Source organism: Lynx rufus, unplaced genomic scaffold (assembly GCF_022079265.1).
Source record: "Lynx rufus isolate CCGP_SWC_20201006 ecotype Redwood Valley unplaced genomic scaffold, mLynRuf1.p SCAF_5, whole genome shotgun sequence".
NCBI lineage: Eukaryota > Metazoa > Chordata > Mammalia > Carnivora > Felidae > Lynx > Lynx rufus.
Window position 1 is genome coordinate 36,544,673 of NW_025814867.1, and position 266,641 is coordinate 36,811,313.

At 44.4% G+C, this 266,641-nt stretch overlaps 2 protein-coding genes across 6 annotated transcripts; both read left to right on the forward strand.

Moving 5' to 3' along the window:
• Positions 1-2,815: 2,815 nt before the first annotated feature.
• On the forward strand, positions 2,816-75,856 carry PXYLP1 (2-phosphoxylose phosphatase 1). Of its 2 annotated transcripts, none has more exons than XM_047100095.1 (7): positions 2,816-2,892; positions 22,023-22,145; positions 39,347-39,478; positions 56,611-56,769; positions 57,619-57,745; positions 68,175-68,314; positions 73,514-75,856. In XM_047100095.1, exons 3-7 carry the CDS (start codon positions 39,400-39,402, stop codon positions 74,452-74,454), a joined length of 1,446 nt encoding a protein of 481 aa, XP_046956051.1. In that variant the 5' UTR covers positions 2,816-2,892; positions 22,023-22,145; positions 39,347-39,399; the 3' UTR covers positions 74,455-75,856. The 2 variants fall into 2 exon arrangements, with proteins under 2 accessions (XP_046956051.1, XP_046956052.1); XM_047100096.1 differs by lacking the exon at positions 2,816-2,892 and adding an exon at positions 3,369-3,456.
• Positions 75,857-98,024: 22,168 nt separating this feature from the next.
• On the forward strand, positions 98,025-242,989 carry ZBTB38 (zinc finger and BTB domain containing 38). Of its 4 annotated transcripts, XM_047098996.1 has the most exons (7): positions 98,025-98,220; positions 109,500-109,591; positions 142,046-142,232; positions 143,397-143,469; positions 161,503-161,568; positions 176,888-176,986; positions 217,499-224,073. In XM_047098996.1, exon 7 carries the CDS (start codon positions 217,499-217,501, stop codon positions 221,078-221,080), a length of 3,582 nt encoding a protein of 1,193 aa, XP_046954952.1. In that variant the 5' UTR covers positions 98,025-98,220; positions 109,500-109,591; positions 142,046-142,232; positions 143,397-143,469; positions 161,503-161,568; positions 176,888-176,986; the 3' UTR covers positions 221,081-224,073. The 4 variants fall into 4 exon arrangements, 3 of the variants coding, with proteins under 3 accessions (XP_046954952.1, XP_046954953.1, XP_046954951.1); XR_006965628.1 differs by lacking the exons at positions 98,025-98,220; positions 109,500-109,591; positions 142,046-142,232; ... (1 more) ...; positions 161,503-161,568; positions 217,499-224,073 and adding exons at positions 175,270-175,355; positions 237,272-237,406; positions 238,706-238,782; positions 242,911-242,989; XM_047098997.1 differs by lacking the exons at positions 98,025-98,220; positions 109,500-109,591; positions 142,046-142,232; positions 143,397-143,469; positions 161,503-161,568 and adding an exon at positions 162,165-162,519.
• The last annotated feature ends 23,652 nt before the right edge of the window (positions 242,990-266,641 follow it).

A 266,641-nucleotide genomic window follows, 5' to 3' on the forward strand; every position in this document is an offset into this window, starting at 1 on the left:
TTCTACTCTGTTTTACGGTCATCGATGGGTATCACTTGTTCCTCTATCAGATGAATAATGATGGTGACAGTTCCTATTGTGTAGGAACCGATGTGCCACGCACTGTGCTATGGGCCTGTAGTACTCAGGACTCTCTTGCTTGCCAGTGACAGAAAAAAAACCAATTCTAATTTGTTTGGGGGAAGTAGGGGATTTATTGAACAATGTACTTGACAAATCCAGGTCCTGGTTTCAGGCATGACAGAAAGCCACCTGTCATTCAATTCTGCCTCCCTCTGTGTCAGCTAAGTTTCTGGCACAGCCTCCCTAGGTGCTGTCTAGATGACCACTGACAGCTTCAGGCTGATGACATCTTATCTCCTCAATAACCACAGAGGAAAGAGGTTTAATGGGGAGAGTAGTCTTGGGATGCTTTCCCATATATATATATTTTTTCCCATAGGAGCCTTTTCTTTTTCTTTCCTTATAGACCCTTCTTCCTTGTGGCTCAGCCATGAGGTGTTATTGTCCTAGAAGCAGGGCAGCGTGGATACCACTCTGAACCTAAAGTCCATAGGGACGAGGAGGGGGATACCTCCTCCAGAATGGAAGGTAGCATAGAAGCCCTCAGGGAAATGGCAATGTGAGCAAAGAGACTGGAGAGGATGGGTCTAGGGAAGAGTATGATGCCCAGTTCCCTGAGGGGCCCGAAGCCACCTCTGTGCCATGTCTTGGCCTAGGAAGGGGTAGAGTACAACAGAAATCCCAGCAGGTTGAGAAGAAAGCTGAAAGCGAAGAGAGCCAGTGCCCACTTCCTGTTTGGAACTCTGCCCCAGAATGCCCTGTGCCAACACAGGAGGGCTGTAACAAAGTGAAGTGGTTGTGTGACATATTTAATGGGAAATGGCTCCAGAAGATGCCCGAGTCACCCTTAGTCCTCCTGTGACAGAGAAAGCATCCAGAAGCACCCACATGTTCCCTGTGGGGGTGAGAAGGTAGCTGAAAGAGAGAGGAAACCAACTTCCCACAGTGGCTGGGAGAACAGGATGGACAGGTGACTGACTCCTGGCAACTGGAGTCAGGCCCAGGGCTTGTTGGTATGGCTGGCAAAGAGAAGCTATTTCTCTGCCGGACTTGCGGCTGTGAGGTTGTGAGCCTCGGGCTGCTGGCGTCTCCTTGTGGAAAGAAGCAAAGCTGACTGATGGAGAGTCTCTGGAGCCTTTAGTCTCTGGAAATAAGTCCAGACACGAGGCAGAAGTGCCCTGGGCTTTTCATTCGCATAAGTCAACCAAAGTCTTTCTTTGTTTAAGCAAGTGAGAATTGCATTATCTGTCATTGACAGCAGAAAGGGCTCTAACCCAAGTAAGGTATAGAGAGGCAGGCCAGCAAAGAGGTGGAGCCTGGAATCAGTGGGAGGACAGTCAGAAGGAGGAACCTGTAGACCAAAGAAGTGTTAGGTGGAACGGGAGGGCTGAGAGCCAGAGGAGAGTGAGAAGGCACAGTGAAAAGATTTTGTGGTGAGCAGTACACGCTCCCGGGTTCATGACTGGGAGGGGTTGTGTCAGTCGGGGCAGGAAGGAGCTCAGGACAGCAGGGCATCATGGGACTAGGGTGAGAAGAATGCCTTCAGGGGAGGAACGCATCCTAAGTGGCTAGGGGAATGGAAAGGTGAGACCACACAGGTAGATGGGGTTGAGAGCTTGGAACAGAAGACTTTGGTGCAGGAAGTGGTGATGTGAGATAGGAAGTTCTAAGCAGAAAACCAGAGAGCAGGCAGAAACATGGGTAAGATATCTGGGTGTACTGTGGATTTAGGAGCCCTCAATACACGAGTGAAAGAAGAGGCGAAGTGATGAGCTCCTCCAGAAAGTGCATCTCAAAAGTAAATAGTTAAACAGCAGTGTCTGTCTATTTTGCTCAAGGCCAGTTATGCTAGGGCACACAGGGGTCATTGACACCAAAAGCCTGACAGTCACAGTTGGTGAGATCATCACCCACAGAGAAATCGTGTAGAAATTCCCTCCAGCTGGAAGCCAACATTGGAAGAAATGACCCCACGAATGCATTATCACATCAAGTTCAACCGCATGCCTTGAGGCTAACAGCGCGTTACAGATCAGTTTCAAGTAGCTCGCTCCTAGGAAGCCACGGGGTCGGGAGAGGGTGAGAGAGAGGCCTTGCGGGACGCCTGCAGGCCATCCTGAGACCCAGCAGCCGCAGGTCTAGAGTTGACCTACAGGGCCGGATGTGGTCGGTGCCGGAAGAGAAACGTGAGGAAGGCTGAACGAGGCGGGGGCATGGTGGCGAGAACCGTGGGTTTGGGTCCACGCGTCAGCAGTGACCCGGCGGTGGAGGATCCCAAACACGCGTGCCCAACCCAGCACCGGGATCGGGGCGGTACCTAGCCAGGCACAAGGCCCAAAAGCACCCACACTAGGACCCGGGGCGAGTCTGTGTACCCCGGGCTAGGCGTGCGCCCGCGTAGTCTGATCCCAAGTCCGGCTTTGTGAGGCGCGCGGCGACTCTGTGGGCATGTGGCTGCGGTCCCAGTACACTCACGGTGCCCGTGACCGTGGCTTAGGCACGCCGGAAGCTTGGTGGACTGGCCTGTCTCTGGGGGCTCTTTGGCCCCCCAGGGTCAGCATCCCCTCCGCAACCCCTTCCGCGCGCTTCTCCCCGCCGGGGCCGCCCCGCATCGGCGTCTCCGGGGCGGAGCTCGAGGGCGCCCGGCGCGGGGCGGGCCGAGCCCGGCGTGGGGCGGGGCCAGCAGGGGGCGCTGCGGCATGCTGTGCTGCCCCGAGGTCGGTGCACGCAGCCCTCGTCTCCCCCCGCAAAGGGCTGAGCAGGCGGCGAGCGCCGAACGGGGCGCGCAGCGGCGGAGCCGGGGCCGGAGCCGGGCCGGGACCATGGACGGTGAGTGGGAATGGTCCGGGGCCCGGCTGGTTGTCTTTTGGGCTGAGCGGCGCGGAGGCTCGAAGCGGACAGGAGCCCCAGGGTTGAGAGCCCGAGGGGATCCTCGGGACGCGCCCAGGCCGGGACGACGGGACTGAGTCTCTGGTGGGAGAGAGGGGCTGGGACGGGCTTCAGAGCACCGGGTCTGAACCCCCCGACTGAGCTTCCTCCTCCATTCCCGCTCCTTCCCCAAACCCCAGCCCCCAACTCGCTGTTCCTCCCCCAGGCCACCCCGGCCTCCGCCCCGCCGCCCCTGTCTCCAAGCCTCAGCACCCTCTAACCCTCTAACTCTGCCAAGGATTCCGGCGCCCTCTCCCGAGCCCTCGCCCCCACCTCCCTCAAACCCGCTGCCTCGGGCTTCTCCACCTCCAGCCCCGCGCCCCTCCGGCCCCGCCTTCCTCCACCGCGTCCCCGCCCCTCCAACCAGCTCCCGCCCGGCGCCCGCGCTCCTGCGCCTAATTCCAGCCCCAGCTGGACCTCCCAGGATCCCGGTTCCCGCGGCGCTTCGAACCTGCTGGTCTCCAGGTGAGAAAGCGGCGGCAACTTCTCCGCGGCCTTTCTCGGGGGTGAGGCTGGCACCCCCGCAGCCGCCTGCGCCCGGCGCCTGCGGGAGTCCCGGGGCCCCGCCGAGGGACCGCTCCGCGCGCGGGCTGGCGTGCCTGGGTGCTAAGGTTGGGGCTGCGTGCTCCAGATCCCACGGCCTTGCTTTTGCTCGTCTGGAGCGATCTAATAAAGAAGCCGGCTTTGTCACACACCAGAAATGGAATTGGCTTAGAGCAGGTTGCTTTCTTTGTGGCAGCAGCGGTCTTTCAAGTTGTACCTGTGGATGGTTCAAGGATTAGCGGTGCAGGAGGACGTGGAGCCATATTTTCCCGCTTCGCTGGGCGTTCAGAGGCTGCAAAGGGGTCCCCCCGGGGAGCGAGGCTCTCACCGCCTGAGTGGCCAGTGCCTTCGTGGGAAGGCAAGGATGCTTTGTAGGCTTTCAAAAAGTAAAATCAGGAGAGGTGTGAAATTAGATCGGTGCAAATGGGGAATCGTGGGGTGGATGGCCAAGGGGGCCTCAAGAGGGCTTCATAACTTGGGGACATTTGTTGCCTATGATGCGGAGGGCCCCCGGTGAACCCGAGTATAGAGCAGACCATGCCCAGCCTAGGCTTACAAACGTGACGTGACTGCAAACGGAGCTTGGCAACAGTTCCTTCTCCTTGGAGGTGTTGGTGCTCAGCCTGGACATCTGTGGGAAGAGAGTTCAAAGCAGATGGTTTGAAAAGCCTCGTGTTCCCTAGAGAGGGGTGGAGATGCACTGGTTACAGCCTGAAAAGCCAGTGCCTGAATCTGCCCGCATCCCTTCTCCTGGCTTTCCTTAAGTCTTGTTTTAAATTAATTGCGTATTTCAGAGAAAGGACATATAGGGGAGACTTCTCTTTCAGGAATTAACTCCTGGCCAGTCCACCCTCACTAATGCTTGGGAGGCTGCTGTGGGGCACCAGGGACAGGATGGGTCACTGGGTCTCTGAAGCCTAAGGCTCTGAGCATTTGTGAAACTTGCAGTATCCATAAGTTGTTGTTGTTGTTGTTGTTGTTGTTGTTGTTGTTGTTTTTCTGTTGATTGGCCTGAATAGTAATTAGCTCAATATCCTTTCAGCATTGAAGAGTGAATTAATGAGTAATTAGCCCAAGGTCACACTGGGGCTCAGTAGGCTCCCTCTAAGTGCCCACAAATTGCTGAGGGCACCTTCTTAGTCCTCATCATGCTGTTCAGTGGTGAGTTGTTGACTGTCAGATGCCCCACTAGCCAGGAATGCCTTCAGCGGGGAACCATCTCTGTCAGCACGCAGCCTGGCACCCTCTAAGTGATAGGTACTCAGTGTTTTCTCTAGTAAACAAAATGGATCCCCCCTCTTGAATCTAGGCTGAGTCCGTAACTCTTGTTTTTCCATTGTGCTGCACTGTTTTCAAAATATTGTCCTTAAATTCATCAATTTTTTAAAAAATGCATCCTGTCACTGGAGACAGACTCCTTTTTGTGTTTATTTGGGAGCAGAGCACTCGGTTTATGGGTCAGGCTCTGATAGCTGGGTCTCTAACCTCAGTGGGGACTCCAGAACTTCCGTGAAGGAAATCAGCTGTCCTCAGCCTAGAATTGGGGTGAGGGGGTGATGGGCACTCTGGGGAGCTAAGGCTGTTTGCTGAGGGGTGAGGCCCTCGCAGCTTAACCTGTAGGGCCCTGAGTTGTGACTGAAGCTCCCCCCGCCGCATCTCTCATCCATGTCTATAATGGGAAGGAGCACTCAGGGAGACCAAGCAGTGCTTGAAGAGCCCTGCCGGCCGCCTCAGATTGCACCATCTTTAGTCCAGTGGGTACTGTTCACCCCAACTTTCCCGTGGAGAGCTGGGAGCAGTGCTTCTTAGAGGTTTCTGGCCATGTGGTTTGTGGCTCTGTTGGGGCTGGTGGTTTAGGATGGGGTTTCTGTTTGCTGGAGGTGGCTGTTACCCACCGACAGGTCAGCAAAGTCCAGCTCTTCTTCCTCTGTCAAAGGCCGGCCCTGAAGAATACGACCAGAGGCGGAGGGGGTGGGAATGCCCCGTGCCACCTTTTTTCAGGAATCCCGCAAGGCTGCCATTCACAACGTTACTTGGATGTGGGAACCGGCACTGCCCACGGGTTAAGGGTTGTCATGGGCTTATCTTTCTTCCCCAGACTGTCTCAGTCTCCAAGTCTGGCTCCTACCCAGAATTCCTGCCGCTGAAGATGAAAAATCTGTTTTCTAGAGGAGGTTTAATTAATGCCTGCGGTTTGTGAGTGAGACAGGGAGGGAGGGAGAGAGAGGGCGGTGGTGCCTACTCTCAAGGTGGGTAAGGAGAAGGATGGGAGAATATCCAGGGTCCTGGAAAAACAGCAGGGGTAGACTTCAGCCCCAGGGCATTGCCTTGGGACAGGGCTTTTGGTTGGTGGATAAGGATGTATGCCCACATTCTGGGATAGGGGTTACCAGTAGGAGAAGAGTCACTGAGATAGGAAAAATAGCTCACAGTAGCCTGAAATACGATTTGTTGGGCTCACTGTTCACCTTTCCAGAAAGCCTTGAAGGACAGCTGAGAGCTGGACTTAGCACAGTGAGAGTGCAGAGCTATTTTAAGTTTTTGAATGAGGGTTGCGCTGGGCCCCTTTGGAAATGGCTTGAGTGACATTAAGCTGGGGTTGGCCCTGGGGAGTCACCTCACACCTGCGATGCTGAGGGAGAGAGCCCAAGAGAGTGGCAAAGGAGAAGCAGCTGGCAGAGTCCGTGTGCTGCACTTAGGGGTGAAGAAGAGGCAACAGCTGCTTTCTGGTAGGATAGTGGGCCTTTTGACAGAAGCAGCCTTCCAGGGACCTTTTTTTTTAAATGTTTTTATTTTATTTTTGAGAGAGCATGTGCGCGTGCAGGGAAGGGCGGGGGGTGGCTGGGAACAGAGGATCCCAAGCAAGCTCTGCACTGACAGCTTTGGCGCTGACTGCAGTGAGCCCAGTGTGGGGCTCAAACTCATGAACCTCAAGATCATGACCTGAGCCAAAGATGGCCCCTCAACTGACTGAGCCACCCAGGCACCCCCCCCCCCAGGCACCCTTCTTGAACCTGCTGGGCAGCCTGGCAGATGGAACAGGGCCTGCTGAAGCCGCCCCCCCACACCAACCTGCAGATCCTGGAAGGCAGCCACGCACGAGGAGGCACCTGTGAACCGGGAATGAATTTCGGAGTCTGCTCTGAGTTCCAAAGGCAGGAGGGTCAGGATTATTTAACTGGACCACAGACTCCAGCCTGCTAGCCTCCACCCGCAGAAGGCTGCTGTGAAGGTTCTTGGGCCTTGGTTAGGGAAACCCCGGGCTTCTTGAAACTGGCTTACAGTTCAATCAGTAATGAAGAGAGGAGCAGTCCCAGGAGCATGGATGTAGATAAGTGATTGAAAAGGCATTGAAAAACTTGGAGGGGCCTTGAGGAGTAGTTCCTGCAGCCAGGGGTAGCCTTCAGTGTGTGCTCTGGGCTGGGTCATCCATGCACCTGCCCTCCCTTCCTTTGTCCCTCCCTCCTCCTCTCCTTGCCCAGTCTCATCCTTCTGTACTGCAAACCTCGGGGAGCTGCCTCTGTGCTGGTACCCTGGGGTAGAAGAGAATTGGGGTGACTCAAACATCTAGTAGTAGCAACTAGGAACTTTAAAATTCTGTTTATGTTTGCCCACTTGCCTCCCTAACTTATACATTGATGTTTCTCTATTATGGGGCATCCTTTTGTCATGTGCTTACCACTCTGGGCCTCTGTGTGTAACCAACTTCCTCAGAGAGAGCTGTAATCAATAGCATGGAAACCAGAGCTTTAAAAAACAAACTAAGATGAAAATTATTGCACCTGGTTTTGACACCCCCTTCCCCTCCTCTCTGCTTGTTTGTGGTTAGAGTCATAATTTACACCAAATTTACAAATAGTTTGAATACTATTTGTCCTACCACTCAATTAGAAGGAGACCTGTGTCTTTCCCACTAACAAAACCATAGCTTACTTTCCTAGAACTACCTCATTCTTGGATCCCGTACCAAACTTTAGGCCTTCAGAGATACAGCCATATCATTTTGAGCTTTTAAACTATAAAATAAACTATAAAATAAAATGAAGCTCTTGCTTGCTAATTTTGTCATCTAATATGGGAGAATCTGAAGTTAGAATAAAACATGTTACTGCCTTGTTAACTCTTTATGCTTCTAAAATGAAAGAAGCAGTTGGATTAAGGTGGAAGAACGTTATTATGGTAGAAATGTCTGGAAACTCAAAAATAATAAAGGAGGGACACAGTCTTACAGAAATAAACTGTTAAATTTTAAACATTGTTACTAAAATGTGCAGAGGTATAAATAGGAATTTCTATAGAAGTATAAGCAAGTATAGAATTTTAATGAGTATAGATAAGTATAGAAACTTTAGTCATTTTGTTGAAATATTTAATTAAATATTTAATATTATGATCATACATTATTGTGCTTATGCAGTACCTTACCATATAAAATTTTTTTTTAATGTTTATTCATTTTTGAAAGGGAGACAGAACACAGGCGGGGGTGGGGCACAGAATCTGAAGCAGGCTCCACCCTCTGAGCTGTCAGCACAGAGCCTGACACGGGGCTCGAACTCCCGAACCTTGAGATCATGACCTGAGCAGAAGTCAGATGCTCAACTGACTGAGCCACCCAGGTGCCCCAGTACCTTACCATATAAATAGGCAACTGAGCCTGTGATCTTAAGTCCTTCCAGCAAGTCTGGGATCTTAGAGATGAGGAAACGGGACCACAGGGTGTTTCAAAAGGCTTCTCCTAGAATGTAGAACTCTTGAGAAGAGAAATATTATGTAAACTTAGGTATTCCTGCTACAGTTGCTTGATAACCAAATGTGACTACATAGTTATTTGAAAATTACAGGTAGTCTCCTGCTTAGGGGTAAAAGTGGGTATTGGCTTTCTTTAAAATGTTCTGCAGGTCAAACAGACACAACCAGCATGTGATCAGCACCACCAGAAACCTCCTGGAAGGATTTCTCAGGGTTTGTGGACGTAAGAGGTTCTCTGCTGATGACTTCCCAGTACTAGAGTACCTGAAGACCTGTGTATTCAGCATAGTACAGTAGTGAAGAGTATAGACTCTGAAGCCATTCTGGCTTGGAATCCTGGATCTGTCATTACTAGTCTTGTACACTTGGACAAGTTACTTAACTACTCTGTGCCTCAGTTTCTTCATTTGTAAAATTGAGATGATGATAAAAATTGAGATGCTATTATTGTGAGGCTAAAATGAGTTCGTACATGACGAGGACTTGGAACGGTGCCTAGCACATGATATGCTTTAAAAATGTTAGCTGTTGGGGCACTTGGGTGGCTCAGTTGGTTAAACGTTAAACTTAGGCTCAGGTCATGATCTTCTGATTTGTGAGTTTGAGCCTCGCATTAGGCTCTGTGGTGTCAGGGCAAAGCCCGCTTGGGATCATCTGTCTTCTCCCCCCCACCCCCTCCGAAAAAAGAGAAATAAACATTTAAAAATGAATACATTTTTTAAAAGTAAAAAAATGGTAGCTGTTATTACCATTCACTCATTCCTTAAAAATATGTTTTTGGTGCCAACCAACCTCACCAAGTTGATGGATATAGGAGAATGGACAAGACACACATAGCCTGTCCCAGTGGAACAGAGGACTTGATGCTTAAGTTCACAGTGAAGGACCTGAAGGGTAGTGCAGACATTTCCCAGACGCTCACCTGCCTTTTTGCCACCTATTATGATCATGAGGGCCTAGGGCAGGTCTATGAAGGGTTGACCATGGCAGGGGGTGGAGCTTATTATCTTGATCGGGTACACTCAGGTGTGATGTTGTTGCCTTGCCCGCTGTTTAAGATATGCCCTCGATTCACAAGCACATGCTGGTTGTTAATGTTTTAACTATCACTCTTGGCCTCAGGTTGTTAGTGGGAAGTGTGATAAGAGACTGTAAACTCAGTATTTACTCACCTGCTTTGCCGGCACTGCTCTTGGTCCTGGTGGACAGCATACTGCCCTGACCACTGGTTCAGACTGGTGTTTCAACAGCCCTAAAAGCCCCCCCCCCCAGTACTGTGAGAGACCCAATTCTGAGTGAGCAATAGCACGGCTGCTTAAGGGTGGCCGGGGGATTTGCACTGAGGCAGAAGGCCAGACCATCATGCTTCCTGTATCTGCCATAGTCAGAACCTTCTGGACATGAAGATCTCTGGGGGACTGTATTGATAGGCTTGGATTTAATAACTGGTTCTGGAGAATGGAAGTCCTCACTTGCTCTGTGTGTCCTACAAAGAAACTCCCACGTGGAAGCCTGCCCAGCTAGCTAGCGCCTGCCATCACGGCCTGGCGCAGGCCTTTAGCCATGGACTGCGGACTGGAGAGCCCGTGATCGCTGCCTCAGGAACTTGAGCACCTCTGCCTTGTGTGAATGTGATTGCTACAGCCTTGGCTTCACACTGGAGCACTTCGTGTTAATGTGTCGCCTGTCAGACTGGAAACCTAATAGCTCTCTTAGTGAGGAGCCTGCTTTTATTTGTTTTTGAACTACTGGAATTTGAAGTCAGGGAGATTTTGTCGTTCTTTTTTTTAAATACTTGCCCCATGCTTGGAAAATAAAGAAATGACAAAAAATGTCATTCACTTTTAAAAGCCATTTATTTGTATGCAGGCAGAACTGAGTTAAGCAGAGGGGAACCTGTCTTTAGTTTCCATGTGGTTGGTTCCCCGGGTGCTCTAACTTTTCTGGTCTTGGTTGCCGCACGATTTCCCAGATGGGGTCATCTTTTGTCACCAGTTTGTCTCCATCACAGTTCCTAATGGAAACCTAAACCTGAAAATCAAAGCTTGGATATTTATGATTGAAGGTCATCGCACTGACAGTTGATTTTTTTTCTTGTTGTTGGCTCCATCTTCAAGGTGAAAAATAACTGTTGTCTTTGAGAAAGGCGTATTTCAGGAGATGCTAATGTCAGGCAGGAAGATGCAGGTACGTCTGCCTCGTTCTTGGTTCATCTAATTTCCATGTTAGTAGCATATGATTTTTTATTGGTGCATCTTGCTCTAATGACTGCTGATTATCTTGGAACAGCTGCATTAATTGATGGTGTTTAACAACTCAACGTACAGTAAGTAATTGCAGTTGGCTTGGCTGAACAGAACAGGTTCTTTTTTACTGGCTTTTTCGCTCAAGGAGTGTTTTCTCTGTGTGCTGAATGCCAGAAAGGGAGTTGGGGATGCTTTGCCCCAGTGCCTACCCACCACTCAATGCTCACACTCCCCTGGGACACTGCGTGCCGTCCTAGCGTCTTTTCCCACCGCGTGCAGATTGTCTTTGCACGGGCCTGTCTCCTCAGCTTGACGGGGAGCTCCTGGAGGCCGGGGCTCACATCCAGCACGTCTCTCTGACTCTTCAGCCCTGAGCACAAGGACTCGCATGGAATATGCCTCAGTAAAGGTTGGGTGAATGAATGATTGGCTGGTTGCAAATCAGTCAGGTTTGCTTTTAGCTGCAAGTAACAGTCCTACTTTAGTGGTTTAAGCATATAGTGGTTTCTTTCTTTCATGTAACAAGATGTCCAAATGTAGGTGGTTGCTAGCATTAGTTTCAACAGCTGATGTCTGTCTGGACTGACATTTCTGTTATTTTCTTGGCCTGTCCTTCATGATGGTGAGATGACTGCGGCAGGAAGGAAGCGCCAGCCACACTGGTACCTTTGATCAGGAAAGCACACGTTTTCCCCAGAACACTGAGCAGACTTCCCCTGACATTTCACGTGTCACATGACCAGTCCCAGTTTAAAGGGCCATGTGACTATTTAGCAGGGCACACTGTTGCCAAGAATAGTTGGGTGGGCTCACTGCTAAACAAATAACTCAAATATGCTTAAAGACTCAAATATGGTAGACATTTACTTTTTGCTGACACAAAATCCAAAATGGCTGTTCCAAATTAGTGGGGAGTTCTCTTCCAGCAGGTGATTAAGGGACCCAGGCTCTTAATTCTGCCATGCTTGTTTACATCAATCAGAAGAGGAGGGAGCCTGGAGGATGGTGTGTGGGAGAATTTTATGGGCCAAGCTTGGAGGTGGTGAATTAATTCCAGTGATATTCCATTGGCAGGGGCTCAGACACATGGCCACACCTCCTGGAAGAGAGGCTGGGGAATGTGGTCCAGTGCCTAGGAAGAAGAGGAGTTGGGTTTTATGATTAGCTGGCAGTCTCTGCCACACTGTCCCTCCCACCCCCGCCCAAATCAGAATTCTCTTAGCAAGGAAGAAGGCATGAATATTTGAGGGACAACTAGGGGTGTCTGTCCTAGAAGGAAATAGTGTGCTAAGAAGGCTACCTCCCAGAATAGTCTTCATTTCCAGATCATCTGTCTTAAATCCCTGCTTTTGTTCCTACCTTTCGGAAGTGGACCAGAACAATAGAAGGTCCTCATTATCCCTGTTTCTTGACCCCAGGCCTGTTCTTAACAGGTTTAAGGGAATGAGTCATAATTGATCCCCCTCGGCAGTTGAAGATTACCCCACGGGAAATGGGATTCAGCACCCCTAGGCCAGAGGAGCTCTGAGCCTTTGAGACCTTCTTGCCAGTGAGCCTTTCAAGTGCCCCCACTCACCTAGCCTTCCAAAGTTTCTCTTCCTCTTCAGCCCCCAGCCTAGCCCACCCACATCCGGAAGGGAGCAAGGGATGCAGCACAGAGTGACCCCTGCTTCCCACTCAGATGATTTGAGAAATCTTTTCCCAGCCACTTCCTGCTAGTTTTTCTCTGTAAACATTAATAAATGACCCACTTACCTACTGAGTCAAAGTGTTTTGTTCCTGTTCCGTTTGTGGTGGGTTTCTGTGACACGTGTTTCTCCATCCACAGTATCTTTCTTGGTGCCCTTCTTTACTCCCTCCCTTCCTTTCTTCCCACACACACCTACTGAGCCACCTGCTGCTTCCTCAGCTCTGTGTTCGCCCAGCCCTGCAAGCAGTAGCGGGGAAGCTGACCTGAGCCTGTGTGTTGACGCATATGATGGGAGGGCTGTGGTCGCCCAATACTGGGGGGCCTCACCTAGCATTGGGGTCAGGGAAAGCTTCTAGGAGGAGCTGGCTTTTGCGCTGCATTTAAGGATGAGTAGGAGTTAACCAGGTCAAGAAGGCACTTGGGCCAAGCGAGTGGGCACAGACACTGAATTACGAGAAGGGGCATGTGGCGGTTGGGGGAGAACGGTAAGTCCAGTGCGCCAGAGTTCGGGTCCAGCACTGTGGTCATTTACTCGTTTAACAGAGAGCGGTGAACGAGGCAGATAAGGTCGCAGCCCCAAGGGAGCTCAGTGTCTGGGCTGGAAGAGGGAATGAGGCCGTAGGGGAGGGTGGGCGGGAATCCGAGGTGGGCTTGGCTGCTGTCCCAGCCGCTGCCCTGAAGGGTTTGCTGTTGCAGGCTGAGCAGGATGTAGGCCCACTGATTGTGCTGTTCGCCTCTCCTGCCCCGTCCCTCTGTTTCCGATTCATTTCTGGTCCTTTGCCCGGGCATTACTCAGGCCATGAAAATAGAGGCTGGCACCAGAACACCAGCGTGTAGTCGGTGAGGAAAGTCGAAACTGTCATTACATATCAAGGTATATACGCCAGCTGGATTTTTGACGGAGTGCTTTCTCGGAGCCCCAAGGATGAGGTGCTCAAGTTGGTTTACGATTTTTTTCCCTCTCCTTTCAACTCCTGCCAGTACTTCTGGCTACTTGGCTCAGAATATGGCCTAGCCGTGTCTGTTACCCACCCTGTGAACACACTGAAATCTAAGTGAGGTTTGCCCTTGCTGTGGGCTGGCCTGTTGGGAGAGGCCGGGTCACCTCTACGGGCCCATTGGGTACTGCTCCACGGTCCATGAGGGTGTCCCTCCAGGCGAGGACTATGTGAGCACCGCCTGAGAAAGGAACTGTTGTCACCAGCAGGCAGGTCTGCTCAATTCCCCGAGGAAATGGGGGCTGTGCCAGGGTTCAGCCGGGCTGTCAGCTGCCTTCATTGTGACGAATGGCCCCAGGGTGGTTTCTTTCTTTCTCTCTACCCAGCCCTGTTCGTTTTGGTGGAATTGACGGTGCTAGGGAGTGGGGTGCAGAGAGGAACTTTTGTGCTAGTCTAAGCCCAGGGCTGAATGTATGGCATTGTGTTTCCAGGTAGGGAAATCTCAGTCCATAGAAGGAAACTCCACCAGCCCCATGGTGTCTACTGGGTGCCTTCTTGGTGCTAAAGGCTGTAGGGAATATATAGTAATAAAATGAGAAAAGGAGGATCGTTACTACCTGTGATGTGATTTATAATAAGAAATATATGTTCGTTCATCCTTGTTTCTGGCGCAGACCCCCTAAACTGTGCTGGGACCCAAGAAGGTGTCTTTTGTTATGTTAATGAAGTGATGGTTTTTGAAAGCCCCCAGGTAACTAAGGATGGGGACCGGTTGCCAGGAGAACCAGCCTGTGATTAGGAGGTTGGAACTTTCAGTCCCATCCCCAGACCTCCAGGGAGGGGAGAGGGGTCGGAGGTCAAATCAGTTGTCAATGGCCAACGATTTAATCAGTCATGCCTATGTAATGAAGCCTCCATAAAAACACAAAAGGATGGGTTTGAAGAGTTTCCAGGGCGAGCACTTGGGGGTGCGGGAGACTGGTACCTTGGGAGAGAGCATGAAAACTAGGTGACCTTTCCCACATGCATATTTTTCCCTGTGCACCTCTTCCATCTGACTATTCCTGAATTCTGTCCTTTTATAGTAAACCAGTGATCTAGTAAGTAAAATGTGTCTCTGGGTTCTGTGAGCCACTCTAGCAAATTAATTGAACCAAAGAGGGAGACAGACCTCCAGTCAGAAGCACAAGGGACAACCTGGGTTTGCCATCAGCCTCTGAAGTGGTGAGGGGTGGGGGGAAGCTGAGCCCTTAACCTGTGGACTCTGACGCTATCTCCAGGTAGGTAGGGTCAGAATTGAGTTGAGTTGTAGGACACCCAGCTAGGGTCAGAGAACTGCTTGGTGATGTGCGGGGAAAACCCGTACATACACTAGACTTAGGTACGAAATCCTTAGTACCCTAAGTGCAGTCCCTTCCACAACCCCAGAAAGTGGGTGATTTTATATTCCGCTAGAATGTAAGCTCTGTGAGGGAAGGGATTTTGGACTACTTTGGTCACTGCTGATCCCCAGCTTCTATAACTGTGCTTGGCGTATTGCAGAGGCTCAGTAAATATTTGTTGAATGAATAATCGAATCACCATTTACAGGTGAGGAAACCAGCTCAGAGAGGTTAAGTAACTTGCCTGAGGTACTGCAGCTGGTAAGCGGTGGAGTAAAAGGCCCGGCTCTCAGTCCCAGGGAGGCACCATGAGCTGTGACTTGGGGTCCCAGCCCCATTGCCCTTGGAATGTGGCCTCCTTCCAGGATAGCCCTGGAGGAAGGCCTGCAGCCTGTCTGGCTGATACTCTGCCCAAATGCAGCACAAGCTTGGCAGAAGCTAGCATTTGTATGGTGACGAGCCGCAAGCCCCCAAATGTCAAAGCTGGCAAGGTTGTCTGCGTTCTTGGCTGCCAGTGCCTTGCTGTAAACTGAAGGGTGAGATGTATATACAGGAGTGTATCTGTCAGCTTCTGAGTGATGTTTCTATGTTGCTGCCTTCATCCTGTCAGGCGTGTGTTCAGGAACCTTCTGTGGCTCCCTCCTCCTACAGCAGCCTAGTCTGGCCCTACTCATTCTCCACCCTGTTCACTGATGAGTGACTGCATAAAACCTGTCATCAGTCAACAGTGTAGGGAGGGGTGGATTCTGCCTCTGCATGTGTACCACTGGATACGTTATTTATCCTCCTTGAAATGCCTGCTCACATCAGGCATGCCCACTAACATCCTACCTGCCCTGTAGCTTTAGCAGTTTCTGTCTCTTCCTTAAAGCCCCATCTGACCATTTAGCACATGTCCCCTTCCCTAACCCCTGTAGCCTCAGTCTGTTTATATAGTGCATTTCCTAATGGAGTTCCTGGAGCCCTGGTTTCTTTGGGTATGATGGGGCTTCTGCTGAGTGGGGCACCAGACCCCTCCCAGTAAACTATGATTTTATCTTTCTTACACGTCAGGTTTCATGTTGCATTAGTTTTGAAAGGAGGTACTCTTTCAAAACCACTCGTCTCTCAATAGCTTAGGTACCTGCCTTGTGACTTCTTGCTTAACTAACATTGTTTAAAAAATAATTTAAATAGGGGCGCCTGGGTGGCTCAGTTGGTTGGGCGTCTGGCTTCGGTTCAGGTCATAATCTCACATCTCACAAGTTCAAGCCCCGCATTGGCCTGTGTGCTGACAGCTCAGAGCCTGGAGCCTGTTTCGGATTCTGTTTCTCCCTCCCTCTCTGCCCTTCCCCCACTCTAACTCTCTGTTTCTCTCTTTCTCTCTCTCCCTCCCTCTGAGAAATAAATAAACATTTAAAAAATTGTTAATTTAAATAAATTCTACAGCTTTTTTTTCCTGATTTTAAAAGTCATAAATGTTTAAGAAAATTTGGAAAATGCAAGACTATAAATGAGAAAAGAAGTCTTCCAGGATGCTACCACCTGCTTCAAGAGTTGCAAACCAGTCTTTCCCCCTTGCAGTTTGTTTCAAAGCAGAGTAAAATTACTGTAGTCCCAGCCATAACCACTCCTAACATTAAGGGTCTATTTTCTCTTTCCAGGGTTTCTTTAACAATTGTCACTTTTATTGATTTAAAAAAATAGCACTAAAGAGTATAACAGTAAAAAGTCTCACTCTCAGCCCTGTTTCAGATGACTCAGTCCAGTTTTGTAATGTATCTTCTTTATAACATAATTGAGCTCAAACTGTATATGCTGTATTATAGCTTGCTCTTTTGACTTAACATTTTCTGTCATTACTAACCGTTTGTTATTTGTACCATAACACACTGTAAAAACAAAGCATTAAATATGTGAGTAAATATTGAAAAGTCCACAGTAGAGATAACCACTATTAACTTGGGGACTGTCTCCTTCCAGACCTTATTCTGTAAGTTTACATGTTTTCTTAAAATTTCCTGGTATATGTTGAGTTGTGCAAATGTTTGTTTTACCTTCAGAGACACCTATACAATAGATAAGCACTGTATCTATTATGCTGCTGAAATAGAGAACAAAGGCAAAAGAAAAAAATTAAATTTCTTTATAGTTTAGAGCCCACTGACAAGTCCTTGACACGGGCAGAGTGACCTTCCTGTAAGAGCTCAACCCCCTCGATGATGACACTTTGCTAAGGGCAAAAGGCAACCTTAGCTTAACAGTGGCCTCACCTTCAGGATCCTGTAAGTCTACGTTAACATATAAAAATTTCCTTGGAAACTTCCTTTATCTCTGCTCCCCAAGATACAAGTTAGCAGTCATCCTCCAAGCACATGGCCCACTGATATGCATCTGAAGGGTCTCATGACTAGGGTTTTACTAGACAGTAGTAAAGGACCTTTTCCTAACAGCTAGCCTCTCAAGGTCCTGGAAACCTTGCTTCCAAAATTCCTTAGAGACTTATGCTATCCCTAACCCTCTCTTAATCCCAGTGCAGCTCTTCCTACCCATAGGCCCTATCCCCATGCTTTACTAAAACCTCCTGTTTGCACCGAAGAGGATTCTAGAATTCTTTCTTAACCATTCACTCTGAACCCCACCATTTCCACATCACTGCCACTTGCACACTCTCTCTCATTCATTTTTCACTTGGCAGAATCTGGAGGTTTGTCCACATCCACACCTAAGCCCATCTCTTTCTCCTTTCCCCTCCCTTCCCTTCTTTTTTTAAAAGATTTTATTTTTAAATAATCTCTGTACCCAACGTGGTGCTCAAATTCACAACCCCAAGATCAAGAGTCACATGCTCTACCAACTGAGCCTGTCAGGTGCCCCCCTCTTTCTTTTTAAAGGCTAAATCCTGTTCCATTATATGAACAAACTGTAATTTTCCAACCATTTCCCTCTGGGGTACATTTCAGTTTTCAAATTTTTATATTTATTCTTATTGCTGCTTTATACATATGAATAAGCATTTTTGGGGATTAGATACCCAGAATACAAATTCCTGGGGCAAAAGGTATGTGTGTTTACTGTTTTAATGAGACCACAGTTCTTCTTCACAAATACTGTTACACTTAACCCTCTTACCAACAGTGTGTGAAAGAATGTATCCCCCCCCCCCCCCCCCGCCCATTGGGACTAACATCCACTAGAGACGGATGATCTTTTTATTTTTTTGCCAATCTGAAGGGTGAGACATACGATGTCATTTTTAAATTTGTATTTCTTTCCATCCAGCTTTTCCAAGCATTTACATACACACATTTAAAAAAAGAAAAATGGGTCGTGCAGGGCATGGCTCTGTATCCTTTTTTAGTTTTTCACATTAAGTCACATTAAAATGTTCACATTTTCTGGGTCATTGCATGGTCTTCAAAAGCTCACTTGTTCAGGGGTGCTATTTCACTGAACGGTGCAGATGACCTGGAATGTTCTTTATCTTTATTTAAGTCCTTAATCTCCAGCAGCCTGGGGAATGACAAGTAATAGAAAAGAAGGGAAAGCAGAAGGAGCACCTTCTGTGGGGGATTGTGGGATCTGCCCAGGAAATGAGGCAAATTAAAATCTGAATTAGATGTTTGCTCAGGGCCTCATCCCTTAGGTATTTGGCAGGGAGGTGCCTAAAGTAAATATCACCATGAGCTCTTGTTTTATAGGGACATTGAATACTATCTGTTAAATATTAAGAAGCTTCACCTGTTTCGTGTGCTCCATTAAAAGTGCACAGCTTTGTTTGTTGTTGTTGTTGTTGTTTTGGATAAGGAGATTATGATGCTCCCAGAGCATCTCACATCAGCGGAAACATCCGGGAGGCAGGGTGGTGTGAGGGACATCGTGTTGAACTGTCAAGTCTGAAGAGTTGGCTTCAGATTCCAGCTCTTCCCCCGACAGCTGTGTGTAAACCTGAAGAAGACACTCAGACCTGTTCCCGGGGGTCTGTGTGGTATGAATGACCAGGGTGTGAGTGGCTTTGGACAGCCTGATGTTAGGCTAGTAGTTAGAGGCCAATTCTAGCTCAGTATTATTGAGAACAATAAAAATGAGCACCGTCTAATAGCAGGATGGTATCATAAAAAATAAATATTTGGTCTTTGCCCCCCAGTTCAGGGCACACAGCTCCTGGAACACGGAATCTCTAGAGTGCTAAGAGTATCTTTTAGGTGCTGATGACTGCTGGTCTGGGGGTCAGGAGAGGGGGTTAGATAAGCTTCTGGATGGGAGCTGGTTGCCTGGAAGGCCAAAGCACCATTAGAGATTTGGACTTTAAGCCCCACCAATGGCCTATGATTTAGTCCGTCATAGATGAAAGGAGACCTCTATAAAAACCTCTCAACAGCGGGGACTTAGAGAGCTTCCGGGTTGGCAGCACATCCGTGTGCTAGGAGGGCAGCATGCCTGGAGAGAGCATGGAAGCCCTGTGCCCTGGCCCCACACCTTGCCCTGTGCATTCCTTCCATTTGGCTGTTCCTGAGTTGTATCCTTTATATAATAAATCTATGGTGACAGCAAGTAAAATGTTCTCCAGTTTTGTGAGCTGTTGTAGCAAATTATTGAACCTGAAAGGGGGAGGGGTTGTGGGAGGCCCCACCTCTGACTTTGTAACTAGATTAGACAAAAGTGGGTAATTTGGGGACCCGGTGCTTGTAACTGGCATCTGAAGTGGGGGCAGTCTTTGGAACTGAGTCCTTCAACCTGTGGAGTCCGACACTAATTTGGGGTAGTCGGTGTCAGAATTGAATTGTAGGACACCCAGCTGGTGTCCACAGAGTTGGAGAATTGGTTGGTGTGGGGGGAAAAAAAAACAAACAACGTTTGGTGTCAGAAGTATTGTGAGTCAAAGCAGCTGAGCTGTATATGTTACCAGTCTCCAGAAATGTTCTGACACACAGTCAGCCAGGTCTGTTCTAGGCTTTGTCCACCAGAGGCACGCTTGTGAACAGACAGACCCTATCACTGCCGTACGATGGTTTGTAGTGAGTCACAGGAGACAGCCGGCCAGCTTTTCAGTGTAGTTGTTTGATTATGTACTAATAGTCCCGGAGAGTGTCCTGAAGGAGAGATACAGAATGACTTGAGAGTGTCAGACAGGACCCTGATCTAGACAGGGGAGTTCAAGGGCAGCTTCCCTGAGAAAATGATCTTTGAGCTGGGGTCCGAAGGCTGATGGTGAGTTAGCTATGTGGGAAAGGTGGAGGGGCAGAGGAGAGATAGCAGCCTGCTGGCTGGGGGAAGGCAGAAAGGATGGATTGCCGGTGACTGTAGTGAGCCTCTCCTCTGCACATTCATCTGTCCATTCAGCCATCCAGCAGACATTGATTGATTACCTGGGCCAGGTACTGTTTGTGGTACTGAGGACAGAAGAGTAGGGAGCAAGACAAAGTCTCTGGCCTCATCACTACTGCTGCGTAAGAAATCATCCCCACATTTGGTGACTTAAAACAGCCATCATTTCACTGTTATCCTCATGGTCTGGAGGTGGACAGGGCCAGCTTGTGTTTCTCACGCGGGTCTCTCACAGTTATGCAGGCAGTGGGTGGTCTAGAATCATCCAGATATTCCCTGACTCACATGTCTGATGCCTGGGCTGGGAAGCCTCAGTGGCTGCCTGGGTGTCCCTGTCTCCGGGTGGCCTCTCACATGGTCGCTTCAGGCCTCTAAAGCAAATGGTCCAAGAGAGAGCAAGCCAGATAGAATCTCATGGACTTTCCTGACCTGGTCTTAGAGGTCACACAGCATCATTTCTGTCCCATTCTATTCACTAAGGTAGTCCTGAAGCCTGATCAGGGGAGCTAGAACTCCCTCTTGATGGGAGATGTGACAGAAAACTTGTAGATGTGCTCCAGAACCCCCACACCCTCACCTTCTGCTCCTCCTAGCTTCTTATCCTTGGCTTTAAACCTACCCACCTGCCTCAGCTCACCAGCATCCTCCAGAGAAGGCAGTCTTATGGCCTGCATCCTGGCTCCAGCATGCCCCTTGGGGGTCCCACCTTCTTCCCCTGCCCCAAATAGCTCCAGAAAGGAGAGTTTTCTTCATCTCCTTTCTTGGTGGGAGATGGGGTGGGGGGCGGTTGGTGCCTTTTGTGGACTCGAACCCCAGGCATCTACCCAGCTGACCCACCTCCTAATTGGGTCATCAGAGGACATGCATGGACACAGGCACCAAATCCCCAAGGAGCAAGGCTGTTTTGTGAGGCTCAGAGATGGCCAGGATGACTGGTAGTCGTACCAGTGAGCCCGGACTGACAGTGAGCCTTGTAGGCCTTGGGCAGGGTTTGATCAGCATCCTAAGAGCATTATGGGTAACTGCTAAATGGCCAGAGTTTTGTTGACCACCTTCCAGGAGGATTATAGAAGACAGTCCTATGATCTCACTTACCCGCGGAATCTTAAAAAAAAAATGAGGTCATAGATATAGACAATAGATTAATGGTTGCCAGGTGGGGGTGGGGCTGGACAAAATGGGTGAAGGAGGTCCAAAGGTACAAAATACCAGTTATAAAATAATTAAGTCATGGAGACGTAATGTACAGCATGGTGACTATAGTTAGTAATACTATATTGTGTATTTTAAAGTTGCTAAGAGTAGATCTTAAAAGTTCTCGTTATAAGAACAAAATTGAACTATGTATGGTGATGAATATTAACTATGGTGAGGAATGTTAACTAGGCTTATTGTGGTGATCATTTTGCAAAACATACAAATATCAAATTATTATGTTGTGCATCTGAAACTAATATAATGCTATACGTAAATTATACCTCAGTGAAAAGAAGACAGACCTCTGGGAAGACAAGATTTTGCATTATGTCTTTAAGTTAATGTTAGAATTATTTATTACAAAGGACTTTCAGTATGTTCCTAGTTTCAGAAAAGGAAGCATAGATCTCCATCCTGATTAAACGAGTTATAATAACACCAATGATATGGCAGTCTGTGGTCAGTTATCATAAGGTAGGTGGGCAGAGCCAATCTTCTGTAGCCAAGAGTTCACACCACTGTCAGCTGAACAGAGTTTACAGCAAACATAACTACCATTATGATGTCCTGTAACACCCAACAAATAGTGCAACAGTTAACAATCAATAGTGCCCAAGTAATAAAACAGCAAACCTTGGAAGATGACTATTAAAACAAATCTCTAAATGTTACAGGATAGGTCTTTGCTCTCTTTAGTAGACATACTCAGAAACTCAATTTAGAAACTTAATTTAATGTTGATAATACAGCATAAGTATTGGTTCATTTAGCTTACGTTTGTGGAAACTGATATGTAAACAGAATTCATGGCCACTGCAGTGCCCTGCATTCTCAAAAACACTTGTGTGAGCAGCTGCCTCCCCCATGGTTCTCATTAAATACCATTGATTTATCTATCTATCTATCTATCTGTCTGTCTGTCTGTTTGTTTGTTTGTTTATTTATTTATTTATTTATTTATTTATTTATTTAATAGAACCCCTAGTGATTTACAGGTAAGTATGGCCTGCTCTGGAAAACTTGAAAGGACCTACCATCCTCCGAATGACATCTTTGTTTCAAGACCTCTACTTGTCTCAGCTTCAAGTTAGGTTTCAAGGTAAGTACCATATTCCAGATGACAGAGTGGTTTTAAGATGTAAATGACCAGGTCTCTCCCGAAAATGTTGCTTGATGATAAGTTTATGGGGCTAACCCCAACCTGCATATTTTTTTTTTCTTTTTCCAACCTGCACATTTAAAAATTCCTAGAAAACTCTTGCTTTGAGAAAAAAAAAAAAAGATTTTATTGGTATATTTTCAGATGGTAGCAGACCAAAAATGGAAAGGAATTAACCATTATTGAGCTATTATTGATAGGGTTTTGGAGTGGCGGTAGGGTCCGGAGCATATGGCCAAGAAAGAAGTATTAAGATGTCTTTGGCTCAAAAAGGTGATTTTATTAAAGCATGGGGATGGGACCTGTGGGCAGGAAGAGCTGCCCAGGACTGTGAAGAGAGACTGGGGTGGTAAAGTTAAAGGAAGTTTCCAAAGGGACTTTGATATGGTAAAGAAGATTCATGGATACTGGAGGCCTAGCTCTTGTCAAGCGAAGGTTGTTTTTCCCCCTAGCAAAGTATTAACATGAAGACAGTAGGGAGTTCCTGGAGAAATGTCATACTCTGCCAGCCTCAAGTATTTGTCAGTGGGCTGTAGGTTATAAGGAAATTTAATTTTATCTGCCATTTCCTTCTGCCTTTGTTTCCCACATCATTACGGTGTTTTATGTATATTGGTTTAATCTTATTCAAAAGCCTATATATACAGGTAAGTATTATTGTTAAGCTACTGTAACAAATTCCCAAAGTTCAGTGGCTTAACACAATAGATTATTTTTCCTTTATAAAAACAGTCCAGTTTGGCTCCAAGATGGCGGTATTAAGGATGGGGGTTCATGAAAGTGGTGGGACCTCTGCTCCACCCAGAAATTTGGGGACCCAGGCTAGCGGAATCCCCGCCTTCTATAATATGTTGTTCCTAAGTGTTTTTTCCTCTTTTCTTTGGATTACTTTATTTTTTTTCTTTAATACTGCACATTTCTGTTTATTCAGTATCAAGTCCTATCCTATCTTCTTTCCTTTCCAGTTGTATTGAGATATGATTGACATATAACATCGTATTAAGGTGTACAACATAATGATTTGATATATGTATATGTGTATGTGAAATGATCACAAGTTTGGTTAACATCCATCTCCTCAACTATTTATAAGTTTTTTTCTTGTGATGAGAACTTTAAAGGTTTACTCTTTCTGGGGTACCTAGGTGGCTTAGTCATTTGAGCGTCTGACTCTTGATTTTGGCTTAGGTCATGATCTCAGGGTCGTGGGATTGAACCCCGCATGGGGCTCCTCACTGAGCATGGAGTCTGTTTAAGATTCTCTCTCCCTCTCCCTCTGTGCCTCTTCCTCACTTGTGCAAACTTGCTCTCTCTCTCTCTCAAATAAATAAAAATGAAAAAAAACAAAACAAAAAAGATTTACTCTTTCAGCAACTTTCAGGTATACAATGGAATATTGTTAACTATAGTCACCATGCTATCCATTACATCCCCAGGACTTATATATCTTGTAATCAGGAGTTTGGACCTTTTGTCCACCTTCACCCATTTCCCCTACCCCATCCCCTGCCTCTGATAACCACCAAACTGTTCTGTTTCTATGAGTTTGGTTTTTTTTTTAGATTCCACATATAAGTGAAAACATAATGCTTTTAAGGTCCAGCCATGTTGTTGCATATGATAGGATTTCCTTCTTTTTTTAATGACTGAATAATACGCCATTATATATATATATATATATATATATATATATATTTTTTTTTTTTTTTTTTTTGCACATTTTCTTTATCTGTCAGTGGACACTTAAGTTGTTGCCATGTCTTAGCTATTGTAAAAAATGCTGCTATGAACATGGGGTACAGATATCTCTTCAAGATGCTGATTTGGTTCCTTCAGATACATACCCAGAAGTGGGATTGATAGATCATATGGTAGTTCTATTTTTAATTTTTGGAGAGACCTCTATACATTTTTCTCCAGTGGCTGTGCCAATTTACATTCCCACCAATGGTGCACAATAGTTCCCTTTTCTCCACATCCTTGCCAGCACTTAGTATCTCTTGTAAAATAGCCATTGTTTTGGTAATAGCCATTCCAACAGGTGCAAAGTGATATCTCATTGTGGTTTTGAATTGTATTTTGTATTTCTCTGTAGATTAGTAATGTTGAGCATCTTTTCAAGTATCTGTTGGCCATTTGTACATCTTCCTTGGAGAAATGTTCGTTCAATTCCTCTGCACATTTGTTTAATTGAATTATTTTTTTGCTATCAAGTTGTATGAGTTCTTTATATATTTTGGATATTGATCCTTTATCTGATACATGATTAGCACATATTTTCTCCCATTCCATAGGTTGCCTTTTCATTTTGTTGACTATTTCTTCCGCTCTGCAGAAGCTTTTTAGTTTGATGTAGTCCCACTTGGTTATTTTTGCTTTTGTTGTCTTTGCTTTTAGTGTCAAATCCAAAAAGTTATTGCCAAGACTGGTGTCAAGGAGCTTACCCCCTGTGTTTTCTTCTAGGAGTTTTATGGTTTCAGGTCTTACATTTAAGTATTTAATCCATTTTGACTTGATTTTTGTGGATAGTATAAGATAGGGGTTCCATTTCCTTCTTTTCCATGTGGCTGTCCAGTTTTTCCAACACCATTTATTGAAGACACTGCCCTTTCTCCATTGTATATTCTTGGTTCCTTTGTCATAAGTTAATGAACTATATATGCATGGGTTTATTTCTGGTATCTCTGTTCTGTTCCATTGGTCTCTGTGTCTGTTTTTATGCTAATACCATACTGTTTTGATTGCTGTAGTTTTTGATATAGTTTAATGTCAGGAAGTGTGATCCTTCCAGCTTTGTTCTTCTTTCTCAAGAGTGCTTTGTTTATTTGGTTGTTTTGTTTGTTTTTTGTGGTTACATACAAATTTTAGGATTGTATTTCCTATTTTTGTGAAAAATGCTATTGGAACTTTGACTCTGTAAATTGCTTTGAATAGTATAGCTATTTTAACAGTATTCATTCAGCTGATCATCACAGAACATCTTTCCATTTATTTGTGTCTTCTTTAGATTTTTCCATCAGTGTCTTAGTTTGCAGTATACAGGTCTTTCATCTTGCTAGTTAAATTTATTCCTAGGTATTTTATTCTTTTTGATGCAATTATAAACAGGGTTGTTTTCTTAATTTCTCTCTCTGAGAATTTGTTGTTCGTGTATAGAAATGCAACTAATTTTTGTATATTGATTTTGTGTCCTGCAACTTTACTGAATTCATTTCTTAGCTCTGACAGCTTTTTGGTGGACTCTTTAGATTGTTCTATATATATATATATATATATATATATATATATATATATATATACCCTGCAAATAGACACAGTATCATTTCTTGCATTCTAATTTGGACGTCTTTTATTTCATTTTCTTACCTAATTGCTCTGTGAAGGACTTCCAGTACTATGTTGAATAAAAGTGTGTGAGAGTGGGTGTCCTTTTCTTGTTCCTGATCTTAGAGGAAAAGCTCTCAGCTTTTCACTATTGTGTATGATGAGTACCATTGACTTTGAGGTTTATGTTTAATTACAGCTTTAACCTAAGCCAAATCAAAGTTTTGGAGCTTATAACAGCGTTAGTCTCTACTCCATTGGAAGGGAGCTTGGACCAGATAGCAATTCAGCTTTCTTCCCGAGCTAAATGCCTGTGATTCTGTGTGACAGTGTTCTTAGCTCTGTTATTGTAGAGTTTGTAAGTGCAAAGGAGCTCCCTAAAAAAGGTTGAGAGCTTATTTTGGGATATGGACCAGAGAATCCTTGGGTCTCAGGTACATGAAGGGCTCCTAGAGGTCACCCACATCAGCCCCCCTCCCGCCCACACACAGCATTGCCAGCAGGTGGCTGCCCACACTTGACCCCCTCCTTGAGCAGGAGGGCTCATTCTGTACTGATACTGATGCTGCCAAACCCCCTCTGGACTGTCAGCAGTTTTCTAAAACATATTTCGAGGGCATGGAGTTCCTGCCCTCGGCAATGGCAGTGGTTGTCTACGAGGGACCTGGCACTCCATGCCTCATCGTGATCAAGTCACGGAATGAGCCGGCAGTGAGCCCAGGGTTTAGTCAAAGCTCTGTCGGTAAGCGTGCTTCTAGCCTGAAAAAAGCCCTCCTTGGGCAAAACCCCTTGATCTGTGGCATGCATCAGTGCTCTCATTCACGCGTCTGTCCAGAACAAAATCCTGTTTCTGTGTAGTATTGTTAACACAGACAACACAGCTTTCAGAAAGCAGAAGTGGCCTTGGCAACCTCCATTTCCAGGTGTGCCTGATTCACGTTGCACAGCTGTGATTCTCAGGCCCTTGTAAGCTATTTTTATTTTCTGCCTGTGAAATTTGGCTTTCAACACGCAAACCTTCATTGTAGGCTTGTATTTCTAGTTTTTCAGCCTTGCCTATTTAATGTTCTGTGCTTTCCTTGACATTTTAACAAACTTTTAATTGACACAGTTTGCTTGCAAAATAAAAAAGAATCAGCTAGCTGTATTTTTAATGTGGCTTTGTGATGAGTAAATCATGCCAACTGCATGTTCTCCCTTTTTTTGTTGAGGTACTTATAGTTGCTCTTGACATTCTAAAGTAAGAATATGCCAATTTCAGATGTCGCTACTTCTGCAACTTGAGGAGGAGCAAAGCAGTGAAGTTGGATGGAACACAGGCTTCTCCTACAATGTCAGAAAGAGATCACTGGGGAGTACATAAGATTGAAAATCCTGGCTTGATGAATTAGTTATTTCAATCTGTTCTGGTCCCGAGAAATGATCAGGCTCCTTGACAAGTTTATCCTTTTAGAGCTGGAAAAAAACCTCTAAGGAGAGAGTGGCAGGAACATGTGTAGTTCAGAAATGGTAGAGGGGGTGGGGGGCGGAAGCCTTTAATATTTCAGGGATTAAAAACACTAACTCTGCAGATTACCTGCCTCAAATCCTTTCTGGGAAGAAATGGTAGTTAGATAATTCATGTTGTATATTTGAACACATGTAAAATAGGGAATAAAAGGTCTTGATGCTAGAACAGGCACCACAGTCAGCAGGCTGAGGGATGTCACTCTGCCATGTGTCACTGCCGAATTGCACCTGAGCAAGCCAGCGCTGATGTTTCTTAAACATCTAATTATGACTGTATGTGCTTTGATTGCTAGATCTGAAAAGTGCCAGTACTGTCATTATTTTTTAGAGTAATTGTGTGTATTGTCAAATCTTCTCCAATGGTTTTTGCAGACCACCCCTTGCTCCCTCGTTCCTAACAGAACTCTGATTCTGTGCCTGCCTCCACCCTCTCCCTTCCTCTATGGGCCTCTAGCAGGAGGTGAATCCCAGGTGTTTTCACTTACTTGCTCTGGCCCATTGCTGGAGCCCGTGATGGGTTTGCACCTGACACTATTCTTCAATAAGACATTAGGAGAAATCCACTGGAGGGTTTCTGGGAAAGCTTTCCTTGCTTCTAGTAGAAATATGCAAGATCGTCCCTTCTGCCTCTTCAGATTGCCAAGTGTGGTGGTGATGGCTGCGAGTGTGGCCACCATCTCAAAACCCCTGAAGGAAGTCATCCTAGGGACAGGACAAAGACAGAGGATGGCAGAGAGTCCAGACAGGGACAGGTTCTGGCTTCCTGATGATGCTTTTGGGGTTGCTGAATTAACTAACCTTGGAGCTGCCATTCCTCAACTATGTTTCGTTATGTGAGAATATGGATGAGTCCCTTTGCATTAGCTAGCATTTTTTTCTTACCTGCAGCCAAGCCATCTTCAAAGATGCATAAGTAGTTTTTTTTAAGTTTTTTTTTTTAAGTTTATTTATTTATGTTGAGAGACAGAGAGAGAGAGAGCATGCGAGGGAGGGGCAGAGAGAAAGGGAGAGAGAGAATCCCAAGTAGGCTTTGCACTGTCAGTGCAGAGCCCGACATGGGGCTCAATCTCACAAACTGTGAGAGCATGACCTGAGCTGAAATCAGGAGTATGACACTTAACCAGCTGAGTTACCCAGGTGCCCCCAAAGATGCATAAATAATTTAAGATAGGGGCGCCTGGGTGGCTCAGTCGGTTGAGCCTCTGACTTTAGCTCAGGTCACGATCTCACGGTCCGTGAGTTCGAGCCCCACGTCGGGCTCTGGGCTGATGGCTCAGAGCCTGGAGCCTGCTTCCGATTCTGTGTCTCCCTCTCTCTCTGCCCCTCCCCCGTTCATGCTCTGTTTCTCTCTGTCTCAAAAATAAATAAACGTTAAAAAAAATTAAAAAAAAATAATTTAAGATAAAATAAAAAATAAAACTCAAAAAGAACAAAGGTTATCATAACCATGATTCATTTATATCACATCTAAGAGTGACATTCTTAAAGTTTATTTATTTATTTTGAGAGAGAAAGAGAAAGAGCAGGGAAGGGGCAGAAAGAGAGAGGGAGAGAGAGAATTCTAAGGAAGTTCCATGCGGCCAGCATAGAGCCCAATGTGGGGCTCAAACCCACAAACCGTGAGATCATGTAAGAGTGACATTCTTAAATATGTGATGAGATTTTTCTAATGCAATTTGTTATGAATATGTATGTGCGTGTTCATCATTACCTACAGAAGGAGCCCCCAAGAAGAGGACCAATGTCATTTAGTGCTGGTGGCAAGTTCTAGTTAGGATATTGGCTTGGCTGCTTTAACAGAAGTGAAACAACAGTGATTTTAGAAGGTTGTGAGATTATTTATTCTCTCCCAAAGCAGTTTGGACTGACAGGCAGTCGGGGAAATGGGTAGCCTGCCCAGTGAGGTCATCCAGGGTTCTTCTGGGTTATCCACTAGGATGTTATCTCCATGCGCATCAAGAAAGCTGGCTTACCACCCCACCAGTGATTCAGAGCATGGGAAATGGTGGAAGAAGGAAGGTCAGAATGAGATAGGACTGATAGCCTCCTTTTGACCCAGAATTGCACATAATACTTGTAAGCATAAGTCATTGGCCAAGTTGATCATATGACAACAGCTAGTTGCAAGGGATTCTGGGAAATAGTATCCCTAGCTGAATGGCCATGTATCCAGCTAAAACGTAGAGGATTCCATTAGTAAGAAAAAAGAGCAAATAGACACCTGAGAACAGTTAGAAGTGTCTGCCACATAGTGTGTCCTCTACAGTGGAGAGGGAGAGCGTAATGAGGACAAAGCGCTGGGTGTCACTCTCTGTGAAGTAAGGACTTGTGTCACAGGTCCAGTCTCCCTAAGCAGCCTGGAGCCGTATGCCAGTCCTGACCTGGCCTCTCTTCTGGTCAACCAAGGGACTTGAATCAGTGATGTTTAAAACCTCTTCAAGCTCTGACCTCCTATGGCATAGTCCTGCAGGCATTCTAGTTATAGAGCTGGGGCAGAGACAAAGTGGAAGCAGAGTGAGTACTTCATATGTGGGTGGCAGGTATTAAAACCATACAAAAAGTCACTGCTAACTTATTGAGCACTTATTAGGAGCCAGGTACTGTGCTGGATCCCTTACACCTGTTAACCTCGTTAGCCCTGACACAACCTGTGAGCTGGAGCCTATGGTTGTTTCCATTTCATAGATGGGGAAACTGTGGCTCAGTAAGGGTGTGAGAAAGGCTCTAGACCTAGCCAACCGATCCCTGAGCCCCCATGCTTAACTACGTGTTGTGGGAAGGGCTGGGACATGAGGTGGGATTTGTGGGGTGTGGCCAGATCATAGTGAACCCTGCAAGTAGGGTTAAAGAGGCTTGGGCCTGATGCTGCCCTTCATCGGGGCCAGGCTTGGGATTGATCTGCAGCATGGATTGGCATCCCCACCGTTACCCCATAGCCAGGGGATGGCTGTTGCCACGTGCGTCACATCTGGGCATGATCTCTCACTATCCCAGGGTAAAAGACAGGCTGTTCTTTAGGAGGAGAGTACCTGGTAAGAGATGAGCCCCAGGAGGGTCAGCTTTGGGTCAGAGTGCAGGATGAGGCACACCACTTGCCTAACAGGCATCCTTTAAGGTGTTCGCCCCTGTGAGTCGAGCTGAGCCTGTGGCCTGCTCCTGTCCTGTATTCCCAAAGGAGGCCGGTGCCAGGAAGGCACAGAACCTGGCCCTAGAAAGTGAGAGCGGTCCGTGAAATTGGCCTGTCCTTTAAGCTGGCACTGATTAGTGGCGTGGATTCTGGGATCACGTTCCTCCTGCTCCGGCCTGGAAATTAGTGGCTTTGTGCCCAAAGGGAGTTCCAGAGAGGGAATGGGCATCAGTGCATGTATTGTCTTGATGGTGGGACTCCTTGGGGTCATCAGATCGGCTGGTCTGGGTAGGGGGAGTGAGACCCTTGCAGCCCACCTGCCTGGGGGTGCCAGCCAGAGGTGAGGACTCCCTGGCCTGGCCCCATGGGGCCTCTGGGCAGCCAGATTTCCTTGGGCACAGCAGCCTCACTCAAGGTGCAGCTGTTGGGTGGTGCCTGGACTAACCCACCTCCCTTCTCTGGCTCTTGACACTCAGTACAAACAGTGCAAACCTTCCTGTTGCCCCCCAGCAGCCAGTACAGTTTTACTTAGTGCTTTTTCTTTGGTTCATTCTGTTTTCCTCAAGTGCAATTATAAACACACCAGCTCCAATCTGCTCTTCAAGACTGAGCCTTAGGGGCGCCTGGGTGGCTCAGTCAGCTCAGCATCCGACTTCAGCTTAGGTCATGATCTCATGGTTCGTGAGTTCGGGCCCCACGTTCAGCTCTGTGCTGACAGCTCGGAGCCTGGAACCTGCTTCAGATTCTGTGTCTCCCTCTCTCTCTGCTCCCCCCACCCCGCCCTGCCTCGCCCCGTGTGTGCACGCTCTCTCTCTCTCCCCCTTTCTCTCCCTCCCTCCCTCTCACTCTCTCTCAAGAATAAATAAACATTTTAAGAAAATAAAAAAAAAAGACTGAGCTCTAGCTGAGCCTCTTCCAGAAATCTTATCCGCTCCCTTTAGGTCTACGTGGTTCTCCTCCTCTCCCCACTCCCACTTCCCCCTGATGGCACCGGTTTCATATGGTGTAATGGTCTTTTTACTCATTGGTCCGCTGACAAGTCTGTGAGCTTCCTTCCTTTCTTTTTTTTTTTTTTAACTTTTAATTTCAAACATACACAAAAGCAGAGAGGATCATATAGTACATCCTCAAGAATCCCTTACCCAGCTCCAAGAGTTGTCAGCATGTTGCCAATCTTGATTTATTAAGTCCTCCTCAACCTGCTCCCACCCTGAATATTTTAAAGCAGTTCCTAGATCTTGTATCATTTTTCCATATATACTTCTGGACCTTTTAGCTGTGAGCTTCAGGATGACAGTACTGTGTCCTGTATCCTGTGTCCTGTGTCCACAGCACTGTGGATGATACCTGACACATATTGGCTCTTGAGAAATAATGTTGTTTTGAGTCGACTAATTGGGTGAATGAATTGGCTTCAGCCCCTAGAACTGAGCATGCATTCTGGATGCTGGAATTTGAATAACAGAATGTGAATAGCTGCTAGGAGCCCACAGCTTCCTTGGTGCCTGTCCTGCTGCCTGGGGTTTCCAGGAGGTTCTGAAATCTGTCTGTTATTTATGAGACTTTAAGGTTGGTTTATTCTTAGTCAAGCATCTTTGATTTTGCAATGAAACTCTACTTTGAGGTGACATGGGGTAGAGAGGACTATTAAGATGTAACTTTTACCTTTGCTTGGTTCATATTTAGTTCACAATTATAGCCTTGGGGTTTGATTTTTTTTTTTAATTATAATACCATATTTACTTGGGCCAAAGTGATTAAGACCAAAAAAAAACAAAGTATAGAATACATCTAAAGCATTTTCTTTAATAACATCTTTCTATTCCTGGTAATGGTATTTTAACTACGCAAATAAGAGATAATTGAATACACATTTTTCTTTCAAGCAGTTGTGGTCATGTTTAAAACCGTGAATTCTGTACACTTTGAAGGGAACCCTGAGACCAGAGTCACTAGATGTGGCATTTCTCACTCTTACGAGGTAGAAAAGCAGGCCAGGGTTTGGGTTTTTGGAAATCTCTGGTGGTAGAATGGTAGTTTGTAAAAATGTCTTTGACATGTTCCTTTTTACTTTTAAATTCAGAAACAGTATTTACCACAATATAATGGGAAGTGCCTATTGACTGGTCCTTTTTTCAAAATTATATTCTAAAATATTTTCTTTCACCATTCAGATCTGTTGTAAAGTTAAATTAAAGTTGGCTGGGTTTTCTGTTCGTTTTATTTTTTGCTGTTTCATCAGGAATTCAGAGTAATAATTCTGTTTCTGGATTTAAGATATTTTTACCATGTGGTTTTAGCGCAGGGAATAAGGCTGCGCCCAGTAGACATCTGATGACTATGTAACTTATATGAAACATAAAACAGTTGTTTCTACAGAAGTATTTATAGGAGTTGGATTTGGTCACCATGCCATATTGAGTCTAGAGTGTCTTTTCCTTGGAAGGTAGGGGGTGGGACTTGAGGATGTCTGAGGACAAGGAGATGTGGATGCCGTGCTGAAGTAGGTCATGAGCCAGCATCTCATCCTGCTGCTGTAGCAGTGAATCTTCCCATGCACTTTATTTTCTGGGCTGTGAGTGAGCAGGCGGTGGGGTTTCTGCCATGGACCCAGAGACCTGGCTTTCACTTGGCATGACTTGGACAAGTCTGATGGAGTGTCTGGGGGAGTCACAGTATACCCCAGGAGTGTGTGTGCACACAGCCCCCATGGAAGGAATACGCAGGAACACGCCTGGAGGGAACCACGGATTGTGTGACTTCCTGAGCGGCTGTGTGAGCCTCCTCCCTGCAGATGGAAAAGAGAATGGGTTCTCTGGAGAATGGGCCAGAGCTCAGGCCACAGAGACAGAGCCCATTGGCTGGTAATCCTCGTCTTCTTAGGATGGGCCCAACAGAAGCTGACATAGATGTTCCAGGCTGGAAAACCTGTGGCGGGGGTTGGGGGGACACCACAGATGAGTCAGCTGAGGGAAGGCTCGTCATGGTGGAGGAGTCAGGAACGGGGCTGCTAACGTGGCTGACTGCTCTGATGGCTGGGGCTGGTGAGTAGGGAAGTGGCCAGTGGCCAGTGGCCAGGATTTGGAAGAGGAACCACAGCACGGGGCAGAAACAGCAGCTCAGGGGAAAAGGCAAGTCTTTGTGTTTAGATAATGATGCAAGGATTCCTCCAAAGCTGGGCAGTCAAACACAGCATGTGCCTACTGCTGCTGCTGTGTGTATGTTTGCTCCTCACTGCCTTCCCGCTCTTACTCTTATTCCCAATCTTATTAACATCGGGATCCTCGACTCGGAGAAACGAAGTTAGTTGTCAAAGAGACACACAGAAGGTAAGCGGCAGAGCAGGGAATTGACCCAGATCTGCAGGTCAGTGGAGCCTCCTTTTTGCCTCTGCATCATGACTCCTCTCAACTGAGGAAGTATCCTCCCCGAAGGCAACTTTTCTCTGAACCATGCGCCCGGGGGCCCACATGGCACCTGCACGTGGGTACACACACACACACACACACACACACACACACACATATACACATTGGGGTCCTAGCTCTAGCTGCAAACTCATTTGTCTGGTTAAAATTTATTTAACCATTTTAAAAAATGAAGAAAGGGGTGCCTGGGTGACTTAGTTAAGCATCCCAACATCGGCTCAGGTCATGGTCTTCTACCCACGTGGGGCTCTGTGCTGACAGCTCAGGGCCTGGAGCTCATTTCGGATTCTGGGTCTCCCTCTCTCTCTGCCCCTCCTCTGCTTGCACTCTGTCTCTGTCTCTCTCTCTCTGTCAAAAATAAATATTTTTAAAAATCTAATAAAAAAAATTGAGAACAAAGCATGACCTTCCTCTCCAAGTTTTCTAGGAAAATAAGCCCCAGAAGAAGGCATGTGTTCTTCCTGGGGCTGGATGTTGCCACCCCTTCCCTCCAGTCTGTGTGCACAACCCCCCGGGGCGGTGATCACACCAGGCCTGTCCCCAGCCCAAGTGGAAGTAATGAGACTCTGACCACATCCCTGGCATTTGCATTTGGTGGTGGTGCCATAGGAGAGTCAGAGGGGGAGGGTGCAGAAATCCTGAGAGCGTTCGGGGGGAAAGCATGGGTGTTCCCAGATTGAGGCCCGTGTCATCAAATGGAAAAGCTACAGATATGTAGAGAATGTCAGTAGCCTAAAAACTAGAAGCAGTCAGGCAGTTACACAATCCCTGCCATCTGGTTAACGCGACACATCCTCAGTATTTTAAATCTGGAACTAAATATAGACCTTTCTGAAAAAGCACGCAGCATATTGAGGAGTGTAGGCAAGTAGAGCTTTGCGTGTGCTTCCTGCAGATGACGATATGGAGCTCTAGAGCCTGGCTTAGAAATCCCTAGGAAAGACGCAAGGCATTTCTTCTTTGTCGTATCAATTAGCTTTCGTTTTGTATCAAGTCCCAAAACGGAGTGGCTTCAAACAGCAACCATTAAATTTGCTTTTGATCTGTGGGTTGGCCATGCAGTCTTTAGTCTGTGCTGACTTTCTTCGTATCCATCTGCTGGTGGCATGGCCAGGCTGGCCTTGCTCACATGTGTGGTGATGGGCAGGCTGGTTGTTTGAAGAGAACCTCAGTGGGGACCCCTTGCTTTGGTTCCATGTGGTCTCTCACGGCCTCCAGGAAGACAGATGGTAGCCGGGTGTCTTTCCATGGTGGCCACAGTGTTCCAGAAGCAGCAAAGGAGGACAGGCCCCAATGCATAAGTACTTCTCAAGCCTCTTCTTATAGCTGTTACTGTTGTCTCCACTGGCTGAAGTGAATACCTTGTCCAAGCCTAGAGTCCATGTGGGAGGAAACGACACAGGCCATGGATACAGAAAAGCGTGAACAAATTGGGGACTATCACTACTACAAATCCACCATACTCTAAGCCTGAGATTTAACTCCTTGAGTAGTGGTTGTTTCCACCTAAGGCCCACCAGAAGACAGCTCTGAACAGTATTGTGGTTCATCCTCATGTAAAAAAGGCAGTGTCAGGTAAAACCGTAGGTGGAGTACTGGTGGCCTCACCTGCCAGAAAGTGTGGTAGAAAATCCGCTGAGAGGCTGGAAGCAGCAAGTAGTTGAAGGGCCAGACCTGGCCCAGCACAAGAAGAAAGACCCTCGCCTCCCATACCCAAATGCAGAGCAACCAAGTGGCAGGTCTGGTCTCTGAGGTACTGAAGCAAGAGGTACCCCCAGGCTCAGAAGTCAGAGGTGGGTGATTTCCCAGAGCAGCAAGGTTGTTTCCCAGGCTCAGAGTGAGAGAGAGGCCGAAGTCAGCATTTGAGCCGGAGCTACAGAAGGAGGGATGTGGACGCGAACAGGTGAACGTTGAGTACTCTCGTACGTGGAGGAACCAACGAAACAGGTGAGGGAACTATTCCTGTTACCTAGGAGGAGGGAAGAAGTGGCAAAGTGAACTGAGAGAAAGATGAGGTAGTAATGCTAATAACAACCATTGTCCTTTGAATGTCTGTCACATACTGGGGATTGTGCATAGTCTTTCCTGAGGGAATTAGTCCTGAGTCACAGATGAGGAAACTGAGTCCTAGAGAGGTTAAAGAACTGGCCTATGTCACTAAGATGAGTGTTCTGGCCCAGGTGTGTCTGACTCCCCAGGGCTGTGCCTGTCTTTCAGCACCATACTGCTGGTGGGGTGCACAAGAAAGAACATCTTTAGGGGGCCCTCAGTGGCTCAGTCGGTTGGGCATCTGACTCTTGATTTCAGCTCAGGTTATGATCTCACAGTTCATGGGTTCACGCCCTGCATCAGGCTCTGCACTGATAGCACAGAGCCTGCTTGGGATATTCTCTCTCTCTCTCTCTCTCTCTCTGCACCGCCACCCCCCCAACAAACAAACTTAAGAAGATATAAAGAACATTTTTATGCAGCAAGGACTGTAGAGCCCTCTTAACAGTAGAGCTCAGAAACACCCCAAAGGTCATCTCCCAGGCAGGAACACTGGAAGATGTTCATGTAAAGGAAAAGATGGTGGCCTCAGAAGGTGTCATGGTAACAGAAGGGGGAGGAGGGCATAAAGAAAAGCTCCAGCGTATTTATTGTCAGGGGTACAGAGAGATACCCCACAGGAGACATTTGCTCTGAACTTCCTCCTCATTTTGTGGTCTGATCTCCACCCACATACCCCACTCACCTTCCCCAATCAGAAGGATCACCTTATAAGAAGGTCATTGATAAAGTGGAATAAGGGGCGCCTGGGTGGCGCAGTCGGTTAAGCGTCCGACTTCAGCCAGGTCACGATCTCGCGGTCCGTGAGTTCGAGCCCCACGTCAGGCTCTGGGCTGATGGCTCAGAGCCTGGAGCCTGTTTCCGATTCTGTGTCTCCCTCTCTCTCTGCCTCTCCCCCGTTCATGCTCTGTCTCTCTCTGTCCCAAAAATAAATAAACGTTGAAAAAAAAAATTAAAAAAAAAAAGTGGAATAAATTGAATCAGGAATTACTGAGGTAAGGAGAGGGCTTTGAAACCCACAGACTGTTTAACAAGGAGCTGCCAGCTGTTTTCGAGTATCTAAGAAGCCAGCACATGCCAAGAGTCAACTTGTTCTGTGTTGATCCACAGCTTGCAGCTAGAATCAGTGTGCAGACCTATTGGGAGACACTACAACAAGTAAAAACAAACTGTAGAGGCACAGAGATCTTGTTTGTATCTTGCCGCCATGATTTAATAACGTGTGCTGTTGATTTGGTTTTCTGCCTGCGTATTAGAAGCACACACATCTGCCCTGCAGAGAGTAAAGGAGGTCATGTCAAGGGCCCCACATGGTGGCTGGTTCACATTGTGCTCTGTGAATGGAAACCTAGGGAATGATGGTTGTGAGCAGTTAGAAGTTCCTCGTTCCAGGGCGCCTGGATGGCTCAGTCCGTTAAGCATCTGACTTCGGCTCAGGTCATGATCTCAAGGTTTGTGAGTTCGAACCCCATGTCGGGCTTACTGCTGCCAGTGCAGAGCCTGCTTCAGATCCTCTGTCCACCTCTCTCTCTGCCCCTGCCCCCTCACGTGCTCTCTCTTTTAAAAAAAAAATTTTTTTTTTTTTAAAGAAGTTCCTGGTCTCTGGGGAAGCAGAGCAAAGTTAGAAGGCTGCCAAGGGGCTCATACCTAGGTTGCAAGGGTGGCTGAGGGAGCATTGTTATTCTGCCCACATGGGGTATGTTTTGAAAACACTGTGGCCAGTGTTTGTAGGTGAATGTTGTCGCCTTCCACGCTCAACCCCTGGGGAGCTGGGCCAGGCAGTAGAGGCTATCTAGGGTGGAGGGCAGAAACCTTGACTCCGATTTTCCTTAGGTTGTTTTCCTATGGGGAGGTTTACTGTTGAACAATCAGCTGAGCATTACCAAAGACACCCCCCGAGGTCAAGGTGGCCCAGAGCCACCCAGGCTTAACACTTTGTTTCTGGGATTGGGGTTTATCAGCATCAAGGGTTCACCCTCCTTGTTGCCACAGAAAGGAATACCTGTAGTGCTATAGTCCAATGGACCCAGGTTCTGTCTCCTACTGTGACCTCACCCTCCTTGGGGGTTCAGTGCAGAAGTCATTGCCCCTCACCAAGCACAGATTCTGCTGAGCTGCTTTCAGATCCACGCGTGTCTTTTCAGACCCTCTCAGGTAGAGTTTATGAGGAGTTTGAATTTTGGAAACAGAGAACATTTATTTGGGGTCCCAAATACATTAAATCTGGGGTGGGATCAGCCAGGGTAGTATGCCGTTTTAGCCATGATGCTAAACTTGTGAGTCTAATGAGTCCCCTCCAAGGCAGGGAGGGGGTGTCCCCAGGAGGCGTTGCAGGTCATTTTGGGACGCTAGGCACCGGCCCTTGGTTAGGGGTGGTGACTAAAGGGACAGAAGCAGTGCTTATTTGAAGGTCTAAGGTTGGGACCTGTTTGTTAACAGAGATGCTGGTTGCCAAAGTACAGGCTCACTTGTGAGGTGCAAGTGTATTTGTGTTAGTCTTTTAGCAAATGTTCTCTTTTTGTAGAAAGTCTGACAAATGTCTTTAAAGGAGTGGTTCCCAAAATCCCCTGCAGGGCCCTTGCTGGGGTTAGGGGCTGGGAGATAAGGGACTCCAGCGCTCTGGATCATACTTCATTCCCTACCAATACACTTTTTAAAAAAAATAGGTGAGATGAGATAAAATTCGCATACCATCCAGTTCACCCAGAGTGCACAATTCAATAGCTTTTAGGTTATGTTATTCGCAAAGGTATGCAACCCTCCCCACATCAGTAAATGAGTTTTGTCTGGTTGCGTCTCTTGGGGCTCTGAAGGAGATTGTATCCGAAAGAGGAAAAGATGCCTCCACTAAGAGAAGGTTTGAAATTTTTGTTGTCCTCTTACTGTACCACGTTGAATCTTTTCTGAGGAGAGTGTCGTTTTCAAGTTCTATCTGGAACCCCAGAGAGAATCAGGAGATAAACTGGATGTCTAAGACTGACGGGTTACCACCTAGAGCCAGCATTCACTTTTCTCACCAGTGCCCATCATTCACCATTTTTTTAACGTCCTTTTGCACTGCTCTGACGTGGTTAGAGGAAATAAGCATGGGTGGAATGGGGCTGTGGGAAGACCAGCAGACGCCGCTGAAATAGGGTCACCGGTCCAGATGCGAAGAGGCCTTTGATTAGCAGATGGAGCTATGAGTGTAGGGACGAGTCCTCTGGCACACTCCAGCCATCCCCAAAGGCGTTACTGCGGGACGTGTGACAGTGACTGGCATTCAGGTGAAGGATTAAAATTTTAAAAAGACCAGAATCATATTAGCCCAATATTCACCAAAAAAGGTTGAAGATGTAGAAGTTGGTTGTCCGCATTGGGTGAGTACGTGCTGGTCAGTAAACACTTGTCTGTCTGGCACACTGTAAGTGCTCGATAAATTTCCTTACCTTTTTCTTTGGAAAGGTCATGCTGGAAAGTATCTCATTTTCTTTTGATGTCAGATCAACGAAGCGTTCACGAATTGGTTTCCTCCTCTTAATGTGAAGGGATCGTTCTCGGCTGCTCTTACTTGGGGGCAAGGACGTAACCAACAGTGGGCTATTGTTCTCCGACTAGGATTCCCGCTTCCCTGCTGGAGGACTGGGCTAATTGGATTATTTTCAGTTGACAAACTTGGTTTTCCACCTCAGAACACATGTTTATTGCCTCTGTTTTATTCACAGGATGTGTTCCCGATTGGAGGTGAAACCATGAAAGGAAAATAGAACGAATAATAATGCTTTTCCGCAATCGCTTCTTGCTGCTGCTGGCCCTGGCTGCCCTGCTGGCCTTTGTGAGCCTCAGCCTGCAGTTCTGTGAGTATCGCCTGGTGTCACTGGGTCGTGGTAGGGGAGGGGGCTTCATTCTGAAATAGAGGGCCCTTGTGGGGAGCAAACAAGTAGGCCCCAAAGCCTTTGTTTTTCAAATGAACAATGCAGTTTAAAACAACTGAGTCTTTTTATTGTTGGTACTGATGGTGAATGGTTGTGAGTACAAATCCCAAACTGCAGAGCATTGTCCTGAGTGTCTTTTTTGGCCATAAGGAACTAGAGTGCTCACTAGGCCTCATGATACGTTTTTGGCTTTTGCACAGATTACTAAATTGCCCAGTTATTCTGCCTTGGATTCCCAAGGCAGAGACACTGAGTGGTCTGGCTTGAGAAGGGATATTTGGCTGCTGGTTGGTTCTTTGAGCGTCAGGTGTCTGTTTTATGTTCGGTGAACTGTGGGGCTGCCGTTGTTGGGGAGGGTGGGGGAATTAGGTACCAAACTCTGTTTCCTGGGGCAGCAAGGACCATGCATGGGAAGTCTTGTGTGGTGAGGAAGAGCAGGGCCGATGAAGTCAGTCCACGGACCTCACCGCCCAACACTTTGTCCTTCACGGGGAGCCTGTGCTCAGGCTGGGCCCTAAATCTGTGCACCCCACTGCTCCCCAAGAGTGGCCATCCTCTAACAGAGATCCAGCCCTGGCACGTCCTTGGTTGGAACCCCTCAGCTGTGGGTTCCACTGGTGTCTGGGAGGCTCTTTGCCCTCTAGGCTCCACCTCCACCCGGCGCCCCCCCACCCCCCCCCGCCCTTGATCTCTGTGCTGTAGCAGTGCTGAGTTACTTAGCATTCTCTACATGTTTACTCTGTTCTCTGTGCCCAGATCCCATCAGCCCCTCTGTCTGGAGTGCCATCCTCCTCACCTCCTTCCCATCCTTTTCTCCACATGGTTCATTCAGTCCTTTTCTCCTCTAGAAACCTTCCATAACCCCCTCACCCCTAACTTGGTCTGGTGCTTCTTTGATGCACATCCAGGATGCCCTAAACCTGTTCCCCTCCTTACATTAACCATGTAGTATTCTAATGCTCAGTTCTTGTGTCTCTTCCTTCAACAAGACTGTCTGTTCAGGGGCACCTGGGTGGCTCAGTCGGTTAAGTGTCTGACTCTTGGTTTCGGCTCAGGTCATGATCCCATGGTTTGTGAGTTCGAGGCCCAAGTTGGGCTCTGCACTGACAGCTCAGAGCCTGCTTGGAATTCTACCTTTCTCTCCACCCCATCCCTGCTTGTGCATGTGCTTTTTTTTTTTTTTTTTTTGCTTGTTCATAACCTGTGCGTGTTCTCTCTCTGAAAAATAAACTTTAAAATATATATGTATAAAACTCTGTGTTCTCTGAGAGCAGGGACCATGTCCTGTTTCCCCCTATACCCTAGGAATTGCACTGCCAATGACACAGTAGGTGTTTCATGACTGTTTATTAAACGAATGAATGAACTACACCTGCTCCAAAAAACAGGCTGATCCTAATTCCCTCTCCTTCTGGTGCTGTGTACTTGAAGCTGACAATGTAAGATGCTGGCAATTTTTTTTTTTTTTTTTTTTTTTTTTTTTTTGCTGTCACCTGCCTTCCCTCCATTATACCACCTCACCCTGATGGGTGGGAGACAAGTGGTTGGCACCCATCACTGCCTAGGACAGCTCTGTGAGGAGGTGGCGTTTCTGTTGCCGTTTGAATGATGGAAAGAAGAGCAGGTGGTTCAGCAAGTGGGTTGTTCTGAGTGCACTGGGGAACGTGGGACAGACTTGGCACTTGGAATAAGTGGTTTGAAGTGAGGAGGCTTTGAGCAGGTTTCCCTGACACACCTCCATGTGACATACTCCATGCACACGTCCGGTACATGTGACAGGCTATCTCTAATACTAAAGACTATTAAAAATACTCCTTTTATCCTTCCAGGATAGGAAACGAGGTCAAGAGAGGGTGGGCATAGGAAGTTTAAAGATACTCCAGATGGTTAATGAACCATAAAATACGAATCCTTTCTAAAAAGACATGTGCTAGGACCCTCGGCAGTTTAATTGTTCATAACTCGTCATGAAAAATTTTTCTCTCCTTTGGTTGGAGAGGTAGGAGGGTACAATCAACCTTGAGTTTTATTCTGAGAAGCTGACGGGTCCCGAGACATGAATGTGGGTTACTTGTGTTTGCTGCGTTTCTTTTGCATGAGGTGGTTTCCACGTCACTGAATTGGCCAGTGTGTTTTGCTTATATAACTCTTCTGAAAGTACCTTCTGTTTTAGGAGAGCCAATTTTCAGCCATACTTTTTTTTTAAGGAAAATTTTGCAGAGTAAATTAGGCTGCCTGGGTTTGAGCTCTTTATTCTTGGCTACATCGGAGTTCGGGAAGATATTAAGATATGGATGTTCTTACTGCTGTTCTACTTCTAGGTAAACTGTAACTTTGGAATTTACCCATTTCTGTAGAAATGGAGTTTAATTGCTTTATTTAATTGCGTCGCGGGTTGCTGGTTATTATGGTGTGAGGAATGGCACTAATTGATAATACGAAGGTATATGTTTGACTAACGCTTGTGTGTTCATTCCTACCCTAAATTATATGGACTTTTTTTCATCATTTCTTTTGACTAATTTTTGAATGCCAAATTAGCACACGTAACTATTTTAGGTAATATTTTTGAGGCAGTCAAACATAACGTAGTTTTTCTCATGCGTTAAGTGAACAGTATAGTTTTATTTGCTTTCTGCAATGATCATGTATTTTGTCTTGTTGATAGTTTTCTTTTTCTGGTGTTTTGAATATGGGAAAGTTATGACCCGGGTTACAATTTAAAAATCATGTTGTTTAAATAAGCATTTCTTCCTCTTGGTGCAGAAAGTGGGTCTGTGAACCCGGGTATGTTTATTAAGTGCTTATGTGTGTTGGGCATTTTTCTACAGTGTCGGGGTGGAGGTGGTATGGAAAGGATATAAAAAAGGTTAAGACACAGTTCATAGTTTCTCAAAATATGTTTCTTTTAAATGGCGTTAATGCTAACAGCCTCTAATGAAAATCATTCATTTTGTATTTCCAAGTCCTTGATGTTTTTGAATTTGGAAATAGGGAAATTATGAAATTCCTGATGTTTGAATTGTAGAAGGGAACAAGGAAGGCATGCCTATCTTTAGTTCTGGTTAAAATGTTTACAAGTGGAAAAATTACTTCTCAAATTAAGGCACTCCGTTAGTGCAACTGGGCAAGAGGGCCAGGACGTGAAGACTTGTGAATGATTAGTTATTTTCTAATCATTAGTTATGTTAGATTAGATTAGTTAGATTAGTTATGTTTCTGCTCTTTGTGCTCTTTTGTAATCGTCCATTTTCTTGCTTCGGCTCAGCCTTTCTTTAATTCTTATTTTATGCTCATTTCACCATGTTCCACCCAGCATTCCCAAGATGGCAGTGTGACAGGAGTGCGCAGGCTCTGGAATGACAGCCTTAGATTTGAATGCTGCTCTGACACCTACCAGCCATGTGCCCTTGGGCAAGTTCGACTTCTCAGAGCCTGTGTTTCTTCTGTAAAATGGAATTAATTGCTGCTTTGCAATGCTGGTGTGAGAACAGACACCTTGCAGGGAAACCCTTGGCTTATGGAAGCATAGTCAGTGTAAACCTTTTAAGCAATAGCACGGAGTCCCGTTACCACATACCATCTTCAGAAACCAGGGCTCTTGGTGTCCCACAGGCTGCCGAGCCTTGTGACCCTTCAACCACTTGTCAGGGAGGAGGCTTTTGAAATATATCTTACATTTATTTGGGTTTGATTAGACTTCATTGGCCGAGATAGCAACCAGTCTACAACTGGGCACATGGCACCTATATCTGGGGGCAATTTTCCTGGGCAGAGCCCCACTTGACCAGAGCAGATTCTGAAGGAAATTCCGAAGATGGATTAGAGGTTCAGATCCCCAGGCAGAAGAGGGAAAGTTACCCGCAGTCGTGAAAGCCAGGGCTGTCTTCACTATCTGAAGAACCTTTTCTGCAGGAGTCATACCTGTTCTCTGTTGGCCCAGGTGACCATGGGGACACATTCCAGTTAGGCAGAAGGTGGAACAGCCTAAAGGTCAGTGTCATACAGAGGTGGAATGCAGAGTGTGCAAATTCTGGAGCCTTACTCTGCAAAGAGAAGAATATTAGGTCATTGGGCCTGATTAAGGTCTCTTAAAGCTTCGAAGTTTCATGAATTTTACCTTTTTTGGTTGATCCAGTGCCATGAGTATGGATAACTTTGTCCTTCAGCAAATGTTCCTTGCGTTTCCACCACGGGTTAGATCCTGGGCCGGTAGCTTAATCCCTCAAAGGCCACAGGAGCCATTTGTCTACTGGAAGAGAATCATGACAGACACTTGGAATACAGATTGCATTGTGCTAACACAGGTAAGAGGCGATAGCATGTAAGGTGAGAGGGGGTAAGAACATGGCTAAAGAGTTAGACTGCCTGGATCAAATCCCTGTCCTGCCACTTACCAGCTAGGTGATCTCAGCCATATCATTAACCCTCTCCATACCTCAGTTTCCTCATCTGTAGAATAGGGATAATGATGGTTCCTATTTCATAGGGTTAGTAAAGGATTAAGTGAGGTCATGTTTATAAAACACCTAGAACAGTGGCTGGCGCATAGTGATTGGTGTATGTATGTTTGTTAAATAAAGTGGATTAGAGATCATTTATGGCAGGGTGATATGGGACGATAGAGGACGAGAAGCTAATTTAGACTGGGAGTTCAGGGAAGACTCCCCAGCAGAGGTGACCTCCTTGAGGGATGAGTAGACGTTGGCCGTGGAGGAAGGTGAGAAGAGCATTCCTGCAGATGGAGATGGTGTGCAAAGGCAGTGAGAGAGCAGGACCAGTTTAATCACCTGTGTGTAGCTATTAACGTGGACAAAGGCTGGGGCCACCTCCATCCCCACGTGACGTCCTGAAGCCTCTGGGGAGCCACTGAAGGAGGGAACACACCAGCAGATTTATGTCTTGGAAGGACCACAGTCTGGGATAGTGTTTGCCAAGTGTGGGCTCCTGAGCACCTTGAGCAGACTGGCCCTGGGGACTTGTAAAGAGTACATATTCCAAAAACAAAAAAAGAGCACATTTTGTGCCCTTCCTCCAGAATCCAAATTTTGGCAGGAATGGGACCCAGAAATCTACATTTTTGACAAGTTCCCTGGGTGAGTCTAGTGAGCACAAATTTTGGACACTCCTTGTTTGGAGGCTGATGGAAGCACGAAGCCGGGAGGCAACTCGGGCCATTTTGCCTCCATAAACGTCTGAGGGTGGCACCCTGAAGGTGTTGGCCCAGGGAAGAAGAAGCAAAGCCAAAACGGCAGGTGATGGGTTGGTAGAGTAGGTCACGGTGATGGGAGAAGAGGGAAGACCCCATCAGGACACACGGGAGTCTGCCTGGGGTAGTTCGGTGAATGCCTTATTCACTAATCCATTCATGCGTTCATTCACGTAAACATCCTCATCTCCCCCTGGGTTAAGTGTGCCAAAGGCTCAAGGCCCAGCCCATGACATGGCCTGCCCACAACATGGCCTGGGAGGTAACCACGTGGAGCTGATGGCTCCGTGGGACTGAATAAGGCCCAGACAAGTGGACAAGCTGGTCACAGAGCAGGACGGGTAGTTGGGGGGTGTCTCTGAGGTGCATGGAGGTCATTGGAGGTCCCCAAAGGCTGACTGGGTACTACGTACTGCTGGAAAGTGGGTTTCAGGATCTGAGCCTAAGAGAGACTCTGTCCAGACCCCCTGCTGGGGCACTCTGTGTTCACTGAAGCCATGACTTGGAGAGACCAGGTCTCCTGGGGGCATGTAGAAGCCACTCCAGACTGACAGTTTTGTTTGGCCCAACCAATGTTTTCACATTTTTGCTTTTATTTATGAATGTTTTAGAACTTAGGCAGTTTCACCTAAACTTCCAGCCCCTCTTTAAAAAAAAAAAAAAAAAAACTTCCAGCAAGCTGAGACCCATGGTCCCTTGCAGCGAGAGTAGCTAGAGCAAGCAGCGAGGTAGTGGCCGCTCCCCATGGGGGTGTGCAAGCTCTCCTTTCTCCACAGTCTCCACTTGCTAAGCCCTGTCACCTTGGAGTTTGTGCCCTGTCACACAGGTAGAGGAAAGAGAGGACAGGGCAAAGATGAAATCTGGGCAGACAGAGGAAGGGAAGCCATGAAGGAGACAGAATGGCAGCAGATGGGGCGCTTGGGTGGCTCAGTCGGTTGAGCAGCCAACTTCGGCTCGGGTCACGATCTCGCGGTTTGTGAGTTCGAGCCCCGTGTCAGGCTCTGTGCTGATAGCTCAGAGCCTGGAGCCTATTTCAGATTCTGTGTCTCCCTCTCTCTCTCTGCCCCTCCCCCACTCATGTTTGCTCGTGCTTTCTCTCTCTCTCTCTCTGTGTCAAAAAAATAAATAAACATTAAAAAAATTAAAAACAAAAACAAAAAAAGAATGGCAGCAGAGAGGTGGGTTTCCAAAGCCAAGGGAAACAGGTGGGCAGATGAGGAGCCTCAGCTTAATCACGTGTGTGTGCGCACGCGCGCACAGTAGGCACCCCAGCCGAACCGGCTTAGTGTGTGAGTCATTTGTGTGTGCGTAGTATGAGTGGTGGCGTGTACATGTGTCTTCAGTAGTCTCCCAGGTAGCTCTCTTCCGGCAGGGCCACCATTTTCCCACAGCCTGCAGTCCTCACACCCCCTCCCCTTTTATATGCTACTTTGGATCGATCGTCCTCTGGGAAGTGGAATAACCAAGTTTGCTGGAACCGTGTGTAAATTAAAAGAAAATTGCCTCTGAGGAGGAGAGTGAGGAGCCCCCGACAGGTGCCTGGGTATTGTGATTTTTGCCTTGATTATTCACACCCCGGCCTCAGCCTGCTCTTTGTAGTTGACTGTTGACGTTCACAGCTTCCGCTTTTTTGCACGCACCCTTGAAGGTCTGGGGTAGATGGGGGTAGGGATTTTGCTGAGGCACAAATTTGGATAATAATAGCTGGGAGTGAGCTCCTGGCTGCTGAGCAGGCCTGGCCCTGCCAGCCAACTGGGGGCCTTGTGGTTCCCTGCCCTTCATCTTGAGTCCATTTTATGGAGGAAAGCGTGTGCCCCAGTGGTGTGTGTGAAGAGGAGATTCATGAAGATTTAGTGTTTTCATGACAAAGATTTGAGGATGCCAAAGTCCTTAGGTGCTATGTACTCTATTTTAAAAGCCACAGTAAGGTTCCTCCTAGGATTTTATTTTGGTGAATTGGAGTCAAAAAGAATGAGGAGTTAAATATGAGGGTTTGCATTTTTATCCTAAGTTCTGTTCATAATATCCCAATCTCGACATTATCACTAAAGTTTTACATGTAGTATTTTTAAAATTTCAATCCTTTTCTTGGAGACTTATTTTCTGTTTGATTTCTGAGAGGTTTAATTTTGTTTTTTCTCTGAATGATTCATATCCAACTACCACATAGATTGAGTTTCCCTTCCTGTCAATACTGTTGAATTGACACACACATGTATTCCCATATAAAATACCATATGTACTTTATATGTACATAATATATTATGGACAACCTTCCAAGTGATTACAGATGGGTGTATATGTAATCATGGTGTAATGGCTGCGGGAGTATTTACCATTGGACACTTCTGTTGCCTTCCCCCTGTGTCTGTTATAAGCAACGCTTTCATAAACATCTTGGAATGCACATTTCCATCCTCTCACCTAATTATTCTTTTTTTTAAATTTTTTTAAGTTTACTTATTTATTTTGAGAGAGAGAGCAAGCAGGGGAGGGGCAGAGAGGGAGAGAGAGAATCCCAAGCAGGCTCCATGCTTTCAGCACAGAGCCCTACGTGGGGCTCAAACTGAAACACGAGATCATGATTTGAGTCGGACTCTTAACTGACTGAGCCACCCAGGCGCCTCTTGCCTAATTATTTTTAAGAGAAATTCTCTAAGATCAGAAACTAGGAAGGAAGGAGAGAAGGAAGGGAGGAAGAAATGAAGGAGGGAGGGAGGGAGGAAGGGGAAAGAAAGAGAGAAACAATGCCCCCACTCTGGAAATGCCCCCCACACATTAAATATGTCTATTTTTAGCTCATGGAAGGGCCTGCTATGGGATACTCTCACCCCTCCTCCAGTGTAACTACAACGTGAACATGTTCATCGCATAAGACATGTGACGAAAGTGGATTTGGCACACTTAATTTTGACACTTACCTACAGAATTTTTTCACCCACAAGGAAGGGAATCTCATTTTAGAGAAGAGGAGACTATCAGGGCTAGTCAGTAAAACTAGAAAACGTTAGCCAAAGTAGCCAGTGAACTTCGGAGCATATCTGCATATGCCAGGACTGTGTGAGGAGAGGAACAAAATAGGAGAGGAAAGCTGCAGGTGTTTACATTGGAGTAACCGCTGGATGGAGGGGAGCCAAGGACACAGTGCAAGTTTGCCCAGATGGAGTTTACTCCAACTGCACTGATGAACTTGGGCCCCACTCCCTGTTGCCTTGGCAACAGGGCACCTGCCCCAAGCTGATGACATTAAAAACCCCCAAAACTCAAGAAAGTCCACAGTGGCATGAGATAAGTCATAATCAGAGGTGGAGCCCTGTGATCTTGACGGCAGCTCTGCCCCAGGGGAAGGGGAGGATGGGTGGGTTAAGAAACTACCAGGAATGAAGTCTTGACAGCAGAATCTGAATCTGGCATATGAGGGTGAAGTCAGGCTGCACCCAGGAAGAACTCTCTGACGGTCTCACTGTCCACACACAGTGCCTCACCCGCCTGGCAGAGCCAGGCTGCCCCCTGCCCCCCACCCCGGGTGGGAGGGACAGGGAGTCGGCCATGATGTGTGGCCCCTCTCTGATATGTCTGGCTTGGGCTGCGGCATCACGTCTTGCGCCTCCCCCCACCCCCCGCCGCCTCCCTTCCTGTCTTTCCTGTATCATCTGAGGGGCTGGACCCCACTGCCCAAGGGTCTGCCTCTTGGAGAATCTGGAACTCAGCCAGAGTTCTGCCTCTTCCCAGCCCCAGGTATCCAGCAGAGGAAGGGCTGGCTGGTCACTCCAGGTACCTGAGGGCACAGGTCCCTCCCTCAGCATTGGCTCTCAGTGAGGGGGGCTTCCCCAAAGCTCTCCCTCACCCCTGGCCATCTCTTCCTAGTGACCCTTCCCACAGACAGACGACCAGCCGCCTTTCTGCGCAGCTGGTTTGTTGGCCTCATTGGGGTTTAGTTTCCCTCTAAAGGTAGACCTTTGAGACAGAAAACTTACTTGTTCCTCTCAAGGGGAAGAGGAAACAATGTCCTTGGGCCTTAGTGACTCTCACCAGAGCAGGGATAGAAGCATGGATTTAACCTCTGGCAGGACATCCAGCCACACATATGTGCTAAAATGTAGACTGTGGGTTGTTCTAGGTGATAAGATTATGGGTGATTTTCACTTCTTTTTATACCTTAGTGTTGAATGGCTATTTTAGGATGAACACATGTTTATGTGAGTTGTACAGCTCCTTTTGCATTTTGAAAAAAGAAAAATCTCCTGTCAAGGGTGTTGAAATCAGAAACCTGTTTCCAGGCACCTAGGGTTGTTAGCCTGAGTCTACAGATGTCCACATTGTCTCGTGTGGTTTCTGGGATCCTTTGAACCCTGTGAACTGCCGGATTCAGAAGCTCGTGTTTGCAGTCCTTTCTCAGGGTAGAGGAGCAGTAGCTTTTATCAGATTCTCAAAGGTGAGGCAGAGGGGATTCAGGCTGAGAGATGGTTAAGAGTGGCTGATAGTTATTTTCACAGTTCTTTCTGGGAGCCTGTCCTTGGATGACTCTCCGATTTCTAGTTTCTGTCATGATTTGGCATCCTTTGTGCTTCTGTCATCTCATCCAAAGGACTCTGTTTGGGCCAAGCCAGTTATCAGTTGCCTCAGAGGAGAGTGAGGTTTCCTGGCCCCTCTGAGAGACCACAGCTGGGCTCACGCTCGGGCCATAGGGGGAACCCAGTCCTTGTGCTCTGGCAGTCCGTGGACTTAGGGTTCAGTTACCCATGTCAGAGGGAGGTCAGGCAAGGAGGAATTAAGAGCTTGGGAACAGTCTATGACAATACCTCCAGCCTGATCTGATGTGAGTCCCAACCCCATGAGCTACACCTGCTGTGGTTTACTGGCTCCCTGAATGGGACCAGGCTTATCACTGGGACAAAAGCATTTACTAGATTCCTACCTAACGGTGGTTCACCATGAGCCAACAAGAATAAGGAATGAAGAATGGTTAAGAATGAGGAGAACAGGAAAGGTTGGTTATATTGCAGCCCAAACTGGATAGGTCGGAAAGGACAGATTTCAGCTATTTGATCAATCTTGTCCATGTAAAATCCAGTCTCTCAAAGTAAATGTGGACTTGATTTTCACCTTGCTTGATTTCTACTCCTGCCTTTAAAAGTAAATGGCCGGGGCGCCTGGGTGGCGCGGTCGGTTAAGCGTCCGACTTCAGCCAGGTCACGATCTCGCGGTCCGTGAGTTCGAGCCCCGCGTCGGGCTCTGTGCTGATGGCTCAGAGCCTGGAGCCTGTTTCCGATTCTGTGTCTCCCTCTCTCTCTGCCCCTCCCCCGTTCATGCTCTGTCTCTCTCTGTCCCAAAAATAAATAAACGTTGAAAAAAAAAAAATTAAAAAAAAATAAATAAATAAAATAAAAGTAAATGGCCAAAGGCAGATAACCGAACTGGTCTTTGGTTGTGGTTCTGTCTTATATTTGAGAATTACATATAGATATTTATATATTCAGTGCTGGGTAGAGGCACAATGGGCTTTTAGGACAATCTAGTGGATTGGGGAGCACTGAGGGAATTGTGGAAATTGCCTGTGGAGCAAATCATTATTTTCTGGCAGGCCAGTGAAGGAGAGAGAATTCAAGAGCCTTTGGATGATTGGGGAGTACAAGGACCCAGGGGTATTTTAGCTTGTAAGAAGGTACCATCTTGGGGGCATATGGCTGGCTCAGTTGGTAGAGCATGCGATTCATGATGTTGGGGTCGTGAGTTTGAGCCTCACTTTGGGCATGGAGCTTACTTTAAAAAAAAAAAAAAGGTGTCATCTTGGATATGCTGAATGTATTTAAAGGAGTCAGAAAAGCTCCTAATTGAGTAGTCGAGAGGAGAAGGGAGACTCGTTCATTGTGCTTCTGTGAAAGGTGTGGACACAGAGGGTCTGTATCGCTTCCAGATCCTGAGTTAAAGAGAGCACCTTTTAAGAGCCTGGAAGTAGCCAGAATAATCATTTCAAGGGGCCAGACATGCAAATAACACTTCTTATCCCTTACCATACTGCAGGCACTATATGGTGTTCCACAGGCGAGGTCTTCGGTCATCCGTGCCACCACTGTGGTAGGGATGCCATTATCTTCATTTTACAGGTGAGGGGAATAAAACATAGTGAGGCAGGAACGTTTGCCCAAAGTCATGCAGCTAGGAAGTAACAAAATTGGGACTTGAACCCAGGTTTGTGACTCGGTGGCCCCCAGTCCCATACCACCTGTCTGTAGTCAGAACCATGGGCAACAAGGGTGACTGAGGACAGACTTCAGTGGCCCTGGAAAGGAGGAGCCCCACGAAAGAGGTGACTGCAGTCCCCTAGGGAGATGACCAGCCCAGGGCTGATGGTGAGGCAGGCCCTGGAGCTAGGATGGTAAAAAGGAGATGGAGGGGCCACTCTTTTGGCCCGATGAGGTTCTCTGCCGCTGCAGTCCGTGGTGTAACTCAGGCAGCTGAGCCACTGGTGGAGAGGTGAGCCAGCACTTCAGCCCTGCTGTGCTTCGGTCCACGCTGACGCCTCTGGGTCTGTGACACCTGGGCCTTGGACCTTCCAGGTGCCCGTGTAACAAGAGGAAGAGCTGACAAATAAATGACACAAGCACAGGGACAGTAGGGGACATCTTGCAGCCCAGGGCCTAGGGTAGGGATGGCAGGAGGCCACCTGAGTCCTTGTGAAACTGCTCCTATCAGGTGAGGAAGCCTTTCGTTCCTGGAAAGGGCTCTTATTGGCACAGTTGGCTAGACTCAGGTCCCTATCCCTGGACCCCAGTCAGTTTGGCAAGGGCGGAGCCCTGGAGGAGCAGCATGACAGTCCCCTATCAGGCCACAGGGTTGGCATGGGGGGAGTTGCCACTCCACAGAAGGGAGGGACAGGAGGTGATCTGGCTCAGGAACACAGGTGCGGAGTGGAGGCACAGTACTCAGTCAAGTCAGATTTGAAGCACCTGTAAAGGGCTTGCATACAGGGGGTTAAGGCCAGACCTTGTGGGAAAAGGCCAAGTGTATAGGTAGATTTTTATTCTCTGCCCTGGGTCAGAGCCCTGATATGGGGAGATGAGCTAGAGACTGTGGGCATTGGCTTGGTGCCCTCAAGGAAGGACACTAGCCTGTCCGTATGGAAGTCAGAGTGACTCCCAGGTAATGAGCTGGCAGCAGACATCTGTCTGTGAGACTACCTGCTGATCCTGTGGATCACTGAAGTTGTCAAAGTAACTTAAGCGGCCTGAGGCCCAAGGCCAGACAGGGGCTTACAGCCTAGGGTCATGTGCTGGTAAGTAATGATCTGATCCTGACCCTGGGCCCTTATATCTCTTTTCTCTGCCCAGTGAGACACTTCATCAAAAGCAGAGAGCACAGTCCCTGGCTCAGAGCAGTCCTCCAGCTCAGCAAGCATTTATGGAGGGCCTGCCCTGTGCTGGTCCGATGGGCAGTCTTATAAATAGGAAAAAGACATAGCTCTAACCCTCAAGATGTTTGGGGTGGCAGGTTGACAAACTGTGGACAGCCCTGCTTATGGGTACTGTGGTGTGAGCCAAGATGGCAGCAAGAACCAGGTGGGCCCATGGAAGAGGGATGTCGGGGTGGGATTCCTGGAGGGGTGACCCTGGGATCCTTATGGAGTTGGCCAGATTTGGGGAGCAGCGGTGAGATGAGGGTAATTAGATGTAAAGGGGGGAGTGTGGTTGAGAAACACCTGTGGTAGTGGGGACAGCTCTGAGCAGTTCAGGACAGTGAGAACCAAGTTAGGGGCGAGTGTGCAGGAGGGTGGATCTGGGGGGATGTCTCACCCCAAGCTTCTGTGCATCAGAACCTCCCCAACATGTCTAGTGTGTGGAGGACCCGTCAAAGGGCCCCATGTGGCCTGGCCCTGCATTCTGATGATTCAGGAAGGTGTAAACAACACAGGGTGCTATCAGAAGCTAGTGAGTGAGGTTGACAGGCCCAGATGTCAGAGGAAGAAGCAGCAGATACAGTCTTTCTGGATGGAAGGTCTGTGATTTTTACCCAGTCTTTCAAACCACTGCTTCCCGGGGTTATGAATGGGTCATTTGAACCCAGCTACTATGGTTCCTTCTTATTCCATGGGCTGCTTAGTAAAAATACCACAAACGGGGTAGCTTTTAAACAACAGAAATGTATTACTTTCAGTTCTGGAGACTGGGAAGTCCAAGACCAAAGCACTAGCAGATTCGGCGTCTGTCAAGACCCGCCTCTTAGAAGGCATCTTTTCTCTGCAATCTCATACGGTAGAGGGGCAGGGTCGGGGTTACTCTTTGGGGTCTCATTTATAAGGATGCTAATCCCATTTGACCTAATCATCTCCCAAAGGCCTCACCTCTAGATATCATCACACTGGGGGTTAGGATTTCAACATGCAAATTTTAAGGGGACACAGACATTCAGTATATAGCAGTTCCCAAGTGGTAGCCCCCATAGGCCTTACCCCATGTGCTTACAGATAAAGTAGCAAACTGTGGGGACTCTGGGATGCCCAGGGACCAATGGCCCCCAGTCTCTGTGTCACTTCCACCATCATGTGTCCTTAGCTTCACCTGTCTCTGACCCAGACTCCAAGGGAGTGTGCCCACAGGCAGGGTTAAGAAGCCAGAATCTGGCACCGTTCCGTAAAAGATCAGAGTTAAGGATTGAGGGCTGCCACACGGCCAGAATTGCTGGGTCATTAAGATGCTGCCCTCAGACATATACTTTTCTCATTCGCTTGCTCTGGCACAAATTCCCCCAGAGTAAATTACCTCCAGACACCCGAGCTGTGTGTTAGCAGTTCTGGCCCCTTCCAGGTGCGGGGAAGAACGTTGCTGTAGGACCAAAGAGCTAATTTTGAATTGGGGAAGAGCCAACTCTGTAGCTCTGTGATTGTTGTTTTAGTACAAGTAATACAAGTAATGAATGAAAATATGCTAATAACTATACTGATACTATTCTGCTAATAGTATATCAAGACATTATAGCAGGATACATATATGTCTATACATATCGGATATGTATAACATATGCTTACTGTAAGTATGTATGTGCGAAATACATAAAACAATATGGAAATTTATGGAAAAACAAGTAAAAATACTTCTTCACACCCCATACCCCTGTTCCCCAGAAGAAACTACTGCTGCGTTGTCAGGATGTCCTTATAGACATTTTTTATGCACTTACATAACATGCTTGTAGATTCATACATTTATAGTTTTTTTTTTCTTATCTAGTGACTTGGTTTATTCACTTCACTTCATTTACCTTTGATTCTTTTCCATTCGGTTTAGTCATGGCAGAATATTCCCCAATATGGATGCAGCATTCTGTTCTGTTCATGATGGATATTTAGTTGATTTCCCTTTTTTGTTATTACAAACAGCACTCTGGTGAATTTCCATGGCCATACCTGTTTGTGATTCAAATTGATACCTCTGTTGAGTAGCTTCCAAGATGTAGAATAATGGGATCAGGAATAAAGCACATAGAACATTCTGGTGAATGCTGCCAAATTCTTCCAAAGGTTCCAGTTTCCACTGCCACCTGCAGCACGTGGAAGACAGTTTCACACCCGTGCGGGTACTGACAGGATTATTAAAACGTGATATTCTAGTCTGTTGGCAGGGTGTCACATCCTGTTGTTTTATTTTGTATTTAAGTATGAATAATGTTGAACATCTTTTCATATGCTTATTGCCATTGGTATTTATTTTTCTGTACTTGGCCCGCTTATATCCCTTGCTGATTTTATGGTTGCAGGAGCTCATATGCATTTTGGATATTAATAATTTGTCTGTTAGGCATGTTGCATATATGTTCCTTTCCTTTTGTTTATAACATCGGTTTGCCAAAGGGAAGTGTAAAGTATTTATTTAGAAGAATTTGTAGGGGCTCCTGGGTGGCTCAGTCCTTTACGCATCCGACTTCAGCTCAGCTCATGATCTTGCAGTTCATGAGTTCATGAGTTTGAGCCCCACATCAGGCTCTGTGCTGACAGCTCAAAGCCTGGAGCCTGCCTCAGATTCTGTGTCTCTTCCTCTTTCTGCCCCTCTCCCTCCCCCTATCCCTTCTTCTCCCCCTCCCTCCTGCCCTCTCTCTCTCTCTCTCTCAAAAATAAATAAATATTAAAAAGAAAAAGAATTTGTAGAGTAAATTAGGGAATTTAAATGGATTTAGATTGGTGATTGGGTCCTGTTTTAGCTATTGTTCAAATGTATGTATGTATATTATGGTGATTAATAAACCTTTTAGAAATGGTGCATGGGGGCGCCTGGGTGGTGCAGTCGGTTAAGTGTCCGACTTCAGCCAGGTCACGATCTCGCGGTCCGTGAGTTCGAGCCCCGCGTCGGGCTCTGGGCTGATGACTCAGAGCCTGGAGCCTGTTTCCGATTCTGTGTCTCCCTCTCTCTCTGCCCCTCGCCCGTTCATGCTCTGTCTCTCTCTGTCCCAAAAATAAATAAACGTTGAAATAAATAAATAAATAAATAAATAAATAAAAGTTATAAAAAAAAAAAGAAATGGTGCATGGGCACACCTATTTCTGTGCATTTTCTCAGTGGGTGGATGCTAAAAATGCCACTATCATTGTATAGAGAGTTCCAGAAAGTCTGTGATGCTGCAGAGAGATTCCCCATACGTGGAAAGGTTGGAGACCATTGACCCAGAAGATGGACTTAATCCGCTTATAAGTAATTCATAAAAGTTTATTAATCAGGACTCATTTGATTGAAAGTGTCGAAAACCCAACTCAAAATAGCTTAAGCAAGAAGGGTTATGTAATATGTATATAACTGGGACCTCTAAGAGAGGTTCTGCCTTCATCCACATCACCCAGGGTCTCAAAGGATGGATATCCTCAGGTCTCCCTCCCTTCCTCCCTCTCCTCTCTCTCTCTGTCTCTCTCAGTCTCTGCATTTGTTGGTCTGCTTGTCTGTACTTAGTATCGTTCTCTTCTACAGCAAGCAGAGGTTGTGCGAGGATGGATTGGTGGCTGGGCAGGCCCAGGTTTCCATTCTTAGAGATCATCATACAAAAGAGACCCTTTTCTAGTGTTTGCACAGCACCTCTGCCAAGGAAAAGGAGACGAATTGCCCCATCACTGTCCTCGTTGACTCAGTCACACGTCCACCCCAGCCAAGGGTCAGAGACACTGTGATTGACAGTTCAGCCACAACCAGGAGAGGAAGGAGCAGTTCATCAACAGAAAGGGGGATGCTAGCTGGACAGACTGCAGGACCCACGTATGACCTACAGAAGACTGGTAGGGAGAACCTGGCCTGGAGGCAGAGGAGTGAGCTTGAGATGCGGTTCCATCCACCACATACGCCTTGGCAGCTGCCTCAGTCTCCCCCTGGGCTCTAGGCTCTCTTCTCTATAAAGTGGACTTGTGAGGATTAATGAGTGATGTCTGGATCAGGCTCTTGGGAACCGCGAAGTGCAAAGCAGGTGATATCAATGAGATCTGTCAGACAACACATCTCGCACTTCGTAGGCACTCCATAGGTGATGGTTTTCCTCCCTGGTATTTCCTAGAATTCAGAGGGTGTTAGGAATGAAGCAATCAGTTTGCATGAGGTTCTTCCTTTACCACCGTGAGTGAGGCCCCTTTCTCTGGGGTGGCCCACCCATGGTTGCACAGGTAATTATTGGTCAGAAAAAGATAATGGCATTAAGAAAGAGGCAGGGCACATTTCCTGATGAGAAGCTGACTTCTTGCTGGACTAAAGTCCACCCTAATGCTGTGGGAGAGAATAGTCGCTCAGTGAGAATCTAGCCACACCCTGGGCCCCTCCAGCCGGCCTGGTTCCTCCTGTGACTGCACGTGCCATGACCTGCCTTGCCTTCCTTGCAGTCCACCTGACCCCGGTCTCCACAGCTAAGAATGGAGTGAGTAGCAAGAGTCGAAAGAGAATCATGCCTGACCCAGTGACCGAGCCTCCCGTGATGGACCCCGTTTACGAAGCTCTTTTGTACTGCAACATCCCCAGTGTGGCTGAGCGCAGCATGGAAGGTAGGCCTGCCTGTGCCGCCTAACTTGGTACCCAGCACCCCTCTGGGAATTAGTTCTTCAAGCAGCATAGCGCCACGGTACGGAGCCAGACGGCCTGGACTCAAATCCTGTGGTTGCCACTAGGTCGTGCCCTTGAATGAGTTCCCAAGTTAGCTTCCTCCTCTGCTGAATGGGGGTAACCGGCAGTACCTACTCACAGGGCTGCCCGAGGCCTGAAGTAACTGTTTTGAACAGCACGTGGCTCAGGATAAGCCCTCTGCAAATGTTTGCCATCATGGTTTTCGGTGAGACACCAGAGATGGAAAGGTGGGCTTGGCGGGCTCTAGGGCATCACCCCCCCCAGCTCCCCTCTTTTCCAGTAAGCTCTCTCAGGGCTTAGGAAATCCACAGGATGCTGGATGCTCTGTTGGTGTATTGTAGAAAACGTGCAGGAAACTATGATTTCTGTGTTGAGTTTTGCTTTTTTGAAAGTGTATCAAAGAATGATGTTGAATATTTTTCTCAGTTTGTACCCTGATTTGTTTCGTGGAGGTTTAAAGCAGAAGTCATCGTTTCCAGTACTTCTGCGGGCCTCCCCCTAGTCTGTGGATGTGAGGGAGGCCCCACGAATCGACATGCCCCCATTTCACTGGTCTCCAGCCCCCAGCCACACCCCCAGAGGCTCCCCGTTACTTCTGGAGGTCAGAGACATGTATAACCAGCCCTGTCATGTTCCTCCGCCTGCCTTGTGAGCCACCCCACCCTCCAGCGTGGCACCCTCTTACCATGGTCATCCCTCCCCACTTGTGCAGAGTGGAAAGGATCCACGCTTCCTGCGCGTTAACCAGGACACATGCTCCTCTCCCACAGGTCACGCCCCGCATCATTTTAAGCTGGTCTCCGTGCATGTATTCATTCGACACGGGGACAGGTACCCGCTGTATGTCATTCCCAAAACGAAGCGACCAGAAATTGACTGCACTCTGCTGGCTAACAGGTAAATTGCACTTTTTCTAAAAGTGATTTTCAAGAATCTGTTCCCTCCGTCTCAGTCACAGTGCTGACTGGAGAATGACACAGGCCAGGAATAACCTACACTCGCTGAGCACAGACCATTCTCCAGGAGCCTGATCTTTAGAACAATCCTGAGTGTTAATTGCCATTTCAGAGTTGCGAAGGAGGAGGCCCAGAGAAGCAAGGACACCTGTGTAAGGCCACACACAGCAGATAAGTTGAGATTTGGGTCCAGGCCTGTGTGAGGTCTGCTCTCCTCACCTGTGCTCTTCAGTTTGAGGAAAAGCTGGGACACAGTGCAGTGAACACTGGGCTGGATGTCCTCAGGCTCAGCTGTTCTCTTTGGGGGCAGCAGGTAAGTCCCTTAGTCTCTGAGCCTCCCCCTCCCGTCTCTGCAATGAGAATGACCGTGCTGACCGTGCAGGGTCTGGGTGAGGAATGAAGTGAAGTAACAGAGGGGAATGTGCATTACCAGCTGCAGAGCCATATAAATGTAAGATATACTTCAACCTTTTAATTGTTCATGGGAATAGAGACAGCACGTTCTTGATTGAGAACCCTTAGGGTAAAAAATAATTCAACAGAGCGTGGAAATTTTGAGTATAAAAATAGCACAGCTCTAGGAGTGCCTGGGTGGCTCAGTCAGTTAAGCATCTGACTTCGGCTCAGGTCACAATCTCACAGATCCTGTGTTCGAGCCCCGCATCGGGCTCTGTGCTGACAGCTCAGAGCCTGGAGCCTGCTTTGGATTCTGTGTCTCCCTCTCTCTGTTTCCCTGCCCTCCTCCACTCATGCTCGGTCTCTCAAAAGTAAATAAAACATTTTAAAAAAATGTTTAAATGTTAAAAAAAAGAAAATGGCAGAGCTCTAAAATGAAATGACGAGAGGCAGCTGGGCGGCTCAGTCAGTTGTGTGTCCGACTTCAGCTCAGGTCATAATCTCATGGCTCATGAGTTCGAACCCCACATCAGGCTTACTGCTGTCAGCACGGATCCTGCTTCGGGTCTTCTGTCCCTCCCCGCCCCCCCCCGCCCTTCCCCTGCTTTCACTCTCTCTCTCTCTCTCTCAAAGATAAATAAAACATTTAAAAAAAATTTTTTTTAATGAAATGACGAGCCAGGCCTCTGCAAATGTGTCTGGGGGCACACCACATGGCTTGAGATTTACTGAACGAGCAGAGGAGATGGAGGGCAGTGCCCAGTGGGGAAGACGTTATTTGGATGGAATGCTTCTGGGTGCCAGCCCAGCAGGCAGGGCTGCTCTGGCAGAACCATGGGTTGCCTGTCTGCAGCCAGGCCTGTTCTTTCTAGTGGATGGCGGTGTGGAGCCAGGGGTTTCAGGTTAACTCTTTGCGCCTCCAGGCTTCTCACTGTCCAAGATCGTGGGGAAGAGGGAGTGAACCATTCAATGTAAACACATCATGAAATACCGTATGACTATAGGCTTCCATGCACTTTCTCCTTTCCTGCTGGAGGTCACAAAGCTCACAGCCTGGGCGCTTGTGTCGTCTGTTGTGTGTTTAGCAAGCATGGGTGCATGTCCCAGTGTCCCGTGAGTTGGTAGAGCCCCAGGGTTGAGTCTGGCCCCTGTCAGAAGGCCATGCAGTCACTGGCTTTCTTCCCCCAGTCTCTAGCCTTCTGTGCCAACCCTTCCCCTGGGGTCTTCTGTGCTGCTCTACCCACGTTTTGCCGGCCCCCCACCCCTGCAAGCCTGTGTACCTGCTGTTTAGCTTGCTTGCCCCGTCCCTGTGTGACCCACTCCTACAGCTCCTCAGGAGCTCCCCTGAGAAGCTGCCTCCTCTGTGAAACCTCTCCTGGTGTGTGAGGACGGGTTTCTGGTTGTATTGGGCACTGCCACTGCCTCACTCAAACTGAGAAGAGGGATGTACAGGAAGGGTCTCAAAGCAAAATATTTAATGACCAGACCTAAACTGGCCTTAGGACTAGGGCAAGGGTAGAGGCCACTTGCTGTGCCAGCTGTTAACCCTTTGGTTTCTGGATTGGAGGATTGGCTGGAGGAATAGGGTGAGGTGCAGGGAGGACAGCTCAGAGAAGGGGCTTTTCTCCACTGGCACAGACTTTGGATATCTGCCCTTTGAACTGCCCAGGAATGGACAGGAAAAGACCTCTGAGTTGGGCAACCTCAGGGCAGCCTCAGGGACTTTGTGGACAGTTCCACGCTTCTGCCCTGATGACTCCCGGCTTCTGCTCCTCTTTTTCTGTCTGGGCTTCACATTCCCAGATGTGAGAATTGCAGTGGCTTGGCTCAGACCAGGAGTCTGTCCCCAGACCAGTCAGCTAGTGCTGCAGGGTCCCTGAGTACCTCAAAGCTCTGGAGGCTACCCTCGCTGTTCCTGGAGAAGGTGCCCATTGGGCATAGCCCCCTGGCAGTGGGCAGGACCTCCCCTTTGCACCTACATGCTTCGCAGCCTGTCTTCCGGCATGATTATCTGTGCCCTTCCCACATCACTGGCTCCTTAAGGGCATTGGGTCTTGCTCCTTCCTGTATCATTGGTGCCCAGTCTGAGCCTGGCATAAAGTAGGTGTTGGACTAGGTTGGTTGCTGAGTGAATTCAGGACCTTGGTGAGAATCACAAGTCATAATTGCTAATCAAGTGCCTCAATTGATTTCAGCCTCTGCCCTGGAATCCTCTGAGGACTTTGTGACCTTTTGGTTGTAGGAAAAATCACTTCACCTCTGTGAGCCTCAGTATTCTGTCCTGGCACATGGGGACAATAGTCCATCCCTTATTACATCCTCATGAAGTCTGACTAAGGGGACGGACTAAGCACTGAGCTGGTCATACTGAGAGGTTTACAAACGATGGTGTTTCATTTACTGCAGCAGCCTGCAGGCCTTCTGGGGCCTGGCCTCTTTCCCACTCTGAATGGTCATGGTCATGAGGCCAGGCCAGGTCCCAAGGTCCCTCATTCTGTCACAGCCAGGACAGGGCCCTCTGACAGGGCCATTTCTGGAGCTCCCATTTGAGAGACGCTATTCTGGGGACCAGCTGCCCAGGCTGCTTCTGCTGTCATTGTCTCTGGCCTTGATCTTTTGGCCTACTTTTATTGAACATTCTGTATCTTTAAGAGCTGCTTTAAGTCTTTTGTGGAAAGAGGGTGGAGTGTGCATGTTTAATTAAATAATGTCATTTCATTAATTCTACTTTTAAAAACATGAAGTTGACTTGTCATAAATACCCACTTGGGGAGCCTGGGTGGCTCTGTCAGTTGAGCATCCGACTGGCTCAGGTCATGATCTCACGGTTCGTGAGTTCGAGCCTCGCATCGGGCTGGCTGCTATCAGCCTATCAGCACAGGGTCCACTTTGGATCGTCTGTCCTCCTCTCTCTCTGCCCCTCCCCCGTTCACACTCTTTCCTTCTCTCTCTCTCTCTCTCTCTCTCTCTCTCAAAAAATAAATACAATATTTAAAAAAATTATAAATACCCACTTAGAGTAAGAGTGAGCAGGACTCCTAGTGACAGGGACCCACTTTGAGCCTCTGAATCCCCTGAGACTGTGGGGTCTGGGTCACCAGTTGTGCCTGTGCCTTCCCAGGTGCTAGTTCAGCTTCAAAAATCATTAATTTTTATGGCATCTTAAAGGCGGTGGATCCTGGAATGTCCCTGCTACTTCAGTCTAGTGACAGGGTTTATCGGGGCCAGCAGGCAGGCTTGCAGTGAGCTGAGTAATCAGTGCCACTGTCGGTGCAAGGGAGCGGCCCCGTGTTTCCCTTCACGGTGACACATTCCATGGCTCTCCCGAGTCTTTGTAGTGGAAGCTGCCTCTTCACGAATGCCCTGTGCCTCGGGGCGCCTGGGTGGCGCAGTCGGTTAAGCGTCCGACTTCAGCCAGGTCACGATCTCACGGTCCGTGAGTTCGAGCCCCGCGTCAGGCTCCGGGCTGATGATGGCCCAGAGCCTAGAGCCTGCTTCCGATTCTGTGTCTCCCTCTTTCTCTGCCCCTCCCCCGTTCATGCTCTGTCTCTCTCTGTCCCAAAAATAAATAAACGTTGAAAAAAAAAAAAATTTAAAATAAAAAAAAAAAACGAATGCCCTGTGCCTCATGACAAAGGTGCTGTTGTAACCCTCATAGGACAAGATTTAGCCAGCAGTAAGGTTGTTAGCCATACATGTGCCATGTGTATTAAATGCTTTTCTTCTGCATTGAAGAATATGAATCAGATACTGTTTTCTACATTCAAGGAAGAAAAGAATATTCAATTCAACCAGTATTCAACACGTTATTTTATTATTTTTTTAAATTGTATTTATTTATTTTGAGAGACAGAGAAAGTGCATGCAGGGGAGGGGCAGAGGAAGAGAGGGAGAGAGAATCCCAAGCAGGTTGCATGCTGTCAGTGCAGAGCCCGACCTGGGACTCGATCCCCAAAACCATGAAATCGTGACCTGAGCTGAAACCAAGGGTCAGATGCTTAACCGATGGAGCCACCCAGGTGCCCCATTACATTTTATTTTAAAACACGTATTATATGTCAGGTACTATGTTATGTAACAGGAGGTGACATGTGGGCAGGCACCTAAATAAGATGAAGGAGCCAGCCCTGTGCAGATCTGGGGGAATGGTGTTCTAGAAAGACAGAACAGCAAGTGCAAAGAGCCTGAGGCTGGAGGGGCTGCACATGTAGGAGAACAGTTAAGACCAGTTATGTGGCTGGACTGGAAGACTAATGGGAGAGCAGGCTTCTAAAGATTCATGGAAGAGAGGCTGCTCCTGCCCCACGGGGCCCACTCCCCTCTGAGAGACAGATCTGATGCCTAGCACATGGTGAGCCCTCGGGGAATGGTGGCCAGCACGAATGGTGGCAGCAACGGCAAAGGTATTAGAGACAAAGGCGAAAAAGTAGAAGCAGAAGTAGTTTTGGAGCCATATTTAGGGGCACGAACCACAAGAGGGCAGCCTGACCCAGTTTGCGGCAGAGGGAGAGGTGGGATAGGTGGGATGCCAGGTCAGGGAAGGCCACCAAGAGAAAGGGACCTCAAGGGTGTGCAGGAACAAGTCAGGTGGCAGCTGATGATAAATGATACCTGGGGCGGTGAAACCTGTGCAAAGGTGGGGGGAGGTGGACAGCTCAGCCCACAGGCTGGAGTGGAGAGGTGGCGAAGGACTAGGTTATCTGACACTTTGAATGCCCAGCTAAGGATTATGGACACCAGGCACGAAGGCAGTGAGGGAGCTGGGAAATGGAGGGATGAAATTATGAAGATCTCTGGCCGCCATGATGTGGAGGATGGATTAGACGCCGGCAGTGATGTTTATGTTCCTGTGGGGACAGCGATCCAAAAGAAAGATTTCCCACAGAGTCCGAGCCGAAGTCCTTAAAATGACCTACAAGGCCTCTTGTGCTCTTCCTCATCCCCTTGCCCTGCTTTGCCCTCCGCTGTGGCTCTCCTCACCCTCACTCAGCCTCAGCCACACTGTCCCTAGCTCTCCTTCCCACTGACTGTGTCCTCTCTGCAGATAGCTGTTCCCCAGTGGCTTCATCGCTGGCCGGTTCCCCCACCTCCCACAAGCCTTTGCTTAAATGTCACCTTCTCAGTAAGACCACTCAGAAGACTTCACTTACAATTACAATGCACTTCTTCCACCCAAGTCTCCTGGGTCCCCTTTTTCCCTGCTCAACGCATCAATGCTTCATAGCATCTGTTACCTTCTAATGTGCATGCATGCATACATGCACGCATGCGTAAACACATACACTCTCTCTCTTTCTAGTGTTCATTGTATGTTGTCTGTTTCTCCAGGCTCCTAAGCTCCCTGAGGGCAGTGTTCAATGCTGCTATATCCCAAGTGCCCAAGACAGTGCCTGGCACATGGGAGGAGCACGATTAAATATTTGTTGAATGAATAAATGATAGAGGCTGAAACTCAGGGAGTGGCAGCAGAGTTGGAGAGAAGTCTTGGATCTGAGAGAAGGGCACCAGGTGGGGTCGGTAGGACTTAGTGACAGGTTGGATGGGGGTGAGACAGAGACAGAGAGGATGGTGCCCAGATTTCTGATGGGGTGTCTGGCTCGTGGTGGTGCCCCTCTCTGGAATAGAAAATGCAGAAGAAGGAGGAGTGGGAGGTAAGTTATGAGGACAGGTCTCAGTGCTAAGTTTGAGCTGTCATCAGGCATCCAAGTGATAATTTCTAGAAGGTGTGTAGGTGTGGACTCAGGGGCATTGTCTTGCTGGAAGGTAGAGGTTCATTTGAGAGTTCGCATGTTGATGGCAGCTGAAGCCATGAGCTTGACTGGTATCACAGAGCCTATGGAGTGAGGGAAAGCCAAAAACAGTCCTGGGAAATGCCAACCTATAACATAGCACAGAGAGAAAGGAGGATCCCGGGAGGAGGTGGTGACTGCAAACACAGTAGTGATGTTAGGAGAGCTAAGAAAGGAGAGAGTTTTCGGAAAGGGTGAGGGGTGAGTAATCACGTCAGTTAATGCACAAAGTTCCAGAAAGGCAGACTGAGAAAAGTATATTGAGTTTATCCTTGTAGAATTTCATTTCATTAATAATATAAATTCCTTTGCATAAATTGTAAAAATCTGTAGTATGAACTCACTCCAGTTTCTAGCCACGTAAACGTTCTTGAATTGTTTTCTGATAACAGTATCACTGGTATTAAACCTGTTCTCTGTCTTACTGTTCTGTGCAGGACTCAGAAATTGCTCAGATTATAGCTAAAGCACAATAAATTTTCCCATGGGTGTGTAGATTAGCCTCAGGGTTCTGTCTCGAGCTTTGTGGCATAGAGAGAAGTGAATAATGCATATAAAAATGTAAACAACTATTCTGGACGTGAACAGTTTGAAGCCTTAAGATAGTAACTCTTTTAATTCTTCCAGTTTTCAATATGAAAGCTGATTTCCAATGAGACTACAATGACATGAGTTTTTCCCGAAGAAAAATTCATCATCACAAATATCATCATTTCTATGTTAGTCAGAGTAAGGCTAGCCTTTTGTAACAAAGAGACTGAAGAATGCATTGCCTCAAATAACAAAGAGGTTTATCTTTTCCTTCTGTGAAGGTCTGAGATGAGTGATCCAGGTCATAGGACGGGACTCCACTTGGTCATTTAGGGCCCCAGGTTCCTTCCAGGTCATTGCCCCCATCGTGCCCTAGGGATGTCTACATGATTGAACTAGGACTGCTGCCATGTCTAAATAGTGGCCCGTGGGAAGGAAAAGAGTGTGAAGGGGCACCCCATGATCTGAAAACCTAAACCCAGAAGTGGGATACATCCTTCCATTCCATTGGTGAAGAATACCATGTGGCTCTACCTAACCACCAGGGCCTCAGACATGGGATCTAACCAAGTTCCCAAGAAGAGGAGAACAGATTTTAGTGTACAACTGTTAAAAGAAAAAGCAGAACCAGACAGTAGTAGTAGCAAAAACAGATTTTATCCAGGAACTAATGCAGTAGGAGAGCAGAGACCTTAGCATAGAACTGGGCACTGGGGCGCCTGGGCGGCTCAGTCGGTTCAGCGTCCGACTTCGGCTCAGGTTACGATCTCATGGCTTGTGAGTTCGAGCCCCGCGTCGGGCTCTGGGCTGATAGCTCAGAGCCTGGAGCCTGTTTCGGATTCTGTGTCTCCCTCTCTCTGCCCCTCCCCTGTTCATACTCTGTCTCTGTCTCTCTCAAAAATAAGTAAACATTAAAAAAGATTAAAAAAAAAAAAAAAAAGAACTGGGCTCAAATCCAAATACAACATGGGCAGTGGAAACTTACAGCCAAGGACCAGGGTGGGGGTCAGTGGATGGAAAATGACTAAAGAGAAACCTCAGGGGTGAGGAGATTGCTGAAGGCAGACCAGGGTGAGCAGATATCACCTGGGAGATGAGGAATTTGATCAGATATCAGGAGCAGGAGACTCTGGCTACATTGACTTAGCAGGATGTTTTCTAAAACTGAATGATGCAAAGAGGGACATAAGTCCAAAAAGAACATGGAAGTCCAAAGGTTGAGGCCTAGTTGGGAAGACGATTCAGAGGAGCCTACCTATAGTTTGCTCAAAGAGAATCACAATTAGCACAATTAGCAGTTTCACTCATAGTACTTCCATTGAAATCTGAATATTTTAATAAACCACTGTAGGAACTTGCCATATTCATTGCTACAGATTATGGGAGGCTTATACTTTTCATAAAGCATCTAAGGTTGGGGCACTTCCCAGTTGAATTCATTCACACGTGTTTTGGAGTATCTGCCACGTACTAGGTACCCTCTTGGCTGCAGGGGTGGAGCCATGGCCTTGGCAGATAGGACCTGGTCACTCAGATCCAGGACAGGCCTGGGACTCAGGTTACCTGGTCCTCTTCCTGTTAAAAAGATCCAGCCATCTGCCATCTCTTCTGTATATGAAGTTTTTCTTCCATGAATCACCTGTCTTTCCAGACCCAAAACAAGTTTTCATATGTATAGTTAGATATTAACATACCATTAAGTAGTCAGATGCCCTGAAAACTTGCACCAGCTCTGCAAACACTGCCCGTAGTGAAATTTCATTCCTGAAATTGGCAGCAAAGCCTTCTCAGATCCTCAAAAATCACCAGCCCGTAATAATGACCTGGAACAGAACATTTGACTCCTGTTGATGGATAGCCTTTGTTTGTGTGGATTCATATTGGCAGCCTCATTGTCAGTCTGGAAACCTTATTCCCCAGTTTGCAAATGTTTATCTGTTTTAGCCTTAGGAGGAACAACATACCCTCTGTGTTTATGAAAAGACACAATGCCCTGCAGCAATCCAGGATAATTAGACTGTATTAGGATTAGCATTCTCTAATTTTAAAGTTTATTTGTTTGTTTGTTTGTTTGTTTAGAGAGAACGTTTAGAGAGAACGCGCGCGCGCGCGCGCGCGCGCGCGCGCGCACACACACACACACACACACACACACACACACACACACACACACACGGAAGAGGGGCAGAGAGAGGGAGAGAGAGAATCGCAAGCAGGCTCCAGACCCAGTACAGAGCCCAACTGGGGGCTCCATCTTAGGACCATGACATCGTGACCTAAGCCAAAACCCAAGAGTCGGAAGCCTTACAGACTGAGCCACCCAGGCGCCCCAGCATTCTCTAATTTTAAAACATTTTTTTAAAGATGGACTTTTTTTTACCGTTATGTTTTTGAAAGATAATAGAAGCATTTTAGTAGTTACTTTAAAAGCATTGTCAAAGTTAACTGGGCTTTCAGACAAGAGAGGTCTGCCATTGGGACAATTTATCCTTGCTTCCTTTTCATGCTGCTTTAGCTTAGCTGGGAACTAGTCTTATCTGTTCATGTCTGTTCAGTTGGAGAATGGATATACGTTCACAGGTCATTTCATTATTCAGGGAAATTGTATATCAGCCGTTAGAAAGATAAATCTTGATTTACCCATGTACTTCATGGCAAAAATATAAATAACGTCAGATATTACAAAAAAAAAGATGTTTTTTAGCTCTTCATAACCACCCTCCCATGAAATGAAATACTGTATGTGCAAAATGCAATGTGAACTATAGAGAACTATGGCGATCTTGGTTACCTTAATCAGTTAATTTTCTTCAAAGGAGATTTTCCCCCAGGTCAGTTAAGGATTACTGAGGGGCAGGTTGAGGTAGGTTTGCTAGGAGGAAGGGGCAGCATGTGGAAAGTGTTGGAAGCATGAAAGAACAAGATATGTTGGGGGTACAGAAGGCAGTTGGTTGCGTGTGACCAGAGCCCAGCATTAGAATGGAGAGGGTGGGGAGCCCTGAACCTCAAGTGAGGTAGGGTTGGAACAGGCAGATGGGCCACACACCGCTTCCATGGGAAGATGGCAGTGAACAAGAGCAGGGACGGTCGGCCTTGCCTTTAGGTCGATCCCCGGCTGTGAAAAAGGCAAGATTAGACGAGCAAGATTAGGCTAATGTAGACCAAAGAGGAGCCCGTGCCATACGGACAAAAGCTGCAGGTCGTGGCTGCAAGGATGCAGGAAAAGGGGGGTAGAGAAGCCCCAGGAGGACACGTCTGCAGGATTGGGTGGCAGATGGCATGTGTGGGAACAGGGGAGGGAGAAGTCAAGAAGGGTTCCCAGCCTGGACATGACTACCCGGTGGGATTCCGTAGCCGCCTGGGGAGGGAGATGGGAGGGGCGCAGGTTGGGGATCTGGGTGGTGGAGGGCAAAGGTGACACCCATAGTGCTGGGAATGATGGCTGCTTCAGCAGAGGTTAGGGGCTCAGGCTGGCCTTGTGGAACGTCAGTGGTCATGTAATAATGGTACTGGAATTTAGAAGCGATTAAGCCAGTACCTATGACAGTGGGTGAGCAGGGCGTGCCACGCCTGAGATTTTGCTGGCTGGGGTTGAAACCCTTGTGGACCGTTTTGGAGCACGGTGACCACTAATTCTCTGTGTTGTCTCTTTAGGAAACCGTATCACCCTAAACTGGAAGCTTTCGTTAGTCACATGTCAAAAGGATCCGGAGCCTCTTTCGAAAGCCCCCTGCACTCCCTGCCGCTTTACCCCAATCACGCACTGTGTGAGATGGGCGAACTCACGCAGACAGGTATGCACAGCGGCCATTTGCTCGTTCCTTCTCCTGTGTGCTCCTCCATTTGGCGTACATCGGAGCAGATGCGCCTGGGCTAGGCTCTGGGCTCACGGGAGTGAATAAGGGCTAGTACCTCAAGCCGCTCTGAGTCCACCAACGTCTCTACACACACGATTTCTAAAAATTAAAAATAACCCTTTTTATATTGCAAAAGCAGTATAGTCAATGGAAGAGAAGTTAGGAAAGACAGCAAGCAAAAGGAAGAAAAACGTAAAGTACCCATAACCCTAGTCCACTGAAGAAATTAGTATCCTGTTTTCTTTCGTTTATGTGCATGCTTACGCGCACACAGCGGTAGCTTACTAAACACAGTGTTTTGTAACTCACCTTTTCGTTTAACGGTACGTTGTGATAGTCTTTCCCTGTCAACAAATATTTGTCAACAACATCATTTCTTTTTTTTTTTTTTAATTTAAATCCACGTTAGTTAACATATGGTGTAATAATGATTTCAGGAATAGAATTTAGTGATTCATCACCTACTTACAACACCCAGTGCTCATTCCAGCAAGTGTCCTCCTTAATGCCCCTTGCCCAAGCCCATCCCCCGACCCAAGACCCCTCCGGCAACCCTCAGTTTGTTCTCTGTATTCAAGAGTCTCTTATGATTCATCTCCCTGTTTTTATATTATTTTTTAACAGCATCATTTCTGATGTCTGCCTATTATCCCACTCTTGCTGGGCCATAATTTCTGTAACCAATCCCATGTCCTTCGATACTTCAAAGAAAATAACCTGATTAAGTTTGGATGGGAGAGATCTCAGGAACGAACACATATGGCAGATCCCCAGTGAGCACGGAGTTTGTCTGGCTGAGAGTGTTCCTCACAGAAGCCCATCTTTCTCTCTGTAGCCCTGTTCATACCACTACACAGCCAGTTCACTGTCAGGTTAGGTTGGCGAGTTAACTGTGGGGTCACCTCTGTTGAGAAGAGAAGGAACTGGGAATCCCCCAATAGGTTCTGGTTTCTTCCTACTTCAGTCTGGGATCTCAGAGGACCTTTTGCATGGTCACCAGTCTTTTTGGAAGAATCGGGAGAACCTACCGGCCATGTTGTTGCCTTGTCCCACCAGTACTGTAGGACCTCAGCTTTGATGGAAGGAAGGTCTGTGTCCTATGGTTGGCCCTGTGGATTTGTCACATATTTTTTAAAGTTTATTTATTTGAGAGAGAGTGTGTGCTCAGGTGTGGGAGGGGCAGAGAGAGAGGGAGAGAGAGAATCCCAGGCACCCCAGGCCTGTAGTGGTTTAAAACAGGAGTTCTCATCCTATCAGACCAAGCACCCCTTTTTGTTAACAGGTATTTTGTGGTGCTCCTTTAACCATCCTGAAGTGAAATTCAAATATAATATGACCTATTTTAAAGAAGGGCAATTATATCAGATACCCTAACTATAATATAAAGAAGAAACAAAAGGAAATGAATTTGTTATATAATTTTATGTCTCAATATAAAAGCTTGAGCACACCCACACTAGCAAATAGAATGACACAGTCGGTTATTTATGCGGACAACTGTGACAACTGTGACAGTTGTAAATGCAGTCTGACTGAGGGATATTACACCGGGGACTCTAAAACCATGTTTTGGGACATGATTTTTTTGGCAAGTTCTGATCAAAGTAAGATCAGACGTCCCTTAATTTATATTGCATATCTGGAAAAAATCAGTGGATGTTAATCGTATGTAAAAATGGTTTTATATTTATGACACAAAGAAACAGGTTGTAGGCTAAAGTATTTTAACAGGTTTTTCATGTGTGGGAATATTTTGTGGTACACAAAAGTTAGGTGGGACAGAGAACAGTTCCTTGTGGAGACTGTCTAGCTCCGTGGCCCCCACCCACTAAGTATCAAGAATGTTCTTCCCCACATTATTGTGACAACTAAACCCCCAAACGCTCCCTGAGACCAGAGCCATGCTTGCTGAGAACCACTGGTCACACTCTCTGGTTGCAAGCAACAGAAACCAACTCAAGCTAAAGAGGTACATTTATTGTAAGGATTCAAGGTGATTCACAGACTTAGATTTAAGGGCAAGAATATGACCAGGCCTCCAGAGACTGGAACCAGGAATAAAAAAAAGCTGTCTGTCCCAGCTTCTGTGGTTTTGCTCTCTCCACAGAGTGACAGTCTTAGCCACACCCAGAGATGAACTGCAAGTCCAAATTCTGTTTTTCCCTCATGGGTGTCTTCTTTTTTTTTTTTAATTTTAGAGAGAAAGCACGAGCAGGAGAGAGGGGTAGAGGGGAGAGAAAGAGAATCTCTAGCAGGTTCCATACTCAGCATGGAGCCAGACACAGGGCTCATTCCACAACCCTGGGATCATGACCTGACCCAAAATCAAGAGTCAGATGTTCACCCGACTACTGAGTGCCCCAAGTCCAAATTCTTGAGAGAGAGAGAGAGAGTGTGTGTGTGTCTGATGGGGTCCTTCAGGGTCAGTGCCCATCAGCTGGCTAGGAGGTCAGGGTGACTAGGCATTGAGCAGTGGGGGCCCAGCCGCTAGATCCAGGAGCTGTTCCCTGAAAAGAGGTTGGGGGAGGTGGCCCTTACACACTTAGAGACAATTGTTCATTCTGACCTCTCTTCTCAATTGGTCTATTATCTACATCGTTTTCTAAATCAACATTACTCTAGAAATCATTTTCTCAGTACTGTTTGTTCCTGTTCCCTTATTCTCTTTTTTAATGCTCACTTTTATCTTCTATTCTAAATTTCGTTAAAAACATATGGATGTTAGAATAACCATTTATAACTGAAACACTTTTGGCACCCCCACAGTAACTATATAAGATTGATCATTAGTGCCTACTCTATTCAAGACGCTTTGGCAGCTGCTGAGTGTAGGAGAGAGGAGTGGCTGGATGAGTAGATGCTCCCCGGCTTGTCCTAAAGGAACCTGCAGCTGCCATGGGACAGCACGCAAGAAGGCAGCTCAGCATGCTGCTGCAAGCTGCACGGTCCTACAGAGTAGACCCAGGGCTGTAGAGTGCACAGGCCTGTGAAACGGGACCGTTGACGTCCGCCCGACAGGGCCGGTGAGGTGGTGAGCAAGATTAGCGTGTGTAAAATGCCTAGCACGGTGCCAGCCTACTCTAAGCTCAGTGATTACAGCTCAAGCCCTGGAGATCCAGTGACAAATTGGAACAGGAAGGAATTTTTTTTAAGCTTATTTATTTTGAAAGAGAGAGCATGGGAGGGGCAGAAAGAGAGGGAGAGAGAGAATCCCAAGCAGGCTCTGTACTGTTAGCACAGAGCCGGATGCGGGGCTCAAACTCACGAACCATGAGATCATGACCTGAACCGAAACCGAGTGTCAGACGCTCAACCAACTGAGCCATCCAGGTGTCCCAGGAAGGAATTCTTGATCTGACCTGGAGGAGGAGGAAGGAAGACTACAGAGAAGGCAGTATTGGAGGTAGAGACTGGATGAGGATTTCTCTAGGCAGAGCAAGGGGAAGGGCATGAACAAAGCCATGAAGAGATATATGTTGGGAGAGGATAGGAGACCCTAAATGGCTAGAACATAGTATTTCTGCATGAAAATGCAGGGAGAAGGCACTGTGAGCAGGGACTAGGAGGGTGAGGTTGGGCCTGCGGGGATATTGGGGGTCTTGAGTTCCAACTCTGCCGCTTAACAGCTCGGTTTCTTCAGCTGTAAAATAAGGAAATTGGGTATGATGATAATATGCTTTCTTTATCAGGTTTTTGTGAGGATGAAAGGAGAAAGATCTGGCATGTGGGAAGCACTCAGCCTTGATGTATGTAGCCTAGACATAGGTAGACCCAGAGGTGAATTGGGTGGCCCAATTCTTAATCTTAATTCTTAACAGATTCTTAATCTTTGTCACTCATGGTTTGCCTCTTTATGCAAATCATTTTGGAAATAAATGCCTAAGACCTGTGTCAGCGCCGATCTCTGAAGGAATTCCCTCGATATTCTTCCTTCAGAACGGGACCCAGACACCCTTCATGATACTTTCTTTAGCTGTTCCCCTTCCCGGGCCAAAGTAGTTCCCTCTGTCTCACGCACCTCAGCCTTGAGTTGTCTCAGGTTTTCATATCATTTGGGCATCTGAATAAGTGACATTGGTCATGAACTGGTCATGGGGCCTGCATGTGGCTTACCCTCTCCGAGAATTCATATCTGTTGCTGAGATTCCATCACCCCTACATCCTACTGCTTGGAGGGTGAGCTTGCAGATTGTTTTCTGTTTGAAGATAAGGCTTTCCTTTTTTTTTTTCAAGATAATGTGTTACCATACTGTGGTGGTTCAAAAATAAAACTTGTTAAACTTTTAGTTAACAGGTAAATTTAAAATTTTTGTTCCTATGTTCCATTTATCCCATTTCTGTGCCCCTGTCATCCCCAGGTAACCATTGGTATTAGTTTCTTGCATGTCCTTCCAAAGGTTCTTTATGCAAAACACAGACACATTCTGTAGTTTATGCAAAACTACAAATATACATTCTTACTTTTCCCTCATTTTTATTTAAAAGGGCTATAATAAATGTACTGTTCTGCACTTTGCTTTTTTTCAAGTATTCTATCCGGTATCTGAGCAATCATTCCATATCTGTGCAGACAAAATATCCTTGATGGGCTGGTAACCCTGCGGCAGGATTAGACGGAATGCCGCTAGAAGGTTAGCAGAGAGCCTTCGCTTGGGAGAGTAGGGAGAATGAGGGAGAGAACTCCACGGCAGTGAGGGGACTAGGGAGCCAGCAAACAACTTTTTTTCTTTACCTGAGTGATTCCCATGGGCCTTCACTGCATACTAAAGAATGCTGTGTCCTTGGGCAGGTTGGAGAAAGCTCTCCTTAGGCCCATGCCAATTACAGCCTTGACACCTACCAGCAGGGCATTTCCTGCCTTCTGAGGCCCACCAGTCACGATGCCCCTTCCCAGGGAAGGGGCTGGGCAAGAAGGGAGGGATTGGTGCTCCCCAGCTCTGCCCATCCCTTCATGGATGATAACCCCAAGGGGCTCCCTTCATGAGCTGATGGAGCTTCCACACGCTGGGGGATGGTTTTGGTTATATTCTCAGGCACTGATGTAAAGCATTGTAGAGTTGGCCACAGACTTGAATTCCCTTTGCTACTCCTTCTGCTGAGCTAGTAGTGAGGGCAGCTCGTGTCCCTGTGTTTCAGGAGTCGTGCAGCATTTGCAGAATGGCCAGCTGCTGAGGGACATCTATCTAAAGAAACACAAACTCCTGCCGAATAACTGGTCCACAGACCAACTTTACTTGGAGACCACTGGGAAAAGCCGAACGCTCCAGAGTGGGCTGGCCTTGCTTTATGGTTTTCTCCCCGATTTTGACTGGAAGAAGATTCATTTTAGGCACCAGCCAAGTGCTCTCTTCTGCTCCGGAAACTGCTATTGTCCCCTGAGAAACCAGTATCTGGAAAAGGAACAGCGTCGGCAATACCTCTTACGTTTGAAAAACAGCCAGCTGGAGAGGACCTACGAGGACATGGCCAGGATTGTGGATGTCCCCACCAAACAGCTTCGAGCAGCCAACCCCATAGACTCCATGCTCTGCCACTTCTGCCACAACGTCAGCTTCCCGTGCACCAGAAATGGCTGTATTGACATGGAGCACTTCAAGGTGATCAAGACACATCAGATAGAGGACGAGAGAGAGAGGCGGGAGAAGAAACTGTATCTGGGCTATGCACTCCTGGGCGCCCACCCCATCCTCAATCAGACCGTCACTCGGATGCAGCGTGCTGCGGAGGGCAGGAAAGAAGAGGTCTTCACCCTCTACTCTGCTCACGATGTCACCCTGTCACCAGTTCTCAGTGCCTTGGGCCTTATGGAAGCCAGATTCCCAAGGTTTGCAGCCAGGTTGATCTTTGAGCTCTGGCAAGACAGAGAAAAGCCCAGTGAGCATTCTGTCCGGATTCTTTATAATGGTGTTGATGTCACGTTCCACACCTCTTTTTGCCAGGACCACCACAAGCATTCTTCCAAGCCCATGTGCCCCCTAGAAAACCTAGTCCGCTTTGTCAAAAGGGACATGTTTGTGGGCCTGGGGAGTAGTACTAGTACTAATTATTATGATGCATGTCACAGGGAAGGATTCTAAAAGGTGAGCAGCACAGTGCTCATAGAATCTATGCCAATAGAGAGGGATGGGAAGGGTCTGCTTCTAGTTCTGTCTGTTGCCAAGGGTTTAAGATTATTGATTTATAAAGGCTAGAAATTGTGTTTTAGAGCCACGTAGATGGTTGGGTTGAACAGTAAGTACGTCACTATAATTGGGTACACGAGTTAGTTACTTGGTACGTAATGGCCAGTTCACAGAGAAAGGGAAGGTACTTTTATCAGAGCCAGACTTCGCTTACAACGCCAGAATAATAATTCAATACTCAAAGTTGGCGATCCACATGTATATTATTTTGATCCGCCATGGTACTATATGATGGAACCAGCAAACCTCAGCCCGCATTTTCTTCACCTGGGACAATTTTACCTTGTCCTAACTTCAAGGAAACATTTCCTGAAGTGATTTATCTGAAATAGGGGTCAGCAAATTTTTTCGGTACAGGGCCAGATAGTAAAGATTTCAGACTTTGAGCACCCAAAGGCCACATACAGTCCTCACTGTTCAGCTCTGCTCTTGGAACATGAAAGCACCCACAGACAGCACATAGCCAGACGAGTGTGGCTGTGTTCATGGGCTGCAGTGTGCTGACCCCTGACCTCAGAAAACTGGCTCCTCTACAGTTTGCACTTTCAGCGCTTTAAGAAGCAATTGAACGCAGAGAATTATTCAGTGGTGCCTCCAGTAACCTCCACTAGACACACCGAATTTGGTCTATATCTGGTGTTACAATAAAACTTGAGGGGAAGTAAATATCAAATCCGAATGAATCATAGAAAAATTGTTAGAATAATACTTGATGTTCATGATGATCGTGGTAGATGATAATTTTAAGTATGTTTTAAATATTTGTCTGCTGTAGTCTATTTGCTGTATATGCTGAGATTTTTGTATTCCATTTAGTATTTTTATAGTCTGGGAAAATATTTTCTAAGGCCAGTTTTAGATGTGCTCTTATTCCTATGTGATATTCAATTTACTGTACCTGCTTGGTGGTTAGAAGGAAAGCCAGAAGCTGAATTCGGGCACTTTCTTCCAATAAAACTAATTATGGCCCATTCCCTTTGACCAGCCCTAGAATTAGATCAGTTTTTAAACCATTTTCGTCAGTTTCAAATGGTAAATTCTAACTGATTTTTAAATAAGTTTTTGGAAGAACTTTGTTACTAGATAGTTAAATAAGCTTTATAAGGTATTTTATATATTAGAAGCAATTATAATGAAATCTGTGGTTTCTGAACTAAAATGGTGCTAGTTCCTTGTGAAGAAATGTAAAGTGCAGGTGAGACTTTCCTGTGTCGTTGGCATTCCAAACTTTTTGTTTTTGTCTAATGTTGCCTTTGGATACATACGTCCATTTCTATAAATAAATTTTTGAAGAATACTCGGTACATACAAGTCATGGTTTGTACCTATGGGTCTTTTCAAGTAAGTTCTGGTATTTTAGAAATGTATCCTTTTGTTTTTGTTGTAAGTAAAAATGTTGCAAATTAGAAAACTCTCCAGTACCTGCGGAGAAAAGAGGCCAGGACCCGTGGCCCGGCTGCAGGCTGCGCATGGGGCCCAGGGGACATGCACAGCTAGTGGCCTTGGACTGGTTTGAAATCCATTTACACAGCTCCTTTCATTGCTGAAAATCGTGCTGTCTCTTGAGTACTTAGACCTAATCAGTTGGGGTTTGCTTCCACTCACGGTATATTTGAATTAGGACTGCTAAACACAGCTTGAAGATTTAAAACCAAAAGTGAATCAGAAGATGTTTTAAAAATCATTTGGAAACGTCTCTTGATAAAGGTAAATATTTTGGATAAAAGTCAACATTAAAAGCATAGGTAAGAGGTTTTTGCCTCCCAAGACATCAGGTATGTACATCATCAATATACCTTCCTCAGCATCAAGTACTGAGACATCTCTCCATAAACAAACACTGAGCACTGAGCCGAGATTAATGCATTTAGTTCTTCGTTTCTGGGCAGTGGTCTTAATGGCTTAGTTCATGGCAGGTGTGGGTGCAAATTCAGCTGTCTTGTTTTTATGATTAAAATTAATACATGCTCACTGGAAAACAATCAAACTATACTGAAAGCGGCTTCAAGTGAAGTTCTCTTTTCTCACCTCCAGAGAGAACACTGTGAGCTGTTTGACAGATACTCTTCCAGAAATTTTCCATGCAGATGTACAAATATATGTAATTTTTAAATAAGATCACTTTGTATATATTGTTCTGTGATTTGCTTCCCTTAAAATATATTTCTTATTAACTTACTTCCCTTAACAGTATGTCTTGGAGGTATTTCCACATTGAGATAGATGATAGGTAGGTAGCTAGCTAATATTTGCATAATATTTAATGATACAGATGAGACTTTTGAAAAAAATTTTTTCATGATTATTTATTTTTGAGAGAGCGAGAGAGACAGAGCACGAGCTGGGAAGAGACAGAGAGAGAGGGAGACACAGAATCCGAAGCAGGCTCCAGGCTCTGAGCTGTCAGCACAGAGCCTGATGCAGGGCCCGAACCCGCAGACTTCAAGATCATGACCTGAGCCGAAGTCAGACACTTAACCGACTGAGCCTCCCAGGCTCCCCTAAAGACATATTTTTAAAATATTAAATGAATGAAATTGAAACTTAAAGGTACTAAAATGAGACCACAGGCTTTTGAGGTACACAGAACAAGCAGAAGCCAGCGATTGTACACGTTAATTTTGTAGCCCAATTGAGCAGTTAACCCTTTTTCAGTACAGCTGCAGATATTAACATGACTAGAGTGTTTCTCAAATTTCACTGATAAACAATTGGAGAACTCAATACTGCTGTTAACCCTATTTGAGGATCTTCGAGGCTATAGCAGAATTAGGCTTTTGAAAGATGTGAGTGATTCCTTTGCCTAGGACCCCTAAAAACGGATACAGGAGAGGCAGGGATGCATGCTTCCATTTCTGTGAGTCTTCAGGAAGCCTTCTGAACAGATTTAGCAGCCCAAGCTAGTATGGGTGTACCCGGGTGTGTTTAAACACAGCCCCAAGTACAGAGCAGAAAACAGCTAGGGTTTTTACATTGCAGTACTGGCTTTGATAGTGGCCAGAGTTCTGGCCTGGGCCCCAATTAACTCCCATTGCTCAAGGCCACTGAACTAAATGTTGGTACCTGCCCTGTAGCCATCTCATGAATACTTGTGCTTGAGAGGAACCAGCCGAATTCAGAGTGTCTGGTCAGGCGGTCCTGGCCTCTCAAACCCACTTGCCAGCTGAGACTGGCCTTGATGTGAGGAGCAGGTATCACTGGAGTGTCCACTTGGCTCTTCCCAGAGCTGTGGAGCCCTTCAGCAGGGGGCGGCCTGAGGCCTGGCTTCTGGATACCTGGGAGCAGTAAAGGCACCGTTTTGGGGTCACACTTTCCTTGAGAAATGCCCCACAAGCATTTCTTTATCAATCTAAATGCTCTCAAGAAGTTCCTGTTACCCCTAACACAAATGGGGAAGCAGGCTGGAGTGGGGTACGGGAGTGAAGTCACTTTTCCAAAAGAAGAGCCAAGCCTAGTGTCCAACCCAAGTGTGTGTGACACCGGTCAACTTCATAGCGCTTGTACTGTGTAACACATCATGGAAAAGTCTTTTCCTAGACTAATTTAATCCTCCCAGTAGCCCTACAAGATACCATATTTGCCGGTGAATATCAATGAGTACTAAAACATAGTGGGGTTACAACTGTTAAAAATTTAAATGATCAGGAAAATATTCCAGCTGTGCCTCTGACCATCTGTGGTTGCTGCTTTTCTTATGAAAAAACCACATAATATAAAACTAATCTTTGCAGTGATGTTATACTCAGCCATTAGGGGATGGCATCAAACATAATGTCTAGCCTTCAGGGAGGGCCCAGTCTTCCATCTGTAAAGGAGATAGGGTAGTTTGGGGCGCGTGTTTGAATAGGGAGACCAGCTGTCCCGGTTTGCCTGGGACTAAGGAGTTCCCCAGGATGAGGGACTTTTCATTGCTAAAATTGAGCACATTCCAGGCAAACTGCGACAGGCTGGTTACCCCAGGGTTACATGAGACACGTGTCAGGTAGTACCATCATTCCCACTTTATAGAAACAGGTAAGTGTGATGGCGTGACCCATCTGAGATTTCACACAGTAGGCAGCAGAGGTAGGACTCAAAGCTCTTGCCCGTTTAACTCGAAGGACCATGTTCTTAAGCAGGACACGACAGTGCCTCTCAAAACCATTTAGGACTTTGGGTGCCACAGAAACCTGAATACAATGGTTAAGCAAATAAAGCCTTTCATTTTCCCCAGTGGCCCGAGCGTCAGAAACCCAGACTGCTATTTACATCTTACCGGCTGGAACAGGATCCATTGGCCCACCTCCATTGCAAAGGAATCTAGGAGAGTGAATATTTTTGTTGGGCACACTGCTGTCTCTTTTTTTTTTTTTTAATATTTTTTAAATGTTTATTTTTTGAGAGAAACAGAGTGTGAGTGGGGGAGGGACACAGAGAGAGGGAGACACAGAAGCTGAAACAGGCTCCGAGCTCCAAGCTGTCAGCACAGAGTCTGACGCGGGGCTGGACCTCATGGACCATGAGATCGTGACCTGAGCTGGAGACGGACACTTAACCAAGTGAGCCACCCATGCGCCCCCAGGTGCCTCTTAATAAGGAAGAACGGGGAGTGGATATTGGGAAGACCACTTCACGACTCTTCCCCAGCAGCTGGCAGTGTCTTCTTCCTGGGACAGCCACATCCAATGAGTAGGCAAGGCAGGGATTGAAAACCCTGGGGACAACGCTGAGGGGCCATCCCTGTTTCAGCACTCCCCATGGCATCAGCGGAGGCCTCATGACTGCATCACAGTCCACTTCTGCCTCATCTCCTGCCTCCCCTTCCTCCGCAGCATTGGCCCCAAGAACATTCACGAGTAAACTTCCCACATGCATCCCTCTCAGAGTCGGCTCCTGGGAACAGACCTGCAACAGAAGGCAAGCAAAGCCTAGGGCCTAAGGCCTCTGCCAGTCTGGGCAGTAAAACGGGGTCAGTTGCTTGAAAGGGATAGTATATCTATTGATGACGAATTTCTTCTATCTCTGCCTTTGAGGGGCTTAGTGTGGCAGTTCAGTAAGTGCACAAGAAGCAATAGGAGAAACTTGATCTTGAACAGCCCAAAGCTGATTACACAGAACTGTTCTACCAAGACTTCCCATTTATTGAACACATACCAGGGGCTGGACACTGGGAGAGCCATTATGTCTCATGGGCTGTGTAAGCATTTATTATCTCCATTTTACAGGTAAGGAGACCGGGGCCCAGAGGTAGGCCTCTGCCCAGGATCCCACAGTCAGTAGGAAGTGGCAGATTCAGGACTGGAGCGTGGGTTTTCCCAGACAACAGACCTCTTCCAGCTCCCTTGGCGCTCAGCTTCCTCCGCCCCCTTACTCCACTACCCTCCTACAAGTGAATAAGCAAAGCCTGAAAACTGCCATACAGCTGAGTCAACCTTAGTCCAGGGAATGATCTCTGTTACATTCGTGATTCCAGCTCCCTCCATTTCTCTTCCCGCTTTTTTCTAAGGCAGCATTTCTAAGAAAGTAGGATCATCTTCTCATGGGTTGTTTTAGCCTGCATTCCGAGAGCAGTCTGAGGGGGATAAAAAAAACCAAAAAACCCTTAAGTGTAGGTGTTTATGAGGGAATGTTGTCCTGAGGACAGGAGCGAAGGGCAGGGAAGGTGACAAAGGGAAGAGGGAAAGCTGCAGTGGGGCTGTGGGCCGAGCCACCACGGTCACCGGTGGCTCCAGCCCACGCGACCTCCTGACAAACCTGAGACGCATCTGAACCATTCACCTGGAGGAAGACCAGAGGGACGTTGACCCCTTGCTCCCATCCTCGGCTGTCTGCCCCCTGTTGCTGGGTCGGACCCGCAGGAGTGCAGAGGGTTCACCTGGGCACCCTGGCGTCCGAGAAGCCCTGAGGCAGAAAGCAAGAGCATAAGATGCTGTCAGGTCAAGGCCTGCATGGACTCGGTCGCCACAACAGTGGGCGTACAGAGACGTTAGGCCGAGAGAGGATGGGGAAAGGCAGCAGGAGACGTGTTCGACGTGAGGAGGAGTCAGTGTTCACTGAGCGCCTCAGGGTCCCGGGCACTGTGCTGTGCTTTGCAAGCAAAGCCTTGTTTCTGTCTCATAGCAATCCTGTGGCCCTGAGATCATCCTTCTTGTCTCCCATTTTCAAGCTGGAGAAAGAAGCTGAGAGGAGAGGTCATCCTCCGAGGCCTCCCAGCAGGGAAGTGGCAGACCTGGGAGTCAAAGCAGCAGACTCCCGAGCCCTTGCTCATCATCACTCCACCTTCGCAGTAAACATTCCTCACGGGCCCCACGTGAGTGTGTGAGGGTTTACTAATACATGCTAAGTCCACACTCGATATTTCTCTCTGGTGCATGGACTGTACAAATCAAACCACGCCCCTCCTTGTTGAAACCCCTTGGTCCTCCCCTACCTTCTAGAGAAAATCCAAGCTCCCTGAGGTGACTCACAAGGCCAAAGGGGTTGTGCACAGACTGCCGTCGTTGACACGTTTCTTGCATGCCTGGGAGAGAGAAAAAGGGCCAATGTCACCATGTGGGATGCCAGGTTTGCAGAATCTCTGAAGGGGACCGTCCTGTCCGGAGCCCCCCAGCCAGTCTTCCTCAGGACCTAGCAACCTCCCAGTCTTTCACTTTCTTCTGCTTCCCCATTTGTGTCTGAAGTAGGATATCCCAGAAAAGGAAAGAGCTTTGGAACCACACAGGCTGAGTTCAAAACCAGTTCTGCATCACTTCCTATTGTAAGCTGTGAGACCACAGATTCCCCATCTGTAAACTGGGGGTGATACCTCCTGTGAGAGTGTACATAAAGTGCTAGGCACAAGGACACCTCTATAATCACTATTGTCCCGAAGTTATTCTTTCTTTTAACTGCTCTGACACAAGGAAACCAGCTGGAGCCGGGATATGCTCCTGCCCGTTAAGCCAGAAAGCCCATCTGGAGCCATAATATCATGCTCTAGGCATACAACTACCTGGGCTCCTGCACTTCCCTTTGGCGGTGAAAAGAACTCGAATCTTCTGAGTCCTGCCTTTGTGCCCAATGCCGTATTTGACACCTTACGTGAACATCTCAGCTATTCCCAAAGGGAAATTAAGCTCATAGCTCATCCTTTCCCCATGTTTCCTTCATTATCTATATCTAACCTCCCTCTTTGGCGTTAGAGTTACTGCCCATCGCAGAAGGAGCAGCTGATCAGAGTCCAGCAAAGGAATTGAGTCATCGGCTTTAGGTCGATTGGTCTAGCCCCTCCTTAGCCCCTAGAGAAGCAGCTGCTGAAGCAGCAGCCCGGGAAGTGGCACGCACCTCGACCGAAGACAGATCCTGCCCTCTGTGCTTCACCTTTAGGGAGTTGCTACCCTCTGTGCCCTGGGAGAGACAGGTAAGATGCTCCTCCATTCTCCCTCCTCCCCCGTGGCTGGTGTGCTCCTGGCAGTGGTGCCTCGGAGTGGCAAGTCCTTCTGGTCGTAGCTGGCTGGCTTCCTCCTAGCTCGGGAGTCAAGCATGTCTTGGTTAAGCACTTCCTAGGTGAGAAATCCTTTCTGGAGCCTTTCCGCAAGCTGGCCGGAGACCGGGCTGCCACAAGCCTGAGGTTTAGCTCTGGAGTGTGCAGGGCACCGTTGGGAAGGGGCGCCACACTGCCGTCTAGTGTCAACTCTGCCTGGCCCTTGTTCTATAGCGTTTCCTCTGTCCCAGCAAACTGAAGCTCCCTCTGGTGGCCGAGGAGTCACCTCTCCTCTCCACTTGCCTATACAGTAGCCCACACTTGTCCTTAAGGGATACATTCCAGGACCCCCAGTGGATGCCTAAAACCGCAGATACTGAACCCTACATATACGATGTTTTTTCCTGTACATGCATGCACATAATAAATTTTAATTTATAAATTATCACGGTAAGACAATATTAATAATAAAATAGAAAAATTATAACAATATGCTGTAATAAAAGTTCTGTGAATGTGGTCTCTCTCTCTCTCCCTCCCTCCCTCAAAATATTGTACTGCACTCCCCCTCCTTTCTATGATGCTGTGAGATGATCAAATACCTACATGATGAGATGAAGTGAGGTGAACACGTAGGCACAGTGATGTAGCATTAAGCTGCTACTGATCTGACGATAACTCAGAAGGAAGATCATCTGCTTCTGGATCACATTTGACTGGGGGCTGAAACCATGGAAAGCAAAACCGCAAATAAGGAGGGGGGAGCGCTACCATATTGTCTTCAGGATGTAGCAAGTAGAAACACACTCTGTATCCAAATGGTTTCACCCCAGCTGCCCTTTGGTCCCACTGGTGACCCAGCTGTTCGGCATTGTCAAAAACTGGCTCCCTGATGAATGGACTGATCATTATATCGACCTTCGACCGATGAATCCTGACGGACTACTGTCCACCTAAAAAGTTAACGCTAAGTGACTGGCCAGTTGGCTGATTAAGTTTCTAAACCACAAATCACTTGACCTACTGGCTTTTTAACTGACCTTCTAACACTAAATAAGTAAATATCTGATAAGCTTGAACTGCCCGCCTGCTAACTCTTCCACTAACCAGCTGAATGACTGATGGCCCAGCAGAGGACCTGCAGACTGACAGCCTGGCTCCATAACTAAGGGTAACAGAAGGACGGAAAGAGAGACTGCCCCATCCTCATGGCCTGAGACTTGATGAGGCCCAATGCTTCATCCTCTGGGGACTTGGAGCCCTACTCTATCTCCTTTAGCACCACTTCAAAACTACAGAAAGGGCAACCAGGAAACTGATCCTCTGATTTACTTCTAGTGAAGTTCTTAATTAGGGACCAAAAGATAGGTTCTGATTTTGTTTTCAAAATCGTGGTTACACAGCTATGTTTATCTGGGAAAAGTGTTCACAGCTTTCACTGGATTCTTAAAAGAGTCCAGCAGACACATTCAGAACTACTGCTCTGGAAAAGGCCTCAGCAAACATTCAGATAAGCAAACCCCTTACCTGAATTTAAACTCCATTTATCCCTCCCATTAAGCCAGTGATAGGAAGGTAACCAGGAAGAGCCAGTCATAATCGACATGGATGTAGTAGGAAGGATAATGGCTGAGCTGTGTGTGAAGTTCCCAGAGAGAGGCCCAAAGAAATCAACATGTGTTCTTTTGGCCTGGAGGCCACACTTAGCCCAAGGTAACAGCACAACCTCCTCTGGGAGAGGCTCTTTGAACTGAGATGGATACATTTATCAGGGCCATTGTCTGGAGCATGGAGTATGTGTAAGTGTATGATCATGAGTAGCTATATGGCTGTATTTACACAGCAGTGTGCTCACAAGGGTGGGTATGGCAGAGCTGTATGGCTATGGGAATGAGTGTCCTTTGGGTCAAAGTATGCATCTAAATGGCTTTGTGAATAGAATTACACGTGTGCTCACTCCAGGATCCCTCCAGTGTTTTTTGGAGTTAAGACAGATTAGGAGCAAGAATTTCGTAAGGTGAGATCATCTGCAGACATGCCAGCAGCCCACATCAGAAATCTGAGAACCCTCAACTCCTTCCTCCCCGTGAGCCTTTATCACCCACTCAGTCCACACTGCCATTGTCACCATTGGTTATTATCACATCTCCCTAGACTACAGCTCGGTCTTCAATGCCCTCCCCTGGGGAACCTTCCCAACCACAACCACAGTGACCTTAATAAAATGAAATTAGGGTCGCAGTGCACCCCTGTCTGAAAGGGCGAACAGCTTTAAACTGTTAGGGGATGTCGCCATCTCATTAACTCGAAGGTCCTTTTAAGGTCGTTGCTCTGCTCCTTGGGGACTCTGAGCTCTCGAGGCCCCAGAATTTGGACGCATGGCCCCTCAGCCTATTCCTAAGCCACACCCCCAAGGTTTTAGCTCCGAAGCTTCTTCCTCCAGGCCATGAGGCGCTGCCCCCCTACATCTGACAGCTCAGAGATATCACAAACCGCTGTAATTGCCTAAATGCAATTTGCAATTGTAACTGACAGAGGTCCCAAGTCCGTTCTAACCCGGGACTCCTCCCCAAGATACAAAGAGCCAGAGCAGCACAGGCGTACACGACTCCCCCGTGGCGCAGAAACAGCAGCCGCAAAGTGAAAACGGAAATGTGCGTGCGCAAAGAGAACAGTAGGCACTACGACTCCCAGAATCCTCCTGACCAAGATTCCATTTCCCAGAAAGGCCCTCGGGGTCCCCACCCCGGAAATGCGCTCTTTTGCGAAAGCAAAACGTGGGACTAGCCTAGCAGTGGAGAAGGTTTCTGAATGGGTAGAACGGAGCGAAGTTTGTAGAGTGTTTGCCTCCAGAGGTCGTTCGTGAGTCACAGAAACCCGGCCTTTGAGGGAAAAGACCTGGCCACAGTCCTTCCGCGCTTCTTGGTGCGGTGTGCCGGTTCTTCTGCCGGTCCTTCTCAGCTTTTGCACTCTCTCCGCCTGCTCTGGCCTTGCCTGTCTGCGGAGGCTACAGACTCTCTGCCCACCCCCGGGCGTCTCTGAAGGTAGAGGCCTATAGCGAGGCAGTCCTGTGTACCCTTGTTCCCTGCATTGCCTGTCTTTCGCCGGGAATTCATACTGGATGGAATTCTTTTAACGACTTTTGAACATTTCTGCAGAATCTTAGTTGGTCAGTATTCCATTACATCTGCATAACGGCATTTTAAGGAATATGCAGTCCGGCTCAGCCTAGTTAAAAGGGACATCGAGGAGAAAATATTAGTGAAATATATAAAAGACTAATAATCCAAATATAAGTCAATAAGGAAAAGGTAACCCAATTGAAAAATGGACAAAGAATATGAACAGGCAATTCACAGAACAAGAAATAGTTAACCAAAACAACACATGTTAAGATTTCCAACATTACTAGTAATCGAGAAAAATACAATATAAAACAGCAAGCTGTTTATTTTCACCAAAAAATGCTATCAGATAGTTAAAAAGAGTAATAGGGTTGCTGATGATGTTTCTGACATCAAGCCTGTTCATCGAATTCGATGTTGACGTGAGCGCATATCGGCACAGTGCTTTTAGTAGGCAATGGGCTATATTTACCAGCCTTAAAACGCCTGCGTTCCCTTTGAGGTGGGGAGGGGCTGACGCAGAGCGGGCGGGGCTACGGGAATAGACGTAGTGGGAGGGACTGGAGGAATGGGCGTTAAGGGGAGGGCATAAAGGACTGGAATGTAAAGGGCGGGATCTGTAGGACCGGGAGTGATTAGAAAGGACTGGGGTTGGCGGAGAGGGAAAGGGACAAAGGCTTGGGGGAACCAAGAGGCACTTGAAAGGATAGGGGGAAGTGAGAACAAATGGCAGTGGGAGGATTAAGGGGGATTAGAAACAATGGGAGAAACTTGATGGGGACCCGCAGGGATTAGGAAGGTAAAATAGAAACACCTGGCTTTCAGTGAATTGACCTAGAGCCACTGGCATTACAAGACCTGCTATCATTGAGCAAGGCCGTTGTGGAAGAATGAGGTTTGTTAGCAAACAGGAAATACTGACTTTCAGAGTGCTACTAACTGTGCCTTGCAAGGTTCTTTTACTTCCTCTCCTCTTGGCTCTGTTTTCACATTGTAGTTTGTTTCTAAACGCAACCTGAGATCTTTAAAAACTCCTTAATCTGAAACTTCTGATGGTGAATGGCTTGTATCTTTCCCATGTGATCCTCAGATGCAAAATAGGCATTTCAGCTGCTTCAAGTAGAAAGTTACTGTGTCACTTTTAAAACTCGGAAATGCCCCCAAATCCTGGGAAGGCATCAACAATGGGTCTCTCTGTAATAGAATGCAAGAAGTAGGCATAAAGGGGTGCAAGTCCCAAGACTCTTCCACTTCTCTCTTGATTTGAGGCAAGCGTTCTTTTAGCAAATAGAGGGCCCTGTGGTCCCTGGCTTCTGTGGTTCATGCTGTTTTCCACACAGTGAACCACAGGGCAACCAGATAGCAAGAATCGGCAAAGGGACAGGGCTGTAAAGGGCTGAATTTGCAGCCCTAAAAATGCACACATTGAAGCCCTAAACCCAGTACTTTATATGTGACTGTATTTGCAGATAGGGCCTTTCAAGAGGTATTTAAGTTAGAATGAGGCCATTTTAGGTGGGCCCTAATCCAGTCTGACTGGTCTCCTTATAAGAATAATAAATTAGGACACAAAAAAGACACACTAAGGATTTGCACGCAGAGAGAAAAGGCCATGTGAAGACATGGCAGAAGGCAGCCATCTGCAAACCAAGCAGAGAGGCCTCAGAGGACACCAGCCCTTGCTGACATCTTGATCTTGATCTAACATCCTCCAAAACTGTGAGAGAATTAATTTCTGTTGATTAGACAACTAGCCTATGTTGTGTTGTGTTATGCCATCCCTAGAAAACTATTACGGGGGCCTTCACAGGTCTGGGAAAATAAAAATTAATTCAAGTCCTCCAGTTAACTATTACTGGGAACTGTTTAGAGGTGCTTCCTTTGAGCATGGAAGAAGCCCCTTGCTGCACTCCCATACACATATTTGTTTTTTGTTCAGGAAATGTGGAGTCTGCTATTACAGGGCCTGAAAAGTTCCCAGGGGTGTTGCGGGGCCATCGAGTGCAAGGATCAAGAAAGAATTCTTGAAATGTTATGTGGTGTAACTTAGTTTATTTAAGCAGCACATAGGCAGGACCCATGGGCAGAAAGGACTGCGCTTTTTTGCTGTATGAACCTGGTAGTTATATACTTAGTGCTCCAGGGGGAGGGGACGTGCAGGGAGTGTCAGATCATAAATGTTTGCTTTGAATTTCTACTCCTAAAACCGCTTTTGTAACATTTCTCCAGTGCTTATCATTCGGTTTGGTATTAACTATGAGTGAGATGTATAGACTGTCATGAGGCCCTTTAAGAACGTAGCAGCCAGCACATGTTGGCTCCTTACTGGAACTGTGCAGGCTGTAGATCAGCCAAAAGTGAACATTTCTCTGCTTCTGTCCCTCATCATTTCCCCCCTGGCCAATTTTCGGTCCTTAAATCTTGAAGGTTGTTGAAGGGTGAAGGCCTCATCTTCTGTGACTTCTTCAGGCTGACAGGGGTCATAGAGATGTCCCAACCTATGGACCAAAATTAGTCACTCTCTGTCCCTGCAAGTAACTATTATGGAAGGCTGTTGCCGTAGAGTCCAGAGTGGACATCAGGATGAATTTGTTTCAAGTAGTAAGGATCATATGTCGGCTGGGTGAAGGAGTCAGGAACTACTTGCAGGTATCTCAAGAATAGAGAACCAAGCAAACGAGACAACACATTAGGATTATTATTATTATTATTATTATGAAAATAAGAGCAATGAGAAGACCCTTTAGTGTGGATCACAGTCCACCTCCTGACCAGGAATGTAACCAGTCATTAAGTGACAATGTAGGATCTTTAAGAGCACCAATTTGATTATTCATATCAGTAAGTAATCTTGTTATATTTTTGTCATAATCCTGAATGTAGGTGCAACATTCCACTTTATTTATTTTTTTTTAATGTTTATTTTTGAGAGAGAGACAGAGCGCAAGCAGGGGAGGGGCAGAGAGAGAGGGAGACACAGAATCCGAAGCAGGCTCCAGGCTCCGAGCTGTCAGCACCGAGCCCGAGCCCGACGTGGGGCTCGAACTCACAAACCGCGAGACCATGACCTGAGCTGACTCAGACGCTCAACTGACTGAGCCACCCAGGTGCCCTGCAACATTCCACTTTAATAACGGCACATGTTCCTCCTTGTGCTGCTGAGACATCTAATGCCATTCTATTTTGTAGAACTGCTTTATACATGAATTATTTCAGAGTTTAATAATGCAATGTTATTTTAAGGGTCATTTAAGGCCTTAATTGTGTTTGTCAAGGGCCTCCATGTGCCATATGACATTTTCTAAACCTACTGATAGAAGAAAAATAGATGTCAGATGATCATACCAATGGAACACAGATCCTGTCCATTGTTGTTTTAGATATGGAAGATTAGCTGGAATTGTGATAGTCTTAGTGCTATGGCCATGCATCTAGCCGTAATCTATAGTACATCTTCCATTCCAGCCTAGTGGAAGCCATGGCTGCATATTTGGCCCATATAACCGTTGTGTTGCATTAGGTGTTAGCCATCTGATGCCCGGTCACTTTGTCCAGTCAGTAGCAAACCAATCAATTGCCTATAAAGTGACAGTATGTTCACAGGCTTCTGGGGGAGCCATCCCATTTGGTGAGTATGTTCAGCCATGAATCAAGGGTATGATGTTTTCTGTTCCCAGCATAAATGGTCTTCTGGCTTAGTTGTCCTGTTGTGGTAATAAGCCACATCGATTCATCCCATATTTGGTATCATCCTTCCTGGATGATATCGACAGGAAGGACTGTGTAGTTGAGGAATTTGTTGTTATGAGCCTACCTGTAGGTTGGCATATTCAGTTAAAATTTTAATAGATTTGAGGATAAGAGAAGGGCATCTTATCGCCTAGAGAGTCACATGTAACATCTACCATAGGCCAGCAAGAAACATTCTTTCTAGTAATAGAAATATCCCTCTATGTGCTAGTGTGGAGGTGATGTATCATATCAGCTACGTATTGATGTAAATAATGCCAATCTGTATCTTGTAAAGTAGAAACCCACCAAGGAAGGCCTGAAGTGCTTGATACGGGCAGTGAGCTACAAATCCAGCATGAATACTGGTTTTGTAGCTCCACGTAATGTTATACCGACTGTAAAAAAGAGTTACCACTTAGGTATGGTGTGTAGATGGCAGGTAAAAGAAAAGAGACCTTCATGTTTTCTTATCTCGTTGTTGAAAAGGAATTTGAGATCTGCTGGTTCACAGGAATATGAGGGCACATCGACCAGTTCATTGTCACTCTCTGTTGAAGGGGTATAAGTTTAATTCAAGAAATATGAGTCTATGTTGAGTGACCTTCTAGTTTTACCGCAGTGGAGTGCTTAAAATGACCCTGTAAGGTCATTTCCATTTAAGAATTTGTTCTCCTGAGTTGTTTGCCTGCCAGTCTATTTTAAATAGACTAGTTCTCTGGGGTTTACTCATAAAGAATTTTGAATTTCCTTAGGGTCCGGTTTTGGCAGTACTTTATTAGCGTGTTTGTTAAGAGTTTTATGGACTAATCTAGTGTCTAATGAGAAGTGTAACATTACTTTAGTCTGGGACTGAGGATAAGTCAATGGTAAGGGTCAACCATATATTAATTCAAAAGGGCTTAACCCTAATCTTTCCTGTGGGGTAGTTCTTATTCCTAAGAGACCTATTTGTAAAAGAGTTACCCAGTTTTCTTGTGTTTCTATCCTCATCTTAGTAAGGTATCTTTTAAAATTATGGTTGGCCTTTTCAACTGTGCCTGGTGATTGAGGATGTCAGGCTATATGTAAAAAATATTTAATTTTATGGGTTTGGGCTACCTGTTGAGTTATTTGAGCTGTAAAGGATGGGGCATTGTCACCTTGAAGAGATGAAGGGAGCCCAAACTGGGGACCGATTTCCCTTAATAAAGTCTTTGTTACTTCAGTAGCCTTTTCTGTCTCACATGGGAAGACCTCCATCCATCCAGTAAAGGTGTTTATATAGACTAATGAATATTTATATCCCTTATAAGGTGGCAACTGTAAAATCAATTTGCTAGTCTTCCCCAGGGTATTTTCCACATCTTTGGGCAAGTGTTAAAAAACGAAGGTGGTTATAGTGCACCTTCAAGGTTAACCTGGGCACACACTGCACAAGACTTACATGCATTTTATAAAACGGCTCTTAATCCTATTCCATCAAATAAGGGTTTGGTGAAATTCCATAAAGCTTCTCTTCCCATATGAGTAGCCTGGTGCAATCTTGTTGCTAATTTGCATTGTTTTTCCTTAGGGACAAAGATTTTTCCTTTATCACTTCTTATACCATCCCTCAGCAGTTTTAGTAGATTTTCCCCCAAGTGTTCTGTTGTTCCCTTCCATAGTATAAATGGAAACCACAGTGCTTAAGAGATTAGAGACTGGTCTAAGACTCAGAACTAGTTTAGTTCAAGCTGTCACTTGGGCTGCCAAATTGTCTAAATTATTTCCTTTAGATTCTAAATTTGTTCCCTTTGGATGTCCTCTAAGATGCTTTACAGCAGCTTCTTTAGGGAGATGAACTGCCTCTAACAGAGTTACAAATTTAAGTCCATATTTAATAGGGGAATTATGACTAGTTAATAATCCCTTTTACTTCCAGATGGCACCATATGCATGAAGTGCAAGGAAGGCATACACACACACACACACACACACACACACACACACACTCTTAGACCTTTTTAAAAAATGTTTATTTATTTATTTATTTGTTGAGAGTGTGGACATGAGTAGGGGAGGGGCAGAGAGAGAGAGAGGGAGAGACAGAATCGCAAGCAGGCTCTGTGCTGACAGCAGCGAGCACCATGTGGGGCTCCAACTCACATGAACTGTGAGATCCTGACCTGAGCTGAAACCAAGAGTCAGATGCTTAACCAACTGAGCCACCCAAGTGCCCCAACTCTTAGGCCTTTAGCTAACTGAAGAGCTTGCATGAGAACTATCAGTTCTGCCTTTTGAGCTGAAGCATTGGTTGGTAACAGGTTGGCTTCAGTAGCTTTCATGAAACTAACAATTACATACCCAGCTTTACTTTGTCCTTCTTACGTAAAACTACTGTCGTCTATAAACCACCTATCTGTGGCTTGATCTTTCAGATCCAGACGTAGCTGGAATAGACTAATTCTATTGCCTCTTTACAGTCATGCTCAGGCAGAGTAGTAGCATGGCCTCGTCCAGGCATGAGGAATGCTGGATTTAGGGTTTGACAGGTTTGAGAACAGTACTGGGGGAATCTAAAGTATAGTTTGATCTTTAGTCATCACCCTGTCGTTCACTGATGTCCTTTAGTTTCTAAAGGACAGTGATAAGAAGTCATCACTGTCAATGGCCGTCCCATTGAAAGTTTAGATGCTTCTACTAGCAATGCAGTGGCTGCTACTGCTCAGAGACATGCTAGCCATCCTTGGGCTGTACTTTCAATGGCTTGGAAAAACATCCTATAGGTCTCAATTCATGCCCGTAGTTTTTGTGTTAGTACTCCTAGGGCTTGGCCCTGTTTTTCAACAATGAATAGGGTAAATGGGTTTTTCTAAGTTTGGTAGAGCCAGGGCCTGGCCGAAGATAGTTTAGTTTTTAGTTGTTGAAAGGCCCCCTGTTGTTCTTTGTCCCATTTTAAAGGCTCTTATTTGGCCCCCTAGTGGCCTTATATTGAGATTTAGCAAAGACTCCAAACCCTGGAATCCATAGGTGGCAAAATCCAGCCATTCCTAAAAAGGTTTGGAGTCGTTTTTTCTTGTGGCAGGAGGTCCCAATTCTATTATAGCTCTTTTTCTCTCAATTGACAGGGAATGATCTCCAGGAGTTCATACAATATCCTAAGTATTGTACTTTCTGTTTAGAAATTTAGAAATCAGAAATTAGAATTAGAAATTAGAATTTCAGCCTTTTAGGTGATACTCAGTATCCTCTCTCTCCAAGAAAGTTTAGTACACAATAGAATTATAGCCCAAGGCCCCTTTTATGGGGCTGCATATTAAAATTTCATCAACATATTGTGATATTGTTCCTTGAGGCAATGCAAGATATCTAAGTTCTCTACTGAGTGCCTTGCCAAACAAATGGGGACTATCTCTAAATCCCCGTGGAAGGACTGTCCTTGTGAGCTGCCATGCTTGTTCTCCTAAAGGAGTCCATTCAAAGGCAAATAGAGTCTGGGCCTCTTCTCTTAAGGGGATACAAAAGAAGGCATCCTTTAAATCAAGCACTGTAAACCATTCTGTATTGCCCAGAATTTGAGTCAATAATAGTATAAAGGTTTGGTACTAGAGGGTGAATAGGGACTCTACCGCTTAGTTTATTGCTTTGAGGTCTTGTACCATTCTGTGCTCACCATTAAGCTTCTTAACAGGCAAAATGGGAGTATTAAAAGGGGATAAACAAGGTTTAAGAATTCCATATTTAAGAAATTTACCTGTAAGTGGTTGGAGTCTAGCTCTGGCTTCTCTCTTAAGAGGATATTGTTTTTTTGTGTGGAATAATAGCAAGATCCTTTAGACCTACTTTGATGGCATGGACCCATATTGCCTTCCCTGGGATGTCACAGTTCCATGCTTGTGGGTCTACTCGTTCCCAAACATTAAGGGGAATTCCAGGATGAATGCCTGGTTTTTCTTCAGCCCTCAGGGAAAAGAGACTATCCTCCTACCCAGTTAGTTTGAACTAGCTTCCCAACTTAATTAAACATGAAGTTCCTGGGGCGCCTGGGTGGCGCAGTCGGTTAAGCGTCCGACTTCAGCCAGCTCACGATCTCGCGGTCCGTGAGTTCGAGCCCCGCGTCAGGCTCTGGGCTGATGGCTCGGAGCCTGGAGCCTGTTTCCGATTCTGTGTCTCCCTCTCTCTCTGCCCCTCCCCCGTTCATGCTCTGTCTCTCTCTGTCCCAAAAATAAATAAACGTTGAAAAAAAAATTTAAAAAAAAAAAAACAAAAAAAAAAAAACAAAAAAAAAAAAACATGAAGTTCCTTCCCAGTAGGGAAGTGAGACAGGAAGGGAGAACCGGAAAAGAGTGGGTAATTAATTGGTCTTCATATTTACAGGTTAAAGGAAAAGTTACTTAGCATGATTTAGGTTCTGCTTCTATTCCAGTAATTTTATGTTTAGAAAGACAGGCCAGGCAAGAGTGCTGAACAAGGGCAGAGTAAGTGGCTCCCGTATCAATAAGAAAATCAGTGAACTTACCTCCCACGTCCGGGGTAATCCAGGGCTTAGCCACCTTGATGTTCAGGGAAGCCAGACCAGCCTCAGCCCCATAATGCCATCTGTTCAGGTTGTTGCTCTCAGGCTGGGAAATGAGTTCCTGTCTTCCCCTCTCTCTGGAGATAAGGACAGTCCCTTTTCCAGTGTCCCTCTGCTTTGCAAGTGGGATTGGCCCCTACAGAGAGCATTTATTCAGACATTCTTTACTCCAGTGTCCAGTTTGGCCACACCTATAGTATGAGGTCTTACCTGAACTTCTGTCTGAGACCGGTTTCTTCTGCTGCCCCTGGTTAGCCTGGCATTGTTGGGGATCCACAATAATGGCAGCCAATATTTGAACCTTCATTCTACTCTGTTATTTTAGCCCTGCGGTCCTTCTCCTGTTTTAAAGCCATATCTCTGTTTTTAAAGACTCCAGTGGCCGCTTCCAGCAGCCACTGGGTTGGAGTTTGAGGGCCTAGGGCCATCTTTGCCAGTTTACAGTGAATGGTGCTGACTGGCTCATAAAATGCTTATTTAGGATAGCCATCCCTTCTGGTGTGTTTGGGTCTAAATCTGTGTATTTATAAGTTGCTTCTATTAAACACCCCTGAAATAAGGCTGGATTTTCAGCATTTGCCTTGGTCACTTCCTTAATTTTATCAGAATTGACAGGTGTAGAAAATCCTCTTTACACTCCCTCCAATAAATAGGTGACCACATAGTCTCGTCTTTCCCTGCCAGGTCTGTCCTCTTGGTAGTTCCAGTAAGACTCAATATTAGGAACAACCTCTCCTCCTGCTGGATAATGGTTTCTACCCCTAGTTGCCAACTCATCTGCAAATTCCTTTTTTTTTTTTATGTTTATTTATTTTTGAGAGAGAGAGAGAGAGAGAGCATGAGTGGGGGAGCAGCAGAGTTACAGAGGAACAGAGGATCAGGAAGCAGGCTCTGTACTGACAGCAGAGAACCCAACGTGGGGCTCAAACTCAGGAACTGTAAGATCATGACCTGAGCAGAAGTTGGATGCTTAACCAACTGAGCCACCCATGTGCCCCTCATCTACAAATTCTTGTGCCCCAGTTCAAGTCCAGGCCTTTACTTCTGGGGTACAGCAATGTGTTAGAATAATATAGATATCCTTCCAGGTTAAATCAAATGTTAGAGACACCTGGTGAAATCCATCTATAAACTTGGGTGGATCCTCTGAGTATCATCCTAGCTTTGGTTTTATTTGAGCCAGATTTGACATGGAAAATGGAATATGTACCTTAATTGTGCTCATTTCCTCATTTGCTACTTTCTGAAGTGGATACAATCCTTCCTTAGTCTGCGTGTTTGGTAAGTATGATGTTCTGTTTCTAGTTTATGTCCCACTGAACTAGGAGTAGAAGGCTCCAAAGGTTTATGTGGAGCGGGAATTACTAGGGGACTGGGGCTTGCTTACAGGCTCATTTTCACTTTTTCTTCTGCTCATTGATTTTCTTGTTTGTCTGACCGAGTTGGTTTCTTTGATTATGGTGGTCTTTTTAAACAATCATTGTCTGAAATATCTAAAGGTGGGGAGCCTGGAATCTTGCCAGACACATCCTACAAGTCTTCTTAGATTAAGATCCTGACTCAGTGCCATAAAGACCTGGATGTAGGGTATTTTGGTTCATTTTCCCTGTTGCCTGAAAAAAAGGCAAATTGATAAATAGTATTGAAGCTTAAGGACCTGTTAATGGGCCATTTTTCATCATCATCCAAAGAATACTAAAGCCAGACATTTTTGTAGAAAAAAGATGAAGCACTTCTTCTTTAAATCCTGTTGTCCAAATTGACTCCAGTGTGCTATGAGATGGCCCAAAGGGGAATCCCCTGGGACTGAGGAAGTTGATTCCGTAGTTAATCCCTATAAAACGAGGAGACCACATAACTAAAACCATTGCCAAAATCCCCCTCAACTTCCAAATGGCATCCCACCAGGAATATTGCTGAAGGTATCTGGGGTTCAGAGTGTTGAGAGGCATCCCTCATTCCTAAACCTCTGACACCTTTGTACTACCTGAGAAGCGATGTCAACCTCCCTTTGCTTTCCAATTGCATTCTGGACTACAGTGGGTGCTGGTGAATGGACTGAGATGCTACAGACACTGGGTCTGTCTCCATGTTGAAGAAGTCAATATATTTGGCGATCAATAATAACCTTTGTAAGCCTCTAGGTCTGGTATTAATGGATGGGGTTTTCATGATGTATTAAGCATCATATATCTCAGCTGGAAGTGTTTTCAATCTGAGAGGAGGACCAAGAATGTCAAATAGCCCTTGAGTAAGGACAAATGAGAGACCTGAAAAAAATAAAAGCATGGAGTTCCTATCGAATCCAGGCAACTTACTCAGGATCTCTGTTTACAGTCCAGCTCCCCATTGGGTAGTTCTGACTGGTCCCTTTTGAGAAGTACATGGTCAGACATATCTTGGATTTTATGCTAATCGAGGGATCACACTGGGTTATATAGGTAGAAACCTTATGCGGGAGTTTTGAGATTGGTGGCCATCCTAAACCTGACGATAATATATGCATCAAAATAACAGGAAAAATAAGGAGAGTCTGATTCTTTTTAAAAAAAATTTTTTTTAATGTTTATTTATTTTTGAGACAGAGAAAGATAGAACATGAACGGGGGAGGGTCAGAGAGAGAGGGAGACACAGAAAGTGAAATAGGCTCCAGGCTCTGAGCTGTCAGCACAGAGCCCAACGCGGGGCTCGAACTCACGGACCGCGAGATCATGACCTGAGCCGAAGTCGGCCGCTTAACCGACTGAGCCACCCAGGCACCCCAAGGAAAGTCTGATTTCTGAGCCCAAAACCATTACAGCCAAAGTAATAATGTCTAGCTGGGTGGCAGGAGTCCATCCCTTTCCATAGTGTGGCCACGGGCAAGAGGTTTTCTCCTGAGCACTCAGGCAAGACTCATTCCCAAGGGTCATACTATTCAGGACATTTCCAGAAAAGAACAAGTAAGAAGTAGAGGCTGGAGAAGTAAAAGAGACTTACCAAGTTGCACAGAAGCTCTTGTATTCATTCCATAATCCCTGCACAGGCCACCAAAAATGTTATGGGGTTGTTGAGTGCAATGGTCAAGGTGGAATTCTTGAGACATTGTATGGTGCAACTTAGTAAACTTATTTAAGGAGGACAGGGGAAGGACCCATGGGCGGCTGGTGGTTATATGCATAGTGCTCAAGGGGGAGGAGATGTGCAGGGAGTATTAGATCATAAATGTTTTATTTGAATTTCTACTAATAAAGCTACTTTTGTAGGACTTCTCTGGTGCTTATCATTCAGTTGGGTATTAACTATCAGTGAAATATACAGGCAATCATGAGACCCTTTAAGAATGTAGCAACTAGCACATATTTGATCCTTATTGGAACTACGCAGTCTACAGGTAGACTTCTGAGCTAAATGCGCACATTTTTCTGCTTCTGTCCCTCATCAGGTGGAGCCAGTTACCAATCATAAATTGGTAAGGAAAAGTAGGGATGTCTGGCCAGTCTGGCTGTATCTCTCAGCATGTCTTCTAACTGCTCAAAGATTTAGTCCTTGGCTTTGTAGATTCAAAAACTTTTTCATTTCAGGTCCAAGTAAATTATTTCCACACTGGCTCTAAAAATCAACTGAAATTTTAGCTTAATAACGAGAGCTATAGGGGCGCCTGGGTGGCTCAGTCGGTTAAGCGTCCAACTTCCCAATTCTTCATGGCTAGATTAGGGATTTGAGTGCATCATGTAGATTGATGGGTATAAGTTAAACACAGGATACAGATAAATATTGAGTCTTTGAATTCCAGGAACTTGAATTCAATTTTTAGAGGTCAAAAACAAAAAGTAAATCCGAAATTCAAGAAGCCAAGTGCAGAACAGCCAAGGGTCTCATGTTTCCTATTAGGGCAGGACTAGAGGTCTGAGTATAGATGAGCCTGAGCCTAAAGAAGTGGATGGTGACATGGTCTTGATGAGCTAAAAGAAAGAAAGGAGGGGGAGATAACGAGATTAGAGAAAGGGTAAGGAAGTAGGTGACGGCTTTTTCCCCTGGAAGGTTCTTTGGTCCCTGCTATTCCAAAGAAACTAGCCAAACTTAGCAGACTCAAGTTTTAACATTGCCTTTTCTTTATATAATACCTACCCAAATTCCAGTTTGTTGTTCAATGTACCTCCTGCATGCTGGTGAATGTTAGAGTCCATGAAAGCATGTGCACTGCTATATCTTCAATATTATCCCTAGAACAGTGGGGCTTGACAAGTGTTTTCTGAATGGATCAATAGATGTATGTACAGGTAGGTGGTTGTATGTACAAGTCTGTATTGGTTCACTGTGCAGTGCCTGCTCCTACTTCCCACAGCAATTTGTGACTCTGTGATAGGTCCATTTCTCCATCCACCTGCCCTCTTACAGCTCTAAAGGCCCTTAGTCCTTTGGCTCAAATGCCTTAGCTTTGCAGACTAGTTACTTATTAACTAAACCGTTGCACCACTTGTTCTTATAGCCTTAAATTAATTTGGGTTAATTCTTAACTGTTTCCTTTCTTTACATATGTCATTTAAAGGTTTGCCTTTATCTGATTTTCCCCAATTTCCTGTGCATTTGTGGTTTCCTACAGGAGCTCTCCACCAGAGGCCTCAGGCAGCCACACCAAATGAGTGTGGGCATCTAAGTTTTCTAGGAGGACTCCAGCTGCTCTGGGCCTCATTCAACTGGTGTCCATCCCAACATTCCCACTGAAGGCTATTTGTGCTAGAGGAGGAAGAACACCCTCTCCAGAGCCAGTTCTTGGGGGGAAAAGAAGGATTGTTGATATAGCCAGAGCCCACAAGGAAGAAAGATTATTCTGCAGCAGCTAAAGGTGGGTAACATGCTTTTTCTCCAGTTCAGTAGGAGCAGTCCATGTTTGCTTTCTTTCCCATGAATTTCATTAGTGTGTTTTCATCCCGAGTGATCTTTGGAATAAACAGGAAGGAATGATTTTAAACCTATAGAATAATCTTTCTGGGGAACCAAGAGTTTTTCCACCATTGACTCTAGCAATATCTAGCACAGTGCCTGACATGTAGATGTTCAATAAATGTTTGATGCAGGAAGGAAAGAACAGAAGGAGGGCAGGAGAGAAAGAGAGAGAAGAAGGGATTGGAGAATGGGCATGGCTGGAAAGAATGTTCATGTATTTGTCAGAAATAATGTGATGATAACATAGTTGTGTTTTGAAAGGTAATTAAGTGCACTATCACTGATACCTACAATCAATAAAACAAATTAAGTCACTTTGCAAAAGGAAGGGTGTATATATAAAGATAAAGTATTAGTATAAACCAGAATAACAACAAAGGTACTCTTTGGAGCTTATGAAGAAAGATAACATCAGTGATTACGGTTTAAGATAAATTCAAAACTCTAATGCAACAGCCATTTGTTCTGTCTATACCAATTCTCAAAACAAATGAAAACCAACAAGAACTTTATCTATGGATAAATGCAGGCTGATCATGGAGTGATAGAACTGACTGCAACTGGTTGGTTTGGTATTTAGAAAAGGTCAACTAATCAGAAACGGTGCACTGAGGAAATTTACAAATATCTAAGCTTCCTGCTGTTGAGAGGGATTAACCACACAGTAATTCAGCAAACGCTCAAAAGCATTTAATTATGTGTCAAGGAAAAACATCTCAGTGCAAGGGGAGGTGAAAAGATTAAGGAAATTAGCGTTTTTTAAAAGTATCAGTCTTTCATTTATTGAGATCATACTGGCTACACAGTTCAGGTCCAGCAAGCCAACTCTAGATGACACATACCTTGCAAAAGAACACATCAGCATGATGGAGCTAGAAGGGAATAATAAGACATAATTTTTATAAAATCAAGATCTCATAACTAAGGGATTGTTTCTTCAGTAAGTCAAATTGTAACATATGTTAAGGTTCTCAATGTTAGGAAAAGCCATAATTATTTTATATTATTTTAATTTGGGGAAAATAAAACATAACCTAGGAGAAAATCCAAAACATCTCTAAAACAAATTCCGAGAGACTTTCTTTTGACCAGCTTTGCAAAGATTGTGTCAATGGGGTGTCTAATTTGGTTTGAAAGGTTTGTCAGAGTGATTTAGACCATCATGGTCGGCACGATTGTATTATAAAAGAAAACTGTTGGTAATGTGACTAGCAGAAACAAGAAACAAAAAAACAAAAACAAAAAACAAAACAAAACAAAACAGAACAAAAAACCCATGGACCTTATTGCTGTGAGTTGTTCCTGAAGTTATAATAATATAATTCCACTTTTACCTGTGCAATAAATTTCACCTCTGAAACTGATTATTTCAAGAGTTGAGTAAGTCCCAAACTTTAGCCAGTGATAATTTTTGCCCTACCTTTTACAAGTTGTACTACCACTGACATGTTTTTTCTTTAAGTCAAATTAGGCTGTTTTTTTTTGTTTGTTTTTAAGTAATCTGTTTACCCAACATGGGACTTGAACTCACAATCCCAAGACTAAGAGTCGCATACTCTACTGACTAAGCCAGCCAGGCACCTCAAGTCAAATTAGCTTTTTTTTTTTTTTTTAATTTTTTTTTTTTTTTTAACGTTTATTTATTTTTGGGACAGAGAGAGACAGAGCATGAACGGGGGAGGGGCAGAGAGAGAGGGAGACACAGAATCGGAAACAGGCTCTAGGCTCTGAGCCATCAGCCCAGAGCCCGACGCGGGGCTCGAACTCACAGACTGCGAGATCGTGACCTGGCTGAAGTCGGACGATTAACCGACTGCGCCACCCAGGCGCCCCTCAAATTAGCTTTTTAACTTAAATATATTTAAAAGGAAACTTAGTGGATGTTACCACCTAAAATCATCTCAGGCATTCTTTGGAAAATACTTCCATCATGTGATGATGATGAGGAGAAGGAGGAGGATGATTAATAATAATAGTAAGAAGAAGAAGAAGAAGAAGAAGAAGAAGAAGAAGAAGAAGAAGAAGAAGAAGAAGTAGTAGTTAAAGACTGTTTCCAAACTAATTCTGTGAAATAGAGACATATTGGTAGAGAAGAAATCAGAATCCTTAGAGCTCATGGGAAAATGTTAGGGTAAATCATATGCTCAGATTACAGTTTGTTCTTTGAAGCTTTATGTAAGAAGCAAGTTAATATTTACATGGCATTGAACTTCAAAGTCCAGGAAATAATAAGGAGGAAAAGAGAGTGAGAGAAAAACAGTTTGTGTCACTTCCTTGCTCCTCCTTACCCTGTGGCAAGGCCCCAAGGGGGCAGCAGGACACAACCACTGGAGGGAACCAAAAGAGTGGGGTTGGGTCTTATCTTTCCAGAGTTCAACAGCTTTTTATTAAGTTATAAAAATTTATTATGCTAAGATACAAGTGCTCTGTTTCCCGACTCACATGGTGACTATTCTTGATAGAGTCTCATTATGTCTTTAAATAATCATCTTTCCTTGGTGTGAAATTCTTTCCCTTACTTTTTTGTAGGGATGTGATCTCTGATTATGTTGTGTGTCTTTGCCATGATACTCCTGGTTTATAGAAGAGAGTGCTGTTATTGTAACGTGGTAGGACATTATTTATGTGTCCAGTACAATGAACATCATCAATATTTTCCAGTACTTCCTTTCTGAATCTTCCTCTTGTTGGGGGGTTTTCACTTATTCCTGACTTTTAAGTTAGACCAGCCTCATCCACAATACCAGCAGGGTGGACAAGGGGTGGGCCCCATATCAGACACCGTTCCGGGCTTGCTTCAAAGGGAGTCATCATGCCTGAAGCAGTAGTAAACCAGTGCCTATCTGGAGGGGAGCCACTGCTTGCATTTTAAAATTCTGGTCGTGTGGTATATTGAGATTGCATGTATTTAGATACATTTAGAAATGTTGAGTCCCATAAAAGATCCTTTGAAGTCAGGCTCCATTGTTTGGCAGCCTTGTGTGTTCTTAAAAGAGTATCTGGAAGACAGAAAAGGAAGCTGGAGAGAAACTTCCTTCAAATGAAAAGACAGCATGAGAACTTTTAAAGTGAACTGCCTGCTCCTTCGAGGAGGAGGACCATAATTCTCCATCCCTTAACTGTGGGATATACACGTTGACTTCCTTCCAAAGAGTACAGTACGGAAGGGAGGCGAGGAGAAAACTCAACAGAGGAGAAAACTGACAAGCATGACTTTAACCTGGCTAGCCCATGTCCAGTACGTACCTTGATAGGATATGAATGAAAATAGCACTTTACCTCTATGGTCTTCCTCCCCAAAACCTATAACCCCAGTTTAATCACGAGAAAAACATCAGACAAACCCCAGTGGTAGGAAATGCTATAAATAATTGATCAGTATTCCTCAAAACTGTCCAAGTCCTCACAAACAAGAAAAATATAAGAAGCTCTCACAGCCCAGGGGAGCCTAAGGAGACATTACAACTAAGAGTAATGTGTTACCCTGGATGCTTTCCTAGAACAACAACCAAAAAAGGACATTATTGAAAAACCAAGGAAATCTGAGTATGGACTTAAGTTAAAAATGTTGTAACCGTTTTGATTCACTGGTTATGACAAACGCACCATACTAACGTAAGGCATTACCAATAGGGGAAACTTGGGTGTTGGGTATATGAGAATTCTCTCTTCCATCTTCTCAAATTTCCTCTAAACCTAAAACTAAAATTAAAAGTTTATTTAAAAAAAAAAAAAGAAAGCTAACTTCCAGAGAAACCACTCTTTGGAAAACTACTGAGAGTCTTCATGACTCTCAATATTTCCTAAATATCATAGGGAAAACTTCTGGTGGTTCTTGCCCTAAGATAATGGGGACAGGTTCTTGTTGTACAGTCTAGTGCTTGAAGGTACTTCAAGAGGGGAATCCAGAAGGAAAGGCAGGGATAAATAATTTAAGATACACATTCATTCATTCATTTATTCATTCACCCATACCCCTGCACTGAAAGAGTGATACCCATCCCCTTGGTTCAGCTCTTCCTGGTCTCCTTCATGGACTTGTTTGTATCTGTCCATCCTTAAAGGTGGTATTTCTCTTATACACTCATGTACCTATTATCCTACATTTCTGCATCCTTGGCTTTATATATCATTCATTTGCCAATAATTCTCTGATGTGTAAATGGATCCACCTGTCCAAAGATGTCCCCACTTAGGTGTCCCACATGCACAACATGCAGCAGTACGTAGTGCTCCTGAAAACTTGCTGAACCCATTGTTTTTCTTTTAATCTTTAATGTTTATTTATTTTTGAGAGAGAGAGAGAGAGAGAGCATGAGCCAGGGAGGGGCACAGAGAGAGGGAGACAGAATCCGAAGCAGACTCCAGGCTCTGAGCTGTCAGCACAGAGCCCAACGCAGGGCTCAAACTCACAAACTGTGAGATCATGACCTGAGCTGGAGTTGGATACTTAACCGACTGAGCCACCCATGCACCCCTCTTTTAATCCTTCTCTTTGTGAATGATGCCACCACCCCGTCAGCCACCCAGATCAGGAACTCACCCTGTGCGAGCTATCCCATGAAGCCCCTCGGTTACCAAATTGTCCAGATTCTACCTCCTGAATTTTTCTCAGAGCTGAGCCCTTCTCTCCAACCTCAGAGCCTCAGTCCAGCTTCTCATTATGCCTCCTCCCAGAGACAGCTTATTCCCTAGCTGAACTCCCATCTCCAGCCCCATCCACCCCTGCCCCTGCCCACAGAGCTGACCACACTACCACCCTGCCAACAACCCTCCACGGTTCCCTAGCACCCTGGAATAAAGGCCAGGCCATCAGCCCTGCATACAAGTCTTCACAGATTGCCTCCTCCTGTCATTTCACCTCATCTGCCACTTCCCAAACTCACCTCCTGCTCCTATGATACTACTGGGGATCCCTTCTCCTGATTTCTTCCCATGTCCTCCTCCTACTTCACTAGTCAACCCAAACTCTCTTTGGAAATGTTCTCTGAGCCTTCAAGCCCACGGCACCCTCCAGGGCTCCTCCTTCGTGTTCTGGGTTCCCCTCCCAGTCCCAACCCCTTTCCCCAACCCACACCACCTCCGCTGCGTGTAACTCAGGCATTACATTCAGTCATTCATTCAGTAATTGGCTTGTCTAAATACTAAAACTACAGCAGTGAACAAAACAGAATTTTAAAAACCCTGCCTTGGAGCTTCTAGTTGTTCTGTCTTTGATTTTCCTGGCTCTCCCTTGGAACTCTTTGAAGGTGGGAAATGCTTTTGTATGCATCTTAAGTGCTTAGCATAGTATCTAACACATAATTGGTGTTCAAAAAGTACAGATGAATACAAGAATGAAGACCCCTGGTTTTGTTCCTCTCCTCCTTCAAGCCAACCCAAATAGAAGAGCCCCAGAAATGCCTTCAACATGCTGAGGAGAAAGAACTTTAATATCACTCCATCCTTCCCCAAGTCTTCCTTCCAACTTAGTTAATTTCATTTTACTTTGAGCAGCACAAGTGTAGTGACTCATCCGCTCTTCTTCTCTGAGGGTCCTCACTTGCCTCTGGAGACGATAATAATTACACAATCAGTATATTATAAATGCTGGCGGTTCATTTTTAATTTTAAGAACTAAGCTCTAGGGGTACCTGGGTGGCTCAGTCGGTTCAGCATCCAACTTCGGCTCAGGTCATGATCTCACGGTTCGTGAGTTCGAGCCCTGTGTTGGGCTCTGTGCTGACAGCTCAGAGCTTGGAGCCTGCTTCAGATTCTGTGCTTCCCTCTCTCTCTGTTCCTCCCCTGCTCATGCTCTTTCTGTCAAAATAAAAAATAAACATTAAAAAAAAAAAAAAGAACCAAGCTCCAGATGAAGCACAAACAGTTATATTTCTAGAACAAAACATAAAAGTTGTAAACCTCGGTGCCATGTAACCGTGATAGTAAGGGTGCCGGGCATTAGGGATTGGGCAGCAGAGAGTAGAAGTGGAAGGACACACAAAGTGGGTCAGTTTCCTTGTTTACAAAAATGGGAGTCACACAAAGCTTCTTTACACCGGTGGGTCAAGAACTAGAAAATTATACTTAAATTTCTGTTGCTTTTCTTTTTACTGGACAGCCTTTGGTACTGTTTGAATTTTTTAAAATCAGGTACACGTTATATTTATAAATTTTAGAAAGCTAGTTGGACTAGAAAATCACTGAAGGAGGGGCACCTGGGTGGATCAGTCAGTTAAGCGTCCAGCTCTTGGTTTTGGCTCAGGTCATGATCTCAGTTTGTGGGTTCGAGCCCACGTCGGGCTCCTCGCTGATAGTGTGGGGCCTGCTGGGAATTCTCCTTCCCTCTCTCTTCCTCTCTCCGCCCCCCCCCGCCTCCCTCCCTGCTCTCTCTCAAAATAAACTTAAAAAAAAAAAAAGAAATCAATGAAGGGGAGGTAGACTGTTTCATGGTGAGGGAGCAGTCACTGGGAAGTTAGTTGGAGTCCCTTATGTGTGGGGACGTGCCGGGAGGTGGACGTGTCCAGGGTTGACTGCAGCTGGTGACCTCAGGGAGGTCTGGCCTTCCCGTCAGTGCTGAGTCACTGGCTGAACTGCGGCTGACACGTTGTCCTGACTGTAAGGCCACCACAGGTGCCCCCTCCCGCTCAGTCCCCAAAGCCTCAGGGACAGACCTCTGGGAATAGAGCGGAGGTGCTGGCAAGTCCAACACAACCTCCCGGAAAGCCTTCCTCTCCTGACAGGGAATGTGCCGTGGCTGTCCTCTTCTCTCTTTGTCCCCTTTTCTGATGATGTCATTCTCATCTGTCCCATGGAGCTGTTGGCAGAACACAGCCTCTGGAGCTGGAAGACCTGGGTGAGAAGGTGGCCACACACCGCCTTGTCCAGGGACCTTGTGCGGGACACCCAGACTTTTTACACCCTGTTTCCCTCCTGCCCTCCCGTAACATGCCCTTCCCACGTCTCTGGGTTCTTTGTTGTATAGGAGACAGAGACAGGCAGAGACAGAGAGACCTGGCCAGCCCAGATGTGTCACCATCAATAGGCATCTGGTGAGGGACCACCTTATACCACCTTCCCCTCGGAAGTTTGTAGCATTGGGCCTTCCTTCGGCGCAGACCACATTCAGCGCTCACGTTTACCCGGTTCAGCTCTGATGTTCACACCTTCTCCAAGAATGGCTGTGTGTGCCTGCGCATGGTGTGTGTTGCTGGTAATGATTCTGGAGGAGTTTCACTGTAAGGCCGTTCTTCTCTGCATTCTTTTGGTAAGCGTGTTGTGATAAGCTGAGGCTGAGACCGGGGGTGAGTTTGAGTTTTTCGTTCCCTGGATTTGGACAGGAGGAGAAAGGCCTGAGAAGCTCTGAGCTAGTTGGAGACTGCTCTCACCAGCCCCTGAGCCAGTGTCTTATGATCACTTGCTCTTGCTGGAGAGGATTTTTCTGGGAAGGCCTGTGAGTCAGGAGCCCCAGAGTCCTCGCCTAGATGACTTCAAAGGAGTCACGGGCTTCTCGATGCCTGATGAATAAGTGGAAGATGATACAGCTTGCCTTCACCAGTCTCAAAGCCTTCTGACCCTTTTGGGGAGAGGATCAGCAGTGGGGAAATGTGTCATCAGTGTTTCCCTTTGCTGACCCTTTGTCTTTCCTGCAGACCCATGTCTGATTCCGCATCCAAGAAGCTTGACGTCTGATTTCTGCTCTTATCTTGTTTTGCTTTTTTCCATTGTTTTTCTAAATTCTAAATCGAATCATTCAGGGCTCTTGATGGTCTCCAAAATGAGTTGATTTTTCCTAGCCTGTTATTCAAGTTCTGGCCCCTTCCCATTTTCCCATTTGCAACGCCCTGTCATCCCACCAAATTCATCAGCTAACCATTTCCTGAGTCCATCACAGACACTTCCACCCTTGTTTGTGCTTGTCCTCTCGTCTGGATGCACCCCGCCACCCCCACCCCTCAGATTTTACTTTCTCTTCTCCTGTAGGTCTGTTGAAATCCTGCTGGAGCCCCTCCTGCTGCTCTGTGGGGCCCTGCCCCAGCTGCTCTAGCCCTGGCCGCTCCTCCAGCCTCTGAGCCCATTGTCCTAACCGTACTTGTGATACCCTTGTACTTGGCATACGCTCTGTGTGATGGCCGTTAGCGTCTTATCTGCCCAGCTTTTCCTTTGTGTTGGGGATGTGTCTTTCACTTCACTGTATTTCCAGAGCATTTGCAGAGCTTGGGATGGACTGTGTGGTGTATCCCGAATATGCAGTGGGTGATCCTTGATGTTTGCCCAAGATAAGGATGAAACAATCTGCCGCCCTGAGCAGTGCACCAAATGTTTGTTCCCAGAACGCTTGGGTTTGATAGGAGCCTACAGCTGAGAGTTGGGGGAGGGGTGCAGGGAGAAGAAATCCAGAGTTGGCTGGGGTTATGTCTTTTCTGTATTGCTTCAAGTAGCATTCATTTGAAAAAGAAAAAAAATTCAGTGCTAAAAATCTGAAAGCCATTGGACTCGTTGTTAATGTCCATGCTTAATGTGGTCAACAGTAGGGAAAATTCATGCTCGCCTTTGAAAGGAGTGCCAGTAGTACTGAGGAGACCATCAGGAAAGGAAGAATTTGATCCAAAGAGTGGGCATTTATTTATTTTATTTTTTTATTTTTTAGAGAGAGAGTGTGTGTAGGCAGCGGAGAGGGGCAGAGGGAGAGGGAAAGACTCGGCATAGAGCCTGACACGGGGTACGATCCCATGACCCTGGGATCATGACCTGAGCTGAAATCAAGAGTTGGATGCTCAACTGACTGAGCCGCCCAACTGTCCCAAAATGCCCCAAAGAGTGGGCATTTTATACAGTGCCAAGAAAAAAAATTACTGTCCTACAGAAAGGGATTTAGTAGACAAATGAACTTGCCAAAACCATGTGAATTCTAGAAGTTTGCATTTTGGGTCACAAAAGGTCACAAGTGATTGAAGCTGCACAGTGGTTAGAAGACTGTCTCCTCTGTGCAGGTCTTTGAAGCCCACAGAAGACAGTGGAAAGCCCAGTCAGTAAATCTTTGTCTGTATGCAAAAGCACCAAGGCCTACCAGCTCAATAGAAAGGTGATGAGGTGGTGTCAGGGCATAGGCAAAGGACACCTAGGACAGTGAGTCAGGTGCAGCCAGGCCCAGGAAACCTGAGGGGGAAAACTGTTCACCTGCTTGCTTGCTCATTTCAGGCGCCCCCTCCCTGTTTCTCTTGCCCGTCTCTGTTGTCTACCTCTGTGTGCTCAAGATGGCTACCGGCCCTGAATCTGCAGGACCCTGTGGCACCAGAGACTGCTACCAGACTGGCCTCTGACCTCAGACTGGCCACCCCTCGGATCTGGGTCCAGCCCGTGCTAAGTGGTCCATTCCCTACCCAATCAGTGCGTGTGTGGTGGGGGAGGGGAGTCACTGTGAGGTCAAGAAGCACTAACAGTGCAGGCTGGCTACAGGAGGCAGAGTATGGGAGCCTAGGCTCCCCAGGACAAGAAAGGTGTGACTGGCGTTGCAGTGATCACTTGCCTAGTGCACACTCACTGACACAGAGACACCCAGCCCTGTACTTTGCAGGGGGGTGGAACACACGCGTCTGCGGCGCAAGCCTGGTGATGATGCACTGACAGCTCCCAGCAACAATTGTAATGCTCTTATTCCTCTGGAGGCTGCAGCCTCATCTCCTCTCCTTACTGTGGACTTTACAACATAGGATGGGGTCTGCTTGGCCAGTTTCTCAGCCTTGGCAACAGAGGAAGTCAGAAAATATGAGGCCTTCGTGCACAGTGCAGTTACATCTGAAGTAAAGGGTCGTGTCTGAAATCGGCACGTAAGATGAAAACATATTTAACCAAAATGTCTCTTGAAAATCCTTTAAATCACCCAATAAGTATGGGACACATACATCTCTCACTAAGCCCCACACAGCCAATTTTTCTTCTAACATCACAGCAGGCCATGTTTTTTGGCTGACAACCAGGCAGTGTGGTTGGCTCGCATTCAGGGGCTATGTTTTATGAAAAATTTTTAAATATTAGATCCATTCTCAGCTAGAGGCAGCTATACCACAGAGGCCCATGGTAGCTGAGGACCCCAGGGAAATGTAGGCTCCCTCTGAGGCATCTCATCAGAGGAGTGTGGAGGGAATACCCCACAACGTTAAATCTCCCTACCCTGTTCCTTTCTTCCCCGCTCCTCCCCCATTTTCCTTCCTTCCTTCCTTCCTTCCTTCCTTCCTTCCTTCCTTCCTTCTCCCTCCCTGCCTTCCTTCCACTTTTCTTTCAGGGATATATAGTTAAATAGATGACTAGTTGTTTGTGGGATACGATGTCACTGTAAAAGTATAGTACCCCTGTTTGTCTGTCCATCTGGTATTTATATATCATTTCTCCACAGGGGGATAAAGCACTCTTTCAGGCTGGGACAGTGTTTTATAGTTTGCGGCATCTCCGCTGTACCTTCCCCAACCCCAGGCACCCCCGAACCCAGCCCTTTGTACGTAGTGTCCTGCTTTCATGTTGTTTAGTTGTTTGCTTACTGGCCGACTCTAACCCTGCTATGCTTGGTTCTCCTAACTGAGAAATGAACTTTAACTAAGGAGGAAAAAGGGTGCATAAAACAAACACTTGTTGGAGTTTGAAGGATTAGCTAACCATGGAAGGCACATCCTCCAGATCATCTCCCAAAAAATGAAAACATGGACTGGATCAGTGGTTTTGAACTTGGCGATCCATAAGAGTGACCTGAAGAAACAGATTCTGATTCAGTAGCTCGAGGGCAGGGCAGGAATCTGCATTTCTGACACCATGGCTGCTGATGCCTAGTCCTCCCCCAATGCTAACGTTACTGCTACACTGCATGTGACGGGGAAGGGCTGTGATTGGAGGAACAGTCCCACGTCCTTGTGCGTGAATGGAGGGTAGTAATACTCCTCAACACCTGGCATGTAGGTTTCTTGTAAGGACAAAATGATTTAACATTTGCAAAGTGTTTTGAGCAGTGCCTGACACAAAGTGAGTGCCATGCGTGTGTTTTTAAGTAACAGTGCCTTTGAGAGCCCATGCCGGTTATCTGCCAGCACACCTCTGAAGCACATGAAATCAGCTTCCTCAGATGCAAGCGAAATCTTGGGTGGAGACAGCTGGAAAGCAAAATACGAAGCAGCATGAATGTTACTCACGATAATTTTATCTGCCCAGGAGCACAGACAACCCACAGGACCTGGACCATACCTGCTGTCCCAGAGGGCACAGCCCCGGCTGGGCTGGAAGAGACAGGAACAGCTTCACAGGTACACGCCTTCCACAGTGGCCCCCCCAGCACCATCCCCCTCCTCCTCCCCAGGGCTCAGCCTGCCTCCAGGGGACAGGTCTCTGCTGAGTTCTATCATATTATTGACCCCCTCCAATTGCTAGTGACCACATCTCTCATGCTATTTAAAATGATCTGACTTATGTGGATCTGTTTGTTTGTTTATTTATTTATTTATTTATTTATTTTATTATTTATTTTGAGAGAGACAGAGCAGGGGAGAGGCAGAGAGAAGAGAGAGAATCCCAAGCAGGCTCCACACTGTCAGCATGGAGCCTAATGGGGCTGGAACTCATGAATTGTGAGATCATGACCTGAGCCGAAACCAAGAGTCGGACGCACAACTGATTAGGTCACCCGGGTGCCCCTGATCTGTTTATTTATTAAGTTTTCACCACAGTCTCATTCTCTGTACACCCCGCACCTCGTACAGTGCTTGACACATAGTAGTTGCTCCATAAATACTTGTTGAATGCACACACCACAACAGTGTCCTAAGTGTGGAATTGAAGGGGGAATATAACACATTCTTTCTCTTTTGTCTATCATCACTTTTCCATCATTATTGTAGGCTGGAAGCTGCTTCTCAAAGGCAGAGGGGTCTGAAGGCAGACCGTCCTGTGTGAGAACTGTGAGAAAAGGGACCTTCCCAACTTGTCCTGAAAGGTTCTCAGCCCTTGCCCAGCTGCTGGCCAAGGGGACATTTGTCTTTCTTAAAAAACAATTTTTTTAATGTTTATTTATTTAAACATTAAATAATGTTTAATTATTTAATGAGAGCAGGGGAGAGAGCAGGGGAGATACAAAGAGAGAGAAAGAGAGAGAATCCCAAGAAGGCTCCGTGCTGTCTAACTTGAGGCTCAAATCCATATATCACAAGATCATCACCTGAGCTGAAATCAGGAGTCAGGTGCTCAACTGACTGAGCACCCAGGCATCCCTGGGACATTTGTCTTAAAGACTTAGTACAGAGTACAGGGTGGCTGGTGCCTGGACAACCCTGATTCTCAGAAATATCCCCATGCTCCAGATGGGAGGCATAAAACCCAAGCCACTTGTGCTTCCCATGCTTTTCAATTTACTTCTCTTGGCCATTGATGATAAAATGTACTGTCTTATATATCGATGGAACATGGGCAAGGCATCTCAGTAGCCCAAAGCAAAGACAGAAAATTCTTAATGGGGGAGGGGAGTGGCAGGTCACAGATGAATTCATAATTACAACCAACCCTAGCTTTTGGGTAGTGTTCCTTACTAGGACCCCTTTCGGCATTTGGGCTGGCATACTATTTTGTGCTGTGGGACTTTCTCACACACTCGGGCAGTTAAATCCGCCATCCCCAGGGGACGAAATGCCAATAGCGTTGGAGTCTTTTGACAACCAAAAAAAACGCCACCAAGCACACCCACTGAGGGTGACCGCTCCATTTGAGAACTGCTAGTTAGGGGAAAGTAAATTACTTCATTTTACTCAAATGTGGTGTTTTAGCATCATCGTGTTTGGGCAGTTTAAAAAATTAATTTTCAATTACAGAAGTAGTACGTTCTCTTTGTAAAAATAGATTCTAGATAAAGCTGGTCTCTCCTGACACCCATTTCTAGTTTTAGTCACCTCCCCACCTCTAGGAGGAAACGAGCATGACCAATATGGTTTCCACCCTTGCAGACCTCTCTCTATGTGTTTACATACTCGCATAGAAACCTGTACGCACGTATAGCGGAGTGTTGCTGTTCATGTATATTCTACTGTGTATTTCACCTGCAACTGGAGGTTTTCACTCGGCAACACGTGTGGAAGATCTTTGCATGTCAGAACACGTAGCAATGCCTCATCCTGTGCAGCAGCTGCACGGTATTTTACCATGTCGAAGAGCCTCTTAGCAGAAAGCTGCAAAGGAAATTACTACCCTGGATGAGGCGTTGCCTGCGGTCTGGTCACAGGACCAGATGAGACAAAAGCTGAGGTCATTTTGAATCATCGCCTCCAACCCCGCTGTTGTCCACAGAACAAAGCAGTGCCTTGACTTGAATTTGGAAGTAGTATCTGGAAGCCCAGCTCTTCTGGCTGGTGTATCAACCCAGCTTTCTGAGTCTTCGGCACTGAAATGGATTCATTTTCTTCCTTAGCCTCTAGTGTGCCATTTTCCATCATTAATCTCTAGTTCTAAGGGAGCCAGTTTGGTGATCGCCTCTGTCCCTTAACCAAGTAATGCGTGAAGAAGGATGTTAATTACAAGTCTGTGAAGTGAGCACCTAATGTCAGGCACTGTCATCCCTTATCTCTAAACCTCACAGCAGTCCTACACAGTAGGGATTACTAGCTCATTTTCATAGATGAGGAAACTGAGGCCTGGAGAGATTAGATGATTTGCCCAAGGCTGTTCAGTGAGTAAGTGGCACAGCCAAGACACAAACCCAGGGCTTGCTCTCAGATGACAAATGATGATATCATCAGCTTATTTATTCATCCAGCAACATCTCCTGAGTGTTTCCAATGTGCTAGAAATGGTACCCAGCACTAGGAATGCAGTAATAAGCAAAGGTGAGATCTCTGCCGTCATAGGGCTTGCATTCTAGTGGGGGAAAGAAGAAGTAAACGAATACATACTGTAATTTAGGGAATGTTAAATACCATGAATGAACATAAAACAGAATAAGGGGACAGTATGTTGCAAAGGGGCTTCTTTATTTTTTTTTAAAAATATTCTGTAATGTTTATTTTTGAGAGAGACACAGAGAGAGAGAGAGAGAGAGAGCAAGCTGGGAGGCGCAGAGAGAGAGGGAGACACAGAATGCAAAGCAGACTCCAGGCTCTGAGCTGTCAGCACAGAACTCACAAACCACGAGATCATGACCCAAGTTGAAGTCGGATGCTTAACTAGCTGAGCCACCCAGGTACCCCTCAAAGGGCTTCTTTAGAAAGACTGTTGGGTAAGGCCTCCCTGAGGTGGAGATATTCAAGCAGAGATCTGAATGAAGCAAGAGAGTAAGCCATGCTGAAACCTCAAGTGAAGCAGTGTTGCAGGCAAAGAGCAATATGTGCAAAGGTCCTGAGGTCAAGCATGCTAGGCATGTTCAAGGAGCATAAGGTGGCCAGCAAGGCAGAGAGAGAAAGAGGAGGTAAGATCAGAGAGGACGCCAGGCCCTGATCACCTGAGCTTTCTAGGCCATTGGTAGGACTTTGGGTTGACTCTGAGTATGGTAGGTCTTGGGAGAGTTTTGAACAGGAGATTGGTATGAACTGGCTTAAGGTATTAGAGAATCATCCTGGCTCTTGTGCGAAGAAAACAGTGTAGTGGGGTAGAGTAGATTCAGGGACAGCAGGTAGGAGGCTGCTGTAGGAATCCAGGGGAGAAAAGATAGCGGCTCGGGTCAGAGTGGTAAGCTGTGGAGAGGGTAAGAAGGGATCGGATTTGGGGTATGTTTTGAAGCTAGAACTGATAAGGCTTTTTGACAAATTGGATAACTTTTGAGGAAGAAGAAGAGCAGTTAAGAATGACTCCTAGGGCTCTGCCTGAGCACGTCTTTGGAGGTGGTACCACTTACTGAAATTAGAAAGCCCAGTGTGGGGTGGGGAGCCAGGGAAACAAGTTTGGGGAAGAGTGGAGAATCATGAATTCTGTTTTTGACACATTGTGATTGTGATCATGCCTGTTGACCCTGCAGATGGAAGTGTTGAATCAGCAAAGGGACCATCAGGGAAAGGAAAAGAGTTCAGGCCAGAGATACAGATGTGGGACTCACCAATGTATTTGAAGAGGTACGGGCTTACTGGGGACCTATTCACTCAATTTATTACCTGCTGTGTGTGTCACAGTGCTCCATACTTGGAATGTAGCAGAGAGCAAGACAGACATGGTGATTATTCCAGGTGACTTCCTCTGAGCCCAGAATGCCACCAGGAATGGTCTTAACTTGTTATTATCAAACTTATTCAGTGGTAGAGTAGGAGCAAGCATAGAGATGATCACACACGAACCCCAAAACTCCTCTCCAATTGGCAGCTGAGGAAATGGAGAGATTAAGTGATTTGTTAAAATCTGTTGTTTAAAAACCACTTACATTTTAGATTTTTTAAACGCATGTATCCAGCCCAAATTGTATATATTTTTCAGTTTTATTTGTATTTTCTTACACTCTAAGAAAGAAAGGTAAAATTGAGTGGAGAGTAAAATAGAGGGTCAAAGACTTTGCTAAAAAGACCTATAAGGAATTCAACTGGATTCAGTAAATATTTATTGAATACCCACTGTGCTGGAGCCCAAGCCGTGTCCTAAACCTCAAGAAACATACGTACGCGTTCCACTCCCATGAGATTTTTTTAAAAAGCATCCTAGGACGACCCGCAGAATGTTTACAAATCGTATCTCTGCTAAGGGATTTGTATCTAGAATGTATAAAAACTCCTACAACTCAATAATAAAAAGACAACCCAATTTAAAAATTGGCAAAAAATCTGAATAGACATTTTTCCAAAGAAAATGGGATGCCTGGGTGGCTCAGTCGGTTAAGCGTCCAACTTCAGCTCAGGTCATGATCTCTCAGTTCCTGAGGTTGGGCCCCACATCAGGCACACTGCTGCTGTCTGCAAGGAGTCTGCTTCAGATCCTCTGTCCCCCTCTCCCTTGTTGACCCTCCCTCCCCTACTCATGCTTTCTCACTCTCTCTCAAAAATAAATAAATATTAAAAAAAAAAAGAAAATGTACAAGTGGCCAATAAGCCCATTAAAAGATTTTCACATCACTAACTGTTAGGGAAATACAAATCAAAACCACAATGAGGGGCATCTGGATGGCTCAGTTAGTTAGGCATCTGACTTTGGCTCAATTCATGATATTGCAGTTCGTGTGTTCGAGCCCCACATCGGGCTCTGTGCTGACAGCTTAGAGCCTGGAGCCTGCTTTGTATTCTGTGTCTTCCTCTCTCTCTGCCCCTCTCCCTCCCACACTCTGTGTCTCTCTCTCTCTCTCAAAAATAAACAAACATTAAAAAAAAAAAACCCACAATGAGATAATCACTTTACACCCTCTAGGATGGCTGTAATAAAAAAGACAGACAGTAACAAGTGTTGACAAGGATGTGGAGAAATTGGAAACCTTATATATTGCTAGTGGGACTGTAAAACAGTAAAGGCACTTTGGAAAAAATTTGGCAGTTTCCCAAAGTGTTAAACATAAGACTACCATATGACCCAACAATCTCATGCCCAGGTGTATTCCCAAGACAAATTGAACATTTGTCCACACAAAAACTTGTGTACAAATACAAATGATTATATACAAATGGTATTCACAGCAGCATTATTCATAATAGCCAAAAAATAGAAACAACCCCAAATCCATAAACTGATAAGTAAATAAACAAAATGTGGTATACCCATACAATGGAATATTGTTCAGGAAAATTGCCTGGGAAATAAGTTTAAGGTGAGAATGGACAGCCAAGGACAGAGTTCTGTGAAGCACCAATACTGAAAATACAGCGACAAAGGAAGGGTGAAAACAGATGGTCAGGAGTAGACGATGATGAGAGAGTTGACATTAGGAAAACCAAGTGTGGACCTCCAAGAAGGAACAGCTTAATGGAGGCAAATGCTATAGGGAGGTCACTGGTAAAAAGCAAGACACAACCACCACATGCAATGGACATTCACGATCGCTGCTTTGTCTGAACACGCTAGCCTTTAAGACATATCTAGAACAGGTGAGGAAATTGAAATGTGGAAAACGTATATTCTAGAACTATTGTTTATTTTATTAGGGGTGATATGATCCTAGAGGTGTGTGGGGAAAAGTTCTTATGTTTTAGAAGTGCGTACTGGATTATTTCAGGGTGAAATGTCAGAAGGTCTGTAATTTATTATATAATTCAGCAAAATAAAAGGAAACAATTATGGCAAAATGTTAGGGTTAAATCTAAGAAATGGGTATGTGTGTTCATTATGCTATTCTACTTTTCTGTCCACTGGAAAACTTCAGAAATCTAAAAAATTATTAAACAAACAAAACCTGAGAAGAGGCCACTAGAGTAGGCAGTTAGGAGAGCCCTGGTGACCCCCCAAAAAATAGCTGTGGTTGAGAAATGGGCATACTATCCAGATTATAGGAGGTGAGGCTGGGGAATGGGCATAAATACTCACAGTGGTGTATTTCTAGACATGTTTTGTCATCAAGGGATCTAGACTTGACTTTATATTGTGAAGAGTTAGCAACTTCCCCTAGATGTGCTACCAAGGACTTTTGCAAAAGAAGGAAGCTGGGTAAGACTGTGTGTGGGTGGGTTGAAAAGATGAGGCACCCATTCTGGATAGATGTCTGGCCCAGGAAGAAGCTCTGGTGGTTTCTATGGGAAAAGGAGGTGCAATGCTTCTGGGATGACACAACATTAACAACCACAACAACAAAAAAGGGTTTGGGAGGGATGGTCAGGGTTGGTAAAGGTCAGTCCTTGGGGACACAGGTGTAGAATCTGCAAGGGTTGCCCTTGCAGAGGAACACATGGGCCTGGACGGGTGCACAGCTCATAGTGCTGGGGAAAGTGAACTCTGCCCCATGGGGCACACAGGGATATGAACTTTAAAGAACGGTGGAGTTCTGCTCAGGATGCCGCTCTTTCCATCCCACAGTATCTAAAGCCAAGCAGACCTTATGCTGTGAGAATAGGTTTTTCTTTTCCCGACCCCATCTGTCTGCATTTGAGATTCATAATGCTTCTGTTGACTGAACTTTGACCCTGTGCTGTGTGAGCTAATTATTTTGGCCCTATTATGCAAGGAGAGTATTCTCCCATCTCGTCCCTGGGTTCCACCTCTTAGCTGGCACATTTCTTCTCCCTAAACTCAGAAAAGCTGTATAAGGCTGTTGTGCGTGGATGGGGGTGTGCACATGTGTGCGTTGGGGGTGGAGAGGTGGGAAGGTGGGGGCTCACACCTCTCAGAAGGGCCCATCAGAGTGCCTACCACACCAGAGGTTTCCAGTGTTAGTTTTCTTCCCCACCCCTCCCTCACCCATCCTAACAGCTTAGTTTCTGTCCAAGCCCTAAACTGTTCATCACTGTGGCATCTGAAAACACCCCCATGGAGTTCCCAAAGGCCACCCAGGAGACAAGATCACCCCCGGTGGGAACTTCTGCTTAGAGCATGTGAGTAGAAGGCAATGTCAGTCCTCAGCAGGGGCTGGGGATGGCAGTTTCTGGATTACTGAGCTGCTTTGTGGGAAGAAATTTCCTAGAACAGCCCCCAACTGGGAGCCACTGCTCTAAATAGAGACTGTGATTTCATTTTTCTTTTCTTTTCCTTTCTTTTCTTTTCTTTTCTTTTCTTTTCTTTTCTTTTCTTTTCTTTTCTTTTCTTTTCTTTATTTTATATATTTATTTTGAGAGAGAGAGAGCGTGAGTGGACCAGGGGCAGAAGAAAGAGGGAGAGACAGAATCTCAAGCAGGTTCCTTGCTTGTCAGTGCAGAGCCCTATGCGGGGCTCAAACTCAAGAACCATGAGATCTTGGCCTAATCCGAAATCAAGAGTGGGACACTCAACCGACTGAGCCACCCAGCTGCCCCCCAACTGTGATTTTTACCACTTATCTCCAGAATTCCTACTGTTCACCTCTGGCCATGTTATGCCCAAGGTGGGGAACATCCCCAAGGTTCTCCATCCTGGCTGCACACTGGAATCACAGGGATCTTAAAAATGCTGTCACCTGGGTCTCACCCTAGAGAATCTGGTTTAGCTGGCCCGGAGTGTCCCAACTATTTTAATGCCCCCAGTGATTAGCCAGCACTGATAACCAGTTACCAGAAGATACTCTTTGTGAATAAGCTTGAGGCTAGGGCAGGGGCGAGGGGAACAGCATTGAATAAATGCTTCCATTAACTGGGGAAGTGCCTTCATTAGCTCCTCCCCCTTTAATTTATTCTACTCTTTCTCCTCTTGTCCCTTCTACCCATTTTTATTATAATTATTTAGAATTAATTGTGCGGTGCCCTTTTGTTCATCCAAGCTATTCTTCCATTGCAACAAAAGGTAAGAATGGAAAAGACAGCCAAGTCTAGAGCTCCTTAATGTTTTTATTTCCTCTTGGCTTACAATCTGGCCAAGGGAGCAAAGGAAGGTGAGGGAGAGACGCTGAGACTCAGGGTAAATGGGAAATGATTCAGGGTCCAGCCACACTCAGCCCAGCCCCATCCACAGAGCCGGGCATCAGACTTTCTAGAAGGTACAGGCCAAAGGCATCTCTCAAACCCTCTGAGTTGTCTTTATAGCTTAATGCTCACATCGGAAAGAGACCAAGACTCAAGCCTTCTTCTTCTCTTCCACATACCCTGTGGAAGAGTCTCTGTGGATTGGAGTCTCTGAAAGAAGGCACTGTCTACTGTGAATGTTTTATTCTGCCATCTGCCAGGAGGAAATTAGTGTGGGAAAACAGCCAGTGCAGCACTTTCACTACTAGCTTTTATGAAGGAAGAATCAAAGAACTGTTTTTCATTATTTGTAAAGCCTCTGTTTCAGAACTTTATACTTTGATAGGCTCATGAAATTTACCCAAGAATCTTAAACTTAGGTGTCCCTGGTTTAAAAAAAACCACACAACTTGTGAGTTCTGCGTGGGTGGATTGCACATCGTTCATGCCATCATGCGAGTTGTAGCCCTGCATCTCAGACCACACACTCCTGGTTAGTATTAGACATAAAATGAGAGGAGGGAAACGGTTTGCATGTCCAAAGGTTGGTGATTGATGTGTTTCCTGATTTAAAAAACAAGAAGTGTCTATTAGCCTTCCTTTTTGTTTTTTAAAGTAATCTCTCTACCCAAGGTGGGGCTCGAACTCATAACCCCAAGATCAAGAGTCACATGCTCTACCGACTGAGCCAGTCAGGTGCCCCCAAAACATCATTTAATTGACAGCAATATTTGCAATCGTTTATGGCTCTTTTGAAACGGACTTTAATCCATTAAGATATTCCTGCTCAACTCTGGCTAAGATTATGGTTCCAATTTAACCTGAGTACAGACGTAACTGCAGTGTTATACTTACATACATGAGACACCGGTGCTCATCGTGTACTGAACCTAAGGAGTGTCCGTATGGTCTATAATACTCTGTACATGTTGTCGTATAGGTCGTGCACGCATTTGCTGTCAGACTCATGGCTCACCCTCACCTGCTCTGCCCTGTGTCTCAGGGAGCCGACCACTGCAGACAGGTTTCCCTGACAGGTCGCCCTGTCACTTGGGTTCCAGCTGGGCTCAGCCAATGAGAAGCACTGGAGAGGACTGAAGGGAACGGCCAGGTTGTTTGTCCCTAAACCTCCTGCCCTTGGGTGGTTCTCTGACAGCAGCAGTTGCAAGGCTCCAGCCCCTACTGAAGGGCCTGCTGTGGCTCCAGCTACCTTTGGTGATCGTAGCCCCTGGGCTCCGGCAATACCATCCCTCTGATTGTCCCTCTAGCCTCAGGGTTGTGACTGACTTTCCGCTGCCACTAACCTGAACTTCTCAGGTCATCCATCAAGTTGTATAAGCAATTCTCTGCATTAAGCTTCCTCTGTTAGAAATCCGTATAGTGGTTTCTGTTGTTCTGGCTAGACCCTAACTAATAACATATGTCATGGTTAAAATACATTTTCCTTTCACATGGATTAGCTGTTAGCAATTTTTAAAATTAGGGTTGTGGTTACCAATCTATTATTTCTGTAATTATTTGTTTGAAGGATAGTTTATGATCTGTTGAAGTTATTACTGCTTTTCTAAATGCTTAGATTTCACAAATGATTGTGAATTTCACCAACTTGAGCTTCAAAGCAGTGACCTAATTTTACCCATTATCTTCATATGATAAATGCCATGAAAATAGTGAATCATATGCCATTATTATGTTATTCATAGTAGCATTACTGGTGCATTTTGCAGAAATGGCCCAAAATCTTCTTGAGCTAATATACATAATGACTTCCAGCAACAGCATCATGAAGGAATGATCTGGTGGTAGTTACAGTAAAAGAAATGCTCATAATAACTTTGGAACTTAGAAGTAATTTATATCTCACTCTTTAAGTGATTTATTTTTATTATTACTTGTAATATCTTTCCTGAAACTTTGCCTAAAACTCTCTCTCCTGCCGACTGCAAATTCAGATCAACTGGATCATTCCAGGAGAGGAATGGATTAGTAGACAGTTTTCTAAGGGACCTCAACTAAATCAAGTCACTTTGGCTACCACTTCCTTTCTTCCCTTCCTTCCTCATCTTGCCCAGGCTTAAAGGACCCCATAAGTACAAGAAAAGTATATTAAAAGAGCCAGAAGTTCAGGGGCACCTGGGTGGCTCATTGGGTTAAGTGTCTGACTCTTGATTTCAGCTCATGTCATTATCTTACAGTTTCATGAATTCAAGCCCCATGCTGGGCTTTGTGCTGACAGTATGGAGCTTACTTGAGATTCCCCCTCTCTCTGCCCCTCCCCTGCTTGCACTCCCTTTCTCTCAAAATTAATTAATTAATTACTTAATTAATTAAAAACAAAACACAGAAGAGCCAGGATTTCAAACATGGAGCCTGGTACTGTACCTGTCAAGAGAGTTTAGCAGTGTCTGATTTAAAGATGGCAGATTAAGCGTGCTTGGTTTTATTGCCACCAAGACCCCACTAAAATGAAAATTGGGTATTTAAAAAACGATAGATACCCAGTAATGGCAGAGGGACTCTCAGTAGATAACAGATTTCAAAGGTTTTTCTGGAGGGTAAACAGTGGATGGAAGAGTGGTGGCTGAAGAAAGAGAACAGAGGAAGCTAAACTCATACTGCATGAGTGGAAGGTTAGAGGAGTATAGAATCGAGAAGGAAATCTTTTGCAAAGCAGAATTTGGGGCACTAGACAACTCATAAACATCAGCTGAGTGAGTGATGGACTGAAAGGAGGGTGATGGATAAAGTGGCACAAAGGAGCAGCTGGCCTCTCTCCCCACATGGCAGCAGGTAGGCTCTCCCCCCATCTCACCCCACTGCCCGTAGGAAACAACAACCCTATTCTTTTCTCTACAGAATTTAATGGCCACGTGGATAAGCCCCCTGACATGTTGGTATTTAGGTGTTCCCTAGCAAATAGCTGGGTTTCTGCCAAGTAATCACAGTAAAAGTAATACAGGTAGCAAATGGTTACATAGCACTGTCATGCCTACACTATGTATCAATTTATTTAATATTCACAGCAACTCTAGGAAGAAACTGAAGCACAGAGTGGTGAGATAACTTGTCTTAGATGTCACAGCAACTAACTGGCAAAGCTAGATCACCACAAAGTGAAGCCTCAGTAAGCCCCTTCCGGATTCAAAAAACAAAAAGTACCAAGTAACATCTTACTACCTCATTGTGAAGTAAAGAGAACCAAGGATGACCAGATATTTGCAGAAAGGTTACAACATGAAAGATGGATACAAGTAAACACAAGAATGACCAGAGGAAAGAGTAAAGATAGGAAACAGAAGGGAAGAAAGAAACCTCCAGTTAGTATTCTCAGAGGTATTTGGGAAGATACTGCATCATAAGAGAACAGGATGCAGTGAAAGAGGAATAATCGGAGAAGTATGAATAGCCTCTGGAAATTAAGAAATGCATTTGTAAAATCTAAAAACTTCAACAGAAGCATTTACCAAATGCATATTTATGCAAGGCACAGTTTCAGGCCTGGAGATGCAGGCAAGGTTCTTGCCCTCATAGAGCTTACATCCTAGGAGAGCAGAGAAGACAGATATTCAGCGATTTAATAAATAAATATATAATATATCAGGTGATAAATAAAAATAAAGCAGGGAAAGGAGCTAGGGAGCAGGCAGGAGTGTTGCTCTTCTATGCAAGACCTAAATGAAATGAGGGAGGGAGCTGTGTGGTTATCTTGAGGAAGTATAATCCCAGCACCTTGCCTCCTTTCAGGGATACACATATATGTATTTCTGTCCTTGAGGTGAGTACAGACTGTGAATGAACCAGGTGATAATTTGAATTCTCAGAATCTAAATTTCGTAGAATCCTAGAATTCAGAGTATGTTTAAAGCAAAGATTATAGATGAGGAGACAGTCAGTGGAAGAGCTTCAAGTTTAAAGGGAGATGCGGAAGGAGGCAAGAATGGAAGAAGCATTCCATCAAGGGAGGGCTAGCTAGACTGGGCCAAAGGAGCAGCCAAGAAAACCGTGGAATCGACAGTGTATGTGGGTGGAGGGAGTAGAGAAGAACTTAAGGCCGTGCCGCAGCCATAAAAGTCCTATCTATAATCATTACAGGCTCACAGGCCATTGAGCTCAGATATCAAATATGCACAGACAAAGAAGCCTGAGGAAGCCTGACTGCAAAATTGAAGGTAGCAGGAACACCCCCAAATGAAACTAAGCTGCCTTCAGTCTTAGCACCAGTTTGCACTACTAACACCTGCACCCTCACCCAAAAGCCTTCAGAAGTATCCTAGTTCAGGCCATGGTCAAGGAGTTTCATTGCATAACATACAAAACTTCCTCCAAATAGGCAATAGTCTCTTTCTCCCAAATCCCTCTGCACATAAGTGCTGCTCAGACCCTCTCTCTCTTCCTACCCCCACCAATCTCTCTGTCTCTGTTCTTCCTGCCTCCTTCCCCCTCTCATTCCTTCTAAAGCAATCTCTCACACCTCAACCCAACCCAAATCTTCCCTCTTTCAGAAAGCCTAACCCCTTTCCCCTAAGGGTGATCCCCCTTCTCCAGCCTGTTACATTTGAATCCCTTACCTCAGCTCAGATAAACCAAAGAAATTTCCTCCAATTCACACCCCTTAGGAAGAAGGGAGAGTTAAGGAATTATAGAAACTTCTTGTTAAATGTCTTCACCGTTGTTATTAAACAGAAAACAAAAGTTGACATTGGAACTCATCAAGGAAAACTGAGAGCCAATCAGCTACCAATACAACAGATATTTTAGTTTCCCAGAGAGAAGGGGTGTTCAGGAGGAGGGGGGTGGGAAGGAGAGAACAACAGCTCTGAACTGCCATTATTCGTGTGCATGTTTTTCTCTCCTGCTGAAGTAGAGAGATCATCTCATGCATTGTTGAAGTCTGCACCTTCCATAGCGCCTTAGCAGATACAAATACTTGAATGAATGAAAGAGTTTGAGTGAATAAGTGAATGAGTGTGTGAACATGGCAAGGTCAGACGGTGAGTGCAGTGAGGTTGCTCCCAGGTGTCATGTTACTCACCATCATTTGGGACAGTTTCTTGCCAGCTCTCCTGGGCTCCAGCATCTGTCTCCAGGGACCCTCCCGTCATTCCTCCTGCAAGTGTGCTCTTGCAGAACGTGGTCCTCAGCCAACTTCTGCAGTTTCTCATAACCACCTTATGAAGTCAGCACTTGGGCCTCTAGTCTCATGCTAGTTCCCAAACTTCTTCAACCCAGACCCTCCCGATTGTTGATTTCATAAGTCAATAATCCCTTCACTCTCTCACTAATAGTGTGGATTAAGTAGTATCAAGGTGTAAACCCTTCAGAAGTGTTATGCACAACACCCAATACTTGCATCTCAAAGTCAACTTTTTGTTTTAATACCGTAAGCATTATTACAAAGAAATCATTACTAACCCAAAGAATCTCTAATTCTTGGTATCTCCCATAGGAGCTGTCTACTAATCCTCCTTAAGCCCTGCTCTCATAATGTAATTTCTGTACTGGAAACCCAACTGCCTCATGCCTGAACTTCTCTTCCCAGCACTGAAAACCATCCACAAACTGGCCCCACTTGCCAGATGTAACTCCATGTATACCCCAATACCCCCAGCATGCATCATTGACCTCACAATCAGGCATTGACTGTTCCTACCTCTGTCCCTTTGTCAAGGCTCTGGAACCTTCTTTTCCTTCCCTTCCACCTTTCTTCTCCAGCCAGCTAAAATCAGGAAATTGGATGGCAAGGTTTCCTCCTAGTGTCCCTTCTCCAGGGAGACTTTCTTGGTTCATCCAGTCCTCCTGTCTCTCAGAGCTCCCCATGCCCTCTCTACCCAGCTCATCCTTTACTTCATGGCCTGTAGTCTTATCTCCCCAGTGAGCTGGTGCCTTCCTCCTGGAAGGGCCCATGTCTTTTACTTCCCTGTATTTCCAGAGTGCCAAACACATTGCCTTTTTGCACACTAGGTGTTACTTTGTAACTCTGAGTCAAAGGAAGTAAATCCATTTGTCTACTTGCTGTTCACCCGGTGGTTCCCCAATTGATTCCGCTGGGGATGCAAGGGAATTTCTAGAGTAATCAAGATCCAGATCTAGGCTGGTGGGTCCCAATTCCAGGCCTCATTTTCATGATTCTTCTTAAAGATCCTGTTTCTGTCTTTTTTTTTTTTTAATGGGGAGTAGAGCACTTGGGAAGATTGTAAGAACTCCTGTTTCCACTAAATTAATACATGCATATTATGAGCTAAGCTGTACATAGTGTTTAGACAAGAGAGAATTTCTAAGAGGTGAAAATTATGGTGAAAGGAAGGAGTTGAGGAAGCAGGAGCCGTTGTCTTCCCGGGGGGGATTTCCATAGATTATACATAGAAGAAATAGCTGCATAATATTCAGCTGCAAGGAATGCCACATTTCTGTATTTCTCTAAAATCAAATTAAACTTGGCTTCAAGGTCTTCACTCTCTCCAGCTGGTGAAGAGCCCAATATCATAATCACTGAGTCTCCCTGTTTCTGTCCCCAAGGCTTTCCTAGGCCCAGGGAGGTGGAGATGTCCTGGTAGGTAGAGCATGGTGGGGGCTTTGGTTTCCACTGTTCCTTCTCCTACCCCACGTGCTAGTCAGGGATGATGCTGAGAGGACCATGGAGAAACTTCTTGGTGCTGGGTCTCTCTCCAGTGACTACAGGTTATCCATGGAGGCCCACACCCAGGCTCTCAAAGCAGGAGTGTTTAGTGTCCAACGTCCGTAGGCTTTCAAGTAGGCTCCCACCTGAGTTCCTGCAGGGGTGTTGGGTCAGAGACCCCTGCCACCCTGGAAACCTGCACTGACTACCTCTACACGTGAACATGCACACACATATGCATGCACGTGCACACACACACACACACACGCACGCACGCACACACTTCCCCCTCTTGGGGAACCACCAGTGGAGCTGGGCCACTCTTTCCTCCTTTAATCCTGAGTAATTCCTAAGTCTGGCTTGTAAACAAAGATCTGAGTGAAAAGTCTTTATCCTGGAGCCTAGAAACTTTTTTATTTTAGACTGTGAAGCACAAAGGGCTGTTTCTTTTCCCCTGAGGACAGGAAGCCCAGAACTTAAAACTCAAGGCCAAGAAGAAAATTACCTTATCGTTCTTTTTTGCTGATAAGGCCACAGCAGTAAAAAGGATAAGACACCAGTTAACTTCTCCGTCACTCTGTTTCCTGGGTGAACACTTGAGCCTGTAGGATTTGTGTGGTGGAGGTGGGGGTGGGCTGGCTAAAAGCATTAACAAAGGAGATTTGGACACTTGATGAAATCTCAAAGGGCAGCTTAGGAGGACAAGCCAGGGAAAGAAACCTGAGCCACGTGCCTGCAGCATTAACTGCAGCAGGTGCCACTGTGTCCTGTGACCATTTGAAATGAGGAAACGGCAATTTGCAAAGACTTCCTGTGCGGCAGTTAGACTAGGACTGGTGTGAGGAGCAGGGCGGCCAGTGCAGGGGCCGATGGGGCTAGCAGGACTGAAGACCACCTGCGCTCCACTCACAGAGCGGTGCGGCCTGGCGTGGGGGCTGCACCCGAGGGGACACATTTTCCTAACTCGTACAGAGGCCCCACTTAGGAGGGACAGTGGGATAAGGGAATATGCCAAGCCTAGGAAAAGTCTGGGTATTTAGATGACTGTAACGATGGATAAAACTTTATACCAAGACCCAACCTTATGGTAAAGCTCAAGCGAACAGCAGGAAAACAAAAAGCATGTATACACCTGAACTGAACGCTGATCAGAAGCCAGGGAAGGGAGATCAGGACAAAGTAACCCCTCCTTCCCTCCCCGCGCCCCCCCCCCCCCCCGCCGCCTCCACCCATATAGGCAGGGGTCTTGCGCCATGTTAAGAAGTAACCAGGTAACAGGGCTAATATCTAATATCAGTCCAGGCAAATGTGGAGAATTTTAAAAATAAATTCTCACTTAAAGAGTTGGAGTTTTGGGGCGCCTGGGTGGTTCAGTCAGTTAGGCGTCCGACTTCGGCTCAGGTCACGATCTCGCGGTCCGTGGGTTCGAGCCCCGCGTCGGGCCCTGGGCTGATGGCTCGGAGCCTGGAGCCTGCTTCCGATTCTGTGTCTCCCTCTCTCTCTGTCCCTCCCCCATTCATGCTCTGTCTCTCTCTGTCTCAAAAATAAATAAAGGTTAAAAAAAAAATTAAAAAAAAAAAAAAAGAGTTGGAGTTTCAAGATGATTAGCACTGCCAGACTTCCTTATTTAGTATTGAAGGCAACCCAAAAATTATCTTTAAAAGTGTTCTCCTGTAAGCCTCTTAGAATGGGGGGAACTGGAAAAGAAAGATTTTGAGACTCCCCCTCATTACACAAGAATGGCTTTTTACAGGGGCGCCTGGGTAGCTCAGTTGGATAAGCATCCGACTTTGGCTCAAGTCATGATCTCATGGTTCATGGGTTCATGAGTTCAAGCCCTGTGGTGCACTCAGAGCCTGAAGCCTGCTTCAGATTCTGTGCCTCCCTTTCTCTGCCCCTACCCCACTTGTGCTCTGGCTCTCTCTGAAAAATAAATAAACATTAAGAAATTTTTTTCAAAAAAGAATGGCTTTTTACAAATTCACTTGGGAATTATGAATGTAATAACTGTTCGTGGCAGAAAATAATTAGATCCTACTGAATTGCTCTTTCAAAATTGTGTGTATGTGCAACACTACTATTTATGTTTGATCTTTTCCGCATACACTTGACAATTGTGGATAGTCTCAGTCTTTTCCATGTTGGCCCATCTGAGAGGCAAATGATCCTCACTGTATTGTTCTCCATTTCCCTGATGCTAGTGATGTTGAACATCTTTTATATGCTGTCATTTCTACCTTTTCTCTACATATTACTTGTTCATATTCTTTGGTCTTTTTCTAATGTGTTGTTTGTTCAGTTAGTGCTGATACTCATCCTTTATTATATCTCTTAAAAATATTTTCTTGGGATGCCTGGATGGCTCAGTCAGTTAAATGTCTGAGTCTTGATTTCAGCTCAGGTCATGATCTCACAGACTGGGCTAACAATGTGGAACCTGCTTGGGATTCTCTCTCTCCCACTCTCTCTCTCTGCCTCTTGCCTACTTGCATACACATGCACATGCATTCTCTCCTCTCTTAAAATAAATAAATAAGCTTAAAAATATATGCATTCTTAAAATCTTTGTTATCTGTCCTTTAACATCGTTTATGGTATCTTTTGCCATACAGAAGGCTTGGGTTTTTAGGTAGAGAAATTCATTATTGATTTTGTTGATGGAATCTTGGATTTTGTGATTTATTTAGGACTGTCTCCTCTATCAACAGATTATAAAAATCTTCTTTTTTATTTTCTTATGATACTTTCATTGCCTTTAAAAATGTTTGTATCATCATTGTAGCTTTTATTTATTTGGCATACAATGCAGGGGTAAGACCATTCATTAAAACCACCTAACTGCATTTCCATGCATCCTAGAGAAAAGGGGAGGCTAAGTTCTTTCATCTGTCTAAGAGACAGTGGCAAAAACTCTACGAAAGAGTAAAGGACACATAACACCAGTCTGTATCCAACAAAGACCATTTGCTCTAGTGGGAAAGCTGTTATGACAACCATATAATCCAAAGTTTCTAAAGTGGTTCATATTTGCAATATTCTTTCATATAGACACATGATTACCATCCAACTTTTGATTTGGAAACTGGGGCTAGTATAGTCAATGGGATTGTGTAAACACAAGCCTGTAAAAGAGGACAAGGCAAACACCACAGAAGATACATTGAATTCTATGAATTCAGAGGTGCAAGCAATGTTTCTGCCTGGAAATATTAAGGAGAACATTCGAATTGGGCCTTGAATTAGGCCAGTTAGATTTTGAGAGACCAAGATGGTCAAAGAGGTCATTCTAGGCCAAGGTAACATAGGAGCAAGGGTAGAGAAGCAGAGAACCACAGGTTGTGTTTCTGCACTCATGAGCTATCCAATTGTCTGCTATATAGAGAAGTAGCCAGGGATTAAATTAGATGATAGTTTGAGGCTGGAGGATAGAAAACCTTGAATGCCAAGGTAACAAATTTGTGGTTTATTTTCTAGATAATGGATCACCACTGAAGGCTTTATTTTTTTAACAGCTTTACTGAGATCACAAACATACAACTCACCTATTTAAAGTGTACAATTCAGTGGTTTTGGGTACATTCACAAATATGTACTACCATCACCAGTCAATTTTAGAACACATTCATCACCTCAAAAAGAGATGTGTACCCTTGGGATGCTTGGGTGGCTCAATCGGTTAAGCATCCGACTTCAGCTCAGGTCATGATCTTGCGGTTCGTGAGTTTGAGCCCCACAACAGTCTCTGTGCTGACAGCTCAGGGCCTGGAGTCTGCTTTGGATTGTGTCTCCCTCTCTGTCTGCCCTTCCCCCACTGACGTATGTGCGTGCTCTCTCTCTCTCTCTCTCTCAAGAATAAATAAACATTAAAATTTTTTTAAAAAAAGGAACATGTACCCTTTATCTGTTACCCCCTAACCCTCCATCCTCATCCCAAGCCTAAGAAACCACTAATCTATTTTTTATCCTTATAGATTTCCCACCTCTAGACATTTCATTTAAATAGAATCATATAATATGTGGTCTTTTGTGACTAGCTTCTTGTGTTTGTCATAATATTACTGCTAATGGCTAGAACAGTAGAATTCTCTAATCAAAGTGTCTCTTTAGAAAGAATGTTCTTGATGCAGAATGGTAGAAGGGGGCTGTGAGGCCAGGGAGTGCCATTAGGAGTCCATAATTGTGCGTACCTGTTATGGGGTCTTATGCATGCTCAATAAGCAAGCTTTTTGGCTGCAAGTAAGAAAACACTAAACTATAAATGGCTTAAATAACAGGGACATAGTATCTTTGTGTGTATGCATGTTTTTTTCTAATTTTTAAGTTTTTAATTCTAGTTAGTTAACATACAGTGTTATATTAGTTTCAGGTATACAATGTAGTGATTCAACACTTCATACATCACTTGGTTCTTATCACCCATGACAAGTGCGCCCCTTAGTCCTCATCATCTGTTTCACACATCCCCACACCCACCTCCCCTCTGGTAACCATCAGTTTGTCCTTTATAGTTAAGAGTCTTGATTAAGAGTTAAGTTTCTCGATTTGTCCCTTTCTCTTTTTTCCCCTTTGTTCATTTGTTTTGTCTCTTAAATTCCACATATGAGTGGAATCTTATGGTATTTGTCTTTCCCTGACTTAGTTCGCTTGGCATTATACTCTCTAGCTGCATCCATGTCATTGCAAATGGCAAGATTTCATTCTTTTTTGTGGATGAATAATATTCCATTGTATATATATTCCACATCTTCTTTATCCATTCCTCAGTTGACGGACACTTCGGCTGCTTCCATACCTTGGCTATTGTAAATAATGCTGCTGTAAACACAGGGGTGCATGTATCCCTTTGAACTAGTGTTTTTGTATTCTTTTGGTAAATACCCAGAAGGGCAATTGCTGGATGATAGATAGGGTAGTTCTATCTTTGACTTTTTAAGGAACCTCCATACTGTTGTCCAGAGTGGCTGTACCAGTTTGCATTCCCCACAACAGTGCACAAGGATTCCTTTTTCTCCACATCCTTGCCAAATGCCTGTTGTTTCTTGTGTTGTTGCTTTTAGCCATTCTGACAGGTAAGAGGTGATATCTCATTGTAGTTTTGATTTGCATTTCCCTGATGGTAAGTGATGATGAATATCTTTTTATGTATCTGTAGACCATCTGGATGTCTTCTTTGGAAAAATGTCTGTTCATGTCTTCTGCCCATTTTTAGACTGCATTATTTGTTGGGACTCCTGTCTGGCTCAGTTGGTAGAGCATGCAGCTCTTGGTCTTGGGGTTTTGAATTTGAGCCCCACATTGGGTGGAGAGGCTACTTAAAAATAAAATCTTTAAAAAATTTTTAAAAATTAATTTGAGTGTTTCTGGGGTGTTGAGTTGTTCTTTATCTATTTTGTTACTAGCACTTGGCCTTTTAGTTTTGTTGATGGTTTGGATTTAGCAAGATTTTGTTCATTAAATTTGTAACTGTTTTTTTTCTTTTGGTAACTGAAATTCCTGAGAGGATTTGACATGACATTTGTAAATGCTGTTTTAAATGTTTATGAATATTTAGTTAGGTCAATTTATATAAATAGTTACTTGTTAGGGGAATATAATCTTTTAAATTTATAAGTGAATGGAACATGAGTTCAAAGATAAGATAAAATAATTATTCTTATTTTTATACTTTTGAACATCTATGTTTATGAATAAAACAACTATGTTTACAGGTGATTTTAAGTTTATGGGTTTTTTTTCTTGAAAGAGTGAGAGAGAGGATGTGTGTGAGGGGGCGCAAGCAGGGGAAGGGCAAAGGGAGAGAGAATCTTAAGCAGGCCCCACACCTAGCACAGAGCTGGACACAGGGCTTAATATCACAACCAGGAGATCATTACCTGAACTAAAATCAAGAATTGGACACTTAAGTGACTGAACTATCCAGGCGCCCCTAAGCTTACATTTTTTTAACTTAAACTTAATTGAATATTGATTCAGACACATGTTAACATATATATTTCTTTCTGTGCTCCAAATTCTACTTTGGACCTTAAAAACTCAATTGGTAGAGGGGTGCCTGGATGGCTTAGTCAGTTAAGCGTCTGACTTTGGCTCAGAGTATGATCTCAACGGATCACAGGTTCAAGCCCCACGTTGGCTGTGTGTTGACAGGTCGGAGCCTGGAGCCTGCTTTGGATTGTGTTGTCTCCCTCTCTCTCTGCCCCTCCCCTGCTTGTGCTCTGTGTGCCTCTCTCTCTCAAAAACAAATAAACATTAAAAAAAAAATTTTTTTTAAACCTCAATTGGTAGTAAAATAACCCAACTCATCTAGGTTTTTAGGGACTACTTTAGTTTTAAAACTGGAAGTCCCACATCCTGGGAAGCTTAGCAAACTGGGGCAGGAGGTTACCGTTATTGACAGACAATCCTCTGACCTTCACAACAGCCATGTGGCAACCTGGTGTGAAATCTGCATGCAGGGTTTTTATTCCCATTAACAGAAGCAGCAGCTGGGCTCAGAGATGTTAACATGTTTTGGCCAAGGCCATAGTTTGGTTTATAATTTATCCATCTTTCTCACGTCCTTTTTCTACTTAATGTGATTGGTTGATTTATTTCTGAGGTCTTTCCTCCCTCCCCAGTGGAGAACTTGGTTTTTTCTTTCTAGAAATGAGTTTTATTTTCACCTGGAGGAGCCATGGTCTAGGGTTAACTTCAGCAGTAACCCCTAGAAATTCTTTTGTAGAGACATTCAGGGAGGTTGCCTTAGTCTTTGTAAGATGGGTAGAAACAAAGGTTATGAAGATGTTCAGTGCATGGATTACTGTGCATTTTAAAAATTATTTTGCTGATTATTTAAAGTATATTAATATTGGGACACCTGGGTGGCTCAGATGGTTAAGTGTCCAATTCTTGATTTTGGCTCAGGTCATGATCTCATGGTTTGTGAGTTGGAGCCCTATGTTGGACTCTCCACTGGTGATGTAGAGCCTGCTTGGGACTCTCTCTCTCTCTTTCCGTCTCTGTCTCTCTCCCACTTGGTCTCTCTCTCTCTCTCTCTCTCTCAAAATAAACAAATAAACTTAAAAAACATAGTAAAATAAAATACGTTACAACTTATAATTAGCTTTTCAATGATGGTTTTATTGGGATATAATTCACACACCATAAAATTCACTCATTTATGCTCTTAGCCCCTATTCTTAGTCAGGGAAATGCAAATTAAAGTAAAAGTGATGTGATGAGCACCGGGTGATGTATGTAAGTGTTGAATCACTAAATTGTACACCTGAATCTGATACTACACTGTATGTTAACTAACTCGAATTTAAATAAGACTTAAACAAAAAAATAAATGACATGACATATAATATACTCTACTACTCTTCCAAAAAATAAAAGGCAAAAGTGAAATACCAATTTTTACCCATCAGAATGGTAAAATGTAAAAAAAAAAAAAAGTGATTACTATTCAGTGATGGCAAAGATGTGGGAGAATGTTTAGTCTCAGATATTAATGGTTGAAGTATGACTTGCTTCAGCTTTTTTGAAAATTATCTGAAAATATCTATTACTACTTTAAATACACAAAAAACCGAAACAATAATTTCACTTTGGACAATTTATTTCATAGAACTAAAATTATGAAAGGATAAGGATATTTATTGCAATATCTCTTATGACAAAAGAAACAAATACCTGGGGAAAAAACCCTTTGTCCGTCAGAAGGGAATGATTGAGCAACATGGTTGGCCATACCACAAATGAGTTCGAGCACTCTTCCCCAAACTTAAATCAGTCTTACATCATTAAAATATTTTTATTTGACTTGGCTCCAGGATTCTACAGAGAAACAGAATTAATAGGATTCATATTTACATTATATATGCATTAATAGTATACATATATGTGCATATATACATAATAGGATACATATACACAGAATATTTATTATGAGGAATTGGCTTACATGATTATGGAGGCTACGCAGTCACATGCTCTATCATCTGCAAGCTGTAGACCCAGGAAAGCCTGTGGTATAGTTCTGAGAAGCAGGAGAGACCATGGTGTAAGTCTCAGTCTCAGGGCAGGAGAATACCAGTGATCCAGGTCATCAGGCAGAGTGAGACCAAATTCTCCCTGCCTCCGCCGTTTTGTTCTAAGCCCTCAACAGATTGTATGATGCTCACCCACGTGGCAGAGGGCCATCTGCTTCACTCAATCTATAGATTCAAATGCTAATCCCACCCAGAAACATTCTCACCGACACACCCAGAAATAATGTTTAGCCAAATAACCAGGCACCCCATGATCCAGTCAAGTTGACATAAAATCAATCAGTACACGTATATTTGTTATAAAATGAAGTTTTATAGTACCACAGTCAACAGAAAACCAGGATTACTTACTATGCCTTGAAAATATCTGTAATATTAAATCAAAGACAACAAAAGGATGTTACTCATTCCTAGTTATATAGCATGGCCTATCAAAGATTCTAATCCTGAGCCCAGCGATCTACAAAAAAAGTGAAATGTCAAGTGTCAGAGATACTAAAGACACACACTGCATGATTCAGGGTTATTTAATGTCCCTCATAGGCTATATTAGCTCCTTGGAGTCCACAGTACTGATCATTCTGAACTTCTATAAACATATAGGAGATTCTTATTTTGGACCTGAAGGGATATTCACAATTTATTAGATAAAAAAAGTAAGTTGTAAAGTAATGTGTGTTAATTCAACGTTTATATAACAGGCAAAGTCAAAAGAAACCCCTGTGTGTGGATTGGTTGCTTGTCTTGGTGTGCACATGGAGAAGTGGATGAATATCTCAAGTATAACCATAGGAAATGACCATTTTTATAAGTTAAAAATGATCTAAACCTGGATATTAATACAACTCCACCTAATAAACCACCAAGGCTGTTGACATTGATTATGGGAAGGATAATAGAAAGTCTTATAAGTCTTTTATTATATTGCTTTTAATTATGAGCATATATTACTTTTGAATTTTTCACAATTCTAAGAAAACCATTCCAAAAGAAATCAAAAGAAAGAGAGCACATAGCCCAAGCCATTAAAAGCTGTGAATAAAGCTGCAAGTCTTTAGTAATATGTCGGTGACATCTCAGTAAAGCTTTGGGGAGGGGAAGCTTCAGATCCTTGGGTAGATCACATACCATTAATCCACCTCAGCACTATTGACATTTGGGACCAGATAATTAAGATGTTGAGATAACTCGTAAGAGCATAATAGTAACACACCTGCAGGTGGTCTTTCTATTTGGATGAGGATAGAAACCTTAAGTCCCAGGGATGAAATTCCATCAGTAGTGAAGGACTTGGGGGCATTGAGGCCACTTCCTCAGTTGTGAGGGGTTGTCCCGTGTAGTATAGGATGTTTAGCAGTATCCCTGGATTCTACCTACCCATGATAGTAGCACCACCCATCCCCAGTCAAATGACAGCCAGAAATGTCTACACAAGTTGCCAGACATTCCCTGGGGGCAGAATCAGCCCAGGGTGAGAACCACTGGTCTAGTTTTCAATTTCTCATTACTGATGGAACGGACACCTTGAACCAAGTTAGGGAACCAAGTTAGATCCTTTAGAGATCTAACACTGTCTGATTTCACCAATATGGAATCTATGAATGTTTTCCAGAAGCTGTTTTCCTCCAGAGCCACTAGAGGGGACACTCTGCAACACAAAGGACAGAAGAGACCTTGGGGAACCTTGTTTTCCTCTACTTGTGGACTTTGTTGTCTCTGATTTGGAGGGCCCAGCCTTTAATAAATAGTCTTTGATGTTGAGAGCTATAACCTTTACCCACAAGGCATGTAGAGCTGTTTGCCTTGTGGTTTGTGCCATAAAAGTCGGTGTTTTTAGATATGGTGGAAGAGAGTGAAGTGTTCTTTGCTTCTTTAAACATTCTTCATAAAGCAGTCAGATGAATAATATTACTAAAAAGAAGTTTTGTGTCTCCATGAAGAGAGCCCATGGGACAACCAGGATAGGAGGTCAAAGACTGAGTTCTCTTCCTGGTCCTGCCCCTTCCAGGCTGTGAGACATTGGCCAAGTCTCTTAACCTTTCTGGTTAGATATAGCAGCTAAGGAGATAAGCCGAGAGATTAAGGTCACACATGGAATTATATGGTCAAGCAAGGGTTTGGATCTGACCTGTCAATTCCATGGAATACTTGTGAAAATCAAATGAGGTGGTGTATGTGAAAGAGCATTGAGGAATAGAAAGCCCCTTACAAGTTCAGGGTGTGGATTTTCAGGTATTATGAGGGCAAAAGGAGATGGTGACTAAGAGTGAGCATGGGGGGTAGGGGTGCATGGGGAATGGGTGGAGGAGGTCCGCAAAGGCAACAGCAATAATCCTCCACCAACTCTTATAAATTATAGAAAAAGGCCTTAATGCCCCCAAATCCTTCACTGCTGATGGAACTTCATCCCTGGGACTTAAAGTTTTGATCCCCATCCAAATGGACAGACCACTTTATGCTCTTAGGAGTTGCTTGAACACCTTAATGAAAGTGAAAGATCTACTCCAACACTTGTTTCTCAGACTTTAAAAATCCTGAACCACAGTGACAAATATGTTTCACAGAGAGACCCAGCTTGCACCCATATTATAAAACCAAAGCAAAAGTCTTGTAATGTACTTGAATTCTTCTGTTTTATTTTGTCACTTGAAGCTCACGCTGGTTTTGACCCAATAAATAGTGGGTACTGACCTGCAGTTTTAAAAACACTGTCCTAGAAATTTTTCTGGAGGATGGAGTCCTGGTCCTAGGCTGGGGAAGAAACAGGAGATACGACCACCAAACATTACTCAGGGAGCCTTGAGGATGAATTCTTTTACAATTTTCTAGGAGCTGATTCTTTGGGGAATGGTTCAGGAAGAGGAAATGAAAGCAATAATCCCGAATTCATCTAAATGAATGAGGATGGGCCACTGAGCAGTAGCCTCCCAGCTGGATTCTCAGAGGTCACGATCTAAACCCCGCTCCATTAACATGAATTATAGATAGGTATAATATAACCAACACCATAATAAAAATTAAAACCCAACATTTATTGAGCCCTTATCAGATGTTGCACTGAGCACTTTATGTGAATGGTGATACAAACAAAGTTTGAGAGTTCCCTGGTTTTCTTTTTGTCCTGAACGCTAAAAAGAATTCTGGCTTTGCCTGTCCACTTTCTTCCCCTTACCTATCAGAAGAACAGGACAGAAATAGAAGAATTAGAGCAGCATTGATTAGGGTGGGAGAAAAACTTGCTAGGGAGCTTGGGAGAAAGAAGGCAAGGCCAAAGCTTTTGGGTATAAGGAGTTTGGATAAGACAGGGAAAAGGATGTTAAGAAGGCTTGCAGGGGGCTCTATATGGTGCTTGAGAAATGCAAATATTGAATATGAGTTAATTTGAAATTATTTTTTGGTGACCGGACTGGGTTTCTTAGGTTGTAACATCACCCTGAGACTGGCCCATGTGGGTTATGGTCTCAAGAGGGTCACATAAGCATTATCTTACTTAATTTTTGTAACAAACCCAGCAGGTGTTATTATTATTTCCTTTTTTTCCAGATTAAAAAAATAAAGGAGGCTGATACAGGCTAAGTAACCTTAAAGTCATATAACTAAGAAATAGTGGAGCCAGTACTGAAACTTAGGTCTTTCAACCTCCAAAGCTCTTAACAAGTCCATGAACAAAGATTATTTCCAGTATAAATAATATCAAGTAAGAATAAAATAATTAGGATAGGATTTAACGAAAGGAATATAAGACTTGTACGCCAAAATGGTAAAACATTGTTGAGAGAAATTAAAGATCTAAATATATGGAAAGGCTTCCCAGTGTCACGGATCAGAAGACTTAATATTGTTAAAATGGGAATACTCCCTAAACCGATCTACAGGTAGAACACAGTCTCTGTCAAAATCCCAGCTGGAATAGGGGCGCCCGGGTGGCTCAGTTGGTTAAGTGACCGACTTTGGCTCAGGTCATGATCTCATGGTTGGTGAGTTTGAGCCCCGCATTGGGCTCTGTGCTGATAGCTCAGAGCCTGGAGCCTGCTTCCGATTTTGTGTCTCCCTCTCTCTCTACCCCTCCCCTCTTCACACTCTGTGTCTCTCTGTCTCTCAATAATAAATAAACGTTTAAAAAACAATTAAAAAAAACCCAGCTGGATTTTTTTTAGAAATTGAGAAGATAATCCTAGAAATCAAATAGAAATGCAAGGGATCCAGACTGGCCAAAACAGTCTTTTTTTTCTTAATTTTTGTTTATAACATTTATTTATTTTTGAGAGAGAGAGAGAGCATGAACAGGGGAGGGTCAGAGGAAGAGGGAGACATAGAATCTGAAACAGGCTCCAGGCTCTGAGCTGTCAGCACAGAGCCTGACGCGGGGCTCGAACCCACAGACCGTGAGATCATGACCTGAGCCGAAGTCGGCCGCTTAACCGACTGAGCCACCCAGGCGCCCCTATAGTCAGTTGATTTTTGACAAAGGGGCCGAGACAATTAAATGTGGGAAAGAATGGACTATTTTTTAAAATAAGCTTTGAGGGCACCTAGGTGGCTCAGTCAGTTAAGTGTTCAACTTCGGCTCATGTTATGATCTCACAGTTCATCAATTTGAGCCCTGCGTCAGGCTCTGTGCTGACAGCTCGGAGCCTGGAGCCTGCTTCGGATTCTGTGCCTCCCTCTCTCTCTGTCCCTCCCCCACTTATGCTCTTTCCCTCTCTCTCTCTCTCAAAAATAAGTAAATAAATAAAATTTATAAATAAATAAAATAAAGTAAAATAAAATAAACTTTGTATTTTAGAACAGTTTTAGATGTTTAGAGTTCTTGTGAAAATAATTTTTCAACAAATGATTCTGGATATCCACAGGAATAGAATGACTTTGGATCCCTACCTTATACTATATAAAGTGGATCATAGACCTACATGTGAGAACTGTAACTATTAATCTATTAGGGGTGCCTGGGTGGCTCAGTTAAACGTCCAATTATTGATTTCGGCTCAGGTCATGATCTCACATTTGTGAGATTGAGCCCCATGCTGAGCGTAGAGCCTGCTTAGGATTCTCTCTCTGCCCCTCCCCTTTTCCCCTCAAAATAAGTAAATAAACATTTTTAAAAATAAAATAATACTGGGGCACCTGGGTGGCTCAGTCAGTTGGGCATCCGACTTCGGCTCAGGTCATGATCTCAAGGCTTGTGAGTTTGAGCCCCATGTCAGGCTCTCTGCTGATAGCTTGGAGCCTGGAGCCTGCGTCTCCCTCTTTCTCTGCCCTTCTCCCGCTCATGTTCTGATTCTCTCTCTCAAAAATAAATAAACATTAAAAAAATTTTTTAATAAAATAAAACTATTACTCTATTAGAAGAAAACTTGGGTATAAATCTTTATGACCTTGGATTGGACAATGGTTTCTCAGATTTGACACCGAAAAGCACAAGTGATATAACAGAAGATTCATAAAGGGAATTAATCAATATTAAAAACCTTTCTCCTTCGAAGAATATCATAAATAAAGTGAAATGACAACCCACAGACAGGGCGATAATATTTATAAAGCATATTTCTGATAAGGGATTTGTATCCAGAATGTATAAAGACAAATAATCCAATTTAAAAATGGACAAAGGATTTGAACAAACAGTTCTCCAGAGAAGACATGCAAATGACCAGTAAGCCCATGAAAAGATGCTCAACATCATTAGTCATTAGGGGGATGTAAATCACAAGCACAATGAGATACCACATCAAAACCACTGGGATGGCTAGAATCAAAAAGATAGACAAGAATTGTGTTGTGAGGATGCGCCGAAATCAGAACTCTCACACATGGCTGGTGGGAATGTAAAATGGCGCACTTTGGAAAACAGTCTGACAGCTCCTCAAGATGTTAAACAGGATGCTCGCTTCGCAGCCCATGTACTAAAATGTCAAACATCGAGTCACCTTACAACCCAGCCCAGCACTTCTACTCCTTAGTGTCCACCCAAGAGACATGAAAACATACGTCCACACAAAAGCTTGTACTGGAACATTCATGGCAACATTATTCACAACAGTCAAAAATAGAAACAACCCAAATGTCCATCATCTGATGTATGAATGAACAAAATGTGGCACATCCACACAATGGGATATTATTTGGGCCTAAAAAGGAATGAAGTACAGGGGTGCCTGGCTGGCTCGGTTGGTGGAACATGCAGCCCTTGATCTTGGGGTCATGGTTCCCAGCCCCATGCTAGGCCTAGAGCTTACTAAAAAAAAAGTTAAAATAAACAAACAAACAAACAAACAAACTGAAAAAGGGGAATGAAGTATGGATATATTCTACAACATGGATGAACTGTGAAAATATTATGCTAAGTGAAAGAAGCCAGACACAAAAGGCCACATACTATATGATCCCGTTTATATGAAATGTCCGGAAGATGCAAATCTATAGAGACAGAGAAAAGGTTAATGTTTGCCTAGGACAGGGGGGTGAGGGGTGGCGTGAGTGAGAGTGACTACTAATGGGCATGTAGTTTCTTTCTGGGGTGATAAAAAAGCTTCTAAAATTAGATTACAGGTCACACAATTCTGTAAATATACTAAAATCCATTGACTTGTACACTTTAAGTGGGTTAACCTTATGGTATGTAAATTATATCTTAATAAATTGTGTTTTTAAAAAGTGCATGAGATGAAAAAAATTGGAGGCAGCAAGTATAGAAAAGTCTTTGAGGAATTTCTTGAACCTGTAAAGGTTTTATTGATGTATTTTTTGATTACCAGTATATAACTGCATTTGTTGTAACAAAGGATTCTCTAGATGGGGTAGAGGTTAAGGGGTGTCACTGTACTTACTTCTCTGGGTCCCCCAGTAGATGTTTTGCCCAATTCTGATTTTATCCTATTAGGATCAATCCCAGAACACACAGTGCCAGGCTTTGTATCTCACTGAAGCTTACTCATCATTTCCCCTTTTTTTCCTTTTGTCTTCACATTATCCTGGCCCCACAAGGTAGAATGAAAAAATAATAAGCCTCTCTTTGTCTTATTAGAGAAATAAACACCTGTGTTTGTGAAGCAAGCAAGGCCACCAAGCCTTTGGGGAAGCAGAGTGGGGAGATGCCCAAAAGGCATTTTCTACAGAGAACCAAGGGGAAAAAAAAAAACAACCCAAGCCTTCTGCCAAAAATGCCTGGAACTTAAAGTGCTCTCCTCAGCCCAAGGTCAGGCTCTGCGTGGATGTTGACAATGACCCTGATCAGTTGTTGCTGCTCCCTTAATTAAAAGCATGTGGCTTCCTCTTTTCCAAAATTCACCTTTGCTAATTCCACCTGCCTGGGGAGTCAGAACCCACAGCACAAGTGTAATTCCTCAGAGTGGCAACTGGCAGAACTCCCAGGAACAAGGTGGCAACATGACGTCCCCAGCTACCAGAGGCATCGATCTCCTGAGCCAGGGAGAGGGATCTCATAACCACAGTGGGGAGGAAAGCCATGGAGTGGCATTATTGAGGAGGTCACTGACATCTCCCTCCCTATTCTGCAAGGGGCTGGAAATTCCTGGCATTTGTCTTCCTCTTGGAATGTGACATTTACTCTAGGAGAACCATGGAAAAGTACAAACCACAATCATAAAGCCCAGAAGGAGAAGGTACCTCCAAGGTCATCTTTATCCTGGGCCCAGATACCCCCATAAGCAGATGTTCTCCTCTGGCCAACCCACCTCACCTTGGCTTGAACACAGCCACTGATAGGACTCGCACTCTGTCTCAGAAAGGCAGCTGATTCCTGGTAGAGCAGTGCTAAGGGCAGTCACTGCCCCTGTCAGGTCCAGCTCTGTCCCTGTCACCTCCAGCCCCGCCTTGTACTTGAAACACGCCTTTGTTCTAACTCCTTCTCTAGGCCTTGAAGTCTTTGAGAGCTATCTTGTTTTTCTTCGCTCTAGTCTTCTTGCCTGTCAGCAGTGCCTTTAGCTGCACTGACCCCCCCACGTATCCCCATGAGTCCAGGAGGCAACAAAGACAATACTGGGCCTCAGCCCCTCTGAGATACCCAGTCCACGGTTCTCCCACATCCTGCATCCACCACATGCCGCCAGACATCCCTGACTTTGTCTCCCCATCCTAGCTTCTTACTCCCACTGGGACCTGACAATGAACCTGCCTTCCTGACCACTCTGGCTATCCCAGACCTTGTGTTGACCCATTGAGAGGACATGAGGCCTACTTCCCTAGACAGACCATCCCTAATTCCACTACTTCCTTGTGGAATGGTTTCAAGCCCCATCATTACCCTTTGCTCACCTGAACAGGCTGCCCTTGGTCATTGTTCACACATTCACTTCACCCACTCAGCATGGTGATTCAGAACACAGGATTTGAGATCAGACGATCCAGGCTCTGCCATTAACTAGTGTGAGACTTTAGAGAAGTCTCTTAATCTCTCTGAGCATCATTTTCCCATCAATAGAATAGGGAAGAATAATAGTACCTAACCTCATAGCTTTGTCATGATGATAACAATGAATGAAATCATCTTTGTAAAGCACTTAGCACAGAGGCTTGAACATTCAGTGCAAGTATTCAGTATATGTTTTCTACTATTTTATTCTAAAATTATCATCTAGGGGCACCTGGGTGGCTCATTCAGTTAAGTATCCGACTCTTGATTTTGGCTCAGGTCACGGTCTCATCGTTCATGAGATCAAGCCCCGCATCAGGCTCCACGCTGACAGCATGGAGGCTGCTTGGGATTCTCTCCCCTGCTCTCCCTCTGCCCCCTCCCTGTCCCCTCCCCGCTCATACATGTGCACGTGCTCTCTCTCTCTCTCTCAAAAATTTTAAAAAGAATTATCATCTAAATGTATCAAAATTCATTCATTCACCATATATTTACTGAGTCCCATGCCAGCACTGGGATATAAAAACGCTTTTAAAGAATGGTCCTCTCTTAAATCCAGGAGGTGCAGGCTAACACTGGCACTCAGAGACAAGGAGCTGAGGTCCAGGGCCATGGCATAAAGGCACTGACCACCAGATACTGTCTAGGGAATGTGACAAGAGCACCTTCCATCTCTTCACATGTCTTTTAATACCATCTCGACTCTCTGGTTAATGCAGCACCACAAGGAAAAGGGGGAATGCCAGAGGGAGAGGTAAGAAATCCCCAGAGAAACGCCCTCTTCTGCTTCTCTCTTTGACAGAGAGTGGCCATGCCTCTGCCATGCAGAAGGGTGACGTCCCTTGGGGGAGGCCTTCTTGAATCTGCCTGGGACTGTTCCGGAAGTAGGAAGGGCGGCTGGGGGTGGAGAGACAGCAGGAATGTTCTCCTGGCTTGCTGCTCTGTACAGGCGAGTGTGCCGAGAGGAGGGCCTCTGGACATCAAAGGTTCCTTTTGTCCCCTTCCGAGTGGCAGGGCAGCCAGGCCGCTGGCGATGACTCAGGCCTGGCCCTGACGTCACCCACGCCCGGCCACTGGCCTCCCTCTGCAGCCAGGAAACTGGCTGGGGAGTGGCACTCGCAGCTGCAGCAAATCTCAAAATAAGGAGGCAACTGCCTCTCTCCTCCTCCTCTCCATCTCCTCACAACACACCTTTCTTTTCTTCTTCTTTTTCTTTTTTTTTTTTTTTTTTTTAGCCTTATGGAAGGTTTTGCTTGTAGATCAACTTTCAAAATGTAGGAAGTCAGAATGGGTGACATCATCAGAAAAATATGTGGAGCTGATCTCAACAAGAAGTGAAGAACCCAGAGCAAGAAAGCGGTTTTAACTCCTGAGCCCAGGGAGTTGGCAGCGTTTGGGTTTCAGAGGAGCCAGCATCTCCGAGTAAGTGAAGGCCCACCCCTGCCCCTCTCACTCAGCACCCTACACTGTGTGGCGCCATCTTGTTTCCTGACACCTGCGGCTTGGCAGGCCCCAGCCCAGAGGGAGGTGGTGGGGACTACATTTGGGAGACCCTCCAAATATAGCACCAAAGCGATTTTATCTGATCTCTCTCTTTTCACAGGACCAGACAAGAATGCATTTCCTCTCAAAAAAAAAAAAAAAAAAAAAAAAAATATATATATATATATATATATGTATACATACACATAGGCTGAAACCCTGGGGGAAATGGCTCAAGTCGTGCCTTCCCCCGTCAACCTTCTTGTTTTGTCTCCTCTTCCTCCTCCCGGAGCCCTGGTGCTCTGTTTTGGACTGCCAGAATGTTTGTTCAGAGTTCTGAACTCTTTGCTTCCTGAATCTTAAACCGAGTAATCAGACATAAAAAGAAAGCCTGTTCTAGGCAAATACATCCCCTATGTCGCCCACTTGTAGTTTTGCACTTAACCTGGTAAAAGATGGCAGGTCTCATAAGAAAACATCCACAACCTGCCGCCTTCACAGAGCGTGTTTCTGGTTGCTTCTGATTGTTTTGGTGCACGCACCTCCGTTGTTTCATCACCGTGTTTATAGAGTGCTTATTTTAATTCCTGCTTGGGCTATTGCATCTGGAATGATACTAAACACAAAGACAGATCTAGTGTATCTCTGATATCTGTTTTAATGTCACCTAAAAAACTTAAGTCTTTGCACAGCCTATAATTTTACAAGCTCTGGAAGTTCCTAACCAAGAAAGTTAAGTTCCTGAGAGAGAAGTTTAAATGTGTACATAAGAACTGCAGAGCACATAGGCATAGAAATCATACCCAGTGCTCCTAGCCTCCAGTGTCATCCCCTGAGTCAGCATTTAGTCTTTGAATAGCTTACTTAGCAGAGTAGAATTGTTCTTTATAAATTCTGTTTTATAATGATTAGAGGGGGATGTATTAAAAAAATAAATCTTATTTTAAAGGCAACGGAAAAGCTTGTCATTCACTGGAAAACAGTGGCAAATTCCTTTGTAGTCTGACAACACTCTTGGAAAGTAACCCTATATTTGTTTTGTAATTCTAATATATTCATTTTGTACATCTTACGTTTACTTTTTGTTTTAATTTAATGCATCAGGTTGTCGATGTGAGATTCTGCTAAATTACTGTTCTTCTGGCTGTAAGATCTGAATGCTGTGACCACTAATTTGGTGAGTGTCATTTGTCCCTAATGGCTGCTTAAATTTAAATTCACTAATTCTGTTCTCTTGGTTTATAGTAAAATTTAAGGAAAGGGGAGAAGGCATGGGAACTTGCGCACACACACAAAAACAACTACATCAAAAAGGACATGTAAGTGTTAGGATATGCTAATTGCTATAGTAGACTGAAAAATGTATAATGGCTCAAACACAACAGAAGTTTATTTCTTGCTCACGTGACAGTATAGTGGGGCAACTCGCTTTCACACATGCATTCAGAGATACAGATGGAAAGAGGCTCCACCTTCTGCAGCATGTGATTTTCAAGGCCATCAGGACTGTCTCCACTCCCCAGTGAAAGAGAAGAAGAGTGTGAATAAGAGCAGAGGGGAGGTTTTCACAGGCCATGCCTAGAAGGGATGTACAACACTTCTATTCACATTTGGTTGACTAAAACTCAGTCACATGACCATGGCTAACTGCAAAGGGATCTGGGAAATGTAGTTCCCAGGGAGGCAGCCACTTCCCAGCAATGGTCTAGAGAGTTTCTGGATAAGAGGTTGTCCTCTCTGGCACAGCATAATAAAGAGCTTAGAGATGCTCAAGGATAAGATAGCAGAATGAATTAGTGGGAGAAGCAAAAAATTATCAGATATTTAGTATTCCCTGACTGACTCTCTTAGGTAAAATCTAGCCATATGGGCAAGGAGCAGTGGGTGAGATTTTTCAAGATGCCTCTGTTCTTTCCAACCCCGAGCCTTTCTATGAGCACTACCATGCTGCCAGTGACCAGTACGTGAGGAAGGACATTCTTTCCCTTATTTTCCCCTCCAGGGTCCTCTTGGTCTAGGATCATTCTGGTGTTGTTTCCTGCTTCTGTGTCTAGTCATGCTAGTTGGAATTGTCCAACAGAATTCTGTTCCCCCAACTTTGAGCCCCAGTAGTCTATTGGAAAGCTCATGGTTTCTTTAGCTCATGGTTCTGTCTGCTTCTGGGAACTTTGGGAAGCTATCCTGCCTGATCTACTCCAGATCTTGGCAAGTGTTTTAATCTTAGGTGTGTGATCGGGGTAAGGGGTAGGATCCCTGACTGAAATGAGATCTTCAAACCAAGTTATTAGAGAAACATTTAAAAATAGATTTAAAAGGCTCAGGCTGGAGAGATTAGTGCAACCCTAAGGATTTGATACATAATTCTAGTTTTTTCTTTTCAGGGAAAGTTTCAAAACATGTACTGAAATAATGAGTGGTAAGGGTATAATCCCTGTTTAGGGAACTCTGAGCTAATTTTATGTTTTATGTAGCCTTTTCACCATTGTTGGTCTTAGTGCAGAATTCCCCTGCTGGTAAATATCAGAAACCATATGGTGGGTACCTTATGATGCCCCAAGGGCAGCATAAAGACCTCCAGTAAAAACGGACTTCACATGCTTGCTTCAGCAGCGCATATACTAAAAATGGACTTTGCCTGAGTCTGCCTGAGATAGTTCTGTAGTTCTGTTGTCAATATCTGGCTAGATACCCTGGTTTCTGATTGTATTTTGCCCCTGGACTTGACATTTCTGAGGCCCACACCCACACCCTGAAGAGCACACATTGTCCATTGTGTGGGAAGGCAGCTACTGGCCAGTTTGACACAGACTCTAAGGCTCTCATGGAGACTGGTGCCTGGCCTAGTCTCCTATCACTGCTGCCTCACCTCTGCCGCTGCCCAGTGCTCTCACATCAGGAATGGTCTAAGGAGAAATGGAGTAGAGTAAGTTGAATTGTTGCAAAAATGCTTCAGTCTCTCAGAGTTCATTTGCTGTGCCTTGGGTTTGTCCTGGAAGTATCTACTGAACTGAAAGCTGGCTGGGCTGGTGGAGGAAGCTAAAGATAAGACCAAGTTGAATGGGCCTGCTTAGAAGGGTGCAGCCAAAGGAGTAAGTTGAGAACAAATGCTAGGTTTCAAAAGCTAGAGCCAGGTGGGGATGATCTGTTGCTGGAAGCCCCTGTCTAATGGAGTCAGCCAGGAAGGGCAAGGCCAAAGGCCATTCAAGAAGGAAAGATGTCAGGGTCCATTTACTCGGGAGACTCAGCAGTCCCAGTTGATAAATTTCAACCGCCATGTGGTAGTGACTTCTCAGAGCACTAAGTACGTAGGAAGTGACAGATGAGTGTGTGTGTGGAGGGGGTGGGCTGGGGTCAATCTCCTGATTACTCCTGTCTACCTGTATTGATAGCATGAAAGGGAGGGGTGTGTAATCGCCATATCAGAATTTCAGTACTGTCAGCGTGACCCCTCCACAGTGTTGTTACAGCACGCTGAGTGACCTCACAAACACACCAACAGGGCAGGGGTGACAAGGTATACACTTGGTAAATATTTTGATCTTCAACATTTTCAAAAAAGTGTCAAAGTAGACATCATGGGAAAAATTAGACTTCTCTTTAATTTTATATTTTCTTATTTAAAAAACTGTTTATTCCACGTGAGGGGTATAATTAAAATTTGGGGCACCATAGTCTTTTCAGAGCTTAGGTCACCTAAAGAGCTTAGCCTGGACCAATTAATCTGTGATAAGCAGGCATGGACGTGCACAGCAGGCTGACATAGATAGTGCCTAGACCAGTTGATTATTTTTATTATTTTTATTTTTTAACTTTATTTTTGTTTTATTTTTTTAATTTTTAATGCTTATATATTTTTGAGAGAGAGAGACAGAGTGTGAGTGGGGGAGGGGCAGGGAGAGAGGGAGACACAGAAATGAAGCAGGCTCCAGGCTCTGAGCTGTCGGCACAGAGCCTGACGCGGGGTTTGAACTCAGGAACGAAACCGTGAGATCATGACCTGAGTTGAAGTGGGATGCTTAACTGACTGAGCCACCCAGGTGCCCCTATTTATTTATTTTTAAATGTTTATTTTTGGCAGAGAGAGAGCATGTGCCTGTGTGAGAGAGGGAAGGGGCAGGGGGGTGGGGGGTACAGAGGATCCGAAGTGGGCTTTGTGCCGATAGTAGAGAGGCGGATGTGGTGGAGCTCGATCCGTGAGATCATGACCCGAGTGGAAGTCAGACATCCAACTGAGCCACCCAGGTGCCCCTCAGTTGGTTATTTTTAATCCCAGAGGTTTTATAGTTTTCATAGCACAGAAATGCAAGCCCTCTTCTTACACTGGGTCAGCATTTATGAATGTTCTTTTACTCCACTTCGAGGATTTTGCAATAAGGCCACGTCATATTCACCAAAGCTAAGAATTCATGGTAATAGGGCTTTGTAATTGCTCATGCTGAAATCCCCCGATTTCTTGTCAAGAACGAAGTTGGAAAACACCACACTTGAAGACTTCACGGTTTTGTTTTTAACTCAAGAAGCCTCTGCTTTTCATCAGAACTTGAAAGCTTCCTCCCGCCTCCAAAATGGTATTTTTAAAGGATGTAAAACTGAGATTCTGTCAGAATAAATAAAGTAATATATGTGAAATGGTTTGGGGGGGAAAATGGTTTGGGCAACTTAGAACAGTGTATAGCAAGTCAAGATACTGATGAAAATAATTATAATAATGGTTAGCATTGGTGTTTTGACTTTTACTGTTGGTATTGATATTGTAAGTATCATCATTTAACATTTTTTGGTCTTTCTCAATTGACTTTCATCTGAGATCCTTAGCACCACTTACTAGCTAGGCTTGTGGGATAAAATTTTCAAGGTCATTCGGAAAGGTTTGACTATAGGCCAGAAGCCTAACCAAGAGGCTTGTAATGTTACTCAGAGAGAGGTTTGACCCGGGGGGGGGGGGGGGGGGGGAGGGGTCACTGAAATCTGTGAGACAGGATGGATTTGAGCTATCTCTCTGCCAAAAAAACCCCAAAAAACCAAAAACAAAAATGGTGTTTCCTGGCATTTGAGGGGGCTCCCAGTGCATTGACCACAGGAGGCTTTGAAACCACTCCACAGAAGCACTGACATTGGGTGGTGTCTCCCAAATGAGAATGGAGTCCATCGCCTGTCCCAAAGCCCCTAAGCCTGAGTGCAGTCTGTCTGTTTGGTGTTAATGGGGCGGGGGATTATACAGAGTCAACAAGCATGAGTTCAACCCAAGGGCAGTAAAGAAGGTATCATTTAAACTGTGAACTCCCCTCCATGTCCCAGATCCTGTCATCTGTTATCTTGGAATGTAGCGGGGAAAGCAGTATCTAGTGAAAGGATTTTCTCATTGATCCAAATTCCTTGGCATCAACTATTCCAAGGTACTTCACAAAAGAGAATGTAGCTTGAAATTTACCCCAGACACCAGCCAGAGTCTGAGTCCTTCTACTGCAGCCAGGCCATGGTTGGGCTGGACTCCTAAGAGGAGTCTCTTCCCTCTGTTTTCACCCTACATGAGGTGAATTCCTTTTTGTTTCTTTTAAAATACTTACTGTTTTTCAGATAAAAAGAGTCATAACTAGTTACTATACAAAAAATAGAAAATACAGAAAAATATCAAGGAGAAAACAACAGCTTCCAGTAATACAACAAACAAGCAACAATTCTGTATTACCATTTTGATGTATTTCTTTCCAGTTTTTCACATATAGAAATTATTTGACATGGTATTTTATGTTTTTTCTTACCTCACTTCCATTATGTTGTAAGTATTTCTCCAAGTCACTAAATGGCCTGTGAAAATTTGATTTTTTTTTTATGTTATGTTATGTTATTTATTTATTTATTTATTTATTTTTGAGAGAGAGAGAGAGCGGGAGCACAAGCGAGGGAGAGGCAGACAGAGGGAGACAGGATCTGAGACAGTGTTTCCTGACAGGCTCTTTGCTGACAAGCTGTCAGCAGCTAGCCCAAAGTGGGGCTTGAACTCACAAACCGTGAGATTGTGACCTGAGCCAAAGTTGGACACTCAACCGACTGAGCCACCCACACACCCCTGAAATTTTGATTTTTAACGTCTGTGTTTCCCTTGCATTGATATGTCTTAATTTATCCTTTTTGGGTTTTTTTGATGGGCATTTTTTTAAATGCTTATTTTTGAGAGAGAGAGAGACAGAGCCTGAATGGAGGAGGGGCAGAGAGAGAGGGAGACACAGAATCTGAAGCAGGCTCCAGGCTCTGAGTTGTCAGCACAGAGCCAGATGCGGGACTCAAGCCCACAAACGGAACCGGGAGATCATGACCTGAGCCGAAGTCCGATGCTTAACCGACTGAGTCACCCAGTCACCCCTTTGATGGGCATTTTGATTGGCTGTAATGCTCCGCTATTATCAATCTGTAAACATTCTTGTGGATGAATTTTTGTGGACATCTTAGGGAAAATTCCTAGAATTGAATCAGTAGGTCAAATGACCTGTTTCTAAATTTCCTAATGCACATCAGTAAATTAGCCTCCAGAAAGTCACCAGTGTCTATTTCAAAACCTAAGTCCCCTTCAGTTTCTCATGTTAAAATGCATGCTCCTAGGCCCAAGTGGTATCAGAAGCTCTAAGGACAGGGCCTAGGAATATGCTTTTCAATACACCCTCCTAATCCTTATACACGTTAAAGCCTCTTGATATGCTGCATTCAATTCAATAAACATTCATTTCAGCACAGCAAACACTTATTAGAAAACAGAGAGCCTTGAGATAGTATATCTAAACCAGAATTTAACTTAAAGGCTCCTTTTTTGGCCTCTGAAGTTTAGATTTTTTCTTAATTGTGGTATGGTATAGTTGAAAGATTTTCAGCTAGAGAATCGGGAAACCTTACTGTAAATATGAGATAACTAAGACCCAGAATGATTTACTTCCAGGGGGTTAGCCAGAGATTCAGTGGCAGCAGTAAAACAAGGACTTGGGTAGAAGCAGGGCCTAGATCTCCCCAACCTCAGTGTAGCAGAGACAAGGCCCCAGTGAGAAGATAGACACCTCATATGAGAGACTCTGCCTCAACCAGGAAACTTTGATCTGCCTTCTTATAGGCAGGGCCATATCTCAGGACCTGTATGGGCAGCCCAGACCCTGTGAGGGGCCCAAGGGCCCACCTTGGTCACCTAATGAGACCAGGCCACTGTGTGCGCTAAGCCCTGAAGTGGTAACACCGAACCTGGACCGAAGAGGACATGGGCAGCCACGCAGAGCCACGCACAAGAGCAGAAGAGGAGGCCGGGTCCAGAGTCAGAATGCAAAAGAGCAGAGACTCATATTGTAGTCAGATCTTAACTGCAAAAGAAGACAAAGCCAGAGCTAGAGGGGAGCTGTGTGACTCATTCTCAAAGATGGAGTCCCATCACATAACTTCACTGTCTGGGGAGGTACCTGTCCATAGCTGTGCCTGCCTTTTTAAATCTGAGAGGTGCTGTGCACCGGGCTGCCTTCTGACAGCAGGTGAGTAGTAGCACCTGGCTGAAGGAGGGGCAGTGGGTCAGAGAAGAGGCTCCTGAAATTGGGAAATCTGGGAAATTCTCTGTTAGAGCAGAAACATAGTAAACAAACAACAACCAAATTAAAAAAACAATTTTACCACCTTCTAAGGAGGTGTGAGCATCTATCTTGCTGCATAACCCTGCTCAAGCCCATCAGACCACGCCTATTGGTCACCTGATGGCATATGGCCGACCTTTCTCATTCTACCACCCCAGCTTCTGGGGGAGTCACCATCATATCATTTGCTTTCATGCTCAGCCTCCACAAACAGCTCAGTTCCAGATGGTCCCTAGTTCATGTTTGGTTCTATAAATCACTATTTAGGTTCCTCCACAGCCAAGTCCACATCTTCTGCCTGTGACTGCACCAGGTGAAGTGCAAGAGCCAGAACGCAGAGGCACCAGTGAGTTTGCCTCTGATCACTAAGCTTTACTGCTTCTGTGAAGGGTCTTCATGGTCTCTTGGCTGTTCCCACATAGCATCACTGCTCTTCTCATTCTTGGCCTTCTGGTCCAAACTTGTAGATGATGGGTATGGATTCCGGGAAGTTCTACAACCTCCCTTCACTCAGGGGTACAACAGATGGAAGGTGACTTCCCAGACATGGCTGGAGCAGTTGTCATCACTATGATGTTGGGTCTATGCAAAGCCCATCTCCCTGGCATCCTTTACAACTTCTTTGGCTGAAGCACCTTCTGATGCTTAGATAGAGTTCTAATTACTGGCAAGACCTGGATCCCTTGGCCAAGAAGGTCCATGTGGTGGTGACAGCAGTACCTCTAGATCTAACCCCCAGGAGGTAGATGTTGGAGTTCTGTGACATCCAGACAAGGTGCCCACATGCTGCTGGCAAATCTGAGATTATCAACAGAGTAGGAAGTCCAAGGGCAGAAAGTGTTCAGTGGGGTCTGTGATCTGACGAGTGCTGCTGGTGATCCCATTCTTCCCCCCTGTCTGTGCTGACTCCATGTCTACTCCCCACACACCTTGCTAATGAGTAGCTGACTTTAAGAATAAAAAGCATTCACACAGTCTCTGGCCAAAGCGGCTGGACGACCCTGGCCCAAGCAAATTCTGTCTCTGCTCCATGGCTGCCATATCGTGGCTTTCGTATCACCTCTTGGGAGAGTGTCATTGGTATCAAGTCTACCTGTTGGGCCAAGATGTACTGCCTCAAAGAAGCCCAGCATCCCCAGACTGTGATGTCCTACTATTGTAGTCAGGAACAACTGGTCAAACCTAAAGACTCACCACATATCAAGAGCCCCATTTTCCATCACTGAAATGCCAGACAGCTCAAACTGCTATGTAGACAAGTATTATGAAATCTGGAATAGTGAGAGATATCAGAAGGCAACGCACCCAAGCTCTGAAGACACCCCCAATTGACTGCCATCTTGACCGGACCAGCAGAAAGAATCCCTACACGTCTATCAGAATGCCTAAAATAACAAATTATGATGTTCCCCAAAATTGACAAGGAGGTGAAGAAATTGGATGGCTTTTGCACCTCTGGTCGGACCATAAATGGTATAGCCACTCCGGAAAACAGTTTCTAATAAAGTTAAACATACATATATCATACAGTCCCACTCCTGAGTGTTTATACAAGAGAAATGAAAACTTATGCTAGCACAAAAGACTGTATATCAATATTCATGGCAGTTTTATTTCTAATAGCTTAAAACAGGAAACCAGCCAGACGTCCTTCAAGGGGAAAATGGATAACAAAACCGTGGTACATCCATACCATGGAAAACTATTCAGCAATGGAAAGGCACACACTCTTTTTTTTTAATTTTTTTTAATTTTTTTTTATATATATGAAATTTATTGACAAATTGGTTTCCATACAACACCCAGTGCTCATCCCAAAAGGTGCCCTCCTCAATACCCATCACCCATCCTCCCCTCCCTCCCACCCCCCATCAACCCTCAGTTTGTTCTCAGTTTTTAACAGTCTCTTATGCTTTGGCTCTCTCCCACTCTAACCTCTCTTTTTTTTTTTTTTTTTCCTTCCCCTCCCCCATGGGTTCCTGTTAAGTTTCTCAGGATCCACATAAGAGTGAAACCATATGGTATCTGTCTTTCTCTGTATGGCTTATTTCACTTAGCATCACACTCTCCAGTTCCATCCACGTTGCTACAAAGGGCCATATTTCATTCTTTCTCATTGCCACGTAGTATTCCATTGTGTATATAAACCACAATTTCTTTATCCATTCATCAGTTGATGGACATTTAGGCTCTTTCCATAATTTGGCTATTGTTGAGAGTGCTGCTATGAACATTGGGGTACAAGTGCCCCTATGCATCAGTATTCCTGTATCCCTTGGATAAATTCCTAGCAGTGCTATTTCTGGGTCATAGGGTAGGTCTATTTTTAATTTTCTGAGGAACCTCCACACTGCTTTCCAGAGCGGCTGCACCAATTTGCATTCCCACCAACAGCGCAAGAGGGTTCCCGTTTCTCCACATCCTCTCCAGCATCTATAGTCTCCTGATTTGTTCATTTTGGCCACTCTGACTGGCGTGAGGTGATACCTGAGTGTGGTTTTGATTTGTATTTCCCTGATAAGGAGTGACGCTGAACATCTTTTCATGAAAGGCACACACTCTTTACATACAACTTAAATGGATCTAAGGGCATTATGCTGGGTGAAAGAATGCCAATCTCAAAGGGTTATATACTATATGACTCCATTTATAACAAACTCAAAGAGACAAAATTGTAGTGATTGAGAATAGATCAGTGCCAGAGGTTGAAAGAAAGTGTAAATGACTTAATGACCTAAGAAAGTGTGATTCTAAGAAGTTTAGCACGGATTGTTTTTTTGGGGGGGAGGGTTTTTTTTTTGTGGTGATGGAATAGTTCTGTATCTTGGTTGTGATGATGGCTATTCCAATCAATAACATGTGATAAAATTTCATAGAAACACACACGCGCGCACACACACACACACACACACACCCATACAAAAACTGGTGAAATCCAAATAAGGTCCTTGCCTGAGTCAATAGTATTATACCAATGTCAGCTTCTTGGTTTAGACAGTGTGCTAGGCTAGTGGATGATATTATCATTGGGGGAAGCCAGATGAAGTTATTTAGTTACTCTACTATTTTTTCCATGTTTTGTGATTCTTAATCTATTTCCAAAAATGTTGTTAAAAGCAATTTCTAAAAACTCTTTTGAAGGTAAAAAACAAAAGGGGGAGGGTGTTCCCCACCCCAGAAAAGGGGGATTCAGCCACTGGCCTCTCTTTTACGAACAACTCCTATTGTTTATTTTGCCACTTTCTGATTTACGGGCAGCCTTCTAAGGCCTCGCCCTCTGCTTTTCAGAGACAGCCCATCTTAGATGGAATAAAGCTCAAGTATTCCAGCACAGAGAGTGTGAATATGCCCCCTTTCCCCTCCCTGAGACTTGTAACTTCAAAGCGAGGTAAAGACTCAGAGATCTAAGAAATGGTCTCTCGATGAAAATCTAGGACAAATCATCCTTCTTGCCCCTGCACGGTGATTTCTTTTCTGGAATGGCTCTTTGTCTTCTCTGCTCTTCATACAGATTATTCTCTTCACCTTCACCAAATGGGCCCTCCTCTAATGGAAGGAGATTAACCCTTCTTTGCCCCCTTTCAATCTCATTCAGCGGAGGGCTTTCTTATAGCTACACTGCTCTCTCTGAGCCTTGTGCCACAGCTGAATGCTACAGCGTGAGATGGCTGTCTTCCCTTTGAAGATGTATGCCTCTGTCAAACACCTTTTTGCCAGATTTGGCCCTGGAAAGGGAGTTTTGAAATTAAACTTCTCATGAGCTGCTTGGGTTTACAGAATGGAATTGCACAAGGCCATGGGCATTTAGGTCAAGGGGTACTTGCTGAGCTCACTACCTTCAGGTCCCCGTCTTAATGAAATGCTAGCATTATTTACTCCCTTGCTTTGCTGAGGGGTCCCCAGCATCACCTAAGATTGAAGCTGAGCATATGGGACGGATTATGTGGCATCCTGTCCAGATATGACAATACACTCAGACATAAGCCACTGTCCCTTAGGATGAGCCTCAGCCCCCAACTTCCTGCCGTGTGTTATTATGGAGAGTCATCTCCAGGGACCATGGTGAGAGGGACATAGGTGCACCTTTCTTGGGCCTGGCTTTGGCCCATAGTTCAGGGCAGTGTGCTAGAAAGGTGTCAGTTTGAATTGTTGATTTTCAGTAGGCGTTGGTGAATCTCCTAGCTCTGCACCTTTTGGTTTCAAAACCATACTGAACAACGGAAAATGAAACCTGCAACTTATTTTTAGCTGCTCATGCTAACTCATGAGATTTCTTTTTTGCAAACCAAATAGGATAAAGCCTACTTCAGCTGGCTAAACTTAATCTGATTGACTTAAATGGCAATCAAACCTACTTCTCTGATACTTCTGAAGTGACCCTTGGTCTGAGGTGATATTTTGGCCAACATTTACTATTTTGCTTAAAATTATATTTAGTTGAGCTTTAAAAAAAATTAAACAAGTATACTATAACATTTTCTTGTGAGAGGAATTGAGAAATAAGTTATAGCTGTCTTACCAGAATCTCTTCATTAATTTGCTTTTCTATAACCATTTAATAAGTACCTATTTATTTATTTCTTAATTTTTTTAATGTTTGCTTATTTTTTGAGAGAGAGACATAGTGCAAGCAGGGTAAGGCAGAGAGAGAGGAAGACACAGAATCTGCAGCAGGCTCCAGGCTCTGAGCTGTCTGCACAGAGCCCAATATGGGGCCCAAACCCCTGAACCATGAGATAAGCCGAAGTTGGACGCTCAACCGACTGAGCCACCCAGGCACCCCAATAAGTACCTATTTAAATGAAAGCCTGGAACTTTAATTGAGCCAGTGTGTTGCATTACAAAGGGCAGAGTACTAGAAATTAAGGAATAGGGCTTTTATCCTGTTTGCCAAGGTCTTCAGATATAATACTCTCTTTGAACGTGATTTTTTTCCACCTCAGAGAGAGGGTTGAGTTGGCATCTTGCAAACTGCCTTGCCCATCCTATAGTTCTACGAAACATGTTCTGACGCTGAGGGCCCAGGAAAGGTTGAGGCACAATTTGGAGGCAATGGTATTGCTGTCAGACCATTCTTATTTCTGTCTCCCTTTTTCTGTTCTGGGAGGGACAGATTTAAACAAAGCCTGTGGTCTGCTTGCCAGACAATTTGTGACTCCCTTTGGGAAACAAGTGATTAAGTACTTGAAAGACTTCCATAGATATTTTCAGCCCCTAGGTCCATTCCTTAATTCATGGAGCAACTTCCCCTATTTTGGGAAATGGCTTCATGAGACAAAGCTAAAGATTCCACTGGTAGTGATGGGAGCAGAGAGGGAACTCCCAAGTTGGTGTTGGTCAGTGAAGAGCATACCCATATGAGCCCCCTTCACTGCATCAGACAACGCCTTGGGTGCCGCGGGAGATATACAGATCTTGCAGGAAGCAAGCCAGAGACGTGATTAAAGGTAGATAATTCAATCAACAAAAACTTATTCTGCCTTTATCTTCAGTCCGAAGGAAGTGAAGATTCACTGAGGTTTGTTAAAGCTGCTCTGGTGAGATGAGGTGCATGGTTATGGCCTTTCTGAGCCATGTCTTTATCTGAAAGAAGAGAAGACAAATGGCTTTGTTCCCAGGTTGAGTCTTGGAGTATTTGCTGCCCAGGATGAAGGGAAGATATTAGGAGAGGATTATGTTCTCACAAAGGGTGGCTTTTACCAGTCTGTGAGAATTCTTCCTCCTCCACCCTAGTTTACATCCCCACCCTCCCTCTTCACCCTACTTGCCAGTCTCTCAAGAAAGAAGAAACTCAGCCATCTTACTGAATATGTGTCTTGCCAATTCAGGATCTAGTAAAACCTTGTTGTTCTTTCCTTTAGTGCCATGTTGCAAATGCCCTGAGAAAAGCAGGAACTATTCTCCTGCTAACGTTGAGGTAGTGATATCAAAACAGGGGTGAGGAGTATGGAGGATAGTCCCACAGGAGAGCTGGATTGAAGTGGGGCAGAATGTTGTCGGTCAGAGTCTCCCTCCCAACCCTAAATCACTCACCAGTTTTTCTCTGTTGAAAACCGCATGGTTCACATTTCCCGTCTCCCCCAGGTCTTTCCTAGAAGATAACCTCAGTTTGGTCCCCATGGTTTGCTGCCTCATCTTTGCCATCAAGTATGTACTCCGTTCCCACATCTTACACAGATCCTAATGGATAGAAGTAAGAAAACTCATGTCTAAGAATTGGAGGCTTCCCAGAGTTCAGATTCCTCAGTCCTGTCCATCTACTCAACCATTCATTCTACTGCCTCATGAGCACCAAGCAACATAATCCTCCTCTCATATTCCCAGGCAGAGTGGAGCTGATTAGAAAGCCCCCTTTGAGAGCCATCTGGTTGGCATATAAAATTACTGCCAACGAGCAAGATAGTCAGCTGGCCACATAACCAGGAGGCAGGAGACTTGGAGTCTAGCTCTTGGCCTAGACCGACCTGGAAAGCAAGCTGGGCTAGATTTTTTAGAATTACAAACTTCGGAGCCGGAAGGGATCTTAGAGCAAAATGTACAAATGCTAACAGAGAGAGTTAATCACTAAAATCATGCATTTGAAACACTAACCATGGTTGAGGAAAATCTCTTACTCAAAAGTTAGACTTTTGAAAAATCCATTTTCAATATATGTTGAGGAAGGAACTCATAATACCAATTTAGTTTATTTGTTCAGGACAAAAATACTATTCGTAAGTGGGAACCTGGTTAGTCTTGATTGCTACACTGATTTTCTTTAACTGAAAATTTAGATCAGAACACTCTAACAACCTGATAACAAATTTACTCACACATGCTGAATCTATTAGGTACAAAAGGAAACAAGATATACTTTTTAATATAACAAATGGGCTAACTTATTAAATGTGTGATCTTGGGCAAGTGACTGGATTCCTCTCAGCCTCAGTTTCCTCATCTGTAACATGAAAAGACACCTAGTGAAGGCTTTTGCTCAGATGGAAATGTGAGCTTTCCCACTTACTTTGTCTTATAAAGCATTTCCAAATTACGACACATCACTGACCAAAATTGTTAATCTGCTCTCTACTCTTAACTTTTCAACCTGGTCTAATGAATTCCTCCTTTTATTTTCTTTTCCACCTGCTGGTCCAGGCTGTCTCCAGTTGATGGCGTCCTAGGTACCCACAGTTCCCAGGGCCTGGGAATTAAGGCTGGTTCTTATAAACAGAATTAGTCCTGGCTTCAGAGAGTGGGGATTCCATCTACTAGGATTCTGACAGGAAGAAGTTTCCTACGTCAGGACAGAATGTGGATGGAGGAGGTTTTATCCTCTGAAGATTAGTGGAAAGACCTAGACTCTGGAATTGGTCAGACTTAGATTTGAATCCTAACTCTGCTATTTCCCATGTGACTAGAAATCCCAATTAGGTCCTCAGCCAAAATTGATAATAACTAATACTCACCTTGAAGCCTTTTGGGTTAGAATTAAATAATATAATATAGGCAAATATTGAGTATGTAGTAGGTTCTCAATAAATGGTAGCTATTATAGACTTAGCTCTGATTAAGATAGGAAACAGAAGTTCCTGCCCAGCTCTGTAGGCAAGATATAGATGTTCAAAATAGCACCAGACTTTCAAAAAATTTTAAGTAAAAATATCATCCAAAGCCACTTTTAGTCCTTGATAAATTAAGTCACCATGTTGTTTCCAGGACTAAATACATTATAGACCGATGTAATAACTTCATAAAACTTTTTAAACTTTTTAATGCTAAGAATTTAAACAAAAATGTTGAATTTGCTGAACATTTCATTTGCAAAAATTTAGATTTAGAATGGCCTAACCTGGTAACAAATTTACCCAGAACTTTGAATGTCCATATTAGGTGTAAATGGAAACCAGCTGTAATTTTTAATGCAGTGAATGTAGTAACATAGTGCAAACCAATCCAAATGTTTATGAACCAAGGTTTCCTCTGGGACTCAGTGCCCTTACTTTCCTTTTTTTTTTTTTTTTTTTTTAAATATACAGAGTCAAGCTTTGTTCATACTTGAATTATGTACTTTGCATAAGCCATGCAATTTAACTTTAACCCACAGGACTGAAAATAAAATGAGCTAAGACTGCAGAGCAACGAGACTGTGGGCAAGGAAGAACGTTAATCAAAGTGAAAGGCACGCCCGTCGCTGCTGTCTCTGTCCATCTCTGTCCTGTTCCTGCCAGGCTGTTTAGGGCTCCTTATACTTGACTCCCCAGAATGGCAGGAACAGGTTAAAATTTTTATCACGGAAAAGGGATTTGTCATTTATTTATTTATTTATTAATGTTTATTTTATTTTATTTTATTTTAACGTTTATTTATTTTTGAGACAGAGAGAGACAGAGCATGAACGGGGGAGGGGCAGAGAGAGAGGAGACCTAGAATCTGAAGCAGGCTCCAGGCTCCGAGCTCCGAGCTGTCAGCACAGAGCCCGACACGGGGCTTGAACCCATGAACCGTGAGATCATGGCCTGAGCCAAAGTCAGACGCTTAACTGACTGAGCCACCCAGGCGCCCCAAAGGGATTTGTCTTTTAAATTAATATTTGTGTATGTGCCCCGAGGATGTTGATGAGGAGCATGCTATTTCTAAAAATCATAAGTGAACACATACCCTTGCCACTTGTAATCATGACAAAGCCTAAGTAATTCAGGCATGAGCGTGGTTTTGTTTTTTTGTTGTTTTTTTTTTAAGTGCAAAACAGGATTTACTAGTCGAGAATGTCTGCCTAAACAAGCTCATCAATCTGAATGCTTTTAACTACAATTCAGATTTGTTTAACCCAAGCAGGTTTGGTAAACGGGCCAAGTTTGCTCATTGCGCATATTTAGAATATCACAGAATAAACCAGTATGTGGCTTTTAGGCTCATTTTGACAGAGGGCGGACAGGGAACCCACTGGGAGGTTTGGAAACCGCTTGCCCTGGCATCAGGTTTAAGAGTATCAGTAGGGGACCTGACCACATTCACCACCCTGCCCCTGTGAGGACATAACACTATTCGCTCATCTCATGGGAGCATGATGCGGATTACTGTCCTTGTCACTGTCATTTATTATCCCAGGCAGAGGAGGCAGCGACTTAGTTCTATGTGGTCACAGTTGATTCCATGTGGTGTATATCTAGCCTACACGATAATAATTTGTGAGTATTTTAACATGATTGTCTAGCTTTCTGATGTTATTACTAGGGAACAGCTGAACAGACGCTAACAGCACCAAATGTCTAGGTGTTCACTTCTACCTCTTCTGACCCCACCGTGAGGACCCTGCTTTCTAGATGACCGTGTATTAAATTGGTACCTTGTAACTCAGCCTGAGAGTCTCTCTAATTCTTGACCCCCATGGTAAAGGAGGAATTAGCCTAAGGACACTCCATTCTAATTTTCTGTCGCTGTCAATGCTAACCAGAGCTCATAGAGCAATGTTGTGGGGGTGGGGAAGATGGCTCCACCACTGGTGTTAGACCAGGAGCTACTGTTTCTGTCAGAGCCACGTTTATTTCTGGAGTAGTTGTGGGGGAGAGATGTGCTCCAAGGAGAAGAGGATTCGGTGTGGTTCAGGTATGAGCGACCATCTGGACGGCCCAACTCGGAGACTTTAAAGTGTATGGGATAGAGATGGGCTGGGTGCTTTCCACACATTGAGCTGAAAATCACTTGGGTTCTGGGAAACGAGATAGAATGAAAGCTAGAAACAAAAGATCCAGTTGTGAAACCTAGCACCTAAGTTAAGATGCTTGAATACAATTTCTCCTTTAAAAAAATTCTGGGGAACTTGAATATTTTGCTAACCTGACTATTTTTAGCCAGTCCTTATAGAAGATCGAGGCGCTAGGAAACTAGAAACCCCAGAAAATATGAATTCATTTTTGCACGTGTTAATTAGCATTAGTATATTCAGTGACACAACAAGACAAAGAATTTTGGAGAGATAAGAAGAAAAACGTAAATATATATTCAAAATAAGGCTCATAGCATTTTATAAAAATGTTGGCTTATGTCCAGGATCTAAGGGTGGGGGTGGGTATGGTTTCTTTGTAGCTGAAGAAAGTGGAAAAGAATCTGTTCTATTTTCTTAAAAATAAAAGACTTCTTGTTTTATACAGCATGGTAAAAGAAATGCTTTTCTGTTTTTTACCTGCCGGCAGTTTCTGGAGGAAATTTTTCTAGCAAGCTATGCTGTTTTCCTCTCTTTGGGGACATGGTGACACTGGTTTTGTAGCTAAACAGTATTTGCTTATTAGGCATTTCTTCAAAATCCTGAATAAGCAGCTCTTTCCACATTTTTTGTTCCACATGTTAAACGTTTCACTGCAATTTGAGCTTCAATTGTGTGTGTGTGTGTGTGTGTGTGTGTGTGTGTGTGTGTGTGTTGATAGAAAGGATTGAAAGGGGATGCATAAGAATTCTTAAAGGTTTTTTGTTTAAAAAATTAATTCCTACAATTATGTATTGGAGTCTCTACAGAAGGCAATTCCAATTTATTACACACAGCCAAACTAGATCCCATCAATCTTGAACAGCGGGGGTAGGGAGGTGGTATTGAAGAAGACATGAAATTTGGTGTTTGAGTAGATGAGATTTAATTTTCGGAAAACATTTCACTCATAAAACGGATGGCACCCCAGTGTCAGCCCTGACCTCCATGATGTCAATGTCATCGTGCAAGCATAGCTAAGATAAGCCTCAAAGTAAAACAAAGAAACATCACATCTCAGCACAACACCATTTCTTCTCTGACAGCATGTACAATATATACACATATAGCCTTTGGATATCCCTGCCAATGCCTCGTTACTTTACAGTTTAGCTTCTGGAGAGGGAGGGAGGACAAAAATCATTTTGCGTGTTCTATGTTCTGAGCAAATGCGGTAAGTACGCTGGTGCAGGTCTTAACATTATTTAGGTCAGTATCCTAAGGATGGCTTTTATCGTTCATGATGATCAGCTATACCGTACATCCAAAGGAATTCAGCATCAATTTATTTTTCTGTGCTGATTTTATTTGCTTCTAAGTTTAAGCAAATTCATTCACATTTTAATACAATTCCAACGGAGGAGGTATCTGCCGCTCTGTACTGCAGATACATTCAGCAGGATACATTTACACGGCTTGTGGTTAGAGGTTATAGCACCGATACAGACAGCCCGATCATGCATTCTTCTGTAAGCCTGCCGGCACCGTTTAGGATTTGAAAAATAATCTAGAAATGCTATACCCTGTATAATATTATTTTTTTACTTCACAATAGCTTAATAGTTTTGGATTTTTGTTGTTGTTAGCAATTCTATGAAATTAATAGTCTATCAAATGCACCCCAAACCAGATACATACTGTATTGAAAGCTTTCTTCAAGAAGAAGATATGACAGTATTCATTCCGGCTTATTTTCTTCATTAGCAAAAGGATTGTTTGATTCTCAGAAGCAAAAGGACACATGCATTGTGCAGCAGCTCTGCTTAAGTGTACGAAATGCCTTCTACTGTCTGGTTGCAGAATTTGGAGTTTGCTAAACAGTGTTTAGTGATTGGGCTCATCTTGCATCACCAGTTGATGACATTTTTCTTTGTTCCCTCCTACCCAGTTGAACCAAGACTCTGAGGCTGATATGCAATGTCACTTACAACATTAATCAGATACTGCATTTAAGGTGAGCTGTCCCCTGCCTCCTCCTTCCCCAGTGCTCGTGTCTGCATGCAGTGCGTATCTTGCTTCTGCGAGCCTAAGATGGCAGGCAGGATTAGCCGTGCTTTTGCTGTGTGTGCATGCTGTGTATAGAATTCATTACACGTTGCCTAGTATTTCAGATGTGAGTATGTAAATGCTCGGTATGCCATATCATCTGGTAGCGAAGACTTGTTTTTGCCTCATTACAGCCTTAGATATTTCAACATCACCTTTCAGTTCCGATTCATTTGCCTCTGGATGTTTGCTTTTCATCACGTTCAAAATAGGATTTTACCTTTTTTTTTTTTTTTAACAAAGCCAAAAAAAAAAAAACCCTAAAAACAAAAACAACAACAACAAAACTCTGCTACCAGATGGTGTCTCTCCTTTCTTCTTGCCTTTGCTGTCTTTTAAATAATGTATGTTGTATTGTTAATTAATGTGAATATCAAATTAAACACTTGAAACTTACATATTTATTATGCAGGTAGGAGGCAAGGTGGAATCTATTTTTAACTCGTGTGCACTCCATGGTGTGCACACAAGTTGGTTCTCAAATTTGTATTTTCAGTGCTGGTATCAGTGGTTTGATTTTCAGCAAATGTGACAGTGGCCTTTGCAGTGGTCAGCTCCGGGCTTTGAACTCTCAGAGGAGGAAGGGGAAAAGAATTCAGCACACCACCTCCTTGGTTGCAGCCTCAGAGAAACCTTGGAAGAGAAACTTCTTTTTTCAATCCTATTTTCCTGTTGATAAATTCAGTTCTCGTGATCACAGTACATTCAAGCTGTTCTGCGTATGATTTTTTTGTGTGTGTGACAATTGCATCTAAAACTTGTGAGCAAGAAGACGGAGAAATCAGTTGGTCTCCATCGCTTTACATAAAAATGGCTGAGTGTCTTGTCATGCTAGCACTGCATTAAGTGATACACACAGGTAGGTCGAAATTTGCATGTTTTATAGATTTTTTTAAGCCATGCAGCAAGAATATTAGAGGGATTAAAATATGACTTTCATAATGAAAATTAAATAAGACAGCTGTAATTTTTTGGAGGGAGGGTATTAAATTGGATAGGCTTTCCTATTCAGATACTATATCAATGTACAGCTTTGCTAAACTTACAAAATGATTCTGCTATAAAAGTGAGCTGATTCCTTTTAAAAAAATTATATATATATGATAGGTGTGGCGCCATTAGACAACAAAAGAATTTTTTGAAAAGTCTGTTGATTCAGCTCCATTTTAGCTTGAAACTAAAAATAAATGGTTTTCTTGAGATAATTTTAAAGAGCGCAAACAAGCTTAATAAGAAACATTTAAAATATTTAAATTTTAAGAAGCGGTCTTTAAACGTGTTATATGAAAGATGAAAATAAAAACTTACATGCTTCCAAAATCCATTTTAGATAATATACAGGAACAAATATACTATTGGTTTATCTATTATTTGGAGAGATGAGGAGTTACAATTTTTAAAGGGGGGTGGTGGATATTAAATATAGATGGCCCTGTTAGAAGAAAGAGAGCTTCACTGAAAGAAAAAGAGTCCCTAGAATGGTTCATTGCAGACCATACAGCTATGGTTCTGTAAGTACCAAATTCTGCCACTTTTCAAAATAATTTCATGGGCTCTTTCCTTTGAGCTTAACTTCCGAAATATATTTTAGTTTCAACTTAACACTGGGCCAGAACCTGTTTCCTTGGTAACCAAATCTTATTTAAAAATGCAATAACTGATATGCAAAAGAATGTCTTAAAAAAAGAAACAAATGGTTAATGAAAACTGTACAGTTCTTTTTTCCTCCCATATAGAGTCTGCATTGGTTTTAGACGTTTTTAAATGCGGTCTTCAAGCCTTAAAAATTAAGCCATATTTCTACACATATAGAGAAAGCTTGCACAGGGAGAGCTTTTTTATCCCCTCCTTTGTGCTCAGTACTTTCAAAAATTAAGGTTTTTCTTTGTAACGTGCTCCAGAATGCTGGTCAAGGTTTGTGTACAAAGGTGTAGTTTCATTATCACTGGTTCACCAGCGCCCCTGAAACAAAAGGCATCTCAGAAATTCTGAGAATCAGAAAATGCTTATGCCCTTGTTTTCCCCGATCCCTCCATCGGTAACCTCAGAGCTCTGGGTAGAGAGGGACCGAGACCCAAGCCCACCCCCCCAATGATAAGTGCACATCGAGCCTTTGTGGAAACGTCTTTATAGATGTATTAATAGGAAGATACTGGCAAACCTGAAACCTCTCTGAGGTTTACTCCAATGTGAAGAACATTGAGACTCAGAACCCTCTGTGTAAATAGCTGCTTTATTCTAGCAGTTTGCCCGATATTCCAAAGCACTGTCTGTAAAACCAAACCTCTAATGGGCTAAAGGTTTGTTGCTGCTGTTGTTGTTGTGTTGTTTTGAGGCCAACTTGAATATTTTGCTTGGAGTCCTTCTCTGGCTCAATGATATTAGAACATGATTCACCTCATAGTGATTTCATTCTTTGGGCTTGCCATGAAATATCCTTCCTGCAATACCTTTTTCTTTTTTTTTTTTTTTTTTTTTTGGCTGTTCGGGAGCCATTTTCCTTCTTGCCTGTGACTTAAAATGACTAAGTACATTTTGAATATAGCATCAATCAGAAGATCATAAAATGAAGGGAAATGTAGGACACCTGATTCAGTATTGCCTATTTATTTTAGTACCAGGAGCATTAACAGTTGCAGTAGAATCAAGCTAATTGTCATTCGCTCTCGAGCAAATAATGAGCCAGGCATTTGTAATTAAAACACTATTGCTATTCAGAAAGATTACAACTACGACGTCTTCCATTTTGATAGGCCGGTACAAATTAATCATTTTGAACCTATTTGAATCTTAATCTCAAGGTTAGATGGATGCAATGGAATTGTTTTACCATAAAAATGAATGCCTGATAGATTCAACAGTGTATTTCTTCTTTATAAAATGTTGGTCCTTTTATTGTTAACTCAAGCGTGGTTGCGTCATCTTGTAGATTTTCATACCTAATGATTTTTTGTGGCATTATTCATTTATGGTGCTCTTGGTCTTGCCGAAAAGAATTTTAAACACATTTCAAGGAGGTTGAAAGCCAAGTAAGACTGTTGGGAAGTATATTGTACCATTGTCATTCTAATAAATAGACCAGCGAATGGAAGAATAATTATTATTTATTACTTTGTTGTGTTTCGCCTTAATGCTTTGCCTTCATATTTCACAGAAATATTTACAAGGCACAAAGCTTTTCTAAACTTACCCATTTACAATTATTATTGGATCTCCTAGTCTAGCCAAAAACACTTCCCGATGATTGCAGAGATGGCATTTACGCCCTCTCATTGCCTAAAAGGCTATGCTTAACCCATTTACACTTTTGGCTAAGGTGTTTGTACCGGGCAGGCCAGAGCAGGTGCGACAAGAAGAATGTGCAAACAACTGCCTTTGTTCTCACCAAAACAAAATGAGCAAATCTGTGGTTTTCTACCTGAATGATTTATAGTCTCCAGTTCTCTACTCTTTTTCTTTGGAGAATAGGAAATGTTTTTCCAAGCCTTAACTCAGTGAGACGACCACGGTTGCATCTCTTGCTACTAGAGTGAGCTTGATCTACCTCAACCAGTTCTGTGGATCCCCCGTAAAAAGACTGGTAGCCAGACCCTGTTTTAGAGCTGGTTGGTAGGGGAAGGAGGATCAAGAAAAAAGATCTAGCACTTATATCTTTAATACTAAATCCTGCTGAAGCCTTTGAGTTCCTACAACCATGTCATTCATTCTAACAGCTCCCTTCCAGGGGAAATGCTGTTCTTAACAGCTTTGTTGGTAATGAAACATTCGACAAATTTATTGAGCACCTACTACAAGCCAGGCATTTTCCAAAGGCTGGAAATATAGTAATGAACAAGAGATCAGGGCCTGCTTCTTATGGACCTGCCTCCAATGGAGAGGAATGGTGGGGGTGGGGAGCTCAAAAATAAATATGTAAACAATTAAAGTAGACAAGCACAAAGGAGAAAAATAGAAATTTAAAAAGCAAGAGTGAAGGACTCCTGGGTGGCTCAGTTGGTTAAGTGTCTGACTCTTGATTTTGGCTCAAGCCATGATCTCACAGTTCATGGGATTGAGCCCCATTTTGGGCTCTGTGCTGACAGCAGGGCACCTGCTTGGGATTCTCTCTTTCCCTCTCTCTCTGCCCCTCCCCGGCTTACACACACACACACACACACACACACACACACTCACACTCTCTCTCTCTCCCTCTCTCTCTCTCTCTCTCTCTTTCTCAAAATAAAGAAACAAACTTTAAAAAAAAGAGAGAGCGGGGCGCCTGGGTGGCGCAGTCGGTTAAGCGTCCGACTTCAGCCAGGTCACGATCTCACGGTCCGTGAGTTCGAGCCCCGCGTCGGGCTCTGTGCTGACGGCTCAGAGCCTGGAGCCTGTTTCCGATTCTGTGTCTCCCTCTCTCTCTGCCCCTCCCCCGTTCATGCTCTGTCTCTCTCTGTCCCAAAAAAATAAATAAACGTTGAAAAAAAATAAAAATAAAAAAAAATAAATAAAAAAAAGAGAGAGCAAGAATGGTATCTTGGGAGGAAGAGAGCCACTTTCGAATGATTGGCCAGGAAAAGCCTTCCTGAAGAGGTGGCATGTAGGCTGAGACCTGCCTGCAGGGTGAAATGGACCCAGCCAGGTGATGTTCTAAGGGTACCATTATGAGGCAGAGGAGGCTCATGCTCAGACTGCAAACTCCTTTCTTTGTGAAGCTGCTGCTCTAACAGAGCCAGGTCTGACGACTTTGCAGGTTCGGCCTTACATAGGTCAGCTTCCTCTTATGTAGGTAGGTGGCTGGTCTTAGTCAAATTCCCAGGATGCAGTGCCAGCGAAGTCACTACCTGTGACCCAGTCCCAACCTGAAACCACCTAACAAGGTGCCGTGGTAGTGATGAAAGGCTGGCATAGATTTAGCGCTCACCCCAGAAATCCCCAGCAGAAAGGATTCTCAGAGCTTTGTTTTTTGTAAGAACTCCGGAAAGTAAATACATGGCAAAACATTGAGACAGTCGTTTCCTTTCACTTTTTCAAAAGCACATGGTGGAAGGATCAGTCCCATACCGCCAATAAATTGTCTTTGTGCTCTAGTGCCTAAAACACTTCAGTTCTACAGGTCACTTTGCCCAACAATGGCTTTCTAAGGACCTCACTCCTTGGCGTGGTGTTTCTCTATTTGAGCAAGTAATACTAAAGAAATTCTTTTTAAGAACCTCGACTCTTTTATGCCTTTTAGGTTGGTCTGCTGATGAAGCTCTGAGAACAAAGGGATAGCTTTGCTGTATAAGTTAGAAACCATAAGACCCTATGAAGCCTTCAGAATGTGTCAGAGGCATCTTCTAAGATTGATTTACAATATAGTGGGTTTTTTTTTAAGTTTTTATTTTTATTTATTTTGAGAGAGAGACAGAGAGCAAGCAGGGAGGGACAAAGAGAGAGGGAGACAGAATCCCAAGCAGGCTCTGCGCTGTCAGTGCAAGCCTGACTCGGGGCTCGAACTCATGACAATGAGATCATGACCAGACCAGGAAATCAATAGTCAGACGTTCAACCGACTGAGCATCCCTAGTGGGTTTTGCTTATCACAAGTTAGAGGTGGCCTGGCTGACTCCTTACACTTTGTTTGGTTTTGACTGGCTCGTGAAACTTTCCACTGCCTGAAGACTGTTCTAAACCTTTGTGGTAGAGTCTTGCCCACGAGTGCGGGAGTGGGCTTCACTTCCTCGAGCATCACTTGTTGAGCATGTACTGTGTGAGAGACACCACTCCAACCCAGGCAGAATGGAATGTGACATGAAATATCCCAGGAAACTTGCATCCAGGTTCCTACACAAGGCTAGCGCATTGTATGGACAGGCACAATTGTGTGTCCTATCTGTTCCAGAAAGAAATGAATGACATGCTGTTCTCTTAGTGGCCTTTTATACCGTTACCTTGGAGGCCAGCCTTCAGTTTGGGGGCATGTCAGCTGATGGCAGGGGTGCTTCTTCCTGGGACTCTATATCTCATCCTCATCACCTTCCCAAGATGTCTTGGCTCCTAATAAGCCACCGTATGTCTGGCTGCCCTGCTCCAAGCTGGTCTGCCTACATTTGCCAGGTGACTTCAACAACGGCTGCCACTCTTTTGCATTCATGAGCAGATGTTAAGTTGAGAGGCCCTTGAATGCAAAAATTTGAATTCGTGATGCAGGCAAGATGCTTCTGCCTTTTTACCTTCCCTGTCTGACAGTGGGGGTCTCCCTGCTGTCTGTCCTGCAAAAAGGCTTGACGGGTAACAGGTATATCAAAGACCAGTTGCCAAAGCTCATGTCTCTGTTAGGTGATCTCAGTGTGGCTCTGCTATGGCCTCAATGTCTCATTGACCAGAAAAGTGTTCTTTTGATCTTATAACTCATTTTGCATCCTTTCCCTTAATGCTTTCCTTGCTTCTGCAGCTTCCTGCTCAGGGTTCAAGACTAGCACTTGGGTCTACACTCACTACACTTGGCCTGCAGAGGGAGTTTGTTTTCTGGTTCTGTTTTGTTTTAAAATTGCCAGTGTAAATATTATTTCTGTGTTCATGAAAAGCTGTGAGAGCTTTCGTGATTTTCCTTATATAAAACAATAAACCTCTTCCTTCCCCTGTGGTCATTGCTGCCAAGTGGATATTTTGAAATTCCTTTTTCCTTTTTCCTGCTAAAATGTTCTACCCTGACTGAGGCCTTGCTCTAATTAAGGCCTAACAGTCCTGCCCATCTTCCCCAGCGCGGAGCATGACGTGCGGAGTGCCTGCCCCGAGGGCCTTACAAGCCAGTGAGACGAGAAAACAAAAGCCACCAGCTGAGAATGTGGTTAAATCCCAGAAGGGCAGTGCCCTTGTAATTTTTTCCCCCTTTTCTCTTGTTTCTTGAGCTGTGGAAGGGAAGAGGGGAAGCTTTAGTAGGGAAAGAGAGGGGCTACATCACTGAAGGATTCTCTAGAAACTGCAGGCTATTGTGGAAATGATGTGGAAGAGAATAGGGTGGTCATTTAGGAGGCGAAATGGGGTGATAGAGGGGACTGCAGACTGAGAGGGCTGCAGGGGGACTGGTGGGGGCAGAGAAAATAGGAGGAGACAAAGGGAGCAGTCAGGAGGCCGCAGGTAAACAAAAGGAGATGCTGCTTTGCCTACACTGGAGCTGGGGGTGCAGGGTCCAAGGGCCAAAGAGCGGAGAGGGGGTGCAACTAGAAAAAGAAGTCTAAAATGCAGGCTGCGGGCTTGCGGTATAGGGACTGGCACCATGATGTTCTGTCTGGCTTCCATGGTGATGTTGCCCTTGCAGCTTAATTGTCCCATGTTGGTTAGTACAAAGAGCCTACAGACTGACGTCCTTAAGGGTAATTTATCCCAGAATTTTTATGAAGTCTCCATCCCAAGGCTTCTATTCTCCATCTGAGAATGTCAGAGAGCCCCCCACCCCCTCACCCCCATTGCTCTGCTAGATCTGGATTGAATTTTAAATGAAATAAGCAGACTTCTCACTGCGTTGTGATCTTCTACAAAGCCCAGATGAGAGATAGATCCAAAATACCTGATTTAAGCTACAGATATTAGGAACTGTCTCCCGAAGTCGTATTGCTCATAACAGGCATGCTGCTCTGTTTTTGGAGCCCCCCCACCCCCCAAAGCCTGTCCTTCCTTGTTCTTCACCAGTTTATCCAGACCCTGATCTGAGTGCCAGTGGTTACTCTCACGGAGTCCCTTGCTCTGTAGGAGGACCACACCAGCTGGTGTGCCACCACTAAGCGCGGTCATAATCCCTGTACTTCTTGCTTAGCTCTTACAGGAATGTGAATCACAGACTTCAGTTGCTGTGTGGACCTTAGACACACTTTTTTTTGTCACTGAGAGAACTGTGGCCCAGAGACGTTGTGACTTCTCCAGGTCACTTGGAGAGTTAAGAGGCCATGCTTGACTCCTGGTCCAGTGCAGTTTCTACAATACGCTTCTTTTAGGTCACAGGGAAGCCCAGTCCTAAAGCACAAATAGTAAATATTTTAGGTTTTGTGGATTGAGGCACAATTGGGGATACCACATAGGTATTTATATAACAACAGAGAAAGCAAATGAGCTTTTTTAAAAAAAATTTTTTACGTTTATTTATTTTTGGGAGACAGAGAGAAACAGAGTGTGAATGGGGGAGGGGCAGAGAGAGAATGGGACACAGAATCCGAAGCAGGCTCCAGGCTCTGAGCTGTCAGCACAGAGCCCGTTGAGGGGCTCAAACTCACAAACCATGAGATCATGACCTGAGCCGAGGTTGGATGCTTAATCAACTGAGCCACCCAGGTGCCCCTCTATAAGCTTTTTTTTTTTTGACAAAATTTAATAATATATAATATTAAGTATAACAGTAATAAAATATGCACTGCCCTGCATTAGATTTAGAAATGAATGACGGTGGCTATGTACTGATAAAACTTCACTTGTGGACACACTTTCAGTGTTGAATTTCATGTAATTTTCAATGCAAATTGGGGGCCCTTTGGCCAGTCCAGTCCACACGTGTGTTTTATTTGTTAACAATTTTAATTGAACCAGTTACAATATTTCCATTTTCCAGTTTTTTAATTGCTTCTAATCGTAAATTCTTCTCATTATATTTATATAGTTCTAAGTATAAAAGTAGTATATACCTACTGTGAAATAATTTGAAATGTTGACATTTTGGCATGTATTCTTTCAATCTTTTATCTATGCATGGTGATTTTTTTTAATACTTGAGATAATATTTTGTAGACAACTTTGTATCTTCTTCGCATTCACTTAATATCATGTCACTTTAAGGCCTTTCTTTACATAATCTTTTAAAACTTTATTATGAAAATCTTGAACCTTAATGGAAGAGCCAGCTTAATGAAACCCCATGTTCTACATGAAACCCAGCTTCTACAATTCTCAGTGGCTGGCAAACCTCGTTTTATGTAATCCTCTCCTGTATTATTTTGAAGCAAATCCCAGACATCACATCATTTTATCTCTAAGTATTTTAGTATGATTCTCTAAAAGACAAGGATACTCAGAGAAAGCCCTTTTGCTTAGCCAATAAATTCTGAAGTATGTATGGGCAAAAGAGAATAATGTCTGCAACTTACAAATGGTTCAGGAGAAAATTAGGTAGGTAGGTAGGTAGGAAGATATGAGTAGAGTGTATATAGGAGGTTTTTTGTACTGTGCTTGAAATTGTTCTATAACTTTGAAATATTTATAAATAAAAAGTTTTTAAAATGTAAGTTACTAAAAGAATACATTTAAAAATGTGACTTATTAAGAAAAATAACCGCAGTATCATTATCATTGCCAACAAATAATAATTCTTTAATAACATGAAATATCATAGCATTTCTCCTAATATGGCCTAATTTGTCCAATTATGTCATTAAAAAAAATAATTTACTTATTCAAAGCACAATTCCAAATAAGGTCCTTACGGTACAATTGATAATCCCGTAAATTCCATTTAATTTATTGATTTCCTTCCTGCTTTCTTTCATCCTTGCTATTGCTATAAAAAAAATTGTTGAAAAAATACTATTTGACCTGTAGGGTTGTCTACAGTCTAAAATCTGATGACTACATTCGTCGGTGCTGTTTTCCATGTTCTTTTGTTGCAGAAATTTCCTGTAAATTGATAGTTACAGCTGGAGACTTGATCAGATTCAGATTCCTTTGTTTGTTTGTTTGTTTAAGTAGTCAACATTTCATAGGTTTTCATATAAAAGTCCTGATTTTTGGCTTCATTGGGAAATTCTGCAGATCTGGCCTTCCCACGTGGCAACAATTGATCTGGGGCTGGGTAGTAACCATGCTTATTTCCCACTTAGGCGGGATATGAATTATTCTGCAGGCCCCAGTTCATATTACTTCTGCCTGGCTCCCAGGAGCCTTAGAGCCCCTGTTCTAAACACTGCCTCTTCAGGGGCTTTGGTAGACTTCTCAACGCACCATCACAAGAGGCCTTTTTAGGAATGTGGTAGAGATTAGAGAAGACAATTCAGACACGGACTTTTTAAGATGCTTAAAGGGAAAAGATAAGCAGCTACATAAAGGGAGCCCAAGTGATAGAAATTTGGTGAGTGCCAGGGTTCGGGAAAGAGAGAAGAAACGTAAAACAGCAGATTAACAAAGTGCTGCAAATATGGGAAAAAGAATGAGTTATAGATTCCTAACCCATGGCGGGAAACTAAGGAAGGAAATGGGGTTAAAAAGAGACAAACTTGAGTCTTTTTATACATTATAATATTGAAACCTTAAAAAAGGGAGAAAGAAAGAGAGAGAGAGAGAGAGAGAGAGAGAGAAGGGGGCAGTAAATGTTACATTGGTCAACAGTCCTAAATCAGAAAATGCAAGCATGTAGTTGTAGCATAGCAGAAATCATGTGGTGATTAAAGGAAATGAGGTAGAAAACGAGGAAAGCCTCCTAGAAAAAGCCACTGGAAAAGGACCGGCAGCCATGGTTTGGAGATGTTGAAGAACTGGTAGACATTTAAGAGGAGAGGATCTTGAAAGTCTTAGAATTTTTTTTTTTCGGATTTGCAAATGTATTGAACTGAAAAGTATAAAGATATAGAAAAACAAATCACGTTTAGTTGTTTGGGGAAGAGAACTTAGAGAAAAGAATAAAAGCTTTAGAGAAAAGAATAAAATCATAACAAGTTGGGATGTTCCTGGAAATTTCCAGATAGTTCCCCTTACTCAAAAGAATGATTAAGAGAGAGAATCTGAGACTGGTTATGAGGAAGGGTGGAAAATTTTGAAGGACAGGCTGATTATGTAAGTTTTCGGCTGTGGTGTTCAAAACTGTTGCCATGATATTTTAGTTATTAATAACAATTTGGGGAAATCTCCTTGCTTCTGGAGAAACATTTGGCTCTAATGAGAGAGAAATGCCACTGTTTGTGAATTCCCAAGTGGATGTAAGGAGCCATTCACTTGCTAAGCCTCTTAGGAAAGCCAGAGCCGATTTCACCCTTAACAAGCTGTTGACAGTGTCTGATCAAGGTACCACCTGGAACATGTTAGCAGAACAGAAAGTGGACTGTGGAGTCAGACCTGTGTTTAAATGCCTTTATGTCACTCGCCATGTGACCCTGGCAGCTTGCCCATGGAAAATTTCTAGGGTGTGAAGGTTGCTGTACATATGTAGCTATGATTCTCACTGCTTGGATGGTAGGAACGTAGAGCTCTGAAATAATTGCCCTTCCAGCACTAGCATCCACAACAGTTTACACTTAAAAAGCGCTTACTGTGCGCCCAACAGTATTGTAGATACTTCACAGGTATTATCCCATTTAATTATTTAAAAGCCCTATTAGGTAAGTGTAATCTTAAAAGTAGCCTCATTCTATGGATGAGGAAGCTGAGGCTCAGGGAGGTTAAGTAATTTGCCTAAAAGCCACACAGTGAGTGGCTTTCTAAGTGACAAAGGTGGGCTTCACACCCGGGCAGGCAGAATCCAAAAGCCAAATTGCCTTGTTCTACCACTTCCCATCTCCCAATCTTAAGAAAGCACAGACAGTCATGGCTCACACCGGCTCTTTCCAACCCGTGGTTCTTAATTCACATGCCTCAATTTTCTTGGGGGGGCAGGGTGGTCGCCAAATGATTTTCAGTTTCCAAAAGCCTCAATGGAAACACATAAACTTGCAATCAGACCACAAGTTTCTTTAGGTTGGAATCCACCATTAACAGTGGATTGGCTCAAGTTTTGTAGAAGCTCTGATCGGTGGTTACTTACACAAAAACATTGCAGGGTTGTTGTTTTTTCAAGTGGGAAGATGAATCATTAGTTAATAAACGCAATTTAGTGGAATAGATCTTTCTAAACATGTGGCCTACAGAGAAAGGCTAGAGGGTACTTGGCTTTGGGAAGGTCGGGGAACTGCTCATGTACGTGTGTGTGCATGTTGCCCAAACTGCCCGCCTTCAAAACCCTGCCTTTATTTTTAAATTACACGAGTCTTTAACTTGACTTCAAGTCAATATATTTTCCTTGATTACATAAAATGTTATGCTGGCTGTGTATTTAATATTGCAATCTCCTTTATTCTTCACCATGATCCAGTTCTTCAAATATAGGCAGGAATGGAGATGCAGAACTGCAAACACTGTATTCCAAGCTGAAAACAGGGTAACTGTAATGCCCCCGATTTCGAATCCGAGAGACCACCAAGGAGCCGATACTGATGCAAACGTACGAGGGTTTATTTGCAAGCTCGAGCTTGGGCCCAAGTATACCCGACAAAGCAGAGCAGGGACTTGGACCCCTAGGTTAAGAGGCATAGCAGTTTTATAGGGGCCAGTGGCCAATGAGATTGTAACACACACACAGAAAGTTGCATAGTCATGTCAGTCCACACGCAGGTGGCCAATTGAATTACAGTTTACCCTATAGTAACTGTTTGAACTAGCCTATCACTCTGGTCAGAATTGGCACGCAAGTTTGGCGGGGAAAAGGTGGGTTTAAGAATTGGCGCGCAAGTTTGGCGGGGGAAAAGGCGGGGTTTACATTCTTTGACGGTTAGGGGTTCTGCATTCCTATATGAGCCAGTTTCCAGTAAGGGTGTGCTCAGCAGCTTGACTAGGATGGGGGAGTGTCTTAAGCAATAAGTAGGTCATGTGGGGGTTATACATGAGATGGTGGGTGTTGCACAAAATGGAGTTAGTCTTGCTCTGCTTGTCCAGGGGTAGGGGATTTTTGTTAAATTCCTTGGGTCCCACATAACAGGCTTTTGATCCTTTTAACTTGTAACCTTGCAGTAAATCTTTGCTAGAGAAAAATTTAAAGTAAGACTCATACTACCAAAGCGCGGGGAACGTGGATGAATTTTGTTACAAAATCAAGCCAACAAAACCTGCGCATTACTGCTCCATCCAGGCTGATAGCTCCACAAGGCAAGCTTGTGGCAGGCCTCGGCAAATACTTTCTCAGCAGTCCCCGAATCTTGGAAGAAAGATCCTAGCAGACAGTCAGTGCCCTTTATTCGAGGAAGAGGACTGGCTCTTTTCCGTGAAATACTTTTTTACACCACGTTGGGAAAAATCTATCTAGGCCTCTCCTGACAGCCATGGGAAAGCACAGGTGACACCCTCTTTCTGAGAATTTGATTACAATAAAACTGCGCTCGACTTTCTCCGAATCCTGCCTCTCTGCAACGTGCAGGGTTTGGATGCCCTCTGGGACCTCGATCTGGAACCCAGGGGCCCTTCTGCGGCCCCAGGCCTTGTTCTGATAGGCTCAGTGGCCCTTGGCCCCCTTAACGGGGTTGTCCTTGGGCCGGGTTCCTAGCTGTGTTCTCCCTTGGGAAGGAGGTGGAGGCCGCTGCCTCCCTGGTGGAGTCTGGGGCCGTCGTAGTTCCCCACCCCCAGCCCCCACCCCGCCGTCGCACCAGGTAGGGTCTGGGCCTCGCGGGGCCGTCGTGCGTCCGCCGCTCCCCTGTCCCGCCGCCACCCTCCCGAGGCCTCGTCCTCCGCGCGGCGGTTTTCCGGGCGCCCCGGCCCGCGGGCTGAGGGTCGGGCCGACCTCTTCCAGCCAGGTCGCGTCCGCCACCCCGCGCCGGGGGCGGGCCGGGCCGGCAGAGCCGAGCCGCCGGCGTCCATTTTCTGGGCGGTGCTGTGTGGCGCAGCGGCCGGACTCGCGGGTCCGGAAGAGCCATGGACCCCCAGGGAAACGCGCTCGCGCTGGAGCAGTCGAGCCCTGTAAGTGCCACTCGCTGGGTCTGTGTGCGTGGCTGGGTGGGCGAGGTGCGGCCTGCGGACGCGGGGCCCCGGGCGCGGCCGGCCTGACCCCTCCTCTGCCCAGGAGGGAGCCCCGAAACCTGGCTGGCAGAGGGTGACGCAGAGCCGTGAGCTCTGCAAACGCTGGAAAACCGAGCAACTGCAGAGACCGAGCGTCCGCAGGTGCCCGGACCCGGGGGCCTGCGCCCCAGCGAGGGAAGGGGGTCAACTGCAGAGCGGGGCAGGTGGCGCCGCATCTAGTGGCCCAACTGTGCGGCTGTGCTAGAGGGCGGAGGGCGGGGGGGGGGGGGAGAGAAATGCGCACCCAAGGGCCGGGGACGTTATGGGCTCAGGTCCAGCAGGCTCAGGAACTGCGCTGACAGTCGCAGCTCCCCTCCCCCGGCCTGCGACTGGGACCCCAGTCCTGACCGAACGGGAATCTGATGATTTTCTTGGTTCAGCACCAAGCCCCTGAAATTGAATGGGACGTGCAAAGGCAGGGCCCTGCCCCCAGGGGTTTGCAATCTCAGCCTCTTACTTCTGCAAGTAGTTAGGTCTGTTCTGTTGGTACAACACAACCGCCCGCGGTAAGCTGCTTCTTTGCAGAGTATATAATAAATCACCCGAGATTTCAGTCTGTCCGCGATTCCACTCTATAAGTCCTTCTCTTCTGTAGGTAAGTGACTAATTGCATTCTGGACTTTGGCCCTAATTGAATATTCCTTTTAAGGATCCATTATAAATGATATATGTTATGGTGTCTTATACATATATTAAAGGTTAAAGACTTTTCTCCTAATTACGAAGCTCAACTCCTCCAGTCAGGTTGGCATGGTTAAAAAGAAACATAGGAGGATTTAGTCCGTTGTTTCAGAGAAACTTCTGGTGAAGTACTATATGTAAGTGTAGTGTTTTTCCAACAAGAGTAGGGACCCATTAGAAGATTGTGGAATCAGTTTAGTGCGTTACCGCAGGAATTTTTTTAAAGATATAAAACACATAATCCAATATGGAAAAGAATTGGACGGAAAATATCAGAGTGCAATGCATATAGTAAGTGTTGTTTTGAGACTTTGGGGTTTGTTTATATAATATAATTTTTTAAAACGGTGAGTCACTGTCAGAAGTTTTTAAAACCCTTATTTACAGGTTAATAACCCAGGCTTTGGAATCAAATGAACCTGGGTTTACGTCTCAGGTCTAACATAAACTACCTGTGTGACCTTGAATAGATTCTGTGACCTCTCGGAGCTTCTTTTTGTGTAGCCGTAAAATGGGGGATGTCTCCTACATCAAGGGGTATTATGAAGACTTTATGAGGTCATGTATGGCAGTCATTTTGCTCGGTGCTTAACTTATAGTAGGTGCTCAATACACATGCTAATGATACTTACTGTTGTTGAAACATCAAATCCTGGCAGCCAGTCATGGGACGTTGTACCTTTTCTTTTTCTTTTTCTTTTTCTTTTTCTTTTCTTTTCTTTCTTTCCTTTTTTTTTTTTTTTTTTTTTTAGGTCTTGATGTGGAGGAGATGGAGGACTCAGAACCAAGAATTTCCAAGTGATTTCTTCCAAAGCACAAGAAACTGTTAGTGCTGGTGTGTTCTGACTGAGGTAACTGAATTTGCATCTCTCCTTAGTGTGTATGAAATAAGAAACGGTTTTTCTGAGGGACTGAAGGCCTCCCAAGGGGCATATGATTTGTGCCAGCGATCCAGTAGATTTGGGGATTGCAAAATGACGACACTTCAGTGAACTGTTATTAAGGAGACATGACGCGTGAGGCCCCTGTGATGCAGGGGGAACTAAGTGAAACGAGGCTTCAGGACGACTGGTGTCTTGTTCCAGTTCTGCCAGTGACTGTTGTGGGAGTTTCTGTAAATCTCTTCGTAGATCTCTAGCTTCTCCAGACCGGAAGGGCCTGCAGACCTCATTGCGGCCCAGAGAGTTTAAATGACTCTTCAGGGTGACCCAGTGGGCTGGAGCAGAGGCAGGACTGCACCTTGGATCTCAGCTGCTCGGTCATGCGGCCAGCTCCAGGCTGCAGGGTGAGCACCACGCTAGGCACTGAGAGCACAGATGTGAAGCACCCACCTCCAGGACACTTGCAGTGTGTGTTGGCAAGAACCGACAACCCAGCAGAGTGCTCTCTCTCTCTCTCTCTCTTTTTTTCTTACTTACTCCTCACAATACCCCTACAAGGTAAAAAAGAATAGGTGTGAAGGATTAAAGTGTGAAAATGCAGACAGGTCACTGAGGGCTTCGTATCTCATGCTACATTTGTGGTGTACATTTCTGAATGCAGAACACGTTGCTAGGACCACAGAGTTCAAGGCAAAGTGCTTGCCCATGAGGAGCTTGCAACCTAAACTCCAAAGAGGCAGTCAGATGGTCAGTACCTGATGTTCACCCCTGCTTCTCCAGCAGTCATAGTGGGATCTGTGATAGGAAGAAACCTGAGTAGCTGACATACCACAGTTCTTGCCTCTCAATGCAGTTTTTCATTTTTTTCAAATTTAACATAAACTTCCATCCAACTATTAAAACTTATACTTTTGGGGCATCTGGGTGGCTCAGCCAGTTGAGCATCTAACTCGTGATCTCAGCTCAGGTCTTGACCTCACAGTCATGAGTTCAAGCCCCGCACTGGGCTCTGCTCAATGCATCAAGCCTACTTAAAGAAGAAAAATAAATAAACGTATACTTTCAAATTATAAACGATAGTAAGGTCTTCTCCAGATTAATTCATTGATTTGTTCATTCAACAAATGTTTCTTGAGCTCCCACAAGGCACGTGGCTATTCAAGACCAAACATACTACTATATTTTTAAAATCATGGTATTAGTCATGTTCAATCTTTTAGCAAGGAATTATTTGTCCAACTGTTGGAGATTTGTTATTGTTAACATGCTGGAATATCAGCTCCAAGAATGTTCGAGATTGACTCCTAAAGGATATATAGGTCTTTTTAAAAATCTTGAAATCTTAAGAAAGGAATTTCTTCTCTTTAAAATTTTGATTCTGCCATTACTGTCACCTGCTTGTAGAAGTCTTTTATCTGTGCACTTAACCAGTAGACATAGAGGAAAGCAGTTTGGCAAGGGGGCTTTCTTTGACTTGAAATTCTCCCCTTTAGCTTTTTTTTTTTTATTTTTTTTTTAATGTTTATTTATTTTTGAGACAGAGAGAGAGAGACAGAGCATGAACAGGGGAGGGGCAGAAAGAGAGGGAGACACAGAATCTGAAACAGGCTCCAGGCTCTGAGCGGTCAGCACAGAGCCCGACGCGGGGCTCGAACTCAGGGACCGTGAGATCATGACCTGAGCCAAAGTCAGACGCTTAACCGACCGAGCCACCCAGGCGCCCCTCCCCTCTTTAGGCTACCCAGGACTGTGAGTGTTCAAAAGTATAGCAATGTAAGAGCTACTCTAATTTACAGAGTAGAGTTAGAGATAGCTCCAGTAATCACATCAAGCAACAGAAATCAGTTGTAAGTCTTGACTGCTCCTTGTAATAAACTTAACTCCAAATAGAACAAATGAGATGTTGAATGTGAATGTGCTTTGTAAACTTTTAGGAGTTCTATAAATGTTACGCAGCAAATATTTATTGAGTGCTCACATGAGTGCGTCACCGTGCTAGAGAAAACAGATTCAACAGATCTGATCCCTTCCCTCTCAGGCCCTGTGATGTAGGTGAGGAAGTAAAATATGCAGAAATAACTGTGTGGTAAATGCCAAAAGATATAGTTTGGTAATTTGAAAAGGAAGAGGTCTCTTTTTCTCCTAGGAGTCAAGGGACTCTTTCTTGAGAACAGGCATTTAAGCAAGTCCTTGAAGGAAGCGGAGTTTCCATCAAAGAGACGGGGAGAAGAGATCATGGAGCATGTTCAGGGAAAGGTAGTGAATCAAGCTGAGTTAGAACTGGCCTATAGAGGCATCCATCCGGTGGGAAATAAAACTGAGAACATTCAGTGCCAAACAGTACAGTCTTGAATGTCAGACTGGGAAATACAAATGTATTAGCCAGTAGGAGTTACTGAATATATTTGAACAGCTATGCATCAGGGGCATGTTCTTGTGGGTAGCTCATGGGGAGATCAATCAGGAGGAAAGGCAGGGCAGAAACCGGAGCCTTGAAGACTAGTGAGAAAGCTTCCACAGTCCACCAAGGAAAGGTGAGAGCGGGAGAGGGGAAGACCTAAAATGCGCGATAGCAGTGAAATGGGAAAGGGACAGATGCAAAGGAGAGAATTGACATAATATGGCAGTAGAGAACGAATAGCAAAGCCGCCCCTGAGATTTCCTAGGCAGTGCTACCCACGAGGGAAACTTCAGAGGTGGGAAGGGGCTGCATTTGAGAGGGGCTGAGTTTGAAGCGGTCACATCCCCCTGACAGATAGGGCCTTTGTGCTTCAGAGGAGGGCCTGGGCTAGCTTGGGAGTCATTAAGATACAAGAAAAGGTGGGAGGAGAGATTTTCTAGAGAGAGAATATAGGGAGGCAAGGGTTGAGAAAAGAAAGAAGGATGAAGGGAGGACCTAGAGGATGAGTCTGGCAAGAGAGCAGGACTCCAGCAGCCAGCAGAAGGGGGTTCCCGGTGGAGGGAGAACGGAAGTACCAGATGCTGGGAGGTGGGGGCTGGCCTCAGGATGGCCACTGGATTGACAAGGGCTAGATCATGTTTGTGATCTCCTTTGTGAGATGATATGACTTGCAGAATGAATATTAAATGGTTTCATTTCTAAGAGTTGGTACCTTGCACAAATCAAGAATCACTATTAAATTTGACCCCAGCAAGGCCCAAAACACACTTCTGATTACTAAAATTCCAGCTGTTAAATTTGGTTTTGATAGCAGTCATACACTTTATTCTGTTGTGAGCAGGCAGACCAAAGAATAACCGTCGACAGAATAAATTCTTCAAAAACTCCCATTTCTGTTGATACAAGAGGTTTTCTAAAAGTAATTTAATTCTTTTGCCTTTTACTGAAAGGGTATTGTATGATGTATGTGTGTGAGAGACAAAGAGCGAGAAAGAGTATGTATGTGGTGTATGTGTGTGTGTTTTCATGGGCATATGAGCTTAATACAATGGAATGAGAAGACTGGGGTCAGATAAATCTAGTTTCACAACCTCACCGGGCCATTTTCCAGGCTTGTGACTTCAGAAAAGTTATGTCTCGAAGCCTAACTTTTTCCATCTATAACTCAAATAAGATTATTTGAAGATTGAGTAATATATAATTTGGTCAGGATCGTACCATAGCAGGCAGTTAATAAGTGTTGATTCCTTTCCTCTTACAGCCTTGTATAGGTATGTAAATGTCTGTGTAATATGCATCTATACATAAAGCCTTATCCTTATGACTCATTTTAATGTGTTGATTTTATCACAGAAAGAGCATTCCTCCCACTGTAGCTAATCTATCCTGTGATAATTCAAGTGACTAGCAACTTAATGGATACAATTCCACCTGGGAATTAAAATGTGGGTTCCCAGGCCCCTGACTCAGAGATTCTGATTATTTAGATTTGGAGGAGGGTCTAGGAATCTTCATTTTATTTTTATTTATTTTTTTTAACGTTTATTATTTATTTTTGAGAGAGAGAGCGAGAGAGAGAAAGACAGAAGAACGTGAGCAGGGGAGGGGCAGCGAGAGAGGGAGACCCAGAATCCGAAGCAGGCTCCAGGCTCTGAGCTGTCAGCCCAGAACCCGATGCAGGGCTCGAACTCACTAACCGTGAGATCATGACATGAGCTGAAGTTGGACGATTAACCGAATGAGCCACCCAGGCGCCCCACAGAGATCTTTATTTTAAACAGGCAGTGCAAGATGAGGATTAACAAATGCCAGTTTCTAGGAAGCAGATGAAGGGAGAGACCTGAGACTTGATATACCGGTTTCAAATCCATTTTCTATCAGAGATATGTCTATTTTCCAGTGTTTCATATTTGTATCATTAATGTTTATGGTTTGTATTTGTAATAAAATAAAAACAAATGAGTGCCAGATAGTCAAGGGATGCTAGCATTTGCACCCCACTGTCTCTGTCTGCAGCACAGCACATCCACAGCAGCACGGGGTGACATGCCTCCGAGTCAGCTTCTCTTCCTATGGAGTCAGTGGTGACACCCTGTCCCTGTGCCCAGAGTTTGCAAAAGCAATGTAACTTTAAGTGTGGTGGCAAATAAATAACATATTTAGTGGTGGCAGTAAGATGTATCTTAATGTATTTTTCTAGGGTTGATAAACATCTCTGCCATTTGATTACATTTCTCTGCCTGTCTGCATCTTGGAATCATATAATTTTTAGGCTAGTTCACATCGCTCGTCTATCCCAACGTCACTTAATCTATGAAAAAATAACTGATCCTATATTTCCTCCTAGTCCTAGTTGTTTTCTTTGCTTATTCACAAGAAAGGATCGAGACATATGTATATTGATGTTTAAGCTATGTATAGAGAATATAAAACATATTCGATTTGTTCATATTGAGTTGTTCTTTGTGCTCCTTGCACATAATTTAAAAATCAGATAACTGGAATATGTTTATTAAAATTATCCTTTTATAATGCTGTTGGCATTCTGTTGATGGTTTGCTTTTGGAGGATGCCAGTGGCCTGGAGCCTTCCTAGAGTTTCTCTGTCTGTTCTCATCGTGCCCAAGGGGAGAAGACAGAGCAGTTTTCATGAAGTGAATTCTATACCTTATGTGCAGTATTTTAGCCATTGTATTAGAACCTCAGAATAACCTGGCATGATGGAAATTGGGGCAAAGAAGCTCAGTAGGGAAGCTGATGAGATTTTCACACCCTGAGGTTTGATTCCAAAGTCCATCCTCTCTCAGGGGGAGGGAACACCCAGTTGTTTCCCCAGCCATATACAGAGAGTATGAATTAGATCCGTGTTTCTGATTTTAGGTCGAAGACTTAGAGACCTTTGTCCTTGATATTATTGTAACCTCAGAATTTTTTACAAGAAGCAAGTGGAGCAAAGCTAACATGCAAACTTGAAATTGTTCAATAAATATTACCTATGTGCCAGGTGTCAGATTGGGACCCCACACTTGTGGCAACCTCCCTGTCTCCCTCACCCCTGTCTCCCTCACCCCTGTCTCCCTCACCTATCCTTATCTACTATCCATGTGCTGCTGCAAGCTTTCTTTTTAAAGTGAAAACACCAGTGGATTTCTACACTGATAAGATCCATCAATTTGTGTCTTTTTATAGCTGTTACTGTCCCTGTGCAGGGCTGAATGTTCCCAGAGTCACTGTGCCAGTTGAACGTTTAGAACAGTTCCTAGGGGGATTGCCCAGAGGTGTTCAGCAAGTGTTTGTTGATTATCCTCTGAGGCCCTGAAGCCTAAGGTGGGGAGAGGGAAGGAGCCCAGAGCCCTGCATAGGGAGGTTGGGGGGGACAAAAAACACCATGGTGTGAGAGACCAGACCAACCAGGAGGCCTAGGACTTGTCCCCGTGACCCACTGAGCCACCTTGGGAAGGAAAGTTGTAGAGCTTTGCTGCCTTGGTTTCCACATCTGTAACCATAGAAGGTTTGGCTCAGTGATTATTGAGGTTCCTTCTACCTCTAAGATGCAGTAATTCTGTTCCCTCTCCAGCAGAAAAACAGAGGTGCTGGGACAAGCGGGTGGAAAGGGGAGGCAAGAGTTAACTCTGTGTTTAAGGTCTTCCGGGGATCCTGATTTCAGAGTTCCATCTGACTGTCCTCATAGACAGACTAGTACCAGCCAGAGTTTGGGTTCTGCTTTTACCCTCTACACTTTTGAGGCAAGTGTATGAATTTAAGGGTGGGAGATTGTTTGGGAGAAAATTAAGATTCTTACAAAAAGACAGAGCCTGGCTAGGAATCAATCAAGAGATGATAAAATAGGAGGTAGGGAATCATGGTTTTCAAATTTCTTCGCTAGAAAGAACCTCAGAAATGAAATAGCCCAACCTCCTCACATTCTAGATAAAGAAATAGGAGTCCAGGGAAGTGCTAGGACTTAACTCAAGATCACACAGCTAGTAGCAAGCTGGGAACAGAACCCAGTGACCAGTGCCCAGTCCAGTATGTTCTCTGCAGAAACAGGTGGGTCCTGTCTTAAGGCAGGTTATAAGGAGAGCAGAAGATGGCAATGAGCAAGCAAAGCGTAAAGAGAGGCTGAACCTGTTCTGTTGGAGAGCAGACCATAATGCCTGTTGGGCTTCTAGTACACAGTAGGACACCATGACGCAAAACTTCCATCCTGTTGACCAGTGGACTCTTGTCAGTTAAAGTAGTCGAGAAATTTTCTTTTTAAACTGGGAGAGGCAGAAGGTGGTTTCCTTTTTTTTTTTTTTTATGTAGTTTTTATGCCCAGTGTGAAGCCCAACACAAGGCTTGAACTCCTGACCCTGAGCTGAGATCAAGAGTTGGCCACTTAACCAACTGAGCCACCCAGGTGCCCCTGGTTTCCTTTTTTAAAGCGTTTTTTTCTCTCTTACTCCAGTGTAAATTACTACGCTATAAAATAATTTAATTTTGATAGGAATTAAATATTTTCTGAAGGAATATGAAGAGGAAGACCCAGCTTGCACTGGCCATTTCAATGCCTGTGTTTTGCTGACTCCTTTTGCTGGCCGCTTTTATACGTGTGTTTATCCTATGCTGCGTTTTCATGAGAAACCAGTGGCTATTTAAATCCTAGAGGAGCATCCTGAGGTTATTTCAGCAATCCATGAAGGCAGGCTTTGTGTAAGGTGAGATAGATGGGAGCTGTCACTTCCTGCTTCGTGAGTTGGATATTGTTTCTAGGCCCCGTTTTGTCTGTGTTATTTTTCCTGTTCATGTGTTAGAACAACTTCTGATTATTTGTAGAGTTGTTTACAATTAGATAATAAGACCACCAATTCAGTAAAGACAAAGCGGAATTTCTTATCTTGCCAGGCAAGAGACCCAAACTTGTATGCATTTTCACGTAGGCATAGAGATTTCTGATTAACTCTGATAGAACATTGATTCACTTCTAGACCAAAGTGAGGACTTCCTTTTTTTTTAATTAAAAAAAATTTTTTTATTGTTTATTTTTGAGACAGAGAGAGACAGAGCATGGGAGGCAGGGGAAGGGCAGACACACACACACAAACACACACACACACACACACACACACACACACACACACTGAAGCAGGCTCCAGGCTCTGAGCTGTCAGCCCAGAGCCCAACTGGGGCCTCGAACTCACGAGCTATGAGATCATGACCTGGGCCGAAGTCGGACGCTTGACCGACTGAGCCACCCAGATGCCCCCAGGATTTCCTTTTTTAAAAATCTACTAAGCATTCTGGTCTGTCCCTGCCTATACCTGTTTATTCTGGTCTTGTAGTCCCTGACATGAGCTCAAAGAGCAAGTCTTCTCAAGGTCCCAATGCTGTCTTTATGCTCATGGGTGGAAGCAGTTAGGACTGTCTCACAGCAGCCAGAGTCATACTTGCTTCCTGGGTGCGCGCTGCAGAACCATATTTTCTGCCCTGTGTTCTGCCCTTACCTTGGACTGATGTGAGTCCCACCTTTGCTTTAATGGGAGGACCACCTTGAGTCAGCAGAAGGCACTAGGAAAGATGGAAACAGCAGTGAGGTGGCAAAGAAATGAAGCCCTGAATGGGGTTTTACTCAGACGTTAGAGAACTGGCCTACCCTGAGTGCTGTAAATAGGGTTAAAAAAAGAACGTGACCTTTGAAATTTTTCCTGTCAAGGTCTAGCAATTCTGGAGTTTCTGTAGCCAGTATACACTGTAAGTTGACTTTTTGCACCGAAGCACCGTTAATTACCCGGGAAACACATCTTTTCTTAAACGAGTATACGCTACAGAGTGAGTCTCTTACCCTGTTTTGTTGTGTATTTAATATTCTTGATATTTGGTTTTGGTTTTGACATTTTCAGGAAATCACTCAAGAGCTTTTTGCCACATTTGAATCATCATCTATTTTAAGACTCTCTTTTCTATTTATTGTTATGAGTTTCTGATAAGATGATTTGCGCGTCTTTCTATTTTAGGAAATCCTTTTTGAGGACTTTTTTTTTTTTTTAATGAAGTTTAAGTAGGAGTCTTACCTCTAATCCTAGTAGCTACCTTACATTAAAAATGACCTATTTCTTCGCCCCATGAGGTTCCCTTGCTTAGGGAGGATAAAAAAAAGTCGGGTGATTAGTCATTGTGGCGTTCCACAAACAAATCCTTTGGAGGCCATGATTTATGTTACTGATCGGGGAAAAAAAGGTTATATCTGTCTCTAGACAATTACTGTCGTGAAAGTTAAGTGCCGTATATTCCCAGAAGGTCCCCCGAGTGTCCTGTTTGTTGTGTTCAGGTTTCCGAACCCGGTGGCCATTTTCTGTGAGTTTGAATCCCTGTGTGAAGCCCCTCCCACTGTGGAGTCTATGAGCATTTTGTTTTCTAAAATGAAAGCACAAGCAGAAACTCGAGCTGTTCTGCAGAACAGCCTGTTCTTCAGATTTTTTTAGATCAGTATATTCAAAAGCATAGTTTTTTAAACAGCCTATTGTGGGTTTTTATCTGCAGCAGGTTTGGGTTTGTTTGGAGGATTTTACTGTTTTTTTTAGTGTAGACAGCTTATTTATCGCTCTAACTGCTCTCTGTTTCCCCCCAGATACTTTCAGTCAAACAGGTGAGCGAGGGGGGAGGGAACTATTTTGATACCTGACTACCGCCAGAAACCTTCATTCAGTTTCGAGTTAGTTTCTTTCGGTGTGAGATTGGCAAAACCTCACTGGAACTCTCAGTCCCTTTGATATTCCTTCCTCCTCCTGCCTTTTCTACCCACCAGTTTTCCCCAGGCAATTTCTTTTGTCTCAGCCGCTGTGTGTCCATTTGTGTGACCAGCCAGAGTTTTTGTAGCATTTTCACGGTACAGAAGCTCTTGTGCCTCCAGTTGTACGCCAGACCTACAGACAGGCTTGCTTGACAGCTCTCCCAGTCACCTGTATCTCCTGGACCCAGGGAGGAGGTGACTGTTTCACAATCCTGTGCCACCTCGGGGATCTATGCTGCCATGCCTGGCCTCGCTCCAGAGATTGCAGTGTTTCCAGTGGTGGCTTCAGACTGGAAAAATGGGAGGTGGAAGAGAAGTCAAGGAAAACACAAGAGGAGGAAACGTGTGTGCAAGGAAAGTACGTACATGGATTCAAATATGTGAGAGCTCGGGTCCATGAAAACGATCCCTGTGCATTGGCATTTCACCAGGGGGGAACATGCTGTGGACTGCGGACTGTGTGTTGACAGTGGGGAGCAAGCGTGGCGGAACAGGGAAGAGGCTCAGCAGCTTTTCTCCAGGAGGTCCCCACTGGTGTCAGAGGCCAAAAGGATCAGCTCTGCACCCCCACCCCTATGCCCAGGGTCTCTGGAGCAGAATTTGCTTCCTTGGGTTGATCACCATTGTTCTGTTGAGCACTTTGCAAAAATTCCCTGGAGCCACCTGTGATCTTGGTAGATACGCGTTATTATGTGGATCCCACTGTTTGAAGCCCAGACTGCCAGGTTGTCCAGGCTGCATTTCTGTGTCTAGCTTTTGGAATTGTTATTTGTGTGATACAGTGGTGAAGCACGGTGTCATTCAGAATACTCTGACCCAGGAAGGAACTACTGGTAAAAGCCTGTGCATTCTCAGCAATTATTGCTTCCCTCACTGTATCATCTGCTAACGATGAATGTGGAATCTCTTTTGGAAAGGAAAGCAGGGTGCCTCCAGGAGTATGAATCTGATTTTGAGGAGCTAGAGTTGACCTTGTGGTTGACGTGACTTTTGAAGCAAAGTGAAGAGTTTGATATCTGCCACTCTGCCCCCTAGGATTCATATATTAAGAAACTTTCCACTTGGGCATGAACAAACTGGAGGGATCCTGAAGAAATATTGTGTGACCCAAATACACTCCATGTTAAGGCTTCTCACCACCTATCCTTCATTAAGATGAAATACTTCAGTAGTTTTGGAAGCTTGGATACTGATACCTCACCATATAATTTTTAGGAGGGCATTGAATCATAGTGCAGAGATGGAAACGTTATAGGCAGAATAAAACTTTTAAGTGATTTCTACTTAGGTTATTATAGATTAGGGTCTAAAGTTCAGATACATATGGGGGCAAGAAGATAATATGAACGTTCAGTGTGGCTGGGTATAAGAAGATAGAATAGTGAAATTGGGGCAAACCGGAGGCTTGAAAATTTTTTTAAGTACTGGAGGGCCAAATGAAACATATCAACAGGCTGAATTCAGCCTCCGGACTGCTTGCCTGCCAATTATAGAGCCACACCATCTGACTCAGGCCACCAACCTGGGTTTCCTCAGTGGCAGCCTGCCTAGTCTTTTCTTGCAGAGCATTGGGACTGAAGTTCTTTAAGACCCATCCCAAGGAAAGGTCATGGCCATTGAACCTTCTCCATGTCACAGCAAATAAGGGAACCACTTTGAATATAAACGGTGTCTGGTCTCATACTGGCAAAGCTATTTGTCAGTAGAATCAGCAGCAAAACACAACATGTATGTCCAAGGACATCTGGGGGACATCTTGAGAGGCATCAGACATAGCAGCCTTGATTAAGCTGCCCAGTGCTCGCTGTGCCCATCCCAGGATAGAACAGGAAGAACCCACCAAAAGCAGCCACTCCCTGTTCAGGCATGTTCCTCCCGAGGCAGCTGAATGAAGCCAAGACTGCAGAGGCTAACCTGGCTGGCATCAGGCCATGGGGTGACAGTGAGGGACAGCAGGCATTTCATGAAATAGTCTCTAGCATTGACTTGCTTAGCCCAAAGACGCTTTCTGAAATATCAAGCATTTAGCTACTGCCTAGCTAGTCCCAGACCGGGACAGTGTGAGAATTGGCCTCTCTCTGTTGACACTTGATTGACCTTCTGCACATCCTGGAATTTAAAATGCCTTGCCTTTTTTATAAATATCTTTTAACCACTCCTGTTTTCCCTAGCTCTCTCGGTGCAGAGTGAATCATAATGTCTGTAAAGCCCTTAGCACAGGGCCTAGCATGTAGAAAGTGCTCAGTAAATATTAGCTCTTCCTGTCATTGGCATCATTGTCATCACCATTATAACTATTATAATTTCACCAGTAGGTAAAGGAACTTAGTTTCCTTAAACCTGAAATCCAGTTGTACACCTCAGCCATCTCCACCCTGACATAAATGAAGATGGACCACATACATGTGACCCACAGTGTCTGAAAATGCACTTGACAAGATGCCCAGCTGACTCATGCACATGAATGTTTGGGGAACACTGCTCTAGATGCTGTGGTAAAGCAGAGACAGACTTGCGTAGAGATTGGTCCTTGTGGGTGTGCTAGCTAGAAGATGCTTTCGGATAGTCTTAGAGGGTAGGGACATCTTGGGGGATGTACCTGTTGCATTATACTGTAAGGATGTATGATGGGGTGGTTTTGACCACACCAGGAATCTGATTCTGAAGGCTAGTGTTCCTGAGCCATGACTTTAACCTCAGCCTAGCATGTGGTTCCTTTCCACCTGCCCCATGCCCCACTGACCTTCTGGCCAGGCAAACCATGTTGCCAAGAAAGGAAATTCCTATGTTAAGAGGCCAGAAAACCTTTGCGTGTCAGGGAACCGACACAAGCAATAATGGTGTAGGACTTTAGTGGTGGAACATGTATCAGTGTAAAAATGAGGAGGGATGTGGTCTCAGTAAAGGTGCCGAGACCCCGGGAGGCATGAGAAGGAAGGTGTAACTGAACCTTCTTTAATGTTGATGACTGAGAGTTTTGCCTGCTCCTAAGGAAACATTTGGAAAGATAGAAGTAACCAATCCTGTGCTGCCTCAGTGACTTGTCTGGACTGAAAGCTACTAGAGTGGTGAGGACAGAGTGGCCACAGTATCTGAGATAATGAAGCCTAACTTCATACCAAATTAATTTAGTCTAGAAAGTGAATTAATGAAAAGTCTTTTCAGCCCTTCAAAGCTTTCACTTGTATTTTGAGGGAACCATGGTCTAGCATTTGTTAATTTATGATTGTGGTGATTTTTTCCAGTCTGCATAGTACTTTCAGATGGCCTTGTGTGCTGCACTCTTAGCAGCCCGGGGTCCCTTGGGCGGCGTAAGACTTGGAAGTGTAGCTGCTGATTTTAGTCCCTGAAATAGTTCTCTCTCTACCTCTTTCTTCCTCTTCTTCCTGCTACTGTCAGGGAACTTAGCTTGGAGTTCTGGATCTCAGTCCCCTCTCCCATTTATCCAGATGGGTTTTTGCCATGGGGTCAGTAGTAGGTTGAATGGTGGCCGCCAAAAGAGGTGTTCGTATCCCGATGCTGTGCATACGACCTTATTTGGAAAAAGGGTCTTTGCAGATGTAGGTTAGTTAAGGATGTTGAGATGAGTTCATTCTGGATTGTGGGGTGGGCCCTAAATCCAATGACAACTGGCCTTCTAAGAAACACACAGAGGAGCAACCCATAAAGAAAAGTCCATGTGAAGACATAGGCAGAGAGTAGAGTGACACAGCCACAAACCAGAGAACGCCTAGAGCCATCAGAAGCTGGGAAAGGCAAGGAAGGATTGTCCCCTAGCGTCTTCAGAAAGAACGCGGCCCTGCTGATACCTTGAGTGCAAACTCCAGCCTCCAGAACTGTGAGAGAAGAAATTTCTGTCGTTGTAAGTCACTGAGTTGGTGGTAACTTGTTAACAGCATTATTAGGAAACTGATGCAGTGTCCAGTCCTAGTCTTGATTCAGAAATGCCTGGGAACTTGTGAAAAATGACTCTCTGGGGCTTTACCCCCTGACCGTTCTGATTCTGTCAGTCTGGAGTGGCACTAAGAAACTAAAGTTTTGATGAGGGCCTCCAGGTGATCCTGATACATCCATTACCCCTCAGGAGTGGTATTCCTCAGGCTCCTTCTGTTCATCCACTTTACTTTCCTTGGGCAATATCCCTGCTCATGTCTGCGACCACCTCCTCCATGCCTGCCAGTGCACTACACATCTGAGTCTTCAGGCCGGCTTGCTTTCAGCAACAGAGTCCGTTTTGGAAGCCTGTTGACTGAGAGCATCACCTGCGTATTCCGCAGGCTCCTCAGGGAGCACAGACTTTATTATCCTCCTCCCAAACCAGCTCTTTGATCAGGTTCCCTACCTGCCAGTGGCACATCGAGGCAATGGTATCGGGGTGTAAACCCTTCCCTCTCTCTTTCCTCTCATTTCCGGTGAGTTGATTCTTCCATCCAAATAGCTTTCAGATCTTTCTCTCCTCTTCCCCACCTTCCCTTTGCCTTCTTTCTTTTTTTTTTTTCACGTTTATTTATTTTTGAGACAGAGAGAGACAGAGCATGAACGGGGGAGGGTCAGAGAGAGGGAGACACAGAATCTGAAACAGGCTCCAGGCTGTCAGCACAGAGCCCAACGCGGGGCTCGAACTCACGAACTGTGAGATCGTGACCTGAGCCGAAGTCAGCCGCCCAACCAACTGAGCCACCCAGGCGCCCCGACCTTTGGCTTCTTTCTACACTCCCTGCAGACATCCTTCTTACCAAATGGTTTCCAGAATGATCTGCCTGCAAATTTGTCAAATGATTCTCACTTAAAATCTTTTAAATGATTCATGATTGTCCAGGCTGCACATTAGAATCATCTGGAGAGGCGCCTAGATAGCTCAGTCACTTAAGCACCTGGCTCTTGATTATGGCTCAGGTCACGATCTCACAGTTCGTGAGTTTGAGCCCCATATGGGCTCTGCGCTGACAGTATGGAGACTGCTTGGGATTTTCTCCCTCTCTCTGACCACCCCCCACTCGCTCGCTCTCTGTCTCTCTGAAAATAAATAAATTAAAAAAATCTCAGTAGTCAGTATTCACCCAAGACCAAACAAACCAGAATCTCGAGTTGGAGCCTGCTTGTTGGTTTTTTATCCAGTTCCCGTGGGTGACTCCAATATGCTAGGCTGGAGGATAAAATCCAAAGTCTTGGTAACATTCAGAACTCTTGACACCTGGGTCCCTGCCAATCTGTCCCTCTCTGTCTCCATCAGGCCCTGTCCACACCCTGTGTGGCAGCCATTCCCCACCTCTTTGCCATTCCCCACATGTATCATTCTATCTCATGCCTCCTTGCCTCTGCTCAGACCTCTGCCTGGAGATAGAATGCCTTTTTGTCTTTTCGATTCCAAAGAAATGCCCTGTATCTTTCAGGACTCCATTCCACCTCTCTTTCCCTGACTCTCCTTCCCCCAACTGTTTAAGCCTACCTCCTTCGGAGTCCTGGGCACACTCACTCGAGTGTGATCATCACGGAGGAGCTGTTTGTGTGCATGCCTGTCTCTTCATTAGACTGTGGGCTCCAGGCGGTTGCTGAATGAGGGAAGAAATAAAGGATTAAACCAAGCTAAGGGCTTGAAATAGTGTTTCTGCTTCTCTGAATTATTGAGCCCATGCTGCCTTACACCTCCTCAGACACCTGTTAAGAAAACAAAGGTCTACTTGGTTTTAATGACCGTAATGAAGTTTTAGTAGAAGTAGAAGTAGTAGTATGTAATACCATTAATTGAACACTTCCTAGCTAGGTTCTCTGTAGTCGTTACTTCCTTTAACTGACCCAATAATCATCTCAGGTATCATTCCCGTTTTACAGAACGAATTAAACAAAATGTTGTGCCACCACGTAATGCAAGATGGCAGAGAATACAAAGTGGAATGCAGACATGGTCACCTGGTTGGCAGTGTTAATGGTTTGTAGGCCGGTCAGGAAAAACTGCATCTGTTGGTCAAATGGCTATTGATATATAATCTTTCGAATGGCATATTCACATTTGACACTGAATTTGGCACACACACACAAAAACACAGCCATTAAACATAATACTCAAAAGATGAGATGGTGATTCATATTTATTAATAGCATTTGGAATCACATAAATACAGTCTTCCTTTTAAGTATGCTAGAAGGAGTTTGTGACCCACAGTCACAAGATCAGGGTCAAAAACCCAACCTTGCCAATTACATGATATATGGTGTTAGGATTTGGCTTAATTTTTCTGAGCCTCGGTGTCTTCATCTTTGAAATGGAAATAGTATTTCACAGCCCAGAGTGGTATTGTGAGAAAGAAAATGAAATGGTACATATGAAAGTGATTTGTAAATGGCCTAAGGCTAAGCAGGAGTAAAGCTGAGTGTTCTTGTCCTTGTTCTGCATTTAGGTCCAGAAGATTGGCCTTTAGAAAAGTGTCAGGATGGAGAAGGTGGTGTCCTGCTGGGTCAGTGAATATGGGCACCGAGGCAGTTAGTTGCAGGTTGTCTGATTTCCTGGTGGGGCAGGGTACCAGGAGGCTGGGTTGTGAGCCCCAGAAAACCAAATGGCACGAGCTAGGTAGGGAGGATGTGGGAATGAGGAAGAGTGGTTAGAAAATTAGAGTCTTCCGCTTACTGAAACAACAGTGCTGAGAGAATGTAACTGGTCAGGGTTTTACATTGGTTCACCTGTAACCAAGGACCAGCCCAGGGATCACAGATCGACTCCAGGGAGCTGGTTCTTTTAAGTAAAAGGTTTCTTTTCTGCAGCTCAGAAGTTTTCTGGATCTCAGCACTAGAGCTCACTTATCCTGAGGTCTCAGTGTCTTGATTCCAAACATATTTACGCATTAGCACAGACGGAGATGTTCTTCACAGGGCCACTTCCTCATAGTGTAGATTCAACCTGCTTCCTCACCAAAAATGAAATCAAGGCTTTATCTGTTTTATCCTGATAGGTTGAAAAATATTTTCCAAGTCCCAATCCTGAAACATGATGGGCGGTGGGGGGAGAGGTTAGAAGAATGACCACATTCTGCCACTCTGGAGGTGAGCATAGAAAACAGCCCTGCCTTTTTTTGTCACAGACATCACCATCCTAAACTTACCTGTAAATTTCAGGAGGATTAATCTGTGTAACATGTTTTTAAAACATCAGTAGATCCATTTTAAGTTAAAATTTACATTCTAAAATATCCCAGCACACTGGAGATGATGAACAAAATGAACATGATTGAATTTAATCAGAATAAATGGGTGTGTTTGAGCTTCGGTTAAAAAACTCAGCCTTGGAAGTTTGGAAGCTGAGAAAGAAGAAGAAAACAAGGGAAGAAAGGAGAACTTCATGCCAGAAAAAAAGAAGCATGTGTGTATCCTAAATAAAATCAATTATTTGCTCCCTATTTGCCCTTGCTGAGTGCTCAGGTACTCTCACTGAATCCTCCTAACACCCTGTGTGGTTTTAGGGAGGTCAGGTCCTTTCTGTGGTCCTGCTATTAGTAAGCAGGTCCTAGTATCTGCCATTGGAGTGTGATATAATGAAGCACATGGAATCGGAAGTCCAGAAACCAGTTTTGGTCACACCATGAGATCTTATTAGACTTTTCCATGCCTCAATTTACTTGCATCCAAAATGAGAGGATTGGATGAAATCCAATGCTCTTTGTCTATTAAACCCTCTTCACAGTGGACTAGTAGAGGAATTTGAAATGTTTAGCCCAGGAAGGGGGGACATGCTAAATAAATCTTCAAAGGGCTCTCGTAGGGCAGAGGCCACCATTGAGGGCCCCTTCTTTGCTCCTGGTGAGGACTGCCCCTCCAAGGAGGAAATTCCTGCACTGGGCAGGGCGGTACCCACCCTTTATCTGAAGACTCCCTAGAAGCCATTTGTGGCAAATTGAGAACAAGTTAGAGTGCAAACTCCATTAAGAAGCCGGCTCTCTTTGTTACCTAAAACACTCAATGTCTTTTTCTTTTGGAGCAATGCATACTCATCTGCCCATTGAGAGAAAGACTGAGGGGACAGGATTACCAGCTACCCAGGACACTGAGCGTTTCTCTGTGTGGACTCAGCACCATCTTGTGGACACAGCGCTCTGGACTGGAGATGGGCTGTGGTCATCAAATGTAAAAGAACTTCAGAACACAACCCGGAAAAGGCTGCTGCCAAGGCAAAACTCTGTCTAAAGGATCATGTTTGTAACAGGGGCTGTCTAATCTCGGAGCTAGGAACTGCCTTAGGAAATTTACTTTTATGACCATAACCCTGTTATTAAGCCCGTGACACCTGGAAGAGCAGCGTGGGCAGGCTCAGTGACAGTAGCCAGACCTTCCCAGGAGTTGTGATTACTAGGAAGCTCCTCAGCGCAGAGACCTCCTTGGGAGGGAGCCCCAGGCTCTTTCCTCCATGGTCTCCCTTCCCTGTATCCTGCATCCGGCCCCACCCCTTCTGGTACAGAGCACCCTCTGCCCTGCCTCCTCTCTTCCTTGCTGGTATTGATTGCCACTCTGGGCATGACTTCTTTATTGTGCTTAAAGGCCCCCTTCCCAGTGAGGTGAGGATGGAACAGAAGGGAGCTGTGAAGAGAACAGAGCACTCAGGTTGTAAAATGCTTTGCCTTCCCTCTGTCTGCTAACACTGGTGGGGCTGGCCATGTGGATGTTTTTGCCATTTCTGTGTGTGAAAAAACTGAGTAATGATCTAATCTGGGGCTAAGATGATAGTCTGAGGGCACTCTTGCTCAGCATCTTTACCCACAGTGGGAAGAGCAATGTGTGGACCCAAAGAAGCCACTGGCCTCTTCTCTGCTTATTCTTCACAGTAGGGTTGTGGTGGGTGATATCTTCAATGGGCATATAGAACCCCCCCCCCCAAAAAAAACAATAGAGTCACTAATTTTCTATTTGTTAATACAGTTATTGATTTTATTTATCATAAACATCATGATGCATGTACTTTTTCTTTAAAAGTAGGCATTGGTTCTATCAGTTACATTACTGTACCTACATTAACATTCTCGCAAGACTTTGATACAGGAACTGTTACTGTTATTACCCACATAGTCCCTTATTTTGCTAAATATTTGTTTTTGCATTTATCTTCCATGACTGTTTTGTAGCTAACTCCTTTTCTTCTGGGGTCAGCCTGGCTCCCGACTGCCCAGCCTGTCAGAACTAGTCTTTTGCTCAGGCTCACTGGAAGCCCTTGAAGCCTGAAACTCTCTAGGCCATTCATCTTTCCACTTCAGCTTCAGAGAAACCCCTGATTCCAACCTTTCAAGCAGCAAGCATTAAATTGGTTGTTATTATCAAAATGAGATGGGCTAAAGAAAAGAGTTGTAGGTATTGATTTCTGGAATTTTCATGGAAAATTAGAGTGAAAAGAGCAATAGAATGAAATGCACTTTATGTGTAAGTTGCCCTATCATATCCATTGTGTAGATTAAAAAAAAAAAACAGGTCTGGAGGTGTTAATTGACTTGTTCAAGTTCATACAGCTAGTAAGCAGCAGAACTGGAATTTAAACCCAGGAGTGTATAAGCAGAGACCCTGCTTTAACCTCTAAGGATGAAGATGTAACTATACAGACAGAGAAAAGACAGCCCAATGGAACAGGAGAAGGAGAGTTTGCGACTACTGACTACATCTGACAGTTGTCAAAAATTTTCCTCCAGGGTTTCAGTGGAAGCTTGAACCAGATCCAAATAAGCACATAAACATGTTAAACCCCAGACTGAACCCAAATTAAAAAAAAAAATTTTAATGAACAAACCACAATCTAATGAATCCATTAAACTGAGACATAAACTAAAAAAATTCTAAAATCAGAAAACCAAAATGTTCTCTAAAATAAGTCATACCAAACTGACAAGTTACTAGGTTCCTAGTTTAAAGTAAGAGGGAGGTCCCAGGACATGGCCTTGCAAAAGTCCCATGGTATGAGAGGAAAGGAGCAAACATGGTCTGCTAGGAGTGTGTGTACAGGTAGAGGTGGAGCAGCAGAACAGAGGTGAAAGAATGTTGCTCTCCAGAGCAGCCTCATCACCGAGTAAGCTGACAGACAACACCCTAACTTTGCCTTGTAGAGCGCAATTTGAGTGATCTGACTTAAGGGGACAAGGACACATCATGGAAATTTGTAAGTGATTTAGGTATTTGTCTTAAACATTAAACATTCTGGTCTCCTTCCTATTAAGCTTTTTACCAGAATTGCTAATAAATAGCTAACTTGAATGATTTTTTTAATTTAAATTTTTAATACCTTTTTTCCACGTGCTGAGAAGAATGCTAACAAACGATGTAACTAAAGAAAAGAATTTAAGATGGTACTTGTAACTAAATGCCCACATCTGAGCTAAGGCTCAGATGTAACTGCTGTCTGCATTAGGGAAGAATGATTAGCTGATGAGCCCCTCTGGGGTATTAAGTACTGTGAGGGGTGATGGGGACCTCTGGGCACACAGTGAATAGAACATATGTCCCTGCCATTGAGGAATTTCACATTCCTTATATTTGGGGTCTGGGGCCAAGGCTTGCAATATTTGTTCCTACTGACTTTGCAACTAATTATTAATTGGTAATAGTAATATTAATAATAGATCATGGTTAGCAAGCTTGATTTTGTTCCAGACACTACACAAAGCACTTTCTAGGTATTAATCATTTAATCCTCATGTTAACCCTGATAGATTCTATTTAAAAAAAATTTTTTTAACGTTTATTTTTGAAGGAGAGACAGAGCATGAGCCGAGGAGGGCCACAGAGAGAGGGAGACACAGAGTCCGAAGCAGGCTCCAGGCCCTGAGCTGTCAGCACAGAGCCTGACGCAGGGCTTGAACCCACGAACTGTGAGATCATGACCTGAGCCAAAGTCGGACACTTAACCGACTGGGCCACCCAGGCGCCCTGATAGATTCTATTTTTAGCTCCATTTTGCAGATGAAGAGGCTGAGGTGCAAAGAGCTTAAGAAGTGTGCCCAAGGTCACAGCCAGAATGTGACGGAGCCATGTCCACCTGACACCAAAGTTCAAGCTCTCTGCCACTATCCCAGATTGGCTGTGATCTCCCTCATCCTGAATTATCCTTAGGGAGAGCCTTGTTTCATGAATGGATTGATACAGGGCTTTGGGGTCTCTCAGTTCTCCTGGTTCAGGAGCTCTGATCTCCTCACTCACCCTTTCAATACCCACTTCTTATGGTAGCCCCTGTGTTGCACTCAGTTACTGGTGAGTGGTAAGCATTTGATAAATATTACCTTGAAATAGAAGTGGATCAAAAAAATAACAATTGTGGGGCACCTGACTGGGTCAGTTGGTAGAGCATGCAACTCTTGATCTCGGGGTTGTAAGTTCGAGACCCACAATGGATGTAGAGGTTACTTAAAAATAAAATCTTTTTTTAAGTAGGCCTCATGCCCAGCGTGGAGCCCAACACAGGGCTTGAACTCATGATCCTGAGATCAACACCTGAGCTGAGATCGAGAGTTGGACGCTTAACCGACTGAGTCACCCAGGTGCCCCATAAAAATAAAATATTTAAAAAAATAATAATATTTTTGAGTGCCATATATTACTTTGAAGTTTACTTTTTTTTTTTTTTAGGAACACAAATTAAAAATAGAATGTTATGGAAAATTCTGAATTTCCCCAAAATGTTCACCCCAGAGCCACCTGGTGGTCCATATGGTATCTTTATGCATTTTAAAGAAACAGTCCCGTCCGTATGGCAGGAGGATGCAGCCCTCCCCAGTGTACCTGCCTGGCCAAGCAGAACGTGAGCTGGCTCTCAGCCTCCCCTTCTTGACAACATATCACAGGGCATGGCCTGTCCCCCTGTATTTGGCAGCCCTGCTCAAGTCCAGTTGAAAGTTTGCCAGGCACTCACACATGGGTAAGTAGGCTGCGGTCGTGAGCCTAGGAGCCTTTGGTACCAAGAACTTATTCTTTATTTCTTGGTGCTTCTGAGCCTGAAATGGAGAGTCTAGTCTTTGAGTTCTACTGCTGAGTCTGAATCCCAGCTGTGCCGCTCACTAGTGAAATGACCCCAGTCAAGTGACACAGCCTCTCAGAATCCTCAGTTTTCTCATTTGCAAAATCAGGTTGCCGTGAACTTAATCGGGATGGTGTGTACACAGTGTGTAGAACGGTACTGGGCATGTGGATGTGCCCGTCAGGTGCTGAGGGCACAGCATGTGGCTGGCATAGGAGGTGAATTTCCTCCTGTCAGTTGAGCAGGTCTCGTTGGGGACGTTGATGCACTTGTGGTGGGATGTCAATGTGACACTACACCAGCCCTGAGGAAGGCTGCCCAGAGGGGCTCTCGAAAGAGCAGGGGACAGCAGCATAGTTAGAAGTCATGGGCCAGTGCATGTGCACAACGTAGCTCAGTAACTTTTTTATTCTACACCCACATGTTAACCACTTTGAAGTTTTAGTATTTTTTTAAGTTATTTTAAAAGTTTGTTTCCAGCTTAGCCTAAGCACTCAAGAGACAAAAGCCAAATCCCTGGAGTTTAAACTATTTAAGAACAAAACTCATCTGAGTAAATTTTAAAGATTTTATTGACTTTATTCCATAATTTGTGAACTGAGCAGCATCCAATCTAGCAGATAAAAAAAAGGAGCGCCAAAGCGCTATGCAAGGCAAGAGATTTTATAGGCAGATGGGAGCAGAATACGGAAGTTACACTAGGCAAAGAGGCAGATTGGTTATTGCAAGGTTACTCTCCTTATAGCGGACAGCAGGACCTTATTAGCAGGGTACTTAATGCTGATAAAAGTTGATTCGTAGTTGACTGGTTTAAGATTCCATTTCTGGAAGAGGTAAAACTAAGTTAAGTTTCAGTTTGGTGACATGGGGCTTAGCTTAGCATAAGGAATTCCATTTTGGGCCTGTTGTCTATAACAGAACAAAGCATATCAGGGCATAAAGGGTTGCTCTTCTCCCTTTTTTTGAGCCAAAGCAGTAATAGTAAGCCATTTCTCAGTGTTTTGAAGCTGCATTTCAGTGTTTTAACTTGTTTGGGCAGTGACAACTTTGTGGGCAATAGATAAATGGCCCTGGCTTGTCTTATCCGGCTCAGGTTTAGGCTAGCAGTGTTGATCTGGTGTGTGTGTGTGTGTGTGTGTGTGTGTTTCCTTATACCATGTCAAAACAGCCTTCTTGCCTTTTTTTATGTTCAACAAACATACTCACCCCTTTTAGCATAGGTGACAAATAGCAGGGCAGTTTCTGTTGACCTAATGCTGGATCCAGAAAGCTTGGTAACAGTGCCCGGTATAGTAGGCTTTAGAAAGCTTAATGTTTGGGTGCTTTTTGTTTTTGCATTCATTCAGTAAAGGTTTGTTAGCACCTGTTCTGTGCCAAGTACAGTGCCGGGAGCTAAGGATACTGGTAGACAGTCTTAGCTCTCATAGAATTTATACTTTTGTGGTAAAGGCACACATTTGTCAATGTTTAATTACAGTCGTAAGGAGTGCTATGAAAGAAAAGTATGCTGAGAATAGATAACAGATGAACCTAATTGAGGGGGAAAGGATTGTTGGATAGAGATAAAAGAGGACTACTGCCTGGGCTGGAAGGGCATTCTAGGATGCAGAAGCAAAACCCTGAAGTGACAAGTTCCTAGGCGTATTGAATGAACAGAAAGAAGGCTGATGCACGTTAGAGTGGCAGGAAATGCGGTTAAGTCGCAGAGGACTTTATAATCCTTGGTAAAGATATTGGAATTTGGGGGAAGCTGGGGGGCTCAGTGGGTTAAGCATCCGACTTCAGCCCAGGTCATGATCTCATGGTTTGTGGGTTCCAGCCCCGCATTGGGCTCTGTGCTGACAGCTCGGAGCCTGGAGCCTGCTTCGGATTCTGTCTCCCTGTCTCTCTGCCCCTCCCCCATTCATACTCTGTCTCTAAAAAATAAATAAACATTAAAAATTAAAAAAAAAAAGATACTGGAATTTGGATTTAGGGTTTTAATGAGCCTCACTGACCATCTCTCAGTTCTGGGTTTGTGGGGGGACTCTTCCGTCTGTCATGGGGAAAGCTGACACCCAAAGTGACCCTCCCCTGGAGATTCTCTTTTGCTAGTGCTCCCCTGACGCTTCATACTCATTGCTCTCATGCTGTACCCTGACTGATAGGTCTCTAGCATGAGCTTCATGATCCCTGAGACTGCATCATGCCCAGTCCTCTAATGAGCGGGTAAATCTAAATACTCATTGGGGAGGGGAAGCAAATGAAAATTCATTTTCCTGATACATACATACACTTCAGAGTAACAAATCCTGGCTGTGCAAATCCTTGGTCTTTGTCTTCTGAGTCCTTGGACTGAATTGGACTGAATAGACTTTTAGAAAGCAACTTCTTTTAATACTAAGATTTTAAGTTGGCCACACGTGGGTATAAAGCCTTGGTGTTGAGTGTTTAGCAAATTCTGGGCTGTGGAGCAGGCACCATGACTGACTGTGTTACGTGTTCAGGTGGCACCTAGAGAATGCCTACTGCAGCACCACTGTTTGCCCGGCCAGCATGCAGAGTCCCAGGCCGGGGCCCATTACATGTAGCAATGCTCAGGTTGCCCTGGTGACTGCTGCCCATGCCTGGGGGTCTGCTTGCCTTAACTCCGATCCTCAGCTGCCCTTCTTGGCTACCACTCTTGACACATTCTGCTTCATGACAGGCAGCATTTCTTTGTTACTTTTTTTTTTTTTAAGTTTATTTATTTTGAGAGAAAGAGTGCACAGGAGAGGCAGAGAGAGAAGGAGAGAATCTCAAGCAGGCTCCACACTGTCCATGCAGAGCCTAATGTGGGGCTCAAACTCACAAAATGTGAGATCAAGACCTGAGCCCAAACCAGGAGTCGGATGCTTAACCTACTGAGCCACCCAGGTGCCCCTCTTAGTTACTTCCTGGTGTGTGATCTAGGCTGGCTGCCCCCAGGGGTTCTAGCTCTTGAATCTTGGCCTGGGTCTCTTCCTGCTATGGGCTTCCACAGTAGTGATCCTATACAGTATGCCTGCTGTTTGGACTTGGTGCAGGGCAGTTTTGTGCTGCTCTGTCTTCACTCCTGCTGTGTGTGCACACGCATGTGAGGCGGCAGTAGAGCGCGGGGGACTGAGCACCGTGCTGCCATCAGAAGTGACAGCTCTTCTGTAAGCATGGTACTGATCTGGGCTCAGTTTCCACTCGATACCGTGGGCACGATAATATCAGCTTCCATATACTGAGCACAAACTCTGTTTGTTAAATCACTTAACCCTGTGAGTATATAGTAATATCTCCACTTTACTTTCCCACTGCCCGGGATGCTGAAGGGGATTAAAAGAATTAATATTTGGGGTGCCTGAGTGGCTCAATCAGTTAAGTGTCTGACTTCAGCTCAGGTCATGATCTCTTGGCTTGTGGGTTCGGGCCCTGCATCGGGCTCTGTACTGACAGCTCAGAGCCTGGAGCTGCTTCGGATTCTGTGTCTCCCTCTCTCTCTCTGCCCCTCCCACCCTCCTCAAAAATAAATAAAATGTGAAAAAATAAAAAAAAAAAAGAATTAGTATGTGAAGTGCTTTGCAACCTGAAATACATCAGATAAAAGCAATTTTATTCTAAATTGATTAGGGAAATTCAAACAGATGGGCATTGTATTTGGCAGTATTTATGGTGCCTACCCATATCTAATGCTGATTTAAAAACATGTATCTATTTACAGTGTGGATTGTTTATTCAGTAAGTGAGTATTTACTGAGGGCCTACTATGTGTCAGGCACTTTTCTAGGTGCTTACGATACATCAGTGTAGAATATCAGAGTTTACTGCCCTTGTGGCACTTCAGTTCTAGCAGGCAGATGGACAGTAAGAAGTAAAGGGGTAAATTGCGTAGTATATTGGAATGTCATGGGTACTGTGGAAAAAATAAAAGCAGAGCAGGGTTCGGGGCACCGGGAATGCAGGGGAGGGGGGCAGGTTGCTCTCTCAATCAAGGGGAGCCTCGTTCATGTTTTTTATGCCTAGCCATTTCATGTAGTCATTCAGCAGATGTTTCCTGAGCACCTACCATGTGCTGCATCCTGTAGACATAGCAGTGAACAGGACTCACAAGGTCCTTTCTGTCCCGGAGCTTACCTTCTGGTGGGCAGAGTAGACAATGCACAAGCAGGCAAACGCATGTGATAATTGCAGGATGAGGTAGGTGGTATGAAGGGAAAACCGGGCATTATGAGGGCAAGTGAAAGCAGAATCAGAGACTTGGGGTGATCCCCCCGGATGACACTTGAGCTGGGCCTGAAGCACGAGAGTGAGCCAGCCCTGGGCAGTACTGGGATCAGTGTGTTTAAAGGCCCTCGGGGCTGGAAGAGACCTGGCAGGTGGAGTAAGCAAAAGGAGGCCTATGTAGTGAGCACAGAGAGTGGGGTGGAGGGGAGCAGGCAGGTCTGGAGAGAGCAGCCGGGAGCTGTGGATGATACCGGGCCTTGCAGGCCACAGTGAAGCTTCTGGATTTTGTGCTGATGTCTGGAGAACACCGCCAAAGGGTTTTAAGCAGGGGTGGACTTGATCTCATTTGTGTTTATAAAAGACCATCCCGTGTACTGTGTGAAGCATGGACTGCATAAGCAGTCCTCTCCAAACCACCAGCTGAGCAGGACATGGTCAGTTCTCCAGCTGATTCCAGCCCACACTCACTGAACCAACCCCACCATGTGCCGAGTGCTGCTCTTCATGCTGTGTGTGTGTGTTGTGTGCTCGCTCCTTCCTGCCCAGTTTCTGGCTCCTCCAGAAAGAACCAGTGTAAACTGGGATTCCTTGTCATTCAGTAGTTCTGAGAAACCTGGGGGACAGAGGGAGCAGGGGGTGGAGAGGGAGGGTGCCTGGGGAGCTGGGTTTAGATGGTTTAACACCAAAGCAGCAGTTAGTGTTCAGTCCATCTTAGTTCTTGTGACCAGCTGGAGGGTCATTGTTGTTCAGTAGCCAAAAATTTCTGACAGTTCTTCCTTGTGTCCTTCCCAAGAGGAAGCAGTCACCTGAGAGGAATAGGGCCATTAAATCAGTTGGCCCTCCAGGCTTCCAAAATATTGGTATTTGGTTTTTTGAGACCAATTCTTTATGATAAGCTCACCTGGAAATGAGAAGTCCCAGAGGACAGGAACCCTGTTCTGGTCTTTTTGGTAACTTGGTTCCTGCAGCATTCATATTTAAAATGCCTCCTGCATTAGGGACGCTGAGTGTCAGTGGAATTTGGTTGAGATCAGGAACAAACACAGCACCGGAGGGCTTAGAGGTACACTCTCTAAGCAAGCAGATATCTGGGCATGCATGATCCTGAGATGAACCCAAGGTACATGGACTACCCTGAAATACTGTTGTGTTTCAAAAAGGAAAAAAGAAGCCAAGGACCTTTTCCCCCTTTCATCTTTCCAAACAAGCAACTTGAAATATTTAACTGAGCACATTGCATCATTCATGAATCTGATAATGCTCGTCCTTACAATCCATATGCACGCAACTACAAGTCTAGAGACCAGATGTTTACCTTTTCAAAAGAATATATTCAGGTGAGGTTGTTCAAGCCAGCCTTTCTCTGTTGAATACACCCTGGAAGCTTCCTGGTGTTAGCCTTTCGAACGGCCTGAATTTCAGTTGAAAAAGCAAACTTTCCTCACCTCACCATGCTTTCTTGAACCTGATGGTTTAAGTGCGTTAAAGTCTCATAAATGCAGCTCTTCTCTACCCCTTTTGGACTGCGTTTAGAAGAGAAATCAAGAGGATTTTCCTTTTCCTAGACATAGCCGAACTATATAAAGGGCTTCTGTTTTGTAATCTGTTTTTGAGATCCGATGCGTGTGTTTCTAACACCTTGTCATGTGAGGGTGTGACGTAGTCACCCAACAGGACTGTGAGAAAACGTACTGCAGGGATGTGTGTGGGGTGGTGGACCGGACTCACTGAAGCTGTGTCCTTTGTCGGAACACTCTCTGCAGGGACTAGCAGACCCGTGCGGTAGTTTTCACTTCGATATGGGCCCCTCGCTGCCCCAAAATGGACTGTGCATTTGACTTTTGCAGAATTCCAGGTCAGTATCCTAATACAGTGTGTTCTTTTTTTAGTTGGGTTTTATTTCTAAGTTTCTTTTTATAGAAGGAGCTGTGCAGTAGAGAGAAGCAAAAGTTGCTCTGTTGATTCAGTTTTGTTGTTCTGTACGTTAGGAATTGGGTGGTGGCTAGCGGCTGCAGGAGGGCCTTGGGCCTTCTCCTCCGATCAGAAGATTTAGAAAAATAGGCCTCAGTCTGGCCCCGGAGAGTAGCCTTACTCGACGTTGCATTGCTTCACTCTTTGTCATGTCTTAAAGATTTACTAATAAAAGTACACTAAATTTTATTAACAAGCCCTGTAAAGTGCTAATAATAAATATGTTATTGATTAATGAAGAGGTTTTCCAAGATTTTTTTGTACCATGAGAGTTAAAATCTATATGGAAACTCTCATTTTATGTTTTTTGATTTCTGCATGTTTCAGTAAAGTTGCCTTGACTAATTGAGGAGGGAAGATTTAATTAAGCTGGAGGGGCGCCTGGGTGGCTCAGTCAGTTAAGCATCTGATTTCAGCTCAGGTCATGCTCTCACAGTTCGTGGGTTTGAGCCCCATGTCTGGCTCCGTGCTGACATCTCACAGCCTGGAGCCTGCTTCAGATTCTGTTTCCCTCTCTCTCTGCTTCTCCCCCACTTGTGCTCACTTGTGCACGCACTCTGTCTCTCTCTCAACATAAAAAGACATTTAAAAATATAATAAACTGGAAATAGTATTAGTTGGTCAGATCATTGCTAAGGATTGTTTCCCTTTTTAAAAAAAAATTGTTAATGTGTATTTTTGAGAGAGAAAGTGTGAGCAAGGGAGGGACAGAGAGAGAGAGAGAGGGGACAGAGGATCCAAAGCGGGCTCTGTGCTGACAGCAGACAGCCCAATATGGGGCATGACCTGAGCCAAAGTCAGACACTCAGCCAACTGAGCCACCCAGGTACTCTTCCCCTTTTTTAAAGTTCAGTTGTAGAATGAGTGAACCAGTGCCTAAAAGCAGTCTCCAGAATCTAATGGGGTGGGGGCTAATTCAATAGATGAATGGTTAGAATTGTTATGGGCACACAAAATTCTGTGAGCAGGCTAACCTTTGAGATTTGGAAGGCAGGAATGCGAGCAGTGCTAGATTGTGCAAACATAAGACGGGCCACAGTCCTGCAAATCAAGGAACAGTTGTCACCTGAGCACCTATAGTGCGGAAGGCCTGTTTGGCCCCCTGGTTTTTCAGCCATGCTCAGACTCCAGAGGTTTTAGTAATGACTTCAAGCTTGGGAAATTCATGACAGCTATAGAATGTGTGTCTCTGTGACTGTGGGTATGTCAGTCTGTGTTTCTGTATCCCTCGATCTCCTTCTCCTGGGGATTTCTGCTTGTATTTTACCACATTCTCATTCACTTTGTCTCTCGTTCTTTTAAGCCTATATCTGATTTCTCTTATTGAGTAAAATAATTTTTAGAGAACTTAACAATCATTTTGAACATCTTCTTATAGGTTAGAGTAGCATTTCTCAAATGTTTTGGTCCCAAGACCTCCTTACACTCTTAGAAATCATTGAAGACCCAAAGAGCTTTTGTTTATCTGAGTTAAATATCTATCAATATTTGCCATATTCAATATTTAAAAGGAGATTAAAAACAACAACAACAACAATTAACTCGGGACACCTGGGTGGCTCAGTCAGTTAAGCATCCAGCTCTTGATTTCAGTTCAGGTCATGATCTCACAGTCATGGGACTGAGGCCAGCATCAGGGCTCAGAATTGTCACTCACCCCTCTCTCTGTCCCTCCCCTGCTCATGCTGTCTCTGTCTCTCTCTCAAAATAAACATTTAAAAAATAATAATCACGATTCATGAAAAATAGCTGTGATAAACAGTCATGATTAAATAACATTTTTAATAACATTTTAAAAAATAAATTTTTCTAAGGCAAAAAAATGTAATGAGAGTGGAATTATCTTACATTTTTGCAAACATATAATGTTTAGCTTGATAGAAAGGCAGTCAGATTTTCATATCTGCTTCTGAATTCAATGGCAAGTATGTTGTAGTTGAAGTATGTGAAGAAAATCTAGCCTCATACAAATAGGTCGTTGGAAGTGGGAGATGTTTTCTAATAGCTTTTCATTTAATTGTGGATATTCCTTGATAATACACCAAAACTTGACAGGTAGTTGGTTTTTTAAAAGGTTAGCTGTGACATGGAACTTGAACCAAAGCAATGAACTTTCCATATATTGTCACAGTTAAATCTACTGATCTTATACCTTTTTCCTGTATGTGCATGGTTTTTTATTACAATATTTGGCAAATGTTACTTCACTGAGGTATGCCTGTCTTCCAAATTCGTTGCACGATATACAAAAGTCACATTCATTAACATCACCACCAGCCTCTGTAGAAAAATCATTATGTATTGAGAAATGTAGAGCTCATGGCGGTGAATGCCAAAGTTTGTGTTAAATACCAAATTTTCCAGAATTGTGATTTTCATCTGAAAGTCAAATTTTATTACTGGGAACAAAATGGCTACTTCCTTGAAGTGACAGTCCCGCTTAGTTCATTTTCAAGAAAATGTTTGCCCAGATATCCACATCTGAATAACCATAGTTTGTCTGTCAGTCATTTTTTAATGTAAAAATGGTGTTCCATGAAAAAAAAGTTGGCTAGTTCAGCTCACAACTCTGCTCAAGGCAGACATTGGTTTTTCAGTGCACTGGAAGTGTTTTGTGTGTACCTCCCATTTTATCACACAAAATAGTAAAAAAAATGTATATTCAATAGCCAAGATTTAATAAAATTAATAACTTTTACTTTCTTATCTGGGTGTTACTGGCTTGATGCTTGCTACACTTTTGGCTCTTTTGCCCATCATTGCTTTTGTACCATTAATGCACATATTAGCATGGCTGGGGGAGGGGGGGGGGGAGGCAGATGACATCTTTATGTTATTATGAAAATAGTTTTGACCTCATGAACCTGCTGAAAGGGTCTTGGGAGACTCCAGGTCCATGAAACACTTGGAGCCAACTGCCACATTAGGAGGAAACTAGGAAGAAAATGGACAGGAATTAATCTTTATTTTCCTAGTTACTTTTGCTGTCTACAGAGTAGAATTTGGGTTCATTTGGTTATAATTTTGAAAGCTTTAAATCAGGAACTTTTCACTTTTCTAAATACAGGGTGTAATTTAAGCTGTTTGCTGCTCAGGGCCTGAAGAGCCAGCTCCTCTTGCTTATTGTCACCATCATCGACAACGTACTGTACCCTACAGGTGTCACGAGAACAAAGATGAGTTAGATTGACCTTGCACTCGAGGAGCAAATAGGGAAGGATAGAAACATGAACAAATGCATAACACTTCACATTTCATAAAGGTGGGAGCCAGAATCTAGGCGTTCCAGAGGACGAAGGGTGCCCAGGTGGGCTGTCACCTGAGATGGGTAAGTTTAAGGAATTGCCAGGCAGAGGAGCTAGAGGCTAGGGTAGAAGAAACTCAAGAGGAAATAATTTTTCTCCTAGAGCTTTTATACAGGTGTAGTGTACAATCTTCCAAAGTTAGAAAAAAGGTATCCATCTAGGGAGGATGCATGCCGTGGGTGCGGTAGGTGCATCGATGTGGGGTAGGGGAGGCTAGGACAGAGAACAGGCCTTCTGCTTTGTACTTTAATACACTTCTGCACTGTTTGAATATTTTACCATGAGCATAGATTTATTTTATTGTTTTAAATATAGTTCATTCTAAAAGCTGGTGAAGTGGGCGCCTGGGTGGCTCAGTCGGTTGAGCGGCCGACTTTGGCTCAGGTCATGATCTCGCTGTCTGTGAGTTCGAGCCCCATGTCGGGCTCTGTGCTGACAGCTCAGAGTCTGGAGCCTGTTTCAGATTCTGTGTCTCCCTCTCTCTCTGACCCTACCCCATTCATGCTCTGTCTCTCTCTGTCTCAAAAATAAATAAATGTTAAAAAAAAAAAACAATTAAAAATAAATAAATGAATGAATGAATGAATGAATAAATGAAAAGCTGGTGAAGAAGTGGTAATTTAATCTTCAAAAGTATCTTATTTAAGTGTCCATCTTTGCATTATATGTATGTGTATGTATTAGATAAGGTTGAAATATGGCAGGAGACGAAAGGATCAGAAGATTCTAAATATGTGAATGAACTAGAATTTCCCCATGGCATTTATATAAAGTATAATTATAAAGTATGTTTATCATACTTTCTGTAAACATACACATATGTACTTGTACTATAATACAGAATTTTATGTTTACGTAGAGGTTTATGTTTTATTTTTATATGTAGACATATACATATATATACACATGTATATATATGAATATATGTATAAATAAATAAAGGATGAATATTCATCCTTATTTCCTCAAGTGCAGTCCCAATGTATACCTGTTTCTCTAGCATAGTTATTAGCTGCACCCCTTTTGTCTTTCAAATGTCCACGTATATATGTATGTACACATATAGATATATGTGTATATCACATACTTATGTTGTATATATACATATAGATATCTATATGTGTGTTTTTATAGATAAATATGACTGTGTGAGTATTTTATATAGCATATGCTCATATATTTATAAAGTCACTTAATTATCTAATTACAAATTAGTTTATGTGGGGCCTGGGCAGTTCAGTCAGTTGAACGTCGACTCTTGATTTCAGCTCAGGTCATGATCCCAGGGTTGTGGGATCAAGCCCCACATCAGACTCTGGGCTAAGCACAGAGCCTACTTAAGATTCTCACTCTCTTTCCCTCTGCCCCTCTCCCCCACTCTTGGGCGCTGTCTCTCTAAAATAAAAAATTAGGGGCGCCTGGGTGGCTCAGTCAGTTAAGCATTCAACTTTGGCTCAGGTCATGATCTTGTGGTTCATGAGTTTGAGCCCCACATCTGGCTCTGTGCTGACAGCTCAGAGCCTGGAGCCTGCTTCGGATTCTGTGTCTCCCTCACTGTCCCTACCCCGGTTGCTCTCTGTCTCTCAAAAATAAATATTTAAAAAGTATGTAAAATTTAATTTAATTTAATTAAAAAAAAAAAGAAATGTAGGTAGGCCCACCAAAATTTTTGCATGTATAACATTTATTGTTAGCCTTTTTCATGCTTGTCTATCCCATCTCAGTAATACTACTGAGAGAAGTGAATGTATTGCATGAAGCTTGCTGTTTAGAAAACATTTTAAAAAGTTACATGTAAATTAAATCTCATCTTCTTTCCATCCTACATTTCTTTTTCTGAGGTCTTTTGTGGGCTTTCCATTGGCAGGAATTCCTAAGGCTTCAGTGTTAAGTTACTCTCTATAAAGAAATATAGTAGAGGAGGTCAGTTAACTTTTTTAGGTCAAAGAATACTGTTTTTGCCGAGAATGACTACCCCCTCCACCCCAAACACACAAAAACTCATTTATAAGTCTGAATTTTAATTTTGGGGGGATCTTTAAAGTAAGTATGTATGATAAGATCTGTGGGTCTAATGTTATTTCCCTTTATGTTCTTATCAGTCACAACAAAGGAAACCAGCTAACGGGGCCAGGCTGGTCAGGTTACAGAGAGAAGTCACTTGGCGGTAAGAGCATGGGCAGGCAGTGTGTGAGTGCAGGTGGCTGTGATGAGGGGACACAGCTATGAGGCACCCAGTCCTTCTTGCCAGGCGGACAACAACCGTTTTGCCCACTCTTCCTGTTGTTCAAAAAAGGTATATTGGTTTTTATGTTAAATCTTAGTCTTTTCAACGTCAGCCCAGTTTTTCAAAAACGTGGTTCCAAAAACCAGATTGGTCAGAAAAACCTGTGGGGGCCAGATTTGCCTGTGGTGGCCAGATTTGCCTGTGGCCTACTGTGGGTCTGTGGGTCTACAGACTTTGAACTGATTTCTTTATTGCCCTTTGAACACGTAGGATATGGCTTTTAGCTTTGGCACCATCTGAGATGACCCCGTGACTGTGGTGGGAAGTGGTTCAGGTGGGAGGTAAAATCAAAAAGGAGGTTCTAGAGGGTTCTAAAGTCTTAAAGACTTTAAGGTCCACCTTCAACAACTTTCACTGCTTTTTCAATTTGCATTTGCAGATTTAGATTCTTTGAACTGTTACACTGACTCTTGGATTATAAGCTTTTTGAGGGCATGAAACTCTGTGCCTCTTTCTGAGTGAGGTTCCCTTCCCTTTGTTTAGATCTGCAGAACTAAATTCTACCCTCAAGATCCACTACATGGCACTTTCTCCTCCAGGGCTGTGCCTTCCCTCACCCCCATTCCCAAGCTCCTCCCCAGAATGCCACTGCCTTCTTCCAACCTGCCTGCTTGTGTGATTCCACACATTTGTGTGTCTTTGTTATGCAGTGTTTCATAAGCACATCTTATACCCCTTGCTACACCACAAAGCTTTGAAGGCAGAATTTGTATTTATTTTATGGCACAGGGTTTTAGTGTCAGCCCACTGGGCCTGGTTCTAGCTGGTTGATGAAAACTACTTGAAGAGTCTCTGAGACAAGGTGGGAAAGAGACTCATCAAGTTTATGTGTTGTGTCTTTTGAATTTGGTATCATATTAATGTTTTCCTTATTCACTAAATCAGTACAAATACAAAACATACAGAGGTGCCTGGGTGGTTCAGTCAGTTGGGTGCCCAACTTCAGCTCCGGCCCTGATCCCACAGTTCATGGGTTCGAGCCCTGCATCGGGCTCTGTGCTGACAGCTCAGAGCCTGGAGCCTACTTCGGATTCTGTGTCTCCCTCTCTCTGTACTCCTGCCTCCCTCTCTCTCTCTGTCTCTCTCAAAAATAAATAAACATGAAAAATATTTTTAAAAAATACATTGGATTCCAGGGTCTTTCCCCAGCTGTTCTAAACCAGAATTTCTGTGGGAGCAGGGGAGGGGAAAATCTATCAATTTATACTATTTTAAAGCTTCCCAGGTGACTGTGATGCATAGCCAGGTTTGGGAACTACTGTCCCAAAGCATATAGTAGGTATTCAGGAAACATCTGTTCAAATGTGGAATGAACTCTTGTCTTCCTATAACATTTAGTCTGATACCATGTACTTAACAGTTGTTCCATAAATGTTGGTGGAGGGAATGAAAATCTATTCTAAGTCCAGATACCACCCCCCACTCCCTTCCTTAGCTGGTGGTAGGGCTGTCTGCTTGCCCCCGCCTCTCACTCTGTCTGGATGGATGGGCTGCTTCTCAGCTGGACCATGGATGGCCTACCCACCTGGTCTCCTGCAGCCAGCTTGCCCCTCCCCTCTGATTGTTTCAGCACACGGCAGCCTGAGTTGAGTGGGGTTTGTTTTTTTTCCAGGTCAAATCTGGAATAGATTATGACTTTCAGTGGTTCCCTCTTAACCTAGAATATAAAATTTACCATGAGGAGTACTTTAGAGTCTTTATGACCCTTCCTTTCCTAGCCCATGTCATTCAACAGAAAGGTGTTGAGGCCTGCCACATGTCTGGCACTGCTGGGGATCCTGGGGACAGACCAGGTGCACACGCTCTCCCGCCATCACACAGACCCACTCATCAGTCTCTGAGTGCATATACCCTTTCATCATTTTTTGTTTGTTTTGCCTGTGGTGTTCCTTCTGCTTAGAATGCCTTTCCCACACTCCTGTTTTGTTGTTTGTTTGTTTGTTTGTTTTTTATTTTATTTTATTTTTTCAATATATGAAATTTATTGTCAAACTGGTTTCCATATGACACCCAGTGCTCATCCCAAAAGGTGCCCTCCTCAATACCCATCACCCACCCTCCCCTCCCTCCCACCCCCCATCAACCCTCAGTTTGTTCTCAGTTTTTAAGAGTCTCTTATACTTTGGTTCTCTCCCACTCTAACCTCTTTTTTTTTTCCTTCCCCTCCCCCATGGGTTTCTGTTAAGTTTCTCAGGATCCACATAAGAGTGAAACCATATGGTATCTGTCTTTCTCTGTATGGCTTATTTCACTTAGCATAACACTCGCCAGTTCCATCCACGTTGCTACAAAAGGCCATATTTCATTTTTTCTCATTGCCACGTAGTATTCCATTGTGTATATAAACCACAATTTCTTTATCCATTCATCAGTTGATGGACATTTAGGCTCTTTCCATAATTTGGCTATTGTTGAGAGTGCTGCTATGAACATTGGGGTACAAGTGCCCCTGTGCATCAGTACTCCTGTATCCCTTGGGTAAATTCCTAGCAGTGCTATTGCTGGGTCATAGGGTAGGTCTATTTTTAATTTTTTGAGGAACCTCCACACTGTTTCCCAGAGTGGCTACACCAGTTTGCATTCCCACCAACAGTACAAGAGGGTTCCCGTTTCTCCACATCCTCTCCAGCATCTATAGTCTCCTGATTTGTTCATTTTGGCCACTCTGACTGGCGTGAGGTGATACCTGAATGTGGTTTTGATTTGTATTTCCCTGATCCCACACTCCTGTTTTATTGATTGATTGATGCCAAGCTTTCCAGGGCCCCTGTAAATAACAAGTTGGCCCTTCATCCTTTAACACTTTGTACATACCTTTAGTATAAAGCCTACCATCATGGATTGCAATTATTAGTTGACACTTCTCTTTCTCCCCCTAGACTCTGAGCTCCTTGAGGAAAGAGACTTGTCTCCTATTCCTCAGTATTTCCAGCTCTGAGTACTGTGTCTAGCCATGTTAGACATTAACACATGTGCTGAGGAAGAGTGACACAAGAATGAAGTTTTTATGTGTGTGCCAAGAACGTAGATTGAAGTGCTGCATAGTTACTCTGATTATGAAAGGATTTCTGCCACACCGTGGTAGATCATCCCCCTTTTGAATAGTGTCGTACGTGGATATTCCATAGTTACAACAGTGTGTTAATGACCTATATAATGATACTCTCTATTAGATGCATTATTCTAACTGTGAGTATGATTAAGATATTATTAAATGTGGGGGCGCCTGGGTGGCTCAGTCGGTTGTGTATCTCACTGGCTCAGATCATGATCTCATGGTTCATGCCTCACATCAGGCTCTCTGCTGTCAGTGCAGAGCCTGCTTCGGATTCTCTGTCCCCCTGTCTCTCTGCCCCTCCCCTGCTCGCACTCTCTCTCTCTCAAAAACAAACGTTAAAAAGAGATATATTAAATGTTAACATTTGGCCTTTTACTAACCATCCTAATTGAACAACCTAAGAGAAGAATCAAAGAATCCTACAGAAGTGAGGGGGTGCTTATCATCTAACATCCTGGAGTGTTCATTGGCTTGATGTGAAATACTGTATTCCCCAAGTGGAGGTAGGGCCTAGTGGGAGTTTAAGAGTGCTGTGAATTGGAATGTTTTGGAAGAAGCAGTAGTTTTGAGGTGGAAGGACAAAACAGATGTCAGCATGGAACCAAACTGAGAGGGAAACCACCTTTTAAAATCATATAGTATGTGTTTTGCCAGATCTGAGACTATCCAGTCAGGCTGGATAAAGAATTGAAATAACGTATGGGCTTCAGAAAAGCCAAACAGGATGTGAATAAATGAGGCAGGAGAGAAAGTGGATCCTCCAGGGGCCCAGAGCAGAGAACTCATGGAAGGCAAAAGAAGCATCAGCAAAATATGTCATTGATCTGTAACCAATGAAGAACGGACTCCTGCCACCTGTTCAGGGGTGACCCCCTCTCCTTCAGGGGCATAGAGGAAGCCGTAGGTTCCATTTCATTTAATTCCATTTCTATTTATAGACTTAATCCCTCACATTTCTAAAAAAGATTCATGGACGGTTACAATTAAAGGCACAGTACACAAGTAGAAAAGAAGTAATATTAAATGAAGAAAATGAGACACTAGTCACACCAGAAATCCAAGCTAACAATGGCTACAACAGTTGATGATAAAAGTTAGTTCTAAGCTTCCTTGTCTTGGAAATAGAAGCATTTATTAGTATTAATGCACTTTTTCCTGTGGCTGGATGAGATCAAAGAATGAATCAAATGGATCCTAAAGTATAAAGGACACTAAATAACATAATGGGCACAACTTATAACAGCTTCAGAAAAGGCTAAAAAGAAATTCTTCATTTGGCCATCTGGTCTCTCCACAGCTGAATGAATGCTGTGAGTTAAATGTTGTACTTCAGTGCTAGGAAGACACTGCCACTAGAGAGGCTGGGGGCGCTTGCCTGGTTGGCTCAGTCGGTTAAGCATTCAACTTTTGATTTCAGCTCAGGTTACCATCTCATGGTTCAGTTCATGAGATCAAGCCCTACATCTGGCTCTGTGCTGACAGTGTGGAGCCTGCTTGGGATTCTCATTCTCTCTCTCTCTCTCTCTCTCTCTCTCTCTCTGCTCCTCCTTCACTTGCTCTCTCTCTCTCTCTCTCTCTCTCTCTCTCTCTCTCTGTCTCACTCTCAAAATAAATTTTAAAAAAGAGAGAGAGATAGGCTGGATGAACAGCTCGTTAGTATGACCTTTAGACTAGAGGGGTTTTTTTTGGTTTTAACTGCAGAAGCGATCTGTTAGTATAGTGAAATTAGTTGAGTGAGTTGCTATTAGCATTTTTAAAAAGAAACAGAACAGAATACATGACACAGAGTAAGGTTAAGTTTGAATTTAATTTAGATCCCTACATACTAACATACTATGTATTTCTTATATAATATACTATCTCTTACTAGAATATTAGTTGGTAGGCTTTGACCATTCCAGGCTTATGGTTTAAAATATATAGAGAAAATACCAAGAACTAGGTGCCGGGAAGAACAGAGATAAGATCCTTGAACCAGAACAAGAGCCACTGTGCCTTTAAATTGTGCCAATTTAGGAAACTGTGACTAGACTCAGTATTTTTTTAATGAAATACAATTAACATACAGTGTTATATTAGTGTCAATTCAACAATTGTATACATTGCTCGCTGTGCATCACATTTGATCCCCTTTATCCGTTTCATATATCCTCCCACCCACCTGCCCTCTGGTAACCACCAGTTTGCTCTCTGTACTTAAAAGTCTGGTTTTTTTGTTTGTCTTTTTCCCCCTTTGTTCACTTATTTTATTATTTTTTTAAGTTTATTTATTTATATTGAGAGAGACAGAAGCAGCATGAATGCGGGAGGGGCAGAGAGAGGGAGAGAGAATCCCAAGCAGGCTCTGTGCTGCCAGCACAGAGCCCAACACAGGTCTCAAACTCATGAACTGTGAGACCATGACTTGAGCTGAAACCAAGAGTCGGATGCTTAACCAACAGAGCCAACAGTGCCCCTCACTTGTTTTATTTCTTAAATTCCACATATGAGTGAGATCATATGGTATTTGTTTTTCTCTGACTTATCTCACTTAGCATTATACCTTCTAGATCCATCCATGTTGTTACAAATGGCAACATGCATTTTTTTGACTGAGTAATATTCCTGTGTGTGTGTGTGTGTGTGTGTGTGTGCATGTACGTGTGTACCACATCTACTTTATCTGTTAATCTATCAGCAGACACAGGTTGCTTCCATATCTTGGCTATTGTAAATAATGCTGAAATAAACATAGGGTTGCATATATCTTTTCAAATTCGTGTTTTTATTTTCTTGGGGTAAATACCCAGTAGTGGAATTACTGGTGCTGGGACAACTGGACAGCCACATGCAGAAGAATGAACCTGGACCATTTTCTTACACCATGTACAAAAATAAACTCAAAATGGATGAAAGACCTCAATGTGAGACCTGCAACCATAAAAACCCTTGAAGAGAGCACAGGCAGTAATTTCTTTGACATTGGCCATAGAATCATTTTTCTAGATATGTCTCCTGAGGGAAGGGAAATAAAAGCAAAAAATCAACTTTTGGACTACACTAAAATCAAAGCCTTTTGCACAGTAAAGGAAACCATCAACAAAACAAAAAGGCAACCTGCCAAATGGGGGAAGATATTTTCAAATGATATATCTGATAAGGGGTTAATATCCATAACATATAAATAATTTATACAACTCAACACCAAAAACCCACAAATAATCCGATTAACAAAAGGGCAGAGAACCTGAATAGACATTTTTCCAAAGAAGGCATAAAGATGACAAACAGACACATGAAAAAGTGCCCAACATCACTAACCACCAGGGAAATGCAAGTCAAAACCACAATGAAATATCAGCTCACCCCTGTCAGAATGGCTACCATCAAAAAGATAAGAGAGAACAAATGTTGATGAAGGGTTGGACAAAAGGGAGACCTTGTGCACTGTTGGTGGGAATGTAAATTGGTACAGCTACTATGGAAAACAGTATGGAGATTCCTCAAGAAATTAAAAATAGAACTACCATGTGATCCAGCAATCTCACTTACGGGTATATGTCTGAAGGAATTGAAATCAGGATCTTAAAGAGATACCTTCAAATCCAAACCACAATGAGACTAGACTCAGAGACATGCTTTCTTGGTTTTGTGCATTGTTTCTTTTTCGTGTGCCTTCAGTACGTCACCGAGCCCTTTTTGAAAACCCTAATCTACTTTGGCTGTAATAAAAAGGGAAATTAGAGAAAGTATGAGATATGGCCAGTAACGCAGAGAGGCAGGGAACCCCTGGTGGTCAGACTGGGTCATGCAAGACTGAGGGTTTCCATTGAGAGACCTTTCAGAGCCACAAATTAGAATGGCTTCTCCAGTTCTTCTTCTCTGAGCGGGCAGTACCTCTGTATGCAGGTACTGCTTACTTAGGGAAAGCTTTTAAAAAAAAAAAATCATCTTCCTGCTTCATAAATGATGTTTGGATCGGGTCCTCAGGGTTATCTATGAAAATAGGACGTTTGTGGCAGGACCATGGCATTGCCCAGCTCTAGGAGTTCAATGCAGCAGCCTTGAGTGATGATGAGACCCTTCACATTTGGGGGGGGGGGGAGGAACCCTCCTCCTCCCAAATTTGGACGTGTATATATAGCTACGGCTTTGGAGAAAGAGTTCTGGGAGGATTTCCAACTATAACAACTATTAGCAATGGTATGAGAAACAGGCTGGGGCGAGATCAAGATTTAGCTTCTAATGTTGACTCCAAGTCTTGCAAGTGACAGCAAATGAGATAAAAACCTGTATTTTCGTACAAAAAAAAAAGTTTTTCAAAAACATTGAAAATTGTCTAGAAATACAGAAACTACTTGTTGGGGCGCCTGGCTGGCTCAGTTGGTAGAGCATATGATTCTTGAACTCGGGGTTGTGAGTTTGAGCCCCACGCTGGGCATAGAGCTTACTTTAAAAAAGAAGGAAAGAAAGAAACTAGTTTTGGAAGGGTCTCTGACCATTTCTCTCCTCTTGTTTCAGATGACAGTCATGTCCCTTTCCAGGGACCTCAAGGACGACTTGCACAGTGACACAGTGCTCTCCATCTTAAATGAGCAGCGCATTCGGGGCATTTTATGCGATGTCACTATTATTGTGGAAGACACCAAATTTAAAGCCCACAGCAATGTCCTGGCTGCTTCAAGCCTTTATTTCAAAAATATCTTTTGGAGCCATACAATCTGTATTTCCAGCCATGTCCTGGAACTGGATGATCTCAAAGCTGAAGTGTTTACAGAGATCCTTAATTATATCTACAGCTCCACAGTTGTCGTCAAGAGACAGGAAACAGTCACGGATCTTGCAGCTGCAGGGAAAAAGCTGGGAATATCCTTCTTGGAAGACCTTACTGATCGCAACTTCTCAAATTCCCCTGGTCCCTATGTATTCTGCATTACTGAAAAGGGAGTGGTTAAAGAAGAAAAAAATGAAAAAAGGCACGAAGAACCTGCCATCACCAATGGGCCAAGGATCACAAATGCATTTTCCATCATTGAAACAGAAAATAGTAATAACATGTTCTCTCCACTGGACTTGAGAGCAAGTTTCAAAAAGGTCTCCGACTCCATGAGAACCACCAGCCTGTGCCTGGAGAGGACTGACGTGTGCCACGAGGCAGAGCCCGTCCGCACGCTGGCGGAGCACTCGTATGCCGTTTCCTCCGTGGCCGAGGCATACAGAAGTCAGCCCGTACGTGAACACGACAGCAGTTCGCCTGGTAAAACAGGTAAAGAAACCTGTGAAGCTCTAGCAGCAAAACCGAAAACGTGCCGAAAGCCAAAGACAGTCTCCATACCCCAGGCTTCCGATTCAGCAGAAAATAGACCACCCCCTCCAGCAACCAGCTCAGAGGTTAATCAGGAAAGAAGTCCAGAGCTGCCTGCCGTTCTTCCTCGTTCAAAATCTCCCAACAACGAAGGAGATCTCCGTTTTTCCAAGGAAGATGAAAATAAATCCTCTGACGTCCCAGGGCCGCCGACAGCAGAGGTCCCACCTCTCGTGTACAACTGCAGCTGTTGTTCCAAGTCCTTTGACAGTAGCACTTTGCTCAGTGCCCACATGCAGCTCCACAAGCCAACCCAGGAGCCGTTAGTGTGCAAGTACTGCAACAAGCAGTTCAGCACCCTGAACAGACTGGATCGGCACGAGCAGATTTGTATGAGGTCCAGCCACATGCCTGTTCCCGGAGGAAACCAACGCTTTTTAGAAAACTATCCAACCATCGGACAGAATGGAAGTTCGTTCACAGGTCCAGAACCGTTGCTCTCTGAAAACAGGATTGGTGAGTTTTCCAGTACCGGAAGTACCTTGCCAGAAACGGACCACATGGTTAAATTTGTTAATGGGCAGATGCTCTACAGCTGTGTTGTATGCAAACGTAGTTACGTGACTTTATCCAGCCTCCGAAGACATGCAAATGTTCACTCGTGGAGAAGAACATATCCGTGTCATTACTGCAACAAAGTATTTGCATTGGCCGAGTACAGGACAAGACATGAAATTTGGCATACAGGGGAGAGGCGCTATCAGTGCATTTTCTGCCTTGAAACTTTCATGACCTACTATATTCTCAAAAACCATCAGAAGTCTTTCCATGCCATAGATCACAGACTTTCCATCAGTAAAAAAACAGCAAATGGAGGCTTGAAGCCTAGTGTGTATCCATATAAACTTTACAGGCTACTGCCTATGAAATGCAAGAGGGCTCCTTATAAGAGCTACCGAAATTCTTCCTATGAAAATGCTCGAGAAAGCAGTCAGATGAATGCGTCAGCATCTGGTCCCTATGTCATTCAGAATCCACATAGCTCTGAGTTACCGACGCTGAATTTCCAAGACCGCGTCAACACCCTCACCAGCAGTCCAGCTGTCCCCTTGGAAACATCTGCACGCCAGGACATGCCCGCTTCTGCCAACGTACAGAGCGCAGAGGGGACCAAGTGGGGAGAGGAAGCACTGAAAGTCGATCTCGACAATAACTTTTATTCTACCGAGGTGTCAGTTTCTTCCACTGAGAATGCTGTCAGCTCTGACCTCCCAGCAGGGGACGTGCCTGTTTCGTCTTTGAGTGGTGGCAGTGAGAACGCAGCCTCTGTGATCAGCTACAGTGGCTCAGCACCCTCCGTCATTGTGCATAGTAGCCAGTTCTCATCAGTGATAATGCACAGCAACGCCGTTGCCGCCATGACCAGCAGCAGCCACAGAGCCCCTTCGGACCCAGCAGGCAGTCAGCCCCTGAAAGACGACAGCAAACTCGAGCCTGACAAAGCGGGCAGGGTCGTCAGCAGACCCAAAAGCATTAAGGAGAAAAAGAAGATCGTGCTGTGTAACAAGGGGGAGATAGCAGAGGAGTCCAAATACGTCGCTGATCCCGGAGGGTCATTGAGCAAAACCGCAAGTATGAAAGAAACCAGTAAAATTGAAACCTACATTGCAAAGCCTGCTCTGCCAGGAACCTCCACAAACAGCAACGTGGCGCCCCTTTGCCAGATAACGGTGAAAATCGGAAACGAAGCCATCGTGAAAAGGCACATCCTAGGATCTAAGTTGTTCTATAAAAGAGGGAGAAGACCCAAGTATCAAATGCAGGAGGAGACCTTGCCACAAGAGAGTGACCCGGAAGCCAACAGAGACAGCCCGCTCGGGCTCTGCCAGTCCGAGTGTGTGGAAATGAGCGAGATGTTCGATGACGCCAGCGACCAGGATTCCACTGACAAACCTTGGCGTCCTTACTACAACTACAAACCCAAAAAGAAATCCAGACAGTTGAGGAAAATGAGGAAGGTCAACTGGAAGAAAGAACATGGACACAGGAGCCCAAGCAATAAGTGTAAATACCCAGCAGAACTGGACTGCGCTGTGGGGAAAGCTCCTCAGGAGAAGGCCTTTGAGGAAGAAGAAAATAAAGAGATGCCCAAGCTGCAGTGCGAACTCTGCGATGGAGACAAAGCTTCGGGGGCCGGCAATCAAGGAAGGCCCCACCGGCATCTCACTGCTAGGCCTTACGCCTGCGAGTTCTGTGCCAAGCAGTTCCAGAGCCCTTCCACGCTCAAGATGCACATGCGGTGTCACACTGGAGAGAAGCCGTACCAGTGCAAGACCTGCGGGCGGTGCTTCTCGGTGCAGGGAAACTTACAGAAACACGAACGCATCCACCTGGGCGTGAAGGAGTTCATCTGTCAGTACTGCAACAAGGCATTCACGTTGAACGAGACGCTCAAAATCCACGAAAGAATCCACACCGGCGAAAAGCGTTACCACTGTCAGTTCTGCTTTCAGAGTTTTTTGTACCTTTCCACAAAAAGGAATCATGAGCAGAGGCACATTTGGGAGCATGATGGGAAAGGCTATGCCTGCTTCCAGTGCCCCAAAATTTGCAAAACAGCTGCTGCCCTTGGAATGCACCAGAAGAAACACTTATTCAAGAGCCCAAGTCAGCGGGAGAAAGTCGAAGGTGACATGTGCCATGAGAACTCAAATCCTCTGGAGAACCCACATGTCAATGATTCAGAAGACAATGACCAAAAGGATAATGTGCAAACCATTGTTGAAAATGTCCTTTGAGTGGCGATACTTAGAAAAATCTTCAAAACTATAAGTTGGTGGGTTTGTTGTTTTGGGGTGTTTTTAGCTGTTTCTTCTGGTGTGTCTTTTTTTTTAAGTTTTGTTTTGTTCACACAACAGTCATGAAGGAGTGAAATGTAAAAAAGAAAATCTCACTTGTGAAAATTCCAGAAAAAGGATCCTAATATCTACTTTGGGTTTTAGCATTAACTTCATGCAAAGTGCACAAAAATGAAATAGCTGAATCCTCCAGTATCCCAAGTATCTTGTGGAAGTTTATGAAGTTCTTAGCTGTGGTATTTCTGCCAGTGGAAAAAAAAAGAGTCTAATGTTAGCCTAATTTAGAACTTTCTAGTAAGTGCTAATAGGAACTGGCTGCTGAGCTGTCTTTAGTCACTGGAGAAAACGAGGGTCGGATATCATGAAAACATCATCTTCATAAATATGTTAGAAGGTAAACGAGCTATGACAGTCATTTTTCCCATCCAGCTTCTGCGCTATTAAAAATTGTTTAAATTAGTGGATATATAAGAAATATTTAATATTATAGCTGAAAATATGTGTGAAATTGAGTAACTTAAGTAGGACATTCATACATTATCTAGAACTACTTTTCTGCAACACAAGCCTTGTAAAATACATATATAAATCACTATGACTTTTAACTATCCATGTCCCCTGTAGAGAATTATAATGACGAGCAATAGATCTGCAAGTAATGAGGACTAATGGAAAAATCAGTAGAAAGCATCTTGATATGATTTAAGAGCACGTTGTATGCTTTTAGATGGAATGCTGTTCCCTTGAAGTTCTGGCTGAGCTATTACTAGAACTGGTCTACTCCGGTCACAGAAAAAATAGGTCATGCCTTATCTATGGGGGAGAGCCCTCCCAGAATTTTTCTCTGATCACCTGTGCTGTATATTAGTTTGCAGTGGCCTCACTTCAGGAAATAAAGAAGGGTCAAATTCGTCTGAAACTCCCTGCAGTCTTCCATCCATCACAAGGCCATGGATGTAGAGGTCTATTTCAGACAGACTTAATCAGTCTCCAGGGTTTAAGTTAAAACCTGACACATCCCATTCCATTGAAGGAGTGTCCAGGAAATTTAGTGCAAAGCATGCATATGGTGGTGAATTCCCAGGCACTTGAAAATGACAGAAAGCCTAATCCCAGTGATTATTAGCCTTCTTGGAGATTATGCAGCCCACAAGTATATACTAATATAAAACAAAAGGGCATCAGAAAGACAACTCCCACCTCACCCATTAATGACTTGAGTGGGCAAGAGGAAGCGATGACTTTCCTTGCCTCAAACAGTAGCTTTGTTTTGGGGGAGGTTGGAGGAGAGATAGACTGTGGAGTAATACGATTCCATCACTTACTTATATGACTCAGAAACATATCCCCAAAGCCAGATGCCTTGTCTTCATGTTTGCAGACACCTGGCTCCCTTGCTAAAAACCCACTTAAGTTGTTTCATGTTCTTTTATGCTGCCCCACACCATCACCATTGCCCTCCAAGTCTAATTGCCCTGTAGGATGTTCCATCATGTGGACTAGGTTCTGGGAAGCTGGAACTCCTCATTCTTAGGTTATAAACTGCCAGAATAGGAGGGAGAGAGAAAACATTCCTACCCTTTGATCCACCAGTGTGAGCAGAACCTGGAACCTGGTTTAAGGGTGACCTACAGCTATTCATGTTCATGGGATTTGATAGATGGAAGCCCAAGGTTATTCAAGGTTGCAGAGTCACCATAATGAAGAAGTAGTTCAAAGGACTTCAGTTTCTCTCTTCAAGTATTGTGATGTCTCCATGAAGAAGACTTAATACGGATTTGGGTGGGCGAGAAAGCATTTAAACACCCAGAGAAGGACACGATCAAAGCTGACCTTTTTATACAGTAGTATTTTGCTGTTAAGTAACCCCAATATTGCATCTGCATTTATCTTTTGTTGATCTACTTTCACTTACTTACATACAGTATTATGTAATAGAGGAAAATGGGGAAATGCAAGCAAATTCATCCTTACTTTATACGTTGTATATATGTATACCTGCACTACTCATTTGGGTTTTGTTAAAAGAGATGGTCACAAAGGGCTTATGAAAATCATTTCTGAATTGATAATTAGAATATTGAATAGGTAATTCGGTGATCTACTAATTTATTTTATCTCAATTGGGATTATTAATCAAAGAGAATTACTGTGTATTTCAGTCATTTTGATTTGAGGTAACTCCAAATATAAAATTATTACATGTAGTGATGTCTCCTAGCCCTTACATGTGGAAATTTTTTAAGTGGACTTGTATGCTGATAATTCTAGACCAAAGTAAATATGGCAGAATATTTATACATGAAAAAATAATTTTGCAAATATTTTCTATAATTGTATTATTCGTTTAAAATGTTGATAGCTTGTGTTAGTTTCAGGGAGGGGTGTATATTTTGATAAAAAAAATACTTGACTTTGTAATTCTGTATATTCTATACAATTTATAGCAGAGCCGTTTTAAGACAGCCTTGTCACATTTTTGTTAATTGTGAAAACTTTATCATGAGTGATGTTTATGCATTGAGTACATAACGACCAACTAGAATTAAAGTAGGTGTAAACAGTGAACATACTGTATGCTGTACAAGATATATTGTAATTTGCTGTTTTAGCATCTGTATTTTGGTTAGAAGATATTATTAAATGCAGATGTTAAGGGTTGGAAAAGTCTAATTTTATTTTTAGAAATAATGACTATAAATTTGGTTTTGCTTGATTAAAATAGCTTATTCTATGTTAAGTCTCTTAAATGTTTTAATGTTAATTCTTTTGTGCAGTCAAGCGGCTATTTCCTCTTTGTGAGTCACAGCATTGTTTCACATATTATTCATTTAATATATTTCTGTTTCCTTACTTGTTTACGTTCCATGATACCTACTTACATGCTTAGGACTCAAATGGAATATGCATTAAAAAAAAAAGCAGAAATAAGAGAGATTGAAGTCTTCTTATCATTTAATGCCTTGGCTAGGCCTGACCTTGTGATAAATCAGAGAGCGTTGAAAGTGTTCTGTCTACTCTACTCCTCCTTGGGAAACAAATTACACTTAGTACCAGGAATCTGGCAAGGTTCTTCCCATGGGCTGTTTCATTCAGGTCTTTCCCAGCAACCGTGGGAAGTAGACTTCATTATCTACATTTTGTAGTGACTTTGAGAAGATCCCACAACCAGACAGAACCAGGATTCCAAGCCAGATCTCCCTGACTTCAAAGCCCATGTTTTTGTTTCTTCTCAACACCTTAGAGAGAAATACTTAATGTAAACTGAACGGGCAGTGAGGCAAAGAGGCATGACAAATGAATGCAGCTTTATGATGATAGCTGTTACAGTGATGGCCTTCAGGAGGCCGTACTGGTCTCAGCTTTCCCTGACACCACCGCTGCTTTATTTCTGATGCCTCTACACTCTGGGCATTTGCCTTCTCTTGTATGTTGGGATATTGCCTTATAAAATCATTTTTTAAATCTGTACACTTTTTCTTTTCAAGAATATAGAGTAAAATCGGGGCGCCTGGGTGGCTCAGTCAGTTAAATGTCTGACTTCGGCTCGGGTCATGATCTCACAGTTCGTGAGTTCAAGGCCCGTATCAGGCTCTCTGCTGTCAGCTCAGAGCCTGGAGCTTGCTTCAGATGCTGCGTCTCCCTCTCTCTCTCTCTGCCCCTCCCCTGCTCCCTCTCTCTCTCTCTCTTCCTCTCTCTCTCTCTCCTGGAGCTTGCTTCAGATGCTGTGTCTCCCTCTCTCTCTCTGCCCCTCCCCTGCTCCCTCTCTCTCTCTCTCTCTTCCTCTCTCTCTCTCTCTCTCTCTCAAAAACAAACATTTTTAAAAAGGTATTAAAAAGAATATGGAGTAAAATATTTAATACTGTTTTAAGCTAGTAATTTTTCACATAAAAAATGTCCCCTCATCACAGACTATATTCCTAACTTTAATTATCTTCAGATGCATGCAGTTAGTCACAGTAGCTAGTGTGAAAGGGAGTGCCAGTGGCTCAGGCAACATAATCCATCACCAACACAGGGAAAATAACGCAAATTTCCAGTCCTACTAATGAATGGCCAGTAAGCATCAGTTTTGTATTTGAAGGATAATCCAAACCAAATCCAAATCAAAAATTTGATAACTGCTGCCTGCTGAAACTAACTTCACTTATCTAGCAAAACAGATTAAATATTGAACAAATTTTTAATAATTGAGAAAGTAGCTCGATTAAAAGCATCAAAACAAATCCTGCAAGGCAATCCTACTTGCGCATATTGTATTAATCACTTTGGGTTCTTTTACTCCTGTTTCTCACCTTCCTCTTTTCTCATTACCCACACACCACCCCCCCCCCCCCCGGTTGACCGGGTCCCACGCCCTCTGTCTCCCCTCAGTTGCTCTTTGCAGAGGCAATTTCCTCCATATCTGAGAACTCTTCACCTTCCTCCTCCCCAAATCCTGGCCAGCTATCAGTCTCCCTTCTGGAGAGAGGAACCCCTTGCCTTGTCCCCACTCCCCCTCCCCAGTATACTCCCCTTGATGCTGATTCTCCCAGGAAGGTCATCAGTGAGCAGGTGAGTTGGCTTGGGGTGCAGATTTTAAAATGAAATTCTCCCAAGTTTAGACAACTCCTGGAAGAACTGGTTATAGCAGAAGTATGATTACATTTCTTAAGGTTTTATAAATTGTGATTTCATTCTTGATGTCTAAGACCTCAATTCTAGTTACTTAGAATGTTTGGCTGAGAAGTGAAGAGCACTTTTTTCCCCAGTTTTAAAAACTATGACTTCTATGTCACATAGGGGTCAGGATGTTATTCTTGTTATAGGAAACTTAGGTATACAGAGATTTAAAAGCTGGAACAGTGCTAATTTATGGAGAATTTTAATTCATTTATTCAAAATATGTTTAATTCGGGGTCTCAGGTGTTGTGTCCAGGCCAGGGCTATAGAGTTATAAGAGGTAGCCTGTGCCTTCGAGGAGCCAGAGACCGGGGAAGAAGACTTATGAGGCAAGGCACGATTACAAAACGAAACCCTGAGTCCCTAGTTGCTCAGAACCAGATTGGATTATGTTGGGTTCTGAGAGAGAGGGCACTGAGCTGGGCCTGACCGAGCCTGGGCTTCCCAGTGCAGGCAGGTCCAGGTAGGAGTGGCTAAAACACAGGAGCATGGGTGAGTGCATGTGGTTCCGCAGGCCTGGGGTTCGGGTGGTGAGCCAGGAGAGGTACACAGAGGACACATCACCAGGGCCTCGTGTGCCTTGCCAGAGATTTTGTATTTCTGACACAGATAGATGATGGAGGAGCAGATGAGCAGCTGAGTGCTAGGAGGGAAGGGCAGAGAGCGGTTCCAGAAGGTCCAAGCGAGAGGCCGTGTGAGGGCTTCAACAAAAAGGAAATGATCTAATGTGTTTGAAGGATGACTGTCACTGCAGTATAGGGAAGAGACTGCAGGTCAGTGAAGAAGGTCTCTGGAGCGCCTGTGTGGTTCAGTCAGTTAAGTGTCCAACTCTTTTTTGTTGTTGTTTGTGAGTGACTTTATTCTTTTTTTTATTATTATTTCTGGGGCGCCTGGGTGGCTCAGTTGGTTGAGCTTCTGACTTCCGCTCAGATCATGATCTCACCGTCTGTGAGTTCAAGCCCCTTAAGGGCTCTGTGCTGACAGCTCAGAGCCTGGAGCCTGCTTCAGTTTCTGTGTCTCCCTCCCTTTCTGCCCCTCCCCATTCACACTCTGTCTCTCTGTCTCTGTCTCTGTCTCTCTCTCAAAAATAAACATTAGGGGCGCCTGGGTGGCGCAGTCGGTTAAGCGTCCGACTTCAGCCAGGTCACGATCTCGCGGTCCGTGGGTTCGAGCCCCGCGTCAGGCTCTGGGCTGATGGCTCAGAGCCTGGAGCCTGTTTCCGATTCTGTGTCTCCCTCTCTCTCTGCCCCTCCCCCGTTCATGCTCTGTCTCTCTCTGTCCCAAAAATAAATAAACGTTGAAAAAAAAAATTAAAAATAAACATTAAAAAAATTGTTTTCAATTTAAATTCAAGTCAGTTAATATACAGTGTAGCCTTGGCTTCAGGAGGAGTAGAACCCAGTGCTCCTCCCAACAATTCCCTCCTTAATGTCTGTCACCCATTAACCCATACCCCCACCCACCTCCCCTCCAGCAACCCTCAGTTTGTTCTCCGTATTGAAGAGTCTCTTAAGGTTTGCCTCCCTCTCTGTTTTTATCTTATTTTTCCTTCCCTTCCCCTATGATTATCTGTTGAGTTTCTCAATTTCCACGTAAGACTAAAACCGTATGGCTGTCTTTCTCTGACTTATTTTGCTTAGCATAATACACTCTAGTTCCATCCACATTGTTGCAAATGGCAAGATTTCATTCTTTTTCGTCACTGAGTAGTACTCTATTGTATGTGTATACTTTATCTTCTTTATCCATTCATCAGTTGATGAACATTTGCGCTCTTTCCATAATTTGGCTATTGTTGGTAGCGTTGCTATAAACATTGGGGTACATATGCCCCTTCGAATCAGCACGTTTGTATCCTTTAAATAAATTCCTAGTAGTGCAATTTCTGGATCGTAGGGTAGTTCTTTTCTTAGGGTTTTTTGGTTTTTTTTTTTTTAAACTATTTTCCATAGTGTTTTCCAGAGTGGCTGTACCAGTTTGCATTCCCACCAACAGTGTAAGCGTCCAACTGTTGATTTCAGCTCAGGTGTTGATGTTGGGGTTGTGAGTTCAAGCCATGCACTGGGCTCCACACTGGGTGTCGAGCCTACTTTAAAAAAATGTAAGTAACCAATGACTCTCACTGCAGTGCAGTGAAGAAACTATTTTTTCTTCCCTTGCAATATATTTTTGAAGAAATTATGTTGTTTGTCCTGAAGAGTTTGTCACAGCCTGAGAATTAACAAGACAGCTTCCTAAGTTGGGTTATGTTCTTCCACCAGGAGGTACATACTGTCTGAGATACTGGATGTACTTTGAAGGTAGATCTGATAGGACTTATGAGTGGTTTAGGTCCCAGGAGGTGAGAAAAACAGAGAGGTCAAAGATGACTCCCAGGTTTTGGGTCTGAGTCATTAGAAGAGTGGAGTCACCTGTAGACCACTAGCTTATGTGGACCCGAAGTTCAGAAGGGGGACTGGCTTTGGGTATGAAGCTGAAAGTTGTGTTTCATTCATTCAAAACATATTTGAGCTAGGTGCTGGGAATACAAAAACAGAAAAAACAAATTGTCCCCGTAGCTTATGATCTAATGGGGAACACAAAAAGCTAACCAATTACAATTTCAGTAAGTAATGTGAAGAAGAGGTGCCATGAGGACATTTAACAGGGGGCCTAAGCTAGTCTGGAAGTTCGAAGGAAGTCGTCCTTGAGGAAGTACCTTTTGAATGAGATCTGAAAAAGGAATAAAGTTGAAAGAGGAGAGGAGCGCCTGAGTGGCTCAGTGGGTTAAGTGTCTAACTCTTGATTTCAGCTCAGGTCATAGTCTCACGGTTGATGAGATCGAGCCCCACATCCAGCTCCATGCTGTCGGTGCAAAGCCTGCTTGAGATGCTCTTTCGTTTCCTCTCTGTCTGCCTCTGCCCTGCTTGTTCTCTCTCTTGCTCTTCTCAAAATAAGTAAATAAACTTAAGAAAGAAAGAAAAAGAAAGAAAGGAAGGAAGGAAGGAAGGAAGGAAGGAAGGAAGGAAGGAAGGAAGAAAGAAAGAAAGAAGAGAAAGAAAGAAAAAGAAAAATACTTTCTGGGTAGAGGGAATAGCATGTACAAAAGTCTGTTTTTAGGGGGAACACAGTGCATTGGAAGCCAATGGTGGCCAGAGTGCTAGAGAGGTGGGTCTGAGAGGAGACTGGAGGCTGAAAGCGATACCCTGCAGTACCCCAGGTCATGCTAAGCATTGGGATCTTACACTAAGAGCAGCAGAGAGCCATTGGATTGTTGGGACAAGAAGAATTTTTTAAATCAGCTTTGTATTGTGAAATGTCACCGAAGCTGAACTGTGGGGAATGACACAGAGGACAATAATGGCCAGAAGTAGAGCAGGCAGGAATCTGTTGCAGTGGTCCAGACTGGAGATGATGGTGGCGTGGGTTATGTATTGACAGTGAAGATGAGAGAAAAGAGGAGAGAATGAGTGCTATTTAGGAGACAAAATCAGCAGAACTTGATACTGGATGGATATGGAGAAGTGAGGGCTGGGGAGGGGTCAAGGATAACCTTTTGTTTTCCTATTTGTTGACACTATGGGAACGTAAGATGTCTCCTATGAAGCTTGTATAGCAAAAGAAGACCGAATCCTGGAAAACACCAATATTTGGTGATTGATATTTGATGAGTAAATAAAAGTCTGTAAGAGGCTGGCACAGAGAAGGGAACAGAGAAGTAGGAGGAAAATTGGAGGAGTGACATCTAGGCAGCCAGAGATGAAGAACCTCTCAGAAAGGAGAGAATCATCAATTGTGTCAACTCGGCTGAAGATAAAGCCGAGTAAAGAAAATCTGGAAAGTGCCCTTTTGCACTTAGCAACTAGAAGGTCACTGGAAGCGATATACTGGTAAAACAGTTAACCATCACCTTGGAGAACAGGAAAGCCGGATTTATAGTACTTGCCAATGTCTGTCGTGTAAAACACTCCTGCCACAGATGATTTTAAGCTGCCAACGTGATGTCACTGAATGCAGAGTTGAGAAGAGAGACTCCAGTTGGCTCATGAGAGCCGGTATGAGCCTGCTGAGTAGTTTCAGTGTGGTGGTACAGGTGGAAACTGGGGGGGCAGATGCAGGAGCAGAGAGGAAGAGAGTCAGCAAGGGTTCTTGTTTCCAGAAGCTGAGCTAGGAAGGAGAGAGGAGAGAGAAAAGGAGCTGTAAGTGGAACCTGACGCTTGGAGACCAGGATTCCACCACCTGGGGTGAAACAAAGGACGAAGAGGCAAGAAAGTTGAGGGTATTGGCGAGAGACTCAGTTGTAGCCAAGAACTAGAAAGCCTGGGTTTAATACAAGGAAGTACAGACCTCAGTGTCTGATAAGACACACACAAATGGAGGAGGCCTGAAGGCTCTTTTACAACTACTTTCATATTTGTCTCTCACCATCATCCTGTTGTGTTGCCAGTGATTATTGTCTTCATCTGAGAGCTGTGGGCACAGAGCATAGAGAAGCCAAGGGGCCCAGAGACACAGGGCCAACACCTGTCAGTTTCCAGGACATGGTTCTCACCACCCCCAGCTGACTCCACATCGACTAAGAGATTTTTTGGAAGGTGGGGGACTGGGCCAATGACAACTGCTGTGCTTTCCTCAAAATGAGTGTTTATTAGCTTGAGACTCGAATACCCCGAGTCCTATGTCTTTCTTTTGTTGTTGTTTTTTGTTTTTTGGTCAGTGTGTTCTTCTGTGGCAGTTCGTGTAGGCAGACCTCATTTCACTGCACATCACTTCACTGTGATTTGCACTTACTGCATTTTTGGGTTTTTTTTTTTTTTTTTTTTTTACACATTAAAGGTTTGTGGCAACCCAGCATTGAGCAAGTCTGTTGGTGTCTCTGTGTTACATTTTGGTAATTCTTGCAATATTTCAAGCTTTTTCATTATTATATTTGTTATGGGGATCTGTGATCAGTGTTTACAACTCACTGAAAGCTCGGATGAGGCTTAACATTTTTTTAGCAAGGAAGTATTTTTTTTTAATGAAGGCATGACACTGTTTTGAGGTTTTTGTTGTTGTTTTTTTTTTTTAAGTAGGCTTCACGAAACCCAGCACGGAGCCAAATGTGGGGCTTGAACTTGCAACCCTGAGATCAAGACCTGAGCTAAGATCAAGAGTCAGACACTTAACCAACTGAGCCACCCTGGTGCCCCTGTATATCGGTTTTTTAAATGTAATGCTATTGCACAATTAATGGACTATAGTATAGTATAAACATACTTTTACACGTATTAGAAAACCAAAAAATTCAATTGACTTGTTTTTTCGTGATACTCATTTTATTGTGGTGGTCTAGAGTCAAACCCACAATATCTCCAAGGTGTACTCCTGTATGACCAGGCACTCTTCTAAGCATCTAATTAATGTTAATTTATTTAATCCTCATATCAATCCTGTGAGATAGACGTTGATATTATCATCCCCATCAACGTTTAATGTGGTTATCTTTTGCTGTACAGTGCCACAAAACTTAGTGGCTTAAAACAGCCATATACAGTGTTCTCGGATCATATGGTTCTGTGGTTTGACTGGGATCAGCTGAGCGGGCCCCTCGTGCAGGTATAGTCAGATGGTGGCATCGTCTAAAGTCTTGACCACCCTGGGCATCCGAGCAGTCCCAGCCCAGCTTGGATTCAAGGGTGGAGGGATGGACTATACTTCTCAATGGGGGAGTAGTAGGCACATACAACGAGGGAAGGGATTGATGGCAGGCATCTTTAGGGACAAGCTATTCTACAAGAGCTAATCCCCAATGAGAAAACCAAGCACAGAGAAGTTATCTTACCCAAGGTCATACAGCTGGTATGTGGAGAAGCAGAGTTCCCCGGCAGGTGAGTTCCAGAGCCGGCTAATAGAGGCAAAGGGCACTGAAGCCCGAGAGCACAGACCTCCTCTCACCACAAAGCTGTGGTGGGTAGGAGCACAGCATTATTTGTAGTAGAACCGGAGAGTTCCTGGGATTAGCTGTCAAGGATTTGGGAGAGTGGAAGAAATTCTGAAAATACTTTAAATGGAAATAAATGAGGGTACAAATTGAGTCAAATTTCAAGGACTATCTAAACAAGGCTCTTTTCATGTTGGGGGTGAAAATGGGGTCTTGTGTGGCCCAAAGCAAATGGGAGACTTCATACTTTTGCTTGCCTCTACCCAATCAGGAAAGAATAGAAGTATAGCGAGGAGTGGGGGAGGGGTGTATTGTTTGTTTGTTTGTTTTTCTTATAACTAATCAAAATCTGAAACTTTTAGTCAGCTACTCCAAAGGGTAAAATATGGGGGGAGCCTATGACTGGACCAAGGAATTCGAATCTGAGATATAGACTGGCCCCCGAAAGGATCTTCATGCCCCTTCTGTGCCCCCCGTTGTATAATGTCTAATGTATAATGCTCTGAAAACCTAGGTCATCACTTAACTTTTATACATTGCAGACCCTCTGATGGAAGAACATCTTCCATTAGGAAGGCCATCTAAAAGAAATTGCCATCTCTAATTCAAAAATTTACTCACTTCACATAAGCGATAGGCTACTGCCAGAGAGAAGCTGACTCAGCTCTGATGCTTGGCCGGTTTCTCTCCCGAAATCTGGCCAGCTGAGATACTGTGTAGCTTAGGTGCTGTTCATTTCTAGCTTCTCAGTTTTACGGGGCTAAAAGGCCACATCCCACACCTTGACTGGAACATGCCCAATATCTGTGTAAATGTGGTTATAGTGGGAAGAGCAGCAAGCCATTTCCCAGGTCAGACCCCTTCATTTCTGATGTTTCTCTTCCTGAAGAGAAACCCAGGGCCACGATTTTTGTCATCATGATGGGAACCAGCCTCCTCTGCTAGTGCTCATGTGGACTGTGGCAACATTCCAGCCACTGGGAACTCCTCACCATTCAGTGGCATCCTTACACCTAAGCAGGAAGGCCCCACCCTGGCCCTCCTCCGGAGGTCCCCCCTCCCTCCAGGCAGAGTCTGCACGCAGGGCCAACAATGAGGTGCCCACCCAGAGTGCTCAGGACCTGAGAATTCTCTGCACACTTGCAGGGCCTGCTCGGGTCTCTTCCCTGCCAGGGTCACTCCCCTAGACCCCAGGGACAGGCAAGGAGCAGGTGTTTGCAAGGGATGTAGACGGAGTTTGTGATGAAGTTTCAGGATCACACGTGTATGTGCCCAAAGCCCCGGCAGTGTGGGAAGGAGCAGGGCGGAGAGTAAGAAGAAATACAAGGACACCCTGGGCCCAGCCTTTCTCATGCTGTCTCACCCCAGTCAGGAACACCACAGACTGGGTCCTCTAAATCCAAACCTGGCCTCCCAGATTGTTAGGAAGGTATGTTTACCGAAGGAAGAGAATAGAGCATATTAAATTAAGAGCTTACTCACCTGACTTATAACCTTCAAATTTAGATACATGATATACTACCATTGACCCTCAACCAACACGAGTTTGAACTGTGTGAATCCACTTATATGCAGATTCTTTTTATAAATACAGTACAGTGCTATAAATGTATTTTCTCTTTCCTATGGTCTTCTTAATAAGATTTTTCTAGCTTACTTTATTATAAGAATACAGTATGTAATACATCTACAACATATACATAATTGACTGTTTATATTATCAGTGAGGCTTCTGGTCAACAGTAGGCTCTTAGTGGTTAAGTTTCTCGGGAGTCAAAGGTTATACACAGGTCAGGTCCCCAGTCCCTGCATTGTTCGAGAGTCCACTGCATAGGCTTCCATCTGTGCTCTTGCCTTTGACCTTGTTGAACTTTGGGGGGCTGTCACCACTCCCCAGAGTATCTGGCTTTTCATCACACTGTGTCTGAGTACAAGTTCCTAGCAATATTGAAAGGTCCATTCTCACGCCACTCCGCCCCCACCCACAGACATGATCATTTCTCAATGTCTAGGTCAAAAGTCCCTTCTAAAGAAAGTTTCTTCCTTGAGGTGTTTTGTGAGACCAACCCTCAGACCTCGGCTTGCCTTTGCCTCAGTCCGGCCCCACAGCTCTCTGGCAAAATCCTTTTTCAATTCCACCTTTCCACCTTTCAATTCCCTCAGACGGCACGCTCTTCCAGGCAGAGTCCAGAGCTTCCTGATTTAGCTGTGTTTCCAGCATCAGCACAGCAATGCCAAACATGAGTCCTCTGCTAAGGGTGCTGATTCTCCATTCCAGGGTGACCGACCGTCACTGTGTGTCCAGGAAGGAGGGTTTTCCCGAGAGGCGGGGCTTTTCAGTGCTTAAACCAGGTCAGTCTTGGAAAACCCAGGATGACTGGTCATCCTAACGGGGAAGAGTTTCTTCAGAACGGGAAGGGGCATCAGCAGCCACAACAGAAGTAGAACTAAGCCCCCATCTGTCCTGCTAAGTGTGGTGGACAGCTCTGGGTTTTCCTGGTAGACATCTCTGGGGTTTCCTGCTGAGTCCTCTTCTAGTCTGATGGTGAAAGCACCTGAATTTCCTTTAGAAATCACCTCTCCCTCACTTCTCAGCCCCACCTTCAGACCATATCGATCAGGTTGGGGGTGGCTGGTAGGTGGGCAACACATAACCTTGTTCTAGTATACTGGATTTCTACTTCTCAGCACAAGGGCAAGGAAACTGAGCCACGACCCTCTCAGCTGCCACGGACAGAATAGTTGGCTTTAAGCAAAGCAGGATGTGAGGGCTTAAGAAAAATGGTACTGTCTCTTTCCTCTCTCTCTCTCTTTCTCTCTGTCTCTCCTATCTCTCCCATTTCTCTCTGCTCTACTTTCCTCTCTACTGGCTTCAGTCTCAGACTGGTTCTCTCCAACTGACGGCAAAGATGCCTATGCTGAAGGGAATAAAGTCCCCACTCCCCGCAAAATCTTCAAAGAGAACAGAGACAAATCTTATTTTTTTTTACCTTTTTTTTAAAGTTTATTTATTTTTGAGACAGAGAGAGACAGAGCATGAACGGGAGAGGGGCAGAGAGAGAGGGAGACACAGAATCGGAAGCAGGCTCCAGGCTCTGAGCCATCAGCCCAGAGCCCGACGCAGGGCTCAAACTCATGGACCGTGAGATTGTGACCTGAGCTGAAGTCGGACACTTAACCGACTGAGCCACCCAGGCGCCCCGAGACACATCTAATAATAACTTCCTCTAAACAGCAGAGTCTGAATTCAAACCCAGACCATCCAACATCATCGTAATCTCTACTAATAGAGGTTTTATGCCCCTCCTTCTGGGACATGCTGAAGAAAAGTCCATCAAAATGACCACAGAACACACTGTGTTTGGCTAAAACTAACTGAGCAAGGGACTTATGCCAAATGCTTTCATCTGAGCAAGAACCGGGAAAGAAGGTATTGTTTTCACCATTTAATAGAGGCAGAAAGGCCCGCGCCCAAGGACTTCACCACTCACAGTGATGAGAATCTACATAGGAAATGAGAACTCAGTTTACTAGCAGATCCTCAAGCTGGGATATTGTTTCCTCTGCAACTACACCCCTGCCTGTTCCACTCCCCGCCTCACTCGTGCTGCCCGAGGAACACCGAGCCTTCACTCCTCACCGCTTATGTTTGATCATTCAATGACTTTTACAGATAAATGCAAACACATCAGAATAGGTGAGCCCAGGAATTCCCTTGGTTAACAGAAATGACTGCTCTCTGCTTAATAAAAGGGGAAAGCAGGCTAATGCGTTGGTAGGTGTTTATTCATTATGTACGTATTTAATGAGCTGATACATGGTAAAAGAAAAAAAATTTTTTTTCAAATACAGTGAAAGGGGACACAGAGAAAAATAAGTTACCCTCGCATTCTGCCCCAAGGTTTCTCCCCGGAGGCATGCACTGTTCTAGATCTTGGGTAGTCCTCCACAGACATCCTATGCATATCCAAGCATATATGTATATTTTATATATTAGCTATATATATTATACGAACTTATATATTTTTGTTTCCTTCCTTTTTTACACAAATGTGAGAATGCTACACATAGCATTCAGTACTTAATTTATTTAACAATAATAATATCCAATAATCTCCAATATCATGGAGAGCCTTTCGGGGGACACAAGGGGTCTGTCTTCTTCTTGTTAGGCCTACATCGTACTCTATTGTATGAGTCTCTAATAAGTGTCCTACATTTGTTTCCAATCTTTTCTTTATTCGCGCATTTTAGACCAACTTTTATAACAAAGATGGAAACAAACAGGAAGAGAGTTTTCTGCTTAACTCTCATCTAGAAAATCCAGTGAACAGAAGCTCCAATCCCTTCTGAGTCTCCTGGTAGCTTGAATCAACATAATTCAAAGTCTGAGCTCTCAAGCGTAAGTCTTCAGAACATTTTGCTCTGTATTCAATGCAAACTAAACAGAAGTGCCTCTGTCTTCAGGGTCTTTTGTTGTTTAGGCAAAAATGGGATGTGGGAAGGAAACAAGGGAAGAACCTAAGATGGATGGATGGATGAAAGTTGGAACCAGGAAGCCCTCTACCTCATCTCTGAGCCCCCTTCGTGCCACCTTAATTCGTTCTCTCTGCGCTCCCAGCCTTCTCTGTGTCTCCCTGCCCGCAGTGCAAGGTGCTGGCCAGGCCCACGGGACCTCACAAAGCGTCCGTCAGAGACTGACTGCCGTCCCTGTGCTCTAATTGCCAATTCTGGAAAAGAATATCTGATTCCTGCCCTCCCCCAACCCCTGTTGAAGAAATTGGTTCCCTTTGGTCAGTTTAGTCTGGATCCAATTAGCTCTGGTTAAAGGGACAGAGCCCTGTCAGAAGATAGCTGCAGAGGCCCGATCCTAACCGGAAACGCAACCTTCAGAGAAGGGAGGGTGGGCTAGGAGAGGTCAAGTGCCCACCACGAGGTCCTGCAGGGGCAAGAGCTGCTTAGTCAGTGACTGTTTCAGCATGACCCTCGAGACCTGTCATGATGGCTTCGACTTCGCCATCCAGCTTTCCAGCCCCAAGTCTCCGATTACGGACGTACCTGGACAGTTGTAAAAAGGTCTGCCTGGCTTAGAGGCAGGCTCAGGCCTTGTCCCACAACAGCATTTCACATGTTTTTGTGCATGAGATGGCACGTGGCGAGGTGTGCGATTTGGGAAGGTGCTGGGAAAGGATGTCTCAACCCACCCCCACACCCCAACGCATACTACACATTAAAAAGTGACCTTGTTTTGACAGTTGTTTCCACCTCCCTTTGCCAATTTGCAAACATGTTCTTAAGACAGTTTATAAACCTGTTTATGTGAAACTTGTTTTCGAATGCGTTCTTTTTGAAAGCATATTTATTTAAAAAAGAAAGCATGTTTATATTTGGAAAGCGAGTAACGTAAACAAGCTGTCAGCGTTTGACAGAGGGCTGATGGAGGCTGGGGTAGGATCTGTGCCTAGATTGCTGCCTGCTGTAGCCTCCAACCCCCAGGAAAAGTTTAGCATGAAAGCCCAGTCTGCCCTACCCCCCATAGGCATAAATCTCATGGTTTCTCTCTCAAGAACACTGAACCGGACACGCGAACCGTGGAGGGGACTCCATCCTTTCTGCAGAGCCGAGGAAAAAGTCTTGCCAGCAGAGGTCACTGACGCTCCAGCTTGCGATTTAGCAGCAGCCCAGGCAGGAGGCCAATCCCGGTAAGGTTGTGCCCACTCTTCTTCCAGCTCCTGTCCATTCACTTGCTCCCTGCTTTGCATATTGAAGGAAGTAACTGTCAGTGTTGCCATAACAAAAGTGTGTGCATGCTATCAACAGTTTTCCTAGGTAGTACCTACCCTTTCATATCCCAAACCTAAGAGTTTTTAGTTTAACATTAAGTTAATACTCAGGATAAGACGGGCAATAACTTGAAACACAGAACATCAGGTTCTGCTTCAACCTTGGTTTGCACTTGACCAGGTGTAGCCCATCCCATAAACCAGTTATATCTGCCTCTTGCCTGAATTACTGGGAAGCGACCCCACCACACACACAGGTAAACACACACACAGTGGCCTGAGGTAATATGCAAAGACCCCTGTAATGCAGGGATGGGTGCTGTGGTATGGCATGGAGTCAGACAACCCAGTGAGAGGGGTGAAAAGAGAAGGCACCTGTTGACTGCCTGCAAAGAATGAGGGGCATTTAGGAGCTGCCGATGGGCCTATAGCTAGCCTTGGACTAGCTGCATACATCAGACCTACTTGCCAGCATTCTGTAGTGCCACGAGATGCTACGAGTGGTCATCTGTCCATTAAGGGTGGAGGGGAAGAAACTGCATCTATAGGATGGGGGAGAGAATAGTAGGGCCAAAAACATAAAAAAACCAAACTATTGACCTGCCATATGACAGCACCCACCTTATATACTGGCAGGGGCTAAGATGCTGCCAGCCTCAGAGGCCAAGTGAGAATATTAACTTCTCAAGCCATTAAGATATATCGTATGGCCTGTTCTCCACCCTGGCAGCCATGGAATTGCACCTCACAGCCACCGGGCCACAGATGTGTGATGGTCCTGAAAAACCAGAAGGAGGTACAGGGGTACAGTGGCAGCAGGAATCCCCAGTGAGAGGAAGGAAGCCGCCCACTAGCCTGGGAAGAGGTCTGAGGAAGAAGCATGTGACCTAGGCCCAAGTCAATCAATTGCATTTTCCACAGTCACAGCGATTGGCTCAGCAGTGTGCATGTGACTCACCCAGAGCCAATGAGACTTAAGATTCCCTGGAAAGTTGTAGGAGAGAAGGTGTGTTTCTACCCCCGGCGAGACTTGGAGCTGAAAAGATAGAGTCCGGAGATACTGGATTCTTCTTGGCAGCTGAGCTTTGTGGGGCCACCTTGAAGCTCCTGAATTTATAACTGATACGGTGTAAGAACCTCAAGTGGAGGGAAATTGGGTGCTGATAACATTGTTTGAGCCCTGAACGCAGCCATACCTGAAGTTAATTTTACTCCTAGGTTTTCCGTGTGCCAACAAACTCCCTTTGTGCCGATTAGAACTACACTCCCGTGCCCCCTGGGGTGGAAGAGATGAGGTAAGTGTTCTTGGAGCCACTTCTGCCGTCTGATACCCTTAGGGTTCTTTGTGTTGAGGTTGATCCGAGATAAACCCAATTGGTCAGAGCAAGCTGCTCCCGCTTCAGGAGTCCCCTGAAGCTTGCTCCCTCACAAACATCTGGACTATTCTGAATCTTTCTGACCATTCCTGGCTCCAGAGTGGGAGCCAACAACTTCAAGGCATGAATCTGAACTCAAGATCCACACAGGGGTACCAGCATTCCCACTGCATATCACCTACAGAAAACAATACACATTTACAAGCATCTCATTGACATTGAAGTTAAAACTTCAACTTTAAACGTTTTTCTAATGTTTATTTGTTTGTTTGTTTTTTTCAGAGAGAGAGAGACAGAGGCAGAGAGAGGGAGACATAAAATCCAAAGCAGGCTCCAGGCCCTGAGCTGCCAGCACAGAGCCCGACACGGGGCTTGAGCCCACGAACCACGAGATCATGACCTGAGCTCAACTGACTGAGCCTCCCAGGTGCCCCTAAAACTTTGACTTTAGATGTAGAAGAGCTTCTAGCAGGAGAGAGATGAGAAATTGGATCATTCCCATAATCACTAATTTAGATGTGTAAAGTATCACTGCTTTCCCCTTTCTTTATTCAAAGTTCTGCCTTTATTCCCTTCCTTAAGTGATGCTAAAAAATAGGGTGCGGGGGGCGCCTGGCTGGCTCAACTGGTAGAAGTTGCGACTCTGGGTGGTGAGTTTGAGCCCCACCTTGGGTGTAGAGATTACTTAAATCAGTAAACTTTAAAAAAGTATATCTAGGGGCTCAGTCGGTTGAGCATCCGACTTCGGCTCAGGTCATGAATCTCATGGCTTGTGAGTTCGAGCCCCGCGTCGGGCTCTGTGCTGACAGCTCGGAGCCTGGAGCCTGCTTCCGATTCTGTGTCTCCCTCTCTCTCTGTTCCTCTCTCTCTCTCAAAAATAAATAAACATTCAATTTTACAAAAAAAGTGTATCTAGGGATCATTTCTGCTTTTGATCCTTTTTGGGTTTTTTAACTGAAGTTAAACATGCCCGCAGCACAGTGCACAAATCTTAACTGTACACAGCTTGATGGATTTTCATATGTAGAACAAATGATCTGTTCCCTTTGGGTCTGTGTCCTCATCTGTCAAGCGACTGTTAGTGAGGCAGCAATCCCCAGAGATTTCTTCCAAGCCAGTGACCCCATTCTGGATGTTTCCATGCAGTGGCACCTAGATCCCTGTTGCAGTGTGCCTTTTACCCCACGCCTGATGCAGTGGCTCTGCGTGGTTGGCCGCGGATAAATCTTTTTAGGCTGAGTTTCCTCAGGACTGCCTCTGACGGTGCCTCCATGGCCCACAGCACGGCCACAGTCATCATTGTGTCCTCAGCACGCGCTGGTAAATGAGCACGTGGAGAGGGTTTAATAGATACTTTACTGGAGGGGTGGATGGATGGATGGATCGATGAGTGGGTGGTTGGGTCTCAATTCCAAATCCTTCAGGGAGAGAAAAAGAACTAAACAAAGAAGAAAGCTGGTTCTGAGGAAATCGGGCTGTTGTCTTGACAGGAAAGAGGATTCCCTGGCCATCCAGCCAGATGCTTATTGTTCAAATCAATTTCCGGTTCCACTGTAGTATAACTGCACAAACTGCTCAGAAACCCTCTGGAGTCCAGCATACTGCTTTAAGCCGTGAGGAAAGCAGAGTGTTTATAAATTGTTGGCTGAAGGGTTTGTGTTATGCCTGATAATGTTAAATCAGGTAGGGGGAAAGCATGTGTATCATTTAAGATGCTTTGGACAGCAATCCATAGAAAAGCCAGCTTAGCAAGATGTCCCCAAGTAGGCTTCTCTAAATCTCAGTCGTATCAGTAGGGACTTGGGCCTTTATTCACATCTGTCAGCTCTGCATATGGTACCTACCCTCAGAAGATGGCCAGAGCAGCAGACCCTCACACAAGTCCAAAAGCAAGACGAAAGGGCAGCATGGCAGCACTTTCTCCCTGCCTCGAAGGCCCTCAGCAGTCCACAATTTAGACCAATCGCTGGCAAGGAAGAAAAGCATGGCTGCAGTAAGGGTTAGCCTCTGGGATTGACTCATGGTCACCGAATAACTGTACAAAATCAGGGTTCTTTCAGCATGGGAAGTGAAGACAAAAATTATGAGGGAGCAACCAGCATGTTTTCTATGGCATGGACACATTGGCAGTCACTGGCGATCATCCAGACCAATCCAAATTCAACTAAATAAATTATTTTTTAACTTTAAATAATCCATTTCCACAGTAAAATTGGATGATAGCCATTGACCAGGCAACCAAGGGCCCTGCATATAAAGCTCTAGTAGCTTCTACAGGCCATCGGTGACAATGAAGGCCTTCTTGCTCTGTTTACCACAGATTCTCTCCAGCAAATGTAGAGACTTGATAAGTGTGTCGGCCTCTTCCTGGGTAAAGGTCATGGCTCTCGGAGAAAGCGGCTCATTGTGTGGCCTGGCAGAACAGCCATCACTTGTTCCTTCTTAGTGAAACTCAGCAGTCTGGGACCAGGACTGAGTACCCTTCAGCTTCCCTTGCTAGCTCCACCTCAAGAGCACACCCACATGAGCCTGGATAAATGAGTCTGTGAGGGAGGCATGTGGGGGTGGGCAATGACCCTGGGAGGGCCAGAGACCGAGGGCAAGGGGTGATTTCCCAGGAAGTACCAAAAATGTCACCTAAGAGGCTCATGTACTAACAATTAGCCTTTTATTCCCACCCTCTCTCTGCAGTTATGCAGGCAGGACCAAGGCTACCCTGGATGTAGTGTGTGTGTGTGTGTGTGTGTGTGTGTGTGTGTGTGTGTGTCAGAGAGGGAGATCAGGATTAGCATATGTGAATGAGCAGGAGAGAAGTGGCAGGGCCAGAGGGCCAGAGAGTGAGTTGTACCTGTTGTGATCAGTTCACCCCCAGGGATCACCCTGAGTCCACATGGTGGCACTCTTTTCCCTCCCTCCCAGGTTTGGGAGGAGTGCCTGGGACCAACTGAGTGAAAGAACTGATGTATGCTGGATCATAATCACTCTCATGGGCTCTCTTGGCCTCTTTTCTACCTTCTTCAGCGTTTTGCTACCCTCATCCTTTCTCCTTGTCTCCACACTTGCCTGCAATAATTGGAGCCCACTTCCCCCAAGAACAGGAAATGTGTACCATTAGAGGCACTGAAGATAATTTCAGGGACACATAGACAAACGTTTTATAGTTTAATGGATATGCCTTTCTTGACCCTTGTCATTCCCAAAAACAATAGTAAGTTGTATATTGGCCATGAGAATTCCATTGGTTCTTGAGTTCTTCCTCCAGGAAAAGAATGTTGAACTCTCTAGAGGCTGGAGGAAAACAAGGCCCAGATGGAGGGAATTTGAATGGCATCTTGGAACATAAAAGCAGTGATTTAACTCTTAAAAAATCACATCTTTGGGCTCCTAATCCAGTGCTTCTCTCTCCACATCATACATATGTCTGTTAAATATATCTGTCTCATCTAGAGCATTTTCTTTTTTTCTATTAACAAAGATCTTGTACATTACTCAGTGGAAATAACTGCTTTCTTGAGGACGATGTAGGGAGCTGGTAATTTCTGGTTCTACCCTGATTTCCAATTCCACTTTCATCTAAGTCTCTCAACAGATCTTTAAATATCTTTCATTTAATTTCCTCATCCAGGACATTACAGTACATTACCGATATTTTAATGAGTTCTTAGTTAAGAATTTCAAAGGTAACAACTATCTGTAGCCAGGTTTCAAAAAAAAAGTTTAATTGAAATGAAATTCCAATACCCCAGATAAAAAGCTACATACAAGATTAAATAGCTCAGTTCCTGTGCCAACCTTTTTTTTTTTTAACGTTTATTTATTTTTGAGACAGAGAGAGACAGAGCATGAATGGGGGAGGGTCAGAGAGAGGGAGACACAGAATCTGAAACAGGCTCCAGGCTCTGAGCTGTCAGCACAGACCCCGACGCAGGGCTCGAACTCACGGACCGTGAGATCATGACCCGAGCCGAAGTCGGACGCTTAACCGACTGAGCCACCCAGGCGCCCCTGTGCCAACCTTTTTTATAAATTTCTCGTTTCTCATTGCAGACTCAAGGTAACTGAGACATCTAGTGTCCAGTCCTAAGAAAAACAAATTTCCACCAATTCTGGTTTTAAAGAACTCACCAAATCTGATGGTACTTGTGAGTAAAGCTACGAATTTCTCCTCTTTAATTCTAGAAAACCTCTTCGTGGTGCTTCCTGGGCCTAACCCTCTTCCAGGTGAAAACTGTTTTCAGATCGCAGACGCTCACAAAAGTTTTCTCAAATTTCCTGTTCTTGTTACAACAGTGTTGCCATTCACATGGATAAAATCCATCCCCTTGATCCCATCCCTCCTCCTCCAACTTCTTTAGCAATTTCCCCAGATAGAAGATGCCTCTCTAGCAAACCAACGAGCAAACAAACACACCCAAAAGCACAGAACTTGGAGAGCTTCCAGGTTGGCAAACGTGGATATGCAGGGAAAGTGGCACGTGCCCAAGGAGGGCACGCAAGCTTCATGTCCTTTTCCCCATTTCTTGCCCTAAGCATCTCTTCCATTTGGCTTTCCCTAACTGTACTCTTTAATAATAAATAGTAACCTAGCTAAATGGAAAAAAGAAAGTTCCTCTCTTCTTCAATGGTCTGCTAAGGTCACACCTTGTTTTCTGGATTTCTAGTCAATGAGTATGTATATATAAATTCAAGATATTGAAATTATTTAGTACATGTACAAAATATATGTATTATGTAAAAGTATAAAATTATAAAATATTTTTACAATATAAAATATATAATATATCAAATATATATACACAAAAAGCATGTATTCATTTTTATCACATAATGAATACTATTTTCATATCATGATAACTTTTAAAAGTGAATTATACCTTAAATATGACACCAAAGGCAAAAGCAGCAAAAGAAAAAAAAATAGGTCAGTTGGACATTGTCAAAATTAAAAACTTTGGTGATTCAAAGGATATCACCAAGAAAATGCAAAGAGAACCCTCAGAATGGTAGAAAATATTTTAAAATCATATATCTGGTAAAGGACATATCTAGAATATATAAAGTGCAATTACGACTCAATTATAAAAAGATACATAACCCATTTTTTAAATGGACCAATGATCTACACAGACATTTTTCCAAAGAAAATATACAAATGGCTAATAAGCACATGAAAAGATGCTCCACACCACTAATCATCAGGGAAATGCAGATCAAAACTGCAATGAGATACCACCTCACACCCACTAGATGGCTATAATCGAAAAAACAAAACAACAACAACAACAAAACAGGTAATAACAAGATTTAGGGATCATGTAGAGAAATTGGAACCCTTATGCATTGCTAGCGGGAATGTAAAATGGTGCAACCTTTTTGGAAACAGTCTGGAAGTTCCTCAAAATATTGAATATTGAGTTAGTAGAGGACCCAGCAATTCCATTCCTAAGTAAATACTCAAGAGAAACGAAAGTATATATCCACACACAGACTTGTACGCCAGTGTTCACGTCAGCATGATTCGTAATAGCCAAAAAAGTATAAACAATCCAAATGCCCATCAACGGATGAAAAGATAAATAAAATGTGGTATAGCCACACCGCAGAATATTATTCATCCATATGAAAGAATGAAGTACTGGGGTGCCTGGGTGGCCTAGCTGGTTAAGCATCTGGCTCTTGGTTTCAACTCAGCTCACGATCTCACAGTTCGGGCTCTATGCTGACAGTGGGGAGCCTGCTCGGGACTCTCCTTCTCCCCTTCTCTCCCTGGCCCTCCCCCACTCATCCTATTTCTGTCTCTCTAAATAAATAAATAAAAACTTTTTAAAAAGCTAATTATAAGTAGTAACATATTTTAAATAATCAACAAACAAAATTATTTTTAAAATGCCCCGTAATCCATGCACTGAACAGCTTCGTAACCTTTGTTTCTACCCATCTTACGAAGACTAAGGCAACCTCCCTGAATGTCTCTACAAAAGAATTTCTAGGGGTTACTGCTGAAGTTAATCCTAGACCATGACTCCTCCAGGTGAAAATAAAACTCACTTATTCTAGAAGGAAGAAACTAAGTTCTCCACTGGAGAGGAAGGAAAGACCTCGGAAGTAAATCAACCAATCACGTTAAGTAGAAAAAGGACGTGAGAAAGGTGGATAAATTGTAAACCAAACTATGGCCTTGGCCAAACCATGCTAACTTCTCTGAGCCCAGTTGCTGCCTCTGTTAATGGGAATAATAACCCTGCACACAGGTTTCACATCGGGTTGCCCCAGGGCTGTTGCGAAGGTCAGAGGATTGTCTGCCAAGAACAGTGACCTCCTGCCCCTGTTTGCCACGTTTCCCAGTTTTAAAACCAAAGTAGTCTCCAGAAAACCTAGATGAGTTGGGTATCTTACTACAATTGAGTTTTTAAGGTCCAAAGTAGATTTTGGAGCACAGGAAGAAATACACAGGTTGACATGCATCTGAATCAATATTTAGTTCATTTAAGTTAGAAAAATAAGCTTAAAGTCACTTGTAAACAGAGTTGTTTTATTCATAAATACATACATTTGAAAGTATAAAAAATAATTATTTTCTCTCACCCTTGAGAGAGGTGATATTCTCCTAACAATAACTATTTCTTTTTTTTTTTAACGTTTATTTATTTTTGAGACAGAGAGAGACAGAGCATGAACAGGGGGAGGGTCAGAGAGAGAGGGAGACACAGAATCGGAAGCAGGTTCCAGGCTCTGAGCTGTCAGCACAGAGCCCGACGTGGGGCTTGAATTCACAGACCGCGAGATCACAACCTGAGCCAAAGTCGGACGCTTAACCGACTGACCCACCCAGGCGCCCCCAACAATAACTATTTCTATAAATTGACCTGGAGCACCTGGGTGGCTCAGTCGGTTGAGTGTCTGACTTTGGCTCAGATCATGATCTCACGGTTCGCGGGTCTGAGCCCTGAGTTGGGCTCTGTGCTGACAGCTCAGAGCCCGGAGCTGCTTTAGATTCTGTGTCTCCTCTCTCTGCCCCTCCCCTGCTCGCTCTCTGACTCTGTCTCTCTCTCAAAAATAAGCATTAAAAATTTTTTTTAATTGACCTAGCTAAATACCCTTAAGCATTTACTACATTTACAAATTTTTCTTACAAGAATTTTCAAAATTTTTTTTAAGTTTTTTAATTTGTTTTGAGAGAGAACGAATGTGAGCAGGGAAGGGGCAGAGAGAGGGAGGGAGAGAGAGAATTCCAAGCAAGCTCTGCACTGTCAGCACAGGGCCCGACATGGGGCTTGAACCCATGAACCATGAGATCCTGACCTGAGCCAAAATCGAGAGTCCTTCTGCTTAACTGACTGAGCCACCCAGGCACCCCCAAGACAACATTTACAAATTTAGTGTCAAATCCTCTCAGGCGTTTCAGTCACCTCATAAAACAGTTATAAACTTAACAAACAAAATCTTGCTGAATCCAACCAATCAGCAAAACTAGAATGCAGCCCATAGAATGGGAGAAGATATTTGCAAATAACATATCAAATAAAGGGTTAGTATCCAAAATATACAAAGAACTTACACAAGTCAACACCCCAAAAACAAATAATCCAATTAGAAAATGGGCAGAAGACATGAACAGACATTTCTCCAAAGAAGACATCCAGATGGCTAATGGACACATGAAAAGATGTCCGTTATTACTTACCATCAGGGAAATACAAATCAAATACAATGAGATATCACCTCACACCTGTCAGAATGGCAAAAATCAATAACACAAGAAACAGCAAGTGTTGGTTGAGGATGTGGAGAAAAAGGAACACTAGTGCACTGTTGGTAGGAATGCAAACTGGTGCAGCCATTCTGGAAAACAGTATGGAGTTTCCTCAAAAAGTTAGAAATAGAACTGCCTTATACAGTCGCACTACTGGGTATTTACCCAAAGAATACAAAACACTAATTCAAATGTTTATTTATGTTTTGAAAGAGAGGGGGGAAGAAACAGAGAGAGGGAAAGAGAGAGACAGAGAATTCCAAGCAGGATCCATGCTATCAGCACAGAGCCCAACGCTTGGCTGGATCTCACGAATTGTGAGGTCATGACCTGAGCCGAGATCAAGTGTCAGACTCTTAACTGACTGAGTCACTCAGGTGCCCCAAAAAACACTAATTCAAAGGGATGCATGCACCCCTGTGTTTATAGCAGCATTATTTATAATAGCCAAGATATGGAGGCATTCCAAGTGTCCATCAATGGATGACTGGATATATACAATGGAATATTATTCAGCCATAAAAAAGAATGACATGTTGGGGCGCCTGGGTGGCTCACTTGATCGAGCATCCAAACCTTAATTTTGGCTCAGGGCATGATCCCAGGGTCATGGGATCAAGCCCCTTGTCAGACTCCGTGCTGAGAATGGAGCCTGCTAAAGATTCTCTCTCTTCTTCTGCCCCTCTCCCCTTCTCACTCTCTCTCTAAAAGAAAGTTTTTTAAAAGAATGAAATCTTGCCGTTTGCAGTGACATAGCTGGAGCTAGAGAGTATAATGCAAAGCCAAATAGGTCAGAGAAAGACAAATACCATATGATTTCATTCATATGTGGAAATTAAGAAACAAAACAAATAGGCAAAGGGAGGGAAAAAAAAGAGAGAGAGAGGGGCAAACCAAAAAAACAGACTGTTAACTATAGAGAACAAACTGATGGTTACCAGAGGGGAGGAGGGTGGGGGATGGGTGAAATAGGCGATGGGGACTAAAGAGTGCCCTTGTTGTGATGAGCACCGGGTGCTGTATGGAAGTGTTGAATCACTATATTACACGCCTGAGATATAACACTGTACATTAACCAGCTGGAATTAAAATAAAACTTTAAAAACTTTTAAAACGATATTAACTAGAAAAAAATCTTGCTAAATCCGTCAAAAAGTAATAAATACATGAAATGAAACTTACTGATGTTGGGGCACCTGGGTGGCTCAGTCATTGAGTGTCCAACTTCAGCTCAGGTTATGATCTCACGGTTCATGAGTTTGAGCCCTGCATCGGGCTCTGTGCTGATGGTACCGAGCCTGCTTTGGATCATCGGTCTCCCCCTCACTCTCTGCCCCTCCCCCATTTGCATTCTCTCATGCTCTCTCTCTCTCTCTCAAAAATAAATAAACTTATTGATGTAGGAAATCAAATTCACTTAACATTCAAACTCTGTTTACAAATTTAATTACATTATCTTAGTTTTTAATTAAAATCTCTTAATTTATCCAATAGAATAAATAACAAATATAAATTATAATGATGATTATGCAACTTATATTTAACTCTAACATTTAATAGTATGGTTGATTTACTTTATCACACCCAAACTTTTTTCCCTATCTTCCACAAAGACAGTTTATCCAACCCAGTTGCAGAGCTGCTATCTCAGATCCATGGAACATGAACCCAGAACCCAGAATGCCCTCCACTGAGATGTTAACCCAGTACCTGTTAATACTCTGAGTCTCCTTTTAGAGTATGTGACTGTCTAAGCCCATGTATCCTTTTCCCCAATTTCTGCCTTGACCTCTTATATAACTTTCAATTTTCTGATTTTCTGAATCCTATTTATAATCAACCAGCCTATTCCCCTCTGGGTTTACATTGAAGAGATTTTTCCCCCCTCTTTACACCTGCCTTAATTATCTTGTTTTCAAGTATTCTGAAACTTCTTGATGAACAATATGGTTTTGGTTTTTTTTTGAGAGAGAGAAAGAGAGAGAGAGGGAGAGAGAGGACACGTGGGGGAGGGGCAGAGGGAAAAGGAGAGAGAGAATCTTAAGCTCAGCATGGGAGCCTGATGCTGGGCTCTATCTCAGGACAGTGAGATCATGACCTGAGCCAAAATCAAAAGTCAGACACTTAACCCAATGAGCCACCCAGGCGCCCCTAGTACATTTAAAGCACTTTGCAAATATAAGGAAATATAGACTTACAAATGTTACTGCCGTTATTATTTGGTCAACATTGATGAGTTCCTTTATATCAATTAACAAATACTTGTTGAGGGGTGCCTGGCTGGCTCAGTCAGTAGAGCATGTGACTCTTTATCTTGGGGTTGTAAGTCTAAGACCCACATTGGGTGTAGAGATTACTTAAAAAAATAAAATCTTTTTAAAAATACATACATACGTACATACTTGTTGAATAAGATGTAAGGGGAAAATCAAAATTCTATTCTATTGGATTTTGAGAAATGGCAGATGATTCTAATAGTTCATCTGGAAGAAAAAGCAAACAAGAAAAGATGAGAAAAATTCCAAAGGCAATTAGCAATGAGGAAGACTTAGATATTAAAAGTTATTAAATAGTTATTGTGGTCAAATATGTGTGGTATTGGCACAGTAATTGACAGGCCGATTAAGGGAACAGAAATGAAAGTCATAAAATTGTAATTACATATAGGATTGTGTAGTTTATAATAAAAGAAGGAATACAAACCAATGAAAAGTAAATGGCCTATTAAACAAATGGTGTTGAGATTCTTGCCTATTGAGGGGAAATATGTAAAGTTTGGTTCCAACCATATGGTAAAATTAATTTCAAATGAATTAAAGAGTGAAATGCTCTGTCTCTCTCTGTCTCTCAAAAATAAATGTTAAAAAAAAATTTTTTTTAAGAGTTTGGAAATCTGTCCAGAAGTAGAGATAAGCAAGCCAACAACCCCGTTTTAACACTGGCACAATAAAACCACTGACAAGAGATGAGGGAACTCAATAATATGGAGTCAATAAGAATTTCTCCTAAAATGGACGAATAGACCAAGGTGTGCATATGTGTTTGACATATAGCTTTTAAAAATATATGTGTCCCTATGAAGCATAATTAGTAACATCTTTGGCCAGGATTCTGTTAGCTATCATGTTCATGCTTTCTTTTCCAGCGTAATAACAGATGTTTACAATAATGACTAAGGAACTTCAGGTTCCTGAAGTTTCTTTTCTATAATCTTTTATTGATGAAATCACCACACCATCACTATAGAATGTATTTCTATCACAAATGTCTGTGTCTGCAAGTGACTCATGCAGAGCACACAAGGTAATTTTATTAATTGTTCCATTCCCTGACAACGCTTGTGCAACAGATACTGGACTACAGTTTAATGTAGAAGATTCTCTTATCTGAAGTGTAGACAATGGCATTAAACAAAGCTAGCATTTAATAGAGAAAAGGTAAGAAAATAGTAAGTTTAGCTGATGAAATGAAGTCAAATTTAAAAATGCAAAAATCGGGGGGCGGGGTGCCTGGGTGGCTTCAGTTGGTTAAGCGTCCAATTTTGGCTTAGGCCATGATCTCATGGTTCGTGGGTTTGAGCCCCACATCAGGCTCTGTGCCACAGAGCCTGCTTCAGATCCTGTTTCCCTCTCTATCTGCCCCTCCCTCATCCTCTCTCTCTCTCTCTCTCTCTCTCTCACTCTCTCTCCTCCCCCCCCTCTCTCATAAGAAGGGAATTGTCTAAAATGTTAAAATCTATCCTGTGCATATCTATTAAGTTATCAGGAGTATCTGTGGCACTCTTTAAAATCAGCCCGGCCGTGGTATCCAACAGACAAAATAACCAACAGAGGGAAAGTGCTCCTTTCATCTCCCATGAAATGTTACACTTCAGCCAAAGCCTGGGATGGGTTCCATCCTTTCTCTTCAAAATGCCTTTCCTTCTTCTCGCTCTCTCTCTCAAAATGCAGTAATTTCATCAGAGGCTGCACAAAACCTTTAACTTCAATCTCCCAAATATGGTTTTCTTCCTGGCAATTCCCTTCTCATGACACAGTCAGAAACTCTAGCTCTCTCAAAGCTGACATTCTAGTTTCTCACTCTCTGTCACTCAGGTTCTCCATGACATGCTGTAACTTTCTTTCGTTCTTGCTCCCCAGTTGTCCCTGTGCAAATCCTGTAGGCAAAGAAGTATAAGTCCACCCCAGACGAGACATTGCCTATCTCCCTTTCCTGCTTCTGTTCAATGCTTTTCCCCCCCTGCCATTCCAGGCATCTGAAGTGACTTTTTCTCTTGTCAATAAATGATGCCTTCCTTAAAACAAAATCACCAACTTTTTAGGTGTTAAAGGTCCTTTAAAAAAAAAAATTGATGATATAAACAGTGGCTTGTTTCTAACATTTCGCTTTGCAGAATAAAAAGTTGATAGCCCTATGTTGGCCCTCCCATTAAAACCATGTTAGCACAAAAACAAAACAAAACAAAACAAAAACAAAACAAAACACAAAAACCAAAAACAACAACAACAAAAAAACATGTTAGCACAGCAAACTTGTGAATTGTAGAGTCAGAGAAGCTCAGCCCTACAAAGAAGTCTCCCTTTGCAAGTCCTGGTCTGACCCCATTGAGAGAAAATAGGAGAACTGTCCTAGTCCTGAGGCTCCTGTGAGTTCAAGGATAGCAAAGAGCCCTTTCTCCTCTCTCTGTTAAGATTTGCCCTCAGAGTCTGGTTTCCTGTCTGAGGACCTGCGTCTTCTTCCGGCCATTCACTGGACAGATGTGGTCTACCCACAGGGCTGCGGTCTCAGCCTTGCAGGCCTCGATGGAACAACCACATTAGAACATAACATGTGGCATGAAAAATTATCAGCGTATATAATGGTGATAATATAGTTCTGAAATAGACGAAGATGCTGTTTTCTTGTATATTTCCTTATGCTGACCTCTCTCCACCCCCATACCTCCAGCGGTTTCCAGTTGTTCAGGGAAGCTTAGGATTGTTATAGGAGGAATAGAAAGAAAAAGAGAAACAGAGAAAGCAAAAGTTAAGTGTCTGTTTCCAAATGAGATTTTTGAATTTTTCAGCCAGATTATCTTAAAACTAGGCTTTGTAAAGGAGAAAAGATAGTCTAGATTCTCTTCTCTGTCTTGTTAACATATCAAAAGCCAACTTGATCATAGAGTTCTTAGGAAGGGAAGTCCTGGAGTAAAGAGGAAGAGAAGGAGGAATGCCTACCCTATCAGTTCTAGTGGACTATCTAAGAAAGAAGGGGAAGTAAGGTAGCGTAGCCCTCAGAGGTGAGCCTAATCTCCCTTCTCTTGGTTCCACCCAAAGCAAGGAGGTTTGTGAGGTGGGTGGGGGAAAGGTTAGGGGTTTCCAAAGACTTCATCTTTGGGACTCTGAGAGGGCCTGACATTGCAGGTGATTGGCATCACCCCGGGAATGGCTTCCTCAACAGCATAGCATCATTCTGCTGGGAGAGAAGCAAAATGTGATTTCCTGGGCTGCCTCCAGGACCAGTATGGAATAAATTGGACCAAGGAGTTCCCATCTGCTCCAGAGAAGAGGCCTGGAAAGTAGCTGAATCGAGAGCCAGCAGGCCTCCAAGCATAGGCCAAGGAAAAGGTGAATCAGCAGTAAGACTGGGGGTGGACACCCTAGGCAAGAGCCAGATGGAGGATGTGGGGTCTGCAGCAGCAGCCAGAGCAGAGACTGAGTCATCAGGGAGCAGAAGCAGGCCTTCCAAGGCAGGAGGGACCAGGCCTTAGGTACTGTAGTTACAGCCTCAGCAGAGCTCACAGAACTTCCAGAGATGGATTGGATACAACCCAGGAAGCGTCCAGACCACCCACCCACAGCAGAAATCAACAAAGATGCGCAAGATTCTGCATGGACCTGAGGATCCTATCTTTTCTCTGTCCCTGCAGGGTCTGCTAGCCACAACTCCACCATCTCGAAGAGACAGAAAAGGAGGATGCATTTACCTAAGGAGGACCATTTACCTAAAATGTCTGTTTAAATTGTGTGCCGGAATACTTTTCTCTCCCTTCGGTGGTTAGAGGCTCATCAGGAAGACAAAAACTATTTTAGAGACATGAAAATGCTGCATCTTCTCTTGCGCATTTGTGAGGAGGGTGAAAAAATCTGCAACCCTTCACACTCAGGAGTGTCGCCAGCTCTTCCCGTCCTCCTCCCCGTTGCTAAATGTGGTGCCGCTTAGCTGCACAGTTCCTCCCATCCACCCACACCCAACTGTGGAGAAGAGCTTGCAGGGTCCAGACCAGATCTTTGGGAATTCCACCACACAACCAGGGGGAGGGGAGAGGGGTGGAAGTGGTATAAGCCACACAGGTAGATTGCAAGGAGAAAGAATAAAAGAGGCCACGGAGAGCAGGGGGCATGAATGTGTTCAGATGCATCATGTAGGAGAGGGAGAAGAAGGGAGAGAGTGGGTGGATGGGAGAGCACACTATTGGGGGGGAACGAGAGTGAGGAATGGAATGGTTGAATATTAGAGAAGAGGAAAAGTATTTTGGTGGAACATGCTGTGGATTACATACTTGGATCCCATTCATATTCCTTGAGATTTAAAAGTGGAATTCCTGGAGCACCTGGGTGACTCCATCGGTTAAGCGTCCGACTCTTGATTTCAGCTCAGGTCATGATCTCGTGGATTGTGAGATCGAGCCCTGTGTTGGGCACTGCGCTGATAGTGTGGAGCTGCTTGGGATTCTCTCTCTCGCCCTCTCTCTGCCTCTCTGCCCCCCCCCTCAAAATAAACAAATAAACAAATTTTTTTAAAGTAGAATTCTTACCAGGACTTTGCTTTTTTGAACCCTACCTACTCAGGGTCTGAACCACATGGATTGCAGTTTTTGGCAGGTTTACAAACACAGACACCTGCCATTTTACTGAAGATGTATTCATATAGAGCACGGATTCTCAATGGGAGGTGATCATGCCTCCTAGAGGCCACTCAGCAATGTCTGGAGACATTTTTGGTTATCACAACCGGGAGATGCCGTTGGCCAGAAATGTTGCTAAACATCCTACAACGTACAGGACAGTCCCCAAGAGCAGAGAATTATCCCAGCCAAAATGTCAACAGTGTCACAGTTGAGGAGACCTGGTATAGAAAAATGGAGGAAGGGGCTGTTGTCTCCTTATATCTTCTCTTCCCAAACACTACATGAAAGACAGCTTTTTTTCATTTTATTATTATTTATTATTATTTTAATGTTTATTTACTTTTGGGGGAGAGAGAGAGGTGTGAGCGCGGAAGGGACAGAGAGAGAGGGAGACACAGAATCCGAAGCAGGCTCCAGGCTCTGAGCTGTCAGCACAGAGCCCAACACAGGGCTCGAACTCACGGACCATGAGATCATGACCTGAGCTGAAGTTTGACGCTTAACTGACTGAGCCACCCAGGTGCCCTAGCTTTTTTCATTTTAAACATTTTGTCAAGCTTGGCAATATTAATTTTTTTTAAGTTTGTTTTTTTTTTCGTAATCTCTACACCCAATGTGGGACTCAAACTCGACCCCCAGATCAAGAGTCACACACTTGACCAACTAAGCCAGTCAGGTGCCCCTGTGATATTAATTCTTAAACAGCACTAAATACATATAGCACTATTATGCAAATCATAGATTTTGGGTTCCTAAAAACCTTTAAGTTTAGGAGAGTTCCTATTGTAGAATTCTAGACTCCGTGGAAAAATAAAGTTGAATATTCGGAGGTTTCCAGAAAATTCACAAAAAGCCTTAACACATATTTCTACTCTCAGTGTAAATCTACACCAAACTAGCACACCAGACAAAATAGCTATTACATTTCAGGTGTGATCAGTATGAGCAACTATTGCTTCTCTCCGTCTTTCGCTCACTACTAGAAGATCCTTAGAGCCGCCCCCCTCTGCCCCCAGCAATTTCACTAAAGTGTTTGGTGTGGCTGCAGATAAGACATCTACTAAGAAGGATTATTTGGGGTAAGGGTGCTAAGCAGTAGTGGTACATCTGGCCCTCCATTCAAATGCAGTAGTAAATGCCTTTGGATTTTGATTCCACTCTTCCTGGCCCCTCTCCATCAGCCTTTCCTCCATATCTGCACAGATAGCCCTAGAGTGTCCTCATAAGGATGACCTCACGTGGCTTAAAGCAACAACACAGCAAACTAGAGGCTTCCATTTTAGTGGCCATATCGACTCAATTATTTCAAATAGGTCACCAGCTTATCAAACTTCCTATTTCTTTTGTGGCTGAATATCCATGTCTTTTCCCTGGAATTCAGTTTTAATAAATAAATGCCAAAGTCTTCAAAATTACATAAAATACAGTTTGCAACAACAAAAATATTACTTTTAAATGTTTTAAGGGGAGAGGACTTTATTCTCTCATGACATTCCTGATCTCTATTTTATTTTTTTTTAATGTTTATTTATTTTTGAGAGAGACAGAGACAGAATGCGAGTGGGTTGGGGCAGAGAGAGAGAGGGAGACACAGAATCCAAAGCAGGCTCCAGGCTCTGAGCTGTCAGCACAGAGCCCAACACAGGGCTCGAACCCACGAACCGTGAGATCATGACCTGAGCCCAAGTTGGAGGCTTAACCGAATAAGCCACCCAGGCGCCCCCAATCTCACTCTATTTTAAATTGAAGATGGGGTGGGGGGGGGTCACCTGGGTGGCTCAGTCAGTTGAGCGACCGACTTCAGCTCCAGTCATGATCTTGCAGTTTGTGAGTTCGAGCCCGGCGTCAGGCTCTGTGCTGACGACTCAAAGCCTGGAGCCTGCTTCGGATTCTGTGTCTCCCTCTCTCTGCCCCTTCCACACTCATGATCTATCTCTCTGTGTCTCTCAAAATTGAATAAACATTAAAAAAATTTTTTTTAATTTTAAATGGGAAGCAGTGACCTAGGAGAAGACTACCAACACCCTTGACCTTGGGAGGTTAATTCAGGCATCTGTCCTTTCATTGGGGTCCATACTGTGAGGGCTAGAATACAGGGCTGGGTTGTCCTTAACTTCTACATTTTTCTGTAGGGCCATGTCAAGAAGTCAGAGACAGGACACAGTGCCAGAGGGAGATTGCCACCAGGCCTGATCCTAGCAAAAATGCCACCTAAATAACTGCCTTTAGATACGCCCCAGTTTTGTGGAGGCCTGACTCCTTCCTCCAGTAGCAGCAAATGGCACGCACAGCCACCAAGTGATGAGCAGTGTGCATCAGGTGATTTATGAATGAACAACTTGGATTATAAAAGATGGTTTTATAGTGTCAGCACATGATGTGCAAAAGTCAAATTTGTAACAGCTAGGATCATGCTTTTGGCTTCACTGACTGACAAATGGTACCTTAAACAAATAGGCATCTATTTTTTTTTTTCTCTCACCAGAAGCCTGGAGGAATGAAATTCAAAGCTGGTTGCAGAGGCTCAAATATTTCAGGGACAAGAATTCACTTGTTCTTTCGGCCATAGTCACAAGACAGCTGTTGCATTTCCAGGCATTGTATCCATGTTCAATGAAAGAAGAAGGTGGTGGGGGGGGGGCGCACAGGGAGAAGGTGTGGCAACAGACTCATCTATTCTCCCAACAAGAAAAGCAAACCTATTCTGAAAGCACAAAGAAGACTCCCTCTCATGTCTCATTGAGTCATATAACCAACCCTGGCTGCCGGGGACCAGAAAAGCAATATTTAGCTTTATTGACCTCCATAGTGGAGGCTGCAAAGGAGAAGGAGGTGGGGAGTATCTGTTGAGTTAACTATAACATAAAACTCTCCTGTTTCCAACCTGGCATCTTAGACTAGTTGGAGGCCCAAAGGAAAGAGATGAGGACTAGGGCTAAGAGTTGATTTTATGAGAGATTCTGAGCCCAAGCAGTGCTACTTAGGGGCCTAGCTGGAGAGGTGGCCATTCTTACCAGATTTGCCGACCACTAGAAGCATTTTGTGAGCTCTGAAGGACAATGTTCTGGGCTTGGGCCTTGACATTTTCACAGCAGGCACCATAAAGTGGCGAAAGTCCCTCAAGCTACTTCCTGGGCAGACACAGTGACAAAGGGAAGCTAGAGCAGGAAAGGAAAGACATAACAAACCCAGAAACCCCCATTCTACCAATGGTAAGTCTAACATCCCTTGGACACTCTTGGAAATAAGTAATTGGGGAGAGTTTTTTTTTTTTTTTTCAACGTTTATTTATTATTTTTGGGACAGAGAGAGACAGAGCATGAACGGGGGAGAGGCAGAGAGAGAGGGAGACACAGAATCGGAAACAGGCTCCAGGCTCTGAGCCATCAGCCCAGAGCCTGACGCGGGGCTCGAACTCACGGACTGCGAGATCGTGACCTGGCTGAAGTCGGACGCTTAACCGACTGCGCCACCCAGGCGCCCCGAGGAGAGTTTAAATTATTTGGGCAAGCGGAAGATGGAGGCAAGACCAAGAACTTTTGAGTTAGTGATGTTAATAGGATTTCATGTGTACCTGCAGGCTGATGTGGCTGCCTGGAAGTTAGATCATAATAGCAAAAATGAAAACAACTTGCAACTTTGAAATCAAAGTTTTGTTGCTCCTACAACAACTTACAAAAAATTGAAAATGTTTCAATCTAGCCCACGAGTAGACCAGTTCCCGACCTATGAACTTCTGCTCTCCTGGCTATCTCTGCCCCAAATCAGCTGCTTGTTACGCACACAGCCCCAGCCCAGGGGGAGGATTGCAAACCCCTCACCCTGCCTCCTTCCCCTTCTCCTTCCTCATCTGACTTCTGAGATGTTGCCTTTTCTCTGCACCTAAGCTTTCTACAAAGCCCAGGCTCAGCCCAGTATGGTTATGTGGTCTACTCTGGTTTCCCTTGTGGGTTTTAGATTCAGCATTCTGAGCTCATTTATTAGCAGCTTCTCTGAACAGGCCATCTCTCATTCATTTGCTCATTCATTCATTCATTCATGCATTCATTCATCATTTATCAAACATTTAGTAAGTGCCTTCTATGTTCTTCTGTGTTTTATTGTGCACTAATGAGTCAAAGACAAAATATTGTCCAGTCTGTGACAATCTTAGACTCTCTGGGCACATCATAGCAGTGGGGTCATATGGTATTTGTCATTTTGTGGCTTATTTCCCTTAGCATATCCTCAGAATTCAACTATAATGTATCATGTGTCAGAATTACCTTCCTTTGTAAGGCTGAATAATATTCCATTATATGGATATACCATATTTTGCTTATCCACTTATCTGTAATAGACACGGGTTTGTTCCATGTGTTGACTGTTGTGAATAATGCTGCTATGAACATGTGCATACTAATATCTTCAGGACCCTGCTTTCATTTCTTTTCGGTATATATCCAGAAGGAGAATTGCTGGATCGTGTAGTAATTCTGTGTTTAATTTTTAAGACCCATAAAGACTTCTTTTTTATTGACAAAATAAACTGTAGTTGTTTAAGCCATTTTCTGACAGTTTTTCTGTTACTTGCAGCCCAAAGCCTCCTAATTGGTATGATGGAGGAGAGAGTGGGGAGGGAATCTTAGACAAAGGGAGAAGTTGGATCACAGCAGATCTGCATTGAACCACCTGGCACATTTAGGAAACTACACAGAGCTAAGCGTATCAGCACATAAACTGTAGGAATGTATCTGTTGCATCTGTGACAGAATGCATCCTATCTAGTTTAAGCAGGAAAGAAATGCATTAAAGGTACTGAGTAACTGGGGACTCAGTTACCTGAGTCAGTTAAGCATCTGACTCAGTCGGTTAAGCGTCTGGGTGGCTCAGTCGGTTAAATGTCTGACTCTATTTCAGTGCAGGTCATGATCTCACGGGTTCTTGCGTCCCAGCCCCACATTGGTCTCTGCACTGACAGTGTGGAGCCTGCTTGGGATTCTCTCTCTCTCCTTCTCTCTCTGCCCCTCCCCTACTCATGCTTGTGCTCTCTCTCTCAAAATAAAGAAACTAAAAAAAAAAAAAAGGTACTAGGTAACTAAGAATCTCTTGGAGGGTCAAAGAGTCAAGTTGGAACTGTTTTTTCATCCAAGAACAACAATTATTCTCTCCTCTGAATTTAAGTCTCTTATGGCTGTAACTCCCTGGGGGAAACTGTGTCAAATGTATGCATCCTAGTTTCCAGAGAGACTCTGACCTCGAGAAAGATGGACACAATGTTCTGAAGTTCATTCAAGTTCAGTAGGAAAGAGTGCTGTGATTGATTGGTAGGATGTGCCATGGGGATGAGAAAGGGAGGTATGGGAGCTTATTATGGACTGAATGTGCCCCTCCCATTCTTTTTTTTTTTAATTTATTTATTTTTGAGAGAGAGAAAGAGAGAGAGAGTGTGTGTGTGTGTGTGTGTGTGTGAGAGAGAGAGAGAGACAGAGAGCCGGGGGGGGGGGGTGGTGGATGGGCAGAGAGAGAGGGAGACACAGAATCCAAAGCAGGTTCCAGGTTCCAGCTGTCAGCACAGAGGCCCACACGGGCTCAAACCCACAAACTGTGAGATCATGACCTGAGCCGAAGTTGGATGCTTAACAGATGGAGCCACCCAGGCACCCACTTTTTTTTAATGTTTATTCATTTTTTGAGAGAGAGAGAGGCAGAGAGAGACAGAGCGTGAGCGGGGGAGGGGGAGAGAGAGGGAGACACAGAATCTGAAGCAGGTTCCAGGCTCCAGCTGTCAGCACAGAGCCCAATGCAGGGCATGAACTCACCAACCATGAGATCATGACCTGAGCTGGTGTTGGACACTTAACCAACTGAGCCACCCAGGAGCCCCTGTGTCCCTCTCATTCTTATGTTGAAGCCCTAAACCCCCAATGTGGTGATACTTGAAGACAGGATCTTGAAGGAAATAATTAAGGTTAAATGAGATCATAAGAGAGGGGCTCTGATCATTATAGTGTCTTTATAAGAAGAAATACCAGAGGGTCACCTGGGTGGCTCAGTTAAGCATCCGACTTTGGCTCAGATCACAGCTTGTAAGTTGGAGCCCCGTTTCGGGCTCTGTGCTGACAACTGGGAGCCTGGAGCCTGCTTCAAATTCTGTCTCTCTGCCCCTCCCCTGCTCATGCTCTGTCTCTGTCTCTTTCTCAAATATAAAATTTAGAAAAAAAAATGAAAGAACATTAAAAAAAAAGAAGAAATACCAGAGAGTTCATCTCTCTCTCCATGTGAACACATCAAAGAAAGGCCATGTGAGGACATAGCAAGAATAACCATCTGAAAGCCAGGAAGAGAGCTCTGACCAGAAACTGAATCGACCAGAACCTTGATCTTGGACTTCTAGCCTCCAAAACTGTGAGAAAATAATTTTCTGTTGTTGAAGCCACCCAGTCTTTGGTATTTTGTTATAGCAGCTCAGGCTGCCCACAGAATTGTAGCATACGTGTCATGTGGTCCCCATCAGTGCCAGAAAACCTCCACTTTGCAACTTCTTCATTAAAGGTTTTTAGGTAAGAAAATGCTGATTTGCATTCTTGAAACACAACTCTGGTGGCAACGCGGGGAGTGGTGGGGAGAGGAACAGACAGGAAGTAGACAGCCTACTTAGGTGTCTTTCAGCAAGTCAAGGGAAAGATGATGAGAGGCTAAGAGTGGCAGTGGAAATGGAGAAGATCACTTTGAAAGACATCAAAGGGGCAGAACCTACAGGATTTAGTTCTTGAACATGAAATACAAGGAAGAGGAAAGAGTAATGACTCCCCAGTTTCTGGCTTGGGCATATGTGAGGTTGCAATTCATCCAGGTAGAATATGGAGGGAGGAACACAGGGAGAAAAGCAAGTTCACTTTTACAAAATCTCAAGTATCACCTCACAAGATGCTTATTAATTCTATGGGAACACGGTGACTTTACAGGGGGCAAATCTGGCAGATACCAGGCTAACCAAGGAATCAAAATGAATTATCACCAGTAATGGGATAGGTGGTCACATGAGCTTCCAGATAAAGATGTACCGAGAAGAACTGAGCATTGCTTATGTAGTTATTCCTGCCCAAAATACATAATACAAATTGGGGGAAATTCTGCAATGTAACTGGCCTGCCCTGCTCAAGAATAATAAGCTTGTGAAAGACTAGGAGAAACTGAAGAATTGTCCCAGCTTAAAGGAGAGTAAAGGCATGGATATTGAATGCAATAAAGATCATTACTAGGACAATTGGTGAAATTTGCATAAAGGATATAGAGTAGCTAACATATTGCTTCAATGTTAATTTCCTAAGTTTGATAAATGCACTAGTTCCTATAAAGAACTTTTGTTTGGGGGAAATACACACTAAAGTATTTAGGAGTAAAGGGCCCATGCATTCGCAATTCTCAATTATCTTCTCAAAGAGAGAGGATGGCAAAGCAAAATATTTTTAAATGTTAACGTTTGGAGACTTGGGTAAAGGGTATATGTAGCCTAAAATTACATTTTTAAAAAAGTTTTTTAAAAGAATACATTTTGGGGGTTGCCTGGCTGGCTCAGTCAGAGGAGCATGTGACTCTTGATCTCGGGGTCATGAGTTCAAGCCCCATGTTGGGTGTAGAGATCACTTAAATAAATAAAACTTTAAAAAAATGAAAGAATACATTTTTGGACTTTAAAAATTAGGTGTAGGTCCTTGGGATTATTGGGATTCAGTGTATTTTTTTAAGTTTATTTATTTATTTTGAGTGAGAGAGAGCAGGGGAGGGGCAGAGAAAGAGAGGAGAGAGAGAGAATCCTAAGCAGGCCCCACGCTATCAGCACAGAGCCAGATTTGGGGCTTGATCTCACAAACTGTGAGATCATGACCTGAGCCAAAACCAAGAGTCAGACACTTAACCGACTGAGCCATCCAGGCACCCCAGAATTCAGTGTATTTTTTATTGAATAAGGGTTAGCATCCCCCCTCCATTCCTGGAGCATAAGCTCTTAGCAAATTTGCCTCCTCAGTTCAGGCCATCTAACCTTCACTCTCTCTCCCTGGTGCCTTTGTAGGCCTCACCTGCCTGCCTGGGAGACATATACTAGCTCAGCCATCACTCTTCTTTCCCCAGAAACAGTCCATCATTCAACTTCTGAGCCTTCATGAGCGCTGGGGATGAGAGTCCCCTGGACCCAGGGCCTTCTTGGAGGGAGCATCCTTCCCCTGCTGTCTGCAGGTATGATGCCCTTCTGTTCCAGCCTCAGGGCTCCTGCCTTAGCAACTTATCATCCCTTGTACTTCTTGTTCCTAGACTATCCTCCTTTCAGGAAGTGAGCGAGGGTCTTTGGACCACTCCCTTCCAAGAGCTGAAAACTTTCCCCAGCCAGTCCACTTTAAGGCCCATTTCTTTCTCGTGCAGGGTTCGCCTCTCCCTTCTTACTTCCCTGGTGGGACAGTACTGTAGGTGCCTTCTCACATCCTAATATGAGAGATCAGACCCCCTTGCAGGATCTGCAAGAGTCTGGGAGACCCGTTCTGTGGGCTAGTTTTATCATCTCCCACTCTGACCTGTAGCACAAAGAGGACAGAAAAGTCTTACAGGACTTTTGGATTAGACTGAATCAGTTCAAATCCCAGATATCCTATTTACTAGCTGGCTGACCTGCAGAAGTCTTTCAACCTTTCTGAGATCAGAAAATAAGAATCTATAAAATAGGAATAACAACAACAAAACCAACCATAAACAATATCAACCCACACGAAGAGTCTGGCACTCTTAGTTCCTGGGTTTTGTCTGAGGGTGGAGATACTTTTCAGAGAAGTCCCCTTGGGCTTGCATTGTTGTGTTTCTCTCTTCATTGATGTTTTCCCACCCTGAGCTTTGCTTCAAGAAGGGGCTTTGGACCAGCTCTGTAGCCAGCTCCTTTCTAGTTCCTTCTAATTTCCTTTCTTCTTCCTCAGAGTTTAGAACACAAAAGCATCAACCACCACCCCAGTGGGCTCTGATGGCACTGGGGAGGGGACTGAAAGGTGACATCAATCTCCAACCTGCCATGAGTACAGCCAGATGGGTGTTCAGTCCCTCATTGACCACTATATGCCAGCCAGGTGAGAGAGAGAGAGTTCTTGGTCATGAGAGTCTGTAACTACATCTTCAGTGTATGAAAATCAACTGAGCCATGACCTCAGGTCCTCTAGCTTGATTCTTACCAACCCTGTGGAACATGTCTTCAGGGTCCACAGTGAAACGACAAATCTGCCTACACAAATATAGAAATTTCTCAAGCACGTACAGAGTAGTAAATGAAACAAGTACATGATTGCCCAACTTTTCCAATGTTCTTCTCAGACCTACTGATTAATCAGTCAAAACTGACAGGAGAAGTGCAGTGGAGGTGAAGTGGATATGCCACCAAGTTCAAAAGGAGGGAGCCTGAGAGTCTGAAGTCAGACTGGCCTAAAGGCATAGACTATCCCATGCTCCAAAATTCAGGCCTTCAGTGTCCTCTAGGCACTGAGCAAATGTGAAAATATTTTTAATGCAGGAGCTGGAGGCTTTAGGATAAAGACTTGTCCATATTTTTGGACATACCCTTGTTATAGCCCTGTTTGGTTTTAAGGTAAAATGTTAAAGGTATATTTTGAATATTTTGCAAAAGACCCTGAATATTTAACCTTTCCCCTCACCTTCCACTTGTCCAACTTTATTTTATTTTTTTTTAAGTGCTTATTGGGTTTAGAGGCTGCTGGTACAGTGCAACTGAGTGCATAATGCTTAATATACAAACAGCACTCTAACGAGAGGAGTGAGGAAATCAAATCATGAATGATCAAAAGAACTTGCCTTCCCACCAGTCCACCGGAAACAGTTATGCCTCATGAGTGTACAGACCGATAAGAATGATCTACATTTAAATATTTCAAAGCAAGCACATGTTTCTTCCTCGACTCGCCAGAAAGAAGATGATTAATAACTCAGGACCAGTAGATACCCCTCATACTGTCATGTGATAGATTGGTGGGCACTGATTCAAACCAATACTGTGTAACTGACAAGTTCTGAAATTAGTTTCTAGTTCCTGGACATATTCTTATTAAGAAGCAATGGAGTTTTCCTACCTCAGCCACCATGAAGCAAGCCAATTTGTGTGTGAAAATGACTGAATGGGTTAAAAGCTGGTGAAGAAATAGGAAAAGACATAGCAGTGAATGGTTGCTCATCAGAATGGAGGGGGTAGAGACAGGAGTGACAGCCTTTAAACACATTCATTAATAATTTGAGGAAGGAAGTGAAGTGCAAGTTTGTATATGATGCAATATTGTTCCAGTTACAAAACATCATGAAGAAATGAGAGGAACTCTAGATGAATTTAAAACACAATGTAAGGGCAATAAAGGGAGGGAGATGGGATGGCCTTCTTGTAATTTACTGTGACTAAATCTTATTAATCTTTACAAAACTTTATTTCCTGAATGTTTTACATTAAGGAAACACTGGGGCACCAGGGTGGCTCAGTGAGGCAAGCCAACCCTATCCGATCAACTCGGGTCACGATCTCACAGTTTGTGGGTTCGAGCCCCGCATGCGGCTCTGCACTGACAGCTCAGAGCCTGAAGCCTGCTTTGGATTCTGTGTCTGCCTCTCTCTCTACCCCTCCCCTGCTCACACTCTGTCTTTTTCTCTCTCTCAAAAAATAAATGATAAACATAAAAAAAAAGTGGTTAAAAAAAAAAAGAAGGAAACACTAACTCTGCTAAAGATTTCTGCAGAGCAGGCCAGTATCAGTAAAAGAATGTTAACCTCCTCAAATATTTATTCAGAATTAGAATAATTACGAATGATTTCAGATGGAGGAAAAATGGAGATTCTGGGTTTTAGTGAAACAGTATGATAATTCTGAAATTTGCAACAGGAAGACTGGAGGAAAAAAGTGGAGTTTCACTTCATGTAAAATTGTTTTTCATACCTTTAGTAACAACTTAATAATAGAGTTATGGACTTGGAGTTAAACTAGTGAAAAAGAAGGGAAATGAGGAGAATCTGGTACAGATATGGAGATTTTAGTTTACTTTTTTCAGATATTGATATTTTAAAGAAAGGAACAAACCTTTAAACACTAGCTTTCTAGACTCCTATTAGAGTTTCCCATCCTATTTTAATCATTTGGACAGGTATGATAATGAAAAATAAATAGAAAACAGAATTTTCAAAACAGGAAAACTTAAAGTCTGCAGGGTGGAGAAAGTAAGTGAACTAATATGATTCACTCCATTCATTCAACAGATATTTATTAAGGGGGTTAGCAACAATTCTAGAAGAAGAGATAAACAAGTACACAGATATATACTACTATGCAGAAAACAACCAAGAACCTCTGTCTATGACAGAGACAGATGAATGAGGCAGCATTTGGAAAGGCCGGAGGATATAAGGAGTTAGGGGAGTTAGATAGGCTGGGTCCAACCTCACCCCTGAACCACTGCCTGAGAAATTTCAACTTTATTTTCTAGCTGTTTATAGCACCCTTCACAACTGTGGTGTAGCTTGCTGGCTGGCTGAAGGGATGAATGAAGCCAGTGAGGGTTTTTTGAGCAGACGAAGTGATGAACTCCAATTTTTGCTTTAGGAAGATTAATTTAAGTGGTATGTGTAGGAGGGATGAAAAAGATGGAATACCTATTAGAAGAGTTCCAGTCAAGAGCATGAGGCAACATTTACTGAGTTAATCCTACCACGTGCCCAGAATTCCACTAGATGCTTCACACACATACTCTTAATAATTATTTAATCCTGACAGTAACGCTTTTAAGAAGGAAGAGTAAGTAGAGCATTCCCAGGCTCAGAAAGGTTGAGTCATTTGCTCAATGTCTCACAGGTAAAAGTGGTAGAACTAGGCTCCAACCCAAGTCTGTCTGCCTCAGAAGCTCATGCCTTTTTAAAAACAAAACAAAGCAAAACAAAAACAAAAGCCCAATAACATGTTGACACTACTCAAGTGAGGATGGATTTAACTAGTACAACGACAGGGAATGGAAAGGAAAGGAGAGAGAAGAGATGTATATATTGGCAGAATCAGAAGGATGTGGCGGCTGAAAACAGTATGGGGACAAGGGATTTAAAAAGCGGTCAAAGTTTCTAGCCCAGACAACAGCCCGTTTGAAAAGGAAGCTAGGGAATTAAGTTTTGGACTTATCGTTTGACAGGACAGCAAAACATCCAAAGAAGAGACGGTAGGTTCACTTTCTCCAAGGAGCGTAAAAATCACTGAGCGATCACCCACAACACACATGTGGAACCAGCAGCATCACTCCTCAGCGACAGATGCATACTAAAGGTCCTGGCTGTCCAGCCTTTGCACAAGTGACTTCTACCCCCTTGGCACATTTGTGCCTCTCCTCCCTCATCTCCAGTTCACCCCTCAGTGCATTTCCCAGGAAGGCCTTCCCTGACCCTCCAGTTTCCTCATCTTAGTTCTTTTCTCCAGCGCCTCAGCCCTTTTCTGTGTCTCCCAGACTGAACTGTTGGAGGGCTGGGACTCCCCGAGGCTATCATTATGTCTGACCCTCAAAAAATATTTGTTGACAGACTGAATGATTCCTATTGTTGCCCTAGAAAGGAACTATTAAGGAACCTGCCCTATTAAGTCACAGTTTCTTTCTTCCTAGGGCAGTGCAGTTAACAACCTCAAGACCAGGAAATCATCTTCCTGATCTCATACCAGGGTATTATTCATGCAGTTTACTCACTGTAAAGAGTTCCCTTGAAATAAAGCTAACAACTAGTCAAAGATTTACTAATGTCCTATGTCAATCAACTTTTTAGCCAGCCCATTCATGGGGGGGGGGGTGGAGGGAAGGGATGGGACCTGACCCTACTTGGCTGTTTCCAAAACACAAAAAGTGGTGGTAAAAGCTTCAGAATTTTTCTATGGGAGGATCTCAGGCGCCGCTCTCATTTTGCAATTGGGGGCTCTGGTCTTTTTTTTTCTTTTTTTTAATCAGCTTTTGCAGGGCAGTGTTTTTACTTAAAAGCAAAGATTTATGTGTGTGGTGGCATGGCTTGTGGGTAAGGGGGCGTGTGAATGTTACTGGGGGAATACACCTCTTGGCTCTTCTTGAATAAGGTAGTTTTGAGGTCCTCCCAACCATCAA

What these genes read in the sequence shown, in the direction of transcription:
- PXYLP1 (XM_047100095.1), top strand. Translation starts at nt 39,400, where the DNA reads ATGCTTTTCCGCAATCGCTTCTTGCTGCTGCTGGCCCTGGCTGCCCTG. An exon ending in GAGCCTCAGCCTGCAGTTCT is followed by an intron (nt 39,479 to 56,610) that starts GTGAGTATCGCC and finishes CCTTCCTTGCAG; the next exon opens with TCCACCTGACCCCGGTCTCC. An exon ending in GGCTGAGCGCAGCATGGAAG is followed by an intron (nt 56,770 to 57,618) that starts GTAGGCCTGCCT and finishes CCTCTCCCACAG; the next exon opens with GTCACGCCCCGCATCATTTT.
- ZBTB38 (XM_047098996.1), top strand. Translation starts at nt 217,499, where the DNA reads ATGACAGTCATGTCCCTTTCCAGGGACCTCAAGGACGACTTGCACAGT.